Below are 288358 nucleotides of genomic sequence, written 5' to 3'. Positions count from 1 at the left end.
GCACACTACATCTTTGAGCCGTGTAATGGCAGCTGTATGGGACAGGTTCATTCGCATGTCTAGCAGGAATATAAGGTTTTCATACCATGCAGTTGTCCAGCCAAACATAAAGCGCAATTTGCAGCAGTCGCCGGTCTGCCTAATGTAATTGGAGCGATCGACTGCACACACATTGCTATAAAGGTGCCACCTGAAGACGAATTTGTATAAGTGAATCAGAAACATTTCCATTCAATAAATGTGCAAATAATATATGATGCACACACTTATTAATGATTCTTGTCTTCCTCGTGATGAAGAGTAGGCAAAATATGATATGTAGCGGGGGGGAAAAAGAATAATGTCTTCATCAGACGCTAAATTCAAACCAAGTTCATGCTTGAACGTGTCAAAACTTGTTGCCGTGCGTTTTACAAGCTACGCAACTCACACTCTTAAAGACATTCGAAAATTTTACACCTTTACATCGCATTATTTCTTTTTTAATCCACTCAGTGCGATGTTTAGACCCAACTGTGTTAACCGCATCAGCTAAACTCTCCCACTCTTTTTTTTTTTTTTTTTTTTGTTATTAAATCCAAGGAGAAACTTGCAAATAACACTGTTTTTCTCCGGTCTACCTCCGAAAGCTGCACCTCCAATTCACATTCGGTTAAAAGTTTCTGTTTTTGCTTGCTTTTGCCATTGCTTTTTCCGTTGGGGTTTGCCAAAGTAGAGTCATTAGCATATTCGTACAGAGGAGGAGGCAGGGAGGGGTTTTGCGCTCGTGCATGTGCGCTCAGTTTCACGTTCATTCGGATGTACAAAGAGAATATGCGTAGGATTTGGCGTACTCAGTGTTTCATACACTGAAAAAATCCTCAATTCATGACACAAGAGGGAAAAAATTTCTTTAAACAGATTTTGAGTATTTTGAGTATTTGTTACAATGGTAGCCAAAATTAACACCTGACTGATCTAAAAATACTGACTGCCTACAAAATGTCATGTTATGATGATGTTGGTATAACTTTTCAATTCAATTCAAGTTTATTTTTATTGTTATTTTCATAATAATCATTCATCCAATGCAGCTTTACAAATTATTGCAGTATTATATTACAATCAAAATCAAATTTAAGGAATGAGGGTGGACAGTATAGCTGTCAAGCATACACATAGTTAATCTGCAGTTATAACATTTAAAATGGTTGCTCTGAGCTCAACACCTATTAGTCATACTGGTTTTGACTACTTTTATCTTTAATATTTAATATATTCACCTTTTGCAGCTACCATTACAGCATTTCTTTTGAATAGTATTTTTCTTGCATTGTACAGTTTGTAAACACATTTTGATGGGGATACAGAAATGTTCCGTTTGGGAAAATGTTCCCAGCAAAAGTCAAGCAAGATTGTCAAACAAATCAACCCCAAATCAGAAAAAGTTCAGACAGTATGGTATATGCAAATAAAAAAAGAAAGTAGGGATTTCTAAATTTACTTTGACTATTTAATTGTAGAAAAAAAAACGAGAAAAAAATATTTTATGTGTTCCTCATGATTTTTATTTTTAAATTTTTTAAAAACATATATTCCAATTTTGATTCTTACAACACATAAAAAAATGGGACAGGAGCAATTTAGGGTTTAAAGTTAGTAATCAGTATAAATTAATTAAATTATGTGATTTGTAACAGGTGATGTCAACAGGTGACTGTAGTTATAATTTGGTACAAAAGCAGCATCCAAGAAAGGTCTAGTCCTTTAGGAGCAAAGATAAGCCGAGGATCGTCAGTTTGCCAACAAATACATGAGAAAAGTATTGAATCATCATTCATCTATGAGCGATATCAGCACATGGGCTCAGGACTACTTATGGCATTATTTAATTGACAAATGTCGTGAGCGCAGTATTAAGTCGAGATCGCATTCATGTAATAGCGTACAAGCATGTCAATCTATGTGCTCGAGCGCCGATTTCCTGTTTGTGCACAAAACTCAAAAATACGCTGCTTAAGTGCAGATTTTCTTGCGCACCCTAAAATAAACACTGCTGAAGTGTGATTTACTGCGTGTATGTAGTGAGAATGTCTTTAACATTTATTAGATTTGCTAGGAATATTTATGAATGTCTCCAGTAGACCTACAGAGCAGCATTAATGTGTCCTGAACTAAAGTGAAATGGCTATAAACTCCAGTAAGATAAAGTCATTATATGCAGAACCATAAACCTTTATTATTAAAGTATAATTATGGAAATTGTATTCATCTTAACTGAAAGCTACGCCGTGTTTGCTGACCTCAGGCATCACGCACCTGTCAGTCAGTCATTTTAAAGGGTTAAACAAAGACCGCACAGCACTATTACAATTACAGAAAGGTTTGCGCTGTTATAATTTACTTATCTTTTAATAAGTTTTTGGTGCGATTATGTACCGATATTTAAAAAAACGACCAAATGTTTTGAATTAGAAGCTGTAATGTAGCCTTGGCGAGATGAATTTTGGTCAGGCACCCCGCCACGAAAGAATGAATGTAGCAGAAACCATGCATTAAATAATGTTTGTTGTATTGTCTGCAAGATATACATATCGTAAAATGATTAAGTTAACAGTCAATGGTTAGGTTCTCAGTCCAGAAGGAGCATTTAGATTTTATGAACAATAGAAAAGTGTGAACATTTGCAAAAGCAAATGTTCATCGTGAGTTGGAGACCAACAGAAAAAATTGCATATGTGATTGCAGATGTGTGCAAATGTACCATGACATGGAGGCAAGGTGCCTTCATGATGTCTTTCATGAGAAGTCTATGGATATTAGATTTTTGAAGTTAGGGTTATACCAGATGTTCTAAACATGTTTGCCACCACCACTGTCCACTATCCAGTATATGTCACTTTATGCAAGTACACTCATTGTCCGGTCATGATAAAAAAAAAAAAAATGTTTCATGCTCAGAATTATAATTTTGCTTCATAAAACTTCAATACATCACCAAGAAAAAAGGTATTAATTTTGTAATGTGCATTTCATGACATACTAAGCATTTTTTAGCTAAAAATCTTCTTTATCCAATGTTCTACAGGAAAAAAATGGCCTGGGTGTTTGTTATTGAGTAAATTAACAGCAGTTTTAATTTTGGTTGAACTATCCTTTTATGTGAGTAGTGCTTTTTGCCAAATTTTAAATATACTGACAGGGTGATTTTTTCTGTTCAAGATGATCGTTCCACTTCTTGAATTCACCCCGAAGCTCAGCAAACAGATTTTCATTAAGCATCAATTCTCCTGATGACATGGATGTGACAATATCATTGAATTTTTTTATGGTCTGTAAAAAAAAAAAAAAAAAAAAGTTAAATAAAAGTAATAAAACAATCAAGAAATTTGTATTTGTGTGTCTCTCTCTCTCTCTCTCTCTCTCTCTCTCTCTCTCTATATATATATACAGTATATATATATATATATATATATATATATATATATATATATATATATATATATATATATATATATATATATATATATATATATATATATATATATATATATATATTATATACACATGTCCACAATGCAAATACAATTAGATCCACCTTATTTGGTAAACACAGCATGTCTCTCAAATAATATCTCTACTAAAAGACAGAAAATATTAGTTTACAAAAGATATTGTAAATAAATCTTCTGAACATTTTCATATTAGTCAATAATATTGCTGAAGCAAATTTAAAAACTGAATAAATATGAATTTACACACATTTACACAAGTAAATAAACAGAATCAATGATGGGCTTTTTAAAAATCTGCAGATTCCCTATGGGCCTATTCATGGGTTTGTTCTGTTGTTTTTACAGTACAGAGTTGACAGTACAGAAGAATTATAAGACTGTTACAAGGTGAGTTTTAGTTGCTTCCCTTAGATGTCGTTTGTTTAAGGACATGTTGTTTTTTGTTTGTTTGTTTGTTTATTTGTTTTTCTTTACATATACAGTATTACATTCTGTTAAAAAAGCCATGTATTTCATAATCAATATTACAAAACATTAAAATCTATAACAATATGTGTATGTCAATAAAAGTCTATAAACATATAAATATAAAACTATAGAATAATTTATATGAATGTAAAAATAAAATGAATAAGCATATCTGCTTGTTTAATGCCATTACTTGCATTGATAAAGTAAAGTGTCATGCATTTTGAAACTTCCATATTTTAATATTCTAGTTTTGTCCAGCCTTTGCATTTAAAGATAATTGTCTTTATTATATGCTTAAGTATGTTTTAAACTATACTTTATGTATAAATTACTAACTGTTGCAAAGTTGTTGTTATGACCTTTTCCAATGATCAGTGGATGTTTTTTTTCTTTTAAGTATAACTGACCTGTTTACCTTGCATATCAGAGAGACACCAACTAACATTTCTTTTTAGACTTCTCTTCTACCCCCTTGAACACCAGCCATACATGCAATAAAAGGCTATGAAAAATCTGTGAAAATGAAGTGATGATATGTGTTCCTACTTTAATGAGGAATTGTTTGGCCCCCTTGGGGTCTTGTGGTGGTCCACCTTCACACTCCTTGAGCTCATTTTTCACATCCCACAACAGTTTTTTGACCTGGTCATCAACCCGTTGCAGTGAATTCTGATTTAAAAAAGAAAAAGTTGTAAAGCTCAGTTTAGTGAAAGTATCTCAATCTATGCTGCCACAACGTTTATTGTACCACTTAATTCATTCCCAATGTCAATAGACTTTTAGGTTGAGAAGTTTAGAAACTTACTTTGATGTGATCAACAAGATCTTTGGTCAGTTTCACGGCAAGACATTTAATAGTTGCTTTATTCTCTGACAACAGACATCTGTAAAAAATCATAATGATAATAATCTTCAGGGCCCCGTCAGTAATGTTATTTGTTACATATTGGTACAGTAGCACAACTACAATTTTTGACTTTGACTAAAGTTTGAAATATTGTTTCTAAATATTATTAAGAATTGTAGCATAGATATATTTCTGTATTTACATTATAACAAAAGAACTATCTTAAAATATCAAAGGGAGGTGCACCTGGTACAGTCAACATGAAAAGCTAGATATGACCATAGAACACAATGTAACAGAGCAAACTAAAGATCATGAAACCTAAAGGTGTCATGGTTTTGGAAGAACTCTTTCTCCTCTTCTAGTGCTTCCTCCAGTGTAATTCTGTCATTGATCTGCTGTTGTCCTCTGCACTTCACCATGGTGTAACCTTTGCGGAGATGAATCACTTTGTTCTGGACAACTTTTAGAATACCTTTCTCTGTTCCCTTATCTATGAGGTCTGGCTTTGTCAAAATTGCTGTGAGAATGAAAAATATATATATTTTTAAATAATTATAAAATAACTACTTATTTGTTAATATAGTAGCTGCTGTGTGGATCATTATTTGCATTACCGACAGTTCTGATACCCTCAGGGTCTACGTTTTGTGCCATTCTTAGTGCTTCTGTTGTTGCAATGTCGATATTACAGGGGACAACAACCAGGTTTATAGTCTCACGTTTCATAATATATTTCATGATCAGACGTTTGATCTACAACAAATAAAGCATAGTTGAAATCCTGGACTAATAAAGTACAAATCTGGCACTAAATGTTCCATGTATGAAAAAGTCTTTGCATTGCTCACCTGATCTCCAACATCTTCTGGTTGTCCTGCTACTGGCACTCGAACAATTCCTGGTAGATCAATCAGTGTAAGGTCGCACACATCTTTTGACATGACCTCTAAAGTGATGAGGTCATCACAGATCCCAACACCTTTTCCTGCAAGCTCATTCTGGGCTTTAACACACACGTTGCATAATAAATTGCTCTTAAAAAAATGTTTCTTTAAAATGTGAACTATATAAGAATTGTCAAACCACACTGTTAGCTGATCATCATGCAGTTTCACTGACCGTCTGTTACGTGTTTTTCAACAATGGAAGAATCTTCAAATTCAAATGTCTTCAGATTGTTTCCTTGTTTATCTGGCCTTGATTTCACAGAACCTAAAAGAAAATTTTGGTTAAACAGATATAATATCAATAATGTTTAAGATGGGCAGCCTAATGGCTAGAGCAGGGGTCACTAATCTTGGTCCTGGCGGGCTGGTGTCTCTGCAGAGTTTAGCTCCAACTTGTCTCAACACACCTGCCTGGAGGTTTCAAGTATAATCAGCAAGACATTGATTGATTAGCTTGTTCAGGTGTGTTTGATTAGGGTTGGAGCTAAACTCTGCAGGACACCGGCCCTCCAGCAAACAAGTTTGGTGATCCCTGGCTTTGAGAGTTGAACTTGTGATCCAAAGGTCACAGGTTCGATTCCTGTCACTGTCAGGTCTTGCAAGTCAGTGGAATGAATAACCAGTGCTGCCTTCCACTTTTAATACCACAGCCTTCAGTGAGTGCCTTGAGCAATGCCCAACTGCTCGCTGGGCAGCCTAATTCTCTGGGGTGTGAGTTGCTTTCAAAAGAAGCATCTGCTTAATGTTGTGAACTAAGGATGAATTCACAAAATATACTTTTTCTTACGGTAAGTTAAAACAGCCTTCCACTTTACTCCTGTAACCTTCCTCAGCCTCAGCTCAAGAGGACATCTGGTGACAATTCCTACAGCAAACAAAGTTGAGTTAGTAAAAAGGAAAACCAATGGGGAAAATGTCAGTACAAGTGCATCATATTTGAAAAAGTGCCGGGGATGGCTGAAGAATTAATCTCTTTACTTTAACACATAATTACATGCACTTTATCTATTTTTTATCTAATAGAAAGTCTGCTGAAAATTTATTGTTTGAGATCCTATTCCTGACAAGCAAGAAGGTATGATATGTGGTCAAAGCCCTGGAAAGCCTTAAGACCAACTTATACTTCTGCTTCGAATTATTGGTCAGCTTGACAGAGGTGACAAGTGAGGGCAGAACCGAGAGCCATGGGGGCAGAACGAGGCCAGTGGCATGAGTGTTGATTCCAGTTGGATACTCTTTCTTCCTTGAACTTGACACAGTGGACCATAGAAACCTACTAGTGTTTTAGGGCGTACTCACAATATGTACAGTTTCTTTAAACCGCGCTGAAGCACACTTGTCCCCCCTCCCGTCTCCCCCGTCGGCCTCACATACATTACATTTGGGCCTGGGCATGCTTACGTCATCGAGGATGCGCTGTTCAGTAGAAAAGTGATCTCTCTAGTTAGCACAGTGGAGATTTCTTCAGTTATATAGTTTTAGCCGTTTGGGATGCAGTGACACACAGTCAAATATTTTGCTGAACAGATCAGCCACTTTTGACTCTCATAAACAATCAAAGTCCCTGTTAGGCTGGAATTAGAAGGTTTGCTGAAGGTGCACCTTAGGGGTTTGCATTTTTAATAAACTACGCCAGTTTGCGTTCATTGATCAGTAAAAATTATTTATAAATCCATATCAAACAGTCCCTTAAAAGTCACGTCTCGCTTTCAGTTTCAGGCTCAGGCGTGTTTTGTACCCCGCCAAAACCCAGTGAACTGCACTCTGGCCCACCTCTTCTAACTGGGCCAGGGCCGGCTAACTGAACTGTGTCTGAGCCCGATTCAGAGCACTCATACTTCTCAAATGATCCCGGAACAGAGCCTGGGTACAGTTTGGATAGCATAGTGAGAGTACGCCCTTAGAAGTGTTATTGTCAAAGCAGCACAGGCAGAACACAAGAATAAATCCTCAAAACGGCAGGGGCATTTTGCAAGCTATGCACCATGGGGCATGGCAATTACTCGACACAGAAGTATAAATCAGCCTCGCTCCACTGACTGTGGGTGCGATTGCCTTTAAAGAGCGGTACTAGCAACAGAGTGTGTTCACACCAGACATGGATGAAACATAAAGTGCAAGTGATTTACATATTAAGTCAATGCAAAGACACAATTGAATATCCGGTGGTGCTATTTGCATGCATTAAGCATTTTGGGTTTTTGACAAACTTAAAATGTAAATCGTGTGAATCGCTTGAGTTGAATCTGAACTTTGGCGAACAGTCTTGTCACGTAAACTAATTAGAACCTTGCTCTAGTATAGCTGTGATTATGATGTTGCGCCTGTAGTTGGTGTCCCAAGTGAAAATCCTCCTGCCGACATGGGACAACAGCTCATCAAACTGGTACCGGTTCACAGTTGGAGGTACAGCTAAAAGTGGCTATCATTCAGAAGCAGTTTCTGGAGGAGTTTATGAACTCACAAAGCTGGGTGCACCTCGGTAGGACCCAGACATGGCACTAAATGACTCTATGCCAATTATCAGTCTTCATAAAGCACATAAAGAACAGCTAGTTCCAATTAAATCCATGTTAGCCAATGAAGCTGGATTAATCAGGCAGACAAGCAAGCACCCCAACCACGGGAGAGGGATGAACATCTACTTCAATTTACTTTAGGAATATCTTTACTTTGCTATTAATTTAATCTAACAATTCTAATGCTTAATACATTGCTACATGTGTCTCTTTCTTTTTCTCCACCATTTCTGAGATATTGTATCTGGTTTGAGGCTGAGACGATCCTCGGGTTGGTTTAAACTAAACCGTCTTGCTGAGTTTCAGTATAATTACGAAAAAGAGGCAGTCTATAGCATTCCTCAGATGCAAATTCATGACTGACAGTGCAAGACTATTTGTTTTATAGCATTTTCATATTTTGTTTGTAAATGGGACTTCAAGCTAAATCAGACCTCATTGCTTTACAATGCAATACAATGGCCTCCAAAAACGTGCTTACAGTGGTTTAATGGTTAGACCCTGAGTTTGTCTCACATACGTACCCTATCAGCTGATAAACTGCCATTGGTAAGGTACAATTATCATGTGCTGCTCATGTACTGTTAAATCTCTGCTCTCAAATCTATTGTAAAACCGATACCAGTTAACAAATATTCTCCGCAAAGGATGTAGCAGCTGCTGGTGTGAAGGAAATCAGTATGCTGTTGCAGTTGCAAATGAGAGTTAAAATTTGTTCTCACCACTTCCTCTTGGCAGTGCAACTCCGGAAAGAGCTTCAAGCACAGAGCTTTTTCCAGAACTCTGGTCTCCGATCACTACAATAGTTGGTAAAGACACTTCATTCTGAACGCCAACTGATCTCAGAGTGTCGATCAAATCAATGTATGGACGAATGTTCTCATCTAAATGATGGTGAAACTCTCCCTCCATCCCCTTACTGTAAAGATAAAAAGTAAAAATTTTGCAAAGTACACTTTACTTTTTGCATTCAATTTATATCCTTGCATGCACATTCTCTTATTTAATTTAATCCATTTTACATTTAGTCATTTAGCAGTTGCTTTTTTCAAAAGCAACTTACAATTGAGGAGAACTCAACAAGAATAGGCAATACACTCAAGAAGTGCTAATCATACAAAGTAAATTGTTTGTGCTCAGAGAATTAAGTGCTCGAGTTATTGCGGTTTTTCTAGAGAGAGGGAGAGAGAAAGTGCTTTTACAAGTGGTCTTGGTTTTATTCAGTGGGGTGCTCTCAGAAGATGGATTTTTAGTTGTCGTTTGAAGGACACCAGTTATGATGATTATTTAAAATTATATTGTCCTTTTTAATTTAAATGTTTATTTTCTAGAGTATAATTTAATATCCATACTGTCTGCATAATGACATTATTACATTTGGAAGGTCCACAGGCAATTGTGCAAACTCCAAATATTCAAAATCACAAGTTTGTAAGGCATTATTTTAATAATAATGAAGATTTGAGTGTTATGACCCGTTATCATATTTTATCCATGAACTATATGTTGTTGTGATATAGCGATTTCAAACATTTGTGTCTCCAGATAAGCAGTTAGTGAGCGAGCTGAGACATGTGAAGAAAACATACACCCTTGTTGTTGATACCCTGACCAACACATAACAGTACTGAAACAAATGTGGAAACTGGCAACGGCTGACAACAGGTCTGTTCCATGAAAATAAAGCCTGGGACGCACCAAGTCAATGCCAAAGAGCAAGCGCAGACCAAAAACAACTTTGTCATTATATTATATTCATTTTTTCATTCATTTTCTTTTTGGCTTAGTCCCTTTATTAATATGAGGTCGCCATAGCAGAATGAACCGCCAACTTATCCAGCACATGTTTTAAGCAGCGGATGCCCTTCCAGCTGCAACCCATCTCTGGGAAACATCCATACACACTCATACATACTCACCTGTACCGCATGTCTTTGGACTGTGGGAGAAACCAGAGCACCCGGAGGAAACCCACGCGAATGCAGGGAGAACATGCAAACTCCACACAGAAATGTCAACTGACCCAGCTGAGGCTCGAACCAGTGACTTTCTTGATGTAAGGCGAGAGCACTACCTACTGCACCACTGCATCACCCTCTATTATATTTATAATAAATATAAATATGTTTAATAATTCAAATTCTGGTTTTGTCCATATTTTACTCAAAGTTAGAGTAAAACAACAAACTTTTTTTCAGAATGTACATGTTTAATGGTTGTAGCTGCACTGGTCTAAATAAAATGATAGCCACGCTTTATACTGATGTCTTTGCTGTTTATTTGTTTCTCTCTCTCCCTTTGCAGTACACACTATGAAAACTACAAGACTTAAAGCATATAACATTCAAAATGTGCATTTCTCAGAGTCCTTTTCACAGTCTCTCACTTAAATGTTGTGCATATGAACATGTGCGACAACTCTGAATCCAGTAACATCAGTCTTTAAACACAGCATCATTCATGTAAACTGACAGATTACAACACTATACACAAAATGTAACAGAATTAAATATAAATTACCGTGTGCGCCCTCTTAGACCATGCTGTTTAATGATCTCTTTCTCAGGCTCTATAGCGCTGGCTTCTTTCTGCCACCATGTCATTTTCACCCAATGCAGTGCTCCCGCACTTCAAACAACTTAAACATGTGATCTGTTAAGCTCCAATAGCACTTTTTCAAACCCATAACTTCCTACAATTTCAAGGGTGAACATTCATGAAAATAAATGTTTACTGTGTCAGTATAACAACCCTAGCCTATATATAATGTTGAATATGATGCAAAACGGAATCTAATAATGACAAAATTCTAATTTTACCAGGAAAACAAATGGTCTAATGTTGTCAATAACAGATGACAAGCACATGTCTTAAACATAATAAATCAACTTTATAATTATGAATAGTTATATTCTGATGTGTGTGTATGGATGTTTGCAGCTGGAAGGGCATCAGCTGCGTAAAACGGCTGCTGAATAAGTTGGCAGTTCATTCCGCTGTGGTGACCCCGGATAAATTAGGGGACTAAGCGGGAAAAAAATTAATGAATGAATATTCTGATGTCATCATTTTACTGTGAATTAACAAACAGGACATAATTAAAGTCTGTTCAAGTCCACCATAATGATTATACAAAACTTTGCATTTTAAGCAACAGTAGACCTACATATAGGTCTAATATAATTATTGTTGTTTTACCAAATGTTTGAGAATTAACAATAATAATAGGCTAATTATATTAACCTTTATTTTACATTTACAGAGTCGTGAGAATTCTATGGAAACATAGCTACTGTCTACAGAACCTAAAAAGTGATTCACATCATGCGTGCAACAAGCCAGGAGAATGACAACTCAGAAAGCACCATTTTGTCTCATCTTTTCTCATCCCTGTTGTTGTGGACTCCACCTGCTGTTAAGATGATCAAAGTGCTTGCATTTTCATTAAAAGAGATTTTAGTTCTGAAGCTTTTACTGAATCTATGTACAATTTTAGATATTGTGTTGTTTTAGGAAAGGGTTGGGCTCAACCCTTTGAAAGTTTAATACACTGTCTCTTAATTATAAAGTTAATAATGAAAACTTAATTATTACGGCCATACTGTCAAGCAGAAATCCTGAGTAGGCTTTCAGCTAAAATTCTGATCAGTTTGTAATGATCGTCATTTTGTGGTAATGTTTTTTTTTATGCTGAAAATGCGTAGATTTTTTTGCAGCTTGTATATGATTGCAAAAGGCGCTTGTGAATTTTTAACAATGTGTTTATTGTATGCATTTTGCATGACTCCTGTTTGCCTGATTGTTTAAACAGTTTTGTACTTGTGGTTTAAGTACTGCACAATGCTTGTGAGAAGTTAAATAAAACTGTAATTTGCCAGAATCGCAAAATATTTCTTTTGTGTAAGACTTGTGCAAACAGCCTTGGGCAACTATATGCTAGTCACACATAGCACATATATGATTAGCAAACAGTTGCATATGGGCTGTTTGCAAAAGTCTTACACAAAAGAAATCCTGACAGATTACTGTTTAATTTTCAATCGCTCACAAGCATTGTGAAATAGTAAAAAAAGATTACATAGAGTCTCATTAACATTTTAAATCAGGAATTAAAAAAAATATATAGCAATGATTTTTTTAAGTTTGTGTATGAATTTTGACTTCATTGTCATTACAAAATTGTTTAGATTTATACAGCTACATTACTTGGGAGTTAGTTTTATACATATTTTACATAGTGAAAATGTTTGTTCATCTTTTACATAGTGCCATTATTCTAATTTATCTGATTTATTTATTCAATTCATTCATTTTCCTTCAGATTAGTCCCTTATTTATCAGGGGTTGCCACAGCAGAATGAACCACCAACTATTCCGGAATACTTTAAGCAGTGAAACACCCATACACTTTCTCATTCACACACACACACACACACACACACACACACACACACACACACACACACACACAATGGCCAATTTACTTTATTTAATTCATCTAAGAGTCTTTGATCTGTGGGGGAAACCAAAGCACCGGGAGGAAACCCACACCAACTCTGCAAATTCCACACAGAAATGCCAACTAGCCCATTCGGGACTTGAACCAATGATCTTTTTGCTGTGATAAGACAGTATTAACCACTTAGCCACTGTGCCACCCATTATGCATTACATTTCTTCTGTTAAATAAGTGTATCAATAAATGAATAATACATTTTTAATTGTGAACTGATACATTTACAATGCCATGTGAATTGCAAAAACTGTAGCTGTTTTTATGTGGTTCTTTGGTATAAATAATTAAATGAGATCAAATATTTTATATTACCGATATACAATTTGTTTGTACTTAGAGACACATACAAAAAATATAAAATTGTTTTAGAAGCAACCATAAATCCACAATTTGCCACACAAAGCCAACATTTTACGCATGCTTTAAGGGGCAGAATAAAAGACAATAATACCTTTATCTACCCTAATACATATCATACACTGTAACCCAATAAGTAACTCAAACCATTTGAGGAAACTGATTGCAACAAACCAGTTAAGTTCAAAAACGAATCTGTGAACTTAATCCATTTGGATAAAAGGATCAATTTGAGCACAGCAAAACCTAATAAATGAAGAGAACTCAAACCAACCAAATACTGTAAAACCCAATACGTTTAGGCAAGTTAAACCATTTAAAGAAACCCAATGCTACAAACCATTTGAGTAAAAAAAAACTAATATATATGAGAACTGTGAACTTACTTCATTTAAGTTGAAGTAATGAGGTATTTAATTAACTTCAATGCTGAGTTTAAAACTCTTCAAATGAGTAGAATTTACTTTCAGTAAATTTTGAGTTAACTACACTCATTTTATTTGATAAAGTTGACTGTTGGGTTTTACAGTATTTGTGGCCACTATGAAAACAACCATAGATATTTTTGTTCTGCATAAAATATTCTTAAATGTTTACATTTTAATATTTCATTGAATACACATTTATAGGCACACTTGCAATATACAAAAACACCATCAATGATTTAATAATATTTAAATTAATAATTAGCTGAGCATGAAATGATGGTGAATGAAAGAATAGACCAATTGGGAATTACTGAAAGTCTAATCTTGGCTACAGCTGTAATCATGCAGGATACATAACAGCAACCAACTAAACCAACTGAAAATATCTCTCTAAGTTAGCAGCTTTCCATTATTTTTATTTATGTTTTTGAATTGCATTACGGGACCTGGATCTTTCTTCGGAAAAAGAAAGTTTTAAAAACATATGGAAATCTGCTACTATACAAATGTTTTTAGTTAAGTCAGTTGCTGTTTTTCAGAAAATGTGATTTTATTACCATTTATAACTATCTAAAAATATACTTTATCATTACATTAAATTACACTTTAATTTTAGTTTAAATTGAGATATTGTCTGGGAGTTGAATTGTAGAGTTGATTTTCCATTATGCAATACACAACCATAAATAAATGAAACCTTGTGAATCACAAAACATTGAATTTTTTAATTAACATTTTTTTTTACAGAGTATTTGTGGCCACTGTATGAAACAACCACAAATATTTTTGTTCTGCAAACTTAAATGTTTACATATCAATATTTCATTAAATACACATTTTATGCAACACTTAACAATAAGGATACACAATTAATGATTAACAAATTTGTAAATTAATAGTTAATTTAGCATGAAACCAATGCTGAATGAAAGAATGGATCAATCAGAAATTACTGAAGGACCAACTTAACTATACTGAAATACTTTCATTTGTTACCATGTTAATTAACAACAAACGGTCTGCTGCATAAGTGTTGTTACAAAATTAATTAACTTGTTCTGCATTAATCTTATTAAAGCCACATTAAGTCCTGACATATGCCTAGATGGACAGCATCACATTTGATTTCTAGGGAGAATGGTGCAAAAGTGTGTAATGTGTATGTCATTTAATGATTTTACTAACTTGAAGAATGAAATATTAGGAATGAATAAACACCGTAATAAATGTATTGTTCACTGTTGATTTTAGTAAATGCATTAGCATTAACAATTGAAAAGTGTTAACATTTATATCAAAATAAAAATTCTTACTGAGTATTTACTTTTCAGACATAGTAATTACAAAAATAACTTAAAAACAATTTTAATGTCTTAATTAGTAATTCATTTGAAGCAGCAACACAAATGACATGTTGAAACCTAGGATAAATGGTTCAGAATACATGAATGTAATTACATATTTAATACACGACTCATTTTTAGATGATAACCTCTACTCAGCAGATCCTTCAAAATTGCTCAAGGTTTCCTGAGCAATACTCAGGCGGTCCAGACGAGCCTGTAGGTCTCTACGCCTTCTGCTGACGTCTGTGTCCTCAAACAGGAGCTCGCTCACTTTCACCCCTTTCAGTAAACTCAACATGTCTGCAGTTAGGAGTTTAGCAGTCTGCTTCAGCATGAAAAATAATATCATCATGGGCAGTTGGTCAGCCATCCGCTGCACTACTATCTGAAATAAAAACCTCAAATTACTTCCATACACCCCAAATTTTGCAGCCCGTTCAATGTCTGAACAAACAAAAGCTTAATTATTTACTGACAGCTAGAAAAATGTACCTCGTAATACGCCTCCAGCATGTCACTGTACTTGCTTTTCTTGTCAAAGACAGGTAACTCATCTATTGAAAATGTCTCACTATCTGGGATCTCATTCAACGCCTTTAAGAAAATGGGATCTTGAGTGAAGATCATTCTTTCCATTTTAAATTGCTCTGAGATCCTCTGCTCTGCCTTTGCTTGCTGGCTTGACTGAATGTTGTCAATTTTGTCCTGAAGTTTCAGGTGAGGAATATATTTTTAAAAAGGTAACTTTCATTGTTGCAGATTTATTTACATCTAAACAGGAGCAATATTTACCTTAGTGATACTTTGAAGAACGGGATAGTTCTGGAAACAAGTTTCGACAACCTCAGTGAAATGGCCAAGTATGATGCCTTTAGGTAAAGTACAAACAGTACATCAAAAACAGCAAACAGCCATTATTGTAGAGCAAGTATAATAAAACTTTAAAACATTCCAGGCATCATTCATTTTTCACATAGCTAAGTGCTAAAATCCAACTGCCTCAGGAGTTAAATTTGAGTGAAACATGGCCTTACAGCTTTATCAAAAATGTAACGTTTAGAATAATTTAAACATTATTTTCAACAAATCCTTGACATATTTCAATACAATATTTCATACATAACATATACAGTGCATCCGGAAAGTATTCATATTGCTGGGGGGCGTGTGGCATGGGGGTAAGTGAGCGAGCGACATATGCGAAGAGCGGTGGGGGTGAGTTGCGTGCGACATACCTGAAGAGCGGTGGGGGTGAGTTGCGCGTGACATGTCTTAAGAGCGGTGGGGGTGAGTTGCGCACAATGTACCTGAAGAGCTGGGTGGGATGCGGTGGAAAGGGGTGTGAGACTTATTTAAGGACCGAGTGGGAGATTTTCGGGAGATTATCGTTCCTTTGCGGGCAATTGGGAGTCTCTATGTATTTCCGGGATACTCCCGCAACCTCCGGGAGACTTGGGATGTCTGTCTATGGATGCGCCAGTCCTGCCGGCACCCATCTATTTAAAGTCCCAGGGTTGACTGCACTTCAAAGCACAAACCAAGCATGAAGACAAAGAAATTGTCTGCAGACCTCCGAGACAGAATTGTCTCGAGGCACAAGGCTGGGGAAGGTTACAGAAAGTTTCTGCTGCTCTGAAAGTTCCAATGAGCACAGTGGTCCCCATCATCTGTGATTGGAAGATGTTTGAAACCATCAGGAGCTGGCCGGCCATCTAAGCTGAGTGACTGGGGGAAAAGGGTCTTAGTCAGGGAGGTGATCATCAACCCGATGGTCACTCTGTCTGAGCTCCAGCATTCTTCTGTGGAGAGAGGAGAATCTTACTAAAGGACAACCATCTGTGCAGCAATCCACCAATCAGGCCTGCATGATAGAGTTGCCAGACGGAAGCCACTCCCTGCTTGGAATTTGCCAAAAGGCATCTAAAGGACCCTCGGACCATAAGAAACAAAGTTCTCTGGTCTGATGAGACTAAAATTGAACTTTGGAGTGAATGCCAGGCGTTACGTTTTGAGAAAACCAGGCACCGCTCATCACCAGGCTTATACCATCCCTAGAGTGAAGCATGGTGGTGGCAGCATCATGCTGTAGGGATTTTTTCAGCAGCAGAAACTGGAAGACTAGTCAGGATAGAGAGAAAGATGAATGCAGCAATGTACAGAGACATCCTGAATGAAAACCTGCTTCAGAGTGCTCTTGATCTCAGACTGGGGCAAAGGTTTATCTTCTAGCAGGACAATGACCCAAAGCACTCTGCCAAAATATCAATGGAGTGGCTTTATAACAACTCGGTGAATGTCCTTGAGTGGCAAGGCCAGAGCCCAGACCTCTTAATCCTATTAAACATCTCTGGAGAGATCTGAAAATGGCTGTACATTGTCACTTCCCATCCAACCTGAAAGAGCTTGAGAGGTACTGCAAAGAGCAATGGGTAAAAATTCTCAAAGACAGGTGTGCCAAGCTTGTGGCATCATATTCAAAAAGACTTGAGACTGTAATTGCTGCCAAAGGTGCATCAACAAAATATTAAGCAAAGACTGTGAATACTTATGTACATGTGAATTTTTGTTTATATATATATATATATATATATATATATATATATTTGCAACCATTTCAAAAAATCTTTTTTTGTATTGTAATTTTGGGGTATTGTGTGTGGAATTTTGAGAAAATAAATGAATTTAATTAACAATTTTGGAATAAGGCTGTAAAATAAAAATACGGAAAAAGTAAAGTGCTATAAATACTTTCCGAATGCACTGTATTCCCATTGATCTAATACATGAACATTTAAGTGCAATTGTCAGACAAATGTACCAGTTGAAAATTATTGTGTCTCAATAATAAAATAGATGTATGTACAACTATTCCGTATTCTTTATAAAGTATGTATAATCATCTTGATAAATGTAACCTTCTTTAGTTGAAAAATATTATTATGAAGAATATACAGGAGTTGGACAATGAAACTGGAACCCTGGCCAATTTAGTGTTAGTGGTTTCATGGCTAAATTTGACCAGCCTGTTGGCCAATTGATTGCACATTCAACCACTAAGAGCAGAGTGTGAAGGTTTATTTAGCAGAGTACCAGCAGCAAAAATCTTAGGCTGTGGACAAGGTGAAACATGAACTTTTCTCTTATGAGTTCACCTTCACTGTCTTTCTTACATCCAGGAGATCCATGAACATGAAAGTGAAATCATCAAATCTAAATATTATTGAGCCACTTTGAGGTGTTTTGGAGGAGTGAGTATGGAGGAGTGGAGGAAAAAAGTTGTCCTCCATCAGCATCACATATAGTGACCTGGCCACTATTTTGAAAGAAGAATGGCTCAAAATTCCTTTGGCCACTGTGCAGGACTTTCCAAGTCAAATCGATGCTGTATTGGCCACAAAAGGAGGCCCTACACTATACTAATAAATTATTGTGGTTTAAAACCAGGCATTTACGTTTCATTGTAAAACCCCTGTTTATATAAAATCTATTTTTTTCTCTTTGTCTACCACTGACACTACTACCATCGCCATTCAAATCCCAGATCTATTACCCACGCAGAAATTAATAGCACAACTGTGCTTTAGGTTGCCAGATTGAGGTTAAAAATGGTTTGAAAGATCTGGCAACTTAACAAACTTTGACTAAAAAATTGACATGATTATTCATTGATTATTCAGTGTTAACAAGTATGGTGACCAGAAAGATCTTAAACGTGAAATTACATGATGAGTTACCTTTGATGGCATTCAGTAATTTAGATGCTGGGTTCTTAAGTGTGGCCACATGGTTTTGCAAAATCACCTCAAACACTCGGTAGTTGCTGAAGCCAGGCAGTTCTCTCCCTCTGAAATTCTGGAGAACCTCTATTTTCTCTTTAGTTGATTGTTTTACTTGTTGGAGAACAATATGCATTTCTTATTAAAAGAGAATACTTTTTTATTAGGAACTTGTATTATATTTTTTTATTATTTGAAAATACACTAACAGGACTTCTTTGTTTCATTAAGATGATCATTCCACATATTGAATTCCTCCCGAAGCAGCACAAACAAATTTTTCTCAGCCATCTTCTCTCCTGACGATAATAACTTGATTTGTCCATTAAACTTTGTTAAGATCTGCACAAAAAATATTGATTAAACACAGCCAAGAGAGTGTTGTTGGACAATTAAATGATTAACTATTTATTAAAACACATGAGCCTTCAGATGTTTTTTTTTTTTTTAATGTGGTCAGAGACTCAGCTCCTTGTGTAGTTTGCCAAGTCATTACACCAGGATGAAATATTAATAATAAATGTCCTTGTGATGAATTTTGTGCCTCAAAGCGACGGATAGTACCACAAAGCGATGTTTAGAAACAGAGATCTAGATCTTGTTAAGTACATATACCTGCAGTATATGAACTTAATTAAATGGATACCTAGCCAGCAGTTGTTTTGTTGGTGAATTACAGTGCCTTGAATTTTTGTAGACTGTCTTGAATCAGTGTAGACTAATAAATAAAACAGACTTTTTTAATTGTTAAAGACAAGAATGCTGCTGCATTCTGGATCATTTGAAGAGGCTTTTAATGGTGTTGGTTGGTAGGTCAACCAAAAGACCATTGCAATAGTCAAACCTGGACAGGTCAAGAGCTTGGACAAGCAATTGGGCAGCATCTTCTGATAGAAAAAGTCTAATCTTTCTGATGTTATTTAGAGATGAATGGGCAATTGTGGCAAAATGCTGTTAATTTTACCTGTTCATCAAGAACCATTCTTATAGTTGGTTCCTGAAACAGGTTACTCAGCTGTAGGGTAAAATTCTGGTTAATATTTGGGCTAGATGGGATTACCAGCAGTTCTATTTTGGAGAGATTGGTTTGAAGATGGTAGTCCTTCAACCAGCAAGAAATGTCCAACATGCTGATATCCAAGCAGCAATCATCAGATCATCCGTTTGGAATGAGAGGTAGACTAGCAAAAATACATAGGAAAATACATGTTTCTAAATAACAAACATAAGTGATGATATAAATAGAGAAGAGAAGCAGTCCAAGCACAGGCACCCCAGTGGCAAGATCATGCAGCTCCAATACTTCACCTCTCCGAGAAACTCTGAAAGACCAATCTGAAAGGAAAGAGCTGAACCTCAGAGTGTGGTTCCTGAGATGCCTATTGCTTGAGGATTGCCAAGTGAATTTTGTGGTTCACTATATTAAAAGTAGTATATACTGTAAATCCAGCAAGATGAGCAATTAGGCGATCTCAAGGAGTGGTTCTTGATGACTTTATGAATTTATGAATAAATTTAACACCATATTGCCACAACTGCCTGTTTATGCAGATTTGCTCTAAAAAACATCAGAAAGATTAAACCTTTCCTATCAGAACATGCTGCCCAACTGCTTGTCCAAGCTTTTGTAACTCATGGAGCGCTTGGATGCAGCTCTTGCAAGTTTCAGAACTTCCACAACTGTGAAATGATCAGTCTTAGTGGAGTGCCCACTTTTAAAACCAAACTGGTTAGTGTCCAGACGACTCTGGTTTAAAAAGGCAGCTACTTATTGAAGACAACATATTCTAGTCTTTCTAAAAAAAAATGTCGGGAGAGACATTACTCTGGTATTGCCCAAGATACCTGTTTTTTTATTTTATTTTATTTGTTTATTTTTTATTATATTTTTTTAACAGTGGCGTTAAATTACTATAGTGAAAAGAATAATGTGGGTAAGCTGTCCAGGGGCCTTTCCTGGGTCGGGAAGGGTCAGAAGTGCCAGGGCAATATACAGTACCATATACATGGAGCATGAAACATTCTTATTTATGATGAAAGATTGGTTTGAATGTATCTCATCTTCAATTTAACAAAGTTCCTTTAACAGCTTAAGCATTCATTTAGTTGTTCAGTCATAAATGAGATGAAAAGAATCTTTAAATGTAAGAGCTATGAGGAGACAGCAGATGAGCACTGAACACTGTCAAGCACATCCATTGAAAATTTGATATGTAACACACTTTACATTTTGTCTCAATCTGGCAGTGTAAATTATTGATTGCTGTGAACTTAAATGCTGTGAATATAAAATGATATGACGGTTCACAGGAAAGGGCTAAGCTGGCTAAAACCCACAGTAACCATGCATAGGGTCAATTCAGGAACCATAGGAGAGTGCTGGACAGTGCTGGTGGCACAGATTATGGAGGTATGAGTAAAACAGAAACCCAACAGAATACAACAGAATAGCATCATATTTAAAGAGAAAGACAGGGCTCAGGAGGCTTTTGGAGGCTGCAGAATTCGAAAATCTGAAATGTGCTCCAGAGTTAAGGTAAATTAGTAACTGTGCTCTGACACATGAGGGGACTCAGGCTTTGGAGCTAAAGCAGACAGCAGAGAGTTTTTCTGTGGCAAAGCACAGTCACTTCTAATTACAATTACAACTACTATTTTTTTCCTGCTAGATGGGATAATTAAAACTTCTTACTTTAATAAGAAATTGTTTGGCCCCTTTTGAATCCTGTGGGGGTCCAGACTCACACTCTTTTAGATCATCTCTCAGGTCCCACAACTGCTTTTTTATCTGCTCACTGAGCTGTGGCAGCGATTTCTGGAAAAAAGTAGGGTAAAGATTAAAACATATTTTGGCTCATTTCCACTTGGTGGTACAGTATAGTACAGTGCAGCACTCAGTTATTTCAGTTTCTACTGTCAGAAGTTGTCAAAAGTTAACCAATTTTTGGGATCCTTATGTAAGTTTACCTAGCACAATATTACAGTACCTAAACGTTTGAGCTAGACTCACTTTAGAACACTCATTCATTTATACAGAATCACTTGCATGTGCTACAAGGGAATCAACAACACACCATTTTCTAAATACACCATAATAATACAATGATGTAGGGATGTGCAGAATGAAACTTCTGAAGCAGTGAGGTTTTTAAATCAAACTGCATTGATGGTTTGAAGTTTTTGACAGTGCACGATTTCGCCATCTGATGGTAACAATACATTTTCACATCTACTGTGTCATTCTGATTTATTCATTGGGATTTTATTGTAACATTTGTTTGTATCTGTAATACACTTATATGACATTAGCAGAATTGTGGAGTTTGTGAGTGCAGTTTTAATCACGTAAAGTTTTAATAGGGCGAGGCAGTGGCGCAGTAGGTAGTGCTGTCGCCTCACAGCAAGAAGGTTGCTGGGTCGCTAAATCGAACCTTGGCTCAGTTGGCGTTTCTGTGTGGAGTTTGCATGTTCTCCCTGCCTTCGCGTGGGTTTCCTCCGGGTGCTCCGGTTTCCCCCACAGTCCAAAGACATGCAGAATTGAAGTAGGCTAAATTGTCCGTAGTGTATGAGTGTGTGTGTGAATGTGTGTGTGGATGTTTCCCAGAGATGGGTTGCGGCTGGAAGGGCATCCGCTGCGTAAAAACTTGCTGGATAAGTTGGCGGTTCATTGCGCTGTGGTGACCCCAGATTAATAAAGGGACTAAGCTGACAAGAAAATGACTGAATGAATGAATAAAGTTTTAATCATTTCCAAATTTCATTGTCTTTTGTAAAATACACGTGACAATACAGACTTTTCCACTAACAATTCAAAGAACAGTCAAGTACAGTCCTAATTTTGTTTCCACAAGAGCAAAAACAGCACGGACGAATAGAAACCATTCACTGCCTGAATAGTTATACATGAATCGAACCGAATGGTATACTGTACATTGAAATGACCCATTTAACACTTTAACTGATGTACTGACTTAAAATGATGAATTATAAATAAAATCGTGAATGATCATCTTTATATTCTATCATTACATCTACTGAGCCCATTAATGTTAATTAATGTTAAGCTAACACAAAATATGAAGAGACAGTTTATTTAATACTTTTAGTAACTTACTTTAATATGGTCAACAAGGTTCTGAGTTAGTTTGTTGGCAAGACTTTTAGTTGTCGCTTTATCCTCACTCAACAGGCGTCTGCAAAGATAGGTCAATTAATAATCATGTCATTTTTAAAAATCTTCCCTGTTTTGGTTAAATAAAACATGACAAAAATGAACGTTTATAAAGGAAGCTCTTCATGGAGCAATTTGTGGATGCAAACTTTAATAGTGTCCAGTAGAAAGTACAGCTCAAGGATATTACTATCAGTTTAGGGATGTTATGTGTGAGCAATCTATACAGGGCAAACCTGAAAAACTCATGATTCTGAAAGAACTCTTTCTCCATTTCTGTGGCCTCGTCCAGAGAAATGTCATCATCGATCTGCTGTTGTCCTCTGCACTTCACCATGACGTAACCTTTACGGAGAGGAATTACCTTGTTCTGGACAATGGCTAGAATGTTTTTCTCTGTACCTTTGTCTATGATGTCTGGCTTGGTCAAAACAGCTGTAAAGCAGAAATATAGTTACTATGTAAAATGTATTTGCTGACACAGAATTGCATACGCTATATATATATGTGTGTATATATATGTATATATATATATATATATATATATATATATATATATATATATACACACACACACATACATACTGTATAATTAGGGTTATAATTGCGAATAAAGTGAGTTCAGATGTCTAATCACTGGAGTTAGACAGAAAGGACCACAGCAGTTCAATAACTAAAGAGACATCCACAAAGATCGAGTCATTGGTTGTTTCTCAATATGCGTTCTTTAGCGATCTTGCAACCTCGTTTTCGTATGTAACGTAATCAATGACCAGCAAAGTTCAGTTTCACAACTCAAGACAGCAAGACAGGAGGACACGTGAAGTTTCTTTAATGTTGTCTTGGTATCGAGGATGCATCGTTGCAGACTTGAGCACCGAACTCGCTTTAGACACCCTAGAAGTCATTGCGATGGAGGTGGGAGCGCAGCATTTTATATAAATTTACTATTAAACTTCAGACATATTACTTATTTATCTTAGGAGTTTCCCTAAATTAGTTGATGAAAGTAAACATTTATTCATTTAATAATTTTTTCGGCTTAGTCCCTTTATTAATCTGGGGTTGCAACTGCGGAATGAGCCACCAACTTATCCAGCATATGTTTAACGCAGCGGATGCCCTTCCAGCTGCAACCCATTACTGGTAAACATCCATAGAAACTCATTCACACACACACTATGGACAATTTAGCTTAGCCAACTCACCTGTACAGCATGTCTTTGGAGCACCCGGAGCATGTGAACACAGGGAGAACATGAAAGCTCCACTCAGAAATGCCAACTCACCCAGCTGAGGCCCGAAAAAGCAACCCTTCTTGCTGTGAGGCAAACGTGCTACCCACTGTGCCACTGTGCAGCCCCGTGAAAGTAAACATTATTGTGATAATCTTAATAGAGGCATAAGGCTGTTTGTTTACCAAAATTTGTATTAAAATCTGTTTTATTTGTATTGTGCAAAGTATATTTGTAAGGTTTTTGTGCAAATTATATATATTGAATAGGGTAAAAACAATAAATCGTTGTATGAATGCTGTAATGTTAAAATAATTTCCATAAAAAATGCGCAAAGGTCATGTGGTCCATCTGGAAGAACGTAGCATATCATTTCTCGCAAGACACGTTCTATGCTCTCACGGTCTGCCGACTTTGCCCTTCCGAGGTGACCTGGCAAGACCGGTCTTCACAAGAATGCAAGTCTATTCTCTGTGTTCTTGTAATTGAGAAACAGCCTTTGCGTCTGAAAACACATCGCTCAGTTGTGGTTTCGTCATGTTTTCATTGTCATGCCAGCTTGCTGCCATAAACAGAAGCTCGTAATACTTGTCCCACATCTGAGTTCTTCTGATTGGATTACTGCCTCGAAACTGAAAATATGCAAAATGAGCACTGCTGTGGGTGAAAGTTGAAGTAGTTTTACACAGAATCTAAAAAATGTCATGAAGCGGGAGTGTTTATTAATCATCCCCATATGTCAAACTATGGGAATAAAAGTTACTGTCTCATCTTGTGTACACATAAAGTAAGTCAGTCTGTGAGTAAGTGAGTCCCTTCTTTTTAAACACACATAATATTAAACAGTTGCTGTTGTTGATCTGCTGTTATGGATGGACACAGTGCTGCATTTTCATTGGAAGAGATTTCAGGTTTCAAGCTTACTGGATCTCAAGTTTAAAACACAATTATTGTTTTTCTGTTGTTTTAGAAAATGGTTGAGCTTAATCTTCTAAGTTTAATAAATAGTTTCCTAATTATAACATTTTATTTTTCATTATTCTATTTATTTTGTACTTTTGCATTACAAAAAGCTGTTTAGTTATGAACTAATTGTGGCAAGACACTTCTTCCTGTTCAAAATAAGCAGAAAGAGAAAGCACCGGATACCAAAAGCCATGTACGTACCAAACCATGACTTCAGTGTACACTCTCAGAAATAAAGGTATGTGAGCTGTCACTAGGGTGGTACCATTACAAATGGTACACATTTGTACCTAAAAGGTCCTTATTAATACCTCAAGGATACATATTAGTACCTAAAAAGTACAGAAGTGTTTCTCTTAAAATTTGTAGGTACTAATATATACTTTTGAGGTACCAATACTGACCCTTTAAGTACAAATGTGTACCTTTTGAAAAGGTATCACCCCGGTGACAGTTTGCGTACCTTTATTTCTGAGAGTGTAGCATTAAACCCATAAAATGTATGTATAATGTTATTTAATGTTTGCGTGTGTGTTTATATACAGGTGTTCTGTATTACATTACCAATAGTTCTTTTGCCCTCAGGATCTACTTCTTGTGCAAGTTTTAATGCTTCTGTTGTTGCGATGTCAATGTTACAAGGGACCACAACCAGGTTAATAGTCTCTTGCATCACAATAAACTTGATTATCAGTTTTTTTATCTACAGGATACAAAAAACAAGACAGAACGTGTTACTGTATAAATATGATCCTAAATGGCTTGAAAATAATGTTGTAATGCTCACCTGGTTTGCAATATCATCTGGTTGTCCTGCTACTGGGACTCGCGCAATTCCAGGTAAATCGATCAATGTGAGATTACACACATCGGGTGACATGACTTCTAAAGTGATGAGCTCATCACAGATTCCTACCCCATTACCAGCTAGCTCATCCTGGGCTGTAACACACATCAGTTTTTGAATTATTTTAGGACTGTCAATAGTTAAAAAATTATTCATCATTTCATTATACAAGCCCAGTGTATAACACTCTGGTGGATTTAATCCACGTATGGGGATTTCGTTCAGAAAGCCAATCATCTGAAAGAGTATGTAAATGGGTCAATGAAAAGCGTCAGCTTGCGCACCTGTTGCTTGTTGCAATCAATTCAGCATAAAAGCACAGCTAAGCAAGAAGACACTAACCTTTTTAAGCTGAAGAGACTGATACCTACAGCTATGGAACAATCATTATGGCGATGCAATATAGCATTTCCATTCCCCTTGAGGAACAAGGGTTACTTTAGTAACCAGAGCGTTCCCCTTCGGATGGAGAACTTCAATGCTATAAGTGGATTTAATCCACGTATGGGGAAATCATAAAACGTCATAATGACTGCACCTTACCTTCGCCTCCGATGAGAGAATAGCCAGGCATAGCGAAAGCGCACGTGCATCACAAGGAGGTGCGGTCTTCCAACGTGATCCCAGGCCCTTACTTATCCCACATCAAAGAAGATTTACAGATTTAGATATATTTTTCGGGAGCCGCAAGTGTCTAGATAATTTCTAGGAATTTAAATTCGACAGTATGTTGGGATAGCGTGCAGTCCCAACTGGGAGGACGCTGCGGAGGCCACCTGCTACTTAAATGGGGAGATATGATGGCAAAATATACGAACTAGCCCTGAGAAGGGGGAGAACGCATATAATAAGATGGTTAGCGGAGAGGGAAGACACGGTCCGCCTGTGAGGGGGGACTGCACCATGGCTGAATAAGCATATGGGATCACCTAGTGGGGATCACGTAGAGCGAGCACCTATACCCAAAACACGGGCTGACCAGTGGGCAGACCTACAACGTAATGAGTCAGCGATTGACTACTCCGCTGAGTCAGTGCTGGGGGCCTCAGAGGAATCTGCAGGCCTCACCTAAGCGGGGAACTTTACTGACAGAGTGAATAAGCGCACGTATCTCTGTGTTAGGGAAAATGTCACAGCAAGCACGTTTCAACACCTTAACTGAGTTGTTTCCTCAATAACCAAGGGTTACCTAATACCCTTGAGGAAACCGGCTCCACTCACAGATTGTAAAACCTTGCAAATGTATTAGGTGTCGCCCAGCCCGCAGCTCGATAGGTGTCTATTAAAGAGGCGCCGCGTGCACGCGCCCAAGAGGATGCGATGCTCCGAATGGAGTGCTCACACACTCCTGGGGGACACGGCTCGCCCTGGCTCTGGTAAGCGAGGGAGATGGCATCCACTATCCAGTGGTCCAACTTCTTTTTCGATATGGCACTTCCCTGCTGCCGACCACCATAACAGACGAAGAGCTGCTCAGATGATCACAGCTCTGAGTGCGGTCCAGATAAATTCACAAAGCGCGAACTGGACAAAGTAATGAAAGAGCTGGGTCTGCCTCCTCCGGGGGCAGTGCTTGCAGGCTCACTACCTGGTCTTTAAACGATGTGCTAGGAACCTTGTGCACATATCCAGGGCGTGGTCTCAGGACCACACATGGAGGTTCCAAAGATCGGGGTGAGGGTGCCAGATGGTGCCCTGTCCCTGAGAGAGTAGCTCCTCTCTCAAATGGATCTGCCGGGGGAGGGCTATCGCGAGGAGGGGGAGCTCTGACATCCAGGTCCGGTTGGGCCAGAGGGGCGCAACTAGCAAAACCTGCTCCCCGTCCCTCCTGACCTTGCACAGTAACTGCGCGAGCAGGCTCACTGGGGGAAACGTATATTTGCGCATGCCCCGAGGCCACCTGTGGGCCAGTGCATCTGTGCCAAGAGAGCCCTTGGTCAGGGAAAAGAAACCCATAGCCAGCCTGGTGTAAGGGGTGGTTATTTTTTTCTCAAAAAGTGGACCTTTTTGCAGTTATACGCCTCAGTTTCTATTTAACTATGAGATGTAAATACTGCATTTTAGTGACTTTTTTGCTGGATTAGCTAGTCAGATGTTATCAAAACCATACTTTTTGATGTACTAAAAATATTTCCTAAAAATTGCAGTTAAAAAAATTCAAACAAGTCTTATTTTTAAAATACAAATTTATTACATCATATGCCATTAGGAAAAAATAGCAATCAGTTAAAGTTTTAAAGTAAAAAAATATATATATCATTTATTAGACAAAAAACAAACTGGCCAGCACATTAAACTGTCCTCAGTCACAGTTTGGCCAGTTCAATAAAAAATAATAATTAAAACATAATATTAATAATAATAATAATAATAATAATTATTATTATTATTATTATTATTATTATAGTAATAATAATACAATAATAAATAATTCTTAATTATTTTTTTCAACCCTTTTTGGTAAAAAAAAAAAAAAAGCCTTTTTCGATGGATTATTAGGCGGTAAATGCGCATCTACAGGTGTTTCTGGCGCAGGTCAGATTTTCTCCATTTAGTTTTTATTAATTTTGTCCAAAAAGTTATAATACCTATCTAGCTTCATCTGGAATCCATCCCAAATAACCCTCTGAAGTGGTCTGAGCGACCTGGTTTATATCCGATCAGAATAAGTGAGCAAACAGCCTCAAAAACACAGATGTGACGGGATTAGTGCCTTTTGCTGTGAAGTGGCATCTGACGGCTGAGGACTCTGCTTTCCATTAAAGCCTTCATCGGGCAGTTATTTAAAAAAATGTCAGAAATAGGTAAAGGGAGGTCATGTACTGGAAAATTCAATAAATATGCAGGACGTCTAGGCTAATGCAGCCAGTTAGCCTAGAACCTCAGGGGCAGATTTTCATCTGTTAGTCACTTACCTGTTTGGCAGTCTTTATGAACATATATTTTGCGATAATAATGCCACTGCCTGCCTTTTCTGCCTCCTTGCTCTTTTCGACCAACAGCGTAACTCAGTAGCTATCCATGAATGTCGCATCAAAGATTCAAATGTGACCACTCAGTGGGTTATGTCACGTGACTCGTGTCACATTATTGTGGCTTTGAGGCTCTATGGGATTCAAACTAATGGTCAGAGTTATTTAAAATGACACTTTATTACAATATATATTTAATATAAATATATTAATTATATAATAATAATATAAATTACATAAAATAATTCAAAGGACAAATTCTGGACCTTTTGGCTGTGGGGGGTGGGTCGTTCCGAGGGCTGAGGGCGTGGCGTTTCCTTTACAATGCCCCATTGTTTAGCCCTCTTCTAGTCCTCGTTAGTGTAAATGAGCAAGTTAATTTTTTGTGAGTTTGTTATTGTGATCTTTATGTTTTCCTGAGCTTCAAGACTCATTGCCCAGTTCGTACTTTATGAGTATTTTCTTAGTCTTAGCAATCATATTCTTTATCTTATTAGTTTTATTAATAGCTTCTAATAGAAATATTTACATTTTTCTATTGATTTTGTTTATTTCATCCAGTCATTTCAGTAATTTAAGTCTTTGATTTTTTTTTTTTTTTTTTAACTGTTAAGAGTATTTCTTTTATAGTCTCCTATGCAGTACATCACCTGTTGAACTCTTTATTTGCCAATAAAACCCTCTTGACCTCATTTTGCATTTGGGCACTATTTCCAGATCCATGACAGTCGGGGCTACAGGTACTTGTGACTGCTGATTTCCAACAATCATATGAATGCATTAAGAATTTTCAATTAATTATATGCATTAATGTTGACTGCAAATGTTTGATACAATCTTTTTCATCTACATGTATATGACTTTTAACCATATTAAATTTGTTCTGTCGCTCGCCTGTGGTGAATTCATGTGGAGCATTTGGGTCTTGTGAAATATGGTTTGACAAAAGAATGCAGAGCCAATAATAACATAGTTGTTTCAACAAATGCTTGTTTAATTTTTTAACATTTTTTTTCATCCACTCTAGAGGGATTTTGAATCAAGTTTCAGAAAAGTAATTATTTTTGGTGACAACTTATTTTGGCATATTTGATATCAGCAAATGTTCTATCCTTTTGTTATGCTCGTGGCTGTTTTTGCCCCAATAAAACTGTTTTGATTGCAAAGCCATGACACCAATCATGCATTGTTTGTTGCTGATTTTCTCTGTTGAGAAATTTGTCATTTTTACTGTTGATCATCAGTTGCAAAATAATATAATTTGTGTGTGCATGTTAGAGTATAAGAAAGACCTTTGCCCACTTACCTTGATATCTTTGAGAAAATTAGAAAATAAACAGCTCAGCTTTCCGAAGACAATAAGCACAGTAAGTGTATTTGTGTGCAAACACATCTCCAACGCAACCCCCAAACCCTACACAACCCACCCTATCTGCCCCCGATTTTACAAATTGATCATGCATTAAGCTTTTAGCTTTAAACTTTCAGACATTAAGCTGCCATGAAATGTGTAGGAACCACTGACCTGTTTTAACATGTCTTTCAACCATTGAAGGATCAGCAAATTCAGTTCGCTTCTCACGGTAAGAAATAACAGCCTTCCAGCTGACTCCACCTGTTACCTTCTTCAGCCTCAGCTCTAGTGGACATCTTGTGACAATGCCTACAGTAGACACAGTTCAGTTAACTTACAGAAAACAAACTGTGAAAATGTATGCAACATTAACATGATGAAATGACAGTGTAAAGTTAGTTTCGTTTTTAATTTTTCTGACAATTTTTAGATAAACAGCAGTAACTTCACATCTGCATCAATAATCACAAACTACTGTTAAAAAAGCTGTGATGAACCTTTTAAACACAGATGAAAAGCAGTTAATAACAGGAATAAATCATATTCATTCATTCTTTTTCTTTTCGGCTTAGTCCCTTTATTAATCTGGGGTTGCCACAGCGGAATGAACCGGCAACTTATCCAGCACATTTTTTTACGCAGCAGATGCCCTTCCAGCCGCAACCCATCTCTGGGAAATGTCCACACACACTTATACACTACGGACAACATAGCCTACCCAATTCACCTGTACTGCATGTCTTTGGACTGTGGGGGAAACCTGTGCACCCGGAGAACATGCAAGCTCCACACAGAAATGCCAACTGACCCAGCCAAGGCTCGAACCAGCGACCTTCTTGCTGTAAGGCGACAGCACTACCTACTGCGCCACTGCGTCGCCAATCATAATCATAAGTGAAATAAAAAATACAAACAAAAGTGGTGTTTTGTGGAGGTTGAAACTACTACAATGTAAAATATAGCTGCAAGCAGCTATTATCGGGGCCAAGCAGTCCAGCAAGCCACATCAAACAAGCAAGGCAACAAGCTACAAAGCAACTGAAAAATTCTTTCATTTTTTGGCAGCATGGTTTGAGCCAAATTTGGTGAAAATTGGGCTAACAATCTATGGAGAGGTTAAAACAAAAGATTTTACCAAAGATTTTAAAAGATTTTTTTAACCAATTCAAGATGGTGGAAAGGAAGTTGTGTCAATTATGGAATAAATAATGTCAATGTTCTCTGTATAATCCAAGGAGTCCGTAAGACTAGTCTCATGAAAATAGACAAAACTATTCAAAAGTCATTTGATTCTGTATGATTTCTATTGATAGAATTTAATTGTTTGTCAATTTTACCCAGAAGGTGGTGCAAACTGATGTAGTTTGGTCAATGTCAGGTCTAGTTCATACACATTTAGCTTGGTTTCAATACTTTAGAACATTGCAGTGATTCAACCTGTAATGTAATGTGGCAGCTATACATCAAGATTGTGCATTTGCTATATGACAACAGTTTTGTCTATCGACATGAATTCCATAACTTTTGGTCTACATGGTCTGAAGATGATCTAAGTCAGATTTGGTAAAGATTGGACCAATGGTCTAGGAGAAAGATGTCCAATGTTCACTTCTTGGCACTGGTTTTATGCATCTGTCTTCCTGCTGGACAAAACTATTATTAAAAAACTACTATAAAAAAAGATTTACGGAGGGAAAAAGGAAAGGTTGTAATAGTTGTCTACTTTTCTCTAAAAGTCAGTCACCTCAGTTTTGGATGTATGGCAGTTTATCTCTGAATATGACAAAAATATCAAACAAAAGTAACTTACTCAGCTGTAAGAAATTGCACCACAGGAGAGGACTTAATCTTTTCATTACTATAAAATCAATTTGAATGTCAAAATCATAAGCGTAAAACAAGTTCCTCACCATTTCCTCTTGGGAGTGCAACTCCAGAAAGTGTTTCCAAGACTGAGCTTTTTCCAGAACTCTGGTCTCCGATCACTACAATAGTTGGCAATGCCAAATCCTTGTGAATGCCAACTGACCTCAGGGTGTCTATCAGGTCAATGTAAGGACGGATGCTCTCCTCTAAATGACTGTGAACTTCTCTCATTTGCTGACTGTAAATATAAAAATGTACATTTTACTTGTAAAAACGTAGGATTGAATATTTTTATCAGGGTTTCTGCAGGTTTCTTCAGGTCAAATTTAAGACTTTTTAAGACCCTTTTAAGACCTTTGCGAATTAAATTGAAGACGTATACAGGGCTAAAGGATTTTTCTAATGGGCCAACTTGTTCTGTAAACAGTTTTTAATCATGGTAGATCATGTAAAGGGGGTGTGTTTCTTTGGTCCCACTTTATATTAAGTGTCCTTAACTAATTTGTACTTACACAGGAATTAATAGTTTGTTACATTGTACTTATTGTGTAAATACATGTATTTAATGTGTACTTATGCTTGATTAAATACATGTATGTAACTACATCTGTAATTAACTTTTGTTATTACATTTGTAAATACACTGTTGACCCTCCCTTACACCTTAACCCACCCTTAAACCCACCCATACCACTAAATCTGTCCATAACCCAACCTCTATCCCAACTCAAAAGCACCACAAGTGTTCTCAAATTCATTATAAACACAGTATGTACTTTGTATTTATTTTTTTGATGTACATATTAGTTAAGGCCACTTAATATAAAGTGGGACCATTTCTTCAGTTTTCTTTCCCTGATAAGGGAATTTAATTAGCAACATTTGCTGTAAAAATGTGTAACAGCTGTTGTGAATTGTCTCTCTTTGCAATAAAAAAAATAAATGTAAAAAATAGTTTTGAGATGGATTATTGATGATTGGGTGTTGGCTCAATAGGGTAGCTTTACCTGCACATGGGAAAATTAAGACCTGTTTAAAATGATTTAAGACCTACAACCCAATATTTATGTGAATTTAAGATTTTTTAAGACCCTGCGGACACCGTTTATTAAATGTTATTTATTTTTATTAAGCTCAACTGCTGCTCTAAGCAAACCATTACGCCGCACCACCTCTCTCAGGTTTGAAATACAGGCTGCTTGTGGATTGAAATACACCCTTTACCCAGACATTTAAATGGTTAAGCTACAAGCAACAACAAAAAATATTGTGATTTTTAAAAATATTTTTTTATGATACTGTTACACAATGTTTAATTTTAATAGGTTTGCCTTAATTTTATGCTATTCAAAAGCTGCTTCGAAAAGTAAAGTAAATCAAGCTTTAAAAAAAGCAATGCAAAACACATACACTACATTGCATACATAAATCTCTAATAGATTTGTATATCATTCTCTGCTTAAGAACACACTTTGAATTAACATTGTTTATAAAACTTGACATACATGGAAAAAGGTTATATAAAAATTGTTTAAAAAAAACACATACCTTTCATAGTGTGAATTTTTAGGATCATCACTGCTTCTAGTTGATGTAAATGAAGATGAAAACATAGAAAACACACTTTGCTTTGAAACAGACATTCTGGGGAGCAAAAAAAAAGTGAGAAAGAGAAACAAAAATGGGTTCAGACTAACTGTAAACTCAAATCAGACTGACTTTATAGTGTGTTACACCCATAATGAGAATGAAAATGAAAATATAAAAAGTAAACACGTAGCAGCGAAGGGTCAATCACGTACTGGACTCTAAAGGTTAATTTAGTTAAGGATTATTAAAGACTGACAACTTAAATAACGTTTTTGCAACCAACCAACCACCATTAAAATTACAACTTAGTTTTATGTAATTTCAAAAGGTTTACTGTACAATTGTACAAAAAAAATCTTCATGTGAAAGAAGTAACTATGTTACCTTGTCATAAAAATGTAGACCTTCCTCATTTAATTTTTCAGCTGGCATCTCTTTTAATTTTGCATCTATACTTTCTGCATAGTTACTTATTAACAACAGACAGTTATTCTAAAGTGTTACCAGGCAAAATCCACTTTTAATAGGTGTCATAACAATTCAGTTGAAAACGTAAAAAGTGAACACGTGTCAGAGGAAGGTCAGTCACGTCCTGGAACTTTAGATTAATTTGGTTCAGACAGCTTATACAACCATGTTTTAGCATTACAACATTGTTTTATGTCATTTCGATAGCAAAATTTGTCTACACCTCTTTATGTGGGTATGGGAAGCTTTTAAATTTGGATGGGAAATCATTATGTGTGGTAAAAGAAGTAATTATGTTACTATAGCATGAAAATCTAGACCTTCTTTGTTTAACTTTACAGCTGACATGCTTTTTAATTTTGCGTCTATTTGTTTTCATGTGAATTTATACCTGTTTCTAAAAATAAAAGGGGATAATTTCACATCGACAATGACAAAAAAAACAACAACCTTGACTTCTGACATATTGTAAAATCATATTTATTTAAAAGTATGTATGGGCTCATTTTGTTAATGTGCATTTCAGATAAAAATACTGATACAAGCTGACATTGATTTACTTTCGTTTAAAGACATTTATCAGTGGATAACACCCTTTATCCCTACAGACAATCCTGTTCAAATTCCTAGAATATTATCATGAGGGTTTATTACTTTAAATAATACAAATGATTAAACTAAACAATGTTACATTCATTACTACCTAAGCCTCAGTGTGTACCCTTTAAGTGTTTTTTCTAAGATTTTAAACACTTCTTCCTTTACTGACCTACAAACAACTATAGTAGTTTCACTTTTGATTCTTAAGCAGTTACAGTATGAAATAGTTAAGCAAGTAAGCAATTTTTATTTCTATAGCACCTTTAACGAGCAAAGGTCAATAAGGTGCTTAAAAGAACATTACAAGATAAAAATCATAAAAGCAAACAAAAACATACGTAGAGCAGAAGATACACATAAGCAAGTACAAATAGGTGTTTTCCAGAACTTAGGAGCCACTACTGCAAATGCACGACCTCCCTTAGTCTTAGTCTGGAATGTGGAACAATTAACAACATCTGATTTGAAGCTTGTCAGTGTTCTATCAGAGTTCTATCTGAGCATTTTAAACTACTTGTAATCGTTTTAAAGATGAATTGCAAGACTGATCAAAATAGAGTTGCAATAATCAACGCAAGTGGAAATTAATGCAAAAATTAAGACACAATTTTGCAATATTTTCTAGCGGATAAAAACAGATTTGAACCTGATAATTCACATCAAGGTTGAGTGTTTGTCCAATATGAACACCTAAGTTGTAAAGACAAGATTTAAGAAAACAGAGAAACATTGCTGGTTCCTGTTTCAGAGGTATATACTGATCCGTTCTTGTGCCAAGCGCAGTCGCTCCATGCGCTGATGCAGTTCTGATCTTTTCTGTCCAGCCTCAGAATCCTCCATTAGCAGCTTCACAACGTCAGCTCCTTCCCGCAGATCCATAGCTTGAGCCCGCAGCATCACGGCAGCTTCCTTCAGCATGAACAACAGGATCACCATGGGAATGTAGTCGGCCAGACGCTGATACACAATCTGATTGACCGAGAGGACATGAGATTTTCAGTGCAATTAAAAAATTAAGGCCACCTATAAGGCAAAATCCACTTTTAAAAGATGTTTGGACAGAAACGTGTGGTGGAATTGTGTGGATACAGCCCTCTTGGAATGATAGAAATCCACCCAGTTAGATATTTCATCTTCATAAAATCAATCCAGGCTCAAAAAACAAGCACTTTGGGACCTGTCCGCAATATGATGTAACATTTGAGTGGCCCAGCCCACCGATATTGACATGTGTATTAGCCAACATAGGCTCATTCTGAAAACGTAGCCCTATATACAATTCTGGAGATCGTGAATTATGTAGCCAGAGGAACGTATTGCATTTCGGCCTTAAAACGAACACTAGAGGGCAGTATGACGACGATTCTTTTTGCACTTACCAGCTGACCACTTACCTCCATATGGGCGGCTTTTCTGCTGTTACCAGTTTGTCCAATAGTTTAACATGTAAGTCAGCAGACTTGAGACACATAGTGAAATTGACTACGACAATGATGTTCGAGTTCAGTAAAGAAAGGTTCCAGAAAGCGGGTAAGAAAAAAACAAAAGCCAAAAACAAAAAAGTAAATAGGATGAGAATGTGGTAAAACCTGAAAACGTGGTCAAAATCAGGCAAGGACTTTTTCTTTTTCTGGATTGCTGTATAAAACTGTGGGTTGGGTTAAGGGAAGTGGCGGGGCGGGTCAATCTGTGCTCTTAAAAAACTATTGGTTGGGTTTAGGGAAGGAGGAGGGTGGGTCAGTTGATTAGTCAGTCAGTCAACAGCGGCCTCTGCTGGATTTACTCGAGAACAGCAGGCGCGAAATGTCACAGAGATTTGAGATCTCACAAAAAGTGTACACAGTTGCCTCTAGGGGATTCACGAAAACAAAAACTGCAATAAAACATACCTCCTGGGACATATTTGGCACTCTCCAGAAATGTATATGGGGTACATTTTCAAAATGAGCCTAGGTTGTCATAAGCATCTTCTGACATCTGAGTAGAGTTGGGTACCAAACCTGGTGCCATAATGTACCTTCGGAAACAGAATGCACATGACCAAATCTGCATATGAATTTCGGTCCTTAATTCCAGTGCCACTAGTACTGTGACAAGAACGTAAAGCAGGTCGTAAACCAGAAGCGCCACCCAGTGCCATCTTAATAGTTTTATTTTAAATAAGATGCAAATGAGCTTGTCTGGTGTGTGATACTATCAACTGTCACATGCGCGCCGTGCAGCGGCTCTGAGCGAAGCATCCAATGTGTGACGCCCTTAAGAAGCATCAAGGGGTGCATCAAAGGCACAAATAAGAACACGTTGTATTACATCATCTCTAAATATTTATTTCTAAACAGCTGAAGGATACAGATGTCAGTGATGTCAGGCATTTGTTCTTGTTGCTTAAAGAAGGCAAAGCATCCTACTCCCTTTATCATCACGCATGATCGCGCTCATCTAATTAGCTTAAACTAAGCAGTCTACAGTTTAGTTATATTTTACAAGCAAGGATTCTGACACACCAACATTCAGCAGATGCTTTACAAAACTTGCGTGTAATGTGGAAACAGGTCAAACTTATGAAATGTGAAGGCTTATGGAATCAACTTAAAGGTGAAGTTCAAAAAGCAACTCATGTAAACACCTAATGTAATGTTAATAGCATAATGCAAATCTTGCATTCATGCTAACAAACAAATGATTAAAATAAATATATTAATGCAATTCAAATATATTAAATATAAATTCATGTTTACTTTAAACTTATTATAAATATATATTTATATTGTTCAATTATAATGAATAAAATATATATATATATTTTTTTGTTAAACAATTTTGTGGGTAAAAAGTATCAGTTTAGGCACCGTTTTGGCACCGGTACCCTTTTAAAAGTATCAATTTACCATCGGTATCAAAATAATCCCAAATGATACCCAACCCTACATCTGAGCCGCTAAAGATGAGGCACATTAGTTTAGCTTTCGAGGGAAATGCTCCCCTTACTCTAAAGAAACCTGTTCAAAAACAGAGCAACATGTTAAATGTATATATGTGTGTAGGGGTGTATATTCATAACATACTTTCTAGCGGAGTTAGAAACTCTACTAAATATAATTTCTGTTTTAGAAAGACTTTCTCTGACATCATGGTTAAATGTCACCTATGTGAGTTTAAATACTCTTTTTCATAACATTTATTGCTATGCTGAAGGTGGCAGCAGATAGTTTACCTCAGATCTTGAAAATACAATAACTAGCAAACATGTTGTTTAAAGGTGCTGTATATGTAAGTTTTGGACTGTTCTAAAGCATGAAAAACCCATAATATGTTTGCAGATATTTAAGAAACATGCTAAGTGAACATTCTTGTTTATCTGAAAACCAATACTGAAGTCGGTTATTTTGCTTTGAAAGTGTACTTTCCATCCTGGAACATCTGTCTTTGTTTTGGACTCTTTTACCCACCCAATACCAGTTTAGCCAATTATATTTTAGCACCCCCGGCTGCCTTGGTTGAAAACAGTGTATTTCATTCATTCAGTCAGGACGATTTTCAAAGTATCCATCCGCGACCAAAATGCATCCTCCGGTAGATAGTAACAGCCTCCGAAATAAGACGCAGATTCAGATATTACGAATGTAAACATTAGTTGACGTGATGAATTTTGCAGTGATGGGAAATGTGGCTGTTTGCACCAGATGCAACATGACAGAAATTTAAATACAGCCATTCAGAAGCAAAAAATAGTGCACTCACTGCACTCCAATGAAATGGGAAGGTTTATTATCGAATTAATACATATTAAACCTCTTTAAAATCATTAAATGTACATACTGAATAACTGATATATGTTGGTTTGCATTATTTCACAGTTTTAAAGTTCAATTTCTAATGGTTTATTTTATTATTAAGATCTGAGGTGAACTATCTGCTGCTGCTTTCAGTAGTATATGGCAATAAATGTCGAGTAAAATGGCATTCAAAATCACATTGTTAGCATTTAACACTGAATAAAGCACATGAAGTGTACTTGAGGGGATCATTGTCAGTTTATTCTGTTTTTCACCTGTGAGAAATAGAAGCTGTTTCTAAAATATAAATTTCAGGTGTTAGTTAGGACAAAAACTCCTTTTAACATGGAGAATATTCTTTCTATCGGGTGCCGTTGCTTTTATTTAGGACACAACTTAAATAAGCCTTTAAGCTCAATAGTCAAGCACTCTCCTGTTGATGTCATCAATCTGTCAACCTGTGCTTGCATGTGTTTTAAACCAGGAGTGCAATACCTAGTTAAACCACTAGGTGTCAAACTTTCATACTGCACCTTTAAACATGATAATTAGAACTGTGGCTCAGTGTAAACTAACAACATCAGTCATTCTGATTGTCATTTTAATAATGTTAATGAGGTGGTTTTAAAAGGTTTTGCACGTGTCATCTGGTGCAGATAGCCAAAAAGCTGGAATTTTGTTTCTTGTTAGGTATCAGAATTGGACATGTCAAAAATTTGTTCTTAAACATGGGGCAGGGAGAACCAGCTTTTTTGCATTTAAAGATGCATACACAGTAAAAGCGTGCTTATCTCCTCACTCAAAAACTTTGTGAAAAAAATATTTTGTGCTGAAACTTCAAATTCTTGGACCACTGGAGACTTATATTAAATCTTGCAAAAAGAAGCATAAGACCCTGGAAAATTATTGTGTGATACCCTTTAAAGAACCCAAGATACTGACATTGAAATGGGTTTTTACCTCATAATAGATGATCAGTTTATCAGGTGTCAGGTTCCTGGTGTCAAAAACAGCACAGTTGTGGGGTGAGGTTGCATCTTCTCCTGTGTCCAAAGTAACAGACTCATACTCCTGTCTTTTTTCCACAAATTTGAAGTCTACAATTTTCTGGGTAAAAATGGGATCCTGTGTGTACACAAGTTTCTCCATGTTAATGTACTCATGGATCCTCTTTTCCACCTTGCTCTCTTGCTTTGAGTGAATCTCGTCAATGTGGTTCTAAGAGACAACAAAATATTAGAGAATGTTACGTTTCAGGACTATTAGTGTCTTATAAAATGATACAAAATGATAAACAAGAGTCATTTGAACCTACCTGTATTATGTGTCTCAGATGCGGGTAGTTTGGGAAACATAGCTCGCACATGACCCTAAACTCTTTCTGCACAATACCTATGATAATAAACAACATTTTAATAAAAGATTTCAAATCTAATCTACATTTATTGTAAAAACTGGCAGTAAAAATTAAGCTGCTACCTCTGATTAGTTTTAGTGTTTCCATGGCTGGTTGTTTAAGGTCTCCAACATGTCTCTTTACCATTGATTCATACACACAGTAGTCACTGAAGGTCACCAGCTCTCGCCCACGATGGCCTTCATCATAATTTTCTGTCATCTCTTTTACAGATTCTCTGACTAAAATAAATAAACTTACAATAGTGATTTTAAACACAAAATAAAAGTTACTCCAGTAGGTGATAAGAAACAACAAGAACCAACTTAACTGTTTAGTTCAAAATGCTGATTCATTTAAGAGAGAACACTGCTAGTCGTTTTTGATCGGAGATGCAGCAGTTATTCAGTTCAGATGTAATATGGAATTTAGCATTGTATAGCAGAGGTTTAGCAAAATAGCTTTTCACCGAATGGTACCCTACATACTTCTAAATACTGCACTGAAAGTTCATAATTCATGCTGTAACAGTGCATTGACTGTTGGTTAAAAGTCTGTTGTTGTGTTCACTCAACTGTAGGCTCAAACTTTCCAAACTCCACTCAGAAATGCTGTTATGATCATCAGCGATCTAGCAGTTGCAGATCGCTGAAGAACTGCCATTCTGCGGCAGATATGAACTACAAATCCCATCATGCACTTTCCTCACACATCTAGCAAAGATCCCCCTTGATTACAACCACAAACAGCTGAAGCCGTTTAGGACTAATCAGATGAACAATAAACATAGCGCACACACACACATCGTAGCTGAGTCTTATTTCTGTTTAGAGTATTGCATAAGTGTTATCCTTGTCTTGCCTTCCTGTGTTTTTAACCTTGACTAGCATGCAGAGCATCCGAACAAACACTTTTTAATAAAATTGTCTTGTATCGGTCATAAAACAGTTACACTATTAAAATAAATCAAGTCATAGTTTCAGAGAATTTGTACAAGGCAGGATTCAATCCGGGGCCATTTGCAGCACAGTAACTTTGTGCACATGCACGATCCACAAATGACCCTTTCAGATAAACGCAAATTCGCCCAGTCTCAAAACATTTCTGAAATGACTGATGCTTTAAATCAGTATAGTCACGTGAACTGGGTGTTTCGAATCACCTTAGTCATGTTACCTGGGTGTTTCAGATCATGCTTCAGTGCAGTGTCTCGAAACACTTGCGCTTTAACGTCAGTTTTATGTCAGCTGGCAATTCTTCCTGTTGTTTTGTCGCCTGACCCGGCCATTTGCCTGCTTTTGACTATGCTCTTGGATTTGCTGTATGCTCCTGTTTGCCCCTGTTTTGACCGTTGCCTACCTGACTATTCTCTTTAATAAACTGCATGTGGATCCTCACCTCTGACCCCTACATGGCAAATGCCTCTTGGCCCAGCCAAAAGTCAAACCAGCAACCTTCTTGCTGTGAGGCAACGGTGCTAACCGTAAAGGGAATTGTGTGTTATTACTCATTTATTCAGTTTCTTTTCGGCTTAGTCCCTTTATTAATCTGAGGTCACCACAGCGAAACGAAACATCAACTTATCCAGCTTATGTTTTACGCAGCGGATGCCATTTGGTCAATTACAGCCAATTTAGCTTATTCCATTTATCTATAGCGCATGTCTTTGGACTTTAAGGGAAACTAGAAGGCCCAAAGAAAACCCACGCGAAAACATAGAGAGAACATGTAAACTCCACACAAAACTGCCAACCGACCCAGCCTAGGCTCGAACCAGCGACCTTCTTGCTGTGAGGCGACCCACTGCACCACCGTGTTGCCTGTGTGTAATCATACTCAGTGAAAAATTAATTGATGGTATTTTATTAGGTCATATATCTAAATAACATACACAATGCTTTGGAGTTACTCAGATGACATTCCCATTGCTTGAACACTGGTCGAAGGAGTGAGTAGAGGTTTCCAGTTTCTGATTCTCCAGTTCTACACAATTCACTGATCTGGTCACTGAACTCCAAGATTTTCTATACATAAAGAGAAACAGAATCAAAAATTGGTTCATTCAAATCAGGCTTCTCCTGATTTTGGAAAATATAAGTAATGATATTTGCTCTCTCTGTACCTTGCTGAGATATGGCCCCATGCGCTCAGTCTCTAAAGGAGGACCATCAGCATAACTCCTGAGCTCAATCCTCACTGCAGACAAGTTGATGTGAATTTGATCTCTCAGAGATGGCAGGGAAGCCTGTAAAAGAAGGAATAACTTTGTAAGTTTAGAGTTTGGAGTAGGTTTTAGAATATTTTGACCTGTTTAGACTTGCCTTGATATGTTCAACCAGTTCTTTAGTAAGTCTAGTGGACAGGCAGGAGGTTGTGGCCCTCTGCTCTTCAAGAAGATAACTGATGGCAACAGACACACTCTTAAATGGATTTGTGCATTGTATAAAACACAGGTGTCAAACTCAGTTCCAAAAGGGCCGCTGCTCTGCACAGTTTAGTTCCAACCCTAATTAAACACACCTGATCAAACTAATTGAGTCCTTCAGGTTTGTTTGAAACCTACAGGTAAGTGTGTTGGAGCAGGGTTGGAACTAAACTGTGCAGGGCTTCGGCCCTCCAGGAATTGAGTTTGACACCCCTGGTATAAAATAACAGTTATTGAATAATATCCAGGTTAATGGGTTATTTTACCCCAAAACATATTTTTTATTCACCCAAAGGACTTTTGCTAATCTGTTCATCATATAAAGCCACCACAGGCTAACTAAAAATATGTACCTCAGCCTACATTTTTGTAAAACTTGAAATATGTAGCTCGTGAATGTTTGGTTGCATGTTTCAGATGACAAATCCACTAGAGGGCGCTTTCTCCATTTTTGCAAATCTGAAATACATTACTTAGGGTATGTTTTGTTGTATGTTTCAGTTACACGTCCTTCTTATATACTTTGATGAGAAGGCATTGTTTATATCCACATTACAACGCGAACCAGATTTAAACCCAAACGCATTGCATTACAAGTACAAAGTAAGCCACGAGCAAACTGACCACGGCATAAAAGTTGTTCATATAAAGATAGACATTTGAGGAAAACATATTCTATTACAAATTATAGACACAGTTAAATTAATTATCCCTGTAGCTATCATTAGTGTGAAAAGTTACAAAACGGTTGTTGTCATACTGCCCCGCAGCAATCACTTTAACTAGAAACTGATGTCAGATTTTTTATTTTGAGTGCATGTAAATAATACCTAAAGTGCGGGTGGTTGCTGAAGAACTCTTTTTCCTGTCTTGTGGCTTCAGAAAGAGAAACGTTTTCATTGATGTCACTCTGGCCTCTGCATCGGACAATGGTGTAGCCTTTTTTGAGAGGAACCACTTTGCCTTGTAGCACTTGTAAGATGTCAGCTTCTGCTCCTTTATCCACCAGGTCTGGCTTTGTTAATATCGCTGAAGCAAAAAAAAAAAACATATTTGAATCGACATAAAAAGCCCTTCTGTCATATTTTGTGTTATATAATTAATAAACCTAATAACATTTCATAAATATATATGCCTGATCTCATGAGAAAACATACAAGTATTGTATGTTTTGTCAATTTTTTGTGGCAAATTTGTACATGTTCAATTGTACAATATGAAATTGTAGGATTTCAAAAAAGAGGTGTGGCACCCAACCCCTCCCCTAAACCCAACCATCATTGGTTCATGATCAAATCGTACTAAATAGGACAAATTAGATTGTACAAGTTCATATGAATTATCCACTAAATCAAAAAGTTAGAACTCAGAATTAGCCCACTGAATTATTAGCCCCTGAATATATTTCCCCCAATTTCTGTTTAACAAAAAGAAGATTTTTTTCAACACATTTCTAAACATAATAGTTTTAATAACTTCTAATAACTGATATCTTCTACCTTTGCCATGATGACAGTACATAATATTTGACTGGATATTTTTAAGATACTAATATTTGACTTAAAGTGCAATTTAAAGACTTAACTAGATTAAATTAGGTTAACTAGGCAGGTTAGGGTAATTAGGCAAATTATTGTATAAATGATGGATTGTTCTGTAGACAATCAAAAAAATATATTGCTTAAGGGGGCTAATAATATTGACCATAAACAAATAAGACTTTCTCCAGAGGAAAAAAACAAAATAGGAAATACTTTAACAGCTAATATTTGGAAAATATTTGAATAAGAAAAAAAAAATCACAGGAGGGCTAAACATTTGTAAAAAAAAGTTTATACCTAAAGTCCTCGAGCCATCAGGATCGACACCTTGAGCCATTCTAAGTGCTTCAGTGGTTGCAATGTCGACATTGCAGGGAACAACAACCAAATTAATGGTTTCTTTTTTTGCAATGAATTTCAAAATTAGCCGCCGAATCTGCAATCAATCAACAGTTAATAAAGAAGACAATGAAGACAGCAGACATTTAAAACTGTAGTATACTAGATTGTCATGTATGCTCTTATCAAGTTACAGGGTTGAAGAGTGGACACAGTACAATATTTGATTAATTCATAAATAATTTCCTTTTTTTTAATTAGCATTTTGCTGTATTTCAAAGTTTAAGATTGGTCAATTTAAACCTGCAAATTGAATAATCCTAACCATTGAATTCAGTTTTACCTTGAATTCATTGAATCCCCACAGTTTCAGCTAAAAGATCAACAATGCTGGATTTACACCAAACATAAAGCACAATGTCATGTTTACTTGTGGGATGTTTTTCACCTCAAGCAAATTTTCAGCTGAATTACTGAGTTGAATTACTGGAACTTGCGTAGAAGATGTGATTGAAGTAAAGATGTGTTTGTGGCATTGGAATTCCGCGTCCTTCCCACCAAATTTTACATTTTAAACTACGACTTTAATTATACAAATTCGATCCGGTTCATAAATTGAAAATAAAAAATCTATTATATAAAATTAAATAATGTTTTAACGTTTTTTTTTAATCCAGTTTAAAATTGAATTAAGTTCAGTTTTATTATTTTAATTAAATTTTTGTGTTAAATTTGACTTGATTCCTTCTCACTGAAAAGATCAGTCAGGTCAATTATAATTACACAAAAAATGTGTATAGTGATGTTTCATTCATCACATGAAATGTCAAGTTGTTCACATTGCATTGCTTTATTTTCACTACACATTTTGTTAATAGCATAAAGTGCAACTTACTATTACTGTATTTAAACTAAACATAGACATTTGCTTTTTAATAAAGCAATTTTTCTGATGTTCACCTGGTCTCCGATGTCTTCTGGTTGGCCTTTGACTGGTACTCTGGTTATACCAGGCAGATCGATCAGCGTGAGGTCACAGACATCAGGTGATGTAATCTCCAAACTGATGAGATCATCACAGATTCCTACTCCATCTCCAGCAAGCATATTCTGTGCTGTAAATGATAAAAACCTACTAACCCTCCAATCTTTATGAAGATTATAACTGATGAAGCTATATTATGTCCTGCTATGTTATAATGATTACTAAACATGTTTGGTTTAAAAGTAGCCTTACCTTTTCTGACAAAACTTTCAACTTGTGCGGGTTCATGAAATGTCTCTCGCACATCATTGTAGGAGATTACAGCAGTCCATCCACTCCCACTACTCATCTTTCTCAGTTTAAGCTCCAGTGGACACCGAGTGACAATACCTGTTAAGCAAAAGAATGTAAAAAAATATAAGAGTGTACACTATGGTAAGTTGATTTTATATTTAACAGTTAATATTGTGTGATCCTTATTTTAGCTTCTAGAATCAATAACTAACATTCTATTTCTAATTTTCTATATTCAAGTGCTTATTCTAAATAAAAATATTAGTGCTTTTTTCTTTAGATGTCACCATTTATTACAAAACAAATTGTACTTAATAAATACTAATTCCTTTTCATTAAATATCAGATACTAGTAAATATTTAATAAATCGTATTACTTTTTTCAACAGTGACTATAGTTCTGTCATGGGTAACATTAGTAAATAAATCTATGGAAAGCTGACATTTAGTAATTATCCATTGGTTGCTAGTATATATATATATATATATATATATATATATATATATATATATATATATATATATATATATATATATATATATATATATATATATATATATATATAGTAGACTACTTATTAAATTTAGGACCAGTACATATTACAATTATTACTTATTATTATTTAATTGATACTAGCATTTATTCATCCAATTTGTACTATTAAGAGGTTCGGTGACTATTCTGAGTAGTCATAGCATGATTAAAAAAACAATTGTGACTAGTGAGACAACAATTATTACTAAAAATAAAAACCTAATTCAAATGTTACTGACAAAAGACAAGTTACTTTTCACTAATGCATTATTAAAATCTACTGCACTATGAGTTACACAAGAACTAACAATGAACATTTATTTTCATCACCTAATGTCAACAAAGATGAAAAAATCTTTCATTTATATTTTTCATGTTAGTAAAATAACTAATAGACCTTTTTTAAATGTACAGTATACTAATTATGTTGCTAAAGAATATAAACACTAGTTCTTAAAGCTATAGAATACACACCAATATCTGTCACAATTTATTTTAAGGTGTCCTTGTTACACAAGTAGTAATTACAATAAACTATTCATAATGACAAGTGACTGACCTTAAACCTAAACTATATTTTAACCCTAACCATATTATTATTATTATTATTATTATTATTATTATTAGTATTATTATTATTATTATTATAAATTTTATTTTACCAGGAAAGACACATTGAGATTAAAAATCTCTTTTACAAGAGCGTCCTGCTAAGATTTAGCAGTATACATGTCACATACTGTAGGTCTAACAGACAATATAGTTAGTACATGTTAATATAACACATTTAGTCATATTAATTACATGTACTTACTAGCTATTTAGCAAATAGTACTTTTGTATTTAATATTCCCTTAGAAGTTAAATGAATAGTTATACTGTAACAAGGACATTTTAATATAGAGTGTAACCCCAAAATATAATGAATAAGTACTAGTTTTGTTAATATACAGTAGTACCAGTAAATAAAGTAATAGATGCTACAAGCTGAAAAATAAAATAATAATACACAATAGATACCAGTTAAAAACCAGCCTACTAGTAGCATAAAAATAAACACTACTGTAAATGAATAATGTTCAGAACCAGTCAGTAGTAAAAAATACATTGTATGGGGCAAAACCATTAATATATTAAGTAAAAATCATGTTTCATGAAGATATTCTGTAAATTTCCAATCGTAAATATATTAAAACATATATATATATATATATATATATATATATATATATATATATATATATATATATATATATATATATATATATATATATATATATATATATATTTAAATAGTTTTATCTCAAATAGCCAAATATTTTCTGATCTTAACAAAGACATCAATGCAACACTTACAAAATCAGCTTTCAGATGGTGTTTAAAATCTCAAAATTTTACAAACATTAGGACTGGCCCAGGGTAAAATGTTAAAATGGATTGCCATATATATAAATATAATATATACAATGCTTTATAGGAGTATAACGCACCACTTCCACGAGGCAGAGCGACTCCAGATAGGGCCTCTAAAACAGAGCTTTTCCCTGAGCTTTGGTCACCAACAACTGCGATAGCTGGCAGTGCAAGCTCCCTCTCGATGCCGATCCGCCTCATAAAGTCAATCATCTCGATGTAGGGACGAACCTGTGCATCCCACTGCTGCAGAAATATCCCACTGTTCTCATGACTCGAAACACAAACATTTAAAGGGTTACTTACTTAAAAATAAAGATTCTGTAATCTATTACTCATCCTCCCCATTCCAATTCCACGAGACCTTTATTCAGAACACAAATTAAGAGCTCTCTGATCCTCCATATAATCAGCAACAGTGCAGAGATGTCCAGAAAAGGAACCAAAATAATTGTCAAAACATCCCAGGTGTCTTCAATGGTTCAATAGTAATCATATGAAGCTCCAACAACAGTTTTGTATACCAAAAGAGCTTTAAAAAATGACTTTGTTTACCTATGTTTTCCTCATCGCGTTTGATGTTGCTTTTACGGGCAGTGCAACACTTGTTATGTACACTGTAATGGCAGTACATTCTGTAGTCTGTAGTAAATGCACGTCCTGACCAATATACAGTAAGCACACAGTCATATTTACAATTTGTTTTGCTGCATTAAAGGGTTCTTGGGGTTTATATAATTACAGTTGAATTACTGAAGTCACATGGAATGTTTTGACTATATTTTTTTGTAGACTTTCAGCATCTTAAATCTTATATCTTAATTTGTGTTCTGAAGATGAACAAGGAACAATGAGCATCGCTGATTTAAAACCTGGATGTCAGATTACGTTCAGAATAAAAATGCTTCAATTAAAAACTTCCTTACCCATTTTCATCTGAAGAATCAAAGTCCAATATTTCTGGTGAGCTGTCCATGACTGAAATGAAATCTCACAGACTCAGCCAAAGTGTGATATTATATTAGAAAATACTTTCTTTTAGCCACAAATGTAATGTCTTTATTTTATTAATAAATCAAGTAAAGGTCTAAAACTAATTCTGACAAATCAGAGTCAAATGCATTTCATGAACCTTTTATAGGCATTATTTGCCTGTGGTTTAGGGGTGTTCCACACACAACAGTCAAACATAAGCAGAAATTAATTTTAACCCTTTTGGACCCTGCATGCATTTTAATGGACATCATGTCAGGTCATTTTTTTTTTATATATATATTTTTGGGCCATTTCACCAAACTTAAAGCCAGTAGTCCATGAAATTAGACTTTTGCCATTCAGCAGTAAAGCTCTGTTTGTTGTAATTAGGGTGAAAAGAGGACACACTTTGTTCCAAAAACAGTAGTAAGGAACATTTTTAATGATTTTATTCACATGTATTAATATGTTTACCAATATTTAATAGATTATATAGAAAGAAGAAAGATAGCGTTTACTAATATAAGTAAAAAATCGATTGTATGGCAAGCTTTAAATCAGGTTGTGTGTCCATTATATGCACAGTGGGTTTAGAGGTAAACCTGATAGTTTATCCAAAAAGCACTATTTACTCACCCACAAGTAATTCCAAATGTCTTATGATGAGTTTCTCTTTTTTTCTGTTTAACACAAAAGAGCTGAAAACCTGTAATCAATCACTTCTAAAAAAAAATAAAATAAATAAAGGAGAAAGAAAACCAATACTGTGGAAGTCCATGGTAACATGTTTCCAGCTTTCTTCAAAATATATTTCTTCAAAAAGTGTTCAACAGAAACTTATAAAAGTTGAAGCAAGGCAAAGATAAGTAAATGATGACAGAATTTTATTTTTGGGTATACAATTTTTTTGAGTGTCTATAGATTATAGTGTGCAATGTGCAAAACCTGAAAGTTCGGGAACACTTTATTTTGATGGTTTCTATTGCACATTTTCAACTACATGCCAATTAATTGCCATTTGAGCATTAGTAGACTGTCTGCTTAATATCTGCTGATACTGCTCCTTCAACACATTTAACTGACTATAAGAAACTTAATCTAAAACAGTCCTACTTATAATCTAGAGAATTAGTTGGCATGTTGATGTAATGTAACTTAGATTCAACAAAATGCGTTAAAGGGACCATCAAAATAAAGTGCTACCGAAAGTTCAACTGTTATATTTTTCAAGTTCGTAACCTTCAGAAGAAACTTCAAGTAAGGATCAACAATTTCTATAATTTTATTTTTAAATTTTTATGTCAGTATCTTGTTTTTGAAGTACAGCTGTTTTGACCTGATGTCCGTTGACATTGACAAACCAATAATCAGTTATAATGGTTGTTACAATCTAGATTTTTTTATTTTGTCTTGTTTATGGAAGCCTTAAGAACTTAACATTGAAACGTAATTCAGTTCTGAAGAGAGTAAAGAAAACAGTCAGCACTTTGACGGTGCAGTTATTTAACAGAAAGAGGAAGAACATGAGGCAAATATACTTGAACATTTCTCAAGATGTTTTATGGGAACTACTGTAGTAGTTCCCATAATTTTGTCATTTGATGACCTCTTTATGACTTTGCATTTCAAATTTGAGAAAAGAGTTTTTATAGTTTGGCTGGAAAAAAATTGAGCATACACAAATTATTGAAAGACGGTCACTATGTTGTGTGTGTTAGCTACAAGAGTCTCTAAAAATACAAATGAGGAAGCAGATATTTGCATTGGTTGTTTTAAAACAAACCTGGCATGCCATTTCAGTAAATGTTTTACATAAAAAAATCTTGATTTACACTTTATTTCTGTTTTTTTAGGTCACACTTTACAAAAAGGTTACGTTAATTCATGTATTTAATAAGAACGAAATATAATTATATAGCATTTATCAATCATTATTTTTTTACTAATGTGGGCGACACAGTGGCTCTTTGGTTAGGTCTGTCACCTGTCACGCTGGTTTGAGTCCCTGCTGGGTCAGTTGACATTTCCGTGTGGAGTTTGCTTGTTCTCCCAGTGTTAGCGAGGGTTTCCTCTGGGTGGGAAGACGCACGCTATAGGTGAATTGAGTGAACTTAATTGGCCGTAGTGCATGCGTGCTAATGAGTGTGTATGGATGTTTTTTAGTACTGGATTACAGCTGGAAGGGCATCCGCTGTGAAAAAACATGCTGGATAAGTTGGCGGTTTATTCCTCTGTGGTAACCACTGATGAATAAAAGGACTAAGCCGAAGGAAAATGATTGAAAGTTTACTAATACATTATTAAAACCTCATGTTGTGCTAACATTAGTTTATGCAACTGTGAGTAAATGATGACTAACAATGAATGACTTCATTTTCATAAATAAAGATGAATATATTACTGTAATAAATGTATTGTTCATTAAATGTAAAACAGTCCCTATGGTTTTGATGTGACCGAATGTAATTATTTCTCAGGCCCTTGCCAAGGTCATCCAAAACACAGCACCCTTTGTAACATATGTTTATTCTATTTATGTTGACAGCAAAATGCCTTTTGGTAATTTTTTTAATTAAAGGAGGAAAACATGTTTTGTTATTCTAAGATTTCAAGGATGTGGAACAAAATTGCTTCTGTTTAAATGGCTAAAGTTTAAATATTTTCTTCCATTTGAGAATTTTGCTTGAATAATACTCAAGTTAACTTGATTAAAGGTAACTAGACTTTTCTTTAAAAAAAAAAAAAAGGTTAGATGTTTAGTCAAAATGCAACACAATCAAAACAACATTTTTTCATGCAGCAGAGGTTAATAAAATTTAAGTAGCTGCAAATCTTTATGGACAAAAGGTCTGTTGTAGTAAAGTAAAATTCACACAGAAGCCCATTTTAAAGCAATGGGCTTTCTGTTTGGTCGTCTTGAAACAAATGACAAATCTGCATGGGTATACCTTTCATGTGAAATCCCCATTCGTATCGATATATGTAATTAGTAACTGTGCATGACTAGTCCAAATTCAATTCAATGACAGATCCCATGTAGATAGAGAGCACACGCAAATAACTAACAAATATATGAACAAATATCAATGTCAAAATTATACATATACAACATACTTGCCTGAACATATTAGCAAACTAATAAATGAGGGTGCTGCATTTTATTATATACTTCAAATGTTCAAAAATAATGGAAAAAAACTCCACTGTAAAACATGATATGATCATGACAAGATGTTTGTATTTGACTTTTTAAAACAATTTAATCAGGTTTTACTGTATTTTTACATTTTAAATAATTTTAACTTAAAGTTTTAATTGAGTTTATTAGATATATTATAAGTTGAAATGACTTGTAAAGTTAATTTGGTTCAACTTAAAACATACAAGGCAGGAACTATTATTTCATGGTATAGTGGCTTACTATAAATAATTCTGGGTGCCACACAATGCCTTCACATCGTCCTAACACAAATCAACCAAATTTAGTTGTTTTTACTCATTAAGTAGATTGAGCATAAAATAATTAGGTTGTTCCCAAAAAAAAACTCAAGAATTGTTTTTTATGTAGTTTTTTGAGTGTACATTATATAGTTGAAGTCAGAATTATTAGTCCCCCTTTGATATATATATATATATTTCCCAAATGATGTTAACAGAGCAAGGAAATTTTCACAGTATGTCTGATCATTTTTTTCCTTCTGGAAAAAGTTGTATTTGTTTTATTTCAGCTAGAATAAAAGCAGTTTTAATTTTTTTAAAAAACATTTAAAGGTCAATTGATTCTTTCAGTTTATCTTTTGCAACCTTATAATGACAAGCGGAAAGTGATTTTTGTTCTGCATTTGACCTGCTTATCAAAATACTACTTACTTTTAATTGGTCTTCCATAAACAAGAAAAAAAATAAGCCAAAATACCAAATAAAATGTAAACAATTCAACAAAAAGACAAAAAGTTTAATCTTGTTGCAGCCAAGAACCTGTGAGAATAAACTGAACATTATTTATTATCAATTATGCTTTGTAGTGAACTACAATGAACTCGAGAACTACATCAGGAAATGTGAGAATCCTCAAAAACGTTTAAAGTGGAAACTTATGCATGAAGTGCTTTCTCTTAAAGGGACAGTTCACCAAAAATGTACAATTCTTTTTAACCTGCAGCAATGTCTATGTTCTGCTAAACACAAATGAAAATATGTCAATAAACAAAAATATCTCTCCACCCATTTACAGCATAATTGGAAAAATAAATACTATGGGATAGTAAATGGGTGTTAAATAAAGATAGAGTGTTCATTTTTGAGTGAACTGCAGTTTAAGTGTAAAGTGAACATCTGTTTAAGTGCTTTAATATCTTAAATACCCTCCAAATAATCAACACTGACCTCTTTCAGTGCATCAGAATGATCTCAAAATCTCTCAATGAGTTTTTCAAACAAAAATATTAATCTTTTTCTGTCCTCTGCGTATGGCGAGTCTGTTTCAGTGTGTCCTGTGCCCTTTGTCCTAAGAACCATGGCGTTGACCGTCTCTCTGTCTCTTTCAAGAGCCGCCCTGTCCCGTTCAAGCCTCGCTCTGTCCTGTTCCAAGAACGCTCTTTCTCTGTCAACCGCTGCTCTGTCCTTTTCCAGCTGCGCTCTGTCTCTTTCCAGCGCCGTTTTCTCTCTTTCTGCGACAGATTTTTCGCGTTCCAGAAGCAACCGTTCTCGATCCAGGTCCGCGTGCTCCTTTTCTAGAAACAGTCGCTCTCTTCTGAGTTTGGCTCTTTCCAAATGTAGCTCGCCTTGAGTCTCTGATGGGCTTTTTTCTATTTGTTTCTCTTTCACGCTTTCAGCTGTGTCTGACGAGGGTCCTACATCAGCTACTGTTGTTTGAGTGTTGACTTCGATCACGGAGTGTGTTAGTAATTCGAGAATATCACTCCCCATTTCCACCTGATACATCTTCTTGCTGGGCTGGGCTGCACAATCGGGTTCGTCAGCCAGGTTAGATAATAAAGTGGGTTTAGGAGGGTCGATGTCTCCTGGGTCACCATCAACAGCCTTTTCCATGAGTCTGAACCATCGCCAGGATTCAGGTTTAACCGTTTCCACATCCTTCGCAAGAGCTTTTAAGACCTAGAACAAAAAAAGAAAAACTAAAACGCATCTGGACAATTGCATCACATATTCAGGGCAACTGGATAATATTGGCATCCTTGGTAAATATGAGAAAAGAATGCTGTGAAAAAATGACTGTTGTTCAACATTTTGACATTGCTTTCTCTCTCTCTATACATATATTAGTGGTGGGTTGTTATCGGCGTTAACATATTGCGTTACTGCGAGACTCTTATCGCGCGATAAAAAAAATATCGCCGTTAATCTATTCTCAAAGTTGGGTTGGGAGCTGGGTCTATTCCACGCAAGCTATGATGACTTTGACCTTGATATTTTAGCGCAGATGTATACCTGACTGGTAAGCCCTTCTGAATCAAATCAGCAGGATGCCTGACTTTAACTGCAGTTCGGCTTCAACTCTTTTCACTTCAACTCATGAACATTTCATTCATGCCGCCGAGACAAACTGGGGTATTAGACGCAAATAAGGAGTAATAACTTGCTTTATTTCCCTAATTCACCTAGTAAACCTAATTAACCTAGTTTAGCCCCTCAATTGGGTGGTTTTGAATTTAATTGTGTGGGTAAAAAATGACATAGGCGGGTAGTGAAAATTTAGGAGGTTTGGCGTGCTCACCAGCCCCGGTCTTCACTTATAAACCTGTTATGATCTCCCAAAATGATGCCATACCCCCGACCAACAAACTCTTACAACGGTTGTGACATCTAGATTAACTTAGAATAAAAAAAGTAATCTATGCCCACCTATTACATATTATTATATGATGACAGTACATAATGTTTTACTAGATACTTTTCAAGATTCTAGTACTCAGCTTAAATTAATATTTAAAGGCTAAACTAGGTTAATTAGGTTTACTAGGTGAGTAAGGAAAATAAAGCAATGAATGTATAACAGTGATTTGTTCCGTAGACAATCAAAAAATATAGCTTAAAGGGCCTAATATTATTGGCCTTAAAATGTTTTTTAATTAAAAACTGCTTTTATTCTAGCTGAAATAAAACAAATAAGACTTACTCCAGATTAAAAATATATATATTTTAGAAAATGCTGTAAAAATGTACTTGCTGTGTTAAACATCATTAGGGGAAATTCCCATGAGGGCTAATCATTTTGACTTTAATATAACTTTATAAATATTGTAACTCAGTGGGAGTTGACGAAGCCTTTATTCCTCTGTGTAGTTTTCGAGGACAGCATTATGTGCTTCAGCTGGAAACCCGATAGGGATTAATGAAGTAAACAAAAGATTATAATCAAAGCTTTTTATAGAGGTAGCTAACAGATGTTATTATGAGCTAGGGCTACAAGATATTGGAATAAACTGACATTGCAATGTTTTTCAGCGATATTGCCTATTATACAATAACTTTACAATGCTAATTTAATATTTATTTATTTTATATTGAATTGAATTGAATTTATATATATGAGCTATTATCAATGTTCAAGCCATCTACATGCACATTAATGAACTCTCAAATGCCTGCAAAGTGATAGACCTTACTGTCATACCTGACAATAATTCGGTGAAATATTGTGCTGCCTTTGAGCATTGAGCATTACTAGTTGTAACTTGTCTATATCTTGGCAAATGACCGTGAAATAAATAGCGGGAATCAATGGCTTATGGATAAAACCATGGTTCTTGAGGTAGAGAAAGTCTCCAAAACTACAATGTGAGATAATCAACATCATCTCAAATCACCACTAGTCTCTTCCAAAAACAAACTCAAAAGTTTTTAATTAAAATAAAATAAAAAAATTAAATAAATAAAAAAATTAAATTACAAGTCACCTTTGGTCATATGTACTCATATTTACTGTATCACTATTTGTGGAGGCCACTATATCTAATATGAGAGATATTAAATATAGTTTCATCTAATTTTTTAAAATGCAAATGCTCATTTTTAAATGCAGATAATTTTTACCTTGTATTTGCATTTTAGATTCTCCCACTTTCGTTTTGCTCTTTGAGAAGTAATATTTCCATCCAGGTTTAGGATTGACTCTTGTATGAACATCCTGCAAGCAGAAAACACAGGTTAAGGTTTAAACATGTTTCTAACATGAAAAAAAAGAAATAGTATGTTCATATAAGTGTGCACTTAATAAAAGAAAATCCCTATATCTGTTTATTGTAATGTTACTTGTTACATTGTTTACATTTTGTTATTTTCTTAATTTTTTTAATACAACATTTATAAAAATACAGAAGCAAAGGGCTGCACAACATATTGTTTCAGCATTGATATGGAAAGGTGTGCATCTGCGATAGTCACATTGCAGCATATGCAATGTTGAGTTGGGTTTATAGTTGACCAGAAGTTTTTTTTTTTTTTTTTTTAATTGGAAATCTATTTTTAAGGCCTGTGACTGTACAAACATTTCAAGAGTTTACAGCATTCAGGCACAAGAAATTGTGCCATCTGTACTTTTAATAAAGAAATGTTTTATTATTTATACAGTGAAAACTATACAGTGTTTTAACATTTGATTTTTTTTATTTTTATTTCTGTACCTGATTACTGTTTGACAAAAGCACAAAGCAACAATACTTGTAGTTTTGTTTATTATTTTTATGCATGATTCAATCCCCTATTGAAATCAATCTGAACGAATAAACATTTTCCAAACAGAGTTATTGAAGGCATCTAATGAACATGTTTTAATTTTGCAATTATTATTGCAGAATTTATTTTAGAAAAAATTAATTATTGCAATGTCAGATTTTTCCAATATCGTGCAGCCCTAATACCGATGAAACAATTCAAAATAAAAAAAAACACTGATATATGCAGTTGAAGTCAGAATTAATAAACCCAATTTTCTTTTTTAAATACTCCCCAAATAATGTTTAACAAAGTAAGAAAATTTTCACAGTATGTCTGATAGTATTTTTTCTTATGGAAAAAGTCTTATTTGTTTTATTTCGACTAGAATAAAAGCAGTTCATTTAAAAAAAAAAAAAAAAAACATTTTAAGGTCAAAATTATTAGCCCCTTTAAGCTTTTTTTTTTCAATTGTCTACAGAACAAACCATCATTTTACAATAACTTGCCTAATTACCCTAACCTGCCTAGTTAACCTAATTAACTAAGTTAAGCCTTTAAATGTCACTTTAAGCTGTATAGAAGTGTCTTGAAAAATATGTAGTAAAATATTATTTACTGTCCTCAAGGCAAAGATAAAATAAATCAGTTATTTAAAATGCGTTATTAAAACTATTATGTTCAAAAATGTGTTAAAGACATCTTCTCTCCGTCAAACAAAAATTAGAGAAAAAAAAACAGGGGGGCTAGTAATTCAGGAGGTTTAATAATTCTGACTTCAACTGTATATGTGATGATATTCTCTTCATCTTCTTCTCTCTATCTACTTCAGAAGTGTATTTATTGAGAAAATTGCTCAAACAAATGCTGTTAATTGGCAAAGCTCTCCCCAGTTTAAAATATTAAAATGATTTATAATCTACCTTTTTGTTATTTTATTTTACTTATCAACATTATTGTAATACCAACATACTACATTATTTAAAAATATTAATAATAAAATCATGTTAAATATTAATAAAAACGTTTCTGCTTGCTAATCCTTAATAGTTTTGGGTTTCTAAAAGCAAACATTTTCAAAGCAAGATTGTCTGTAAATATGCCTAGGAATTTTATATATTTAATGCTTACTCTAAACTTTAAATTGTTTTAATATTAATGCTAGAATTATTATAGTACACTGACAAAAGTCTAGTTGCCTGTCCATGTTTTAGGAAAAACAAATAATAATTTGACCTCTAGTTGATCATTTGGTATCATAAGTGGCTTATATGAAAGGCAAAGGCCTCTAGATTATTCTTATTTTACTAAAATATAATCTGAGCATGCCTTGTTTTTTAATTATTTTATTAGGACAATAAGGTCTGACTTTGCTTAGACAAAAGTCTTGTCACTTAACAGAAATAATGTACATTTTAGTATATAAAGTCATGGTGCAGTGGAGAAAGAATTAATATTGTGTATGACTCCCATGAGCTTTGAGGACTGCATCCATACATCTCTGCAGAGTCAAAAAACTTATTAACAAAGTTATCTAGAATGGCAAAGAAAGCATTCTTGCAGGACTCCCAGAGTTCATCAGGATTCTTTAGATTCATCTTCATTGCCTCCATCTTACCCCAGATATGCTCAATAATGTTCATCTCTGGTGACTGGGCTGGCCAATCCTAGAGCACCTTGACCTTCTTTGCTTTCGGGAACTTTGATGTGGAGGCTGAAGTATAAGAAGGAGCGCTATCCTGCTGAAGAATTTGCCCTCTCCTGTGGTTTGTAATGTAATGGGCAGCACTAAAGTCTGTATACCTCAGGCTGTTGATGTTGCCATCCACTCAGCAGTTCTCTTGCACGCCCCAGACTGAACGTAACCCCAAACCATGGTTTCTCCTTTACCAAACTTTACAGATTTCTATGAGAATCTTGGGTACATGCAGGTTGCAATAGGTCTTCTGCAGTATTTGTGATGATTGAGACAATAGTATCTGGATGCAGCCTTTATGATACAAGCTGAGACTGCATCACTCAGCTATGCAACGTCAGACACAATGCACTCAATGGAGCTGGTGACGTCACTGTGACGGGTAGGGTTAGGGGTGGGGTTAGGTGAGCCCATTAAAAAGCATTGGATGCAGCTCAGATTGCACCGCATCAGGTCTGCATCCAGACCCCTCTCGATTGAGATGCACTTCAGATGATTCATTGAAAAAACCTGCCTTCTGCCACTTTTCTAAATGATCAACTAGAAGTCAAGTTATTACTTGTTGCTCTTACAATATTGAGATGTTACAACTGAGGTAGTGTATATGGCTCATAATATCTTAAGTATCTGTACTTATACAAGGATAACAGGTACACAATGGTATCAAAAGTTTGAAACCTCCTGGAATAACACATACTCTTCTTCATTACAAAACATTATTATAAACGACGCTGTAAATAACGTGTAATGCAAATACTTTATGAATCACAATAAATACATACTCCCAGCCATTTCTGCATGTGTTTCTCCAGCCTGAGAATAAATAGCTGTGGGCCATTCGCCATCTGATCAGTGTCTCTGTGTCCTTGTGAGACCCTGAAACAAACAGTACAGTACAAATTACTCTATATTTACTGTGACAGGATGTTATATACACATACGCAGTCAAAACAAACTAAACCATGACAACTGTCAGTCACGAACAAATCCTTATTTTACCTAAAGCATATGCAGATATTAAGTGGATGAAGCGAGATTTATATCACGCGCGAATTATGAATTAAGTCATAATGGAGAGTTGGAGAAATGTGCGAAAGTTTGTCATTGATGCAAACAGACACAGTGCAGGTTAGCACAACGACACTCACACTGTTGAGACGGTTGAGCCATTTCTTAAAGACACACACAGAGAGTGAGAGGTGGCCAAGCTCCTCTTATGATAGAGACAGTAATGCCATGTTTTTGTTTTCTTTCACTTCTTCAACAAGGGTCTGTGTCGCGGACAGCACTTCTTCACAGCTTCTCCCGTTTCTAATGAACGAACGAATTGTTCCAGCTTATGCCCTCTAGCGGTCAGGAGAAAAAATGGCTATATTATATTATATGATATTATATTATATTATATTATATTATATTATATTATATTATATTATATTATATTATATTATATTATATTATATTATATTATATTATAATATTATGCTATATTAATGGGTTTTTGTAATACAAAAAATATATAAAAATTATTTGGAAATTATCAAATTTTGGTTATTTTTCCCCCTTTTACTTACTTTAATGCTATATTTATTTACTTGTTTAAATCACATTATTATTTACTAATTGACTGCTATTTTAACCCTTGAAGGTGCACTCCTTGAAAAAAAAGTTCTGGCCCATGCTAGCATTGAATAATATACTGACACAACTCATAAATAGTAATAAGCAATTTTAAAAAATAATGATAGTCTATGGATAAAAGGTCAACCAGGTGGTTAAGATGCTTGTTAAAGGGTTAGTCATGTTTTTGTATTATTTTATAACTGCCCAAATGGACAAAATACTATAGTAGTTTGAGGTAAATATCTTTTTAACCTAAATTAATTTGTTGTGGCAATTCCATTGTTGCTGAAATGGTAACAGGACAACTATTGATACGAACAAATGACCCAGTACTACAGTTCTCTGCAATTTTAAGGTATATGGACCACAGGTTACTGTAGTAAAACCAGAGTATTATCAGTTCATTCATTCGTTCATTTTCTTTTCGGCTTAATCCTTTTATTAATCCGTTAGGAGACAGCACTACCTACTGCGCCACCTAGTATTATCAGTTCAATACAATATTCTGTAGCATTCATTTACAAAGAGTTGCAAAAACATTATATACAGTATAAAACATTTTACTAATATAGTACAAAAAGACTACTATATATTACTATAGTATTTTTCATGCAGTCATGATAACAATAAAATAAGCATCTTCATATCAATTTGTTCATCTCTTAGAGATCATAAGTCTACAAATTTAGTGAGATATTGAGTTTTACTAAATAAATATGAAGCGAAGCCTTAAACAAAACTGATATATTCATTAATTAAAATTTACATTTTAAACAAAGATTTTAACAAAATGTACATTTAAATAAATGTATAACTGAAATTAAGTCAAAATCATACAATATAAACATTACATTTTAAAAGAAAAATTAGAATTGTTGTCTTACTGAAAAAAGATAAAGATTAAAACTGATTTGAACCTAAATAGTGACATTTAACATATTGTAAAAGCACATTACAAAATCGCTTACCAAAAACTTTATTCATAACATAATTTATTATGCAATCATAATATTGCTTTATTTATTTAGATTCTTTCACTTAAGTAAACAAAATGACAGACAAACAGTGAGACTGGTAGATTCATGCTAGATTTATTTTACAGCTTTACTTTTTTGTGTGTCCTGATAATTTTACTTTTTATTATCAGAGCATTCATTATTACCATAATTCACACATGACACTCTAAAATGTGTAACAAGTTTATAAAACACAAATATTCATTTTAAATATTTGTACCTTCAGGTTATCCATAAAGCCACTAAATTTGACACGTTTGTCACTAAAAATATCAATTTAGTATGATCATGTTATACATACATACATATATATATATAATTAATAATATTATTTTTTTTAAATCAATTAAAAATCGAATCACTTTTGTCACATCATCAGCAGCACGTTCTATGATGAGTGAAAAGCTTAGGTGCTGGCTCCATACAGTACAAAATACAGACAGTGCAAATAAAATGGCGGTGCAAAATACAGACAGTGCAAATACAACGAAAAGTGGGGGAAATATATATATATAACACAACATGTCAGAATAAATTAGGAATATTGTTTCACCTATTTTGAAATTTTGTTTCCCTATTTTTTTTTTTTAAATATTAAAATAGACACTTTACTTGTATTGCATTTAATGTGATTTCTAAATAAAATAATTTATTTTAAGTGTAAATACTATGAAAATTAATAGGTCACATTTGTGACTGCAACATAGTACAAAACTGTAAAATCCCTCATGTGTTCTTTCATTCAAAGACAAGAAAGTGGACCCCGTTTCTTGTGTTTTGACATTTATTTTATGACAAAAAAGGTACACTTTACATACAGACACTGATATATTACATTAATTCACAAATAACACTCCACCTTTCAGCCTTTATACAGCAGTAAACAAGTCTGAAACACATTTTATTTAAGTGACCATGTGGATTCTGTCGATGCTTGCAACAATTAAAATCCACTCACCGAATGTGACCAAATCTGGAGTGAAAAATACTAAAAATATGTAACAACAATTATTTTAATATACACAAAAACGACACATTAAACTGTATCTTCAGACTTTAGACCTGTGACAGTTTCTGTCTTCAAATTTTTTCAATCACCCTCTCGAGTAAGATTATTAACTTTTCTCTGTTCTTCTCATGAGGACAGTCCAGTCCATTGCAGCTTGAACTGCTTTTCACGTGATTTGTGAAATCCGTCGACCTTCTGTTTCTTTCGAGGGCCGCTCTGTCGTTCACCAAAGCTTCTCTGTCTTTCTGCAGTCGGGCTCTGTCCTGTTCCAGTGATGCCTTGTCTCTATTGACCGCTGCTCTGTCCTTCTCCACCTGGACTCTGTCCCGCTGAAGAGCCGCTCTTTCTCGTGCCGCAAGGGCCCTTTCCCGCTCCAACAGGGCCTTTTCTCTGTCTAGACCCCCTAATTCCTTCTCTAAAAGCTGTCTTTCTCTTTGAAGTCTGGATCTCATGATATCCAGCGAATGACCTTCTGTTATGAGCTGCTTGCCCTTTTGTGTTCCTGGTTTGTGTGTTCTGGATGGTGGTGGTATGTTCACTGATGATCCTTCCTCTTCCAGATACTCCAAAATTTCACCTCCGACTTTAATCTGTCGTAACCTCTTACCCGTATGAGGTGTTGTATTATTTTCAGGTTCTGATGCGATCACTTGCTGGCTGATTTTATCATCAAACTCTTTCCCCAAAGCATCATCCATGAGATTGAACCATTTCCAGCAGGTGGGGTTCTTCTCAACGCCAGAGGGGGGATACCTTGCATCCTTGTGATGAATTGTAAAATGTATTAAACTGTTGAATGTTGCGTGAAGCATTTTGGAGGTGAAAAAATGCAATTGGTTTTTGGGCAAACCTTATATCTCGCCTTCAGGTTTTCCCACTTTTTGGCCATCTGCTCTGTTGTCATCCTCTCGTCAAGCCCCATTTCTCTGAGTATTGCACTGGAAAATAAATCAACAAAACGATAACGTGATTCAAACGCATAATCTGACAGATTATGTCAAATATGCTATGCTTATAAACGGCACCTCCACGCTGTTTTGGATGAATTTTTCCTCCCATCAAAAAGCGCTGAGTTGCTGGATCGCAGCTGGATCAGTTTTGTGATGTCCTCATCAGACACTAGTGCACATCAAACAGACAGTTGGTTAGCTTTATGCGCACGTTGCTAATTAGTTTCGCGCAATAACGAAAGACTTACTTTTATAGATGAGTTTGGAGGTGGTCGGTGCTGATTCCATATTTTATATTACTTCGTAAAACAGATTTCTAGGGCCCTTAATAGTGCACGTTGGCAGTGTGCTTCTCTTAACATTCCATCCTGGGGAAAATGGCGCCGCGCGAGCACAGGATAGGCTGCCTACTAAGTGCCCTTATTTTGAAGGAGTACAAATGCGCTCCTAAATTGCATGTATAAATATTTTTTAAAAGTTAAATTTAATTTGAGCTAAAAAGATCTTTGTGCTATGATAACATTAAACTCAAACAAACTAACGAGCACTTGGTAAATATGTATACTGATTAGGCTATAAAGGACATACCAAACACCAAAGAAAGATGATTAGCATTAAAATGGGCTTGGACCGAAGTATATTTGTAATGATTAAAAACAATACTTGTAGTTATATTAGGTGTGATTTCGTTTTAAAACATCATTAAAGTCTCTTTCATCATTAAAGACAAACTTTCTGAATTATAGTTCAGATCTTAAAGATTTACGAGGAATAACTAACAACTGTGATTGGTCTACGGCGAACAGCGTTGAGAAAAATAACATACATCACAAGACCATGTAATCATGCGACAGCTGATACTTTTCTCATCGATTAAGATCAGATTTGACTCATAACAAGCATTTGTTAATCGTGCAACAGCAGTTTGTTGGCGTTAACGTTACCAAATTATCCGATAAAGAAGTTATCATTTGCCTGTAAATCACAACGTTATTAATGTAAATGTTGAAAAAACATCGAGTGAAACCACCTATTAAAACCTTCTTGAATGATTCGGATTCATTGAGCGCCTCCTAGAGGAGGAAAAAGACAAACACTGAAGGTTTTTCAACCAAAGATAAAGGTAAGAAATGAGTCAGAAGTTTCAATCCAATGTAAACAGTTAAACGACAAAACAAAATAATATTTTAAATAGTATTTGGCTTTAAGGCAATGTGACAGATGCACAGTGAAAGTTGAAGAGTTAATATCTCCACTTAATTGACAGTTTGTCATTTGATTTATTTAAACTTATTAAATAAATATGTTCGTGTATCTTAACACAATAACAACAAAGCCTACTAAAATATTTTAAAATATCAAATATAATTTACATTTTAATTTTATATATATCAAAATATCGCTTTTTTGAAAACTTTGGAGACAACAAACAATTGTCCCTTTTATATGCAAACGACTAATTATGCAGTGTTGTGTATACCGCATCAGTAGTTGGCGATGCTGCTGTACATAAAGTATGTGGTCCTATAGTCGGTCATTGTTTTTGATTGTCAGTTACTCAATTAATTATTTTTTGTTGTTTAATTTGTGACAATGATGGTATTATTCTTTGAGACAGAAAAAATGATATACGTTGTAAATGAATGGCTAAAGCACATTAAACATTTTGTATTTTCGTTGAAATCGTCCTATAAAACAACAGCTTATTTCTTCTGCCCCAGTTCTTTATACAGCAACAGCTTGTGTGAAATTTCAATGAATGCACTTGACCTTTAAAAGCTCTGCTAAACTATTAATAATACAGGGGGACTTCTTCTCTAATGAGGAAACAGTCAACATGTCCTGTCAGGATGGAGAGTGTCCACATACAATTCATCACCTAATTGGATGAGAGAGATGTGGTCTAGTTAATGCTAGTTGGATGGTTGTGGATGTATGGCATTCAGTTTGTGCCAAAAACGTGTCATCTGTTCCATTGTAGACTGTGCAATACATTTGTTCATGTTTCTCTCTAACATTTGAGTCTTCTTCACTTTTGTTTGCGGTCCTTTGAAGTACTTTGAAAGTACCTTGAGCATTTTTTAATAGAAATTTGACATAATCTCAACTGAAACATGCAGACAGGGTGGCACCTCCCCTTTATTAAAAAAACAGCCAATGCTTTGTTTTTATCACAAATCTGCTAGTTAGAGTCGTTTATATCAAGTGCATTAAAAGAAGATAAGAAGCATCTTACAGGGCATTGGGCATGTCAGAAAGAGCATTTAATTGATCAGACTATTTGATGAGAAACTAAAGTATGAGGCGATATAAACAAAAAAATGTTGATCTGTCTAAATGAGCTGTCACTGTTTTAAAACACACTAGCTTATAGTTATTCATTAAAAATAAAATACCGCTACCAACATTAAAAAGCTTTCATTTTAATTTCATGGGACCATTTTCTGTTTTTAAAATTACTGATTGAAGAGAAAATTCTGCAGTTTACTTTACAGAAATCCCCAAATATTAGTTATTTATCAGTAAACTTATGTATATTGTAGAATGTCAAGTGTAAAACAAGTGATGTTTTATAAACAAATTTTGGGAGGAGCACGATCAGTCTTTGACGAGGCTAATTCATCATACACACAATCATTCTATTATCCAATCAGCTCGAGCAAACCCTTATAAATAGTCAAACACGTAATACCTCCATTTTCTCTTGACTTCAGCATCCCTCCACCACCCCAACTCCTCACTTTTAAACCAGATACCTATTTAAATCTGAAGGGAGAGCATTCTGGAGCAGTGCTGGACACTGCACTCGGACTTTATCTCTCTTTATCCTGATAAGGGGAAAAACACGAGTTAGGGTATATTCCCATGCTCAGAGCCCTCTCCCCGTACAGCAGGCCAAATACACATTCTATTCAGTAAAATATCTGTGAGTGAGAACTTGTGAAGTGCAAGGCAAATTTCATTGCTTGAATATTAGTTTTATATGAGTTAATGGGTTTGTTTTGAGCTTCTCGACTTCATTTTACAAGTTCATCTTGACTTCTCAATACTTTTCAGTGTTTAGACACGTTTACAACCTTGCCTCCTGCAAGTGGGAGTGTCTGAATGTTCAAAACAGTACTGTAGATGATAAAGCGAAAAAATAAACAAAAAAGACATCAAGGCTGTTTCCCAATGTGTGTTCTTCAGCGGTTTTGCATTCTCGTCTTCTCATGTAACGTCATCATCAACCACCAAAGTTCAGTTCTAAAACTTATGGACGGTAAACGCGTTAAAATGTTCTCGGATGTGTTATTGGTATCGAGGATGCACTGATGCAGACTTGAGCACCAAACTCACTCTAGAAGTCCCAGAAGGGTGGGAAGTGCAGCATTCTATACCTGATTATAATTAATGTTCGGAGATATAACTTATTTATCTCACGAGTATCCCTAAATGAGATGGTAAAAGTAAACAATACGATGAAAATTTTCCCAAAGTCATAAACCAATGTAAGATGTTTATTAGCTGAAATCCGTATTAAAATCTGTTTTATTTGTTTGTGCCATAAGTATATTTGTAAAGTTTTTGTGCATGTTATAAATATATATTGAAAAGGGGAAAAAACAATAAATCATTGTATAAATGCTGTAATGTTTAAATTATTCTCCAATCAAAAATGTGTGAAGGTCTTGTGACCATTGGGAAGGTCATGTGACCATCAACGTCCTCCACAAGAATGCAAGTCCGTTCACTGCATTCTTGGAATTGAGAAACAGCCCAAGATTCAATGAAACACCATGAATCGGTCATCTTTATTTTGAGTCCTCCTTTTGCTACAACAGAACATGCTCTTAAAGAGACAACACCCCAACACTTGCAACTCACAGCCAAACTTAAAAAGAGGAAACAACAAGAACTGCATGTGAATTCTGTCACATCCACAAATGCATGTTGCCACAATACCTTTTCAAATGTCTTTTTACTCTTAAATGAAAGACAAAAAGGAACTTCGCTTAGGAAATTAGGTTGTGAATTGATTTATGGGATCTTGATCTCTCCTCTGTTGACTTTTTATGTTGAAAAATTCACCTCTATGATTTAACAAAGTGGCTTTCACTGAGATTTTAGTCATTTTAAACAATATAATGTAAACGTAATAGTATATAAGAAAGAAGTCTAAAATATCAGAAAATGTACTGGGAGTTTATCAGAAGATTTTTGTATCAACCCAGACAATATGTCACTTTAAACTAATAAAAATGTGAATACGTTACTTTTTGAACTTTTTAAAGTTAAAAGTTGCTGGAAGAAAGATCAAGGTCGTATAATGCAAAATTCAAAAGCATAAAAAAATGGGAAAGTTAAAAATAAAACATGAATCACAAAATATGAAAATATGCTAATTTACAGATGTTTTTATAGTGTAGGCACAAATGTGTATCACAAAGCAGTCAACTTGTTTTTGGCACAAATGGAACCCCATACACAAGTGGACCATTAAAATGAGTACAACTCTTTTCCATCGATCTATCAGCCCTTCTGCTTTATCATATTGATATTGAAATGCATTTGGCCTTGTGGGTTCAGTCATGTAAAAGGGTGTCCTTTGTTGTCCAGCGTGTGGCAAGGGGGCTAATCTCAGTGCATATGTCCTTAAAAGCACTGATGCTGTTTTCCTCTTAAATTATTAAGCTTCTTCAGCGGCTTTAAACCATTGAGAGAAGATTAGTGAGGTTATTCTGTGACGGTGTGTTTGTGCCTGCGCGTGCGTGAGTAAGGTTGATGCTGTATTCGTGTATTCATTCTCTTCACATAAAATGCTAGTCATTTTCTGAATGTAGAGCACTCCAATTTAAACTAATTACTGCTAAAAAAAATTTAAAAGGATAGTTCACACTAAAATGAAAATCCCTCATGTGGTTTTAAACCTTTATGAGTTGCTTTGTTCTGTTGAACACACAAAAAAATATATTTTGAAGAACGCTGATTGCTCAAAGTCATGGAAGTCAATGGGCATTTTTCACATATCTTCTTTGTTTTGAACAGAAAACAGAAACTCAAATAGGTTGTGAACAAGTGAAGGGTGAGTAAATGATCTAATGAACTATCCTTTTAAATGTTTGCACAAAAAAATATTAGATTTGGGGCCTTTTGTTATGCAGATCCTCATTTATTAAACTCATAACCACAAGATGAGTGGAAAATTGAATATATTATTTTTAAATTTCTCCTTAAGACCCAATTTTAGGCAGGTTTTTATAGTGATTGTAACGTTGAATGAACGTTGTGTATATGTTGTAGGGTGTCATGTATAGCACCTATAAATAAAATTAATCAATAATACAAATTTTGCAATTAAAATCTACATCTGGATCAAAGCCAGATTTATTTTAATCATGTTTAGGTGTGTATTTAATATCCGTAAAGGTCACATATGTGTTATCATTCTCAAAAACACACATGAGACATGAGTTTTTATGTTGTTTTGTGACATGCGCTGCATTGTAATTTCCATCTATGTGAATCTGTGCCGCTCTAATCCAGCAGTCTGTATCCTGTGTTGGAGAAGAAGAGGGGGTTGTATGCGTCTCTGTAATCTTGCTATGTCTGTGTGGAACTGTGTTGGTAATCCTGCTGTGTGTGTGTGTGTGTGTGTGTGTGTGTGTGTGTGTGTGTGTGTGTGTGTGTGTGTGTGTGTGTGTGTGTGCACTAGTGTGTGTTTCTCTAATGTAATCCTATGACAGTGAACAGTTGTGCACGTGAACGGTCATCAATGTTGAAGCATACATGCCTTGTGCGTTTAGCATCATTTTACGGCGTATGTCCAGCCACTCGGCACACGCTCGACTCCACGTGTGGCCAGGGTTTGACATCATCAGGTGATGCGGGAGGGCAGAGCCAGGATCAGCAGAGATATTTGGCTTGATCTCTAACTTTCCAGAGGCGTGTCTGGGGGAGGGGGAACACCGCTTCCCAATGACGGACTGGAATTAGGATGAAGATAGTAAGTAGTCTCAGATCAGCTGCGTTCCAACTTTTAACCATTATGGGAGGGGAGAAAATATTCAAATTGGTCTAATTAAGTGTACGTTAGTCTTGGTGTCAAAGAGGTCAATAGTACGAAAAAAAAAGACAGTTTGCTTTTGAAATCGGCACATATTAAAGAAATAATACACTTTAAAATCTATTTAATGGTGAAGTTCAAAGTTAGTCAACAATCCAATTGTTCCCAAAATGAAAATTGTTTTCATTTGTCTGTTGAGCACAAAAGAAGATATTTTGAAGAATGTTGGTAAGCAGAGAGTTGACAGTACCGCCGCTAGGGGTGGGAATCTATAGTGACTTTATGATTCGATTTTGATTCTGGGTGACACAGTCTGATTCCAAAACAATTCTTGACCTACATTTTTTATTGTCTTTAGCTGCACAAATGATTCTTTTCAACTTTACATTTGAACCAGAATTGGAGTGTCTATGCTATTCTTTATGATTGTAATCTACAGTATGCATGACAGTACCCAGCAAGCATTTTTTGTTTTGACTAAAACAAGGCTAAATTTGGGCTGTCAGTGAAAACTAATAGACGTCTAAGAATAGGCCAAAACTAGACTAGTCATCAAATGAACTGAAATTATTGACTACACATATTAACGTCTGTCTAATCTGTCTAATTGACGACTAGTCTGGTTTTGGGCTATTCTTAGATGTCTATTAGATTTTCACAGCCAGTGATACATCAGAAACGAAAAGTAGAACACAACATAATATCTTTAAGATTCTTAATTTCAGCCATCAGGCCCGTAGCCAGCCTGCTTAAAGGGATGGTTCTTTTTTCTCCTCAAGTTATTCGCCTTATTTTTTTATTTAATTGAGTGGCATTTTTAACACTTTGGCTGGATTAGCTTGTCAGGTGGTCATCATAACCTATTTAATGTACCAAAATATTTCCTAAAGATTTAGAATATCAAAATAAATACAGAATAATGAATAAATACTTATTTTTAAAATGCTTATTTATTACACTAGAAAAAATAGGAATGCGTTTAAGTTTTAAATTAAAAACTGTAATATATTGACATTTGTTTGGCAAATAACAAACTGACCAGTACATTCAACTGACCTCAGTCAGAATTTGGATAATAAAAAAGAACATTTGAATAATAATAAAAAATTCAAACATTAAAACAGAGATTTTTTTTTTTGTTTGTTTTAAGAATAAGGTCCCAGATTTAGAATAAAGTTACTTGTGAAATGTTTTTTTCTATTTAACAACTATACAGTAGCAAAAAATGACGTCACATGCTTCAGATGCATCTTTTCTTGTACAGCTGGATGTTGGACTCATGAAAAATATTTGTTTGCATTGGCCTAAATTGATTAGCTGAAGTCTCACCGATGTGACAGTCAACAGAGCATTATGCTTGATCTTAAAGCCTTTTTTGATGGGTTATTTTCACTTCTTATCATGGCATAGCAGTCAAAATAGAACAAATGAACTCGTTTATGGGACAATTTGTGGACCTTTGTCAGTAAGGGGTAGGTCTTTTGAACCCTCTGATCCCCCCTGGCTACAGGTCTGACCCTCATTGTCAAAATTCGCACATGTCCCTGTAATGCTTATTGTTTTTCAGATCTTGTACCTGCATCTAACTTGAAAACAGAATTGTTTCTGAACTTTTGAGAATCGATTCATGAGAGAAAGATTTGTGCATTGATGCATCAGTGAATTGTTTATTTTCTCCCATAACCACTGATTTCTGAAGTATTTTGTACCCTACTGTCCTAATTTAATGGTTGTTCAGCAAAAGAAAGACACTCATACAGGTTTGCAACTTGAAAGTGTGTAAACAGTACATGTATTCATTTTGGATATTATTTTGGGGTAAATTGTTCCTTTAATTGTGTAACAATGGAGTTTTTAGACATGGATATGTGAATATATTTAAATATATTTAACCAAAATTGAAGTGTTTACAAATTAATATATTTTAGGGAATGTATTAATTTTGGTAATGATTAGATCAGTACACTCTCAGAAATAAAGGTACAAGAGCTGTCACTGGATGGTACCTTTTCAAAAAGTACAAATTTTTACTTAAAGGTTATTAATATATATTAATATATTAATACCTCAAGGGTACATATTAGTACATAAAAAATTCAAAAGTGATCCTCTTAAAATTTGTAGGTACTAATATAAACATTTGAGGTACCAATATGGACCCTTCAAGTACAATTGTGTACCTTTTGAAAAGTTACCAACCCAATGACAGCTCATGTACCTTTATTTCTGAGAGTGTAGTAAGTCTTCTCTAATGAAAAAAGGTCGGTGTTTTGAAAGAGCATGTATAAAAAAAATATTTTTTTAACCCTTCAACTAACCCCACCAAGAAAAAATATTTGGATTGCATTTCTTAACTCTTAATGTCTCTAGTTAACACACTCATTGCATTTTTTAACACATCCCAAAATTTCCAAAATATCAACCTCTACCAAATGGTTGGTACATCTATTTATGGTAAAAGTACTAAACTTATACATATACTATCAAAAATATGAAAATATGAAGTGATATGAAGTCCAATTAAAAAAAAAAAATCTATATAAAACATACTAAATCATCTTTATTTTTTTAAGTACGCCACTGAACTGAAGTAACAGCAAACAATTTTGTGACATCTAATAGACAAGGCTAAACTTGGGAAAATCTAATAGACATCTAGGAATAGCATAAAACATCAGACAACAGACAGATTTGACAGACTTTATATGTGTAGTCATTCATTTCTGTTTATTTGATGACTAATTTTGGCCTATTCCTAGATGTCTATTAAATTTTAACTGACAGCCCAAATTTAGCCTTGTTTTAGCCAAGGCGAATATGTGTAGACATCTATTAGACATCTTTTAAAACAAAAAAATGCTTGTTGGTAAGTCTAATTCTATTTCTGTAGATACTTGTAAGATGTGTTTTAATATATTTGCAAATACTAATTTATTACAAAATGTATTACATTTTAAAAGATACACTTCACATGTAACATTAAATTACATTTTAAATCATGCTTACATTCGTCTAAGATAGACTAAACATGTAAAGAGTATTAAGTCAAGATATTAAGTGCACTGTGTACTTTTTTAAACTGCTTTAGTGTGATTAGAATTTAAAAATTGACCACAAGCTTACAGCCCATGTGTTTATTTATTTATTTATTTATTTTTTATGAAAAGCATCTTTTGTAAGCTTTATTTAAGAGTGAAGCGACTGATGCTCAATCAAACCTGGCCTGTGGAGCGGCGGGTTTAGCGATGGAGGCCGCGTCGCGAGAGTCGGATAGGCAGCACTATTTATAGCTAATCCTGTTTAAGCGAGGTCATGCTCTCTACCATCCCTGAGACAGAGCAGTGAAGTTAAACACTCGCGTGCCACTGTACCACAAACACTGCCTGCGCATTTACTTCATCACACCGAAGCAAAAACCACTAAGCACATTCACATCCCATGCAGCAATATAGATGCCAAAGGGGATTTTTTCCATACTCATTTTGCCTTGTTCTTACTGGGAGAGAAAACATCTAACTGAAGTGATTTTATTTTTATTTATTTTTCGCTTTTGTAACATTTTTACAATTTTATTGATTTATTTTTATTCTTACTTATTTTGCCAATATTTTAATGCAAACATAAAATTCTAAATTAGTGTTGGGCATGCTTTTTTCTCACTAACTTTCCTTCGGCTTAAGTGCCTGAATAATCAGGGGTTGCCACAGTGGAATGAACTGCCAATTACTCTGGACTGTTTTTTGCAGGGGTGGCTCAGTAGTGTTGCCTCACAGCAAGTAGGTTGCTAGTTTAAGCCCTAGCTAGGCCAGTTGGCAAGTGAATTGAGTAAACCAAAAATTTGCCATATAGTGTGTGTAAATGCAAGTGTGTGTGTGTGTGTGTGTGTGTTTCACAGTACTGGGTTGCAGCTGGATGGGCATTTTGTAAATAAAACATATAGTTGGTGGTTCATGTCACTGTCGCAACCCCTGATAAATAAGAGACTGAGCTAAAGGAAAATGAATGAATGAATGAATGTTTTATTAAACCAGCAACTTCTTGCTGTGAGGCGACAGTCCTAGCCACTGAGTCGTGTTTTTTGTTTGTGTGTAAAATTGTATAGGTTTTTATATACACTTTATGTCTAATCATATCTAAATGTATTATTATTTATTGAATTATATTTTTGTTATATATAACTTGTATAAAACTATAGGTTTCTTCTATAGATATAAATATTTAGTTTATTCATTCATTTTCTTGTCGGCTTAGTCCCTTTATTAATCCAGCAAATTTTTACTCAGCGGATGCCCTTCCAGCTGCAACCCATCTCTGGGAAACATCCTCACACACATTCATACGCTATACGGACAATTAAGCCCACCCAATTTACCTGTACCGGCATGTCTTTGGACTGTGGGGGACACCGGAGCACCCGGAGGAAACCCACGCGAACACAGGGAGAACATGCAAACTCCACACAGAAACGCCAACTGAGCCGAAGCTCGAACTAGCGACCCATCGACCTTCTTGCTGTGAGGAGACAGCACTACCTACTGTGCCACTGCTTTGCAAATATTTAGTTTACATAATTAATTAATCAATTATAGTGAATTTACCATAATGTATACAATATTATTTGATAAATATGTCTGTATGTGTCATGACTCTTCATAATGTAGGCTACCTTAATAAAAATGTAGAAGTGAACTTTATCAAATACCCAAATGAGTATAGTAATAGGCTACATCACTGCAAAAAATATTATTCACCATCCTTAATATCTGATTTGGTTTGCACTAACAAACATGCGCTCTTCTTTCATCCATCTATTAAATGTGGCTGGGAAGTGGACTCAAAGCCTTCCGTAAAATAATAATGTGCAAATCTCCATTCGTCCCTCCTCTCGCTGCTAATAATAAAGCACGTCGTTTACAGCGTCCTGCTCGTCCAGCACATCTCTGCCGGTTGCTGGTGATGACAGCTGTTTCAACAAGGGATGCCACCTGTACCTGGGACAGACGCTGGCCAATGGGAGTCCGCCTTAAATCCCGAGCCGCGCCTCTGACGTAAATGTTCCCCAGACCGGAGCGCGGTGGGCGGGGCGACGCGGATCGAGTTGTAGATCCACGGCGAGAGAGCACTGATGCCAAGTGGAGCTGCGCGCACCGCTTTATAGTGAGTACACACGTATGCGATGAAAATGCCATATTATACATACGCCAATTTCGCAAGGTTTCTGTCAGATATTGAAGTATGTCCAAATGACCTTTTTTAATCAAACGGCAAGTCTTTAGAAATGGAAATTGCTGAATTTAATTGCGGTCGGAAAGTTTAAAGTTATTGTAATATTTTGGAAATCCCGTGACTATGATTTGTTTTTTCCCCTTGGCTTAATCGTTTTCGAAACTTCCTCTTTATGTACGCGTATTTTATGTTTTTATGCTTATACTCAGTGCCCTGAGAGCATATTGTTATTATTTAGGAAAGTTTCGTACTTATGTTTACCTTTCCAGATTACTAGTTTTCCTCAAAAATGATTTACTGTACAAAAGGCTACTACATTTCAGCTGATTGTTTCTGGTAGATTTGGCATCCCTCAGTTGGCTTGTTTTTAAACTGTGATTGAGCGACAAAGGGATCATAAGGGCCCGGTACTGTGCGCAATGCTATTTATGTTGCCAAGAGGATTTTGCACTGATGGCACAATGACTTTATAACTGCCTTGTAATGCTTTGTGCTCAAGCTGGGCTTTGGATTTATTTTGTCTTCAGGTTTACATTTGCATTAAATCATTTGTCAGACTCCGTGAAGGGACATAGAAATGAAGAAAAAAATTAGCCTTATCAAAGCAATGTAGTGTGTTATTGTTAGATTAGGTTTAAAGTAAAAAAGAAAAAAAAAACAATAGAAAAGATATTTGTATTTGAAGATCAGAGCTATTTTTATATAAAATGGAGAATTTGTTTGTTATTTATTTTATTCAGACTCTGATTACTTAGTCAAAAACAAAAAGTTGTGGGCATCTTAAATGTTTTATTAAAAATAGTTCATCCACACCTTAATACCTTGCCATAATTTACTTACCCATTATTTATTCACATTTTTTTTTCCCACTATGGAGGTTGTTGAGTGAAATATCAGGCCCGTAGCCAGCCTATTAAAAGGGCTGGTTCTTTTTTCTGAAAAAAAGTTAGGCTTTTTTGCAGTTATTCACCTTATTGTTTGATTAATTATGCGTTTTAGTGACATTTTAAGAACTAATCTTTGCTGGATCAGCTTGTCGGATGGTGATCATAATCACAATTTTTGAAGCACCATAAAATATTTCCTACAATGTTGTCAAAGTGCTTACCATACTATTTTACTACAAAGTATTTATTTACAAATTTGGATTGAAACTGTAAGTTAATCCAGTTTTATATATATTGTAATGAGATTTTTTTAATGAATAAAAAATATGAAAAAATATATTTACTTTTAAAACAAATTTATTATTATTTATCGTTTAAAACTAAATACAAATCTGGTAAAATAAATAGGGAAATAATCAACTTTTCTCAGTCACAATTTGGCCACTTGAATAATTACATTTTTTATTTTTCTTAAAGCTTTCTTCTATCGATAATTTACACAATTTAGGATTGTATAGTCTTTCGAACCAGCTGAATTTCCCCTTTCGGGCCTGAATATCTTTGTGTTTAAAACACATAAGGGAGATTAAATGATGAGGTAATTTGCTTTTTGGGGTGAACTGTCCCTTTAAGTGTGATTTCCATTTAGTATATTGAGGGGAGTCACACCATCCCCTCAGTTATTAGAAATGGAAAAATTGTAAAGCACTGCACTGCTCCACTTCAAAAGCAAAATATGAACATTTTTTATCATAGAAGATTTTGAGTCTGCTTAAATGACAGATGACCAGTAGGGTTGAAGTACATTAGGCCCAAGTAAAAGGGAAAGTTCAGCCAAAACAGAAAACCTTGTCATTATTTACACAACCATCAATTGTTCCAAACTAGTTTGAGTTTCTTTTTTCTGTTTAACACAAATAAGTTATTTAAAAAATTTTTAAGCTGATTTTCATATTAATATTTTTCGTCCCAGCTTTCTAACTTTTTAAAAAATATATATTTTTGTGTTCAACAGAAAAAGGAAATTCATAAAGGTTTAGAAGCACAAAAAGGTTTGGAGAGTAACTAATTAAAATGTGTTCATTTTTGGCAGGGTTTGAATTATACATTGATGATCGGAGGGGTCAACTTTTTGGTAATGTTGGTTTGTGTAATACAAGCTTCAATAAATCAAATTTATATATATATTTAAAATACATCTAACTTATTAATAAAAACATACTTTTTAGTGTTATGAGGGGTATTTACTGTATTCTGCCCTACACAGGGTATCTGTGGGGTCTTAAAAAGTCTTAAAATGTCTTAAATCTAAGAAGCTATAAAGTTTAGGCCTTAAAATTCTTAAATCTACTAAGATAATGTGTTGTAGGTCTTAAATCATTTTTGACAGGTCTTAATTTTCCTTTGTTCATGTATCTACCCTGGCCATTAACACTCATACAATCATCAACAATCTCAATTACTTTCCTTACAGTAACATTTGTTTAAAAGGTCTTCATTTATTTACTGCTGAGGATACTGACCGGACCTTTTTTATTTTATTTTTTTAATGATTATTATTGTATTATTAAATGTTTTGAATTATAATCACTTTTGATTGGACAAGTGAAAATCCTTGACATTTACCCTTGTCTAAAATTTAGTTTATAATGGTTAACTCGTTGAAACCTTCAAAAACGCTGCCTACAGTGTACTCTGATTATCTATTTTAGAAGTCACTGTGATCAATTTATACAAGCTATGCATCTAATTTGACTTTACTTTTAGGCTGTATGTAGAAATAGTCTTTTGAACACTTACAGTGTGGTCTACATCTGCAGTTTCAGACTATTGAATGAATATTTTCTTGCATAGACTGATTGGCACGATTATACATTCACAGTAGTATGAACCATTATAGGGGTAACCATATGTGTATTTATATTATCTATTATTTTAATTATTAATATTATTATTTAAAATACAGATCAGAGCATTTTTTTTCAGCATTAAAAGGCTGAACACCCTTTATAATTTTTTGTCTTCCTTCAAGGGAGATAAGTTAATTTCTAGAATAAAGATCATTTATTGGCCCCCTAGTGATTCAAAATATACACAATTCTTTGGTCATAAAGAGATTAAGATTTTTCAGAAAAACATTCCAGGATTTTTCGCTGTATCATATAGCATATACTCTTCTGTCGGTGCTCATTGCTTATCTGTAGTTTCAATTTCAATGCAGAGTCAAAGGGTTAAACAATCCCAGCTGAGGAATGATGTTACTTATGAACTGATTAGACACTTTCTTAATAAAAAACAAACAAAAATTTATATATCTTCCAATTGTTCTGGGATTCAAGTTTTTTATAATTAAGAAATTGATCGCCATAGGAGCCAGGTTTTAGGTATAGGAAAACCTTTAATAATAAATAATTAATAACTGCTTTAAGATCGAAATATTCAATAACTGATAATAATATCCAGTCATGTAAACACAAAGTTTCAAATTAGTCACGGTAAACTAGTAGATGTGAGCAGATGGTGCTTTCTGCTACAGGTGGCGGTAACTACAGCAACAGTTTGATGCTTTACTTCTGTTCTTGGGTAAATTTTTTATTATATATATATTCATGTATTTATCTTTTCATTTGAGATTTACAAAAAACATTCCTCATCAGCAGGGACAGATTTAGTGATTTGAGGGCCCGAAGCAATTCCAATTCCATGGGGCTCAAAAGTTCTAAAGCACACCTTTTGTACTTTTACTTATTTTTAATTGATTTATTTCGCTGTTCTTACTCTTATGTCACTCAATCTCATTTTCTACATTTTGTCTAGATAATAATAACAACATGTAATTCATGTTGTAAAAAGTTTAAATTATTCGTTTTCTTAAGATGGCTTTACAACTATAAACTATTTAGTTTTAAAACTAAATCTTTACCTAATTTGACTGCTGGACTGCTCCATGATTGAGGGTGGGGGACACTTTTGCGCATTTGCGATGTAATAAATGGAATCCTCATCAAACAAAATATGATAGAAAATGAGGTTATATATAATATATACTTCAAGGTATTAATTTAGGAGCCTTTAGATTTTCTGGGGCCATAAGCGGCCACTTACCTTGCTTATTGGTTACATTCGCCCCTGCTTATCAGAGTTTCTGTAAGAAGGCTAATTGCTAACTTACCTTTAAACCATTTAAAAATTCTTTAAAACTAAAAATCACTACAATATTTATATATTTGAATTGATTTTACACTTACGTTTATTCATTTGGCAGATGATTTTATCTCAAACGACTTACTTTGATGAATTCATAAATACATCACATTATAGAGAGAAAGAAAGATTTTATAGTTAGAAGGTCAGTTTAAATTTTTAATTGAAAAAGGGTTGTTAGTTGCAGAAGATGGGCAGCACAGTAGCTAAGTGGCTTGCCTCACAGCAAGAAGGTCACTGGTTTGAGTCCCAAATGGACTAGGATGTCTTATTTTGTGTTGGGTTTTTGTGTGGAGTTTCATGTTCTCCCTGTGTTAGCGTGAGTTTCCTCTAGGTCAGAGATGCCCAAACTAGGGCCCACGGGCCAAAGTTGGCCCATGGTAACCTTTAATTTGACCCACCATCCCATCTGAGAAGAGAGGCAGAATGATGGGGATGGTTAGAGATTGTCATTTCAAATTTTTTGTAACCTTTTATTGGTTTGTTTTATTGTTAAGCTACAAAAAATTTAAATTAAAACTAAAATCAAATGTTTCAAATTATATATATATATATATATATATATATATATATATATATATATATATATATATATATATATATATATATATATATATATATATATATATACATACTGTATATACACTGTAAAAAATGATATGATCAATTAGTCCTGACAGCATATGTTTTAGGTCATTTTATGTTAATTTTAAAGTTATGCAATCTGTTTTATATCAGTTTAACATAACATAAGTTCAATGGACTCATAAGGTTTATTTGATTTAGCTTAAAAATTTAAGGCAACCAAGAGTTTTTTACGGTCTATATGTACTGTATATTTAAGCCAGAAATTAATCATACCTCTAGCCAATTCTGACTGCCACTTTATTTAATTCTTTTTTTTACACAATGATGCCCCTTTTACATTGCCTTTTTATTTTTTGGAAGAAGCCTGTGTAATTTCCAATCAAAATGAATTTAATAATGTTGAATAAAAGTAACTTGAATGTTTTTCTATGTACTGTAATAAAACAAATACAAAATACAAAATATTTGTCAGAAAGTTATAACAACAAATGTTTTTATGCTACTTGAAATTACTTTAACGTTACAAATTTTCTCATTGGCTTTAGTACATTTCTATCAACACTATTTACATTTGCACAACAGTTAATGCATCTCTCAAAACAATTAGACATTTGTGCACAACATAGTAGCAGTTTCTCATTCCTTCCAACAAATTGCAAAAGCATGCATCAATTGTTTTCATACAATTCTCAGCTTTTTTATAACATCATCATATTCTTATGTCATGTCAGTTAAAATGAACTAAACTTGTAAATACTTAATACTCATTCTGTATTAAACTAATAGTCCTCATTTCATTACTGAAGTCATTACATACAAAAATGATGAACTAGTCAAAATCAAGCAAATTTTAATCAACAAAATGTTAATCTTTTTTCCTGAATATGTCTTCTAAATTAAACAATTTACATGATTTACACACCTATGTATGTTGTAGGTTCAGTTCCAATATGTACTGCAATATTGTTTACAGCTGTGCACAGCTCTACCCAAATGACGTTTATGCATGTTGTAAATAAGGGTGTGTTTATTTTTTTACATAATGCTGTGAATAAATTAGAATTGTAAAGAGCAAATGCAGTAAAAAAAGTGAATTATACATATTCAGTGTCTTGTACTCTACTTGACTGCAGTTCTCAAAAGGCTGTGCTAATAGTATATAGTGCTGTCTTGAGCATTTTCAGGCAGTGTCACCAAAATCTGACTTTTTTGCATTGGAAAACATGTAAAGATTAAACTGTCATAATGAAAACAGTACAAAGCCATTTGACTATCTTGTTCATAAACAATTGCGTCAGGACTTTTCATCTTAATGACACTGACACTTTCATTGATATGAATACTTGCTTTTGTGGAATGAGTTATCCATGATGAGCTAGTGACGCACTTTTGCAGGTTATCAACTTGGTTTTGCAGTTTGTACTAATTGTTTTAAGAATTCATTAACTGTAGTGAAAATGTAAATAGTGTTGTGAGAAATGCAACAAAGCGACTGAAAAAAACTGTAATCAGGTTCCAACTAAGCTTATAGTGCTTAGGTTTAGTAGATAAATTTAGATTTACTAGTTTTAGTAAATAGTTTTAGTCAGTTTAAGTGATGTAAGTTGAGATGACAAGAAACGTACATATGTTACTATATATTCTGGATTACATAGATAGATTGATAGATGGGTCGATGGATGGATGGATGGACGGAGGGACTGACGGACGGATGGACAGACACATAGATAGATAGATAGATAGATAGATAGATAGATAGATAGATAGATAGATAGATAGATAGATAGATAGATAGATAGATAGATAGATAGATAGATAGATAGATAGATAGATAGATAGATAGATAGATAGAATATGTAACACAAAAAAGAATAAAAGAGTCTGTTAATCTATAAACTAGCCTTTGTGTTAAGTGAACATAGATAGATTGATAGATGGGTCGATGGATGGATGGATGGACGGAGGGACTGACGGACGGATGGACAGACACATAGATAGATAGATAGATAGATAGATAGATAGATAGATAGATAGATAGATAGATAGATAGATAGATAGATAGATAGATAGATAGATAGATAGATAGATAGATAGATAGATAGATAGATAGATAGAATATGTAACACAGAAAAGAATAAAAGAGTCTGTTAATCTATAAACTAGCCTTTGTGTTAAGTGAAGAGTAAAAAAAGCTGAAATATACAATACTGGACATATTAAATCTATCAAAAGTCCTTTCCATGTAAAGGCCTGTTTATTTGTTCTGAGGCAAAGTGCAATTCATTCTCACTTCTCATTTATCCGGGTCATTTAGACAGTAATATTCTATATTTGACTTCAAGAGCGCCATGAGCCGTCGCAGCGTGACTCACACTTCTCATTCACAGCATAAACAAATATAGATATTTTGCAGCCGCACAGAAAGCTTCACAGATTCTTTCCATGTTTAGTTTATTCTTGAGACCATTTAGTCTAGCACGGTGATAAAAAGGCTACTTTGTCTAGACATACTTTATCAAATGATAGACTTTGTAATCATCTGAAAATAACAATTTAGACCTCACGTACATTTTAGTGTACATAAAGCATCAAATAGTGCCTTATTCTTGTGAAATTTCCGTAGTCTATTTCTGAATGACATAAATGTACCAGATTAAGGCTTTTTGTGCACTTAAGAGCAAATCTTATGCCTCAGGCTTTATTCGGTTGCACTTAGAAGTCTGAATGAATTGGCCATACTGTCTAGGAACAAGTAAATATATTTGTCTGTGTTCACCGGTGCCTACTATTCCCCTACAGCAGCCGTATAGCTTTGTATCTCACTACTGCCACAGATTGACTAATTAGATTAAGCAAGAAGCTTTCCTGAGATAATCATTCAGCAAGCCATTTCCTCTAATGGAGACTGTGCACCTCAAGACCGTCCATTGAAGGTCAAATTATTTGATGAAGAAAAGGAGAAGTTTTTGGCACGTCGCGTTGGAATGTAGACTCTGTTTAGTTTGTGCCGGTGCTGTGACAGAGAATCATATGTTGTGTGAAAGCAGCAGCTTCTCACCGTGCCGTGTTTGTCCCGCTGTTGCAGGCATGGATACGTTAAATAAATCTGTGAGTATTTGTCTTTGTGTTTTTTGATTGTGAATTGAGGTTTGCCGGCTTTCATGGTGTGTTTTAGTTTTGTGGGGATTATTACAGTCGAAATGAGGTTTCTGTTGGTGCATTTTGTAGTTTTTTTGTACTTAAGAAGCAATGATGTAGATAAAAAAAATTGTTTAAGCTAATGAGAGAAAATAACTGAATAATTAAACGTCAGTGGAATTATTTGAAAAAAACTAATACAAGTCTAAAAAAAGCACAAAACAAAGTAAACAATGGTGTTGAAAATTGTACTAAAATAATATTAAATGCTTGTAAGCATCAATAAAAATTAACAGGGATTTTAAAGTCTCGAAACTGCTCATTTGTTTACTAAACTGATGTCGACTGTGACTTTTGAATGTGCTTTAATCAGTGCAAACAAGTCGTGACATGATTTACAATTACAACAGTCTCAGATTTAGTTGCTGATTTGCTGTAAAACTTGCACATTTAATTCATTCATTTGAATTTATTGTATAATTTATATGATATAAATAAAGAAGAGATAGATTATTTAATATTGCTTTGCTAGCTCAATAAGTTACAGTAAGTTACAAAATGGGTTTATTCTAAAATAAAAATGATTCTAAATATCAATATTTATTAAACAAAAAATCTCATTGTGTGTAAATGTCAGACTAATATACTATAAAAGGAGAAATATATAGAAATACCAGATAAATGTTAAAAATAAAGAAAAATAGTAGTATATAAATAGAAAAATAATAATGATTCAGTTATTTAGTCACACATCTGAACTTTTGTATTTTGAGTCATATCTTTTGCCTTTGGCAGGCCTCTTCTAGACAAGATGCCGGTTTTATGTAACGGCTAATTTTAGAAGTGTGTTCTTTAAGCAGACGTTACAGATTTTTCCACTGAAGGGCCTTTACAAAAGCTGACCGTCTCTTTGCGTACCTGTTAACATCATCTTTAAACAGTGACATCTGGTTTGATGCAACTTGCTTTGTTGATTGACTTGGCATCACTTGATATGCCAGGTGTGCCAGTAATACTGCCGTTTTATTTGGCTTCAAGCACTAAATGTTCATAAAAGCTGACAAGGGAATGATGGAGCATATAATCAACTTGCTTTTGGTTTTTGTTTCAGATGTAACTTGGTGCACAACCGAAGAATTGATCTTCAGTGACTCAAAGCAGGATGAGAGAAGATACACCAGAAAATCAAATGGAAAAGGCATTTGAATTACACTTGGTTTGTCATCAGAAGAGTCGCTTCCTGCATCCGTGAGGGAATAAGTCTGGATATTGTCAGCGCTTACCCAAGGGGAAGACACTTCTCCACTGTTTTTCGGTGCGCTTCAGTGGGACCATGGCCAAAAACTCATTCCGTGGGTCGAAGTACAAGCCAGAGGCCAATCATGATGGACATTTTGGCTGCACACTCAAAGAGCTTCGTTCTCTTATGGAACTCAGAGGAACGGATGGATTACAAAGAATTCAGGAGTGCTATGGAGATGTTCAAGGACTCTGCTCCAAGTTAAAATCATCACCGATAGAAGGTAAATATTTCATTTGCAACCAGTCTTTATGCATTGATTCTTTTTCAGCATCGCAATAAACCCACTTGATTACATCTTGATTTAGATTTGAAAACTTCTATTTTTTTTATGTGTGCTGGTACCTTTGCAAGTTTAACCCAGTCATGAATATACACTCACCACTTACTAGTACTGGTTCGACCCCCATTTTGCCTTCAGAACTACCTTAATCCTTCGTGGCATAGATTCAACAAGGTACTGAAAATATTCCTCAGAGATTTTGGTCCATATTGACATAAAAATATCAGATGCATATTTGTCAGCTGCACATCCATGATGTTAATCTCCCGTTCCACCAAATCCCAAAGGTGCTCTATTGGATTGATATCTGGTGACTTTGTAGGCCATTTGAGTACAGTAATCTCATTGTCATGTTTAAGAAAGCAGTCTGACATGATTCACCCTTTATGACATGGCACGTTATCCTGCTAGAAGTAGCCATCAGAAGATGGGTACACTGTGGTCGTAAAGGTATGGATATGTCAGCAACAACACTTAGATACACATGTGGCATAGACACCATGCTCAATTGTTACTAAATATCCCCCGCAATAGGGCTGCTTGATATTGGAAAAATCTAGCATTGCTATTTTTATATATATTAAAATGCAATTATATATGCAATGTATATTCTCGATATATATTGCAATATGAATAAAATTTCACCAGATAATTAAGTAAATTCTAATAAACAATCTATAAACTTTTTGGGGGTCCACCGACACATTTGCGATGTGGTCTGCTATTTGCAGTGCATTTCTGTATTTGCACATTTGAGTATTTTCATGCACAACAATCTATAAATACAATAAAAAAAATAAATAGAAAAAAGTGTTTGATCGTTTCCTGAGACTAACGGTATTCAAGTAAAGTAACTGAATGATAAAAAAAAAAATCAGTAAATTTAATCAATGTTAAAATCACAAATAGTACAATTTATTATGTCTGAATGCTTTTAAAGTAATTTTAAAATCTCAGTCATCAAAAACACATGCAAATGAAGAATTATAATACAAACCCAACATTGCATATTCTGCGATGTAACTATTGCGACGGATCACTTTGCAATATCGATGCTAAAACGATATATTGTGCAGCTCTACCCAACACCATTACACCACCACCAGCCATCTTTTCCACACTTTCATGTTGTTGATGCCAAATTCTGACCCTACCATCTGAATGTTGCAACAGAAATTAAGACTCATCATACCAGGCAACGTTTTTCCAATCTTCTATTGTCCAATTTTGGTGAGCCTGTGTGAATAGTCTCAGTTTCCTGTTCTTAGCTGACAGAAATGGCACCCGGTGTGGTCTTTTGCTGCTGTAACCCACCCACCTTAAGGTTGAAAGTGTTGTGCATTCAGAGATGCTCTTCTGCATACCTCGATTGTAACAAATGGTTATTTGAGTTACTGATGCCTTTTTATCAGCTAGAACCAGTCTGGCCATTCTCTTCTGACCTCTGGCATCAACAAGGCATTTGCACCCACTGACCTGCCACTCACTGGATGTATCTCTTTTTCGGACCATTCTCTATAAACCCTAGAGATGTTTGGACGTGAAAATCCCAGTAGATCAGCTGTTTCTGAAATACTCAGACCAGCCCATCTGGCACCAACAACCATGCCACGTTCAAAGTCACTTAAATCACCTTTTTTCCCCATTCTGATGCTTGGTTTGAACTGCAGCAGATCATCTTAACCATGTCTACATACCTAAATGCATTTAGTTGCTGCCATGTGATTGGCTAATTAGAAATTTGCATTAATTGGACAGGTGTACCTAATAAAGTGGCCGGTGAGTATATAAATGATATTTTGAGCTTTTAATGAGTTTGGATTTAAATGATTTTTTCAAAATGGCTGATTCATTTAGTAGGGTATTTAATAGGGTAATTAGACAGGTTATTGTGTAATGATAGTTTGTTCTTGTAGACTATCGAAAAATATATAGCTTAAAGGGGCTAATAATTTTGACCTTAAAATGTTTTTTAAAAAGCTGCTTTTATTCTAGCCAAAATTAAACAAACAAGACTTTCTCCGGAAGAAATAATATTATCAGTCATGCTGGTTTCAAGAGCTCAAGTTTTTTTAAAGGGCTTCTTGTAAGCAACAGGTTGCTTTCACTTTAACCTTTTACGTGATCTTTTTTTCATTATCGCACACTGTATGCTTTTACTAGCTTTCTTTTGATTACAGTTATTTTGGGCTAAGAATTTTTTTATTTTTAGTGGGACTAAAGACAAATTGGTAAATCTGCAGTTTTTAGCCCTAAAAAGTCACGTGAAATAAAAACGAATTGCAATGTGACACTATGAAACAACAACCCATTTGCTCATGCTCATTGAGCAAGGTCATACACAACACAAAAATGTGAACTGAATGAGGAGGCATGCGGAAATAGCACAAAATTTAAATCATTTATGCATATAAAATATATTTTCCCAACAACAAAATTGTAGCTAATGAAAATGGTGTGTGGCTAGTAATGTTGAAAAACTATTAGCCACAGTGGCTGGTGATCAAAAAAGTTAATGTCAAGCCCTTGTTAATTTACTTACATTTTAAAAAGTAAAGTCAACTAATCTTTTTAAAAGCAGCAGGTTTACTCACTTGTTTTAAGTAAAATCAACTAGTAATTTTTACAGTGTAGTTTTAAAAGGCAAAGAGAGGTTTTTGCATTAGCCAAACTATTAACACTATTTACATTTGCACAACAGTTAATGCATTTCTCAAAACAATTAGTACAAACTGCAAAACCTAGTTGATAACCTGCAAAAGCGCGTCACTTGCTTAAAATGGATTGCTTATTCCTCAAAAGCAAGTATTGATGTTAATGAAAGTGTCAGTGTCATCAAGATGAAAAATCCTGACATCATTATTTATGAACAAGATGGTCAAATGGTTTGACCTATTTTCATTATGACACTTTACTCTGTAAATGTTTACCAATGCAAAAAAAAAATTTGTTGACACGTCCTGAAAATGCTTAAGACAGCACTATATAGTATTTGCACAGCAATTTGAGAACTACAGTAAAGTTAGACATCACTGCATTTAGTGAGATATCTGAGTACAAGACACTGAATAGGTATGTTGCACATTTTTACTGCATTTGCTCTTTGCAATCCTAATTTATTCACATGTGCAAAAGAATAAACACATCCTTACTTACAAAAAACATAAACTTTCTTTGCGTAGAGCTGTGCACAACTGTAAACAATATTGCTGTACATACTGTAAATTAACCCACAACATACATAGGTCTGTAAATCATCCATAAAATTGATCAATTTAGAAGACATTTTCAGGTAAAAAAAAAAATAATTTTTTTTTTGTAAAATTAGCTTGACATATTTTGACAACCAGTTCAACATTTTTGTATGTAATGACTCAAGTAATGAAATGAGGACTATTAGTTTAATATGGATGGCATTCACAAGTTTAGATCATTTTGACTGACATGACATTAGCAAATGATGATGTTATAAAACAGCAGATAGTTGTATGAAAGCAATTGATGCATGTCCAAAAGCCTTTACAGTTTGTTGGAAGGAATGAGAAACTGCTACTGTGATGTGCACAAATGACTAATTGTTTTGAGAAATGCATTAACTGTTGTACAAATGTAAATAGTGTTGTGAGAAATGCACCAAAGCAACTGAGAAAAACTGTAACTATAAATGATTAATTAACATTTCCAGGTTACAAACCTACTTACACTGTAAAAAATGCTGTGTTCCACATAATCGATTTGTGTTGGGACAACATGGAGGAATTAAAGGGCTAAAGAGGGAAGGGTTTGCATGAAAAGGGGAGTTTCATACGTGCACACCCTGATTTTCACAGAGGCAACACAATTCAGATGCAGGGGAGATAGACAGTGATTCGGAGAGCAGCATTTACAGCGGATCTGAGAGCTGTGTGGAAGTGGAAGATTTTCAGTTCATAATGTTGTTATATTACTGTAAACTTTGTAACTAAATTTGTTTGATTAAGGTATGTCTTAAACATAGCAGAGTACTGCTGGCGACTAATTAACATTGACATCTGAATAAACATAAATGTGAAGAACCCTGATCACACACTTACCAAATCTAAAGAGACAGGACAATCAACACCAACTGGAACCGTGTCTTTTTTTTAAAAGAAGACAAATGGCAAGTTTGGATTTTACCATATTCAGATTCGAAAAGCTCTCAGGTAAAAAATGTTCCTTACACACATATTTTTTGTCACATGTTAGCAGACCACTGTAATCCACATATGTGGGTCCACATGTAAAAATATAATAGAAATAGAAACAAAACCTTCAATGCGACACATTTATAAACACAACACTGATGACCCATGTCTCAGAACAATTCTTCTTACTACTTGCTTGAATTACGGTTGGCAACACAACATGGTGTCTCTCTGAACACTGTAACAGGTAAAAAGAGTCTTCAAAGCTATATCATGCTTATTAATGAAGTTGAACCTCATACACAATAGAGCTCACTGATTAGTTCGAACCAAGACTTTCCCATGAATTAATGAACAGATGCTGTAAACTCAATGACGTCACTTTGTACTGGCCGGTACACACAGCCAATTTACACAAGGATCTAATCGCTATGACGTTGTTTCAGAATTTTTTACTTGTTAGCTAAATATAATATGTGTCTTAATAGTGTTTTTTGCAACGTGGGACATATACATGACTGTCAACATCTCAAAAATGTGTTTTGGTGTTTCATGACCCTTTAAAGGTGCAGTAGGTGTTCTGCCAGAATGCTAGCATTAGCATAATAGCTTAGAAATTGTACGACCCTCCCCTGCCATCCAAAGCCTCGCCTCCTTAAGTCATGAACACACAACACGCACTGATTAGATAACACTAGATCATTTCATTCACCGGTTAGAAAACTCTATGGAGACACGCACTTTATCAAGCGTAGTTGTGGACAGGCCAGCGGGTGCAGGAATTATATTTTCCCAAAAGTGTATCACAGGCTGACACTGTTTAAAAATGAACAAATGTGTGAATATAAATCAAACTTCACCTCAGTAAAGCTGGTTAGGCGGAAGAGCACATTTACTTTTGTTATGTAATTAAACTAAATAAAAATTAGATCAGAAAAAGGAGTGCTAACGACAGAAATATCCTGTCATCTTTTTACATTACACTTATATTGATGTTAGCAAGAAAACAATTGACTTTTCATTTTCAATTGTGCTCGTGTAACGGAGGCCAGCTTGTGTGTGCTGTCTACAGGTAAACCTCACTCCTCTGACCTCTAAAGGTGCCCTAGCAACAGATGCTAGAGGCCATGGTCTTTAGCCTCATTGGTAGAGCAATTGACTCCCATGCGGAAGGTCGCCGGTTCGATACCAGCTCGGAGCGGGTTGGTTGGCGTGAGTATTGAGTATGGCGGAGTTACATTGGTGCCATGACCCGGATGGGAGTGAGGTTTAGGGAGGTGAGTGTAACTGAGGCCAGCTAGTGTGTGCTGTGCAGGTAAACCTCACTCCTCTGATCTCTAAAGGTGCTCTAGCGACAAATGCTAGAGGCCATGGTCTTTAGCCTCCTTGGTAGAGCAACCAACTCATATGCGTAAGGTCGCCGGTTCGATCCCAGCTCGGAGCGGCTTGGGTGGCGTAGGACCGGTGGGGTTACACTCGCTGTACATCATACATTGCTTGTTTTCAGCTCCTTTAACACTTGAATAACTAAACAAATGCACAGGTCTATTTAACCACTATATTGTCGATGTTGTAAAAGGTACTCCATGAACTTGAAAATAGGCAATCTTTGTTTTCAGTGGCTGAACAACCCTTCCATACATATAAACCCATTCATAAACAGGAACACAATCTACAAAAGCTTTGCGTGGCTAAAATAGTTTTTAAACATACCTGTCTAAAAGAAATACTTCAGCTGTGGTGTCATCCTTCAGATCGTGGTTTTGAACTGCATATCGTCATTTCCCTCTAGCGGGTCAAAAGTAATTCCGATATTGATTCAGGGTTTAGAAAAGTTTTGATTTTAGAAACAATCTTTCTTTTCATGCATACAAGGCCATGTTATTCTTTCAGAAAGAAGTTCAGGTTGATGCAGAGTATGCCAGATGATGTCTTTCTGTTAGCTGTAGATGCATGCTTGATGTGTGCGCGCGAGTGACATATCTGTCTGATTTTAGAGGCTAGGCAGACATTCAAATTTAAATTTGTTGACAGACAGTTTGAGAAACCTGACGTAATTGAGTTATTTATCGGTCCAACAATATTTAATTGGATAAACTTTTTTTATTTTTATGCCTTTTCCAAAATATAAAAATACATATAAATACATTCAGATCATTTACTTTATTCATTACTATTGGAATGTGTAGAGACTTTCAACCAGCACAACAAAAATGTTTCTGATGACAGTCACCTACTGCACCTTTAAGTTGACTTATTAGTTTTTACAAATTTGAGTGGATTGAACAAACAAGTAAGTTGTGCCCTGAAAACCTTAAGAATTGTGTTGTTTCAGCTCAACTAGTTTAAACAAACAGCAGATGTCATTTTTAGTGTTCTTTAAAATGCCAGTATTATTTTGAATAAAAATATATGTATTGAATCTTTATTCACTCAAACATGCTCAAATTGTCTTCAACTTTACATTGTTCAATTGTAAAATGTACAGAAGTCACTAAATGTTGAACAAATTGTTTAATATTACTAGATATTTAAAGAAATGTTGCTCAGTGTTAATTAATGGATTAAATCTGTTAAACATTGTCTACTTACATGTTCATTTAAAAAATATTTTAGCTTTATATATGTTTTTCTGGGCGACGCAGTGGCGCACTAGGTAGTGCTGTCGCCTCACAGCAAAAAGCTCGCTGGGTCGCTGGTTCGAGCCTCAGCTCAGTTGGCTTTTCTGTGTGGAGTTTGCATGTTCTCCCTGCGTTCGTGTGGGTTTCCTCCGGGTGCTCCGGTTTCCCCCACAGTCAAAAGACATGCAGGACAGGTGAACAGGGTAAGCTAAATTGTCCCTAGTGTATTAGTGTGTGTGTGAATGAGTGTTTGGATGTTTCCCAGAGATGGGTTGCAGCTGGAAGGGCATCCGCTACGTAAAACATATGCTGGATAAGTTGGCGGTTCATTCCGCTGCGGCGATCCTAGATTAATAAAGGGATTAAGCCGAAAAGAAAATGAATGAATGAATGAATTAGGGAATTCCCTGATTAGGGAACACTATTTTAAAAGATGTATAAAATGTAGGGCTTAGCTTTATTTTTCCTGTAAATCAAGAATAATTGCTAACCATTATTAACCACTAGACATTTTTGAGCTGTATTACATTTTACAATTGCACATTTCCACCTCTTAATTCATCTCTTTCTGTGCTTGTAGTTTATCTAGTCCTTCTTCATATTTCAATCATTTGTCTAACACCATGATCAGCTTATGTTTCCCTTGATAATTCCAGTGAAATATGTTTACACGCTCCTCTTGTGATGTCTGTTTTTGCGTGTTGATGCTTTATAAATAGCATAAGCCCTGCACACGTTTTGAAAAGACAATCTGATCTCGATTACTGATTTAATTTACCTCGTCATCCATCCTTTTTCCAGGTGGATTCGCACTGGCTTAGCTCTCTGTGCTGACATATTTAGCTCTGTCATGAGCCATAACAGACAGTTGTAGTTGTGACAGGTGGGACCAGATCAATTTACCTCATGTAATCCCGCTCACCTCAAAGCGAGGCAGGCTCTTCATTGCTGCGCTTCTTGCTAATCTCACTGGCCGCTGCTCTGCTGCATGGGGTTTACATTCATTTTTTGCCCTTGCCAGCAGTGGGTAAACCTTTGAGGGGGTAGAGGACTAGTGGTTTGTAATTGAGCAAGGGAAGGAAGAGAGGATTACACTGTGTTAGCGTACAGGCTGTGCTCTTGCTTGTGTACGGGTTGGAAATCTTCATACTTTTTTTTTTTTTTGGGAATCCATTATGTTTAAAATGAAAAACAAAACAAAACAAAACCCCTCTCCAAATCCTATTCAATTTCTCAAGCGTTTTAAAAATCCAAGTTTGAGGATTGGCTTTTTCACTCAACTTGGACCATCTGTCAGGTTTTGAAAACTGCAGGTACAATTCAAAACATGTGTATGTATGTTTTTTAAATGTACTTGAAAACTTACATATAGATGCACCATATATAAAAACACAAAACATCCTCTTATTTTTGTGTAAACTGTGATTTGAACAAATATTTAATGAATAGAATTTTTCAAACAACAGTGTTCAAAATCTTGAAACAGACCCTAAACAAGTGTACGTGTGTGTCATCATCTAATCAAATTTAATCATGTTAAAAAAAAATTGCTAAAAGTCATACACTACACAACTAAACAATTTGATGCTGCCTGTGAACCAATAAAAAGTATTCTTTCCATTAAAAAGATTTTTTGTCATATTCTTCTTATTATTATTATGATTATTATTACTATTAGTCATTCATTCATTTTCTTTTCGGCTTAATCCCTTTATTAATTGGGGGTCGACACAGCGGAATGAACCGCCAGCTTATCCAGCACATGTTTCACGTAGCGGACGCCCTTCCAGCTGCAACCCATCCCTAGGAAACATCCATACACACTCATTCACACTCATACACTATGGACAAATTAGCTTACTCAATTCACCTGTACTGCATGTCTTTGAACTGTGGTGGAAACCGGAGCATCCAGATGAAATCCCACGCAAATGCAGGGAGAACATGCAAACTTCACACAGAAATGCCAACTGACCCAGCCGTGAACCAAACAAGCAACCTTCTTGCTGTAAGGCCGACAGCACTACCTACTGCACAACTGCATCACCCCCATTATTATTATTATTATTATTATTATTATTATTATTTCCTTTATTTAGCCAGAAGATCACATTGAGACAGTATACTGTCTCTTCTTCTAGTGAGACCTGGGGTGCGTTTCCCAAACAACGATGAAACTCGCAGCTGAACTATCATAGTACGATGCATCGTTTGGGAAAAGAACGATGTAGTGGCCAGTGTTTCCCAAAACATCTAGTTTCTCTGTCGCAGATCCATCGCTTGAACCACGTTAGTTATAACGTAAAACGCCCATAATGACAAACTGGGCGGAGTAACTACTTTTTTAGAGAAGAACCCCATCATTTCTTTGTGCAAATTATATTGTTTTACACAAACACGCATTTAAAATAAAATCCAATATTAGATTTGGTAAAAACATGTATTCACTTGCCATATTAACTGAAATATATGTAAATGACACATATACTGTAGGGTTTATGTTTCCTTTATAAATATTATTAAGAATATGACATATCTGACAGTACCTTTTATGTTATTTTATAGACTTATTTCCGTATTCATTATTTCTTATACAGCATATTATTACAGACTACTACAAATGTTGGTAATTGATGAATTGATGCATTTTCAACATCAACAACTAATAGTGCAGGGATCCTGGTTCCATAATGCAGTGCAAACTGAAAACAAACAAAATAACTGCAGAACTCAAAATACTCCATGTCCACAGTATCATTTTCAGTCATTTTCCGAATAAAAGGTCTGAAAACCGTTATATCCCGGCATTCTGTATAATAAAAATGTAAGATGCTTTTATCTGCATCATTTTCAGATGCTTTTTGTTTCTACTCTTTAAAACATCACATCAAGTTGTTTTTTTTGATGGGTCTGCAGGGGGTGGGAGCTGTACACTATTTTTGCTTCAGTTTATCCTCCAAGTTTGTTTTTCACACTGAAACTCAAAAACTGTGTTCAGATAAGTTAACAAGGATCTAAATAAGAAACATAATAAAATAAGAAAAGTATATCATCCTAAACTACTGAGTAACCAAGGAAGCTGATCTAACTAAGGAGAATGCTACAATGCTATTGTGTTTTAATAATCCTGTTCCATTGTAAAAACTGATTGACGTTACTCTGGCTTAGTATTTTAATGTTTCACCATTAGTAATAAAAGGAAATCTGTGACAAGAATTGAGTGCACTGTTCAACAAAATAATTGAAACCATCACAGAAGTTTTAATGATTTCCACTGCAAATAACATAAAAACATTACAATCCATCATATTAAAACCATTAAATCCAGTATACTGTCATGGTCTCTAATGTGGGATATATTCCTGTAGGATTTATTGATTTCAACAGTCCATAGAATTATTAGTATATTAGTATAAAATTATTAGTATAATTTTCATTATAACCATTAAAACTATTAAGAATTCAATGTTGGTTTCTGCTATTTCTCTAGCAGGGTCCTTGAATTCTGTACAGTACACCAATAATGAATTTTGCAGTAATGTATTGTAGTTATTTGAAGTTAAAGGCAAGTTTTAATGCAGAAATCCATTTTATAGAGTGACAATATAATACATTGCAAGAAAATGGTATAACGAAGGTTACTAGAGTATGTTTTACAAGAAAAGACTATTGGTTTAGAGTGTTATTTCAGCAGTTTTAGGTAACGTTTAAGTTTAAAAGCAATTTCTGAGGGAAAATTCTTCTCAAATTTTGTATTCAGTGTGGTAATGTTTATTCTGCTCTTTCTCTTTGTCTAGGCTTAAGTGGTCATCCCGATGACATTGCACGAAGAAAAGAAGAGTTCGGAAAAAATTTTATACCTCCTAAAAAGCCAAAAACATTCCTTCAATTAGTGTGGGAAGCACTGCAGGATGTGACTCTAATTATTTTGGAAGTTGCAGCCATAATATCCTTAGGCCTTTCCTTTTATAAACCTCCCGATGCCGAGAGAGAACGTGAGTATCACTGGACTTTTAAGCTTATGCTTATTAATAATACCACTCTGTTTCTCTTGCTCAGTGGCGCTGCTGAATAACAATGATTTTGAAATTGTAACATGGCCTAAAGGTGAGCACCATTATGTATTCAGCTCACCTTGGGTTGTTTTTTTTGAGATAGAAACAAACTTTATCTGAACCATGGTGTGCTTTTAGCAATAAGATTTTGCAAATCGTGTTGTTTTGTGTATAATCTGCAACATTTAGGATGATCCTCAAATAGAATGAAGTGTCCTATTAAAACTGCAAATCTAGCCTTCCACATCATCGTTAATTCAGTGAAAAAAATTGTTTATTAAATGTTTGTCGTAAATCAAAATTTGACTTGCTCCCGCTCTGGAATGGCAGTACTTCTCTGTTGATATCAGTTTGGCAGCTTAGGCCAAATATGTTTAGCCACGCCCCTCCATCTATTAGTTTGCTATGACTGAAAGATAAGGGGAGGCGTGAAAAATAAAACCTTTGCCTCTACTCAATATTCTATTTAAGAGGGAAAATCATCTTCATACTAAAAGAAAAACTGCAGAAACATCTGGCCTGTTTTAGAGAATCCATTGATGTTTTCTGTTATCCACATATTTCATTTCTCAAAAAAAAGTTAGTTATAAATTAATTGGCATTATTTAGTTATATTGGGTAAGCCATGCACAATTATAAAACAGCCTCATTCTCAGGCTCATTCGCTTGACAGAGGGTGTGTCTGAAGTTGGGGCTAATGCGATCATCATAGCAGCCTCAGCCAATGAAAATAGTCAGTAATTGGCTACTGTCTGAGCTGGTGTATCTGATTGGCTGACGCTTCTGTTGGTGCTTGCAAAGTTGAAAAAGTCCTAATTTCTGCAGTGAGCAATGCCACTGAAGCGGTGCTGACGGATCCACAATGCAGTTCGGCAATGCCTGACGTCACCCATTTAAAATGAATGGGAAGTGTTGACGCTGACGCTCCATGTAAATGGGGCGTAACAAAGCTAAACTTTAGTCTTAAAGCCTCTGAAGGATGGTCCTTTTAAGAAGAGAAAAAGAATGCCAATTGTGACTTAATTTCTTGCATGTTTGGGACAAATAGTTTGACAAAAAGTGTAGTATCATATTCAAGATGAACCCATTTCAGTTTATCAGTGTTAAAACTGGAACTCGATGTTGATGCCAATAGACATGTGGTTATTGCTCACTGTAACCCAAGTTAGATTCCCAGCTTGAGGTCCCTTGATGATCCTCTCCTAGGTCTAAAACAATTGTTCATACTGTATATGGATCTAAATGAATTAAAAATAAAAGCTCTGGAGTTGGTAAGATGTTTTAAGTGTAAGTATATTATGCTCATCAAGGCTTTATTTAATGAGAAAAAAGAGGGAAATAATAATAACAAAAATGTCATTACTGTGAGGGCAAACACATCGCTACTCCTGTATTTTAGTCTTACATAATCTTTCAGAAATTATTGCTGATTTGGATAATTGGACATACATTTAAACAATTCCTAATGTTATCCATGTTGAAAATATGTGCTGCTTAATATTTTTAAGGAAACAGTGAGGCATTTTTTTCTTAGCATTCATTGATAATTTAGCAAATTAGCATATATTTACTCTTGAGCAATTTAATTCATCATTGATGCATTTTTTTATATTAATTCTAAGAATAATGCATATAAACATTATATCAAGTTCAAGTTGGCTTTATTGTAATTTCCCGCCAATACACCCTCCTACCCCCCTCCGTTCTTCATTTTCATCCGCGATCTCCCAACACCCCCCCTCGCTCTTCATTTTCGTCCTCGAGCTATACCTACAATATAATAATATTGTATCAAATATAAATACTGTACAGGTAAACAATTTTGATTGAAGTAGACATGTTGTACTGAGCAGTTAAAAAATAATAAATAGAACTTATGAGAAAGAGCTTTATTGCCAAATGTTTACGGGTACAAGAAATTGTTTTTTGTGACAGAAGTTTCCACAGAGCAACAGAATAAAAGTGACAAAATAAAAAAAATTGGCAAATGTATGTATGGTATATTATATAATATATATTATAATATATATTATTATATATTATAATATATACATATTTTATGCATAGCTATATTATGTGCCAAATAAATGTGCAAATGAAAAGTAGTACAAGTTACTACTCAAGTAGCTGTTACTGACTGTGACCTTCTGATTGGTGCAGACTGTGGTCGGGCGGCTGGAGGTGTCGAGGATGAGGGGGAGGCAGAAGCGGGCTGGATTGAAGGTGCTGCCATCCTCCTGTCTGTCGTCTGCGTGGTTCTTGTCACAGCTTTTAACGACTGGAGTAAAGAGAAACAGTTTCGTGGACTCCAAAGCCGGATTGAACAAGAGCAGAGGTTTACAGTACTCAGAGGCGGTCAAGTCATTCAGATACCAGTGTCCGAGATTGTGGTCGGAGACATCGCACAAGTTAAATATGGTACAGTGATGAAGATTTAAAACTGGATTAAATGTAGAATGCCATTTTGCATTTAACCATCCCAAATAACAAAATTTTTCTGGCTCAGCTTTGGCCCTCACTAACAGGTTTTGCTTGGCCCACATGTCGCAGTGAATTACGGTACATGACTGGACCAAGGCTGGCTTCCAGACAAGGGCCAAACATGGACCAAATCTGGGTCAAGTCACAGCCAAGTTAATAACTCATAACTGGGCCTGAACTGGGCCAGATAGCTTGGTGTGTCACAATGAAATTGATAAACCCATGAAGCACTGCGCTTTAGGCACGCTATGGGCGTGCTTTTTCTCAAAGGGGCCTAATTGGTAGAATTTTTTTTTTACTCATAAATTAGTTTAATGTATTTTAAATGTAGGTCAAGACAGGCCAAAATTACCAACATATCAATTTTTATTATCTGGGCCAAATACTACATTTTACATCTGGGCCAAATCTTGTGTGCTGCGAGACTGCCACCTCTGCCAAACCCGGCCCATGTTTGACCCACATGCTGTATGCCAGTGCCAGATGAATGCCTGTCATGCCAGATTGATGTCAAATCTGGACCAGAATTCTTTGCTACCTGGGATGGTTATAGCCAAATTCTGCCATTTTTTTAATTTGTCTCTGTTTATGGGTGTACAATACATCCATCCAAAATACTTACATTTTCTTACAATACTTCATTTAAGGATTTTTTCAGAAACAACACAGATCTAGAGCAAAAATCAAATATCAAATATTGACTCAAACTATACACATAATTATACAAAGAATACATATAATAGCAGACAGATGCCTTAGTCCGGGAGACAATACAATGCCTAGAAATAATGTGTAATTTATACCTCAGAAGAGTTGTTGGATGCAGGCTGAGTGGTACATTTGTCCAAAAGCCCAAGAAATTGGACTCAGTCCTCAAACACTGAGCCTCTCCATCAGGATAACAGAAATCCAATCTGCAATTCACTTTAATAGGCTAATAATATACACTGCAACATCAGCTGTTTTCTCAAAGTCTCTGAAATGGTTCATTCAAAGATCTGGCGTGTATAAGCCTCTCCTATCTGAGAGACAGCTCTGATCTGATTGGCTAGATGGATTAGGCTGTTATGATTGGTTTAGTTTTTACTGAACAGAAATAAAACATCTATCTGATTTTCAGCACAGGAAGCCTCTTCACCACTTGTGAAGCCTCGTCCTCATCTTTTGGATTTGTACAGCAAGTGGATTTGCTTCCACTGTGTAGAAAACAGCATTTTCTCAACATATCAACAGCTTGAACCAAACTCTTCTAGGTTTCAGTTCTAGATACAGATGTTTTGGATTGAAATTAGACTTTGTTCTCAGCCAGCAACCATAGATTTATTACTAACCTAAATAGGTTGTTCTTAATTAGTTGTCTTTTGAGAGACAATAAATCCATGACAAGCACTTTGCAGATCTTCTGAAGTCACAACAAGATATATTACACATTACACAAGTTAATTTCTCCAAACAGCTTAATATGGTGCTTTAAAGGCACCATAATCTTGTTTATGCCATCGGTTATCATATTTATTTTCAAAGTTTCATTCTGTTTTACTGTGCTCATAACAGTAGCTGGAGTAGATTTACAGGACTCACTGGCTGTATGATGTGGGAGTCCAGGATGAAGTGGTTCTGTGTTTAACTTTGTTTCAAAAACTGCAATCTTTTGTGGAAGTTTTTGGCAGTTTGTGTAGCGGTGATATTCTGAATCAATCCGAACCAGAGGCATTTTCACAGCCATCTGTGTTTTCCCATCTTAGGAATGTAAGCTGGTGGTAGCGGGAGGATTGTTTAGTCAATAATTCCACTCTTGTTAGTAAAGTTGTATTTCAGAAAGTTTGTTGATTCCATGTTGATATTCAAGCTGTGTTGTTTGAGCACTGTGCTTATAGGCTCAATTTAAAATTACAGTATAAAATAGGGATGTCTTAATCAGGTTTTTTTTTTTTTAATTGTGAGTTTTTGATATTCGATGATGATATTCGATGAATTTGCTCTTCAGTGTTTGAACTCTCAGTAATGATTAAATCACACTGAACTCAGCTAAACTGAACTGAACTGAACTTAAACACTAAAACCTGAACCACACTGTTCCAGTTGCTATGACCATTTATGTGAAGCTGCTTTGACACAATCTACATTGTAAAAGCGCTATACAAATAAAGCTGAATTGAATTGAATTGAATATTCAGATTTTGAGTATCTAACGATACTGAAACCTGATCCAATACTTCTAAAGTACATAAAAAAGAATAAAAAGAGCGAAGAAACAGATCCAGGATGTTAACCTTATTTTAACATTCAACAATTTTGTTGTTGCAGAGGACTTCTGTGAGGTATTTTGAACAATCAAGTAATACATAACATCTATTCTTCACTTTTGGACTTTAGTGCAACAGTAAATATAAAAAAAATCAAATATAAAAACGAATAGTCCCTCAACTTAAAGTGAAGTTTATTTATAAACTAATTTGAGAGGAGCAAAAGCTTATGATTGATAGCACCTGGTCCACATTAACTAACACTGATTTACCAATCAGACGACTCCCTAACCATTATAAATAACCAGAGTATCTTACTTCAGCCATCTTCGTCTTGAAGAATCCCCCCTTCCACCCCTACTCCTCCCATTTCCTTGTCAGGGCAGCACGGAGGCCTAGTGGTTAGCACCACGGCTGCACAGCAGGAATGTCACCGGCTCGGACACTTCCTGGCCAGGTCAGCATTTCTGTGCAGAGTTTGCTTGTTCTTCTCGTGTTTGCGTGGGTTTTCACCGGGCTCTCCGGTTTCCTCCCACAGACCAAAATCATGTAACATAAGTAAATTGACAAATCTAAATTGACAGCATAGACACTTCATAGCATTAATCTACTTCCAATATTATCAAGCAGGGGAGTTCTCGAGACCTACCTGAACTTGGACTCTCTCGCCCTGCAACGGGAGGGAGCCCCGGGCTCGAGGATCTCACAAGTTCAGGGCTCTCTTCCGGGACAGCATGCCAAACAAGCTTCATAATCAATCATCAGCTAAGGGCGAACTCTTGAAATACCCGGCAGGCAATCGCAAATTTATATGTCTCACAGTTTGCTATGGCAATGTTGTTGTCATCAGCTTTATGATACATCCAGACCACAAATATACTCGCAATTTCTGCTTCAAGTTGCATTCGTGTTCTACTTTGCCCAAACCCCATAGCGTCTCTGCAACTAAAGTGATGTCATACCGCACATGTTGCTGTGTCTGTCAAGAAAGAGGTCTAACTCTGTGCTAAAATAATGAATATATATATATATATATATATATATATATATATATATATATATATATATATATATATATATATATATATATATATATATATATATATATATATATACCCGAATATAGTCGAGTCCTAAGCGGGAGGTAACGTTCAATTCGAGTCTGAAATCGTGTGATCGGGCCCTATTTCCAATCACGTGTTCAGATCTGGACATCTCCAGTGTAAAATATAAAAAGCAAAAGTGCAAAGTGCGGAGCAAAGCAAAGACGTCTGAACAGTAGCAAAGCAGGAAGGCAGTCCTTAAGTCTCATTCTATTTCAAATACTTTTATATTTTAATTAAAATACTATTAAACCGCACTAATATAAAATATTATTCAAATTTAATCATCAACCTGATTTTCATTTCCAAACAAAATTCAATGTCCCCACGATGTTGGGATACAACTTCAGTATGACGTCATGTTGATATCCTGTGCCTGCAGGAATAGTTCAGCCAAAAATGAAAATATTTCCACACCATTAATTCACTCTCAAGAGGTTTTAAACCTTTTTTGATTTTCTTTCCTTTGTTGAACACAAAACAAGATCTGCTGTAGAATGTTGGAAGTCAGCATCCATTGACATCCATAGCTTCCACAGCTGCTACTTCCCAACATTTTTTAAGAAAATCTTCTTTTGTTGGAAAAATAGTGGAAAAAGTGGAAAAAAAATTTGCTTAATGACTTTAATTTTTAAAGAATCTATACCTTTATCTTTAAAATAAAAATACATGTTCAAATATATGAATTTTTTTCCCTTCCATTAGTCTGTTGTTCTGATGTTTTGGTTGGTTTTCGAATAAAAATCACTCTTTTGGCTTGCGATGCACACATCTGTCTGCATGTTTCTTCTTAGACAACACCATCTGTCCTTTGCTCTGTGCTTGCAGGTGACCTCCTTCCTGCTGATGGTGTACTAATCCAAGGCAACGATCTAAAAATTGATGAGAGCTCCCTCACTGGAGAGTCGGATCACGTCAAAAAAACTCTGGACAAAGACCCCATTCTTCTTTCAGGTTTTGCATCTGCTTTTCTAGATAAGATACAATAATTGTCAAGACTGACACAGTTTTGCCGTTCTAATACTTGTACACTTTTACCATGTTTACTCAGGCACACATGTAATGGAGGGCTCCGGAAAAATGCTGGTCACTGCAGTGGGGGTTAATTCTCAAACGGGAATTATTTTCATGCTGCTCGGAGGTGGAGATGACGATGACGACGATGATGAGGAGAAAAAGGAAGAGAAGGAGAGGAAAAAGAGGGAGAAGGAAGAGAAGAGGAGAGAAAAGGAGGAGAAAAAGAAAGAGAAAGAGAGGAAGAAGAAGGAGCAGAAAGACAAAAAGAAAAGTACGTTGCACTAGAAAGAAATTCCTTAAAGCAGGGGTGTCCAAACTCAGTCCTAGAGGGCCGGTGTCCTGCATAGTTTAGCTTCAACTCGCTTCAACACACCTGCCTGGAAGTTTCTAGTATACCTAGTAAGAGCTTGATTAGCTGGTTCAGGTGTGTTTAATTATGGTTGGAACTAAAATACGTAGGACACCAGCCCTCCAGAACCGAGTTTGGACACCCCTGCTTTAAAGGGGCAGTTCACCCAAAACTGACAAATCTGTCATCATTTACTCACTCTTCACTCTTTACAAACCTGTTTGACTTTTTATCTTCTGTTGAACACACAAAAAAAAGAGATTTTGAAGAAAGCTGGACTTCCATAGTATTTGTATTCCCACTATGGAAGTTAATGGTTAACAGATTTCTTTGAAATATCTTCATTTGTGTTCAACAAAATAAATAACCTTGGAAGCACTAAATAAATTGAGTAAAATTTAAAATTTTTGGTGAACTATCCCTTTAAGTATACACTCTCCTTTGATCAAGTATAAGTTTTCAAATATTATTTAATATGAGTCCTATCTGTAATGCATTGCTTTAGTAATTTGCCCAGAGTGGATACATCATATTTAAACATACATTCACACATCATTTCCAAATTATTGAAGCCTTCTGGGATATGTGATTGATCCATCTCACTTTTTACCAGACAAAAAGCCAGATGCATCCGATAAAAAGAAAGGTGTGTATCAGGATATAGAGTGTGACGGTCTTTTAGATCAGTGATTCTCAACTGGTGCAGGTTTATTGTAAATTGAAAAAAAAAATCCTAAATATGAATAATTAAAGGCAGATACATGTAATCAGGCATTGATTTTGTTTGTTTTGTTTTTGGTAGGTCAAGTAGTCAAATGAATTTGGCCCAAATCCATCTTGGAGGAATCTTAATGTATTAATTAGATGACTTGTCTGTAGGTATGCAATACTGACGAAAAAGAAATCACACATACATAGTACATTAATTTCTGTCATAATTTACTCACCTAATACTTGTTTTAAACCAGTTTGAGTTTTATTGTTCTGTTGAGCACAAATAAAAAGTAATATATTACAATTTTATGTCTACCTTATCTCTTTTTAAAAAAAGTTATAAAAAATGCATTTTACACTAAAATAGATTCACATTGCGTCCTTAAAAGGTACCACATTTTGTTCCGTTTTATTTATTTTTTTATTACAGATTGTAATATACTACTTTTTTCCCCAACACTGATTTCAATAGAATTTGTTTTTCTCTTATGGAAGTTAATGGCTATTGCCATTTCATTCTTCAAACTTTCTTCAATATTACTTATTTAGGGTTAAACAAGCCAAAAAGAAAAACTTAAACAGGTTTGAAACAAGTAAAGGATGAGTAAGTAATAATTAAGTAAGTAATTAATCATTTATGTTAAAAAATATTGTTGTCTATATGTCTTTATTAATAGATCACTGAATCTTTCACTCACAACAAATTCATTTAGCAACAATAGTGTATCACTACAAATATAAAATACAAAAACACATGCAAGGATACTGTTTTTTCATAGATTTAATGATATTTGAATGAAATCTAAAATGCATTACAATGCCATCTTGAAGATTCATAAAACAGATATTATAATATCTGTATGCAGACAATACATATTGCACACTCTACTTCATTGTATAAAAAGAGATGGAGAACAAAACCATGCACAATAAAATGATGAACCAGAATTAGTTTGAATGTTTGGGTGTATTATTTGCTTAATAAATAATAAGATTAAGATAAATAATAAGGTTTGATATTACTGACAAATTGTTACATGTGTATGACAAAACCAGTTGAGAATGACTTCAGGAACATTAGCTATGGCAAGTCAGGTAAATAGTCAGTAGTTGTTTACTTGGTGTGTATCGTGTGTGTGTGTGTGTGTGTGTGTGTGTGTGTGTGTGTGTGTGTGTGTGTGTGTGTGTGTGTGTGTGTGTGTGTGTGTGTGTGTGTGTGTGTGTGTGTGTGTGTGTGTGTGTGTGTGTGTGTGTGTGTGTGTGTGTGTGTGTGTTTAGTGTACAAGATGTGAGATTGACCTGTGAACATATGGCTGCAGCTAGTGGCTAATTGTGCTCTTCACTCTTCTCATGCTGATTAGCATTAAGAAGATTATAGCCTTTGGCCTTAAAGCTCTGCTTTTTCCTCTTGTTCAAACACATAGTGCCTTCAAATAGCAAAATGTTTTCTCTTTTCTTCGCACATGGTTGAAACAAAAAAGTTGAAGTTATTAGCAAAAAATTTTCTTTTATAGCATTCAAAAGTTTGGGGGGATTTTAAAACTTTATATACAGGTATAATGAGGCCGAGTTGGATAGTAATGAATTATATGCAATCCAGATTATGTAATCAGATTTCAAATATGAAGTAATTCTAAAAGCATTTAAAAAATACAATTACAGACTCATTTACTTTTAATAATAAGTCAATAAGTTTCTGATTCTTTGTGATCCTCTGCAGTTTTTTGGCAGTGAGTGGTTATAAGACATTGATATTCACTCTTAGGGTTTACTTAATGAAGCTGTGAATTCCATGTTTTTTTTTTGTTTTTTTTTTGTAATTTAGCTATTTTCTAAATGCACTAAAATCTAAGTAAATATATTAAAATCATAATATTTTGTTTACTTTCAGCAAACACTACTTGCAAAGTATATTAGTGTTAGTATTTTAAAGTATTAACTGTTTAAACATTGCACTCTAAAAAAACTTTTGAGTGCTCATGTCTGTGACAAAGAATGTAATATCTTTAAATTCTTTCAGAGTATTTTGAGATTATCCTACTTTGATGTTTGATATGAAAAAGTAATGTAAATGTGATCCAAAAGATTACATTACCATAAATGTGTAATCTCAGGGATTATATTACTGACAAAAATGTCTTGTAATTGTAATCAGTTACTGATTACAAATAAAAAAATATAAATATACCCAGATCTATATATAATTCACCCAAAAACAAACATTTGCAGTTACTCACCCTCAGGCTATCTAAAAATAGGTTATTTCTTTTTCTGTAGAACATTAAAAAATTCTTTGTCTTTGGTGAACCATATTGTATTATCCCGCTCACTTTCATGTCAATAGCTACCATTACTTTGACTTTACAACGTTAAAATTAATTCCCAAACCTCCTGCTGATACATTGAAGTCTGAAATGCAGTGAAATGATTGGCTTATGTTCATTATTTACAGCTTGTGTTTCAAAAAGCGTCTTAAACATTTCTAAAACACATTATAAATAACATGATTTAAACATTGTTCTTGGGTTTCTGCGTCATTCAGAGAAAGATGGAGGTACAGTAGAAATGGAGCCCCTCAACAGTGATGATGGAACAGAAGAAGAGCAGAAAAAAGCCAAGATACCAAAGAAAGAAAAATCGGTCCTTCAAGGAAAGCTTACCAAACTAGCTGTGCAAATTGGAAAAGCGGGTAAAAAAAACATTACCAAGATGTAAATGTTCTTTTTTTTTCTATTAATATGAGTTTCTTTGTTTAAAAAGGCTGTTTTGTTTTTTATGCCAGGACTCTTCATGTCGGCCATCACCGTCCTCATTCTTGTGGTGCTCTTTTTGGTGGACACTTTCTGGATCCAAGGGCTTCCATGGATCAAAGACTGCACTCCTATCTACATCCAGTTCTTTGTGAAGTTCTTTATTATCGGCGTCACTGTGTTGGTTGTTGCTGTGCCTGAAGGTTTACCTCTTGCCGTCACAATCTCATTGGCATATTCTGTGAAGGTTTGTGGTCTATGTTTCGCAGACGTCTTAAGACAAATAAGAAGTACTGCAGTAAAATCGTCTGTGTTCTTCTCTGTAGAAAATGATGAAGGACAATAACCTGGTGAGACATCTGGACGCTTGTGAGACGATGGGCAATGCTACCGCCATTTGCTCGGATAAAACGGGCACCCTAACTATGAACAGGATGACAGTGGTTCAGGTGTTTATTGCAGGCAGACACTTCAAGAAGGTTCCAGAGCCCGATCTGATTCCTGGAAACATCATGAATCTGCTGGTCACAGGCATAGGCGTTAACTGTGCATACACTTCAAAAATCATGGTAAGAAACAAAATTGCTTGGTGATTGGTGATTGATTACTGTCACCTCAGCAGCCAATGAGCTTTATATTAAAACACCTCAGTGTTATTTGCGGGAAAAATCTGTGGCAGTTTTTTTCAGATCCCTCCTCCACCACAGCTCCACCTGTGTATAAATCTACTACGAGGTTACATCAATGTTGGATTATGTCGAGTTCAGACTGCATGATTTTAGCCCCGATTATGACTTGCGACAGGTTTTGAGAAATCGCTGACAAATGACTAAAATCACAGGCAAAGTGGTGCTCATTCACATGAATAACAATCACACAGTATGAACTATCAAAGCCACGATCTCAGAGAACTGCAGATAAGTCGCTGAAACCCATGAGATATTTGGCATGCTAAAAATCTTAATCTGTCTGCGATTTAAATCATGTCGTGTGAAATGTGTTTTGACTGAAAATAACATCGGCGATTACCTACAGAGAGAGCAGCATCTACTACTATCGGTATCTGCAGGCCAGTGGGAGGTTGAGGGAGAAGCTAAAAGCGCTCCTTTTCAGTTTATTTGGACAAAAAAAAACTAGTGGAAATTTGACAGGAGCACCCGTGTCTGTTTTTGATGTATCATCTGAGCAATATCACAACAGGGTCGAAAAAGAAAAAAGTTCCCTTAAAACCCAGGTGAGCAAAATAAGTAATTATTCTACCCCACTAAAGACTCCTTTTACATTATGTAGTTAATAGCGAAAGATAAACTATGTGACCTCACGCTGCTTCCATCTCACTTCTCGCATATGTTTGGTTGTGAGACGTAGTTTGGACAAAGTTGTCGGAGATTCTTTCTATTTTTAAGTCACGCAGTGTGAAACCCTCTGTCGCCGATCCATCTTGCTGTGTAAACAAAGCAGCAACGAAACGCTACCCCAGATAGTCACACAGTATGAAAACATCTGTGACATGACTACTTTAAAAATCTTGCAGTCCGAACTCGGCATTAGTGTGATTTCAACAAGTAGGACATGTTCCTGGATCAACATCTATGTTGATACTGGAACAACATTCCAATCAGCCAATGAGTTTTAATGGATAAGTTTACAGTTTGGGTTTACATTCAAGATAATGCGTTTCTGTATCATTGTTATCCATCTATTAATTCCCTCTGATTTTGAGATTAATTTACAGTTAGAGATGGGTTTAGGGGTAGGGATTAGGTATGGATTACATTTTTTAATTTTCATATGTTAATCCAAAATTGCATCCTAATTGGAAAACTCACAGGCACCACACCAATAATCAAAGAAGCAGCAGCGAAGCAGATCTATTCCGCCAAGACCAAACACATCAACATTGCCATATACATATCCATTACCATACTAAATCTCTCCAGATACAGAAATGTGCTTGCGTGTTAGTCCTCTATGTCTATCACATCTATAACATTCATTCATTTATTTTCTTTTTGGCTTAATGCCTTTATTAATCTGGGATCGCCACCGTGAAATGAACCGCCAACAGCAGCGGATGCCCTTTCAGCTGCAACCCAACACCAGGAAACACCCATACACTCTTGCATTCACACACATACACTGCAGCCAATTTAGCTTATATAGTTCCCTTATAGCATGTCTTTGCACTGTAGGGGAAACCGGAGCTTCCGGAGGAAACCCACACGTACACGGAAAGAACATGCAAACTCCACACAGAAATGCCAACTGACCGAGCCGAGACTCAAAGCAGTAATCTTCTTGCTGTGAGGTGCTCATGCTACCCATTGCGCCACCGTGCTGCCTACTAATATAATATAATATAATATAATATAATATAATATAATATAATATAATATAATATAATATAATATAATATAGTATAATATATTAGGTCGTTGGTTCGAGCCTCGGCTCAGTTGGCGTTTCTGTGTATAATATAATATAATATAATATAATATAATATAATATAATATAATATAATATAATATAATATAATATAATATAATATAATATAATATAATATAATATAATATATTAGGTCGTTGGTTCGAGCCTCGGCTCAGTTGGCGTTTCTGTGTGGAGTTTGCATGTTCTTCCTGCGTTCGCGTGGGTTTCCATTCGGGTGCTCCAGTTTCCCCCACAGTCCAAAGACATGCAGTACAGGTGAATTGGGTAGGCTAAATTGTCCATAGTGTATGAGTGTGTGTGTGAATGTGTGTGTGGATGTTACCCAGAGATGGGTTGCGGCTGGAAGGGTATCCGCTTGCTGGATAAATTGGCGGTTCATTCCGCTGTGGCAATAGATTAATAATGGGACTAAGCCGACAAGAAAATGAATGAATGAATGAATGAATGAATAATATAATATAATATAATATAATATAATATAATATAATATAATATAATATAATATAATATTATATAATATAATATAATATAATATAATATAATATAATATAATATAATATAATATAATATAATATAATATAATATAATATAATATAAAGCTAAATTGATATTTTAGACTTTTGATCTTGTTTTGATGTTATTAATATCACTTAAGCTTTATCTTCAAGACTATAATTGATTTCATGATTTTTCTAAATCCACATTTCTTTTCTGTCTAGTCTGCTGAAAAAGAGGGTGGCCTGCCCCGTCAAGTTGGGAACAAAACTGAATGTGCCTTGCTAGGTTTTGTCACTGATTTACGTAAGGATTACCAAGCCATTCGCTGTGAATATCCTGAGGAAAAACTGTACAAAGTGTACACCTTTAACTCAGTCAGGAAATCCATGAGTACAGTCCTGAAAAATTCTGATGGAAGTTACCGCATGTTTAGCAAGGGAGCTTCAGAAATCCTCCTAAAGAAGTAAGTAAGCATTTCATTATACACTATTTTGTTTTGTTGATGGTTTTATTAGCCGAGAAGTTAGAAGTTTTAGAAGTTTTAGTTATGTTTATTTTTGTTTAGTTTTATTTAGTTTAGAAGTTTTAATTATGAAAATATATATTTGTGTTCCCGAGTTTTGGTCCAGCTTTCCATAAAAAAATAGGCTACCATAGCCCATTAGAGATAGCCTAAACCATAGGCTATATGTACATTATAAAGCTACTTTCACAATATTTCTGTGAAATATCAGTAATAAAAATAGTGTAATCTGTTGTCCACTGTCAGTTTTGTCATGATGTGTGATAAAAGAGCTTATAAGATCTGTGCAAATAAACCTCCCTTCCACAGCCACAAGAAGTTAACTAGCCACTGACGCTATAGGTCTGTTAGTCTCCAATGCTGGAAATATTGGTCTGAATCTTGGACAAATTGTTATGAGTAGAACTGAAGGGTGTTACTTTAGTGGCTTGCTTGTTAGTATGCCTGTATCACATACTTTGAATCACACTTTGAGGACCCTATCATACACCTGGTGCAATAAGGTATGTCCACCATGGTTTAGATATGTCCACCTGTCGGGTTTTGGAGATGTATATGAGGCATATGAATAGGACGTGTGTTTGGATATAAATTTTTTGACCATACTTCATTAATATTGCTTATTTATTTGTTTGCTGGAAATTAGAACTGAATTTAGAAATAGTTTTGCAACAAATCTTTGCGTTTAACAAACAAAATTAAATATGTTGGCTAATAGAAGTCTTCAGTGGAGTGAGTTTCCACTGTTTCCTTACTGCACAAAAGTAAAGAAATAAAGTAAAGAGAAAAAGAAAGTAAAGAGGTTAAATGGAGGAGGCTCGTTCTTTATCCTCACTGCAGATGGTCTGTTGAACTGTTTTCTCACTAGTAAAGCATTCAGTTTTTTTCACTTATGAAGTCCGCTATGTAAACAGCAAATGCACCATGGCGTGACACAACTGACTCTTAAAGGAATTGTGAGAGGAGACTCTCATTAAGAGAATAAGCACAACCTTGTTAGACCATTCTCTAGGGTGCAAAGCTTATTTTTTCATCCATAAAAGCAAAATGTGGCCTCAGACACTCCCTTAATGCTTTTGTGCCATGCGCTTTAGACTTTGCACCTAGATCATGAAATTAAAGCCCTGAATGTAGTCTGTGATTGATTGTGTATAATGGCTCCAGATTCACCAGTCACTTTTCAGCCAAGCTGCTTTCTGTTGGCCAGTGTGGCTAATTCAAATATTTTCCTGTAATAAATAAGGCATGAAAATGCTGCCCTTTGTAAGGAATTAAAAAAAACAATAAGTAATGTTGACACAAAACTTTACACAGTATTCATTCATTTAAATTCAAATAAAAGTCAAAACAAGAGGACACAGATAATATTGGCAATCTAATTAAAGAAGTGCAAATTAACACCAGCGTGCCTCCTGTATGCTTACGTCAAAACACAATAGAAGCCACACTAGTGTCACCTAGTGAATCACACTTCCTTACATCTGTATTATATTCATTTATAGGTCAAACATGTTTTACAGCTCAATGCAATTTTTATTTGGTGAGAGAAGGGCCAAAACGGTCACAAAGGTTGTCGACCACTGGTTTAGAATGAATAAAAATAGAAGAGTTCAAATAGATAGGACTATTCCAGCAAGTTCTGTTCTAATCTAATGTAATATTTCCCCAGATGCTGCAAAATCCTGACAAGCAATGGTGATGCCAAACATTTCAGACCCACTGATCGAGATGACATGGTGACACAGGTGATAGAGCCTATGGCCTCTGAGGGATTGAGGACCATCTGCCTTGCCTACAGGGACTTCCTTGTTTCGGATGGGGAGCCTGACTGGAATAATGAGGGTGATATCCTAACTGGACTGACCTGCATCTGTGTGGTGGGCATTGAGGATCCTGTAAGACCAGAGGTAATTGCTTACTTTCACTTACACTCCACGATTTGGTCAGTTACACGTATGTGTTGCTATGATGGAGATACTTAGATGGAAACACCAGATTGCATGGTGTTCTATTGAATATACTGTTCCTGTTTATTTATGCAGTCTAAACCACAGATACATGTGTGGAAACTTCTAAATCATATAGAGAAGGACTTAATAAGCGGGAAAAGGTGAAATATTTTGACAAACTGACTTTAACTGTGTATGTTTAACTGCTTGATTTGGTATAACTTTTGGCAGTCTTTATTTACTCTAAATGATTTGTTTTTATTAGTACTGGACTAAACAAGAGAATAAATGATCAAGTTTAGCAGCAAGATATGCTAGTTTAGTTCAGTGCAGTGGCTTTGTTTACATTCGGCTCTTCATCATGGCCGAGTGACGATGTGTCATGTGTAGAAAACACACTATACATTTGCCAGTAAAAACAAGGAAAAGACAAGCTCTAAATAACAATTTGCTTAACCAAGTTCTTATCACTGAAAAGCCTAAAGTGTGTTTTGATGTTTTACACATACTAGACAAAACAGGCATTTGTGTTTTTGCCATTTTCACTTGTTTGTTGTTCTGCCCCTCTCTCCTAGTTACTGTGAAACAACAGCCCAATTCAGTGCAGACAAATTAGGGACAAAAAAAGGACTGCAAAATAATTCTTGATCTGTGTGTACAATGTATTTGTAGTTACAAAAACATAGGAAAGTATTCACGCGCTGAACTGATGATGCTAATTATGTCATACTATGAGCAAAAATACATATAAATCTAAATATACTTTGGGCATGATTCAGCATGTGTTTGTTGACACCTAATACCTGGCTGCTACAATCCCTACAGGTCCCTGATGCAATTAAAAAGTGTCAGCGAGCTGGGATCACTGTGCGGATGGTCACAGGGGATAATATTAACACTGCTCGAGCCATAGCAACAAAGTGTGGCATTCTCCATATCGGGGATGACTTCCTGTGCCTTGAAGGCAAAGAATTCAACAGGCGGATACGGAATGAACTAGGAGAGGTGAGGTTGTCAAAACATATCTTGATCAGTATTCGTTCAATTGAAGCAGTGCTTCTCAACCACGTTCCTTGAGCTCACCCTGGACTGCACATTTCGCATGTCGTTTAAGTCTCACAAAAGTTTTCAGGTCCTGGAGTCTGTGCAATGGGGTATATGCACAGCTAGTGTTTTTCAGCCAATGATAAACTTTTGGTTAAAGCTTAATATAACTGTTTTCATTTTCCTTAGGTTCCTTTCACAGCATCAGTGTTGTATTGTAATTACAATACATTCAGTTAAATAGATTTATGCATTCATTTAGTTGTTCAAGTGTCAAACGAAATGAAAGACTATCAATACGAGCAGGCTAGTGCAAAAACTCCATTAAAAATACTGGGTAAAATAAATTGTCATATTTTAAAGACATGAAGGGGGAAAATGGAACTTAATTCAGTGCTTCATGTCAGGGCTGAAACCCAATTCATATCGTGTATCTATTATGAAGTGAAGATCTCAGATTTTTAAAGAAATCAGACCATAAACGTGGCAGTTTTATAATGACAAGACAGTTCACCGGAAGCGCTGAGGCTGGCTGGTTGGCTGAAATTAAAAGTCTGTGTGCACATGCCCCATTGAGCTGAGGAATGAGGAATGTTTTTCCAAGGAGGCATGTAAAACAAGAAGTGTTGCGGAGGTGCCCAGGTTTTGGTTGAGGACCACTGAACTAAAGAGTTGATATTAAAGAACTTGTTATTTTATTTATTTATTTATTTATTTATTTCAGATTGAGCAAGAACGATTGGACAAGGTTTGGCCCAAACTGCGGGTACTTGCAAGATCCTCTCCTACTGATAAGCATACGTTGGTTAAAGGTAATGAATTTTAGACAGGACTGTTGTGGTGCATCTTTGTGGTACATACTGTATTGCTGTCTTACTGCATATGAGATGTTTTTCTTATCTCTTTAAGGTATAATCGATAGCACCGTCTTAGAACAGAGACAAGTAGTAGCTGTCACTGGAGATGGAACCAATGATGGTCCTGCGCTCAAAAAAGCTGATGTTGGCTTTGCGATGGTACGGCTTTACACCTATTGTACACCACCCTAATAAACAGAAGTGCAAGAGCAGGTTTTAAAGTTCTGAACATGAAAAACCTAGCTTGAACAAAGTTATGAACAAAAAAAAAAAAAAACCTTAACGTGAATCTTGGAAAATAATTACAAATGACACAAGCAAACATGCTCCTACAGGGCCCATGCTATGTTCTCGTGCTATTTGTTTTAGATTTCTATACATAATTAATTTTCTTCTTCTGGGGAAACTTTTTATACATTTTGCCTGTTCGTTTGCATGACAAGAGTGTTTTTGACATTACAAATTTTAAACACATGAAAATGAGTCTTTAAAACAATGATGTCATTGGTACATTTTAGGGAGGTGTAGATTAAAGGCAAGCAAACAAACATACACAATAATGGCGGAATATGTAGTAGTGTTGTTGTTGCTAACACTTCATCAGCAAAGTGAGGATTTAGTTCACATTACAAACAACAGCGAGACAAAATGATGCCTCAAATACACTAGACAACAGGTACTGTTTACCAACAAGATGACTGCACAATATACTGGCCTTATATGTGTAACACAGGGTTTCATCATTTTTGATTGTTTTGTTTTTAAAACATTATCAAATAAATGTGACACCTTTTTAAATGCCAAGAAAACCTTTTCTGCTTTTTGCTACATTGTTATCCTGCAAACGTAGCAGAGAGTTAGGGCTAGTTTGGGTCTAGTGAGGGCCTCTTGGGGCTAGAAAAGGGCTGCCCATGCAGGGCCAGTACCAAAGGGTCAACATTTTGCCAATGAGCAATCTCTCAGGGGCCCTGTATTTGCAGCCCTCAGGGGGCCCTTAGGCTAGCCCTAACGTCCTATTCACATGGGTTTTTAGCATTAACGCTTGATGCAGGGCAAGTCTGAAGTTGGAGCTGATGTGATCATCATAGCTGCGTCAGCCAATGAAATTAGTCTGCAATCAGCCACTGTCTGAGCTGAGGTATTTGCGTAAATCGATCTGATTGGCTGACTTTTCCGTTGATGCTTGAAAAGTCGAGAAATTCCTGACTTCTGCAGGGAGCAATGCCACTGAAGCAGCACTGACAGACCCACAATTTAGTTTGACGTCATCCATTTAAAGTGAATGGTAAGCGTTGACGCTGTCGCTCAGTGTGAATGGGGCATAAATGGACCAGCACAGGCTTTTTTACAGGGGAAATAATATTTCAGTTAGGAGAGCTAAATTGTTACTTTTAAGTAAATTAGCATAGTTCCTACTAAATTTTACTATGCGAAAATATCAGATGTCAATTGTGAAAACCACATTAATTTTAAACAAAGATGATTTGAAACACAGAAGTCCCTTTAAAGCCTGCTTTCTTTTGTTCAACACTGGCAATTTGCATGTCTTGACTATCCAGTTGTGGTAAAATGACTAAATGCGCATACTAATAGGGTATATGCCGAGCTAGTGTGTTTCCCATACTGATAAACTTCCGGTTGACCTGTTATTGTGAATTTTTTTCCATTTTATACGGTTCCTTTTACAGCACGGATGTTGTATATAATATATTGTATATAAGCTCCATTGAATATACTGGTGTAAAATAAATGCTCATAATATAAAGACATGGCGGGGTGAATGTAATTTAATGCAGTGCATCTTGTACAATCTGAGACCCACTTTATATCGGATATCGCTCAGCCAGTGGAGATCGCTGATTTTTAAAGAAAACTGACTATAAATGAGCCGATTTTTGCATAACATACAGTTGAGCGGAAGCACTTAACCCAGGTTACGGGCAAATTAAAAGTCCTATTAGCATGCTTCAGCATATACCCTATACCAGATGTAAAAAAACACTTACTAGTTTTATAAAAAAAAATGTCAAAATTAAAATATTCAACAAATTATTAACATATTATTATGCTGAAATAATGCTAATACAATTTGATTCACAATCTGATTTTTTAGGGGATTGCAGGGACAGATGTTGCTAAAGAAGCATCAGACATCATCCTCACCGATGACAACTTCAGCAGCATCGTGAAAGCAGTAATGTGGGGGAGGAACGTTTACGACAGCATTTCGAAGTTCCTGCAATTTCAGTTGACAGTCAATGTGGTGGCTGTCATAGTGGCGTTTACCGGAGCCTGTATCACACAGGTCTGAATTCTACTTCTCTTTCTCCGCTCCATCTATTTTAGACCACTTATTCTTTGTCTATAACTTTTTTCTTTGTCCATCTCTTTACGCAGGACTCCCCTCTTAAAGCTGTACAGATGCTCTGGGTGAATTTAATCATGGACACATTTGCATCACTAGCTCTAGCAACAGAACCTCCCACTGAATCTTTACTGTTGCGCAAACCCTATGGTCGCAATAAGCCCCTTATTTCCCGCACCATGATGAAGAACATCCTTGGACATGCTGTATATCAGCTGACCATCATCTTCACACTACTGTTTGCAGGTGAGCTTTAACCCCAAGTAATCTTTAAGCATCCAATAAGAGTAAAATCAGCTAATATGTCTCTACCCTTCTCACAGGAGAGCAGATCTTTGATATTGACAGTGGCAGGAACGCTCCTCTTCACGCTCCTCCTTCAGAGCACTACACCGTTGTCTTTAACACTTTCGTGCTGATGCAGCTCTTCAATGAGATTAACGCTCGAAAGATCCATGGAGAGAGAAATGTTTTCGAGGGTATCTTCAATAACATAATCTTCTGCAGCATTTTATTTGGGACCTTTATTATCCAGGTATGTCACATTTTAACAACTATAGGACTGTACCAATGATCTGCAACATCTCTGAATGGTTTGGTTTTGTTTTTTAGTTTGTAATTGTGCAGTTTGGAGGGAAGCCATTTAGCTGTGTTGGTCTCTCCGTTGAGCAGTGGCTGTGGTGCGTTTTCCTTGGTTTTGGATCTCTTCTATGGGGACAGGTTGGTGTTGAAAATCTTAAGTGTCCCTGTTGTGCTAGCTTAAAGTTTACCAGTTTAGGTTTAGAAGTCTCCTACAGTAGGTTTACATTTATCCCAGGTCAAAAAACATTTCATTTTCTTATAATATACATTGCAACATCAGATCTTTTCTCACAATGTTAGAAAATTTGAGAATCCATCTCTCTGAACTCCTAGCTTTTGAGTGTCTACTCTGCTCTGATTGGTTGGGTGCTCCAGAATTTCAGCCCCAAAGACTTATATACACAATGTTACATATTGTAATTGCTAAGTCCTCATCCTTTGGAACTGAAGTGGATTTGATTAAGTCAAGGGACATACCAAGCCAACGTCAAAGAACTAGCCATGGGCTAAAAAAGTATGACAGCCAACTGAAACTAGAACAGGCATTCTGAGCCTGAATGAGAATTTGTACACTTCCATACCTGCAGGTGGCAGTAGTCTGCATTGTCATTTCACAAAGGCAATCCGTAAATATTGCTGCACATATAAAAACAAACAAAGCAGAGTTTATGTAATACCACAGTGCTTTGTTGCTCATGCAAACATGTCTAATAGTCCATATTATTTGCAAATTCATTGGAAAAGTGATTAAACAACAGCTGGCTTTTTTGTGTTGACTTTTGACTTGGGTTTTCCCTTCAGTTTTTGTCCTCATGATCTAATATGTAGCTGAATAGCCAATCAGAGTGCTCTTTCTCACCGACTGCTCCAACCTCAGCAAAACCAATTCTACAAGCTGAATTGGGTGAACACCCGCTAATGTGAGCACGACCAGAGTCGGCATGTGAAACAAACCAAACAAAGTAGCCCACAAGATGATTGTTGATGACCTGACGTTGCTCAATGGCCGACCATTGAGTGGCTTGGTGTGTCTCGGCCCTTACATAACACAAAAACAACATCTCCTTGGCATGTTGAGAACACAAATCAACCTCAGTGATTGAGAGTCAAAGCAGATTTTGTTTGCAGGCAGCCAGAGAAGACTGTAGACTATTTATTTCAGATTTGTTTGGCCCTGATCACACTAATTGTGTTTTTTTTTTTTTTTTCAGTGAGATCTGCCTTTTAAAAATAGTTTTCTATTGGCAGCGAGCATTTTGTGCACTGTTTATTTGAAAAAATAAATAATTTTTTTGAAAAAATAATTGTAGTTGAAAAAACGCACTCCGCACCAAGAGCGTTATTACAGTGATTGCCAAGCAGCGTATAAAGTGCAGTGCACTGCTCCTTTGTAAAATCCACAAAAAGGCACTGTGTTGTTTCATGTTTTCAGAACTAAAAAGCACTTTGTGGTGTGATCGGCTCCATACAAACCTAGGTATGTTTGTGCAGGATGTAAGACTAAAATTACTGACTTTAACCTAAAAATTTAAACAGAATTTCTTTTGAGAAGAAATAACTTGATTTAAAATGCTCTTTGGTCTTTGAGAATTTGCTGTCATTTTATAATCACAAATAGCTGAATTACACATTTCATGAAAGAGCTGCATTGCAGTCACACTACATACCTTTTCAGAAATACTTCACTGCGTGATTGTTCACCAAATCCCCTTTGACCCACAGGTGATTTCCACCGTTCCCACAAGACGACTGAAGTTCCTGATAACCATGGGTCATGGCACTAAGAAGGAGGAGATCCCCGAGGACGAGCTGGAGGAGATGGAAGACCTGGATGAAATCGACCATGCAGAAATGGAGCTGAGAAGGGGGCAGGTTCTGTGGTGCAGGGGTCTCAACAGGATCCAGACACAGGTAATCGTTTTTTTTCTTAGGACCGCAGTCTTTCTTGAACTTAAAAATAAATAAATGACTTACCATTTACTCATCCTTTATGAAGGCTTTTCTTCTATTGAACACACAAGAGGACTTTTGATAAATGGTGGCAACTGCTAGCTATATACTTAGACAGAGTAGGAAAACGTACTGATAGTCGATGTCTTCCAGTTTCCAACATTCTTCAAAATAACGTTTAGTATTTCTCTCCAACAGAAAAAGGAAATTCAAATATCTTTGAAACAAGCGGATGATGAGTAAATAATGTCAGAATTAAACTATCCATTAATGATGTTGTTGTTCTAAGTTTGATTTGAGTTTAAAATCCCCCTGAATGAACTGGAAGTTGCTGAGACTTTTATATCAGTATGGTGATGTACAGTACTATCAACTGGAACTGAATATAGGGAAGGGCTTTCTTTTGCACATCATTTTCTCATAGCAAACTAATGGAAAGAGGGGCCGTAATTAAGGTTATCGATACACAGGTACCATAAAAGTCTTCAGGTTGACGTGAACAGGTGGACTTCCACTCCAAACACGGAAACAGATGGTCAGATTTTGATTAAAGATTATCAAAACAACATATATTTGTTCATTTCATATGTACCCAAAAAAGTACTCTGGTTGTACATACAAGACACTTTAAAGCCCTCTTCTAGTCAATGGATCAAGGAAATATCCTGTGATCTTGCTCTGGAAAAACTGACAAAGTTAAAAGACTTTTATAGCATATAGAATCCCTCTACACTTCTGCAACCAAGTGGACCCGACAGCAGAAGAGAACTTATTTAAAACATCATGGTTAAATCGTGAATTACTGTTGATTATGTATTATTTATTTATTTATTTTTACTGTTGTTATTATCGTTATGAGTTTTGTATGTCATCCTGGAGTTCTTTTGTTTTAATGTGATGTTCAGATGTTTAGATGTCTTGTTTTAATTTGAAGAAAAGCCCAATAATAAAACAGTTAAGTCTTTTAAAGTTAAACATTAAGTTGGACTTAATATTTTTAGTCTGTTTGATTGATATAAGTTGAGATGACTAGAAAATTTCATTTGATTCAACAAAAGAATTTAGGGAGGTTCATTCCACTGTGGCGATGCCTAATTAATAAAGGGACCAAGCCAGAAAAAATGAATGAATGAATGAATGAATGAATGAATGAATGAATAAAAAATGTTGGGCATACAGAATTTTTTAGTTTTTACTCGCTTTAATCTTTGTTAATTCGTTTTTCTTCGGCTTTGTCCCTGATTATCCACCGTGGAATGAACTGCCAACTGTTCCAGCATGTGTTACGCAGAGGATGCCCTTTCAGCCACAACCCAGTACTGGGAAATTGCTTTAATCTTAAAATATATAAAAATTATCATTAAAATAGAAGGAAAAATTATAGAAAAAAATTCAAAACAAAGAATAAATAAATAAAATAAAAACTGCAGTAAGTTTTAAAACATGAAATGTAAAAAAATGTGTTAAATAAAATGCAATCAGGTATTATGCAAAAAAATCTAATAATTGTACTTCTTAATATGTGTATGAACTTTTGTATGTAATATTAATTAGTAAAAAGCATCTGTGAAGAGCTTGTGAGCCGAAGATATTTGTTATTAATCATTCCCAACCATTTGTAATTTTGTCAAATTATGTAAAACATATTAAACAAATATTCACTTGTGTGCAATATGTACAATGTTATTGGATCAATAATATATACATTATTTACACTGTTGTCAATTAAACATGTTTCCTAATAATGCAGGGAAAATGTGCAGCAAGTTGTAAACAAATTTGGGTGGTCAAAGGTTATATGTTGTTGAGTTTCCTGACCTCTGATTTCTATTTGGTTTTGTTGTTGTTTCCTCAGATCCGTGTGGTTAATGCTTTCCGGGATTCCATGTCCCCATACGACGGCCTTGAGACGCCTGAGTCTCGCAGCTCTATTCACAATTTCATGAGTCATCCGGAGTTTCGCATCGAGGATTCAGAACCAGCGATTCCTCTAATCGACGACACAGATCCTGAGGAGGACGCACCCACCAAACGCAACGCAGCTCCTTCTCCACTGCCTCTAGTTTTATCTTCCCCCAATCAGAACAATAACGCCATCGATGGCAGGGGCTTCCATCACCACATAGATCTAGCAAAAACTATCCTTCCTCCCACTCCTGGAAGCCCATTACACAGCCTGGAGACATCGCTCTAATCCAACATCACCTAAATCCACGACCAAAGGCACATTGGTTCTTCTGGAAGAGTAGAGAATCTTGTGTGTGTGTGTTTTTTATGTATTTCATGAGAGTTTGTTTTATTATTTATTTTATGACGTATAAAGTCGTCAGTTACAGGCCTCTTGTTTCTTAAAAAGAAAAATGGACACATCTGAGGTGTATTAAGGGAATGATTTGCTGGTTTACAGTGATACATTGTGCTCATTTTTTGTCTTTTTTTTTTAATCAACCAAATGAAAAACAAGAAAGGACATGTCGTAGTTCAGGGAGGCTGTGCTAAAATGTATGTGTATCTTCTGTTTAGAGTGTTTTTATCATATTTAAGTCTCCTCACCTCCTCAAACACATCAGTTTTGGTCAAGAAATCGCTCTTTATGAATTGTTGTGATGATGGTAATATAAAGACTTCAACAGGATTTCAACAGGATGTGGCATAGGATTTGAAATGGAACATTAAACATGTAATTTTAGTAAAGGTGAATAGGAAAGAACTTTAGACAGGAATTTGTGGGATAATTGTAATTTCATTGTTAGTTTCATTCCCGTTTCGGGAATGAATATTTTTCCATCTGTTTATGGAATATAATTTTGTAAATGTAAATGGTCTTTGTGGTTTAATTTACATTCGGAAGTCTTTAAGTATGTGTATGGGTTTTGACAATAAAATATTCATATTTAGATCAACTTAATCATTGTTTTTATTTCGCATCTTGGTTGCACAAAACATGCTCCATCTTAACATTAACATTATTACAGTAGAATTTCCCACACAAAGAAATGCTTTGGAACAACTCTAATGTCTTTAATTGTGAAAAATCTTCTTTTATTAATGGGTGGTTTGAAAGAGGAATTGTTTTTGTGGTGGACTTATTTAAAAATGATGGCAATATTCAGGATTATGTAGAATTAATGACATTGTGTAATTTCTTACTGCCAGTTAAATCCTTCAATTGTGTTATAAGCCGTTTGTCACCAGGTTATGTGCATTTATTTAAAATGTTTCTTTACTTTAATGAGAGGAAAACAATCATGCTTTTTTTTTGTGGACAGAGTGTATTTTTTTTTAAACAAATTTGACAACAGACATGTCAGACGATTATTACACTACTCTTTATACAAATACCTCCCCAAAATTTACATTTTTCTGGATCAATTTTTCTGACGGCATTCCATGGAAGAGAGCATGGTTATACCTGAAAAAAATCAGCATGACCAACAAAATAAGAGAGATACATATCAAGATTTTGCATAATGTATTTCCTAAAAATTCCCAAATTGCTTATTATTTTGATATATCTAATTTGTGTACTTTTTGCAATATACATGAAGAGATTTTATTTACCTTATTCTATAGTTGCACACACATTAAACGTTTTTGGAATAACATTATTTTTTATTTATCGTCCATACTTAAACATGATTTAGACCAGATATATATTCTGTATTTCTCTGATAATGATCAAGCTCGCGATTTTTTTTTTTGTTAATTTTTTTTACACCGTACATTTTATACACAAAATAAGTTCTTAAAGGCAATACTTAGATTTAATACTTTCCTTGCTTAAATTTTGTTCAATATCGAATCTCTTATGCTTATTAATAATAAGAATAAAACGTTTGTTAAAGCTTATGATAATATTTTTCTTAATGACTGAGGCTTTGTAAAAAAATAGTTTTTTCTCCTCTTAATTTTTTGTTATTAAATTTTTCTTCTGTCCAGTGATGTTATTATTCTTGTATTCAATAATAAAAAAGATATTAAATTAAAATAATTAGAAATGTCCTTGCTTTATAAATCTAATTTCGAAGTAATTCAATATGTTTTCAAGGATTATATGATACTGTATATTTTGTTATATTTAAAAATCATACATTCTATTAAATATTATCTGTAACAATGTATCATTTATTTTGTGCTGCGCAACGTCGACATGACGGCTCTGCTTTCCGGAAATCTGCTCCACCAATCCCGTTGCAGCAATCAAATCACGTGATTTTCGAAACCAGACCTCGAAATTTCAAATGTGGAAACAGATCGCTAGTGCCTGTGAATAGACAACACTGCTGCTAATAAATTAAACTCTAAACAAAGCTTTGGACAAAACGTAAGTATTATTGTCCTTATTAAACATCTACTATATGTTTTAAGCTTAAATTTCTGTCGGTAATTAGTTCAACCGCTGAAGCTGCATGAGTTGTGTCTTATTTATGTAACGTTATTTTTTGTCACATACAAAATGCTCGCATAAATAACTATCGAAAGTTTTATAACCAGTATTTTATTGTGTATTTGGTTTGAAATGTATTTCCCTATGACTGAAACGTGTCGTAATCAAATGGGGAACTACATAACATTGTGCTACTGTTAGCAGGACTTTGGCCTCCATTTGTTTTCCTGGCTGAAGATGGCATCACTTTCTCACAGTGGTAACGTTTATGGGTTTTCTAATCAAAATCTGTCTAAACTATACTTACAAAAAAGTAATTGTTTCGTGGTACAGCGTTAATCTGTTGTTATTATCCTGGTACTTGTCAGAAAAAGTACCATGGTACATGTCTAAAACAACACAGTATACCACAGTGTACGTTTTGTGTTCGTGTAGTATGACAGCAGCACCGAAAATAATTTGGTAAATTATGTATATTTTATTTTTTAATTTGCTTTGCCGTTTATTATTGTCACTTTTACTTGCAGATTTTGTTTCACTGGCTGAGGAGAAATTTGACTTTGACGTTTCGTTGTCACCTGGAAGGTTTGTTTTCATTGTTAAGTATGTCAAATCAATGTTGTCTAAAGATAAAATGTTTTGTTAATCAATATCTTAAAAGGTAAATTAGCATTATTGAGACTCAAATAAAAAGCTAAATTATCAAAAAGAAAAATGAAAAAAAAATTAAACCTAGAATTTCAATATTTTATTTGAAATTCGGAAGAAATATTAAGAACTTTATCAAATACTAGCAATAACTTATTTGTGTTTGTTTGTGAGAGAATAGTTTTGCTCAGTTTTTACCTGACAAAAACATGTGAAATATAAAAACTAAATATTAACATATGATTTCTGCTAAAAACATGAAATGAAGTGTTTTAGCATGTGTTGATGCTCATTTTAGTGCAATTTATTTAAAAGTACTTGTCTTGTAAATCTACCGATGCCTCTAGTTGAGAACCTCTTCTTTGATAAGTGCTACAAAATATGAACTGTATTGTGGTTTCCCTTTTTAACACTTGAAATGCTCTCTCGTAGCTCTAAAGGAGATTATGAAGTTGAAGATGAGGTCTTCGTGGGTCCAGTCAGTCATAAAGAGAAATGCATCTCTCATGGTGTCGAGACTCACATGAAGGACAATATAAGCAGTGGTCCATCTCTGGGAGAAGAGCCCAGCTGGAGTCCACTTACTGGAGAAAAGTTTGATGAAATCTGCAAAGAAGCTCAACAACTCGCCAGCCACATAGAGCAAACCATCACCGATTCTGCAGCCGAGAGCAGCGTTGTGTCCTCCTGTCAAACTGAGACATTTGAAGATGATGCAGCAACTAAACTGAACCTGTTCAGCAAGCCAGCTGATATTCTGAGTCCCATCAAAAGAGAGACCTTCCTAGTGCAGGACAGTCCAATGAAGCAGCTTCCACCCGCCATTCAGAAGCGCATGATGAAGACTAACGGGAAGGCTGGGTTTGGAAAGCCACGTCTCAGTACATCCAGTCCAGTCAGGCCTGCTGTGACGCAACATAAGTTGGCATCCAAAAGCAAAGTCCTTATGGCCAATAGTGGGGTGTTACCCAGCAAACCCACCGGCCAGGGGAACTCACGGCTTTCATGCAGTGCAAAACCATTACCAGCCAACAAAACTAGGCTTCCTCCTCCAAGCAGAGTGAGAATGCTTTTATTAGGGGTGTGCGATATTTACACAAAAGAGACATCTTTTGAATGAATAATTTGCGTAGTGTTGTTTTTAGTACTGGCTTTAGGGCAGGTTTAGGATGAATGTGACACTTAAGTGTTAAAAAGACTTGATAAAGTGAGGTGAATCGCTAAACAATTATGTATTTTCACAGAACACAAAATGACAAATTCATGCCTCCTCACAAGGCCGTGTTCACCACAGCAATGCATTTTTAGGCAGCGTGCCCACTAAAACATTTTTTTTCAACACTTATGTATCTTGATGTTTTTTTTTCCGTTCAGCTTCTAAAAAAACACACTGTGCACAATATACAACCGCAAATTAAGATAAAGTTTGTTACTGTATTAGAAATCCAAATGATCTACCATGCTTATGACTTGACATGCATTAGCCTTATCAGAGTCACATTATTTTCTGTAATTCTTTATTCTTGCGTGGTGTAAATATCTCCATGTGGATCTATATTTCGATTCAAAGAGATTGTCACTGTTTTAGCAAAATCAGAATTTTTACTTTTAAAGTTCTCATTTTCAAAACTTTCTCTTTGAAACCCACTTTCAGAAGGTTGCATTAAGGCACCCACGCTGAATTAAATGTGTAAATGTATGACAAGTGCAGGTAAAGTTGAAAGGTTTACAACTCATCCTCCTCTTCCAAATCTGTTTTTGTGTCTTTCTTTTGTTGAACATAACAATTAGATATGCTAAAGAATGTTGGACAGCATTATATCCTACTAAGGCTGCTACATTCTTCACAATATCTTATTTTGTGTTTAAGAGAAAATAAAGAAGTTCCTAAGTTTCAACCACTTGCTGATGAGTAAACGATGAGGATGTTTCTGGATGAACTATATTCATTAATTTTAATTCGTTGTTTAAACATACCCTAAAGCAGCCAGTCCTGTCTCTGAGTTTATTATTTTGAATGAGTGATTCATTTAGAAACAAAGCATCTCTGTAAGTAATTAAATGGTAAGATATCGCACACTCTTAATTTAACTACATATTAATGGATCTTAGTGTTTGACATATGAGGTTTACTCTGTGTTTATTACTGTGTTTCAGGGTAATTTTGGTCTGAAGCGCAGCCCCAGCAGTAGAAACACAAGTAGAGCTGGCTCCTCTGAAGACCTTCTCTCTGATAACACCAGCGTTGCTTCTGACGTCAGTGATTCCTCCTTAAACACTAGTTTGCCTGGGCGAAGCAGCATTCCGGCCAGAAACAAGGTAAAATGATCTGGCACTGTTGTATGCAGTTTAAATATTCAGGATCTTTTAATACAATAGTACACTACACATTTTTATCAGTTTAATAAACCCTTGCTTAATAAAAATATGGGTTTCCAATTAATGTCTGTACTTTAGTACCATAGAAGAGGATGCATATACTGGTATTTGGCCACATTACAGATTTTTTTTTTAAAGTGCATTATATTCATTCATGAATGTATATGTTTTTTGCTTTGAGACATTTCTATGACAAATAGAGTAGAAATAATTATATTAGTTTACTTTTTGTTTGTAGACATTTTTTACACTATATATTTACATTCACCTTAAAACATATTGTTACATCCTTGGTCCATTATAGCGTAATAATAATAATATTAATAATAATAATTAATTAATTAGTTTTTAAAAATACTAACCCCCAGACAGTTATAGAATAGGGTGTTTGTTTTTTAATGGGATAATATGCAAGTCGTTTGCCATTTAATGTAATTTATTACAATACAGGGGGATATCTAATACCAGTAATTAGTCATGTTACATATTTTAAAAATGCTCTTATTATGGCTGCACGATATTGAAAAAATCTGACATTGCGATATTTTATTTTTTTGCGATTTGAAATATTGCTCTGTGAACACAGTTTTACAAGATGGTTTGAAATGGATTATTTGATTGTTTTCTGGAAGTCTAACAATAGAAATCGAATAATCACAATTTACATAAAATGATTTTTTTTTTTTTACATTTTGTTTCGTCTCGTTTCCAGTCTATATATCCAAAAATTCTTAGAGCAAGTAAAAATATTGTTTTGTTTTTACTGTCAAAAGAAATAGGTAAAAATATGAAGAGTTTTTCCCTTAAAACAAGCTAAATTATCTGCCAGTGAAGTAACATTTTGATAATTGGATGAGAAACTAGACAAAAAGTGTAAGTAAGAATTTTTTTAGCATAAATCATATAAATACTGTGTAAATAGAGTGATTAGATACAATTCTGTTGCTCCTGCTCAACTATAATTCAGACTCAGCATGGCATATTTTTGTGATGTGACTATTGCGGATGTGCACATTGCGATATCGATACAAAAATGATATTTTGTGCAGCCCTAGCTGTTATTCATAAATGTATGTTTAACTATTTGCTTTATCATTCAGACAGAGCTGCGAGCTCCATCTGCTCTTAAAGCTCCTTCACTTCAGAACTCAAGGGTTGTGGACAGAAGGAGAAACACCTCGTCCTCTTCTTCATCTGTGTCCAGCATTAACTCCAGTCTAACGGTCTCTCCGGGGAGCAAAGGTGATCTTTCAGATCCTCATAGGCCACCCTATTATATATTGCATGTTCATATTTAATTTTAAATGACATTTAATAATTTTAATTAAATTCTGTACATAATATTTTGTTGCAATCCGCCTTTTGTTAAAGCATAAATATATTTTTTTGAAACCAAAAGTAATGAAGTGATCAAACAAAAAGAATCTTGGGTATCTCATGCCATCTGCTGGTTATTTGAAGTTAAAGACACTGAAGACTATTTTTTTCAAGTATCCATTAGTTTGGTTTGGTCCTTTTTGATTTTTTTAGGAAGTTATTACAGTCTAATGTAAAGAAGACACCCTAAACAGGTTTTAAATGTTTTTGTCACATTTAATCAGTTATATTTTTAAAATTATAATAATTTGCGTGGATACTTACAATATTTTTCTCAAAATTAGCTTTTCTCTCTGCACATAACTTTCCACTTCAGCAATTCTAACATACACCAAACTCCATCAATTTTATTTATATCTCAATTCAATTCAGCTTTATTTGTTTAGCGCTTTTACAATGTAGATTGTGTCAAAGCAGCTTCACATAAATGGTCATAGTAACTGGATCAGGGTAGTTCAGTTTTTAATGTTTAAGTTCAGTTTAGTTTAGCTCAGTTCAGTGTGGTTTGAAGTCATTATTGAGAGTCCAAACACTGAAGAGCAAATTCATCGATGAGTAGCTTTTCAGATCCTGAACCATGCAAGCCAGTGGCGACAGCAGAGAGGGGAAAAAAAACACCAATAGGAGAGTGAAGAAAAAAAACCTTGAGAAAACCAGACTCAGTTCGGCACGACCATTTTAATTTCTCCGCTGGCCAAAAGTCTTGTGCAGAGCTGCAGTCTCAGCAGTGGAGGCTGGAAGCTGGCCTCAGCGAAGACTCGTCTGTCCCTGGAGCGTCACTGGAATCAGTCTCATGCTCTCCACTCCCCATGACCAACAGCGCAGCAGCTCAGGATATGGCCTGGTCCCGGATATGGACACCTTGGGAAATCTGTACTCTAAAAGTTTTTACAGATGGATTTCCTAAAGTAACATGCCATTTTATTTTACAAAAGATGCGTTTATTTTCTGGATTATAAAGTTATAAAACAAGATGCCTAAATTCTCCCAAAAACCTTTGATTGTAATACCTGTTTTTCAAAAAAAAAAGAGTTTATAAAATTTTTGATTTTTGTGCTAGACCTATATCCAAATGAGTGTTTATTATTTAATCATTTATTATGATTGTAAAAAGTGGCTGATCTGTTCAATAAAATATTTGACTGCGTGTCACTGCATCCCAAACAACTACAACGGTATAACTAAAGCAATCTTCACTGCTGAGCGAGATTGCTTTCTAAACTGAACGGCACATTATCGATAACGTAAGCATGCCCAGAGCAACTGTGCATAGTGTGAGTGCACCCTTAAACATTTAGGCATTTGCATTTCCATCAGCTCAATCTACTTTTGCAAAGATGTAGTCTTCATTAGTATGCAAGGCGTATCACTCTCAGAAGAAGAAGTTTGCTTAATATATGACCTTATAATGACCTTATGCCTTATAAATAAAATTGTTTAATGAAGAAAATGAGACAAAAATAATAAAAAAATATATTCCTTTTTCCTAATATTTTCCAGCCAAACTCAACTCCTCTCTAAACTCCAGCACTAACAGCATCGGCACTCGTTCTCAGAGCAGTGTCAGCATGTTACCGAGTTCTAGCCGCAAATCCTCAGTTGTTGCCCGAAACCCAGACCCAGTCGTCAGCAGACGCACCTCCATAACTACACAGAGCAGAAGGACGTCTGAAATTATGCCCAGGCCTGTCAAAGCGACGCCCATGAAAAAGACAGAGTCGTTGCCGCCTCAACAGCTCCAGACTCCAGCAAAGACATCCAGCATCCCTGCATCCGCTGCTAAAGTCGGAAGTGCTTTTCGAGGAAACCCGAAACTGAGACTTTCAGTGGTGCCCACGCCGACAAACTACATGAAAGCAGTTCACAAGTCTGAAGGTGAGGAAAACATATGCAACGTTAACATAGAGGAGCTATTACAGTGTGTCCGCAGGATCTTAAAAAATATTAAAAGTTGATATCAATTTAGAGAAATTTAAGACCATTAAGAGTCTTAAATGCTATTTTACATGGTATTAAACTTTGGATTAGTATGCTAAACTTTACATAAATGTAATCTTTGAGTATTGCGATGCTGTGTAGTTTAGGAAATGGATAAAATCCTGCTAGATTTGACATCACGCTGCTTTGTTTACTGCAGTAATCAGGGAAACACTGTTATTTCTGCTGTTGTAGGCACCACCTACGTTTGCACATGTTTTGCATGTTTCACACAGCAAATGCCTTCCCAGCTGAAACCCAGTACTGGGAAACATCCATACACTCTCATTCACAAACATACACTACTGCCAATTTAGTTAATTCAATTCACCCATGGCACATGTCTTTGGATTGTGGGGGAAACCAGAGCACCCGGAGGAAACCCATGCCAACATGGGGAGAACATGCAAACTCCATACAGAAATGCCAACTGGCCTAGCTGGGACTCGAACCAGCGACCTTTTTGCTGTTAGGCAACAGTGCTAACCACTGAGTCACTGTGTTGCGTATTTCCTAAAAAAGCAGCCATTGATTTCCTAAAGCATTTTTGTTGATACTATAGAAGTCAGCAGTTGCTGTTTTTCACCTAATATTCTGAGAGGGGTCTGGCTGCAGACCTGGTGCAGTGCAATCTGGGCTGCATCCAATGCTTTTTAATGGGCTCACCTAACCCCACCCTTATGATTATTTTAGGATAGTGTATATTACAGCTCATTTTAGAAACTTTTATGAAATAAAATGAAGAAATAAAAAGTAATCACATTTCCCAGAGATGGTTTGTGGTTGGAAGGGCATCCACTGCGTAAAAACGTGCTGGATAAGTTGGCAGTTCATTCCGCTGTGGCGACCCCAGGTTAATAAAGGGATTAAGCCGAAAAGATAATGAATGAATAAAGTAATTACAATAAGAAAAGAAACAATAATTACAATCATTTACATTTAGTTACAGCATTGGTAAATAGTATCAATAAACAGGATATTTGTTACAATATTTTTAACCTTATTTTTGTTATTTAGTATTAATACAACCATAGAACATGTTAGCTTTTGTTTATGAAATAATACTAATAGATACAACTTTATATTTGTTTTTAGTAAGTGCTGTAATGTGCATTAGCTATTGTTAAATTTTGTATTTATTTTTCTTTTATAATTTGAGGAAACTTTAATGTAATGTGTATTCCCAAAATTGACATTAAACAAAGTTGTAATGGTCATAAAATAAAGGTTTTTATTTATTTATTTGCTTATTGTTATTTATTTATTTTTTTTGGTATACCAAATATAATTTCCTATATTTAACATTTTATTTTGGCCTGCAATATGACCTTAAATGCATTGTTTACCCTAAAATTAAGACTGTACTCCCCATTTACAAACCTTTCAGTTCATTTTAAAGATATTTTTAAGATGTTTTTCATTTTATCATATATTATTGTTGAAAATCTATTTTGTGTGTTCCTTTGTTTGTGGTTTTATTTTTATATTTATTAATTAAATATTTTATCAGTGTATGCTATTATTTAAGATAGTTTGACAGGCTGAAAACCTGTAACCATTGACATCCATAATATTTTTTTCTTCTACGCAAGTCAATGATTTCCAGCTTTCTTCAAATAATCTTCATTTATGTACAACAAAAGAAAAAAACTCAAACCTGGAAAGAAATTTCAACTGATTTTTCAGTTTTGAATAAACTGTCGTTTTTAAAAGATTTAATCAGAACATTATATTGCTGCAGAAAATCATACGTTAAAATGTGTGTATTTTTTAATTATAGCTTCCACATCACCTGATGTCCCTCGTATCATGAAGCCAAAGAAATTATTGACCGCATGCAGTGTTGACAGGTAATCTAGTAAATAATACATTGTTTGCAGATTTTTGCTGTTTTGAGTGCTTCTCCTCACTCTGTCTCTGATCTTCACAGTATTCCTGATCATCTAGCGGCTCCTCCAGCAGGCCTCCTGACGCCCTCAGCCCTGGCCAGTAAACTAAGGAGACCCTCAGCTCTTCCAACCCCAGTAAACCGCCGTGTGTCAGGCATTCCTGCTCTCACACCTAAAAGTGTGTCACGTCTGAGTAAACCTGTCCAGATCACACAGTGCTCATCCACTGCTGACGAAGTGCCCATTTGTTTGAGGTATTTCTAGCCCTTCTACTCTCTCTCCATATGAGAAACACTGATGGAGGTACATTATTTATTAATAGCATCTAGCTATGAAAACATTGATCAAGGTGTCCTAAACATGAGAGTGCTTCAAATTTAGCTTTTCTTCTCGGCTTATTAAACTTTTTATATTACACATTTTTAATGAAATCACTTAATTAAAAAACATAATCGGAATACCTGTTAATTTTAAATTATTTATTTGAATCACCAGCAGGGACATTTCAAATGTTCAGAGATCATGCCAGAAAATGTGGATATGCTGATGTTTATTATATATTATAATAATAAAAGTAAAACCTGATCCAAGCTAAGTAGACAAAGTCTTAGTTTGTTTAAATTAAAGATACTTTTTTCAAATTTGTATTTCTTTTTTTGTTTATTTGTTTAAAATTTGTTTTATAATATCAATTTAATTTGTTGTTTAACAACATAGATTTTAAATTTTACAAAGAAATGTGCAGTACTTCTAATAATAAAAGGGCACTTGTTCTAAATTTCATAATCCCAGGTTTTGAAATCACTTTTAAACAGATTTTTAACACATTTTGTTAAACAAATTGTAAAGAGGGTGCCGTGAGATCAGTATTATGAATCGAATTAAATTGTAGCTTGATTGCATCGTTACATCCATACTTAACAGTACACACGTTACTGTTGTCACTCATAAACGATGACATTCTTATAATATTTATATTTTTCTGATCAATTAAAAAATTAATGAGATCAGCTTACTAATCAAAATATTTTAATTGAACCTACTTATAAGATAACCTTCAGTTCATTAATTGATCTTATTATTAAAATGATTACATTTCAATAACTGTATATTTCTACTTGTTTACTCAAAGAAATATTCAACAGATTAAATTAATAATCATTAATAAACCCCCCTAACCAGAAGTATGATTTTTCTTGAAATAACGCAAATTTTTTTTTAAAATATATGTGTCCTAATAATGTTTTTAGCAGTGTGGGACACATATACGACTGTCAACAGCTCAGAAAAATGTGTTTTAATGTTTCGTGACCCTTTAAGCTTGAACAACTAAATGAATGTTTAAGTCTATTTAACTGAATATATTATAATTACATTACACCACAGATGCTGTAAAAGAAACCTTATGAAAATAGTCCTATTAAGTTTTCACTAAAAGTTTATCATTGGCTGAAAAACACTAGCTTTGCATACAGCCCATTTACTTTCACTCATTTGCTTTTAAGCTTTTAAAAATGTGTTTTTTTCTGCTGAACACAAAACAAGATATTCTGAAGAATGTTAAAAATAAGGGGCCATCAACAACCACAGTAGGAAAAAAATAAATAAATAAATAAAAACTATGGAATTCAATGGCTGCTGCTTTCCAACATTTATCAGTATATCTTCCTTTGTGTTCAGCTGTAGAAAGAAACTCAAACAGATTTTAAACTATTGGATTGTGAGTAAATGATGACAGAATTTACATTTTGGTTTGAATTATCGGTTTAAAAGTGATTTCACTTATACCATAGCATATAAATAAATACCCCTTTATACAGTAACTAGACATCTAACTCTTACTTACTAGCCTAACTTCATTTCTGCAGCCCAGAAAACATGAAAGAGAGTGAGAAATCAGAATACAAGCAGCCCTCGGTGTCCATTGAGGAGACCTGTCCTCCTGCTGACCTCCAGCCCTGCTCTCTGCTCTTTAATATGGAGGACGAGTCTGAAGGATCTCCTGCCTGTGAGCCAGCAGACATGGAGCCTCCTCCAGAACCTCCATCACATCAACCAGAGCCTTCATCGTGTGATCCAGAGCCTCCTTCTCCAGTCGACATCAAGTCTCCAGCACCTCCAACCACAGCAGACATGCACAAACAGCACCCGCAGAAGAACATGGAGAAAAAAGAGGTCAGTTTACATCAGTGTGTTTTAAAATAAATTGTGTTGCAAGTGTGTTTTATTGCATCTGATCATGTTTGTAGGTTTTGCTGGTGGATGCGCCTGCACCAACACGTCAGCTGTCAGAAAAGCTGCTCATTGATTTGTCCAATACACCAGACCTGATCAAAACCTCCTCTGGAAAGCCGTGGGCGGGACAGGTGAGAGGAACATTTGTAGTCCAGACTGCAATCATGTTTTTTGGTGTCTAATTAGTTGTTAGCCCTCCTGTAAAATTTTTGTTCTTCAATTGTTGTTGAAGTGCGGTTTAATGAAGGAAATAGATAGATTTTAAACACTAGCTTTAATGACTAATTTCTAATAACATAAACTATTTTGCAAGATACATGCATTTAGTTGGGTTAATTAGGCAAGTCATTGAACACTAGTGGTTTATGTAATCAATCATGAATCATCTAACATAAATGGGTAACACTTTACAACTAAGTTTATTAGTTAATGCATTTACTAACATGAACTAATCATGAACAACACATGTACAGCATTTGTTAATCATAATTGAAAATTTACTTATGCATTATTAACATCCAAGTCCATGCTTGTTAACATTAGTTAATGCACCGTGAGTTTACAAGAACTAACAATGAACAACTGTATTTTCATTAACTGTCGTTAACTAACATGAACAAATACAGTAGTAAATGTTTTGTTCATTGTTTGTTCCTATTAGTAAATGCATTAATTAACATTAACTAATGAACCTTATTGTAAAGTGTGACCCATAAATGATTATGGGGGCTCATAATATTTAACTTAGAAATAAAAATATATATATTTTATTCTAGCCAAACTTAAGACTTTCTTCAGAGAAAAAAAAATGTTATAAGAAATACTGTGATGATTTGTGAAGAAACAGCACCTGGGAAATATTTAAAAAATAATAAACATATTAAGTATGGCAAATTTTCTGAAACTTTTTATATAAAACATTATAACATGGAAAACAATAAAGCTCTATTTTGCTTTTTTGCTTTTGTTTAAAATACAGCAGTGCTGTTTGGGTCTCTTGTTGTGTATAAATGTGCATTTCTGACCACTATTTTCAATTTGTGATGGTATTTCTATCTTGAGGTTAGGTATTGTTAATAAGCAAAGATTCCTTTAGTTATCACCAAAGCTCTCTCTATTTTGTTGTAGATTATTAAATCATTATGCTAGAAAAATATTTGTCAATTCTGTACAATCTGTCAATAACTCACAACTAGTATACAAACTCATCTTAAAAATAAAATCAGAATTGCAAGACATACTTTGTTGCGAAATACAAGCTGTAAAATGTGATGGCTTAACTGTATTTACAGTGCACCCGGAAAGTATTCATAGCATATCACTTTTTCCCACATTTTTTATGCTATAGCCTTTTACCAAAATTTATTAGATTTGTTTATTTCCTTGTTTTAACACACAATACCCCATAATGACAATGTGAAAAAGACTTTTTGAAATTGTTGAAAATTTATTACAAATAAAAAAACCTGAAAAATCACATGTACAAAAGTATTGACAGCCTTTGCTGTGAAGCTCTAATTTGAGCTCAGGTACATTCTGTTTCACTGATCATTCTTGAGATGTTTCATCAGCTTAATTTGTAGTTCACCTGTGGTAAATTCGGTCGATTGGACATGATTTGAAAAGGCATACACCTGTCTATATAAGGTCTCAGGGTTGACAGTGCATGTCAGAGCACAAACCAAGCATGAAGACAAAGGAATTGCCTGTAGACAGGATTGTCTCGAGGCACAAGGCTGGGGAAGGTTACAGAAGAATTTTTGGTGCTCTGAAAGTTCCAATGAGCACAGTGGAAGATCCGTAAGTGGAAGATGTTTGGAACCACCAGGGCTCTTCCTAGAGCTGGCCGGCCATCTAAGCTGAGTGATCGGGGAGAAGGGCCTTAGTCAGGGAGTTGATCATCAATAATCCAATGGTCACTGTGTCTGATCTCCAGCATTCTTCTGTAGAGAGAGGAGAACCTTACAGAAGGACAACCATCTGTGCAGCAATCCACCAATCAGGCCTGTATGATAGTGGCCAGACGGAAGCCACTCCCCGCCTGGAATTTGCCAAGACATCTAAAGGACTCTCAGACTATAAGAAACAAAATTCTTTGGTCTGATGAGACTAAAATTTAACTCTTTGTAGTGTATGCCAGGCGTTACGTTTGGAAAAACCAGGCACCGCTCATCACCAGGCTAATACCATCCCTACAGTGAAGCATGGTGGTGGCAGCATCATGCTGTGGAGATGTTTTTCAACAGCAGGAACTGGAAGACTAGTCAGGATAGAAGGAAAGATGAATGCAGCAATGTACAGAGACATCCTGAATGAAAACCTGTTTTAAAATGCTCTTGACCTCAGACTATGGTGACTGTTTGTCTTCCAGTCAATGACCTAAAGCACACCACCAAAACATCAATGGAGTGGCTTCACAACAACTCTGTAAATGTCCTTGAGTGGCCCAGCCAGAGCACAGATCTAAATCTTATTGAACATCTCTGGAGAGATCTGAAAATGGCTGTAAACCGTCGTTTTCCCATTCAGCCTGATAGAGGAATGGGCAAACATTCACAAAGACAGGTGTGCCAAGCTTGTGGCATCATATTCAGAAAGACTTGAGGCTGTAATTGCTGCCAAAGGTGCATCAACAAAGTATTGAGCAAAGGCTGTGAATACTGATGCACATGTGATTTTTCAGGTTTTTTTTAATAAATTTTCAACAATTTCGAAAAAGTCTTTTTCACATTGTCATTATGGAGTAACGTGTGCAGAATTTTAAGAAAGTAAATGAATTAAATTCATTTTGGAATAAGGCTGTAACATAAAATGTGGAAAAAGTGAAGAGCTCTGTGTATTTTCCAGATGCACTGTAAATTGTGTAATAAACTAAAAACTCTTTCTTGCAATTCAGACGTTATTTCATTTTTGTAAAGAGGAACTGATTGCAAGATATAAACAAATGTACCTGTGCAAACCCCAAACATGTGAAGGATAGTAGTTTTTTCATTTCATGAATTCCTTGTGTATATTTGTGACTTAAATGAAGTATTAATGTATATATTTTTCCCCCTAGTTAATTGACCTGAGTTCACCTCTTATAAAGTGGAGTCCAGAGAACAAGAAAAGATCTGAAAATGTGGCGCCGCTGATCGACTTATCGTTTTAGAGGACCTGCTGATTTTACTGTGAACTGTGTCTAGAAAAAAATTAATAACTGGAGCATTTCAAATGTGCTAACATGAACTTAAAGAGGGAGAGCAGATGCTGCTGTTTTCGTTATTAACCTTTTTTTTTGTTTGTTTTATTTGTGTTGTCTGTCTCATGTGAATTTAATGTAATTATGGTAATTTGCTGAATTTTAAAAATGAAACTTGTATTTCCCCCCAGAAGGTACAAATAAATGTATTAAATTTACAGTGTCTGTTGCAGTTTTTTTATTGAAAAAAATAAAATAAAATAAAAAAAATTCTCCCACACAGAATTTTGTCTTAATCATGCAGTGTCAATATTTGTGTTTGTTTTAAATTTGACCTACTCTTAATCGATATGTATTTTTTCTGTGCTATTTTATTCGTTACATGTCAGCAAGTAAAAAATAAAATGCAAATATACTCCAGTACTATAGTGGGCGATATCTGTCCACTGTTTTTTCAGATCTGAAGAATAGAAGAAGTCGTCCATAGAGCGGCATGATTATTTAACAGGTTCAATGTTTATTTAAAAATACAGTTTGCTTTATAATCTGTAGCTTTAGTCATTTTGTCCATCCCACCTTATGATTTCCGTTCGAGTAACTGAGATGTAAACATGTCAACGCTAGTGTTGGACAATGGCGCGTACTTCGCTAAAATCGGGTACAGTCATGAGAAAGTCAGGTATGGTGTTTTTATTATGCCTTTTCTCATCATGTAAGACACGTTACGTGGTTTCTAGCCGATATAGTAACGTTGTTACTGAATGTTTTCTTTTCTGTGTAGTGTTATTCCAAATAGCCAGTTCCGCACGAAGACCTCCAGGCTGAAAACATTCACTGCAAACCAGCTGGACGAAATCAAAGACCCGTCTGGACTCTTCTACATTCTCCCGTTTCAAAAGGTATCTCCATGATTCATATTAAGACACGTTCTCTGCGATGAATATATGGAATTGTGTTTTATTTAATATATTTTTCTGCATGAACATCAGGGTTATCTTGTAAACTGGGATGTGCAGCGCAAGGTTTGGGATCATCTGTTTGGAAAAGAGATGTTCAAGGTACTTGAGTGAAATATTACACAATACCGGTTATTAAATGTAATAAATGTACTCTATGATATGGAAGATTTTTTCCACCACTGAATTTAAATTCATATGATGAATTCTGACTTTTCCTTTTAAAATAAGGAAAGTTATAAACTGCTGTTCTGAAAGAATCTAACTCTTATTTTAATAAATAAAATAAAAATAGTAGGAAATCTGCTCACAAACTGAATGGGAAAAAACTAAGAGAAAAAAATGCAAGACATTTACATCAGAATTGAGAGAATCAAATTCAGAAAAGCAAATTTTAACTCAGTTCCAAACTTATAAAAACAAAAATAGATTAGATTCAGCTTTATTGTCATTACACCTGTACAAGTCCAAGGCACCGAAATGCAGCAAATGCAGGATATAGGTACGAGTAGGGCCAGACAGAATCTGGATAAATTTTTGCCATTTCTGCACCGATTTGTTAAAAATCTGCAGATTTCTGACGATTTTTTTGGGGGGGAGGATCATTACTAAAATCTTAATAAATTTAATAAAAAGAAATACCTTTTTTAATTTTTATTTAATGTTTACATTGCAAATCAAATTAGATCCACTTTATTTGTTAAACAAAGCAAGTCTCTCATACAATATATCTACTAAAAGACAGAAAATATTGCTTTACAAACTATTGTAAATAAATCATACAAACATTTTCATATTAGTCAATTATATTACTAAAATTAATTTAAAAACTGAATAAATATAAATTTACACACGTTTACACGAGTAAATAAACCAAATTAATGATGTGCTTAAAATCTGCAGAAATCTGCGCGCACAGATTTCGTGTGGGCCTATAAGTTATAAAATGCAATTATAGAAAATCTGCCGATATCTACAGATGGCTGGGCTATGAACACTATATACAGGTTGTATTAACAATAAACGGAGATTAACAATAGATGAATATATGTACAGGTTTCTATTAATAATCAGAATTGTGCAGATAGATAAGAACACACAGTAATTACAAATCTATACAGACAGAGGTTATGTACAATTCAAGATGAATTAGTGCAACGTAGTGCGATGAATATGTGCAATTTGAACTATGTACATTTTAAGTAATAAATATTGCATTATTTATAGCGAGTGTAAGTTATATGGGGAGTGTAGGGGGTGTGTGACGGGGCAAAAGCGTCAGTTGGGGGCAGAGTTCAAAAGAGACAGCTCTGGGGAAAAAGTCAGTTTGCTTGTTTTTGTCCGGGTGGAACTTAAAGTGCCTGCCAGAAAGCCAGATAGAAAACAGTGAGCAGGGTGAGAGGAGTCCTTAAGAATACTGAAATTATAAGAAAACAAAACTATTAGAAATAAAGTGATAATTTTTAGAGAAACAAGATAAAAAAGTACAGAATTGCAAAAAGCAATTTATAAACTGTAAGATTTAAGCCTACAATTTCACTAATTGTAATAAACTCACTAATAAACTTACAATTGTGAGTTTACTGTCCTTCTTGCAATTCCTAAAAATAGTTGCAGTTCTGAAAACAAAACTAATCTGTGATGGAAACTGTCTTCCATAATAAATATATGAAGTCTTCATTCTCTACCCAATATATTATTTACAGGTGGACTTTGCTGATACCAACATTGTAATCACTGAACCATACTTCAACTTTTGCTCAATTCAAGAATCCATGAATGAGATTTTATTTGAGGAATACCAATTCCAGTCAGCGCTCAGAATTAACGGTGAGTTCAGTGTAGCATAAAGCCTTCATTTAATTATGTAGCAAAGTGAATTCAGTGCATCTGATGGCATAATTTATTTTTGCAGCTGGATCTTTGAGTGCTCATCGATACTTCCACGAGAATAACTCTGAGCTGTGCTGCATTGTGGTGGACAGTGGCTTCTCCTTCACACACATTGTTCCTTATTGCAGGGGAAGGAAAATGAAAGAGGGTATCTGCAGGTGAGTTTATAATGTCACAGATCTCACAAATTTTCCATGCACGTAACTAGGGCTGTGCAATTAATTGAAAATTTAGTATTTGATTTAAATTTCGGCTTCTAACGATTATGAAAAAACATTAATTGAGATAAAACGATTGTAGCATCATATGCCGCCCTTTTCCTGTTGTACACATTTGTTGCACGGCAAAGCTCAGTTTCACATGAAAATTACTAAAAGCATGTCCTGTAATGTAACATTTGCAGCACAGGATGCGCATCGTTCATTGATGTACATTCGAATCGTTCATGTTTTTAAAAGCGCGAATGAGACCGCATGCTGTTGTGTTGTGTGTCTCGGAGACGAGCAGAGCACACACATCTAAAGTCATCTCAATCTGAGCGCTTTAATGGTCAAATAGGTGTCAGAGTGTGGTGTTGAGTGATTATTCATATTAACCCTCTTTTGTGTAATAACAAACAAGTTGAGAATCAAAAGACATGTGAAAGAGAAACAATATATCAGCAACGCACTGCTCTTAAAGTGACAGCGCGCAATAATTCTGCTGCCGACTGTTTTTAGCAATCAAACAACAAAAGGAGAAAAATCACTCATTCTTGACTGACAAAATTAATCACTCTTGACTGAAGGACTTTTGTAGCTATTAGTGTTTTTTTTTTTCGTACAGTGAAGATGCTTAAAGCACAGTTTGTTTCATATTTTTATTCTATTGTATTTATTTTCCTTTCCTTATTTACAGGGAGGAAAAAAGCTGTGTATATATATACAGTTGAAGTCAGAATTATTACCCCTCCTGATTTATTAGCGTCCCTTTTCCCCTAATTTCTGTTTAATGGAAAGATTTTTTTAACACATTTCTAAACATAATAGTTTGAATAGCTAATTTCTAATTACTGATTTATTTTATCTTTGCTATGATGATAGCATATAATATTATACTAGATATTTTTCAAAGCATTCAGATTAAAGTGATTTAAAGGCTTAATTAGGGTAATTAGACAAGTCTTTGTATATCAGTAATGCAGAAAATTAAAAATACTTATTGCTCAAGGGGGCTAATAATATTGACCTTAAAATAGGTTTCAAAATATTTAAACCTGCTTTTATTGTAGCCAAAATGAAACAAATAACACTTTCTCCAGAAGTAAAAGTATTATAGGAAATACTGTGAAAAATTCCTTGCTCTGTTAAAGTAAACTTTATTAAAGTAAAATATATATTTTAAAAGTAAAAAATATATGTTAAAGTAAAATATATATATTTCCCAAATAAACCTAATTTGGGAAATATAATATATATAAAAAAGATTTACAGGAGAGGAAATAATTTTGACTTCAACTGATAATGGTTTTGAGTAATCGTGATTATGATTTTTCCCCATAATCGAGCAGCCCTACATGTAACTACAGTTTTCAAAAGAGAATTGTTGTTTTCATTAAGTATTTATATGCAAATAGTTTTTAAGTGATCTACTCTGATGCTGAGTTAAACCGCATGAGCACATCTGACAGAAAAGTCTGAATTGTGAGGTAATAGTCAAAAAATCAGAAGTCATAATTTGAGGGGAAAAAAGACAGAATTGTGCAGTTAAAACACCAAATTGCAAGAAGTGCAATTGTTTAATAGAAATTTAAAACTGAATTGCTATACACACACACAATTGAGGGAAAAAAAGTAAAATTACTCATTAGGCCATCACGAAATCTACAGACTTCCACCAATTTTTAGCCCATTATTAAGTCTATTTATTAACGTGTCTAAATGTGTGTACATTTATATTTATTCAGATTTTAAATTAATTTCAGTGATATTATTGACAAATGAAAATGTTCTTATGGTTTATTAGCTGAGAGCGGCGGGGAGTGTGCAAAGGAGGGGGCAATTTCATTTTAAGGGGGAACTTTCTCTCAGAGAGAAAAAAAGGCACGCGCTCAAGCACCCAAACCCTCTTCTGCACGTGCCTGTTGTTTGAAAAGAAGTAAAATAAATAACTCTGCAAACAGAGATAAACCAACTCTGCCTTTACAGTTCAGTCTGCAGCTGCTCATTAACCCTTGAGTTCACTACACCAGGGGTCAGAAAAACGTGCACCACAGTTGTCATAAATCACAAATGATCAGTGTTTGCAATCATACTGCAAGTGACTTATTTTAGGTTTCAAATGCCAAAAGTAGTAGCAGAACAACTCTTTACAGTTCATAAATCACACCACGGTTGTGAAAAGGGCAGTAATTATGTTAAGCATAATCAACAATGGGCTTACTTCATACAGTTTACACATTGTGTGCATAATTAGACATTTTGTGTTGTCTGTAACTGTAATTTTTCGGGTCAGTTAAGGACCATGGTCTGTTCACACTGCAAATCTGATATTGGCCACATTTATAACAAATATGTGAACAGCTATGCTAAAACATCAGATCTGAGAAAAAATCAGTCTTGAGCAGTAAGCCTCGCAGTGTGAACATAGTCTCATATGAGAGACTTGCTTTGTTTACTATTTATATTATTATATATGAATTTTTTTTCCAAAATTCTGTGCAGAAATAGCAAAAGAATTGTCAGCAGATTCTGTCTGGCCCTTATCATTACTCATTGAATTTATTACCTCTAATACCTGTTTAGCATCCATAAATTGTGGGTTTATAAAGAAGTCTGGGAACTCGCTTTCTTTGACTATCAAGTTTATAAGTATGTTTCTGAAACAATGATTTATGTCAGTATTCATTTACACTCATCTGTGAAAACTTTTTATAATGCTGCATTTTGTGTACCAGGCCAGTACTCAAAACTGTGATTGTTGTGTAAACAGAACAGGCAAACGCCCCTTTTTTGCCTGAAAACATCGTCAAAACAAAACATTGCAAAGTTTTAGTAAAAGTCAGTGATGGGGACACTTTGATATTTTATTGAAAATCTGTTATGTACATTTGAAAACAGCTGCGTGTGTGTAAATTTGTCCCAGTGGCATTTCTAGTGTTAAACTCATTTATGTATACATCCAATAATTTTACAAATCTCTGAATAATTCCTAGAATAAATGTTGGAGGAAAACTGCTCACCAATCATTTGAAGGAGATCATTTCATACAGGTAAGCTCTCTACCATTTGAATAAGAAGATCGTTTGACGCTTCTTCTCCTTGAGTTTGTATTAATGTGTGTTTTAAAGGCAGCTGCATGTGATGGACGAGACTCATGTGATCAATCAGGTCAAGGAGGATGTGTGTTATGTGTCGCAGGATTTCTACAAGGACATGGAGATTGCACAGTATGGTTATTGCATTCACAAGTTATTAAAAGTTGGGTTATAGACTAACAGGGTGTTGAAGTATTAGAACAATTAAAGTGTAATACAGCTTTTAAAAAAATCTCAATACAATGGAATGTCTTGTTGAAATTATATTTTCCTTGAGGTAGAACAAAAAACTATTACAGATTTTTATGGCTTTTCTGAATATACTGACTAAATCATTTGGTTGACATTTAAAAGAGTTAAAAATAGATACTTGGCTTTACTATGCTTTGATTATATGTATGGAGTTCACTTTTGTCAAAGTAATGCAAACAAGCAAACAAAAAAAATTCTCCTTAAAGGTGCTGTATGTATGTTTTTGACTCTTCTAAAGCATAAAAAACATTATTGTTTATCCAAAAAACAATGCTAAAGTCAGTTATTCTGGTTTGAAAATGTGCTCTGCATGCAAAAAACATCTGTCTTTGTTTTGGTCACTTTAACCCATCCAATGCCAGTTTGGCCAATTATATTTCTGCTCCCCCTGCTGCCTTGGTGGAAAACCGTGTATTTTATTCATTCATTCAGTCAGGAAGGCTCTCAAAGTATTCGTCCGTGACTAAAATGCGACCACCGATGGACAGTATCACACTCAAAATGAGAGGCAGATTCAAAGTTCCACATGAAGTGGTTAATTAATTAGCAAATAATATCATTTTTACAAACAGAATTATTAGTTGAGCAGGTTACATTGTAACCTTGTGCCCTAACAACATGCTGTGTGACGAGATTTGCAGTGATAAGCAATTTGGCTGTTTGCACCAGGCAAAACACGACAGAAATTTAAATGCAGCCATTTAGAAGCACACAATATATATGCACACTCACTGCACTCCAACAAAATAGTAAGGTTTAAAATCTAATTAATGCATATTAAACTTCTTCAACGTTGGTAAATGTACATGCTGAATCACTGATATTAGTTGGTATATTAGTCACAGTTCTAAATTTCAATTTCAAACACTTTTGTTTTTAAGATCTGAGGTTGAACTATCTGCTGCTGCTTTCAGTAGTATGGTGGTAAATGCCATGTAAACTGGCATTCAAACTCGCATTGTTTGCATTTAACAGTGAATAAAGCACATGAGGTGTACCTGAGGTGATTTATTGTCAGTTTATCTCGTTTTTAACCCATGAGAAATAGAAGTCTTTTCTAAAATTTAAATTTCAGGTGTGGGTTAGGACAAAAACTTCTTTTAATATGGAGAGTATTCCTTCTATCCTGTGCCGTTGCTTTTATTTAGAGCTCTATTTAAATTTTTGGCTCGATAGTCGGGCACACTTGATAGTCAGGTTGATGTCGTCAATCTGGCAACCTGTGCTTGCGTGTGTTTTGAACCAGGAGATGCCTAGTTCAACCACAGGGTATCAAACTTGCATACTGCACCTTTAATAAAAATGTATTCAGCAAGGACATATTAAACTGCTATTTATGTATGTAGATGTGTGTGAAATATGATTCTTTCTGGTGATTTACAGATTAAAAGGTGAAGATAATACAGTGATGAAAGACTATGTGCTGCCAGATTTCAGCTCCATCAAAAAGGGATTTTGCAAGGTAAGCATTTTAGTGCATTCCAAAGTCTTGTCCAACAGCATTTAACGGTAAAATTGTTAGCAAGTAGAAAACCAATCACTGAACAAATTCAAATCCTAAGAATTAAGAGCACCAAAACATCTCTGCTCTATTTATTGAATTATAAATTAGAGAGAATTATAACTCAAAATTGAGTTGGCAGATATGTTTTAACCCCCTGAAACAGTTTATCTGACTGAAAGAACAGCCTGCTTCAGTTCTGACACCTTGTGGACAAACTAAGCAGTGCAAAAACAAATCAAAGTGCAGTAATTGATACACAAGCATAACAACTTAAGTATACTGTTGTCTTGTATGGCATGTGAAATCTCAAACAGGGTATCCAGTTTTACCATTTTCTGTTTACTTCTGGTGTCCTGCAGCCTCTAGAGGAGATGAATTTCACTGGCAAATACAAGACTGGGGAGCAGATTTTGCGGCTCACCAATGAGAGGTTTGCTGTCCCGGAGATGCTCTTTCACCCCTCTGACATTGGCATTCAGGAGATGGGCATACCTGAAGCTTTGGTCAACTCCATTAACAACATGCCAGAAGGTACATGCCATCCCATTGGGTGTTTTTGAGGTTTAAATTTCTCTAATATATGCCTATTTTTGTATGTCCAGAAATGCAGCCCCATTTCTATAAGAACATTCTTCTTACTGGCGGCAACACTTTGTTCCCTGGATTCAGAGATCGGGTTTATAAAGAAGTCCGGGCTCTCGCTCCAGTTGAATATGATGTTTCTGTCGTCTTGCCAAATAAGTATGTTTCCGAAATAATGATTTATGTCAGTTTTGTCTGAAGGTTTACTGAATTTTTTTATCTCATTTTTATTCTCAGCCCTATTTGCTACTCATGGGAAGGTGGAAAGTTGTTGGCAGAAAACCCTGACTTTGAAGAGATGGCGGTCACCCGAGATGATTATGAGGAAAATGGACATTATATATGCGAGGAGAAGTTTGATATTTGACCTGTGTTGGGATTCTGTCTTTGGGTACAGAAAATCTGAACACTGCACAGGTTTTGTTTGAAACTAAGGTGTACATTGGCATATTTTTTCATTGCACTCATTATTATTCAATAGTTAGCCTGTTTGATTTTCAATATAGCTTTGTATTAAGAAACTTTTTTTGTATGAAAATAATGTGAACTGGAGAAATAAAAATGTTTTTTTTTTTTTACCCTTTTGTTGGTTAAAAAGTGTATGTACTTATATAATTAAGTCTATTTAATGACAAAGCAAGCAACTTGTTTTAAGGTTTTGGGATTTTTAAAAGTGTTTCAATGTAAAGAAAACCTCCAAAATACACTCAATCGTTTGTTTGCTATACTTTACCCATTTGTGTCTTTATATTTAATTTAAAATGCATATTTAAAGAAAAAAAGCTCCTGCTCTAAGCTATAAATCTCCACTTAAACATCAACTAGGAACAGGTTTCTGCATTGGAATATTTTCATTCATAATGATGATAGTGCCTGATGAATACATCATTCATCAAAAAAAAGTTAACTCTTAGAAAAACAACAACAAATCTTTATTTTTATGCACCGTCTTGTCTTAGTATATTACGTAATTATTGTATAATAAAAACAGTGTGTTTTGGATGTGTGCGTCACGTGACCTCGCGCGGAATACACCAGCTCGCGCTCAAAGTAAAAGCGGCGGGAAAGAAGATTCAGTCCACACTGCCGCTAATCATTTGTGCTCGTTTGTGTAAATAAAAGTTTGCCAATAATTTAAAATAATTAACAACTCGTAAAACCCTTACGGTAAAAATATACTTTAGCGAAGTGATTTGGGTGCTTTTCCTGACTGGAGTTAATCGATACCCGTGGAAAGATAACGTGAGGTAAGAAACGGTTCTGTGAAGAAGATAAATATCGTCTGTTCAGGCGCGTACGTTATATGTGCAGAAATATAATTTCATATAACCTCTGGCGTCTGATTTAAATTAAAATTCAATGATTTGATTAACAGGTGGGCGTTTGTTTGTTGGATTATTATTAATATTAATAGTAGCATTAAAACGCAAAATACTCCTCAAAAACCGAGAGAATGGCCGCTGCAGGCAGAAAGCAGAACAAGAAGACCAAACATACTGACGGTGTGGTGACAGACCTGAAGGCGTTTGACTTCACCGTTCTGGAGGAAAAGAAAGAAAGCGGATCTGACGAAGACACGAGAGATGATGGTCTGTAACTTGTGTATGTTTTTAAATACGAAAACTATACTTGAAATAATTGGCTGTGTTGTTTTTATTTGACCCTTGTGTGCTGTCGGGATGTTTTCATCCGCTCGGGGTGATATTTGAGTCTCGCAGTGATTTTTAGTGATAATGTTACATCACTTTGACATTTTTGTAAAATGTATATAACGTATTTGACATATTTTGAAATTTATCAAAAGCGTCAGCAATACTTCTGAGCATATTTACTAACGTTACCCCTTTGTTATGTTATTGGCTGTTTTGTCCCCATTCATTATAATGACATTTTTTTGATTGCAAATCCATGAAACAGTATAATTGTGCTATCTTAATTTTTGCTGGTTTTTCTTGTTGGGAAGAGGTAAAATTTGTCATTTTATAAATAGTTAAAGTTTTTAAAAAAAAAAAGTAGATTCTTGCTTTTATATAGAGTATTTTGTGTGTGTGTGTGTGTGTGTGTGTGTGTGTGTGAGGACCTTTAATAAATGCAAATAAAATTTGTAACAAAATATGTATGAGTAATATGAGATTTATTTAAAACTGATGATGATAATAAATGATTTTGAAATAAAGATAAGTGATATGTTTGAATTTTGTTACTCCAATTAGAAACTCCAATCATTGACAAGCTGAGCAAGAAAAGATCTGCAGATACGTTTGACGATGAATTAAATAGTGGTGTGGGGTGAGTAGAACAATACATAAGTTTAGACAAAGTTATAAAAATCCTTTGGATAGAAAGAAATGATAATTTGCTGACTTTAATCTCAGGAATGAGGTTCAAAGTATGCTGGAAAGATTTGGTGGTAAGTGAAGTTAACAAAAGCATATAGCCTGTTTTAAATAGTTTCATATGAAAAAACAAAACATGATTAATTGTCTATTTAGCGGACATCAGCAAGGCCATGCAGACCAAAAGGAAACGCCTGGAGGTTCTCACCAAAAATTCCTTAAAGGGCAGCACTCAGAAATTGGAGCAGATGTGGAAAACCCAACAGAATCAGAGGTGAATGAAAGACAGGTGTGGAAAATGCCACTTTAGGATATTCAGAAACATAAATGTGTACGTGTGTGTGTTTTCTTGCAGGCAGAAGCTGACCCAAGATCATTCCCAGCAGGTGTTTTCTGTGCTGCAGCAGTGGGAGAGCGACGTCCTGAAATCCGAGGAGCAAGAGGAGAAACTCAATGTGAGACTTTTCACACATACTAAATAAAGATGTCAATTTCCACTAGGCATTGACCTGCTGTCTTCATTAGTTTAAAAACACAGATTTCTGTACAAATTAAAATAGCATCTTCCGATTCTTTTTTTTTTTTTTTTTTTTTTTTTTTTGCTAGTGATACTGTTGTCCTAAAAAGCTAAAAAAAAAAAGAAAAATTAAATTAAGTGAATAAAAAAAATCTTACACATACCATTGGAACGGTTTAACAGAAAATTTTGGGAGTTTTAAAACCTTTTCCAAACCACGGTATATTTTGAAAATGGTTATATCGTCCCATGCTTAATTTCCACAATCACTTAATGAATTAAATGTGAACCTTAATAATGCAGGATGTTTACTTAAAAGGATAGGTCAACTAAAAAGAAAATGTACAGCATCAAGTGGTTCTAAACCTTTATCAGGGTTCGTATGAGTGCTGGAAATCCTGGAAAATGCTTGATTTTTAAGTGCTTTTGGGTTTGGACAAAGTGCTTGAACCTGCTTGAATTTGAAGTTCAATTGCGACCGTTTTGGTTAAATATGTGCCGGAATTTTATCTATGCAAACTCAAAATATATTTAGGAGCATTTGTTTGCGCACATCAGTTTTCATTGCAAAATGTTCACCGCATGCATGTATTTAGGAGTCATTTATGCAAAATGCATATTTGCATCTAAAAACTCTAAACACAGCGCTCAGGAATAGTTTAAAACAGTTGGCATGTTAACTTGCTGCAGTAAACAAAGCCTGCAATGCTTGCCCTGCCTTAAAGCTCTTCTGATTGGCCCACTGCTCTTGAACTAAATGCGAATGGATTGGTTAGTATCAGCTGTCAATCACTCAGTCAGTGCCTTCCTTCAGATGACAGAGTTACAGCCGCGAAAATGTAAAGGTCTGGGTATAAAAGAATAAAAATAACACTAACAGATTTGTTTTAGAAACCACCTAAAGTTTCAAATGATGGCACATCTGATCAGTGATCATGGTGAATGGTAATCCACCATTTACACTTTTCGAAGAGTGGATAAAAGGCTTAAAGTCTGCTATGAAAATAATATAATGATGATAAACACAGCATAAATAAACATAATTTACTGTGGTTGTTAGGTGCTGAAAAAGCTGAAAAATGCACATTAAAAGTGCTTGAAAAGTGCTGGAATTTGAAGTTGGAAAAAGTGTAGGAACCCTGCTTTATGAATTTCTTTCTCCTATTGAACACAAAAGAAGATATTTTGGATAAAGCTGAATACCTGTAACCATTGATTAAGAAGTAGAAAAAACAAATAATATGCAAGTCAATGGTTCCAGCTTTCTTTAAAATCTCTACTTTTGCGTTCAACAAAAGAAAGTCAGAATAAGTAAGAGTAAACCATAAGGTTGGGTGACTTTAAGTTACCTATGTGTCTAATTTTACTTCGAGTACATTAGAGATGCACGATTCTGGCTAAAAATTTTTTTGCCTAAAATAGATTTTCTTACAATTCTGTAGATGTAAAATAAAGGTCAATATAAGTGGGCTATTATTATTGTTATTCTCAAACAGGTGGTAAAACAGCAATAGGCTATGTGTAAGTCGACCATTCGTTAAAAAAAAAAAAAATTGTGCAGAGAATGGTGGACTTGAACAGACTTAAGATTTGTCCTGGTCATTAATGCTGATGATAAGTCTGATGTTGAATTATTGTGTTTGAGATATATGCTTACAATCTGTCATTTTCTGCTTAAAATCTGTCACTGACGTGATTTTTGTGATAACAGAAGACTGGGTGGGTATTTTTGCATTTCGGCAGGTTTTGGATACTTTTTGAGCTGGAATCAGTCAGCTACATCATTCCAACAATGTGTGCGCTTTCGGTTTCATTTTTTGACTGCTAAGAGCGGTTCACTTCCCGCGCGGCTCCCAAACAATTACTCTGTGCCACAAACTGAATGTTATTTACAACTTTATCACCTGTTATTCACAGCCAATGCAGGTTCTGTTCACTAAAGTAGACTTCATTAGTTGACTTAGAGGCACGCGCGCGCCCACCCTCTGGTAACAGCTGTTGGTCAGCTCAGGTCACATGTGATTTTGCAGTCGCAAATACATTACATGAAGACAGAAATGACATTTTTTAGGTGAATTATATCTTATAAATACAGCATGTTACTCTTTCAACACCATTTGGAGGTGTCCACGTTGCTGAACAACGTATGTAAAATAATGTGAAGACTTGTGCAGCCACGATTGCTTCTCTCCTGAACTTGAAAATATGATTGACAGAATCGTAGAAATGCTGGATTAAGATCGTCTAGGGGGTCGAATCGAGATTGCGATCTTTTTACGATTAATTGTGCAGCTCTAGGGTACATGTAGGTAATAAATACACATATTTTACCTATTTTTAGACTCCCCCAACCGCCGCAATCAGCAGCCTGTGCATAGTCATGAAATAAGTAAAGGTGATTCTTAGTTTGACTTTTCGTTGACCATCTACTCTTCACTATTGATCAGAATCGGAATCGGTATTATTGCCAAGTGTGCTTACACATACAAGGAATTTGTTTTTGCTTCAGAAGCTTCCAGTGTAAGGGCTTGACAATAAGGAATGCCCGATGGCCCGGGGCCTGCATGTGAGATGCTTGGGCTAGTGCACAGAATGGTTACTGGCCCGATCAGCCCAGTGCTGCCTTGTCACAAAAGTTCGGCTGTGACTGTCTTTCAATTGCATGCAAATGCAATCTTAAGGTGCTTTAACACATAGATGTTTCTTTTGGAATCGGTCTCGTTTCCACGCGATTAGCACAGTTTGTTTGGCATATGTGAGTCCAGCAATCAGGCTCTGATCCGCGCCAAATCAGTTGGTCCAAGATTGCCTTAATGAGATGTTCTCTGCTCGATAGAGCTGATCGATTGTAGTAGGAAAGCAAAACGGTCCAACGAACCCGGCTATATCACATATGTGGCTATTACACAATCAGAATACACTTACAGCATGATTGTGTGATAGCCACATATACGGCTATATGAAGAGAGAATGATGAGCAGGGCGAGATGTCATTCAGTGTGTGGCTAAGAAATAGCTATTTCTGACATGACGGACAAGATTTTGCCCATTCTGACTAGCTGTTTTCTATCTGTTAGAAAGCCGGTGATCCATTGACAGACAGAGCTTGGAACATCTGAATTTCTGGTTTTGAAATTTAGAATATTGAATTTGATGTTCTATATTTCTTCATTTTGAAAACTTGAAACTGTATTGCTTTAAACCCAATATCTGCAGTCTATGAATTCAGAACAAAAAAAATCAGAATTTTGAAAATATCAGATCATTAATAATCTGCTCTGGCGATTGAACTGATTCTAGGGGTGCTGTCACCCCACAACAAGAATGTCACTGGTTCGAGCCTCGGCTGGGTCAGTTGGCATTTTTGTGTGGAGTTTGCACATTTTCCCTGCTTTCGTGTAAGTTTCCTCTGGGTGCTCCGGTTTCCCACACAAGTCCAAAGACATGCGGTACAGGTAAATTGGGTTGGCCAAAAAAATTGTCCGTAGTGTATGTGTGCGAATAAGTGTGTATGGTTGTTTCCCAGTGATGGGTTGCAGCTGGAAGGGCATCTGCTGTGTAAAACATATGCTGAATAAGTTGTTGGTTCATTCCGCTGTGGAGACCCACTTTTATTAAAGGAACTAAGCCGTAAAGAAAGTGAATGAGTGAATGATTTAAAACTATGCATGTCAATGACGTACAGCCATGCCAATTGACCCTAGATAAGGTGTTTCCATTTAAAAGATTAGTTTGCCACCAATTAATCATTGTCATGGCTAATACAAAATACAGCCCCAAAGTTTTCCAACTTGCAAGGTGTCATTTTGGGGCACTGCATCAAGCTAAGGAATGTTCTTTGGATTAAGGGTTTTGTGAAATGAATTTTTAAGGATATCTTGCGGTCATTTCGAGATATTTGACGTTACCAACCATCTCACACTTTGACTTTGAACCTCTTAATTTGTTTCCACAGAATTTGTTTCGCCAGCAACTGAAGCTTTTCCAGCAGGCAAGGGTTGTGCAAAAGCAAAAGATAAAAACCATCAATGACCTGCATGAGCAGTTCGTCAAGGTCATTAGCACTTTATTTGTGTCAAATTGAACCAAGTGCTTTGATTTTTTTGGCTGACCAGGCAAACTCTTTCATTTCTGCAGAACATAGAGGAGATGGAGAAAAGCCATGAAGCTTTCCTGCAGGGCACGCAGATGGAGCTTCGGAAGGAAATGGCTCTTCTGCAGAAGAAGATTATGATGGACACAGTGAGTGCGCTAATGAAAGTCTGTATATTTTAAAATCAGCTTTATATGGCTAAAAATAGACTTGCACTATAATGAGACATATATGCTATATTTTCAGGATGGTTTAAGCAGGCATTTACAAAAACAACTATTTTTACCTAATATTATATTATATGTTCATTATATGTATATGTACAATTAAAGACAAATATTTCCCAAATGATATTTAATGGAGAGATTAATTCAGCACATTTTTAAATATAGTTTTAATAACTATTGTCTTTTGTCTTTATAATGATGACAGCACATCATTTTATACTAGTTATATTGAAAAATGCTAGTACTTATCTTAAAGTGCAATTTAAGCCAATAGAATCTATTGTAGCCAATAGAAATTATTTATATATAATTATTTTTTTAATCCAGCCAGTCTAAAAGAAATATTACTTTCTCACAAGAAATATATAGGTAATAAATAGGAAATACTGTTAAAATGTCCTTGGTCTGTTAAACATATTTTGGGAAAATGTGAAAAATTATTTCAAAAATAATATATACATTTCACAGTTGATGACAGTAATCATTTTGTCATCAACTGTATGTAAGGATGAATTCATGTGCATTCAGCAGTTATAAATTTTCACTTATTTTTATTTTACAGCAACAGCAGGAGATGGCCACTGTCCGCAAGTCTCTTCAGTCCATGCTGTTCTGAACATGTCTTTCTGACGTGACTTTAACTTCTGTTCTGCTAGGAAGATTTCTTTTTTGATTATGAGTTTATAAGTTATCTCTCTCTTTTAAATCAGTTTATTTGTTTAATTTAACAATTGGAGCTGTTGCAGTATATGCAATTATTCTAATATATGCTTACATGTACATGTATTTTTAATTCCATTTTAAGAATAAAGATCCAATTTAATTCAGTTTCCCTTTCCATGTTCTGAAATTTTCTATTTATACTAAATATTTTGGTGGACATATTTAATTTTATGTCTTTTTTTATAATAATCTATTGAAATTGCAAGCAATATAAAGTCTTAAATTATATATTTTACAATTAAAACGTTTATTAATATATATATATATATATATATATATATATATATATATATATATATATATATATATATATATATATATATATATATATATATATATATAACAATAATTTACAATCATATTTAAAAAATTGTGTAAAACGATAAGTAACTAAAAATCCTTTTTTTATTACATTGTTTACGATTTTTATATAATTTAAAAATATGCAAAAGCACTTATGATTACCATTTATAATGGTAAATAACAATACAAAATGTTATAAAATGCAGAATAGGCATTAATAAAATATATTTAAAAACCAAATAACGTTAATGGTTATGACAATAGGCTGTTAAAAAAATATGGATGACTTTACAAAAAAAAACTGCTGAAAAATGAACTTGGGTATGCAAGGAAGATCTTCAAATGGAGTTGTGGAATCAAACTTCCTGCTAAACATTCAAATTAGCCACGCCCCCTGATCCTCTCATTGACCGCTTGTATCTGCACTGTAACAAAGGCTTGCTAAAATAAATATAAGCACTTACATTTAAAAGCATGCAATATTATACGATTTATTAAAAACAGTGTTGTGTAAACTGTTTTTAGAAATTTACATATAAATAACATGTTGGACTGCAAAATGAACAATCATTCATGTAGTCTAGTCCAGTGGTTCCCAACCTTTTTCTTTGGAGCCCCCCCCATGAACATATACAAACATTGGAGCCCCCCCACCATATAAATACACACGCACGCGCATACATATGTACTGTGTGTGTGTGTATATATATATATATATATATATGTGTGTGTGTGTGTGTGTATGTGTAATATTAATATATAGTAATATGTATAGAAAATATTAATTAATCAGTTTTAACTTGTCTTGGCCTTCAATAAAACCAAAATTTATGTAGGCTTTGTCATACTGTCTAATCTTTTTCTTCGCCTCTGAAGAATCCCTGCATTTACGTTTGTCTGCCATTTTTGTTTAGATTTTGCCTTTACGACACGTTGACAAGCAGATTGCGCGAGTGAGCAAAATTTAAATAATTATTTAAAGTTATTTATTTTAATTATTTTCACTATTATGTTGGAATTTTAAGCATGCGTTTAGATTTTTATTTATTTTTTTGGTACTTAAAAATACATATATAATAGTAGGGCTGCTCGATTTTGGGAAAAATCATAATCACGATTATTTTGGTCATAATTGTAATCACGATTATTCAAAACCATTGCCAGTTAAAGTCAAAATTATTAGCGCTCCTGAGATTTTTTTTTTTTATAAATATTTCCCAAATTATGTTTAACAGAGCAAGGAATTTTAACAGTATTTCCTATAATATATTTTCTTCTATTTGTTTTATTTTAGCTAGAATAAAGAAAGGTTTAAATATTTTGAAACCAATTTAAGGTCAATATTATTAGCCCCCTTAAGCAATATATATTTTTGATTGTCTGCAGAATAAACTACCGTTATAATGACTTGCCTTATTACTCTAATTAAGCCTTTGAACTGCACTTTAATCTGAATGCTTGTATTTTGAAAAATATCTAGTAAAATATTATGTGCTGTCATTATAGCAATGACAAAAAGAAATCAGTAATTAGAAATGAGATATCAAAACTATTATGTTCAGAAATAAGTAAATAAAATATTCTTTCCATGAAACAGAAATTGGGCAGGAAAAGGTTTGCTAATAGTCAAGATGGCTAATAATTCTGACTTCAACTGTATGCTTACAGTTATTTTCCACCCTGCAAAGGAAAGAGAAATAAATACAATAGAATAAAAATATAAAACAAACTGTGTTTTAAGCATCTTCACTGTAACAAAAACACTTTAGCTACAGCAGTCCTTCAGTCAAGAGCAGCGAGGGTTTTCTCGTTGTGTTTGTTTAATAATGATAAAAACAGGCGGCAGAAGGATTATAGCGCACTGTCTCTTTAATAGTTTCTCTTTCACGTCTTTTGATCCTCAACTCGTTTGTTTATTACACAAATGAGGGTTAATGTACATAATCACTAAACACCGCGTTTTGACACCTATTTTACCATTAAAGCGCTCACGTTAAGATGACTTTAGATGTCTGCGCTCCTCTGCTTGTCTCAGTGTGTGAATGAGAGTGAATGCTGACCGGCCGCATGCTTCTGACTGCGTGATCGTGCTGCACACACACATAAGCTCTTTCGCGCTTTTAAGAGCCATTTAAGAGCGTGTACAACTGGAACGTGGCAAAATATGATGCAATAATCATTTATCTCGATTAATGCTTTTTTATAATCGTTTGAAACCGAAATCTAAATCGGATATTCGATTAATTGCAAAGCCCTTTATAATAGTGGAGCATTTTTATGCCTTTTTCTACCTCAATACTTATCCTCTCCCGCACCCCCCCTGTGAACTCTGGCCCCAGGTTGGGAACCACTGGTCTAGTCTACTTTAAGTCAGGCTAAGCTATGTTGAGCACAAAAAAAATCCTTCTCGTGTAATGTTGTTAGTATTTGTTAACTTGGTAGAGGTAACAATTGCAAAAAAAAATTAAACCTATAAACATCACCTTTTCTTATTATTCTCAGAAGTGTTTGATTATTATAATTAATTTATAACATTATGACTAGATCAGTGGGAATCAGGCTCCCTTGTCCTAAATTCCATGATTTCATAGCGCAGTTACAACACATTCCAATTACTATGGACAACTGTTAATATGCACCTGTCAATCAATTTGGTGGGCAAGGAAACCTGCACTTTTACGTCACATTGGGCCTCAGTATCACTGTGATTTGGATCCTATTTTAATGTACAGATTTTTTTCTTGTGGTAATATCACTCCAGTATGACAAGTGGCCACACCATACCTACTCACAGGTCTGTTCAAGCAGTTTCCAAAAGTAAATTTGCATCATAAGTGCTCATTAAATCTTTTCAACTGAAGTGAATAAGAATGAATAAATTAGATGAAATTTCTGGGTTGTATTGTGGATAAAATATAGGTTAAATTATAAAATAAACAGGCGGGCACATGTATTAAGTGTTGTATTTTTAAAACTTTAATGTATATGTAAACATAAGCAGGAATCAACATCGACCTCTGCATAAACAGATGAGTTATTTTCATCATCTTATAGTTGACCTATTATAAGGATCAGAAAGAACTTCATTGCCAGGTGTGTTTACATGTTACATAAATTTGTTTTTGTGACAGAAGTTTTCACAGTGCAACTAAAATATAGTGACAGGACAAAAACACCAAGGAATTTCAAAAGTAAGAAGTAAATAGAGAGAAAATTATGCAATATTGAATGCGCAGCTGTATTACAGTATGTGCAAATTGAAATGTAAACCATTTTGTTAAAGAATAAGTCTAACTGTACTGTATATAAATAGTATAATTTGTTCTGCAATTATTATCAAGTGTTCATGATGGACTGCCTGAGGGAAGAAACTGTGTCGGGCGTTCTCTGCTCTGCACCATGGTAGATGGTAGAATTTTAAAGAGGTACTGTTTGTCTATCTGTTCATGCCCACCACAATTCTATCCATCAAACATCTATCCATTATATATATATATATATATATATATATATATATATATATATATATATATATATATATATATATATATATATACATATATATATATATATATATATATATACATATATACATATATATATATATATACATATATATATATATATATATATATACATATATACATATACATATATATATATATATATATATATATATATATATATATATATATACACATATATATACATACACATATTATATATATATATATATATATATATATATATATATATATATATATATATATATATATATATATATATATATATATATGTATGCCCAGCCCCATCCACCCCTATTTGGGAGACTATCCATCTAAATCATGCGTCTATATCAAAACATATAGCAAAAAATTAAAAAATAAATGTCAATATATAATTTAAACAGATTCGACGAAAACGAAAAAGGCTCCTTTAAATTGATCAGTGTGCCGGAAGTGTCGTAACCGGAAGAAAGCAAGAATGACTCCATGGCGGCGTTTTCCATTGTGACTTCGCTGTTAGCTGAAAAGGTTTTAAGGCGATGATTTGTGCTTTTCGTTGAGGGATGTTTTGTAATGGTGGTAAGTAAAGTCAGCTCATTTGAACTCTTTCAAATAACCGACGTCTTGTTTCTGTTCACGACGGCCACATAAACGCTCTTAACGTGATGTGACTTGCTAACCGGTTACATGCTTCATGGATTAACTTAACCTCCGTTTAAACGCCTCAGTATTATCACACACGGAGAGGACCGTCAACGCCTGTCATACAGTTTTCACTAACAAACGCTTTTTGTTTATATATATATTTTTTGTGCCAAATTTGTGAGGAAAATTAGCTTCCCTTATGCGTATGAGGGCTTTTATTTGTCTTTCTCCTTTGTATTTTCACTTTCGTAGACTCGCCAGCTCATGGTCTGTCAGCTTTAGCCAAAGTATAAACACATTACGCTGTATTTGAGAAGAGCAGTCATGGACGAGAGACAGGACAGCAGCAGTGATGACCCCCTTTACAGTCCCCGGATGGAGGCTGACCCTCTGGACTCGCTCAACAACGCCTGTTTACTGAATGACAGCGACTACCTGTTTGAAGAGCCTGGACTTTCTCACGATTTCTCCAGCACTTGTGTTCCTGAGACTCCTAGGTATCATTTTTTATGTTTTTTTTTTTTTGGGGATTGAAATGGAGAAGTCATGGGTTTATAGTAATCAGAGAAATGACTGCTGTGTAACTTTTAATTGCAGCCCTTTGATTCATAGAAGAAAACGACATTCCCAAAAGGACGAGGACAAAACTGTGGTAAGAGAAATATGATTGCCTTCAGAATGTCATACCGCTATCTGTGTATACGTTTGAAAGTATTTATTTTCCAAGTGTTTGTGTGTATGAACACTCACCGACCACTTTATTGGGTACACCTTACTAATACCAGGTTGGACCTCTTTTGCCTTCAGAACTGCCTTAATCCTTCATGGCATAGATTCAACAAGGTACTGGAAATATTATTGGTCTATATTGACATGAAAGCATCTCACAGTTGTTGCATATTTGTTGGCTGCACATCCATGATGTGAATCTCTCATTCAACCACATCCCGATGGTGCTCTATTGTATTGAGATCTGGTAACAGTGGAAGCCATTTAGGTTAAGTGAACTCATTTTGATGTTCAAGAAACCATTCTGATGATTAGCACTGAATGACATGGTGCATTATCTTGATGAAAGCAGCCATCAGAAGATGGGTACACTGTGGTCATAAAGGCATAGACATGGTCAGCAACAATACTCAGGTAGGCTGTGGTGTTGACACAATGCTCAATTGGTACATATCCCTCACACCATTACACCACCACCAGCCTAAACCGTAGACACAGGGCAGGATGGATCCATATTTCATGTTGTTGATGCCAAACTCTGACCCTATCATCTCAATGTTGCAGCAGAAATTGAGACTCATCAAACCAGGCAACGTTTTTTCAATCTTCTGTTGTCCAGTTTTGGTGAGCCTGTGCGAATTATAGCCTCAGTTTCCTGTTCTTAGCTGACAGGAGTGACACCTGGTAAGGCACTAGCATCTACCAGGCATTTGCACCCACAGAACTGCCGCTTATTGGATATTTTCTCTGTTTCAGACAATTCCTTGTAAACTCTAGAGATGTTTGTGCGTGAAAATCCCAGTAGATCAGCAGTTTCTGAAATACTCAGACCAGCCTGTCTGGCATTAACAACCATGCCTTGTTCAAAGTCACTTAAATCACTTTTCTTACCCATTCTGATGCTCAGTTTGAACTGCAGCAGATCATCTTGACCATGTCTACATGCATAAATGCATTGAGTTGTTGGCCTGTGATTGGCAGATTAAAAATTTGCGTTAACAAGCAGTTGGTGAGGTGTACTTTTATAAAGTGGCTGGTGAGTGTATATAAATAATACTATATATCTATAATATAACAACTTTACGATTTATAGAAAATGGAAAATAATACAATTGTAGTAAGAATGCTAAATAACATTTTAAATATTGTACAAAATGAAATAACAAATGCAATAATAAATAATTTACAACAAAGGATGAAGAAAAACAATTTTTATGCACAGTTAAAAAGTAGAATAAATGTTTTGTGTATTTATTTACAAAACACTAAATGCAAGATAACAACCCACTACCCTTATAGATAAAAAAGTGACCCAGTTAAAATCAGTGACCAACATGATAATGTTTATCAGTATTATCTTGGTTTTGTTAGAATCACTTGAATATGTAAAAAAAAAAAAACATCAATATATATTTCTCCAAGTTTGGTATCTAAAAATGAACAAACCATCACAGAAATGTGTATATTTATGCAAATTTGTGACAATGTAAACATGGATTCCTGGATTTTGCATTTGTTTACTTATGTTTGTAACAGTTTTTTGTGTTTTTATAGATAATTCAAGGTATTTTTTGTTAGACCTGCATTTGAAAAACTACTTCACAAGGGTTCATCTTTGTTTTACAGCATATTTCAGAAAGCTGCTTTATACGCAAGCAAAAATATTGTGAGATTTGAAGGAAATATCTTATTGAAAGTTTGAAGTCAATATGTTTTCAATATTATGCAGCACACGCTTTACATGAAACCAATACAACATATTATTTACATGTATAGTTTTCATGACAATGAAAAATTGAAATAGAAATGCTAATCATAAACTTAATAACTTAATGGAACTTAATAATTAATAATGAAATAAGGAAAGGTTTAAGCAAATTACAAGAATGTTCATAGTGAGCTGTTTACATTAATCTCATGATATAAAAGCCTACTTGCATGCTTCAGCCAAATGCTCAAGCACTCTTCAGATAAAACCATCCCAGAGCGTCATCTGCTAATAAAAACTAAGCTCAGAATCAATTCATAATTAAAAAGTGATGCATTTTAAAAGTTGCCAAATCAATTTCTAGATTTAGTTTTTTTTGTCACAGCTCTAATTGTATTCACAAATGTTTTAATGCCTGATCAGAAAAAAATCACTTTCCCATGCTTTCCTCTTAACTGTAGGCAACGTCATCCTGTTCTTATGGAAGAAAGTGGGAGAGACAGGATCTTATCCCAGGATACCTCAACACCACTCCAAGCTCACAGAGATTAATGAAACGGCGTAAGCTGGAAAACTTAAACACTACTCATTCCACTGTCACCCCTCAAACAAACGGCTTTGTTTCGGCCTCTTCTCTGTTACCCACTGATTTCACATGGCTGGAGTCTCCACGTCCATTAGCCTCCTCTGCATCTTCCAAACCCTCCTCCTCAGCAGGATCTGCCACATGTGCACTGGATCAAACTGCAGATCTGACATCTTTAAATGAGCAGCTAGAGACGGGTCGTGCTTCTATGCAAAAGATAATCAACAGCAGGGAACAGAGACGCAAAAAGACCAGAACTAAAGCCTCTAAAAGTTCATCCGCACACTCGACTGCACCCACCATAGAGGATGAAGCTTTACTGCTGGATTCAGGTATGCTCAACAATATTTCAGGGCTGTACAGTATTGGAAAAATATAACATTGCCATATTTTGGTTTTCAAAATTTCAAAAGATAGCTTGAAGAGCTATATTTGTAGATAATTCAATTTGGATTGATTGGGACTATTCTTTTAGGGGAGTGACTCATGCATAAAATATAAATAAATCCAACAAAGCATAGATGAAAGTGAAAAATACAGTGCTTTGTGGTTTTCTGTGGAGTTTGACATCATTCAGGTTAGGGATGCACCGATATGGATTTTTTTGGTTGATATCGATAACCGATAACTCTTCAGATTTGGAGGCAGATAGCCATATGACATATATAGGTTGATAATTATAAATGTTACAAAATGATATGTTTTTATACAGTGAAACTGATTTTATTTTAAAAACTTTATAAAAGATTGAACTGCTCTTATGAACTGAATAGTCTATACTTAAAGCAAAAAGCTATCATTTCAGAATTGCAAGGTGTTTATACAGACCTATATTCACGATTTCACATAAATCAGCATGCAAAAAACTAATTTTCTTAATAGCAAATTAACATGCAGATTGACTGTTAAAAATAATAGTTGAAATAACAATGGATTTAATTAACATGCAAGTTAAATATATTTTACATAAAATGAAAATGAAAGAGGTAAGGACTGAAACCAGCTCAAATGTTCTTGAATAACACGTGTTGCAGAGATGTACATATGGACAAATATGTAATGTCTGAAAAAGCCATTTTTAGAGGTGTTTTGACAGTTCAAAGCCACCGTACAAGCGAACAGCTAAATACAGATAGTACGTTTTACTTTAGAAAATGTGCCATAGATTCATCCTATTTGGCATTTTAGATTTTGTTAACCACATGTAGCTGCTGCTTGTCAATCAGACAACGCTCCTGTGTTTGTTCTTTCTGTCAATTGCGAGAAAAATGATTGATGAAAAGTTTGATAAACCGCTGAGAGTTTCACTCAACTGCAGGTGCAGATTTGCCCTCGGAGTCAAATTTTGATACAAGACCTGAGCGTTGAGCACGGATGACTTTGACAAACACAGAGCATAATATAAAGACAGAATGTGGCGGTTAGTTGAGAACCCCTATGCTGAATTCAGTGACTGGCACACCTCTCCCCCGTGCTGCTGTGAAGGTCAGATATGCGTGTGTGTGTGGTGATAGTGTGAGGCGTGCTCATTATAATCAATATGAATATTCTCATCAAACTGAATACAATCTTACATTTGTAAGCAACGCTTTGATGCTAACAAATAATCATATTAGATTACAAACAACCCAATAAGTTGTTTAGCATGTGTGCATCTCTGCTGTTATGATTACACATGTAATATTTGCTCTGATGCTATTTAATGCAAAATACACAATGGCACTTAATCAAACATGTCTACAATAGACCTTTTTACGCAAAAACCGGAAGTACGTCAACAATGTGTAAACCCAGTTCCGGTATGAGTTTTTTTGGCGGAGAAATGGCAGCTAGAGTGTTTTCGGCGAGCCTGGTTTGTCTTCCGAAGTTAATTAAATAAGTAATTAAATACATGCAATTAAAATAGGGGAGAGCGGGGCAGAACCTAACACAGGGCCAGTTGTAACACACTTGTTTTAATTACTTCCACACATGCTAGTATGATAAAACTTAGTGTATTTACTACATGTCACAGCAATAAATTGTTTCATTGTTAAAAAATATATATTTTATGTTTTTAGTTGAGTTTCGTGAACAGGTTATATTATTAACATTAATTTGTTCAGGTAGAAATGCATAACGGTACACATAGTTGACTAGCATTAACTAAATACACTATGAACAATCTTACCTGCAGGTGGGATAGAGGTAAAGCTGGTTTTATATTTGCACATTCAGACTTTCCCCTTAACAAAATAATTTCTTTAAAGTATTATTTGCAAACTCTAAATAGCTAAATCATATTAGCAGCCAATGACTATCAAAGTACAACATTGTTCACAGTCAAATAACCAGTGTTAATGTTGTTTTCTAGTCATATTTGCATGCTAATTTCAATTGAATATTCAAAGTAACATGGTAAACAATATAGAGACTTCTAAATGAACGAATGTGTGAATATAAAACCAACTTTACCTCAATGCAGGTGGGTGTGTCACGTAGTCGTGATCTATCCTTACTGCACCATGTCGCTATCTTCACAGCATAGCTGTTTAGACTGACGTTCTGTCATATACTGACTCCCTTCTCAAAGGAGCTGTAAAGTTGTTCCAAGGGAATAGGCTCGGGACAACATCACTCTTTAGGAGACGAATTATGCAGCCACCACTGTAATCATCCGGAGTGAAGTGCCGGCTGCAGACATAGGTGCTACCTGTTTTTACATGAAAACTATGCCCTTCCTCTCTTCAGATCGCCTGTATCCATTTGGGTTTCAGGTTTGGATCCACAGGAAAAGAATGAAATAAAAGGTAGGGCTGTTTTTGGTTAGAAGACGAACAGCCTGGAACACAACAGAAACTGTGATTCTTCGACTGAAATTTTTCGTATCTGCCGCTATGATAACAGGAAGTTCTAATGCACTACATTGACATATTTCCGTTTGAAAAATGCGGAAGTGCGTAAAAGGTCTATTATGAGGAATATGGGTACTTACAGAGTTAACGCACAGCAATACCACATGAAGAAAGGATGGACTTTGAAGGAATAAGCAATGTGAGGAGAGCTCCATTATAGTGCACTAGACAAGTCTGAACAAGTTCCGCCCACACATGCACGAGGCAGGCAGTTCTGCACAATTACGTAATTTATCGGCTTAAAGATATCGGCCTAATTTAGACATTAGATCGATAACAATAATCTTAAAAATAGCATTTATCTGCCGATAACAGTATGGCCGCCGATATATAGTGCATGCCTAATTCAGGAACCTAAACTAAATTATCAAATGTAAAAATAACATTAGAGGAGCTGGAGGAAGTGTCTGGTGATAGGGAAGTCTGGGGTTCTCTCCTAAAACTGCTGCCCCTGCGACCCAGATGAATGAATAAATGAATGAAAATAACATTGCTTTCATTGTATAAATAATTTAAATAAACATAATTTTTTTAATTGCCTGAATATGTTTAACACTCTTATAATGCTCACTCAGTCATAGGCCTTCAAAACACTTGCAAATGATGAACTTTTACTCCATTATGGTTAAACATTGTATCCCACATTGCATGCTGCTGATACTGCAATTACACTTCAATAACACTTGTATGCTGTGGGTTTCTGTGCATGGAACAGTTTAAGCTCACACTCTTAGGAAAAATATACACCAAATATCCATATGGTTCTCGTGCCAGCGCTCTTCTTCCATGGCTCTCAGCTCCACCCACAGTCGTCACAGCTATACCAAGCTGACCAATCACAGATCTTATGCTTTGCCACCGGTTGTGTATCGTATGCCATTGTTGGTACTTGATACAGATCTATAAATAAGCCTTAAGGGTGAAAATTATGATGGTAATGAAAAAAATCTAATTCTAAAAAAATTCTGAATGTAAAAATAATAACATTATCTCTAGAATCACTTTAAAAAAATTCATTTTATATATATATATATATATATATATATATATATATATATATATATATATATATATATATATATATATATATATATATAATTTATTTTATTTTATTTTTTAGTGCACCACAAACTACAGCAAGCATGTTATATAAACTGTGCTATCAGTTCCATTGCATTGGGGTAGATGCTTTTATAGTGTTCTTTTTGTTGTTGTTTTAACCTCATTAAGACTGAACAGAAGAATTAAAGGAGCTGAGCCAAAAAGCAAAGCTCTCGATATACCAGTCTTATCTGTGTTCCTATTCTCACCTATGGTCATGAGCTTTAGATCATGACTGATCCTTCTGTTCTCATAAGGCTTCAGGATCCCCCTGGAGGAGCTGAAGGAATTGTCTGGGCAGAGGGAGGTCTGGGGGTCTCTCCTGAGACTTCTGCTCCTACGACCCAGCCCGGAAAACCAGAAACAAATGAAATGAAAATATTTCTTAGATATTTCTTCTTAATCATAACTACTCCTCATTTTGAACATTTTTACAGAAACCAGTTTTAAATTTGCTGCTTGGTTTAGGAATGTTAAGTCACTTGTGCTGTAAAACAGCCAAACAATACAGTGAAAAAGCAGATTTTATCTTTTAAAGTATGATCAGAAGTGCAGTAAAAGTCATGTCCATACTCTTCTAGTTGGAAGCACTGGTATTCAAGTGTTAGCAATAAGCACAAAGACTTATTCATTCTGTAAAATGAATAAAAACATATAAATTGCTATATGCAAATCTTACTAATGCAAAAGTAGCCCTATACATTTCGAGAACACATTGACGTATTGGCTTAAAAAGCTGGGCCCAAAGAAGTCTTTAAGTCTAAATTGACGAAATTGACTTAAGGCAGAATATCCGAATATCCTTAATCTCCCGTGTGCCCTAAAACTCTGTCCTCTGTTCTATATTTAACTTCCGGAATGAAGTCATTATGCTAACTAGATTTGCCTGCTCTGGCTATGATGCAAGATGTCTAATGAGTAAAACGTCTGTAAGCAACCGATATCAAAGGGGTGAATCATTCTTGTTCATGACTGTTGGTAAAAATCTGACACTCATCCATAGTAGATGAACTTTATTGACCAGCATAGTCCAAATGACAAATATTCAGAGAATGTTTTGTCTTCTATCAACTGTTGAATGATCCTATTGCGGTTAAGTAGGGGGTTATAATTACCAACATATTTCAGTGTTTCCAAAAACCATCGCTTCTGTATTTCAAGAATAGTTTTTACTTGTAGAGTTAAAGAAATCATGATTTGAGGTAAATTAGAAAGCTAACATACAGTCAATACACACAGTCTGGCCTAACTAACTCATCACTTTGGATTTAAGCAAGCAAATATGATGATTTAATCTAAATTGCAGTGACTGCTTTTTCCATAAAATGACTGACATTCCTTTTCTCTTCTCTACTCCCACCATTAGTATTTATGTTCATCTCTTTGCTCTTAGGCTCTTGAGGTTTATTTGATTGGTTTCATTTATTTCTAGCTAAGCGAATGCATGGACCAGCAAGTTCGCCGTCTTTCCTGATACCAGATGATGTCGTCATCATAGAGGATGATGCTGCTGATGATGTCATGGTGGTTCGCTCTGTTCAGATGGCTGAGGATGAAGCTTACGCCAGAAGCCTACAGGTAAAACCAATGTCTCACTACTGTTTAAATGTGCTTTCCTCCAAGTGGATGACCCTGAATACAAGTGTAAATGGGCTCTAAGACAATTTCCCATTTATAATTGTTTGGTTTTATTTATAGGCAAAAGAAAAGGCAAATGTTTTCTGATGGAAAGATTCAGCTTTATAAATGACTTAATAAAATCTCTGAATCTCATTGATGTGGGGACAGTAAATAAATAAAATCCAATGGTTAGTACTGTCTTAAATTTGCAGCACATTTAAGTTTTTACTTTCACAAAAATAAATTTGACTACAGATTTGTTTTTTTTTTTTGTTTTGTTTTTTACATTTATTTTAATGATTAGATGACAAAACACTGGTCTTGGTGTCTCATGTCGTCATATACAATAATGCAGCCATCTATTGTAAACTCATCCATCAGCTAGTAATTCAAGTCTTTTGTGAAGGGTGACGTTAACAAAAAATCCAATCTTTTAATATACATTCTTCAAAAACGCCCACAGAGTTCCAGATTTGCCAAACACCAGTTATAAGTCAGGTTTTTCTGAAGCAAAATTAAGAAAAGGAACAAAACTAAAGAAAAAAATCAGATCAGTCTTTTCTTCTTACACCCTGAATTGGTTCATTTCTTTGATCAAATGGTTATGCTTAATTAATAAAATCATTAGTGTGCTGTAAATCTATTTTATGCAAAGCTACATAACATTTAAAAGAAGCTTGATGAATTGCATTAAATGTTTTTTTATATTAAAGATATAATAAAATGATTGTCGATGTTCTAAAATGTTTGTTAAATAGATTTCAATGTCGACAGTCGTGCATAGAAATGTTAATCTGGTATAAACGGCTATATGAGATACTCTTCATCATCAGGTGTAAATGGTAACACATCTCCATCGTCAACTACTTGCCTTTTGCTCAATTAGGTCACATCTTAACATCAGATGTGAACTGATGGTGTTTTTGCTGTGTGCAGGAACAGTTTGACATGGAGGAGCGAATCGAGCAGCAGCAGAGACAGTCCAGCATAAACAACCACAACCATAACCATGTGGTCAGTTTGTTTTTAATTTCTCCGCTTTATTTCTGCTCTTTCACTTCAGAGTGCTGAACGCTATTTTGTTGGTTTCCTGCAGGTTGACTCATATGTGGGTTTGGGCTGGATCCCTCCGTGGGCCTCAATGATCAGCTCTTCATCTTTCACACACACCCCCTCCGAGCTGTCAGAGCTGCAGCAAGTCATCTTTGGAGAGCAGCCGCGTAAGTCAACATCCTTTCATCACTTTAATTTAAAGCTGTTTTGTGTTTGAAGTAAATCATAGTTTATTACTAATTATTGATCTGCATTGATTCATTTAGCAGACACTTTTGTCTGTAGTGACTTCTACATGAGGAGTATAAAAGCAATAGTCAATGAAAAAGTGATGTTGTGCCAGTGCTGTGACAAACTGGTAAATTAATAATTGAATAAATCAGTGTTAAATTAAATGACATTAAGATGTATTAGTTTTATAAGTACTAGAAATTATTATTTTCATATTTTAAATGGTTTGTATTTGTTACTGTAATTGTTCAAATTTTATATAAATGATACTTGATGTTACAATTATTATATAAATAATTATATAAACTATATTTGAATAAATTGTGTACTTATTAGTAATAAAAAGATCAATCGATCAATAATATATTGATGTTCATAAAATGTATTTATTGTTTTATGTATTAGTTAATACTGTAAATATATCATCTGCATCAAAAAACTTCAGTGAACTTATTTCTTCTGTTAATAATGCAACATTTTATTTCCAATATCACTTTACTTTTTATACTTTATATGATGTGGGACACATTACTTCAGTCTCACTAAAAGGGTCACGAAACACCAAAACCGTTTTCGAGCTGTTGACAGTCATATATGTGTCCCACACTGCTATAAACACTATTAGGACACAAATAAATATACTATAAAGTGAGAATTGGTTGTTTTTGTGTTTTTTTAAGCACATTTGTTTTTCCAGTTTTAAACAAATTTTCGAAGCTGCGTCACGGCGAATAGATACTTGTGTATATTCCAGTGTGGAGACTGGATGTCAGTACCTGCGAGTGCATCGTGACGTTTCTGAGTGTGCAGCATTAATTCATGACGACAGACTTGGTTCAACCAATCAGCGTGCTCTATTGTAAATGTGCCGCGGTGCAACTTCAATAATATGCATGATAGCTTCGAAGACTTTGTGTTGGCAAAACAAGTGGAAGAACAAACATTTGGAGACAGGGGTTGTCAGTGTTGCGTTTATTAATGTGCTGCAAGGAAGGTTTTGTTTTCATTTTTCCCGCACAAGTTGTGCTGCTTCTTTGTCTGGAAAGCGTATTGTTTTATTAATCATTTTGTGCTTAGTTTTTTTTTTACTAGAACTTTAGAAGAACAGCATTGATGTGCTACAGAAATACATAAATTAAATAAAAATATGTAAAGGTTATTTGATTTGATTTTCCTTTGATTGGACAGACAGACAACAGGGCCGACGTCAAACAGGCCGAACTCGAGCTTCCCGTCGCAGACCTGCTGCTCACCTGCAGATGGACTTGTTTAATGACAGCCAGGGAAATAATTATGAGGTCTGAGATATGCTGATGCACACTAATCACAAGACTTTCCGTAAAACCATGTTTCCTCATGTGTAATATTGCTTTATCAGGCTCTGTTAGCGTTTGAGGAGCAGCAGGGTGCTGTAATGGCCAAAAACACTCTGAGCAAGGCTGAGATTGAGCGGCTGCCCATCAAAACATACGATCCCACACACAGCGCAGGAAAGACAGAGTAAGTCACAGAACAGGACGCTGAAAAGAGACATTTCCCACAATGCATTATTTTAATCATCCTCTCTTTCTCTGTGCAGCTGCCAGATCTGTTTCAGCGAGTATAAAGCGGGTGAACGGCTCCGGATGCTGCCATGTCTCCATGATTACCACGTCAAGTGCATCGACCGCTGGTTAAAGGTCTGACTGCTTTACTGATATCAGTTCACAGTGTTTTTACTAGTTATGGGTGAAATGAAGCTTTGAAACCATTTTGCTTTAAAAATGATTTAGATTCAAAGCTTTTACAACACCACATGCTAGGGACACCTGACATTTTCCCCAAATAAATTACATTGACCGTATAACCTGTAAGTGCACTTAGCTCATCTAATAGCATTAGGTGTCTGCATAATGTGTGCTTTTATACATTTTTATGGCTTCTGACTGTTGTTTGTTCCATTGTGTTTCATTTTACAAATGCCTCAAAACGTTTACAAACTAGTTAAACTGATCCGGGACCTATAAATACAAATAAAAAAACTGTTCCGTGTTTGACCATTGTGTGGGCCATCTGAATGGGCTTTATGCACAGCTAGTGTTTTTCTGCCAATGATGAACATCCGGTGAAAGCGTCATGTGACTTTTTTCAATTTCATACGGTTCCTTTTGCTAAAGTGTAAAAAGAGATGAAAGACCGTTTAAATTCAGATACAGTCATAAGCTGCAGGCTAGCACAGAAATTCCATAAAAAATACTGGCATAAAATTAACTGTTATATTTTAAAGACATGGCGCAAAATATAATTGAATGCAGTGCTTCTTGTTTGGTCTGAGACCTTTTAAAAAAATCGCATTCTAAACGCTGCGATTTTGTAAGCGATGACAAATAACTGGAAGCCCTGGCTGAAATTAAAAGTCTGTGTGCATATACCCCTTTAACCCACAATGCCCTCCAATGGAAAATCATTACATTTCTGAACTGGATTGACTTTAGCTGACAATATATCAAAAAATGTATCATTATCGTTATGATGAATTAAGTTAATTTTATTTTTCTCTGGTTGTTTATCCAAATTTGATTATTCAGATGAGCCTTTATTAGGTTTAACCCCGCCTCTCCAGTAGGTGCTGTTAGGTGAACCTAGAGCTGAAAATAAATACTAATGCTGGAAGAAAACTGAGGAAAATGACAACAGCCAATAAGAATCCAAATTTACACAGGGTTCGAGTCATTCATGGTGTTTAAGTCTAAATATTTTCACATTGACAGTTTTATTTAGATCAAAAACATATTACCTGTTTATTTTAGTATGATCGTTACAGAAGTTTAATTGCTAATAAAAAGTGTATTCAAATGAGTTATATTACTATCGCAACACTCAACGACAGTGCATATCATGTTCCCAGTATCATGCAGTCCTTGTAATGACATAAGAAAAGCTGTTTACTGAAATCACATGACCTTACAGATTTGAAAACTGCTCTGAACCACTAATCCAAAACAAAAGCTTCATAAAGGTTTCAAAGCTTCAGTACATTTGACTAATCTTATTCATCTTCTCTTCCAGGAAAACGCCACTTGTCCGATCTGCAGAGCAGATGTATCTGAGTCCGGTGGTTTTTCTTGAGCGTTCAGTTTCAAGACTCAATATCTACCTCACAGTTGGTCGTGTTTGTCTTTTAAACAGTCTTAATTTAAGTGTTATCTAGCGCTTTTTAAATGTCATATCGTCCCATTTACCAGCGTAAACCACTGCCAAGTAAACCATTATGAATATATTTCCTTTGAAAACAGACAGACGCTATCATAGCAGTGGCCACAAGCACTGATAGCAATAGTGCAACTTGCATTTGTTTTGACTTTGAAATAAAAAAAATCCCTACATGTTTTGCCTGATTTTGTTGTTAAATGTTTTCGTGTAATCAAGTGAAACATTTAGAATTTCAAACCTCCATTTTCTGATGACAACTTGATACCTTCCTGACCCCTGACTTGCTCCAAACCACTTTGAATTTTTTGTTCTGTTGAACACAAAAGAAGTTTGAAACCTGTAACCACTGACTTCTAGAATATGTGCTTTCCCGACAATGGAAGTCAATGGCTACAGGTTTCCAACATTCTTTAAAGTATCTTGTATTCAACAGAACTGGTTTGGAACTGGTTAAGATTGAGTAAATGACAGAATGTTCATGTTTGCACTGTTTGTCTCTTTAAGACAGATTCACTCTGCTTCATAATAGCGTTTCTTCAAGGCTCTGTACTTGCGGAGGTAATACAGCGCTTCCAGCTCTTTCACCACAAATTCTCCTCGGCTGATGAGCTGTTTGATCTTGTCAGGGTCTCGCATATCTTTATTTTTGGCAAACGCAGCCCTCAGTCTTTCCCTGAAGTAGTCTGCTCCTTTCGGATACTCCCGTCCAAGAAACAGCAACTTCAAGCATAAGAATCAAAAGAGAGGATTATGACAGTCTGCTGCCCTGAGATGCAGATTATTACTGCTTTTATTCCCCTGATTTTAGTGTTCAGCTCTTTAAAGGCGCTCGCTTGTTATGAGTGAACTGCAGACCTGACACTGAATGCGAATCAGTGTTTCAATGTCTCAGTAAAATTACTGATCAAGAATATTCAGAAGCTGAGAGTGACTATTAAATAAATACTGGCACGATAGCCCCTTTAATGAAGATAATGACACTAAATACACTACTATTGGCAGACTGGGGCCAGTTGCCACTTTTTATACCAATTAATATTTTGAAAATGGAAAAATGTTAATGCAAAAATCAACAGCATGGCAGAGAAATGGATTACGCCATTGCATTGATAATTCATACATGTGATTCTGAGAATATGTGCTGCTCTAGATTAGTTTGTAATCAAAATATGAAACCAAAGAATCAAAATGAAATTTGGTCTGTTTGTCGAGACATATGGACTTGAAATTGAGTTTAAATTTGAGTGGATACTCTAAGCATTTTATTATAGTTGCTAGGGTGTTTTAAACATACCTTTTGTAGCATGTTTTATAACCGCTAGCATGTTTCAACCCTTGTGTACTGTTCAAATGTACTATTTTTTATGTTCAGGATTAAAACAATCACTGAATTAAACTGCTGTCAAAATACATCAGATAAATATTTTTTCTAAAACATTTTGCATAAATTTGTTAATCTACCTCAGTCCCGATCAAAACTACTAAATTGCTTAGAAAATTATAGGATTTTAAATAATTGGCAAATTCAGAAATGTCACTGATTTAGTGAGGAAAAAACACAAATGACGAATTTTCAGTATAAAAGTAATTGTGGACTGGATTTTCTAAACTTTTATCACAGTCTTGGACATGTGAATGGTCAGTAATGTTGGCTTTGACACATTGTTAGATTTTCATTTCTATCCCCCTATATTACTGTTGGTGGCTGTTTTGCTCCTTTGACTTGAATTATAACCATTTGATGGTGAATAAATACAGTCTTTGTTTTTATTTAATCCATGTAGTTCCGAGGGCTGGATGCTTATTTTGATTTTCTCAGGCACATTAAGGTAAGTGGGTAAAGGTCACACACACACACACACACACACACACACACTTTGCTGTTATACTCCATACAAAATGCAGAAACTAAGCTTTCTTTGCACAGGCCTATCTAAAAGGTTAATGGTGCCAACTGATGATCGACAGTAAAAATGACAATTTTGACCTCTTCCCAACAGGGAAAAACAGCAACAATTAAAAATGCTGGATTATATGGTGTCTTGGTTTTGTAATAAAAAATGGCTATAATGACAGTCAATGGGGTAAAATCAGCCACCAACAGAAAATTAGGGAGAAAAACTGAAAATGAATCCAAAACACTGCATCAAAGGCAATGTTGTTTCACGTGTTCAAGACTTAAATAAGAGGTTAAAAAATCCAGTCCACAATTACTTTTTTATATTTGAAGATTTGTGTTTTTTTTTTTTCTCCAAATCAGTGACATTTAAGAATTTGCCAAATAAAGTTAAAATCCTGTATTCTTCTAAACAATTTAGTAGTTTTGATCTGGACTAAGGCTGATTAACAGATTTCTGCAAACAAAACAAAAAAAGAAAAGAAAAAAATATCTGATGCATTTTTACAGCAGGTTAACTCTACTGTAGGGTAGTAAACTTGCCCAGAGTGTATTGTTGATTATTTTCTCAAAATATGTGTCAAAATAAGATGTGATCAAAATCATTCTGTTCACTGAAACAAAACAAAGTTACGGCCAAATTAGGATTCAAAATCAGCCCAGAGTGGATGAAAACATCCCCAACAGCACGCAAGGGTTACACAATATTTGCATTTTTGCCACACTGTCAGCATGCTTTAAATATATTTTAACCACACTCTTTTATATTTATGGTATTTAAAGTTAGATTTATTTAGTTTCAAAAGAAATCATTTGCTGTTACTGTTATTCCACTAAATCAAAGAGCTTAGAATGAAATGGTAATTCTATGCTCCGACTAAATATTGATTTCACCAGTCACCTGTCGTTCTTATGAAGCGACAGATAGTTGTCACTCCATGTAAACAAGACAAGTTTCTTATTATCAACAATTTGGATTTTTTTTTAATTTGGACATTTTAATGTGATGTAAAATCAGAAGGGGGCAGTGTGTAACTCACGGCTTTGTAGAGCTGCTTTACTTCTGCTCGGAACGGGTTTGCCATTTCTCAGGGTTCAGTCGGATTTCTGTCAAATAAACTGCAAACAAAACGAACATGTAATTTCAAGACGTGATAAAAAATGTTTAAGACGTAAAACTGAAAGAGACCAAGTTTATTTTTAATCTACTTACTAGCAAATTGCCCTTTGAACGCAATGAAAACAATCAGGATTGCAAACTTCTCCGGTCATCGAAAACAACTTCAAAATAAAAGTCCTCAGGAATCTTCATAAAAATGACAAATGACTTACAAACGGTACGTTCTTACATATAATAGACCAACAAGAAACTTTTTCACAAACGGCCAAAAACCAAACTTAATTGGTGCTAGTAAGGTAAATATAGTTACCGTGGGTGATTTCCTAATTTATTCAGTGATATTGAAAATGACTAGAAACATTGTTTTATATTAACTAATACAGTATATATATATTTGCAATTTAAAATAAACTTATTACAGTAAAAACAAAACAATCTCATTTATAACAGAATTACACAAGTTTTTGCCTTGATTTGCTCGCCGATATCTTCTGCATAGTTCTCTCTCCATCGAGTGACTGAATCTGATTTGTAAAAATGTGAACACTTTTACAATAGTTAATTGAAATATTTCTTTACAGTTTGCTAATTTGTAGCTCAGCAATAAAACAAACAAAAGAATGTTATGTTAAATTACAAATGACTATAAAGGCATTTGCCCCATCATTTTCAAACTCTTCTCAGGTGGGATGGTGGACCAAATCAAAGGTTACAATGGTAGTGACCTACTTTGGGGCATCTCTGTATTAGACATAAGCACTTCCTGACTACAAATATGTTTTCGGTACATAAAAAACATAACTCACTGCACAGTTATGAAAACACAAATTTGCAGAAATAATTTATTTAGGCCAGTCCATAGGAAGACGTCTTACAAATGTGGATTAATAGCACAGTGTACAGGACAATAGTTTGGAGTTAGTCATTTCAAAATTGTATAAAACTGATTGCAACTATTTGTTGTGTATTAAAGCACTTGCATTCATAGAACCTACAGCAGCAGTGCTCAACCCTGTTCCTGGAGATCTACCTTCCAGCAGATTTCAGTTGCAACCCACATCAAACACACCTGCCTGCAATTATCATGTGCTGTTCAGGTCCTAATTGATTAGTTCAGGTGTGTTCAGGGTAGATCAGGGCTGGAGCTGAACTCTGCAGGAAGGTAGATCTACAGGAACAGGGTTGAGCACTTCTGACCTACACACACACTTCTGAAGCGAAAATACAAACATATCTATGTTCACCAGTGTCCTTTCTTCATTTTTGGCATGCAGTTTTCAAAAATCATGTGGCAAAAATAGGTTGCAAAATCCACACTGAGATGTCTATTCACTCTACTCATCCTAAGTGCCAATACATGTAGTTTTTCAGTAAACTAGTCAGGATGTACAACGCACACCTTGGAGAGAAAACAAAATGAGTTCTTTTCATTTCCATCTGTTTTTATGGCATAGAAATCTTACAAAAACACTCTTCATGAGCTGAAGCGGATATAAAAGTGTGCCGATATGACAAACAGAGTGAAGGCACTGGCAGACACATGAGCCTGCTCTAATAGTTGGCTCGTAGTCTTTTGTTTTCCTCTTTCAGTCTTTCGATCTCTTCGACGAGCGAGTCGTTCACGGAGTATTTCTCAATCAGACCGTGGATTTCATTCTGGAAAAGATGAGTGGTGTTATTATTAGGGGTGTAATATTCAGCTTTATTTCATTTTCTGGCTGCTTCAAGAATGATAGTTTGTGAAAGAGACCGAGTTACCAACTGGATGTAGAACTGGCGAACCATCTCCACCTGTAGATTGATGATGTCTCGATGACACGTGTCTCTGTGTATAACAGTCAAACTGTATCAGTCTTTTTACACTCAGAAACCGTAAATACATAAACAGGACATACTAATTTATAATATATATATATATACTGTATATAGGTTTAATGTTTGTGTTAGTCTTAGATTTATTTTTAATGTTTATATATTGCTTGAATAGTTTTCGATGCCCAACATGTTACTTTTATTTTCAATTTATCAAAACTGACAGTTTTAGTAATAGATTGCAGTTATATACACTCACCGGCCACTTTATTAGGTACACCTGTCCAACTGCTCGTTAACACAAAATTTCTAATCAGCCAATCACATGGCAGCAGCTCAATGCATTTAGGCATGTAGACATGATCAAGACGATCTGCTGCAGTTCAAACCGAGCATCAGAATGGGGAAGAAAGGTGATTTAAGAGAGTTTGAATGTGGCATGGTTGTTATTGCCAGACAGGCTGGTCTGTGTATTTCAGAAACTGCTGATCTACTGGGATTTTCATGCACAACCATCTTTAGAGTTTACAAAGAATACTCTGAAATGGAGAAACTATCCAGTGAGCTGCAATTCTGTGTGTGCAAATGCCTTGTTGATGCCAGAGGTCAGAGGTGAATGGCCAGACTGGTTTAAGCTGATAGAAAGGCAACAATATACAGAAGAGCATCTCTGAACGCACAACACGTCCAACCTTGAGGCGGATGGGCTACAGCAGCAGAAGACCACACCGGGTGTAACTCCTTTTAGCTAATAACAGGAAACTGAGGCTGCAATTCGCACAGGCCCAGCAAAATTGTACAATAGAAGATTGGAAAAACGTTGCCAAGTCTGATGAGTCTCAATTTCTGCTGCAACATTCAGATGGTAGAGTCAGAATTTGGCATCACAAACATGAAAGCAGGGATCTATCCTGCCTTGTTTAAGGGATATTTTCTTGGCACACTTTGGGTCCACTGGAACCAATTGAGCATCGTGTCATTGCCTCAGCCTACCACTGTATTGTTGTTGATCATGTCTATCCCTTTATGATCACAGTGTACTCATCTTCTGTTGCCTGCTTCCAGCAGAATAATGTGCCATGTCATAAAGCGCAAATCATCTCAGACTGGTTTCTTGAACATGACAATGAGTTTACTGAACTTAAATGGCCTCCACAGTCACCAGAGCTCAATCCAATAGAGCACCTTTGGGATGTGGTGGAATGTGAAATTTGCATCATGGATTGCAGCCGACAAATCTGCAGTAACTGCTGTGATGCTTTCATGTCAATATGGACCTAAAATCTCTGAGGAATATTCCCAGTACCTTGTTAAATCTCTGCCATGAAGGATCAAGGCAGTTCTGAAGGCAAAAGGGGGTCAACCCGGTACTAGTACGGTGTACCTAATAAAGTGGCCTGTGAGCATTTACCACATATAGTTTTTTTTGTCCTGGATTTATTTGAAATGTGCAAATAGTTTTTAGAAAGTTTTATTTTTGAATTTTGCAGTAAATGAATTTAAAAACTAAATGAAAATGAGCATTTCAGAGTCAACTAGACTATTAACTTCTACATTTTTGCCAGTTTTTATGGTTTCAGATTTAATTGAAAACATGAACTATAATGTTGTTTACACTACTGGTCAAAAGTACTTTATTCACCAAAGATGCATTACATTTCATCAAAAGGGAAAGTTTAACAAAGAACCCCGAGTTTTTTTCAAAAGGATTTTATAAGAAACGTTTCTTCAGCAAATCTGCATATTAGAGTGATTTCTGAAGGATTGTGCGACAGAAACATCAAGATATTAATAAAGAATGTTTTATTTGAAGTCATTTGTGTTGACATATTTTTAGCTACATTTCATTTAAAGAAAGCCAAAAATCTGCTTCATGGTTTTAGCTTTAGTTAAAGAGATGTAACTTTCCTCGGTTCATTCACACTCAAGTGGTTCTAAACGTTTATAAATTCCTTTCTTCTGTTCACAAAACAACATATTCTGAAAAAAGCAGCCATTGACATCAATAGCAGGAACAAAAAATACTGGAAATCAATGGCAGCCGCTTTCCAACATTGTGTTAAATAGGCAGTGGCTCACCTGAAGTCCTCCAGTGCCTCATGAATCATGTTACGGACAAAGTTCATCTGTACAGAAGTGAGTGGAGCAGAATCCACTGCTGCGGCTGGAGCTGAGGAGAAACACACATTTCATCCTATTTAAACCTCTTCAAGCTGAAGGCCATGACATACTTAAAGGGACAGTTTACGCAAAGCTGAAAGTCCTAGTCATCATTTACTCTCCTTTCACTTGTTCCAAACTTGTTTGTGTTTCTTTATTTTGAACACGAAGGCAGAGATGAAAAATGTTTGGAAATAACAGACATCGACTTCTACAGTATTACTTTGTTCCTATGGATGTCAATGGCAGCTCTTTTCCCCAATATTTTCTTCAGAATATCTTGTTTGTGTTCAACAAAAAGTTTGGACCGATTAAGTGTGAGTAAATGAATAGGACATTTTCTTTATTTTGGTGAACTATCCACTTAAAGCAAAATCCATTGTTTAGTTTAAACCGTCAGGAAAAAAATGAGTCAAAAATAAGTCTTTCCCTAAAAGTTAAACAATCTTGATTTCCCTTTGAAATGCAGATATATGGACATTTTATACATAAAAAGTAGAGCAGTTTTAATCTCTAAAAATCAATTGAAGTGAACTGGACCGGAAGTGTCCCGTCAAAAACATTCAAATGGCGGCATCCACTCGTACATGAAGAATAAAGTCAATAAAGCATGTGCTATCCCGCTGGTGCCATTTGGATTAGCTTTTTGACAGATTTATGCACTTTTGAAAGCTTTAAAAATGAGCCAGTGTCCATCATTATACCGCATGGAAGAGCCAGGACAAAATGTCAACCTACTCCAACTGTGTTCATCTGACAAAAGAAAGTCATATTCAAAGATAATGGTCATTCAATGATGGTGACGTTTTCATTTGTGTGTGAACTTTAGTAAGCATACCAGCAGCAGCAGCAGCAGCAGCAGGAGAAGCAGGAGCTCTGCTGATGGGGGAATCATATGTGAGCTGTGTGGAAAGATCTCTCCTCTGACTGGGCTCTGGTGTGTTGAACTGAGGCTGAACGGACTGAATTCGCGTGCTCTGAGCTGCAGGCGGTGTGGTGATGGCATCATACTCCTGCCGTACACCGTTACTCTTCTCCACCTTTCAACAACACAGAGAAACAACTCAATTTATGTTTCCACAGCGAACTGAACCAACAATTGTTCCAGCATATGTTATACACAGCGGATATCCTTCCTGCGACAACCCAGTACTGGAAAACACCCATATGCTCTCCAATCCACACACACACTCATATGCTACAGCCAGTTTAATTCACAGCGCATGTCTTTAGACTGTGGGGGAAATCAAAGGAAACCTACGCGAACACAGCGAGAACATGCAAACTCCACAGAGAAATGCCAATTGACCCAGCCGGGACTCGAACCAGCAACCTTCTTGTTGTGAGGCAACAGTGCTAACCAATTAATACTATTCTATTACACTATTAGTAAATATGTTATTTAATGAATTTAACGACTTTTAACTAAATTTGAAAAGGCTCGCAAATTTACTTTATATTATTTAAAAAAATAATAACAATATGATATAATATTTTCAGCTAAGTGAAGACAAAATGTTTAGTTTTTTTATTACAGTGCATCCCTAATGTTAAACAATGGACCTTGGTGCCGTTCTGGACATCAGTCTGCTGTGGAGGGGTAGTGGTGGACTCCTCTTCTTTGATTGGTGGAGTCTGCACCACAGACGGACTGTAGCAGCGGCTGCCAGGAGTGCCCAATGGAGTCTTCCTCTGGGATGAGCCTCCAGGGAAATGAGGTAGATATTCAAAGTCTAGTAATGCAGAAAGAGGTCAAAGTAGAACTTTATTATTTTAAGCTCATTACGGTTGATGAAAATAAAATGACGTTTGTAGCAGCTTGCCTTTCTTTCCACTTGATACATCACTCAGTCTGTGCCCTTTGTAATCTAGAGAGATGAGGTTTAATAGGTCATTAATTAGTAAAATAAATGTAAAAAAAAAAATCTCGACAACTCCGAGGTGGTGCAAAAGTATCCTCACCGTCTCGTACAGGTGAAAAGATGTCCAGGCTGTTTCTGCCGACTCTGAAGCGGTCAGCGGTCTGCTGTCCTTCTGCTTCCCTCGAGAAAACATCTATACTGCCGCCTAGAAACAACATCAACATACTCATAATCTCTTCAAATCTGCCATATTTAACTGAACATCATTAAATAATCCTCACCATTTCTTGAAGTATCAGCAAAGCCATGTGATTTAAAACCTGATGGAAAAGCAAATGATTTAACTTATTATTCTATACTTATTATTAGTAATTAAGAATAAGCAGAGAGATATCGAGCACAGTGCATTGTACCATCATTTAGAGGGGAGAAAATGTCCAGGTTTAAACTATTTCGTCCGATGCTGCTGAATTTCTCAACATTGGGCATCTGATCTTGACTGAGCTGACCCTCTGCCTCTCGAGAAAACACCTCAGCAGATGGACCTGAAACACAACACCTTATTATTGTTATTATTAAACTATTACAACAGCTAAAAACAGGGCTTTAAAATGCCAGCTAAGAAATAAAACAGTCTCTAGTCACAAAGAGTAAATCTAACCTGGGACTTGGGCTTGACCATCTCCAGGAAACTCAGATCCGGAAACAATGGGTGGGACAGTAGATGTTGGGGTGGAGGGTCCCGTCTGCTGACTGCTGCCCAGCTTGACTGAGATCCTTTTATTTGATTGAGAAGACTTGCTGGATGATTTGGTGGACTGTAACAAGAGTCAGAACTATAAATAAACTGATGAATGAAGGGGCTATGCTTCGTATTAATGAGAACTAGGAAAACTATATAAAACTTAGACTATTTAAATAAAATTTTATTTAAAAAAATAATAATAAAAAAAAAATCACAATTTCTATTATTAACATATATATATTTTTTTAATTAATCAGGGGTATTAAAAATATTATTAAAATATTATTTAAAATATATAAAAATAATTTTATTTATAATTATATTTTATATTTAATATTAAAATTATAAATATACTTAATAATTTTACACAAAATGCAAACTCCAAGAGTATTTTTAAACTACATGTTTATTACATTTAAGAAATGATACATGGACATTTATTAAGTTTTTATTAAATTTTATTAAAAAATAGAACATAATTCTGACTTCAACTGTATATTGTAAGACTTGTCAAAATCAGAAAAAGATTTGATTAAAACAAAATTACAATTTTTGTAATATGAAACTTGACATTGATGTGAGGGGGCAGAGCTTGCAAAAACTAAGTACTATTTCAGAATGAATAAAGAATTAATCAATGTCCATGGGGGTTTCAAAATTATAAATAAAAAGTACATTTTAAAAAATGATTAGAATTTTATTTATTAAATTCAAACCAATTAAATAAAACAAAAAATATTTTTATATAAAAAACACTGCACAAAATACAAACTCTAAGAGTACTTTTTAAAAAAACGTTCAAAATATTAATAGTTAAATGAATTAAACGAGGTAAATTCATGTTAAAAAAATATAAAAAAGTTACTTAATTATTTTAAACGAATTAAATAAATAATTGCTTTAGATCAAATGTACGGTATGTTACATACATTAACCATAACTTAAAGTAAATAAAAAAACAATTTACAACAAAAATACAAAACATATATAAAAGCATACTTTAATCATAATTCCAGTATTCACTACTGAAACTGTTTAATAAGTAGTTTTAAAAAGATATGGTTAAAAATATATTAACGTAGAAACCTACATGAATGAAAACTATTAAATAAACTAATTTCATATAAAACACACTGCAAAATTAAAACATTCTTAGAATCATCTGAATGATTAAAAGCAGATTACGCATATAAATATTATCATAAATATTATCATAAATATTATCAGTATTTAATTTAATACATTAAATAATTGAAAAATAATGAATATTTAGTACATTAATTAATACAATACACATTACAGTCCACAATCTTCGATGCATTTTTGTCCCTGTGCCCACAGATTTTAGTTACAGTGATAAGAACATGAGTAAATTCAACATAAGCAAACCCATGTAAGGCTGGTTGAGTAGAAATTTGTTGACGGACACATAAAAGATGCAGCTGTACCTTTAACTTGGAGGTGGAGTTCTGGAAGCGAATGCAGGTCACTGAGGTCTTGTGAGCTGTGTTAATTTTGACCGGTGCGCTGAGGTTTCTCAGGTCATACAGGTAGATTCGGCCCTGCGTTGAGCCCACGACCAGTCCAGCTCCATCAGGAGTAAAATCAATAGCTGTGAGTGGAGATTCCACCTGCTTATTACGAAACACTCTGTGGAGAAATTAACACATTCAACTGATTCAGAAAACAGCTTCAAGTCAAACTCCAAACAGCATATTAAATCAATGCTGTTGTGACAGTATCACCATCTACTGGCCTGGCATCCATATTACAGCATTCTGTGTCTGTCATGAGCTTGTGAGAATAGAGATCAACTTTGATGCAGTTGTAATCTTTAAGGGAACATTTCAACATTGTATATGTACCCGATAATCATGTTTATTTATATAGTTTCAGTTTAAAAATAGATGTGAAAATGAACTATGCAGCTTTTTATTTTTTTAAATTGCCATTTAGTTTTGTTATTTAACAAAATGTATTTTTTTAACAAAGAAATGTGTGAATAAATAACATTTATTCATTTATAAATTGTCTTAATTTTGTTAGAAATAAAATAAAATAATCATATTGTGAATAGTATTGTGAATCATATTAAATCTCTAATTAGGTGAATCATTACATCCTTAATAAAAACGTATAAATGTTTAAAGCGAATAAAATGGGGTAAAATTGCTATAGAATGTTTCTCCAAGTAATATTCCAAATTTGAAGTTGATATCACAAAACTTACAGTTAGGTCCAGTGAGATTTTGTTTAGGTGCTATTCTACAAAGTGGCTAATGAGTGACAACCAAATTGACGATGTAAATTTTTCGAAACATTCTCCTGTCACAAAACCATCTGATTTGTCATCGAATATGGAACCATAACTGTCCGCCTGTCAGACCTTTTCTTAAAATATATATGACTTGTCAGTTGGGTTGAATGATATTTAAAAAAACAATTGCGATATTTTGTTTTTCTGCTATATTTATATTGGAATATGAATATCCTTTTACAAGCTGACTCGAGTAAATATTTAGAATGAATTCATATTTAACATTGATTGGGATGGATTTTTAGGAGAGAGTATCTGCATAAAATAAACAAAATAACAGCACAAATTAAACCATTAGAACAAAGATAAAAATGAAATAAATCAAATGTAAATTAACACTATAGTCTTCATTGTACAAATAATTAAACAAATCATCTTTATTAAAATGTCAAAATTTCTTGAGCCCAAGTGGTTCAAATTAGCTTGAAATCTTAATCACAGGCCAGAAATACACATTAAAATGAAAATCTTTTACACTATTAGATTAGGTCATGTTGCATTAATCCCAACATGATGACACTGCAGATCTTACCATATGACTATTGCATATTGGCACATTGTGATATTGATTCTGAAATGATATATTGTGCAGCCCTATTTGTCAGAATTAGAAAATGATTCGATTGAAAAAAAAAAAAACAGTATATTTTGTAATATGAAACTTGACAAACACAAGGGCTTGCTAAAATTAGTACTATTTCATTAACAACGCTATGTCCGTCTGAAACAGTTTCACATGATGAATTCAGAATTTATAAGCTTTCAAACAACAAAGTTTACAACACTAACATGCTAAAAAACTATTGAGATATTTTCTATTAACAACAAACTGCTTTATATTTTTAGATGCTGTACTCTTCTAAGTGTATGCGGTCTCTTACATTTTGCTTGAGGTGTCATAGCAGACGATCTTCTTGTCCAGGCCTACAGTAACGAAGAGTAAATCGTTGGCCGGGGAGAAAGCCAGTCCTGAACAGGGGGCTTTGTGCGCCCCCTCAAACAAGTGCAGCTCCTTCTGAGTGTTGGCATCCCAAAGGGCCACAGATCCACTGTCAGACACCGTGCCCAGCAGAGAGCGCTTCACCAGAGAGTACCTCAGATCATGAATAGGCTGCAGACAACAGGTCAGAATTCTGATACAACTGATTACGTGATAAACTGATTACGTCTTACGGTTTAGAGCGATGAATAGCTGTTAAAAATGTGGGATTTGAAATAAATGAAGATCTGTAAATTCTTTAATATTTTAATACATTTTAATACATATTTATTACAGCTTTATTACATAAGCATATTTCACGGCATACATTATATTATCTTAACATAATTATACATTTAATTCAACACTTTTAACATTTATATTTATATTTTTTGTATCTTAATTTGTATATTTATTCATTTTAATTTATATCTTTATGTTTTAGCGTGTTACAAACTGTATGTTAATTATTTTATTTATTTTTACATAACAATTTTTAGTATTTTCACTATTCACTGTCACAGTTCATTTGCTTTATTTTTTATGGCTGAAGAAGTCGGGCTTACCACATTTGGCCCGTGGCCGAAAGGTTTGCTGGACAGGTTGGTTGTGATGCTGTGGAGGATGATGTCTCCGCTAGTGGAGCCTGATGCGATGTAGCTGTCTCCTCCATTAAAAGACACGCACGTCACCTCCTCCTTGTGATCCTACATAGAAAGAGACATCAGGGAAATCCATTACACACGATTCACACCGGGCTTCAGCCTCAACTCTTGACGGAGGGCGTGTTTGAAGTTGGGGCTGACACAATCGCCATAACATCATCAGCCAATAAAGTAAGCCTGCAATTGGCTACTGTCTGAGCTGGGGTATTTGCATATAGCGATCTGATTGGCTGATTGCTTCGGTTGGTGCTTGAACGGTGCTCGAGCAACTCCTCTGAAGCAGCACTGATGGATCCACAATTTAATTTTGCAACGATTGACGTCACCCATTCAGAAAACGGTAAGCGTTGACGCTGAACCCGCGTGTGAATGGGGCGTTAGGATGTACAGTACTGGTCAAAAGTCTGAAATCAGTAAGAGTTTTTTACTTCTCACTAACGCTGCATTTATTTTATCAAAAAATACTAATACTAAATACAAAAAAATCTCAATTTCACATAATAAATAGTAGGACAAACAAATAACATAAAAAAATCTAATTTTATTATTGGATTTAAAGTAAGTTTGAAGTACTCTTTTCATTTCAAGCAGAATTGTCAGCATCCTTCTTAAGTGTTGCATTAACTTTCAGATATCATAATATCCTGATTTGCTGTTATATTATGATCAGTTATTACTTGCTCATCATTACTATCTTGTTCTGCTTCATATTGTTTTGTGGAAACTCAACTGTGGGGCAAGATTCTTTGATTCAAACAAAGTTCAAAACATATCCATTAAACTTTAAAAGCATTTGTGTACTTTCTTTTTTTACTTTCACTCTTAAACAATAAAACATGCCTTTTAATTAATTAATAAAAAGAAAGTTCTACAATTTATATACAGTTTCTACAAAAAAATAAAAAATTATATATATATATATATATATATATATATATATATATATATATATTTTTTTTTTTTTTTTTGCTATCAAAATTTTTTGCTATATAAAATTGTGCGTTAAGATATGCGATTAATTTGAAATAATTAAACCAATAAAACAAATTTACGCAATTAACGCAGTTGCAGTTTTTTTTCCCTGTTGTGGGCAAAGAAATATGGATAAGACCAAGGTAGCACTTTTTGAAGGCAGGTTTCAGTATAAAATAATTAATGTTGAATTACCAGGCTATCCAGCAATTCCTCCAGAGTTTCATCTAATTTCGTATGTTTCATTTTTAATTTTCGACTTCTGTTTTAATGGAGTTTGATAACGCATGGCGAACAAAAAGAAAACCCCCAGCATATCGTGACCCGGTGGTCCTTTGAGGTAATCAAAAATTGCTGCTTGCATAGTAGACTCTCAGTAAGAGTATTATCTTAATCATATTAAAATTGGAGTATTGGTGTCTATGTCAATGAAGTGCCAGATTAAGTCTCGAGCTGTCAAAGGCAGCACATTCCTCTCTGCCTTTCAGCATGCGCCCTCCATTGTTTTATTAAGTTTGACGTGTTTCTCCCTTAAACGCAAGTGTCTGCTTCGCGTTGATATGTCAGAATCCTTGTGAAATACAGCCATACTTTAGAACGCTTAGTTTAACCAAATTTGATGAACACGATCATGCGTGTTGAATCTGAAGGGAGTCGCTCCAACTGCCCTGTCCTGTGTGTGAGTGTGTGTGTCTGTGTGTGTGCGCACTAAATCAAAAAGTTACGAATTGCCGTGAGATTGCGTTGCACTCTCAGCTCACATCATTCAAAAGAAAAGGTCCACATTGTCCCCCGATAATGTCAACAGACTGGACTGTTTTAGCAACTAACTGAATGTAAACGAGGACAACTCAACTCACAGCAATACAACTTTACAATGAGTACAATTGTTTGTATTCAATATTTTATTGTTATTATAATTGTCCATATTTGGCATGCCTGTATTTTGGCATTTTTTGCAGTCCACTTAGAATCCAACTTGGAAATAATTTTTTTTCTTTATTGGCATTGATTGTTTTGAGATTCAAATGGCATTAACATGCCTGTGTTTTTATTTCTATAATGATTATGGCTGTCAAGCCAGGATCTTGAAAGTTTATTGTGGGTGTGTTGTTTTCATGAAGAAATCTGTGTTACATGTTAAACAAAAATTCTAATAAACAATTATATTTTAAATTTAAATAGTTTTGTTTTGCTTTTACATTAATTTTACATTTGAAAAGCCAAAATGACAAGTTTCAGTCCAAATGTGATTAATTGCGATTAATCGCGATTAATTTTCAAAATAAGTCCGATTAGTTTTTTTTAACCGATTGACAGCACTTATATATATATATACATATATATATATATATATATATATATATATATATATATATATATATATATATATATATATATATATATATATATATATATATATATAGCAGCCCAACACATTTTTTAACATCAAAAAAGGGAATTGACCAGTAGCCTAGAAGATCTAAACAGCAAGCTTTCAGAAATGTACACAAATGCTTGACACATTTATGATTACTGTAAAAGTGCATTACCTTAAGGGTTCGGTGCAGTCGTTTTGTCTTGAGGTCCCAGATATTAACAGTGTTATCCAGTCCACCACTGACTAGAAACTGTGATGTGGAGTTCAGACTCACACGGGTTTGTTTTTTCTGCAAACAAAAGGCAGGTGTTCAGACATCAATAAGAAAGATATGTTGAGTTAAGATATTTAGTTTGTCAGCTCACCCCTTCACCGAGCTCCATGACTGGAACAGGAGAGGACTTGAGACTGGACACAACCAGTTTGTCTCCTATACTGCTGGCACTGACCACATACTGATCTGAACACTGTTAAGGAAAACCTTTTTCATCAAACTAGCTAAAAGATTTTATTAAAACACTGTGTAGTAGACATTTTGTGATTAGATATCAAATATAAAATAGTGGCAGTGTATTTATTTACCAGTATTTATTCATGCAAAAATACTAATGTAATTTCGGAAACTTTTTTATTATACTACATTACATTAAAACCTAATATATTTTAATAATCAATATTATAAAGTAATTATTTATAAATGTACCATCATATTTTTATTTTTAACCTAAATCTAATACTAGATTCTGAATTCTTTAACTAAAATCTTAAATCTAAAATAAATTATTTATTGATTCTTGTTTAATAATTCTTGTTTAAATAATGCATTTTTTGCTAATATATTTTCTTAAGTAATTGTATTTATTTAATATTATTTTATTTATTTATATTTAAACAATTTGTTACAATATTAATTATATTGTATTGTCACTAGTTTGTTTAATGTTTCTACCAATTTATTATTATTATGAATTTAAATTTCTATTTTTACCCATGTATTTATTAGTATATTGTATTAGGTAATTAGGTTTAAACTTTTAAAAAATATAATATAATTTAATATGATTACTTATATTAAATTAATGATATGCAATATTTTCTTATTTAAAATTTAACTTGTGCATTTATTTTATTATAATATTATTTATTTCACTAAATTATTTTTTATTTACATAATTATATACACTACCTGACAAAAGTATTGTTGTCGATCCCAGTTGTAAGAGCAACAAATAATAACTTGACTTCTATTTGATCATTTGGAAAAGTTGCAGTAGGTAGATCTTTCAGATGAATCATCTGTTGAACCGAATCAGAATCGTCACAAATACTGCAGAAGACCTATTAAAACCCGCATGGACCCAACATTCTCAGAGAAATCAGTCAAGTTTGGTAAAGGAAAAACCATGGTTTGGTGTTTCATTCAGTCTGGGGGCGTGCGAGATATCTGCAAAGTGGGTGGCACATCAACAGCCTGAGGTATCAATACATTTGTGCTGCCCATTACATTACAAACTGCAAAAGAGGGCAAATTATTCAGCAGGATCGCACTCCTTCTCATACTTCAGCCTACACATCAAAGTTTCTGAAAGCAAAGAAGGTCAAGGTGCTCCAGAATTGGCCAGCCCAGTCACCAGACATTAACATTATTGAGCATGTATGGGGAAAGATGGAGGAGGCATTAAAGATGAATCAAAAATATCTTGATAAACACTGAGAGTCCTGCAGGAACGCTTTCTTTCTCATTCCAGATGACTTTATTAATAAGATATTGGAGTCATTACGGAGATGTATGGATGCACAATATTTTTTTTTTTTCCACTGCACCATGACTTTATATTCTATATTGTACAAGATTTCTGTTAAGTGACAAGACTTTTGTCTAAACTAAGTCAGACCTTTCCATCTTAATTAAATAATTAAAAATCAAATCATGATCATATTTTTTTTTGGTGAATGAAGCATAATCTAGAGGCATTTGCTGTTTATATAAGCCACTTCTGATACCAAATAATTAACTAGAAGTTAATCAGTTATGTAGAAGTCAGTTATTATTTGTTGTTGCTAAAGCTTGGATAGGTGACCCGATTTTTGTCAGGTAGTGTACACAACTTTCTCTAAACATGTGTCATGCCTTAATGTTTGCACACCAGCACAATTGTGGCAATGATACTTAAACACATGTGAAAACAGTTTGTCAGTGCTAAAGGATACTGCTGCTGCTCCAGCACACTTGAGCCACCGGATGTGTGGCACTGTGAGGATTAAACTGCTCCACCACTGTCATCGAGCTCGAGTCCCAGATCTTCAGACAGTCACCGGACGACACCAGCCGTGTGACGTCCTCCATCCCAGCAGCTGACAGGACACAAAAGATGAACAGATGTCAGGCACACCATGCCACAAGTGCACAAGAATATTAAATGTCACACTGCAGAGGTAGACTAGTTTTAAATAGTCACTGAATCATGTTGTGCAGCACTTTAAAGAACTGCTATGACAATTATTTTTGACACATGGTCAAATGATCAGATTACAATATCAGATTACATTTATCTTTGTTCATTTGAATGTAAACAGAAAGCAAATGGACGGAAATTTTGCTTTAATGTTTCAATAAACTTTTAAGAAATTAAAATTCCAAAAGTTTTACAAAGTCTGGATTCTGTATTTTGATTATTTGTAAGCTTGCCTTTGCCCGATTACACAGAATTTACAGTCTGTAAAATTAACATTTATCGGTTTTATCTGTAGTTTTGCTTTATATATGTATATATTCGGACCCATTTTTTGTCTAAACTGTATTGTTTGAATTTTCCTTTATGTATTTTTGGAAAATGTGTAGTTTTGTCTATTATTGTGAAAATTCAATAAATAATTAAATTTTTTAAAAAATGGCAAACAGATGTGTGTTGGTATAGATGTGGTATAGATGGTATAGATATGTGTTCCATGCAAAGCATATATTTTTCTAAAAACAAAACAATAGTTATACTGACCAGCGATTATTGAATAAGTTGTTGAATAATGTTGTTAAATAAGAGTCTTTTATTATTTTATCAAAATGCTTATTAATGGTATATGAGGTAAAAAATATGTTCATACAATTAGACTTTCTCCTTAATAATAGTAGAATAAGAGTTCGAAATATTCAAATCATATTAGCAGCCAATGACTATCAAGGTAGAACATTTTTCACTTAATCAAATAGTGCGTATGTTGTTACAAATTCATACTTGCATGCCAATTCAGACCAAATATTTAAAGTAGTGTGGTAAACAATACAGGGACAGAGTCACAAGTTGTCACTGATCAAAAATGAACGAATTGTTGAATATAAAACCAACTTTACCTCAATCTGCACTGAATCATATTTCAGTGGATGTTTTTTTCTGTAAATCATGGCATAAATGTCTGATTTAACCAACATACATGCTTATCTGTACAGTCGGAAATGTTATGGAGAGTGTAACGTTACATTATGTCTTAACTACGTTTTGGAAAACTATACTAGTGCAGTTAGCTCAGAAGCAATACAGTTACTTCATAAAAACCTTTCCATTTCAAAGAATAATGAAATTGACTTACAAAAGTGAATTCAACGGCAAATTATTAGCGAAAACATTTTAAATAAAACAACAAGCACTCGCTAAAAGACTTTAGCTCTCCAATTCGCACTCATTTGTTGCTGTTCATGTTGTTGTTGTGCTAATAGTTTCAGCAGTCACCAGCTGATTAGCAACTGCTAGCTACTTACCCTTGTTTTAGATTGTACAAGTGTAGAAAATGTAAATGATATGCTGGTATATAGTTGTCAATACATCCACTGTGGTTAAATAAATGTGCCCTTTTATTTAAAACTAAAACTTTGTCATATCGATAAAGTTTGAACATCCGTGGCTCCGGTGAGGAACCGCCACTACGGCACGCCGCTGGGCTCAAACAAAAAAGGACACATTTGGGATTTACAACAACGCTAAATTCGACAACCGCTAATTATGCAGTTCTGTTGCAACCTTCGTGTTAAAGGCAAATATGAAAATTTTATGTTATTTACTCAACATTTATATCAATCTATTTACGTTGTGTATGATTTCTATCATTCAGGATAATATTAAATACTTTTAGATGAACGTGGTCAGTAATAATAAAGTCACTGGCAATTTGAGGGTCTAAAATACATACATCCACAACAAAATGAATGCCAGTAGCTTCTAACAGTACACTGTAAGTCCTGTATAATTAGACCTGATTGTTTTCACAATTGTCTAATCTTCTTGTTGCATGAAGCGATATTCACCACCCCAAAAAATGAATATTCTGTCATTTACTCACCCTTGACTTATGTCACAACTAGGGGAGAACCTAACCAATAAGCAAGGTAAGCAGCTGCTTATAGGGACCCTGGGAATTTTGGGCCCCGAACAATGTCCAATCTATATTATATCTTATATCTTATGTTGTATCTAATTATATCTTATGTTGTAAAATCTGTCTATAACCATTAGAATTTTACATTACTTCTTTTCTATTTTCTATTTTTATTTGTGTATTTACTGTATTTCATTTTACAATAAGAAGATAAAGATTCCACTTAAAATATATTTCTAGCATGCCTTTTTTTTTTCAAAAAAAAAAAAAGAAAAAAAAATGTCACAAATTTAGAGAGAAAAAAAAATCTATAGAGAAAGAGAGTATTTTGAGTTTCAGTGCTAGGGCGCCATACCCAAAATTGCTTATACCCAGAATTGCTTAGGGCCACCGAATCACTACGTCCACCCCTGTTCACAAGTTCAACACACCGAGTTTTTTGTTTTGTCAAACACTAAAGATATATTGAAGAAAGCTAAAAACCGGTAACTATCGACATCCATAGGGCAAAGGCTAGCTACTACTATAGCCAATGATTGGTTACAGGTTTCTAACATTTCTAACATACTTCAATCTCTTCTGGAACCAAAGACAGCTGTTTACATCAGACGGCCTTCATCCAAGCAAGCTTGGTGCAAAAGTGCTGAAAGACAATATCCCCTTCTCCCTCCATCATCCATCAGCTGTGTATGCCACTGAACTGAATGACACACACACACCTAGCAAATGTCCGGATGACCACAGGACTTTAAATCAGCTCCTGAGTGGACTTGTGGCTGACGCATCCTACAAGGACAGAGATAACACCACGCAGCCACAACAACCACTGATAAAAGACAAACTGCCATCTGTGCCCTGCACACTGAACTCAACACAGGCAGACTGTGATGCATCAGAACACCATCAAGTCTCAGCAGTCTCAGCACTCATGGATGATCCCCAGGAAAACAGCCAGGTAAACATATCTCAGCAGCCAGAAACCCCAGACCCACAGCCTCTGTCACCGGACACGCTCTCATTGTCACCTTGCTCGCCTCTCTTGGATTTTTCAAAAAAGATGGAGGAACTGGTGTGTGCTGGAACTAAACTCTCACACTCCATTGCTGCTAGTCCCCAGTTAGCAACTAAAAATCAGCAAGCCACACGCCCATCTCTAAGCCCACCTCGCCCTACACCTAGGAGAGGCCTCAGGTCTTTGCGACAGCGCCAGGTCCCAAAAAACACCTCATCTTCAGCTGGTGAACTTAAAATCTGCCATTGATGTGTCTCGAGGGCCTGCTTAGATAACAGTGTCTCTATCAGATGTTTACAGAACAAGCAGGAACCCAGTGTGTCTGTAGCTTTCTCTATGCTGATATGTTTCTTATTACGTGACAGAAAACCAAAGACTCTTTCAGACCGTATAGCAAATCATTCAAATCTGGTGTCTATTAAATCTGAGAATTCTGTAGTGAAAACGTCTAAAACTGTTAAGTTAGCACTTTTAAACATTCGATCACTCAATAATAAGTCACTTTTAGATGAAACAGCTCCCTTAAACTTTGACTTTTTGAGTGTTTGCAAAGTTATTAGGAGAGGTGGAGGCATCGCTGCCCTGTTTAAAGATATGTATGAATGTAAACAAGTGTCATTTGGTGACTATTTGCCCTTTGAATATCTGAGTATTGCACTGAAAGGTGCTCCACGCATCTTACTGATCATTATCTACAGACCTCCAAAATATTCTCCAGCTTTTATTGATGATTTTACAGTGCTGTTATCAATAGTAACCTCTGAATTTGATTATTTTAGTATTGCTGGGGATTTTAATATTCACATTGATAATCCAGAAAACAATGCTGTAAAAGAACTGATGACTGTTTTTAACACTTTTGATCTGACTCAGCATGTTCAAGGACCCACACACAATCGTGGACACACTCTTGATCTACTTATAACTAAGGGTTTACACATTTCATCAACTGTTGTTAGGGATGTGGCACTATCTGATCATTTCTGTATTTTCTTTGATATATTGATCACTCCAGCTATTGAAGACAGATCTGTCTCTGTCAGAAAGAGATGCATAAATGAGAACACCAGTGAGCAGTTTATGAAGGCCATATCGCTAGCACCAAGCATATCTGCAGATTCTGTTGATTCTCTCCTTGATTTGTTTAATTCTAAAATTAAAAATGTAATAAATGACATTGCTCCTGTTAAAGTTAGGAAGAGAACTAGCAAAGAGAGAGTCCCTTGGAAAAACTCAAGAGCAGTCCAAATGAAGAAAAGACAATGCAGAAAAGCTGAGCGAATTTGGAGAAAGACGAAACTAGTAGTCCATTGTAATATCTTTAAAGACAGTCTTCATGCTTTTAATGTGGAACTAAAAACTGCTAGACAGACTTTCTTTTCAAACCTTATAAACAACTTAAGAAATCAGACATTATGTCTGATTTCATGGCAATTAACTGTAAAATCTTAGAAGATCTTCCTGGATCTGGATCTTCCAAAAGTGGTAAATGCTTCACTTCTCTCAGGGATTTTTCCAAACTCACTTAAAACTGCAGTTGTTAAACCCCCCTTGAAGAAGAGCAACCTGGATAACACCCTATTGAGCAATTACAGGCCAATCTCAAATCTCTCTTTCATTGGCAAAGTCATTGAAAAAGTTGTTTTTAACCAGGTTAACAAGTTTTTAAACTTAAAGGGGTATTTAGACAATTTTCAATCTGGGTTCAGAGCACATCCCAGTACAGAGAGCGCTCTTATAAAGATAATCAATGATATCCGCCTAAATACAGATTCAGGCAAACTAACAGTTCTGGTACTGCTCGATCTTAGTGCCGCATTTGACACTGTTGATCACAGCATACTTTTGGATAGGCTTGAAAACTGGGTTGGGCTGTCTGGCACGGTCCTCAAATGGTTCAGATCTTACCTTGAAGGGAGAGGTTACTATGTCAGTATAGGTGACCATAGGTCTAGGTGGACACCCATGACATGTGGAGTCCCACAAGGCTCGATTCTGGCACCTCTTCTGTTCAACCTTTACATGCTCCCCTGAGCCAAATAATGAGAAAGAACCAAATCTCCTACCACAGCTATGCTGATGACACTCAGATCTACCTAGCCTTACTGCCTAATGACTACAGCCCCATTGACACCCTCTGCCAGTGCATTGATGAAATTAACAATTGGACGTGCCAAAATTTTCTTCAGTTAAACAGAGAGAAAACTGCAGTCATTGCATTTGGGAACAGAGATGAGGTTCTCAAGGTGAATGCGTACCTTGACTTTAAGGGTCAAACAACAAAAAATAAGGTCAAGAATCTTGGTGTGACTCTGGAGTCAGATCTGAGTTTCAACAGTCATGTCAAAGCAGTCAGTAAATCAGCATACTATCATCTCAAAAATATTGCAAGAATTAGATGCTTTGTTTCCAGTGAAGACTTAGAGAAACTTGTTCATGCTTTTATCAGCAGCAGGGTGGATTACTGTAACGGCCTCCTCACTGGCCTTCCAAAAAAACAGTCAGACAGTTGCAGCTCATCCAGAATGCTGCAGCCAGAATTCTGACCAGAAGCAGGAAATCGAAGCACATCACACCTGTCCTCAGGTTTCTACACTGGCTCCCAGTTACATTCAGAATAGACTTTAAAGTATTATTACTGGTCTATAAATCACTAAATGGCCTAGGACCTCAATACATTACAGATATGCTCACAGAATACAAACCCAACAGATCACTCAGATCTCTGGGATCATATAAACTAGAAATTCCAAGAGTTCAGTCAAAGCAGGGTGAATCTGCCTTCAGCCACTATGCTCCTCGCTGCTGGAATCAGCTTCCAGAAATAATCAGATGTGCTCCAACATTAGGCATGTTCAAATCAAGACTGAAAACACATCTGTTAAGCTGTGCCTTTACTGAATGAGCACTGTGCTACGTCCGACAGATCGCACTATTATGTTTTTTCGTTTTCATTTTCATTCTTTTATAACCTATTTTAACACATTTTAAATTGTTTTTATCTGTTTTTAATCATTTTTATTGTCTGCATTTTATGTCCTAAACTTGTCTTTTTTATTCCTGTTTATGTAAAGCACTTTGAATTGCCACTGTGTATGAAATGTGCTATATAAATAAACTTGCCTTGCCTTTAATGTTTTATTTTTTGTTCAACAGAAGAAAAAAAAAAACTCAAACTGTTTGAAAAAAAATGGTTAAAACTCAAACTTTACTCAAAAGGAGAGTAAACAATGACATAATTTGTGTTTTGGGGTAAACTATACCTTTAATTGCAAGACAAACTTGAATTGACATCGTTTACAACAAAGATTTAGGACATGTACGGAAAATGTTGTATTTTTCCTCGTGTTTATTATGTATGCTGCAACTTACATAAAATTGTGGTGAACAAATAGTGTTAGCTCACATGTGAGCTTGAAAGTGAATATACATTAACATTTGTCCACTCATTTCAGCTCAAATGTATCTTCAAGATCATGGGCATTTATTTAGTTTTGCCTGTATATGTTTTGTTGTTTTACTCTTAAAGTACTGGCAGCAGTTGTTGGCATTTTAAGAATGACAAAAGAGCACAATTTCAGCTTGAATTTTTTTAATGGTCTACTTAAAACTGTGACCTCCATCTTGGATGGTCAGAGAGTGAGAAATTGAACAGGATTTTTTGAGTGAACTATTCCTTTAATAAACACATCGGAGACAGTTCATAAGACTGCAGTGCTTGTTAATAACCAGTAAATGATCCAACATTCCTAGCAAAAACAATGGATATAAACGGCAGCGTATTAATGCAGTGCCCACTAGGACTTATTTTTGATAAAGACAAAGGACTGGATGATCAATATGGATAGACAGGATCCGTCCTGAGAAGGAATTTGTGTTTGGATGCTATTAAATGCTTAAGACGTTAATACAGCAGTGTAACTATTTAACATCTTGAAAGATTCGTAAAAAATAACCAAAAAGGCAGGATACGTAACTTTGCATAGTAATAATACAGATAAATATACAGCAAGGGCTCAGAAGTGCTTCACATATTAACCTTATTATCACATAATCAGAGCTTCTTAATGTTCATGTTATCCAGCTGTGTCCTGTGGTCGTCACTGTGGCAGAGGTACAAGGACTTTGACGTAGTTCATGGGAAATAAGCCAGACTGGCCTCTGATCATCCCCTCATACCAGTTCTCATCTATCTGGCTGGTCAGAATGATGATGTCGCCCTCTTTAAAGCCCAGCTCGCCCTGGTTTTCTGCCTGGAAACTGTACAGTGCCTGACAGCAGGGCTGATCCAGGGGGGGAGCTCTATCATCTAGCACACATGAAGGAAAATAATGTTTATTTAAGCAGCTTCTTTCACAAGCCAAATGCCATTTTAAATTAAACATTGCACAGACACATTCCAGGGTTTGGTTTAGATATGAAAACAGTTATTATTTGCTTCATCCTTATTTTTATCTCATGTATTGCAAAATAATGTACTCATCTGATAGTAGACAGGGCTTCATTTGTGCCAATGTGGTGCTGAGAAATGCACCCCTGCAGCAAAATGCACCCCTTCATAGACTTTCATAACATACTCAGTGTACATTTAAAAAAAAAAAATCAAAAGGCAATAATTGATTAAAATGTAAAATGATTATTACTTTGATGGATAGAGCAAGCACAAGAAGTGAAACACATTTTAAACTGCACTAGGTTTACAGATAAAAGTAAAATAATAATATTGAAAATTAGGCTTTTTGGTGGGTTTTAAACAGACATTTCGGCTGCATGGAACATATAAAATTGTTGCCATTTTAAACTAAACGACACATTAAACATTTACTTAATCTCATTGGTATTGTATTTAAAGTCAATCTTTATTCATTCATTTATTTATTTATTTATTTATATATGTTCTGTAAGGGTAGGGTTCTATTCATGAAACTCACCTCAGTTGCTCTCATCAGTGTCATAACTTTATTATTATAATTTTTAAAATCAATTTTAGTTAATAGATGCACATTTTGGAGGGGGTTCATTTTTCGGGAGGGGTGCGTTTCTCGACACAACACCAGAATCAGCCTGATCCGGATCTGGCACCTCATTTTACCCATCAACCTTATGCCCAGTTTTCAACTTTGTTTTAAAAATGTTTTATTTGGTTTTCTAACATTTAACAGATCATTACACAAAGAGTATTTTTGATCAATTCCTTACTTCTGTTGGCAAAATTCAGTATACACAAAAGCAAGTACAGTGATTCCAAGCCATTGTTTATTATTTTCAAGTCAGAGTTTAAGCTTTATATAAAAACTATCTATAATCTGAGAAATAAGAAAGCTGTTAAAGTGCATTAATATATGCAAATATGCAAACATTTACATGTTTTTATTATTATTTTTTATTTTTTGTCATTTTCTTTTTCCTTGATTGCTGTCATGCCCTGGCTTTTTCTAATTGTTGTTAGTTTTGAATTGTTCAAAAAAAAATAAAAATAAAAATTTAACCACTTTCTTCCACGATTCTCCAAACCTGTTCCCATTCGTCCATTTACCATCAACCGATATATATATATATATATAAACAGTTGAAGTCAGAATAATTAGCCCCCCTGTTTATTTTCTTCCCCAATTTCTGTTTAATAGTTTTAATAACTCATTTCTAATAACTGATTTATTTTATCTTTGACATGATGACAGCAAATAATATTTGACTAGATATTTTTCAAGACTATATAAGACTTTTATACAGCTTAAAGTGACATTTAAAAGCTTAACTAGGTTAATTAGGTTAACTAGGCAGGTTAGGGTAATTAGGCAAGTTATTGTGTAATGGTGATTTGATCTGTAGACTATTAGAAAAAATATTAGCTTAAAGGGGCTAAGAATATATATATAAATATTCTTAAACACAACAGTTCTGTCTGGTTCTCAAATCTTATTGGCTGATACTCAAACAGTCTCCTCACCCTTCTGTATTATTCTGGTCACACAGAGTACAGCATCTGTTGGACAATATAATGTACTTTTTCTTTAAAGCTATGCAGTTTATTTATAAGGATAGTGCCTATTTCAAAATATTAATAATTTCTGAGAGACACCGCATCCGTTAGCCTGTTATTGAGCAGAGCAAAGATGGTTGACGCTGTCCATCCACAAGATAGCAACAGAGACCGCAAAATAAGCCTTTAAAGGAGAAAAGAGTGTTTGCTTTGCTTTGGCTTTTCCGGGGTTAATTATTGTAATCTCCCGATTGAAATAGAGAAATAATCTTAACATGTGAGCTAAATCTTTAGAATAGTACGCTACAGAATCATTCAAAAACTAGCTCTAAAGTTAAATTTGTAAATTAGCAACGTCTTTTGCTGTTCTGACGTCAGCTGCAGATGTAAATGAACGGCAGAATAATGTAGTTCTTTTCAGTAGGATTTTTGAGACTCTATGTGTCTCTGTGTTTGATTTTCTTCTTTATATAAAGGATTATGCCGTCAAACTGTTGTATAAACACAATATCACATGAGTAGCAGTGCATGATATAGCTGTATATCGTCACTGGTGGGACACTAAGGCAACACACCAGTGCCAATAAACAGCCATATCGCACTGCTACTCATGTGATTTTTCTCATAGTTAGATAGATATCTTAAATAGTTTTTGTTAATGTTTTCTTACCCTATGTTATATGTTTTGCACTCTCAAAAAAAGATTTGTTCTAATTGGCTATCAATGTGTAATCACTCATAAAAACTTTTCTGAAAGCAAGTTACTTTGGTAATACAGTCATCATTAGACGGCTGTGAAATCTGATATAATTTCAAATACAGAAAAAAAATCTCTTTAATGTTATACTGAACAGGTGTAAAATGTAAAAAAATAAATAAATAAATAAAAAAAAAGACTCATTATTATGTAAAATGTATGTAAAAATAATTAGAATATTCTGTACTATTTCTAGTCCTCTTATATTTATATATATAATATATATTGATAAAAAAATCTGTAAAAATACCATAATTGTGCAATATTATTACAATTTAATGTTGTATATATTACAATTTAGTTTTAGATTTTAAAATAAAATATATTCCTGTTATGCAAAACTGAATATTCAGCATCTTGACCAAGTCTTTAATGTCACTAATCCTTCATAAATCATTGTTAACAAAATCACTTTGTTGAAAACATCACAATATCTTTCAGTGTTCATTGATGTGGTTTAAAAGAAAAGCATTTATTTAAAATTTAAGACTGTCCTACTGTTTTGCTTTGCTTTGAATTGCTTTACCGTCATTTTGGTCATTTCAATGCATCCATAATGAATAAAAGCACTCAGACTGATCTACTCACTGATGCTTGCTGGTTTGTCTGTTGTTGGAGTTTTAATGGTGACTTGTTCAGGACGGTGAACCACAACCGGAGCATCTATTAAAGTAAGATTAAAGACATCAGTGGCAAAGAAAAGCTGGGATATTCGCATCTGCCTAATAAACAGAGTGAGTTTGTGCATCACATTAACAGTGACTTACATTTCTCACTCAAAGCTTCAGTAATTTCAGTATCTGTGATACATAATACAGCATTTCAGCTCGCAATGAATTCACAAACTCTTTCGTAAACTGTTCATGTTTAATGAAATCAAATAACATAATTTCACACCTGATGACGGTCCGGATGAGCATGTGGAAAATCCATAAATATCCGAATAGCACACTGTGCTCGCAACTGATTTAGATGCAAATTCCCTTTTGGGCTTATTGCTTGCGTCTCTTATCCTAGACACAGGAGAGAAAAAAAAGAAGGCAGTTGAAATGAGATGAAGGTATGGGGAATCTAATGTTTATAGAAAAAAACTAACTTGGTCTGTAAATTACTCCTGAGGTTTTCCAGAATCTGACTTGACTGGCGATGATAGTCTATTACTGCTTCTAAAAGACCTGAGAGGTGCTGCATCCGCTGGACCTAAAACAAAATGACAATATGCCAAAATGATAAACAAATAAACACAAATAATACTAATTAAACACAAATGATTATTATAATATTAATACGATTATATTATATCTAAATACATACTATATAGCTTTAAAAGTTAACAGTTTTATAGTATGTATACAATGCTCAGCATAAATGAGACCAACACCTTTTGAAAACAAATATTCTTAATAATTAATAAACAGCTTTATTAAAGTTATATCCATAAAAATAAAAGTTTGGGGTTCTAAAATAATATATTTAATTGCAAATGTTATTGGCCAAAAAATAAACAAAATGTGATGTATTTTTATGTTTCTCTTAATTTTTCCAGTTTATTGAAATATTATTTAATAATTTTCCCCACTATATTAATTTGTGTGTTCTAATTTTAGAACTACAATCTAAAGTTATTTTGTTAGATTAGCTTTAGTACGGACTAATCCAATGTATATGCACAAATACACTCACCGGCCACTTTATTAGGTACAGAAAGGTGATTATAGTGATTTTGAACGTGCCATGGTTGTTGGTGCCAGACAGGCTGGTCAGTATTTCAGAAACTACTGATCTACTGGGATTTTCACACACAATCATCACTAGGGTTTACAGAGAATGGTCTAAAAAAAGAAAATATCAAGTGAGCGGCAGTTCTGTGAGTGCAAATGCCTTGTTGATGCCAGAGGTCAGTGGAGAATGGCCAGACTGGTTCCAGCAGATGGAAAGGCAGCAGTAACTACTCGTTACAATAACTGATGAGGCTTGATTTCTGCTCGACTTCTGTCTTCGATTTTCTTGGCACACTTTGGGTCCATTAGTATTAATTGAGCATCATGTCAACACCATAGCCTTCCTGAGTTATGTCGCTGACCATGTCTATCCCTTTATGACCACAGTGTACCCATCTTCCGATGACTACTTCCAGCAGGATAACGCTCCATGCCATAAAGCGGGAATCATGTCAAACTGGTTTCTTGACCATGACAATGAGTTTACTGTACTCAAATGGCCTCCACAGTCACCAGATCTCAATCCAATAGAGAACCTTTGGGATGTGGTGGAACGGCATATTCGTATTATGGATGTGCAGCCGACAAATCTGCAGCAACTGCGTGATGCTATTATGTCAATATTGAAAATCTCTCAGAAATATTTCCAGTACCTTGTTGAATCTATGCCACGAAGGATTAAGTCAGTTCTGATGGAAAAAGTGGGTCCAAACCAGCACTAGTAAGGTGTACCTAATAAAGTGGCCAGCAATTGTGCATTATTGTAAAGAATGCTATATAAACTATTCATCTACAAGAAAGATATGTGAGGGTGGTACTCATTTATATAAACAGTTAAGTCTAAAATTATTCATACCTCTGGCAAATTCTGCCTTTAGTTTTTGTTAAAATGTAGAAGTAAAATATCATTGTATAAAAAAATATATATATATTTAAATTAAATATATACAAATATAAATAAATGTTATACAATGATAGTTATCTCATCATAATAGTACTGTGTTTAATATTGGTTTTTATTTAAGTCTATAAAAAATTGTAATTTGTATGGAAAAATGGACTTACATCTTTCTCTAAGAGATTAAACATGCATCTTTCAGCCATTTCTTTGGATTCTTCAAACTTGTCGAACGCTTTCTTAATTTCAGAGTCTGCAATCTTTCCTTTACGTCTCTTCTTGTAATCAAAATCCAGACGCCGACCTTCAAGTTTTCTCAGATGAAACTGACAACCAGAAAAAAGAAACAAAGCTACAGTTACATCATCATTCACAACAAAAATCAATTTCTTAGTTTTTTCCCTTTTACATGCACAGATTACATTTCAAATCAGTCACAACACTGACGCATTCATTTCGTGGATTTAAAGAGATAGTTAACGTAAAAAATTCAAATCCACTCACTATTTACTCACATTCAACTGGTTTCAATCATTTATGAGTTTCATTCTTCAGTTAAACACAAAAGAAGATACTCTGAGGAAAGCTGAAAACCTGTAACTATTGACTTCCATAGTAGGAAAAACAAATATTATGAAACTCAATGATTTCCCAGTGCTGGGTTGCAACTGGAAGGGCATCCGCTGCGTAAAACATATAAAATAGTTGGCAGTTCTTTCTGCTGTGGCGACTCCTGATAAATAAGGGACTAAGCCAAAAGAAAATGAATGAATAATTGAAAATCAATGGTTAACGGTTTCCAGCGTTACTCAAAATATCTTTTTTTGTATTCAACAAAGTATGCCTTTTTTTTTTTTTTTGTGAACTATAACCTTATTGCATCAGCAAAATGATCAATCTGTTCATTTATCTGAATATTAGCCAGGAAGAATCATTAAAAATATACAATTTGCAGCATTATATACAAGACTAACCCCAATTTCCTTCAGTTCTTTCTGCTGAAGGGATTGCAGAGGATCGATGAAGGCTCGTTTCACTCGGACGTCCATACAGTCTCTGGCCTGGGCGACTTGTTTCAACGCCTCTCCCATTTCAAGCAAAGCAAAACCTACAATAGTTCAAAAATCAACTTGTAGTTTAAAGTGAAAGTTCACCCAAAAATGAAAATTATCTCATTATTTACACTCTATAGTGTTATTTTAAACCTTCAAGAGTTTCATTCTTCTGTTGAACACAATAGAAGATATTTTGAAGAATGCTGGTTGTTGGAGCCCATCAAATTCCATAGTAGGAAATTAAATTGTTTCCCAGAGATGAGTTGCAGCTGAAAGTGCATGCGCTGCGTAAAAACATATGCAGAATAGGTTGGCGGTTCATTCCGCTGTGGCGACACAACAGATCAATAAAGGCACTAAGCCGAAAAGAAAATGAATGAATGAATTAAATGAAATTGTCTATGAAAGACAATGGGTGTCAGCAACCAGCATTCTTCAAAATATCTTCTTTAGTGTTCTCTAAACACTTTTTTTAACAAATGAAAGATGAGTAAATGATGACAGTATTTTCATTTTTTGAGTGAACTATTCCTTTAAAGAGGTGACACAGCAATCAATGCGTTTCATTCAATGTCTCAAAACATACCAAAGCCAGATTCAGCTCCAAGCTCACTGCCGTATTGCAGCATGCAGTCTCCCAGAATGCCCTCTGTCTGAGGGTAACCCACTGCCTTCACATGTCCACGAATTCTAGACACCGTGCTGAGCATGCTGAGCTTCGCCCTGTAAGCTTAAAGAACAAATCTTGCATAAATATCGTATTATTAGTGACTGGAGTACATTTTAAAGGATCACTCCAAAAACATGAAAAGGATCCCATAATTTACACACCCTCGGGCCATACTCAGTGTAAATGACTTTCTTCTGTCAGACTAACAAAGTTGGAGTAAAATGTTTATTCTGGCTCTTCCATGCTGTATAATGATGCTTTTAACTTTCAAAAATCATCAAACTACTCCATACACCACCAAGAGATTCCTGTCATGATATCAATTTTTTGTTGTACAATATATTGCGCCAAAATATAATGCGATGAACAATATTGTTGTTATTTTAAGACCATCTTATGCCACCCATTATATAATGCCAGAATGACAATAAAATATGATCACAATGCAAGTACACTCTTCCGAACATTTTATTTTTAAGAATATTTAATTTTTATCATAGCCATTTAATAGTCCTAGATAAATAATAATAAATGTTAACAAAAAAGTGCAAGATAAAAAGTAACAGAGGCTGCAATATCTGGTACAAGATCTATTTTCAGTTGTCAGACACCCACATAAAATATACTACAGTAATTTATAGTGGATACTAGTGTTTTTTAACCATATTGACACTGACACCTACAACAGAGATAGAGATGTTGCACAATCATTTATGTATGGGCGATATGTATTGCATCATCAGAAATGATTGATGTTATCTCCATGTGTTGTGCGATAAGTTGATATATTGACTATTGTCACAGGCTTATGGGGGGGATAACGCACATCTTATGTAGCAGACTGATCTGTTTTTGCAACAAATAGTAGTCATTTTTTAATGATAAACTTAAATCACTGAATGTCCAAATGCACGGCTGATCTCTGACTTGACGTACAACATAATGCATGACGCAAGAAGCATTCGTAGCAGAACAGCGAGTCATAAACTGTATAATGTTATACAGTAATCCCAAGCAAATTAGATTTCTTGTTCATCATCATCTTCTGTGGTAAGCAAACTGCATAGTAAATTATTCCAGTGAGACGCGTCTATTCACAGAACTTCACATTCATGCAAATAATTATTCATACTTCATCAGGAATGCAAATCATTAAATTTTTAAATATATTTTTGTAAGAAAACTGCATGGATTTGCTTCATAAGGCATACATTAGCCCCCTGATGGCATATGTATTAGATTTAGGACAGATTTATGCACTTTTGGGATAGCATAGGGAAACTAGGATAAAAAAAATTTAACTACTCCAACTGTCTCAAAGAAGAAAGTCATACACGGCATGGGATGCCCTGCAGGAAGAGTAAATTGTGGAGTGTTTTTCATTTTTGGTTGAACTATTTTTTTAATAGTTGCAGTAATACAAGCCAGCAGGTGAAAAGAGTAAAACAGTTATGACCATACTTCCCCAGTTGATCAATTACACTAAGATCTGCAAACTTGTTTTGTATTACAAGCTTTCTAAAATGTTACGATTAAACATTTCAATGATAATACACTTCATTTTGTTAATTATGCACTAATTTGCAAGCATTTCCAAGCACACAATCTGAACATTGGATGATTTCAGGTTAAAAATCTCAATTTTAATAGCTCTACAGTTCAGAAAATACATTTGAACAATCTTTCATATATAATGAAATACATTATATGAACAAAACTAAAACTTAAGAATGCAGATATGAAACAGTGAAGTTTGGTGTATGTTAAAGTTCTTGAAATGGAGATTTATGGCTCGGAGAAATATGTAGGAGAAATATGTATATTAACTGAAACCTACAGACAAAAACGGATAACGTGACAAAAGACACTTTAAAGTAGGGCTACACGATATCAAAAAAATCTGATACTCCAATTATTATTATTATTTTTTTTTTTTTGAGTACCATCTTTCAGATGAGACATTAAACTGAGGTCCTGACTCTCTGTGGTCAAATCTCAGGATGTTCTTCGAAAAGAAGTAGGGGATTAACCCCAGCTTTCTAGCCAAATTTGCTCACAGGACTCTGTCCATCATCTCCTAATGACCCCCATATCATAATTGGCTTCATCTCCACTCCACCAAATGTGTAAAGCGATTTGAGTGTGTATATATAAATGTAAGGAAATATTATAATTATTATAAATATTTTGATACAGATAAACGAAATAGTTTGAATGGCACTTATTGACAGTTTTATTGGGAGTCTAACAGCTTTGAAGTACAGCAAAAGAAAGAAATCGCAATGCAAAAACATGCTTTTCGTACTTTGTCTCATTTGCAGTCCAAATATCTAAAAATTCTTAGATCAAGTAAAAATATTGTCTTATTTTCACTTAGTTTTCATTTATAACATGCTAAATTATCTGCCAATGGGGTCAGTAAAATAATCTTTTCACTATGAAATGTTGACATTTGGACTAGAAACAAGACAAAAATTCTAAGATTTCCATAGATTTTCATACGATTTCCATAAATCGTATAAATTCTGTAAACATAATTAAATGAGATAACTCCTTGTTAAACCTCCAAAGATCATATTTTATTTGAGCCAAATGTTCCGACATTTCTTAAAATGCTCAGTCACAGGCCTCAAAAACACATGCAAACTCACTCTATTATGTCTAAACTTAGCAGTGACTCTACAAACCACATCTGTTATGTACAGTAGCTCCAGGTCAACTAATTCAGACTCAAAATTGCAGATGAACACATTGTGATATCCATGCCGAAACAATATATTGTGCAGCCCTACTTAAAAGTGTATTTTAGATGTTTTCTTTACAATAAACTAAAAGTTGGCTTAAAAGACACCTAACAATGACTTTTAAAGACCATTTCAATGTATTGATGGCATAATCCCATGAACATTTCCTGCTTGCTATCAAACTATTTCATAACTGTAACAAGAGGCAATTAAATCATAACTTCATGTTGAAACAGCCATCATAACATTATTTATCAGTGTGGCTCTTTTTGGATTCTCGAAAGCTGTAGAAATTCAAAATACAAAACAGGAAATCCGTTGGGAGCATTGTTTTTGTTTACAACCCTCAAAATGGTCTATTGTTAAATACCTGGGTTCGGCTGAAGATATCCAATCGTTTTTGGAACAATATCAAGAATGAGTTTGTGGGTAATTTCAGTTTTCTACAACAAAACAATCAATATACAGACAATAAAAAGGTGGTAAGGGGCTTTCATATTTCAAATAAATGTTTTCTTCATTGTATTGAATTATTTATTTATACCCTTTCCATGCTGAGGAACTCCTCATCCAGTTTTGTTCCTTCAACGCCATTGATCTTTTCTTTTAGCAACTGTAAGCATAATCAGAGAGAGGAAAAAAGGTTGTTTTTCTTTTTGTGAAGTGGGCTTGACAAAAAAAAAAAGCACAATGAAAAGACAGTGGCGTAAAGACCATTTTCACTCATAAATTGTTCACAATTTCACAAACAAAGCCAAAGAAATGGCAACTCTCATTGTTTGAAGCAAAAAACAAAACAAAACACCGAAATAGCATTTTCTTGTAGCATTTTCTTGAAAAAAGCATTTTCTCATTACAAATGTAAACATATCTATTTAAACATTGTACACCCTATTGTAATCTGGACACATATGATTCTTCTTAATATATAAGGTACAATATTAAGAATACTACAAAGAGAGCTGGCTAAAAATTATCTCTAAAGATTAATAGCAATCCTTGCACAATGACATGATAACCCATGAATCAATCCAACAACATTTCAAACAAAACCCGGAAATCCACAAGCCGTGCCTATTTTAACACATTGTGATTACTGAGCATCTGTTTCCTGCGGTTCATACACCAAAGTGTTTATCAAAGTCAGTCCTTCAGCCAATACTTCCCAAACACTAAGAGGATTCAGACCGCGGTGAGCGAATTAAAGGAATGTGACCTTGAAAAGCATACTTTTGCTGGCTTGGAGACCAAGAAACTTTCCCTAACACTGTAAACAAAAGCTCCAGGAATGAGGCTTCATTAGCAGTTCCAGCTTTTATTATCCACCATAAACCCAAAACTTTATCAGATAGTAGTGGAGTAGTGGACTTTGGATTCAAGAAACAGACAACACCCTTGTGTAGCTTTGCTAGTTTTTATATTAGCATGTTTAGCTCTGCAGTAACTCAACACAGATTTAGCAACACAGTGTGAGAAGGAATAAATAAAGTAAAAGAAGTACAAGTCACTTTGAGCAGAAATAAAAAATTTCCTTTAATCTAATTTCTGTTTTACAACATCCTCTTCTGCCTTTGCATGATAGTTCTGAACAGTAAGACTATTCAGTATTAACTAGGCCATCACATCAGGTCACACACGATTGGATACAGTTACTCTACATCGGGCAAACAGAGAAAGATTGAAAGGAAAGAAGGGAAATTCTTACTACTGGTAGCGAATCGGTTCATTCGAATACAACGATTCAAAGAATCGATTCAAAACAGATTCAGAGTTTTGTTTTGCTTTTAATAAGCTACTAACGACCTTTCTAACAATAACAATGCTTCATTTGAATGTAGCCCATTTAGGGTTTTCTTGATGCACAACACTTTAATTATTATCAAAAAAATTATTATCAAAATAAATAAAAATAACTTTTTTTGCCAGTTTACATTGATCACAAGATTTAGTTAAATTTTAATTAAATTTCTGAATTAACTTACTAATTTTAGTAAAACATGTAGGCCAAAAATAAATTAAAATAAGAAAATAAGATATTTTCCTCCATTTTAATTTATCTGACCACAAAATAACCCAATTGATTGCAATGATTTTATTATAACAGTCAATTAATAATTACTCTGTGGCTATACAATTTAGTGAATAAATTATTATAGGCTTGCAATGTATTTAAAACCAGAGAACAAGCCAAAACATGACCACCACGAAAGTTAAAACGTGCAAACATTTTGGTTACGCTTTTACTAATAACTTATTCTTATTTTTCGTAACGAATGGAGGAAATTGGCTGATTTATAAGGGGAAAAACAAACTTCACCCTCATGTCTTGTGCAGTGCTAAACAACATTGTTCACTTATCACCGGGGAACCGATTCAAATTTGACTGAATTTGATTCAATAGAAAGATTCGACTCAAAAGAACAATTCATTCACGAATCAAACTGAGATTACAACATCCTCCCAACAAACGCGGTATGTCACAAAAGTACAAAAACTCTTTAAAAGTGCCAAGTACAGACATCGCGTGTGCTATCTATGCTAAAAACCAACGACATACGCAATAACATAAATCTTCTTTTCACCGTCGGAAAAACGCTCGTATTACCTGACTAGCTTTGTGAAACTGTTTCTTAAACCCGGCCACTGACATCCTTCGTCCTTAAATGTGTCCCAGGGACCGTCGAGTCGGGATGGCTCGGTCGGTGCATTAGCTATCTCTGCCCGTGAGTCCACATTGCTCTCTCCACCCTCTTTCCTTCCGTCGCAATGTATGCTGTTATTTTGCACCTTGGGACGCTGCCCAGATTTGATTGGAGGGGCAGTGCTGAGATCCTGCAGCTCCGGTCCTGGAGGTCAGTCATCGGTTACTGCCGCAAACATTTCACGAGAAGGTGAGACAGAGGACAGTTGTAGAGATGTAGGACAGTGTTAGCCTACTTTAGGACTATATTCTGAAAATTGCCAGAAATAACTTCCCTATGGGGAAGTTGTCACACTTTTTACTTTAATGAATGAATCCATGTTTAAGTCTCGACTAATAACAATAAATAGCCCACACTGCACTTACATTTTGATCAATATTGGGGTAAGTTGTCAAATTAAACGTCATAATGGCCTAAATGCTTAAAATAATAAACTAAATGGTCAAAATTATCTTACCAGTACCAGTTAAAGTTTGAAATAGCCTAGACTTTCACTTTGATTATTCTATCGAAGGTAACACCTATTTGAATGAAGTATTATTATGAAATAATTTGACGAGCTTTGTATTTTTATATATTTAAAAAAGTATTTTCTTTTACTACTTCACATTACAATTGTCATTTATTAATGCAAACTTCTGGAAAAAGATTGGGTCATTGCTACTATATGTATACTGTATGCAGTGGCATTTGTATCCGCAAGGCATTATATACAGAATATTTAAAAATGCAATTTTAAAAACATCCTTAAACCTTGTCTGATAGGATTATCGTAATTCCACAATAGGACAAAATGATAATGCTATAAATTAATTACAATTTAAAATAATTACTCTAATTTCAGTGCAAGTTGCTGAATTGTCATGCTCATGTCAATAAATACTATACTTTTCGTTGATCTTGTATTGTCATATATATATATATAATCCAGTGCTCAGCATAATCGAGTACACCCCATTTTGAAAATGAATATTTGTATCCATTTCTCAGTGAATATAGGCTTGAATATGTCTTTTGGTGCATTTAAACAAAACAGATTTATTAAACAGATATATTTATTAAAATAATATTTTAGTCACCAAACATATTTAGAAATTTAAAGAGAATACAATTAAATTCAAGTTCATTTATTCATTAATTTTCTTGTTGGCTTAGTCCCTTTAATTATCCAGGGTCGCCACAGCGGAATAAACCGCCAACTTATCCAGCACGTTTTTTACACAGCTGATGCCCTTCCAGCTGCAACCCATCTCTGGGAAACATCCACACACACTCACACACTACGGACAATTTAGCCTACCCAATTCACCTGTAATGCATATCTTTGTACTGTGGGGGAAACCGGAGCACCCAGAGGAAACCCACGCCAAGGCAGGGAAAACATGCAAACTCCACACAGAAATGCCAAATGAGCCAAGGATTGACCCAGCAACCTTCTTGCTGTGAGGTGACAGCACTACCTACTGCGCCACTGCATCCATTAAATTCAAGTTACAAACTACAAAAATCCAACTAAATATTTCCATTTTTTTGCTTCTTGACCTTTCCTCATTTTAACATGTAACATTTTTCTATAACATAAATTTGGGTGTCCTATTTTTCTGGACTGTTATTTTAAGTTATTTTGTCAAATAAGCTCTAGATTTGGCTTTAGTACTGACTAATCTAATGTATATGCACTAATATAATATTGTTTAGCTTCCTATTAAAAATATGAATGAGAGATTTGTGAGGGGTGTACTTATATATGCTGAGCACTGTACATCTCACCGAATGCTATTTTTAAAAAATAATTAAAATAAATTAAAATCAAAATTCAGAACAGAAAATCAAAAATGGTTTGAAAAACATTTCTTGTTATTATTGTAAAAAAAGATTTTACACTGCTTATTTGTAGAGCAATAATAATTTGATATTTGTAGAAAATGTGATGCAGTACAGGTCAGAAGTTTAAAAAAATTATCATATTCAGGAAAAATCAAAAGCTAAATGAGATGTAATTTAACAGTATGAAATATTACATTTCAAATAAATGGTGCTCTCTCTAAAAAATAAAAAAGCAGCACAACTTTTTTTGTCACTGATAAAACATGCATCAACTTGCTGGACATTACATTTATTACAAATATATAAAAATAGCCTTATCCAGTGAACACCCGTCACTGTTGTTTACTCTGTTGTTTACCCTACAGCAACAGCAAAATATGACCACATTTGTACAGATTCATTCATAATCTTGTGTGAGTAAACACATGCTGTTGAAGCATTTATTGAGAAACCACGGTTTCAATCTCTTTTTGTGATTCTTAATAAGCAGTGAGTGGCTTTCTGGGACTTTTGCCAACACACTAATATTTTCCATCCAAGCCTCTGGTGCTTTTTTATAACATTCTTCATATCTCAAATGTAAATATCAAATCTTTAAATAAATGCACTTAGTGGGTTCTGAGTATGTCATCATAAACTCTCTTCATTATCTGTGTGCTTCTTTAGAAACTGGATGGCAGGGTCTTGATTGCATCTCATGGCCTCCTGTAAGGCAGTCTTTCCCCACCTGTAAGATCAACATGGCATACATTATTTCTGCTGACCAGGATGGTAAGTTTAGCACAGCCGTCTTGCAATATTAACATTATGCATGACTTTGACTGTTACCTGTCCTTCAGATGACAGTTTGCTCCTGCATTTTCCACCAGGAACCTGATGACATCCAGACGGCCCTCAGAGGCAGCGACATGCAGTGCTGAACGTCCATCATAATCCACTGCATTCACATCTGCTCCTGACAGAAGGTACCTGCATAAGAGATATCAATTCATTGTAGTTCACAATACTGGTTTAGTGGCCATTTAGAGTCAGATTGGAAACAAAATTCAGATATAAATAAAAATCAGTTCAGATTTAGATAAAAAAAATCAGTTATCTTTTTGAAGAATGTATATGAAGAAAAATATGGCAACGTTTGCAATTGAATTGAACAGAAATTAAAGGCAAAACGAGAAATATCATTTCAATATCTAAATACTTTGTTGTATTATTTTTTATTTAATATAATTAAATATATATAATTTAATACAAATAAAGAAATACGAATATAAATAATATTCATGGTTATTTATACAAATATAAAGCATAAAACATATTTTTTTGTATTTTTACATGTAATATATTTACAGGTATATCATTTAAGTAAGTTGTAAAAACTTAAAGGGTACCTATGTTACCTTTTTCCAGATTTAATACAAGTCTTTTGTGTCTCCAGACTGTGTAAAGTTACAGCTCAAAACACCCTAAAGAATATTTATTATACCTATCACAAGTTTCTATTGGATAGCTCTGACCATTAGGTAGCGGTTTCGTTGTACTGCGGCTTTAAGGCTAGTCCTTCATCCCCAACATTTCCACATGCCTGTCAGCGTGCATTAAGCTCCTCCCTAGGCTGCTTCAGACACAGACAGACATGAAGGAAGAAGATCTCACGTAAAGTTTGTGAGAAATACTACAGTAAGAACTTTACCAATGAGTATTGGAAGCATTTGTTGTGGAGTTGCAACAATGAGTCTCACACAATGTCGGCAGGGGCAAACCATTTTTTAAATGTGGGCCAATCAGTTTTTTTTAATTAATTTTTTTTATATGTATTGTTTTTACATGCAGGCAGCTTTTATCTCTTTCAAGATGTGAATAATATGAGGATAATGATGACGATGATGATGATAATAGTAATAATAAATGTTAAGCATTGGCCCAATCGGCAACAACCGGATGGTTTTGAGATGGGCCGACCCAATCAGAGGTAAACCGGACATAATCAAAAATCTGGCAAGAATGTCAAATAAAGCTACAAACAAGCTAATTGTTAGAGATGGAGCATAAAAAATTAAAGGCAGGGCCAAAAAGCTCAGAGAAAAAAAAGTCTCTAAAATCAGACGCTGCCAAATGCATAAAATTAAATGAAATAGTCTTGAAAGGGGGCCGCGCAGTGGCGCAAGAAGGTCGCTATTTTGAGCCTCGGCTGGGTCAGTTGGTGTTTCTTTGTGGAGTTTGCATGTTCGCGTAGGTTTCCTCCTGGTTTCCCTCACAAGTCCAAACACATGTGCTATAGGTGAATTGGGTAGGCTTAATTGTCCGTAGCGCATGTTTGTGAGTGTGTGTGCATAGAGGTTTCCAAGTGATGGGTTGCAGCTTGTAGGGCATCCGCTGCGTAAAACATATGCTGGATAAGTTGGCGGTTCATTCCGCTGTGATAACCCCAGGTTAATAAAGGGACAAAGCCGAAAAGAAAATGAATGAATGAAATGATTGCATATATAAATTTGTTATAAATAAGTTTTTTTTTTTGTTCCAGTCACATACATTAAATATTTAAATATCTATTACATATGGTACTGCTTATATTATTTCACCATCTGTACACCGATCTAAGTAGTGAATGTGCGCGTCCGTGCATGGGGGTGTGTCAGTGTAGTAATGTGGGCTGGTGTGGCTACAGTGCCAGGGCTGATTTGTAGTCCCAGTCCACCCCTGAATGTCGGTACAAAGTTCACGCACGCACACACACACTGTAAACTCAAACTGTGTTTAGCTTTGCACCATTTTTGCACGCAAATGTGACGGGATACAGGTTAATATCCACAGCTGTATGGGTATCTGTTATGTTAATGTACAAAATAAACCTGGTTTAATGTCCACAAACTGGGATTGAAGCATCTTCTTTTATTATTGTACTGACACTTGGCTGTGGTTATAAAGTAAAGCTGAAGTAAATCGCTGTAATTCATTACACATATGTACTTTAAAACATTTTAAACTCGTAAAACTCACTCTTGATCACATTTGATGATGATTGATGATCCTAGCAAACTTTTATTTCCGGTTGCTTTGCGCACATCCTGTCTTGTTGATATGATTATACATGTGAATACGAAGACATGTTAATACGCAGCTGTCAATCAATATTGGTGGGCGGGGGGACCGCACTCCTATGTCAGATTGCGGCCGTTTTGAAAACCGCTCCAATTGGTCCATGTTTATGTTGTAAAATTGAAAAAAAAGGACTGGGTGTGTTTATATCACCCCAATATGATGGTCTATACACCATACCTACACATATGTCTGTTCAAACAGCTTGAAAAGTAGATTTTTCAACGATTCGATTATTTGATTATTCGTGTGCTACAGTTAAAGGATTAATCAAAAAAAGATTACGATCTCGATTCGAACCCCTAGGTGATTTTAATCCAGCATTTCTACGATTCTGCCAATCATATTTTCAAGTTCGAAGAGAGACAAAGGTGGCTGCACGAGTCTTTTCAATGTTTCACATACGTTGCTCAGCGACATGGACACCTCCAAATGATGTTCAAAGAGTCACATACTCTATTTATTAGGCAAAATTCTCCCAAAAATGTCATTTTTGTCTTCATATTATGATGTATTCGTGGCCGGGATATCACACATGATGTGAGCTGCTGACCATGAGCTGTTACCACAGAGAGGGCGGGCACGTGCCCTACTTAATAATAGACGCGCACAGGTCTACTTTAGTTAACCAGAACCTGCATAAGCTGTGAGTAGAAGGTAATAAAGTTGTAAAAATATTTAGTTTGTGGCACAGAGTGATCGTTTGAGAGCTGCGGATGAATTATGAACAGCACTTAGCAGTGAAAATGAAACCGAGAGCGCGCACATCATTTAAATAAGCATATCGCATTTTAGAGTTATGATAGCGAACACACAGTTGTGCATGAAAATAAATGTTTACAGTGTCAGTATAACTACTCTAGCCTTTATATATTGAATATAATGTAAGAGGATATCTGATAATGACAAATGTCGGATTTTACCAGTGATTAAAATGGTCTAATAATGTTGTCAATGACAGATTGCAAGCATGTATCTTAAACATAATAATTCAGCATCAGAATTATTATAAGTAGAATTGAATTATTTATAGAAACCAGTAGACCCACACATAATATTATTATTGTTGTTTTACCATATGTTTTAGAAATAACAATAACAATAGCCTACTCATATTAACCTTAATTTTACATCTACAGAATCATGAGAAAATTGTGATTTTATTTTAAGCAAAAAAATTGCGATTCTCATTTTAGCCAGAATCGTGCAGCTCTAATTAGGTGCCCTTTAGTTTACAGGAACAGAAAACATAATTAATTTACTACATTTTAAAGTATAAACATTAATTTTCAAAAATGTGTGTATTAATACAACTCATTAAATGACATGGAAAGTATAATTTCCCCAATATTTTATCTTCTGGAGAAAGTCTTATTAGTTTTATTTCAGCTAGAAGAAAAGCAGTTTTTAATTTTTTAAAAACCATTTTAAGGTCAAAATTATTAGCCCCTTTAAGTTATATATTTTTTCTATAGTCTACAAAACAAACCATCGTTATACAATAACTTGCCTACCTTGGCTAACCTGCCTAGGTAACCTAATTAACCTAGTTAAGCCTTCAAATGTCACTTTAAGCTGTATAGAAGTGTCTTAAAAATATCTAGTTAAATATTAGTTCCTGTCATCATGGCAAAGATGAAAATCAGTTTCAGAGATGTGTTATTAAAACTATTATGTTTAGAAGGGTGTTAAAGAAATTGTCTTCTCATAAAAAGAAACTGGGGAAAAAATAAACAGAGGGGTTAATAATTCAGGGGAGCTAATAATTCTGACTTTACTGTAAATAATGTTATAAATTATCACACAAATCATAATGTAATTTTAAAATGAATATAGAATATTCTTACCATTTCATTGTGGTATTATAATAATTTATTTTTTAAATGCTAAGTTATTAATATAATTGAAGGTTTTAATATAATTGAAATATAATTCAGATATTATTTATTAATATTAGAATGAAAAATAAAAATGGTTTCTGCTGGTTGTTATGGACACATCTTGGCTGACCCTACCTGCGCAAAGATACCAGGTCCCCTCTATAAGCAGCCAGCAGTACATTCATGATCTGGTACCCCTGTAATTCAATACAAAAAATTTATTTACCTTCATAGATTTAGCAATATGGTATTCATATACTTCCATATACCCAACAGTACCAGGAATGTACATAAATCATTCATATACAGTCAAAATTATTAGCCCTCCTGTGAAATTAATTCTTTAAGAAATATTTCCCAAGAAACCCTCTTCAACACAAGAAATATTCTTCAACACATTATTAAACAGTAGTTTTAATAACTAATTTCCTAAAACTCATTTCATTTGTCTTTGCCAGTGATGACAGTACATACTATTTTACTTGTTACTTCGCAAGGTTCCAATATTTAGCTTAAAGTGCAATTTAAAGGCTTAACTAGGTTATTATCTCAACTAAGCAAGTCAGAATCTAGACAAGTTATTGGAAAACAGGGTTCTGCAGACAATCAAAAACTATTCTCATGGGGGCTAATAATATTGTCCTTAAAATTGTTTTAAAAAAAAGACAAACAAAAAGAAATGAGGCTTGCCCCAGAACAAAATAATATTATAGGAACTACTGTGAAAATGTCCTTTGTCTGTTAAACGTAATTTAGAAAACTTTAAATTGAATAAGAAAAAATCATAGGAGGGATAATACATTTGACTTCAACTGTATTTACATACATGCATAAGTAAGAAATGAAGTACATACAAATGTAAAATAATTTAAAGGATAAAAAATCTAATAAATGGAAAAAAGTAACCAGACCTCTGACTCCACCTTCCACTGTCTGTAACACAGCACCTGCCTGAAGGGAGTCCTGATGTCAAAACTGTGCAGCTGGAAGGTTGAAACCAGCTCCTTTGACAATAATAATAAGCCGACAATAATTAGTCACCATGTTCACAAGATTAGATTTTTTACTTGACAGTCTTTAAGTTGGTCAGATTGCTGGATGGATGGATGGATGGATGGATGGATGGATGGATGGATGGATGGATGGATGGATGGATGGATGGATGGATGGATGGATGGATGGATGGATAGATAGATAGATAGATAGATAGATAGATAGATAGATAGATAGATAGATAGATAGATAGAGGAAGGGAGGGGAGAGAGAGAGAGAAAGAGATGGAATTGGATGTACATTATAGTGCAGAATGAGTTATCATCCATGTTTTCGAACCAAGAAAGACCAAATTTTTATCACTCTTAACCCTTTGACAAATACGATCACATCGGTGTGATTTGAACATTTATTGGGTCACATAATCAGCTGCTAAATTCAAATCTGCTTTTCTGCAAAAAGCTCATGCTAAGCCAGAGTTTTTTTTGTTTGCTAAGACAATGTATCATGGTTCTCAAACAAATACTGGTTATTTTAGGTTTCAGGCATTAAAATACACATAAGGACTAGCAAAACATAATATTTGTAGTTTGTAAAATACATGCTGATATCTATGAAGACGGCATTAATAATTATCTTTAAACATAAATTGACAAAGTGCATTATTCACATCGGATGCAGATTGTTTGGACAATCAGAACATTTACTCTTCTTCTGCCAGTTAAGCAGCAACAATTTTTTAAATTGTATTTTAGGAGAAGTTGATGGATTAACATGTTTTAAATCCAGCATATTTCTTCTCTCCACTACAGTGCAGAATAACATGGTGGCAGCCATCACCCACCATGCCAGATATTTAACAATATATTTAGGACATTTTAATAATTGCAGAAAATAGGGAAAAGTAACAAAACGTTATATGCTTAAATCTTTCATTCTACGGTGCATCATGTGATAAAACTGACATGTAGTATTTAAAAAGTATGTGTGAAAAGTAAAAGACTTTTTCCTCCCCATAGATGAAAACTTTCTTCCCCAAAGAACTTTCTGAACATTTTCTCGGAACAATTAATTTCTTTGTGTGAAGGACATTTTAATCATCTACATCATCAAATATTCAGTTGAATCTTTTAATTGCATAGTAGGTGGAGGTGATTCTTTATTGGCTTTAATGGTTCCATAAATAATATTTTAATATGTGGAAGCTTTGTGGCAGGAGGTAATGGTTAAAAAATGTTCAGTTTTCAGTGCGTTAACTTGCAGGAATCAAATGTTTATCCTATGACCAACACAGACTACATTTACATGGATATTAGTAATCAAATAATTTGCCTTAATCTGAATAAGACAATAAAATGATTAAGATGTTTACATGAGTTGCTTTTTGAATGTTCCCCCTACATGATCCTGTGTTACATGTTATAGAACAAAATTCGATTAACGTCAATGCATCACCACGCTATCCACATTTCCTCCAGAGTTTCAAGTAATTTTGGGTGTTTCATTTTTAATTTGTTGACTTTAACTGCAGCTTGGCGCTTTCACTTGGCATTCAGGAACATTTCATGCATGCCCCCGTGACAAACAAGATATTGGATGCGAGTATGACCTGCTGGAAGAGTGTTGTTTTAATAGAATTTGATATCACACGCCATATGGTAAAAAAACCTCTGCATTTCGCAATGTGCAGGTGTCTCTGGTCCATCACTGACTCTGTAGGTGCAGAGAATAGTGTCAAACAGCCATGTGTATAGACTGTCACAAAATGCGGCGAAAGTCCCACACTACGGTACTAGTTTGATTAAGGTGTTCGCAGGTCTGTTCTGCACTTTTAATGTGACTAAAATCGGCATACTTCACGTCTTAATTCGATTTCTGTTTAGTTCAATTATGACTTTAGTCAGATTAAGGTAATCAAAAATCCCTGTTTACATGGTAGACACTTAATCAGAGTTTAACCAATCGGATTGTTGGTATCCATGTAAATATACTCAATGTGGCTAGAAAAAAAAAACATTGTAAAATTAGATTTTATGTGGCCTCTTAGAACTTTGAGATTCTTGGTAAAACAGAAAAATCACTTCTATTTGTTTGATTGATATATTTTTATTGTTTACGAGAACAATCAAGGAAAAAAAGTATTATGATCATCAAATACTGTAAACAATAGGGTGTCTTTAATTAAAGTTGAGAACCGCAGGTCTAACTAACTTCAACATACTGACTCACAAGCATACCTCACAGAAATGAACACTCCTCCAGGAATTTCCATTGCAATCCAGTCCAGGTGACCAACACATGAGTCCCAGAACTGCAGGAACCACCATCAGCACAACACCAGACTGACTGGACTTGGCAGGGACAGACACCTGCATGTAACAACCATATTAAACACAGTTATATAATCCATAAATAATTCAGCTGTAAATCCTCAGCACTTGTGAAAGATGCTCATCATTACTAAATGGATCTGACCGCTCTCCATTAGAGGGCAGTAGAGTAATGTCTAATTCTTACACAGAACCTTCAAATCATCATGGACACTTCACTGCTTTTCATCACTGATGGTTGTTAACATTATTGCTAATTAGCGTGTCTTGATAGGGGCTCTTTTAATTACTTACATGAAAGTGGGAGCAAATTGAATTATTTAGAAATCCTCCTCGAGATGTGGGAGTAATTTGCGGAAAAGAAACAAAAGTGACACTAAACCTGGAATGCATCATACAAACATGACTCATTATTTATCAGCTTAGTCACAGACTCACCCTGAAATGAAACGCTCTGGAATAATCATTCATGCCAGCCACCTGCATCATGGTCAGGGTACTGCGGACGGCATGGGGTGACATCACTTGGTCACCAGATAGCGGGCACAGGCCTCCGTTAGCAAGCGTTGCTGCCAAAGCTGCACCAGACTCGCATGTGACTTCTGTTGATAAACACTAACAAATTTAAAAAATTAGAGGTGCATAAAGAGGTTAAAAATTCTGCTTTTGTGAAAGAGCAGACACTGAAAATGTTAAATGGTAACTCGATTTAAAACAGAAGTATCTGGACTAAAATATACTTGATTAATTGTAAAAGAAAAAAAAAAAAGCTCTGTATTGTACTTAGCAAGACATCCCACATAGCAAAATTTCTCTGGCCCAGATCTGGCCCATACAGTCAGTTTTTGCTTGGCCCACATGCCCCAGTAAATTACAGTACATGACTGGACCAAGTCTGTTTTCCATACAAAGGCCAAAAATGGACCATATCTGGGCCATAATTATAATATATATTAATAATAACAATAGTGTGGTAAACTGTTTTATACAAGCAATAGTATAAACCAAAATAAAAAGGCTTTGCTAAGTATTATTTTGTGACATATATATATATATATATATATATATATATATATATATATATATATATATATATATATATATTTAAAATGAAATACACTCACTGGCCACTTTATTAGGTACACCTGTCCAACTGCTCGTTACCGCAGATTTCTAATTAACCAATCACATGGCAAAAACTCCATGCATTAGGGCATTTAGTCATGGTCAAAACAATCTGCTGCAGTTCAAACCAAGCATCAGAATAAGAAAGGTGATTTAAGAGACTTTGAATGTGGCATAGTTGTTGGTGCCAGACGGGCTGGTCTAAGTTTTTCAGTAACTGCTGATCTACTGAGATTTTCACATACAACCATCTCTAGAGTTTACAGAGAATGGTCTGAAAAAGAGAAAATATCCAGGGAGCGACAGTTCTGTGGGCATAAATGCCTTGTTGAGGCCAGAGGTCAGAGGAGAATGGCCAGACTGGTTCCAGCTGATAAAAAAGACTCAAACTCAAATAATCACTAGTTACAACCGAGGTATGCAGAAGAGCATCTTTGAATGCACAACACGTCTAACCTTGAGAGGGATGGGCTACAGCAGCAGAAGACTACGCCGGGTGCCACTCCTGTCAGCTAAGAACAGGAAACCAAGGCTACAATTCTCAAAGGCTTACCAAAATTGGACAATAGAAGATTGGAAAAACGTTGCCTGGTCGGATGAGTCTTGATTTCTGCTGTGACATTGGGATGGTAGGGTCAGAATTTGGCATCATCAACATGAAAGCAGGGATTCATCCTTCCTTGTATCAACATCCCAGGCTGGTGATGGTGGTGTAATGGATATTTTCTTGGCACACTTTGAGCTCATTAGTACCAATTGAGCATCATCTCAACCCCACTGACTACCTGAGTATTGTTGCTGACCATGTCTATCCCTTTTTGACCACAGTGTACCCATCTTCTGATAGCTACCTCCAGCAGGATAACACGCCATATCATAAAGCATGAATCATTTCAGACTGCTTTGTTGAACATGAAAATGAGTTTACTGTACTCAAATGGCCTCAACAGTCACAAGATCTCAATCTAATAGAGCACCTTTGGCATGTGGTGGAATATGAGATTCGCATCATGGATCCGCATCCGACAAATCGGCAGCAACTGTGTGATGCTTTCATGTCAATATGGACCAAAATCTCTGAGGAATATTTCCAGTACCTTGTTGAATCTATGCCACGAAGGATTAAGGCAGTTCTGAAGGCAAAACTGGGTCCAACCCAGTACTAGTAAAGTGTACCTAATAAAGTGGCCGATGAGTGCATATAAAAACAACAAATGTAATGTCTTATTTTTGTACAATGTATGAATCTGCTCTAAGTTCGACAATAAATTTTCAATGTTCTACTGAAGAAAGAAAGTCACCTACTTAGTGGATAACCTGAGGTAAATTAACTAAAAGCTTTATTTTTGAACTTTGAACATGGCTCACCCAATCAAAAACATGTGCCAAAACTCTCCGCTCTCTAATTACAATTTAATCACATATGCTTTCTTATCAAGGAAGTAATGCTAAAAGCTGAATACCTGCAACAGTAAATCCAGCGTTGCATTGATCCCCACACCTTCTGGAAAGCACTGCAATGGTTTGGTTATCAAAAACAGATTAGTTTAAAATACGCTTTGTGATGTGGAAACAAAATTGATTCTCCAAGGAATAATTCTGAACGTACTTTCTTTTCCTGCAAGTAAAATGAAAGAGCGTGGAGACGGACGATGTCTTTTCGCAGGTCTTGATAACTGAAACGACAACGCTGACAGTTACAATAAACACCAACAAATAATCAAAATCGATTTCTCAGAAAACAAATCTCTAAAATACCTGGTGCAGTTGAGGTTTACGTGCTCCTTGTTGCACAGTCTTCGGATTATATTCAAAACCTGGATGAGAACAGATTGCTTTAAGATTTGCTTTATGTATTTTTTTAATCAGGTGTAGCTGCTAACATAAAAGTTAAGCTTACAGACTCATACTTTTCCTCCTCATCAGTGACTGGTCTTGTTGCTAGCTGTTTTTTTAAGCACAAAGAACAGTCAATAAAAGTACATTTTTGTTCTTTAATGAGAAATGTTAAATGTTACCTGTAATAAAGAAGTACAGATAATTGCTCCTGTCTCAACCAGCGGACTATGAGGAACACCTGCAAACACATTTTCTATAATGAAGTGTAAAATCTTTGAACTGAACATCAAACTCCTCTGGATAAGACTGAATATAAATCAAAGAAGCTGCAATGTGTGGAATGAACTGACTGAACTTACCTTGTTTGGTCAGGGTGAACAGAGACTCGTATTTGGAATATTCCTCCATTCCCACATATCTGTGCACGTAGTCTGAGCCCTGCTGATCCACTGCCAGGCCGTATATAAGAGGCCAGGAAATTTCTCCCAGAGTGCAAGGTTCAGCCCAGTCTCCTAAAGAAAGTCTAGCGTGCAGAAAACAAAGAATCTTATTTCAACTACAGTAGGCATCTTTAATTCATAATATATAAATAACAATAAAATAGAGTAACTAATATAGTTAATATATTTAATATATAGTATGAATGTTTTTATTTTAATTAAAATTTTAATTACAATTTAGTTAGGTACAGTACAAGTCAAAAATGAAACATTACCAGTTTATGAAGTCATAATTACTTTTTTATTAAGACATTTTTACTTTTTTTGTACAATTTTACTTTACTGTAGACATTTTTATGGTCATATTTACATTACTAAGACATTTTTGATACCCAAGTTTCTGCCATTCTACAATATTTAAATGGTTGGAGAGAGATGCTGTGACTGCTATAATTTATTAATTTTCTCCACCTTAATGTGCATATTTATACGTGTACAATCAGTTGAAACACATTTTATCTATTGTAAATTGAGAAATTTGCATGTATTTGACAGAAATTCAGAAATCATGAGATCAGATTATCAGATCAGCACGGTGTTTATATGGTTGTCAACCAATCAGGTGCTAAATTTTGCCTTTTTTATTTTATATTAGGACAGAAGACATCACAGATAGTACAGTAAAACTAATTGTATGAAATGTGTTATTACAAATATGGGTAACACTTTACAATAAGTTTGTTTTAGCTGTTTTACTAAAATGAACAATATATTTATCATAGTATTTTTTGTTCATGTTAACATTAATGAAAATACAGTTGTTCGTTATTAGTTCATGTTAACACATGGTGTATTAATAATGTTAACATGCATGACTTTAGATTTTAATAATGCATTAGTAAATGTTGAACTGCTGTACAAGTGTTTTTCATAATTAGTTAATTTTAGTAAATACATTAACTAATAAAACCTTATAGTAAAGTCTGACCAAAATTTTGTTACAAATATATTTTTAATAATGTTTATTATAATGATGTTTATGGAGTCAATCTAGGGCCATATATACTTGCAAAATAAAAGAAAGTTTTGCAAATAAAAAATATAGTATTGAGCAAAAAATAAAATAAATGCAAATCTAAAAAAATTGCAAAGCAGAAATACATTTTTGAGAAATAAAAATTGCAGAGTCAAGGAAACTTGGGCGTTTACTGCAGGCCCAGACCTACTGAACTATAAGACAAGCTCGGTGATACTGTGTCTCCAGGTGATGATGTTGCTTAAACAGAGGCAGTTTGGGCCTGCTGTAAACAGACAAGTTTCCTTGACTCCGCCCCCTTGTCAAATCAGGGCTACAAAACGTGCAGAAACGTGACAATCTAATCAAAATTTTGACAATCTAGGCGAAAAGTCTAAACCGCAGGGCGCAAAAGCATTAAGGGCATGTCCGAATCCATTTTTGCTATTTTAAGGACAGAAAAAAATCTAGCAGGGTTGAGCTTATTCTCTTAATGAGATATAGGTGTGCTTTGAGAATAAACCAATCAGAGTCTCATCTCCCATTCCCTTTAAAAGTCAGTTGTGTCACACATGGCGCATTTGCTATTTACATAGCGGACTTCATTCATTTTCTTTTTCTGATTAGTCCTTTTATTAATCCGGGGTCGCCACAGTGGAATGTACCACCGCCAACTTATCCAGAACGGATTTTCATTTGTAAACATATTTGCGCACCGCTGTACATCCTGCATGTTTTAAGCAATGTGTAAGCGAGGCGCACAACTAACGCACTCTACGCTGGACTTTCAGCTGGTCTATTGCACAGTCTATTTTAGTTCCTCAAAAAGTAAGGCTCCAACAATGCACCATAATACACCTCTTTTTCAGATTTTTATGGATTTGCTTTTTAAACAACGTGGCAGAAAATAGGAAAATTAAGGTTGCGCTGGTCTAAAAATAGCAACACGTCGGGGTGAACTCGTCTTGCGCCTTATTGCACCAGGTGAATGATAGGGCCTGTGAAGTACTGTTTTTATTGCAAACATTTTACTTTTTTATTTGCACTGCTTGATTTTTATTTGCAGTTCTCTTTTGTTTGCAAATTTCATTTTTATTTCTTAAAACTTAATTTACCCTTCTCAATTCTTTATTTTTGTTAGCAAAATAAATATTTATATTTCTCAAAAATTAAGTTTCTCTGTGATTTTTGGAGATTTAGATTTATTTATTTAGTTCTACTCAATACTACTCTTTTGTTTGCAAAACTATCTTTTATTTTGCAAGTGTATATGGCCCTAGATTGAATCCATAGGATGTTATAATCTTTTTTGTTGTTTCTTTAAAAAAAAAAAAAAAAAAAAAAAACATTTGTCAAAAGAATTGCCATTAAACAATAATTGGCAGACCTCAATAATGGACCCCCTAAGGCGAAAAAGTGGCCCCCTGTTGAAAACCTCTTAACAAACCAATTGAACTGAATTGCTGTGTGAAAGTTTACCTTTGCCCATCTACAGTACACACCGAAATGCCCCATTTTGTGCCACTGTCTCCTACATCTTCTTTCTCCTGTCCAGAAATACACAGGATATGAGTCACGTTGTGATATTTTCCACAAATCAATCAATTAGGAAAAAAAAGACAGTGCGACTTTAAACCTTATTACACGTCTCTTTCACCAGACTTGTTATTTAAAACGAACAACAACAAGCGTAAATGGATTTGACGCACCTTCACAGAGGACAGTTGTTTGCATTTAATAAACAGCTTTTGTGTTTCCTCTGCAAAAGTCGAGAAATCAGGAATGACAAATCGCCCCTGCAGTGCCTTCAGGATGAACGACACAAAGCCTGTCACGCACCTGCAAAATTTTCAGAAATCAGGCATATTAGTTGCACAAAAGATTAAGGGTCATTTGTATTTTAAATAGGTCCTCTAATGCTTCTTCATTTCAGAGATCATAGAGCATGATAAGGCTGTGTTTCCACCTAATATATTCAATGTCCAATTATATCTAAATCATACGAAAACATATGATTTTAAATAGGAGGTGTGGCACCCAACCCCGGCCCTAAACCCATCTGTCATTGGGTGATGGCCAAATGGTACTAAATTGTATGGATTAGATTGTACGAATTCATACGAATTAGCCACTAAATCAAAAAGATATGAATAATAATAAGCTATATTCAATTGGGTTTAGATTTTAAGACTGTTTGTTTAAGACTGTTCGTTTAAAAACTATAATATTTAATAAACAAACATATACAATTTAAAGGATTTCCTTATGTATAATTTATAATCAGCCTGCGGTACCTGTCCCGTTATGTTCTGGTGGTCCTGTGTTTGTTGTGTCATGTGACATCCCAGTGTGCTATTCCTTGTGCTTCTGTGATTATCATGTTCTCCATTGTTCTGTTTTCCCCACCGGCTAGTTTCATGAGTTTCACCTGTGTCTGACCCTTGTGTGTAATTAATTCAATGATGTCCTGTGTATTTAAGCTCCTGTGTTCAGTTCAATCCTTGTCTTGTCTTAAATTGTTATCACTCGATGTCTGTCTTGCATTTATATGTTCCAGTGCCTTTAGTAAGTGTCTTTGTTAATAAATACGTGTTAATAATTCCTGCGATCCAGTGCATCTCTTTATGGAGAGTGAGCATAATAGTACTACACAGTAAAGTACTGGTGCACTTTCACACACCACACCGTAACTAAGGTTGGGTATAGGTTTGGTTTGTTGAATGATACCGGTGCCAAATTGATATTTTTAAAATGTATAGGTGGCTAAATGATCATACCTGAACTGAAAATGGCTTTTGAAAACAATTCTTTAAATTAAACTATGTTAAAAGTTTAAAATGTACATGATGTAAATAAAGAGACACATGTATATCCAGAGCCTCTGCTTCAAATGCAACCAAGAAGTGGAATAAAATGATGTAATGAAAAAAAAAGTGCCTCGTCTGTGCTTTTTATTGATTTCCAATCAATAATTAACCAATCAGAAAAGAGCAGGCTTTCAGATAAGAGGGACTTACAGGGACCAGATCCTTGAACTAATTGTTTAAGACACTTTGAATAAAATCTGAAGCTGCAATGTATATTATAAGAAAAAATTAATAAATTGACACTGAAAATATATTTATGATTCATGTAAATACAGTTATGTTCATAAATATTTGGACATTAACACAATTCTTAAATTTTTGGCTCTATACACCAACACAATGGATTTGAAATTGAACAAACAAGATGTGCTTTTACTGTAGACAGTCAGCTTTATTTTGAGGGTATTTACATCCAAATTAGGGGAACGCTGTAGGAATTACAACAGTTTGCATATGTTCCTCCCACTTGTTAAGGGACCAAAAGTAGACAAAATAATACTCATTAATCAAACTTTCACTTTTTAATACTTGGTTGCAAATCCTTCTAGTCAATTACAGCCTGAAGTCTGGAATGCATAGGCATCAACAGATGTGATGCTCTAGTGGTGGTACTCTGCCAGGCCTCTACAGCAACTGTCTTCAGTTCCTGCTTGTTCTTGGAACATTTTCCCTTCAGTTTTGTCTTCAGCAAGTGAAATGCATGCTCAATCGGATTCAGGTCAGGTGATTGACTTGGCCATTGCATAACATTCCACTTCTTTCCTTTCTCTTTGGTTGCTTTTCAGTATGCTTTGAGTCATTCTCCATCTGCATTGTGAAGCACCATCCAATAAATTCTGAAGGATTTGGCTTAATATGAGCAGAAAATATATCCCGAAACACTTCAGAATGCATCCTGCTGCTTTTGTCAGCAGTCACCACATCAATAAATACAAGAGAACCAGTTCCATTGACAGCCATACATGCCCACATCATGTCACTCTTACCCCCATGCTTCATTGCTTAGGATCATGAGAAGTTCCTTTCCTCATCCATTCATCCTTTCCCATCACTTTGATGCAAGTTGATCTTGATCTCATCTGTTCATATGCACTGTAAATCTTTTTTAGAACTCTAATCTGGCCTTCCTGTTATTGAGGCAGACCAATGGTTTACATCATGTGGTAAACCCTCTGTTTTCACTCTGGTGTTGTCTTCTCTTGATTATTGACTCTGACACACATACATTTACCTCCTGGAGAGTGTTCTTGATCTGGTCAACTGTTGTGAAGGGTGTTTTCAAAGAAATCTTTGTTCATCCACCACAGTTGTTTCCATGGTCTTCCGGGTCTTTTGGTGTTTCTGAGCTCATTGGTGCAGTCTTTCTTTTTAAGAATGTTTTAAACTGTTGTTTTGGCCATGCCTAATGTTTTTACTGTCTTTCTGATGGGGTTGTTTTATTTTTTCAGACTAATGATGGCTTGCTTGACTGATAGTGACAGCAATTTAAATCTCATCTTGAGAGTTGACAGCAACAGTTTCTAAATGCAAATAGCACACTTGAAATTAACTCTGGACCTTTTATCTGCTCATTGCAATCGGGATAGAGGCAATCAAGCACACATGGCCATTGAACAGCTTAGAAGCCAATTGTCTAATTACTTTTGGTTTCTTAACAAGTGGAAGGCACGTATGCAAACTGTTGTAATTCCTACAGCGTTTACTTGATTTGGATGTAAATACCCTAAAATTAAAGCTGACAGTCTACAGTTAAAGCACACCTTGCTCATTTAATTTCAAATCCATTGCGTTGAAGTATAGAGCCAAAAATGTAAGAATTGTGTTAATGTCCAAATATTTACGGACCTAACTGTATATTATATATATATTATATCATTAAAAACAAAAATAGAAACTTGGCAGATTAAAGGGATAGTTCACCCAAAACTAAAAACTCTGTCATAACTTTCTCATCATTGTTTCAAATCTATTTGAGTTTTTTTTTTTATTCTGTTGAACACAAAAAAGACATGCTAAAGAAAGCTGCAAATCATAGGAAAAACAAATCATCTTAAAGGTTTTGAATCACTTGACGGAGAGTAAATAGTGAGTGCATTTAAATTTTGGTGTAATCCATCCCTTACATGTAAAACTTGACCTGTGACTTACCTGTGAAACATGCTCCTGTCAACCGTTCCATCCGCTTCCTGAAGTTTTCTCATCAGGCTGTAGCAGTCTTTAATCCGTGGATCTGTTCGGATAATCCCTGAGCTCCACAGGGCCTGTCGAGACAACAAACATATGACATTCTGCACTATTCAACATAAACAAATATTAATAATGATCAATACCTCAAAAAACTGATTGCAGTTAACTCTTCCTCCAGAGGCGAAACTATCAAACAGCACATCAGCAGCCCTTTTGGAGAACAACGGGTAAGCAGCTTGTAATGTATGTAAAGAAAATGCTAATTTGTAAATCTGAGACTCACACTTTTTTCTTAAAATGTCCTTGATGGGTGTCTTGTCGGCCCAAGTGTTGCCACGCTTGGCCGGCATGAAGTTTTTCATGCTCTGGAACAGTCCGTTTTGTGCCCCCATTGCTTATAAAAGATGGCATGCCTGAGGAAAAGAATGGGCATTTTCCAGAGCACAAAATGAAAAATAAATTAGTACTTCCTGAAGGAAAAACAGTTCTTGCCTGGCAACTAAATATTACTGTTGAAAAGTTTGAGGTCAGTTTTTGAAGTCACTTGTCTCCAACTGTTGGCACATTAAAAAAAAAAAAAAAAACTAGGCACACAATGCTCTGTGTGAAACAAACACTCAGCGCTTCGTCATGCTGCTGGCATTCTAAAAAAAGTAGCACTCTCAGAGAAAACAACTGAAATGCTACGGACAAAATGCTTTGATACTGAACATGTACTAATTTATACTTATTAAAAAATATCTCACTGACACCAAACCTTTGGCATGCTAGTGTGCATATAATATTTAAAAATAATAATCGAATTCAAAATACGCTTACATTGACACTATATCGCCAAATGTTTACATGCACATGACCTTTAATGGTATCTTTATCAGTACGGTTTTAAATGGAGTTAACCCACAATTTGCAGATAACTGCTTCAACTCTTCTGTGAAGGCTTTCCACAAGGTTTAGAAGTCTGTTTATGTACATTTTTGACCATTTTTCTTGAGCACATTTATGAGGTCAGGCTAACAGGCTCTAATTTATCCTAAAGGTGTTCAATCGGGTTGAGGTCAGGACTTTGTGCAGGCCAGTAAAGTTCCTCCACACCAAACTCACTCACCCATATTTTTATGGACCTTACATTGTGCACTGCGATGTGCTTTGAGGAAAAAATGGCCTCTGACTTAAAAGTTCTAGTAAATATGGACTTAGAACTTCTATGTTAAGCTGCTTTGACAAAATAAAAGCGCTAAATAAGTAAACGTAAATTGAACTGAATAGACTTGAATTAATGTGCTTAAGATATTCAAAGTAAGGCCCTGTTCACTTCATACTCAGTTTTTGCTACTCTAACCTTCAGAAATGTTCACAATTATTTTTTATCAACAAAATATTGTTTCTGAAATGGTTGGTTATTTTTGTTAACAGTGTTCTACTAGTATGGTATAACCACAACCAAATGAACTAGAAAATGCTGTATGATAAAGTTTACATTACTGAAAATTTTAATTGTTCTGCCTTGATCTCCAGCGAATGTAAGACAAATCAGGAAAAATAACTTTAAATATTAATAAAGTCACATTTGCACAATGCTGTATTATCTACAAAGCAAGGCTAGAATGCTGCTCATATGCCAAGCAATTAATTGCAGGCATTCGGCACTTAAGGTTAGAGGTGCAGAACAAACACTGAGCAGACTGTTGGAGGAATATTAAAACACTGCAGCCTCCTGAGAGCTGAAATCATTTAAACAAAAGGAAAGCAAAGAGTACAAAGGCATACATAAAAGTGAAAGGGAATTAACAGGAGGAGAAACGTGTGCCACTGGAGATAAATGTGAGCATTGTTTCACCTGTAGAGCCTGGTGAGACGTAATTGACTGGCCTCTGCTGTGGAAAGGTATTTCTTGGCACATGTTGAGGAATGTTCCCTGCGGATTTAGTTTCCTAGTAACATAAAAAAAAACATGTACTGAAAGCTTGAATGAGCAAAACTAGCTTTATATAGACTGTTATTATGTATAAAAAATAGCATCAAGCAAACATTGCATTTTTTTTTTTTTTTTTTTTGGATGAATGCTTTAACGTAGGCTGAAATGCGAAGTGTGCTTTGCTTGAATTAGTTTATCTACACTGTTTGAAGGCTGATGAAATACAACATTGAACATAATGCTGGAGCCAGACTTGTCTTTGAAGTCTAACTAATTGCAGGTGTTTAGGACTGTGGGGAAACATATTGAGACACATTACTTTGTCATGTCAGCATGCTAGCTAACAACTGTTAGCCTCCGGCAGAGACAACATCTGCGGGGCTGGGTTTTTATTACAGGTGAAGTGAAGAACTTGTCTGTGTTTGTAGACGTACTATGCTGTGCAGCACATAAAAGTGTCTATAATGACCAGCACACTGTGATGAAGGGAATATTCTGAATTTAAACAATGTTCAAGAGTATTTGTGGAATAGTGCATATTAAAGGCACAGTATGTAATTTTCACTGCTAAATCATGGGAGTTACATTCTTTATTTCATCCTAGTGTATCATGCAACACTAAAAAAAAAAATATTTGCTGCTTGCTTAAACCTCTTATTTAAAACTATTTGAAATAACATAGTTTGGTAAGATTTTTGGAAAATTAATTGTTTTAAAAATGATTAAGTTAACTAAATTAATTTGTGTTGGGATAACATGAAGGAATTGTCTAAAACCTAGCATTTTTTACAGTATATGGGATTATCATGGCACTATGAAGCAGAGTAGCCTAAGGCTAAAGGCTGTTGAAAACTGCTGTAGCAATTGCTGATGAGAATTGTGTCATGAAAGCAGCAGAGCTTTTATTATGCCACAATCGACTGCTTCCGGTTCTTCCAGTCATGATCATGTGGAGAGGAAGCAGTGCTGGGTTATCATACTAAATACATTTTAAGGTTTTGTTTTAATGCTGCTCTGTGCAGTTATTAAAACACAACATACTAAAGCATATTTGGGGTTTCCCTGTTTTCTATAAAAAGAATGCAGAAATCGAGAATGTATGACAGCATAGAGAAGATTTTTTAAGCACATTTCTTAACATAATAGTTTTAATAACTCGTTTCTAATAACTGATTTATTATCTTTGCCATGATGACAGTAAATAATATTTGACTAGATCTTTATTCAAGACGCTTCTATACAGCTTAAAGTGACATTTAAAGCATTAACTAGGTTAATTAGGTTAGGCAGGTTAGAGTAATTAGGCAAGTTATTGTATAACAATTCTTTGTTCTGTAGACTATCGAAAAAAATATTAAAGGGGCCAATAATTTTGACCTTAAAAAAGGCTTTTAAAGAAAGTAAAACTCCTTTTTTTCTAGCTGAAATAAACAAATAAGACTTTCTCCAGAAGAAAAAAATATTATCAGGCATAATGTGAAAATTGCCTTGCTCTGTTGAACGTCATATGGGAAATATTTATAAGAAAAAGTTCATAGTGGGGCTAATAATTCTGACTTCAAATGGATGGATGTATTATATCATGTTTGCTTTACAAAAAAACAAAATTCTGATGCAGCCCCTATGGCACAGGACAGTAAATTTGACGTTATTCTTTCCTCTGGCTGTTGTCATCAGACTCACACTATTTTATTTTCTTTTTCTGAAAGTATTCATCAATGTAGATTTTTTTTCTTTTATTATTTGAGCAAATAAGATTGTAAAAAAATGTTTTGTTGTTTTCTCCCATTCACTGCACTCTACGTTTTCCCAACTATGACGACTTTCGCTACTGAGAAACCCAGAAATGTGAAAGGGTCTATTACTAATCTTAACAATAATGAATAATTGTTAACCAATATTTTAATGTGTTTCAAAATATTTTGTTGTGCTTTTATAATTTTAACTGTAGTGTTCAGAAATAAACTTTACTCATATTCCAAATCAACCAAATGACATAATTACACAGTGTATAAAGATATACTGTTAGTCTATTTTATAATTGCATTCATAAAAACAATATTATAATGAATGTGATGTAATGTAAATGTAAAGGGCGACACGGTGGTTCAGTGGTTAGCACTGTCGTCTCACAGCAAAAAAGTCACTTATTCGAGTCCTGGCTAGGTCAGTTGGCATTTCTGTGTGGAGTTTTGTATGTTCTCTCTGTGTGCATGGGTTTCCTCCAGGTGCTCTGGTTTCCAAAGACATGTGCTATAGGTGAATTGAATAAACTTAATTGGCTGTAGTGTATGTGTGTGCGTGTGAATGAGTGTTTACAGGTGTTTCCCAGTACTTGGGTGCGGCTGAAAGGGCATCCCCTGCGTAAAATATATACCAAAATAGCGGGCAGTTTATTCCACTGTGGTAACCCCTGATAAATAACGAACTAAGCCGAAGGAATATGCATGAAGGAATGTAAACGTAATTGTATAATAAATGTAAAACAATAGTAATAATTAATGTAATGCATATGCATTTTCGCTTAATTGAAACTAATAATCCAATGAAGTGTCCAAAAACATTACAGTCAGTCTGCAATTATTTATAAATCTATTTACTAAAGCTCTTTTATATACATTCTTTTTAAAGACCTTTTCTCAATATTAATTTTTATTGCCAAAAATCGGTTGCAATATTAATCAAAACTAACATTTTCAATACACAAGCTTTAATAAAAAGATAAGCTTCAACTTTCACAAGGATCAAAAAGGGATATTTCACCCAAAAATAAATACTACATTATTTTCCAAACCCATTTTAAATGTTTCTTCTGAAAACAAAAGAAGATGTTATGAAGAATGTCAACTTCTATTGACTTCCATAGAAGGAAAACATACTATTGAAGACAATGGCTGCTGTTTTCCATTATGGTTAAAAACATACATAAATAAAGCATACATAAAGCTTTGGAAGTGTGTCAGAATATCAATTTTTAGGGTGAACTGAAATCAGTCATTCATTTTCTTGTCGGCTTATTGCCTTTATTAATCCGGGATCGACACAGCGGAATGAACCACCAACATATCCAGCACATTTTTATCCAGCGGATGCCCTTCCAGCCGCAACCCATCTCTGGGAATTTGGGTAAACTGTTTAACTTTAAACTGGAGATACCCAAACTTCTCTAGTGCAAACTCAGCAGATGTCTGACTTTACAAAAGCAGCAGCAGCACATGAGCACAGGTGTAGTGGAGTGTTTTAATAACGCCGCCTCCAGCTTTTTGTTTTATGATTTCTGCAGGACTCAGCATGTACCTTCAACTTCAGTGGCTCCGTCAGCTCTCCAATCTCTGAAGGACAGAATGAAAAAAAAAAACACAGCATGAGAAAAATCCTCCTGGCTGATTTTCGACAGAGGTTTAAAGATTAAGATTAGTGCTTATTTGTGAGTGCGAGATTTAAGAGGGATTTTGAAAAGTTGAAACGTACTAAGCATCGCCTCAGCAGAGAATGTATATCAGGCTATTTTGGAAATCTAGGACACCAAGTTTTTACGAGTTTAAGACATTGTTTGTGTTGTTCTTTCGGGTCCAAACCTCAGCGAATTCCACACAATAACAGTGAAGGCTAAAACATATGAAACGGTTTAGCTGTGGATAGTGGACAGATGCAGTTTGTCTATTTTTACTCCAAATCTTCCATTCAAAAAAAAAAAACAATAAACCTTAAAGGGAAAGATGCCAAAACAATAAAACCTCTGTTATAGTTTAATGCACTGTTGTCATTATAAAATCTAATTATTTTCTGTCTTCTGTGGAAAGTAAAATGAAAAAGTTTGCCTGTAAAATTCAAGACATTATATAATACAAATATGTAATCTAGCTGTATTTAAATTCATCACATACAAGTTTAAAGAGATAGTTCACACAAAAATGACAATTCTGTCATCATTTAGACCAGTTGTCACAATGCTTTTTTCTTCTGTAAAGCACAGGAAGATATTTTGAAACATTTTGTAAACCGGTAGCAACTGACTTCCATAGTAATTGTTTTTCCCTTCTATGAAGGGGTTTGGAACCACTTGAGTGTGAGTAAATGGTGAACATTTTCATTTATTTCGGTAAACTATCTGTTTAAATAAATGTTAGTTTACCAAAAATGCTTGGCCATATATCGTCTCCTTCGAATTATGAAAGGTTCTATCTGACATTTTTGTCAAAATTGAGTTGTTCACATATTCTTATTAAATGACAACTTATTTACATTGTTTTTTTTTTTGTCATTTCTTATTTACTTTGTCATTTCAACCAGAAAGAAACACAAAATCAGAGTCGACTAAATATTGCCGCATCACACAAAATTGAGAAGAAACCTGAAACTGTAAAGATGTGTATAGATGTGATGATTTAGAAGCATTTTTGACATTAAGATGAAATGCTAAATTTTAAATTGTTTAAATTTTTAATTGTTTAAAAAAATTGTATATATTACATGTAAAATATATTTTCATTTGTGTAAATATAGTCCAAATCAGTCTTTAAATTTGATATTAAGCCTTAAAGGGCAAATACTTAATTTAAATCATAGGACATATAAGTCAAAAAATATAATTCATATAAAGCATATCATTCTACAAATATTAACACATTAATTACCTAAAGTTACCATCTGCACTGGACAAAATATTTAGTACAGCCTTGCATGCTTAATTTGAACAAGAAAAAATATTCATTCTGAAACAGTAAAGATTTTCTTTCATTTTCTTGTCTGCTTAGTGCCTTTATTAATCTGGGGTCGCCACAGCGGAATGAACCGCCAACTTATCCAGCAAGTTTTTTACGCAGCAGATGCCCTTCCAGCCACAACCCATCTCTGGGAAACATCCACACACACTCATTCACACACACACACAAACACACACTACGGACAATTTAGCCTACCCAATTCAACTGTACCGCATGTCTTTGGACTGTGGGGGAAACCAGAGCACCCGGAGGAAACACGCGAACTCAGGGAGAACATGCAAACTCCACACAGAAACGCCAACTAAACGGGGCTTGAACCAGCGACCTTCTTGCTGTGAGGCGAAAGTGCTACCCACTTGGCCACTGCATCGCCAAAACAGTAAATAAATGTTTTAAAATGCAAAATTGTTACTTTCTCAAGCATCAACATATCGTCAAAACACCAATTATTATTTTTGTGATTGTATTTCTTGAAAAGTAATGCTTCAGTTATTGATCTGCCAGATAAAACTTTATAACTCCAAGCCAAAAATGACTTTTTAGACTGAGAAGGTTCTGCATGTCTGCATTTGCCCTGTTTGTTTTACCACAATTTGCAAATTTAAGAGAATTTTGATAGTTTACATTTAGAGTACATTTAGGGTCCTGAAGCTCAATGTCTCAAAATCATTTAGAACGCAAAACTTGTCATACTTGACTCTCATAATGAATTTGTGTCTGTTTTGACCAGTAGAGATAATTAAAAAATCTAAAAAGTGTAGTTTTCATTAAGACAACAAAATGTTGAAAATGCTTTTAAGGCCACCAAATTATAAATAGATTATCTGTGAAAATATGTTGTGTGTTACACTTGGGTTTTTAGGATCTTGGTATCAGGAATAAACAAAGACAAATTTATTAGCCATCGTTTGAAATTTTGCTGTTTAACAAAGAGATTTTTTTTAACACAATTTGAAACATAATAGTTTTAATAACTAATTTCTGATAACTCATTTATTTAGTCTTTTCCATCATGACAGTACATAGTATTTTACTAGTTATTTTGCAAGATACTAGTGTTCAGCTAAAAGCGAATTTAAAGGCTTAACTTATAGGTTATCTAAGTTAATTAGGCCTTGGACAACAGGTTTGTAGAAACTCAAAACATTATATTACTTAAGGAGCTAATGAAATTGGCCAAAATAGTTTTATGAAATGTAAAATTGCATTTATTAGCCAAGCTAATATAAATTACACTTTCTCATTAAGAAGAAAATATATTACAGCTAATTTCCTTGCTCTGTTAAACATTGTAAATATTTGAAAAAGAATAACAATTTCACAGGAGCTTTATACTATATTTGTAAAATAGCTATAAAATATCTATGACACACTAGTTACTGATAAGTTACAACACAGATTTACAATTTAATTAACATTTATAAAACTTTATTAAAATGTGGTAACCTTATTCATTTAGCCAATAAAGAGACAAATGAAAGTCAGTTTGATATAGTGTTGTCTTGGACCCCATTCATTTTCATTGTATTGCGAAAAACAGTCAAAACAGTCTTTAAAAGACCCTCCGTTTAAAAATGTTGACTAAATTGTGCCAATGATAAGCGCAAATACACAAAATGTCTGCTGCCATTTTTCTAAATAAATGCTAAAATATTTCGCTCCACATCATATTGCACATGAGCTCTGAGAGCTACTTGTGTCAGGAAGCTGATTTTGTGCCCAGTTTGGGTGGTATATGTCAGACGAAGCTATGCAGACGGTGCTTCCACCCCTCCGGTTGAAAGTAGAAAGTAACTTAATTGGAAACCCACAAAACATAAATATGGTTTATAAAACAAAGCATGTGGTCTTTATTAAAGTCTGGAGAGCTTTTTCTCCTTGCCACAAAGTCTCATAGGGGATTAAAGCATGTAGTGGGAATTAAAGCCAGTTTGTATTGTGAAAATAATATTTAAAATTGATATAAATCATTTTTATTTGTTAATCAGGTTAAAAGCCAAACTCGGAAAAAGATTTTTGTTGCTTGCTCAGACTACTTATTTAAAATGAGCTAAACAATTAAGTTACTTTTTTTGTAATCACTTTTTTGGGGTTTTCACCTCTATTGGATGTAGGAAAGTAGAGAGTATTGACAGGAAAGCATGGGGAGTAGAGAGAGGAGAAGGATCGGCATAGGACCGTGACGCAGGAATCGAACTCGGGTCACCGTGAGCACCGGAGCCCATGTGTCGACGCACTAACCACTATAACTCTGGTGCCAACTGTACAATTAAGTTAACTTAATATATCTGTGTTGGGGCGATATGAAGGAATTATGTGGAAACCTGCATTCTTTTACAGTTCATATTAAACTTGACATAGATAAAAAGATGGCCAGTAGAGATAGGCTTCATAATTTACAACTTATTTACAACATATATTCATACAACTTGATTTAACTTTCAACATTTTATTACATAATGATACTGATTTTTCTTTCTGAAAGCATATAAGTTGGTATGTTAATAAAAAAAAACAGTATAATGTCTTTATCACACTGTACTTCTGTTCCTCACAGTGTCAATATCATTCATGTCAAGAATTAAATACGGTGCAGCATGAATAAGGTCTATTAATGGCTTTTGTGATTTAAGTACAGAACAAACTAACTTTCAGTGCACTTAAACAATCTATTATTTCATAATAAATCATCAGCTTTTCAAGATTTGAGCAATGTCCACTTTTACAGTATCAAGCCGTCCTAATATTAAAAAACTGTAAAAAAATACAGTATAAATATGTGGCTCTGTAAGTAATAAATAACTATAATACCTTAGTAAAAATTATATGTGCATTTACATATGTTGTTTATGTAATGTTTATGTCATTTATTGTAAAAATATATATTGAAGTTTAACAACAAGTTTACATTAAGACATTAAATTTCATTCATTCATTCATTCATTTTCTTTTCAGCTTAGTCCCTTTATTAATCTGGAGTTGCCACAGCAGAACCACCAACTTATCCAGCACGTTTTTATGCAGCGGATGCCCTTCCAGCCACAACCCATCCATCACTGGGAAACATCCACACCCACACACTACAGAAAATTTAGCTTACCCAATTCACCTGTACCGCATGTCTTTAGGCTGTGGGGGAAACCAGAGCACCCAGAGGAACCCAGGCGAACGCAGGGAGAACGTGCAAACTCCACACAGAAACGCCAACTGACCCAGCCAAGGCTCGAACCAGCGATCTTCTGGCTGTGAGCCGACAGCATTACCTACTGCACCACTGCTTCACTGACATTAAATTTCAATCAAAATATTTTAGATTGTTATAATTCTGTTCTGTTTCAAGAACTTTGTTATTATTCTTGTCATACCAATATTCTTGAGATTAAACAACAATTTATGAAAAAGCTTGGACTCAATTTAATAACCATTTCATTTATCCCAGTACAGAGGTCTTCAGTGTAACGTTCATTTCAGATTTTTATTGAATAATTGATTATTCAAATGTGCCTTGTTTAACAGCTCATTAAACTCGACACAAATAAAAATGGAAAACTTCTAGCAATTGGGGCTGTTCATTTACAAAGAAATAAAGTTTTAAGGTCATGAGATAGCATTTTTTTTTTTTTTGGCAAATGTTTTAAGACTAACACTGCTACTGTATGTGCCTATGTTTTTTTTTCATTTTTTTTTTCATTGTGACACCCTTAAATTTTCAGTCACACTCATCACCACGTGACTGACACATACAGTAACTAACATGAGCACACTGAGGCACAAAATGGCAGTCGCAAGATCAGAAATATTTAAAAAATATATATATTTTTTTGCTTGACTGGCATATTAAAAACTGGTCGACTAGTGAGATTAGAGCTTTTGTTCATGTGACGTGAGCTGCTTAATTTACTCCAAAACACCGACTTGGTGGCACTCAAGCACAAAACAGTCTAGCCATCACACAGGAATCTCAAATCAAATAGGATTCAATGGTGAGTTCACTGACTTGACTTTTTTTCATGACTTGTAACTTTCCCCCACATACTGTTGGCGAGGTGATTGTGTGCAGTACAGAAGTGACAAACATTACAAAAAGCTCTGGACGTTTTTTTCTGTGCAACTAGTGAGCATAAACTTGAACAGCGCCATCTTGTGTTTTAGATTTTTATTAAGCGCCATCTAGTGACAGAAATTGATTTTTTTTGCATGGTCACTCGAGCTAAGGCTGATTTATACTTCTGCACCTTCGCGTGGGCGCATAGTCCTTGCTGTGTCTGACATGCACCTCTCAAAAAAATTAACTACACATTGCAATGACGCATATCTTAAGGTCTGTGATTAGTTGGCTTGGTACTGGTGATGAGTGTGGGCTAGTGATGGGCAGATGGCGGTTATATCCACAAACGCTGCGGATAATCCGCGGGTCGAGCAGGTAGGGTAATGAAAAAATACACTATTTTTAATTGCAGGTCAGTTGCGGGTGGACGTAGCGGGACATGGCAGTGGACCAGCGAAAAAGCAAAGAGTGGGCTTTGCAGAATGGGAAGATTCCCAAAATAATGGATGAAGTGCAAGAGTAGCCTACTGTTCAAAGTTTCAGTTAGAGGAGTCGTCAAAGGAAAATCTGCTATCGTTCTGGGAGAAACAAGATCGCTTATTTCCACGACTGCAGCGCCTTACGAGGAGAATCTTGTGCATTCATACAACAAGCGGTGCGAGCAAACGCTCATTTAGTGCAGCTGGCCGCGTTTAGGAGGCAAGGCAGGATCACCCGAATCCAGGCACAGCAGATGCTATTCTGTTTTTGCACATTGGAAAGAAAAAGGCCAAGTAAACATAACAGCTGCCGTTTAGGCTGAAGTGGCACCCTTTTGTTATCTTATTCCTGTATCTGAAAAAGCTAGAATGTCTTATTTTTACTTTCTGTATCTCTTTGAAAATGAAGAAAATGTCGTCTAAAGCCAAACTTTTGTTTTTACAAATAAATGTTCATTTAAAACGTTTACGATTAACATATTACTTTACTATCAGAGATATGCAGTTTATAGCTCACTGAATCTACTGTTAATATCCACGGTGATCTATCATCATGCCTAAAACAAAGAATTCAATTATTAAAGTGACGATCGGGTGCGGGTCAGGTGTGGATATATATACCAGGTAAAACTATATGTGTGGTCGTGTGGCGGCTGGATGTTTAGTATGAAGCTGTGGATTCGAGTGTCATTTCAGCTGATCCGCGCATATCTAGTGTGGGCAGTGCTGAGAGCCGCGAGCCCAATGGAGTGAGTGTTTCAAGTGTCAAGTTGCGTGAAGGAGCTCCAGATGGATTTTGTTTGGTGCTTACCTTATTATTAAACTTGGTGCACGTCCGCCGGTTCCCGCCTCTGAATGAGAGAGTTTGAGCTACTTGTAGCATTCAGAAAAAGCAAAACAACTGTGACGGAGGAACCTAAAACCTACTGCCAGCTTGCTTTTTAGAAGAGTTATTGCAGAGCAACACAAACAACACAGAACTATAAATGCACAACTATGTCCAAGGCAGGCGTCGTGGGTCACGCCAACCACTAGACGCAGAAGTATAAATCAGCCTTAATGGACAGTGAAAATCACTTGGTTATGAATGTCGAACAATATTTCGAAAAATGCTGATAATCGTCCCAGTGTTCGTGAGATTTTAGCGACAAATTCATGAATGTAAAAAAAAATAATGTCAAAATGTGCATGTGGCCTATATTATGTGTTCAGTTAATGGAAAATGAGTGTGTACTTGACATCCAAATCAATGGTGGACCACAGGATTATGTGTGTGTAGATATATAGTGACTTCACCACCTATTGGCCTGGCATACATAATACCGCATTTTAGTCTTTCTGTGGATCGATGTTATCAGTAATTGTTTTAACAATGTCTTGTGTGACTGAAACTTTCCAAAAATACGAAGACAAAACATTTTTAGTACATAAATGTAAAAAACACTTGAATATCGCTTCAGTCTGGTTCAGTGACTTCTGTTGTCTTTAAGCTATTTGGTTACTTTTCTGTTATATTCATTTTAAGATTTTATTTAATACTGTACCTTTTTGGGTGGGTGGGTGTGTGGGGGGGGTTGATAATAAAATGGCTGAAATTTCTTCTTTTTCATCATATACTTTTTCAGTACAAAAACTCTATAGTGTTATTTTTATAGAACTTACTCAGTATTTTTAAGTGCATAACTGTCCCCCCCTCAAAAAAATCAGCGTACATGACAGTTCTTAGAATTTGGAGTGTACTTTTCAGCCACGGTAGACCCAACACATGCCACATCACTTCTCTCCAGAACACACCCACTGCCTCTGCACATTTTTTACAGCCCAGATGTTGACCACAAGCCCAGTTAAATGAGAGCGTCTACCGAACTGTCCCATTCATTTAGCCCTAGTCTCACAGATTTCCTACAGAACTGGTGTCTGATCAGTGGTGGTGACATGTGGAATGTGAGGCGGAGAGGATCCATGATCCAAACAAAATGCAAACACGTTCCCAGAGCTACTGTGATGCCAAAACCAGGGTCACCGTGAGTGGAAATCACCAAATTGTACAGTATTTATTTTTGTACCTCTTGTGTCGTCCTCTTTATTCGGCTCCAGCAGTTTGTTTCCATCCAGGCCTCCATAGCGCTTTCTCCATTTACGTCTGAGAGATGGTGTTCTCTGAAAACTACAAAAGCATTTTATTATTATTATTATCTCACATCTGGGGGGGTTTTAATCACATATATATGTTTATGCATTTGCTAAAAACCTAAAGTCTTCTTGACAGATTGCCATAGGGAAACTAAACACCAGCAATGTGCATGAAATTGTAATTCAGTGGATTTTGTAGATACACTGAAACAAGACCTCGGGATCAAAGCAAGTGTGTGTGCTTGTGTGTGTGTGTGTAAAGACAAGTCTAGTCTTGAAGAGCTGAGAAAAACACAATCAATCGTCAGCTCAGATGAGAGAATGCATTTTATTTAAATTTAATAATTTATTAAGAGACCAGTGTTGGTTTTACAACCCTGAATTAAAAAGAAATATAGTTCAGATTTCCATGTATGCATTTCAAACACTCCTTTTTATAAGTCTTCAAGAGTTCTTACCACAGGTAGGGATTTTCCTCTGCTTCTTGGTTTAAGCTGTTCTCCATGATAAAGCCGTTCTTCACTGTCGACTGGGAGTTTTAGGGAATCCAGATGGTGTGTTTGTGCTGCATGTGGAGATGAAGATGGGTCTCTTTGGCAGCTGTGTTTGAGCTCAGTCTCTGTGTGAACAGCCAGTTTGTGGCTGGATGAAAATAGGAGGAACTTAACTGCATCTTGGAGGAGGGATCTGTGTTCTGGAAAAGTATACTTTAAATAACAGGAGAAACAAACAGACCAGAAAACAAAATAATATAATATAATATAATATAATATAATATAATATAATATAATATAATATAATATAATATAATATAATATAATATAATATAATAATCAATACTATTAGTAATCATATATAGTGTCTTTAGTATAATCTTTTAATAATATTTATTAAATGTATCATTTATTGTTGTTACTTTTGACAATTATTACAACTGAAAATGCAAATAAAGTAGTAATGAAAAAGTACAATAATTAGTGAATTTTGCTATTGTGTTATTTGTATTATTAAAAGTACTAAATGTAACACTTTTTCTAATCTAGACACTATGAATCATCTATTAAGCATTAGCAAATAGTTAATTCATCATCTGTTAAGTATTAACTCTACATAAATAAGCGTTACTAAGCAGTTATAATACAGCTACAAATGCTGTAGGCTTGACTTATAAGCACATGTATAATGTGCTTAATGATTGAGTTTTCATACTATGTTACTGATTATTCTTTCATTACATAATTAAGTATAGCATTATTTTAAAACTAGTTTTTTAAGAATAGTTGGTGCCATTTAAGGATCATTCAGAATGCGAAAGTAAATGATTTATAAACTATTCAAATTAACATTCATATATCTTATTCACACATTTAATAACAATTCATTTGTATGTTGATAAATGCTTTATTAAGTCAACTTCATCCAGTTTTGTGAACTAAAGTGAGGACTATTTATGCTTTATAAATCCCTCATAAATGACAATTAAAGGCTCAGTTTCATTCTAAACAGGAAAAAAAGAAAATAAATAACTTTATTCATTTCTATTCAGTCGAATATATACACAAATAAAAACTGTATCAAATGAAAGGTCATTGCAATCTTCATTCATTCATTCATTCATTTTCTTGTTGGCTTAGTCCCTTTATTAATCTGGGGTCGCCACAGCGGAATGAACCGCCAACTTATCCAGCAAGTTTTTACGCAGCGGAAGCCCTTCCAGCCGCAACCCATCTCTGGGAATCATCCACATACACATTCACACACACACACTCATACACTATGGACAATTTAGCCTACCCAATTCACCTGTACCACATGTCTTTGGACTGTGGCGGAAACCCATGCCAACGCAGGGAGAACATTCAAACTCCACACAGAAACGCCAACTTAGCCGAGGCTCGAACCAATGACTCAGCGACCTTCTTGATGTGAGGCGACAGCACTACCTACTACACTGCTTTGCCCGTCATTGCAACTGCACAGTTTAAACATCACTAAATAACCTAAATGTTGTAATATATTGTTAAATTATTATATTGTTGGGTGACGAGGTGGCGCAGTAGGTAGTGCTGTCGCCTCACAGCAAGAAGGTTGCTGGTTCGAGCCTCAGCTGGGTCAGTTGGCATTTCTGTGTGGAGTTTGCATGTTCTCCCAATGTTCGCGTGGTTTCCTCCGGGTGCTCTGGTTTCCCCCACAAGTCCAAAGACATGCGGTGCAGGTAAATTGGGTAAGCTAAATTGTACGTAGTGTATGAGTGTGTGAATGAGTGTGTATGGTTGTTTCCCAGTGATGGGTTGCAGCTGTAGGTGCATCCGCTGCATAAAAATATGCTGGATAAGTTGGCGGTTCCTTCCGCTGTGGCGACCCCAGATTAATAAAGGGACTAATTATAATGAATTATATTGTTGTTGTTTTATACAATATTATGTCATATTTTGACACTCGTTATTCGACAATGTTTAAAGTTTACAGTAATTTTGTTTTTTAGATAAGTTTGCAAACATTTATTGTTAAGTTGATTCCAAGCCTTTGTCATTTATAAAGGATTTATGAAGTATAAATAGTCCTCACTTTATATTAGGTCATAAAACTGCATAAAGTTGAGTTAATAAAGCATTTATTAACATACATAATAACTATTATTATATGCCTGAATAATAAAATATATGAATGTTGATTTAAATATTTTATAAATCATTTATTTGCTCATTCTGAATAATCTTAAAAACCCCAACTACTCATAAATACAAATGGTTTGTAAATAATGCAATACTGAATTTAGTAATGAACAATTAACAAGTAGCAAAGTATGAATATACAATTATTACGGACACTATAAATGTGTTTTAAAGTCAAGAATAAAGCATTAGAAGCTGTATAACTTGCTTACTAACATCTATTGACGTAGAGTTAATGCTTAACAAATAATGAGTTAATTATGTAGTTATTACAGTGTTACCATACTAAATTATCTTTTTTGCTAGTATAGGTTTACTAAGTTAAAATAATTGTATGTTATTTAAAAATTATTGAATTATTTGGTATACCTGTTTTATTATTATAATTATAAATATCACTAATAAACATTAAACATCTACTATATTAACAGCTTTACTTCTACCTTTTTAAATAATATAATTTTTGTAATACATGAGAAGCTATTTTATAGTTATTGTTAATAATAACCATTTAAAAGATTAAAATCACTACTGCTAACAATACATTAACTTTAATAAATGTTAAACTTAATACTTCAACTAAAATAACTTATTTAATAGCAATTTATTAAAAATAAACAATTAATTTGTCATAATTTTATTCAGTTGTTGTTTTAATACTATTACAAAACTAACCACTGTTATTAAAACACTATTGCTAATAATAGCGAGTTGTCAATTTAATAAGACTTTTATATCAATGAAATTAGTATTGCAGCAAACATAAATACAACAACAATACTAGTTAAGTAAATAACTTTTTATCTATTAATTAACTACTAATATTAGTTTTATTTAATTAAACATGTAAATCATAACATATAACATGCGCAATAAAATAACATAAAATAAAACATTTAGTTGATAATTTATTATAATTTCTTGAAAGGTGAAAAAAATATTAAAAATACCAAATAAATATTGACAAATAAATATTATTTGGCGGTGTATTGAATGTGGTGCCCTTCACTCTCCTGCGCATTTAGCGCGCACACTTGACGCACTAAACGCATTTCGATGTTTGTTGTCATGCGCGCGACCCACGCTGCTCACTCAATAAAGCTGCTGTGTTTTAGCTGATGTATTCCCAAATTATTACATTTGTACGAATATTTCTATTACCATCCGTGAAACCCTCACTATATTACAGTCGGACGCTTTTGACGAGTAAACCCACACTTCGCAACCCCGTTTACTCACAATACAACACGATGCCTAAAAAGGACAAGACGGTAGGGCTCATAACATTTCTTCATTAATAATAATATCTTGTAGGATTAGATTAGTAATGACAGCAGCATGACATATTAAGCTACCAAATTACGATTTCAGGATTTTACTTGTGTCTATGTGTTTGTCAATTCCATATATGATAATGTTATGACTGAGAACTGACAGTGTGACAACTTTTAAACCTTTATTCCCCTTAGAGCAAAAGCAGTCCAAAAGTACCAGAGATTCCTCCCGGCCCTGTTATGAAACTTAAAGACGGGACCATAACAATAGCAATACATGCTAAACCCGGGGCCAAACAAAACGCAGTCACCGGTTAAGTCTGTCAGATATTTGGATGAAGACACATACTCGTTATCTGTTGGGAGTTGGTTCACAGTAACCCCAGTTTTTCCTCTTGTTTTGCCAGATGTGTCTGAGGAGGCGGTGGGGGTCGCCATTGCTGCGCCGCCGACAGATGGAGAGGCAAACGCTGAACTCCTGCGCTTTTTATCCAAAGTCCTGCAGCTGAAGAAAAGCGAAGTATCATTAGACAAGGTCAGCTCCTATAAACGCCGTTATTTAAGTGCTTTCAGGCCGCTACACTTAATTATATGCTTTTTTTAATCATTAATGTGGTTTCAATTGCACAACAGGGGTCCAAATCGAGAGAAAAGGTGATCAGAGTGACGGCAGATGTGAGCCAGGAGGAAATCCTCAAGAAACTGAGGACAGAGGCTAGTGCTTGATGCTGAAGTGGGTTGATTGTTTAGTTCCGGGATATCCTTAATTCAAGAAAATTATCATCAAGTCAACCATATTAAGATTTTTTTTTTTTTTGCCAAATAAAATGTATATATATTTGTTATGTCTTTGCTGTTCAGGTTTTTATTTGTGTGTGTGTGTGTGTGTGTGTGTGTGTGTGTGTGTGTGTGTTTGTTTTGTGATCTAAACAATACCAGTACACATTGATCCTTTTGGCCAGTTTGGCCAGAGAAGAAATGGTTGTGCCCGACTGAGCCTGGTTTTCTTAAGATTTTTTCCTTCAGTCTACTCATTTTATAAAGTTTTGTTCCTCGCTGCTGTCACCACTGGCTTGCTGGGTTTTGTGCCTTGTGGAGCTGTGCATCAGTGGATTTGCTCATTGGTGTTTGGAGTTTCAGCAGTGAAATTTAAAGCACACTAAACTGAACAAAACAGAACTTAAACTCTGAAAACTGGACTGACACAGAATCAATTTACTAGAACTTCATTTATCTTAAGCTGTTTTGACACAATCTACATTGTTAAAGCGCTCTAAAAATAAAGATGAAATGAAGTTTATTTACAATGATTGACATGCTTATGATTGACCACAGCTTGTCCCGCATTAGCTATCATATGATTCAGACGAATCCAAATGCACAAAAATAACCAGATTTTCTTACCTTAGGCATCTTCGATTTGGAAGAATCTTTCACCCACCCCTACAGCTCCCCTATTCCTTTCTATAAGTTAATCCAGGACAGGATGGCACTGCAGCTCAGTGGTTACCACTGTTGCCTCGCAGCAAAAAGCTTGCTGATTCGAGTCCTGGCTAGCCTATTGGCTTTTCTGTGTGAAGTTTGTATGTTCTCCCTGTGTTGCCGTCGCTTTCCCCTGTACTCCGGTTTCCTCCCACAGTCCAAAGACATGAAGTATAAGTGAATTATGAGTGTTTTAGTTCTGGGAATTCACCGCTAGCCTTATGCTGCTACAGTTGGTGGTTCATTTCACCGTGGAAACCCACAATAATTAAGGAATAGGGCGAGCAAACTAATTCGAGGTATCTCTCGAGACCTAACTGAGCCTATGAAATGAAAGGGAGCCCCAGGCTCAAGGATCTTCTGAGCTCTCAGGGACAGCATGCCAAACGCTTTATTATCAATTATCAGCGAAGTGTGAACTCTTGAATTGAATTAAACTTAGAGTGCAGTGAGTATGAGAGTACAACAAATATTTTTTTACAATCCTATTTTGCTGAAATAAAAAAAAAAAAATTCACAATGGTGTTATCAACACTTTCAGAAAAAGGAAAAAAAAATGTTTAAGACAGAAGAGAGAACAATGTCAAATTTACTGTGTTGCCTGTGTATACTCTGCATTTCAAATACCTCAGTGGTGATTCTTTTATTGTAATTTGATGCAAAGATTATATAATAGATACATAAATACGTATAAATGTTCATATGTTTAAAAAAAATCTAAATATTAAAAAGTTCAAAGATTTAAGATGCTGATTATCATTAAATGTGTCTTGTGAAAAGGGTTCATATGGTCAAAAGTGGTGTACGGCTTAGGAAAAATCAACCAAAGTGAGTAATGAATTAGATAGCTTTTTATCCAAAGTTAGAAATATGTGAGGAATATTATGAATTCAACCTACAGAAGTAGGGGAGTCCCAACCTTGTGTTTATAATATTTTATATTTATATAATGTTTTATCGTGGATTAATTGTGAATAGCTACAACAATGGTCTCAAACTCAATTCCTAGAGGGCCAGAGCTTTGCATAGTTTAGCTCCAACCATCTCCAACCCACACCTGCTTAATAGTCTCTATTAGTCTTAAACATTAGATTAGTTGGATCACCTGTATTTGATTAGCATTGGAGCAAAACTGTGCAGAGCTGTGGTCTTCCAGGAACTGAGCTTGAGACCTATGCGCTACACTAAACAGAGGCCTGTCGCACAAAGACAGTTTTGGTTTTTACCCAGGTTAAGTTTTCAGGCTCAATAATGTGAGTTGGTTTGGTGATGGTTTCTTCACTATAGTAACTTGCGCTACATGGCTAATCTATTCTGGAGCAGGTTTAATTTTGAGTTATACATCGCAAACCCAAACCTGAACAATCAGCTGAGTAAAGTGGCATATTTGATCCTAAAAACCACTCCCAGTCCCCATAGCTCAGAATTAAAGCCTTTTACGCTGTAAGTATTCTGAGTCACAATTGTCTATTTCTAAAATTTATTTGAATTAAATAATTTAATTTCATTTTTAGGCTACATTATGCTACATGTTCGAATGGTTTTGAGTTGTTAATTAATATTATTAATAGGTTTAAAATGTAAAAATAATTTATTAAAATTTGTATTTAAATCTAAATTTGCTTAAATATATAAAGCTTTAAAATGAATCCTTTGAGCTGTCTGTGAACCTGCATTATTCAAATCAGTTGATTGATTTACATTGATATATTTTCTTTTTAAGTTGCCTTCTCAAATCTTTGCTGCATCAGCAATGTTTATGTCTGCTTTATAAATGTGTTTAAATTCATATATAAATTCACTCTTGTGTGCGTTTGATTTGCTGTTTGCTGCACGTGTCACACTTTCAGCTGCATGCAGTCCAGAATTCATCACAAACGCAGGGTATTCTATAGAAATAAAGATGAATTGAATTGAATTGTTTGAAATTTATGCTCAGTTTTTCTCATTAAGGACTTATTATGTGGTCTCTGTTGCCATCTTGTGGCGGAATGTCAACTATTAATTTCTTTGCTCTGCTGATGGCCACCAATGTGCTCAATCTTTCAAATTATGTATATTTAAAAAAAAAAAGGCACTATCCTTATAAATAAACTGCACTGCAATCTAAATAATACTCGGACAAAAAAAAAAAAAAAAACTTCCAAAGTACATTATGTTGTCCAACAGCTGCAATATTTGTCAAACAGAGCAATACGATTTGAGAACCTAGACAGAACTGTTGTGTACATACAGTTAAAGTCAGAATTATTAGCCCCCCTGAATAATTAGCCCCGTTTATTATTTTCCCCCAATTTCTGTTTAACGGAGAGAAGAATTTTTCAACACATTTCTAAACAATAGTTTTTATAACTCATTTCTAATAACTGATTTATTTTATCTTTGCCATAATGAAAGTAAATCATATTGTACTAGATATTTTTCAAGACACTTCTATACAGCTTAAAAGTGACATTTAAAGGCTTAACTAGGTTAATTAGGTTAACTAGGCAGGTTAGGGGAATTAGGCAAGTTATTGTATAACAATGGTTTGTTCTGTAGACTATCAAAAAAAGATATGGTTTGAAGGGAATAATAATTTTGACCTTCAAAAAATAATTTTGAATTAAAAACTGGTTTTATTCTAGCCGAAATAAAGCAAGTAAGACTTTCTCCAGAAGAAATACTATTATCAGACCTACTGTGAAAATTTCCCTGCTCTGTAGACATCATTTGGGAAATATTTAAAAAAGGGGAAAAAAAATTCAAAGGGGGGCTAATAATTCTGACTTCAACTGTAAATACATTTTGATCAACAACTTTAAATTAACGTGTAGTTTAAAGCTGTCTTTTTTTTTTTTTTTTGATTTTCACATACTTTGCTTCAAATCAGAATCTCCCTTGTTGTGATGTAACTTTGTAGTAGATTGGTTTGGTTCATGACACGTAACACTTTAACAAAGAGTTGTTTTTTCAATCTGGGAAAAAATGCTTTATTTTAAACAATAAGTAATAAATAAAAATACGCACACTGATGCAACATATTTCAAATGTTACCTTGCTAAAATCTCATCATACACCATGAAAAGTATACATTTTATTTGACCAAAATGTTATAGTCTATAAGAAGTTTTGTAAGTTCCCCACACTGCAAAGGCTTTTCTGGCTTTATATAAAGGGCACACCAGCGCCTGCAGTCGTTCACCAGAGACAAATGTGCTCATTAAAGAGAATCTAATGAGTATGCAGATCAAACTAAATTACAACAAAAGTCCATCAATGAGCAATAACGATTCCCAGTCTCTATTCCTGAGATTTTTTTGGCAATTTCTAAAATCCTAATTTTTTTAATCCAGTCTTACATGTGCTTCCAAGAATGCATTCATAATCATTATAGACAGAATAAATATTTCATACAATTTAAAAATAAAACACAGAGATGTTAGCTCAAATCACTCTCTTTCTATGATCAGCTGTGAGCTTTACACCATGCCTGAAAAAATTTACATTGAAATGTAAATTTAGAAATGAGACTGTTATTTGAGTTTTGATTACTTTTTATAATACCAAGTGACATTTGGAGGAATGAGGAGTCATGAGAACTGAACATGTTTACATTGAACAGCGCAGTTGCAGCTCTGCATCCTCCTACATTCATTATTCCTGCAATATAACCTCTCCATAAATGGAAATCTCCGGTTATTTGCCTGTTCCCAGAGCTCATTCTGTAATAAACTTGAAATTGCATAGGCCTTATGAAATGAAAACAAATTAATTTTCATCTAAAAACACACTGTCTGACTTGTTCAATTAAAAATGAGTTGTCTGAGATATTTTGTTTTACAAAACCTGACACTTGTACAATAAAACAACATGTATAGGTTGGTCATATTTAATTCTTATTTACATTTTATTTTGTAAATAACAAGAAAGATACCTGAATAATCAAGTCATCAGCTATAATTCCACACGTGTACTGCTACAAATCTATAGTTTTTTTTTTTTATTATCAAAGTAGCTAATTACATAAAATAATGTCATAGATTATCAATTATATAGGTGTTACATATGAAATGCGACAAAAATATTCAGTTTAATTAATCTTAACTTCTATAGCACTTATACATTTTTTAAAAATTGTTCTTGTTTAATAATAATAAATAAAATAATACAATTATAAATATACATAGTGTACAGTGCATCCGGAAAGTATTCAAAGTGTTTCACTTTATGTTATCAAAACTCTACACACAATACCCTCATAATGACAATGTGAAAAGATTTTTTGAAATTGTTGCTAATTCATAAAAAATAAAAAACCTGAAAAATCACATGTACATACGTATCCACAGCTTTTGCTCAATACTTTGGTGATGCACCTTTGGAAGCAATTACAGCCTCAAGTCTTTTTGAATATGATGCCACAAGCTTGGCACACCTGTCTTTGGGAATTTTTGAACCATTTCTTTTTGCAGTACCTCTCAAGCTCTATCAGGTTGGATAAATAGCTACGATGTACAGCCATTTTCCGATCTCTCCAGAGATGTTCAATAGGATTTAGGTCTGGGCTTTGGCTGGGCCACTTATGCCTAGATCAGACTGCGTGATTTTAGCTCCGATTTTGGCTCGCCGACAGGTTTTGAGAAATTGCAGACAAATGCCTGAAATCACAGGCAAATCGTGACAATCACACAGTATGAACTTTCAAAGACGCGATCTGAGAGAATCGCCGATGAGTCGGCGATGCCTATGAGATATTTGGCATGCTAAATATCTGGAGCTGTCGGTGATTCAAATCATGCCGTGTGAATTGAGTTTTGACTGAAAATAACATCAGCCATCGCCTACAGCCAATGAGAGAGCAGCTTTCACTTGTGTGTGTGTGTGTGTATACCTGCTGCAGGCCAGCGGGAGGCTGAGGGAGAAGTTAAAAGCGCTCTTTTTCGGTTTATTTGGACCCACGAAATGGGAAAAAACTAGTGGAGGTTTGAAAGGACTCAGGAGCACCCGTGTCTGTTTGACGTTTCATACAGAAAGAAATTAGTTTATTATCAACGTTGAGGAGAAATGGCTAATTCCCTTTAAACCCAGGTGAGCAAACATGTACATGTTCTACCCCATTAAAGGCTTCTTTCTTATTATGTAGTTAATAACAAAAGATATAATACGTGTTTTTGGCTGTGAGACGTAGTTTGGATGAAGTTGTCGGCGATTCTTCCTATAGTAAAGTCATGTAATGTGAATGTCCCTGTCGCCGATCCATCTTGCAGTGTAAACAAAGCAGCGAAGAAACGCTAGCCCAGATAGTCATGCAGTGTGAAAACATCTGTGACATGACTACTTTGAAAATCATGCAGTCTGAACTCGGCATTAAAGACATTCACAGAGTTGTTGAGAAGCCACTCCATTAATATTTTGGCGGTGCACATTGGGGGATTGTCCTGCTGGATGATGAATTGAGAGTCCTTCAGATACCTTTTTAACAAATTCCAGGCAGGGCGTGGCTTCTGTTTGGCCACTCTACCACATAGGCCTGATTAGTGGATTGCTGCACAGATGGTTGTCCTTCTGTAAGATTCTCCTCTCTCCACAGAAGAACGTTGGAGCTCAGACAGAGTGACCATCGGGTTATTGATCACCTCCCTGACTAAGGCCCTTCTCCCCCGATCACTCAGCTTAGATGGCCGGCCAGCTCTTGGAAGAGACCTGGGGCCTCATGTATCAACGCTGCGTACGCACAAAAACTTTGCGTACGCCAGGTTTCACGCTCAGAATTGCTCACGTTTGGATTTACTAACAATGAACTGAACGTGGGAATGTGCGCAGGTTCACGGCAGCTTTCTGGCAGGCGTACGCACATTTTTTGTGCGTGTCTGTTTTATTTCCATTGGCGACTCCTAGAGGCAGTTGTGTTAAATTCTTCTCTACAAAGTGTCTGATCCTTGCAATGGCAGCTGTATGAGACGGGTTCATATAGTAGGTATGTAAGATTTCAATACCATACAGTTGACCAGCTAAACATTAAAGCACAATTTGCAGCGGTCACCTGTTTTCCCAATGTAATCTGAGCGATCTACCGCACACACATTGCTATAAAGACACTATCTGAAGATGAATTTGTATGCGTGAATCAGAAACATTTCCATTCAATAAATGTGCAAATAAAATATGATGCACAAACTTATTGATGATTCCTACTTGTCTTTCTCGTGATAAATAGTTGGCAAAATCTGATATGTAGCGAGGAAAAAAAGAAGAAAGAGTTCATCAGACGCTGGATTCGAGCCGAGTTTATGCTCGATCATGTCAGTACATGATCACATGCTTCTTCTGAGGTGCGCCACTGAGACTGCTAAGGGTACTGCAACATTTTTCAGTTATAAATCACACTATTTCTTTTTTAAATGCACTCAGTGCGATGTTCAGACCCAACTGTGTTAACCGTATCAGCTAAACTCTCCCACTCTATTTTTTTCTTTTGTTGTTAATTCCGGAGAACAAACTTGCAAATAACACCGCTTTTCTCCGGTCTACCTCCGAAAGCAGCACCTCCAATTCACATTCTGTTCAAAGTTTCTCTTTTTGCTTGCTTTTGACATTGCTTTTTCGTTGGGTTTTGCCATTAGCATAGTCATAAGCATATTCATACGGGGGAGGAGGCAGGGAGGGGTTTTGTGCTCTTGCATGTTGTGCTCAGTTTCACGTTCATTCAGATGTACAAAAGAATATGCGTGAGATTCGGCGTACGCAGTGTTTCATACATCTGAATTTTTTTCTGCGTACGCACATTTACAGCTTTGTGCTTACGCAATGTTTTAGTAAGATTTCCACGCAAGTCTTCGTACATGAGGCCCCTGATGGTTCCAAACATCTTCCACTTAAGGATGATGGAAGCCCCTGTGCTCATGGAACTTTCAGATCAGCAGAATTTTTTCTGTAACCTTCTCCAGCCTTGTGCCTTAGGACAATCCTGCCTGAGAGGTCTACTGACAATTCCTTTGTCTTCATGCTTAGTTTGTGATTTGACGTGCACTGTCAACCCTGGGACCTTATATAGACAGGTGTATGCCTTTTCAAATCATGTCCAATCAACTGAATTTACCACAGGTGAACTCCAATCAAGCTGCTGAAACATCTCAAGAATGATCAGTGGAAACAGAATGTACCTGAGCTCAATTTAGAGCTTCACAGCAAAGGCTGTCAATACTTATGTACATGTGATTTTCCACGTTTTTATTTTTAATAATTTTCAATTTCCAAAAATTTGCAACAATTTCCATCTTTTTCCACATTGTCATTATGGCATATTGTGTGTAGAATGTTGAGGAAATAAATGAATTTAATGTATTTTGGAATAAGGCTGTAACAAAAAAATGTGGAAAAAGCGCTATGAATACTTTTCAGGTGCACTGTATATTATCACAATTAAAAAAATATTATTAATATTAAAAATATTTGTATTGTTCATTGCACATTTTGCATTTAGGACAACATTTGTTAAAGGTTTCAATAATTTTAAATGTTGAATTTGTTTTAGCTCTTTAAATGAATTAATTTATTAAAATATAAAAACATATCTATATCTAACTACATCTCTCCTCTTTTGATCCACAAAGAATCATGTTAACATGCAAATAAACATAGATCCTACTGTATGAATGAGTAAAAGCAATGATCTTAACAACATTAAGATTACTGCAACCTGTAAAACAGAAGGACTCCACAGGTTGTTTCAGTTTTTTGATTTACTCTTACAAGGGACTCGAGGATTTCCTCATACTTGTCCAATAATGTGATTAAAGCAATTGATGCTGTCATTAGAGCAGTCATGAAGACATATCTAGTTATTACAATTCTGCGTAAATGATTTATGCCCCGTGGATGGTGAAATCCTCCAGTAATTGAGGAGAATCGTTCATTTTTTTGGAGCTAAATGAAGACAGGTGGGAGGAGAAGACATGCTGGCCCTTTCTACACTGCACTCATATTTCACCGAGCCACACAATATGTCAGGATATAAACACTGTGCTCTTAATGGGATGAGTATCTATTAAAGTCATTGTGACATATGTTAATTGCAGGATTACTTCATTTAACAGCTGCCCTCAGCTATTAGCTCTGGCTTTTTTCATTTAAGTCTGGGTGAGTCATGGAAATTAATGTCACACTTGTTTAAAGCGGACGTGTTATGCCTCTTCTTAAAATGTGAAAAAGTAAATCTGTGCTGTCGCCAGAATGTGTGTGTGAAGTTTCAAATCAAAATACACCACAAATAATTTATTATAGCTTGTCATATATGTGTATATTTGGGTGTGAGCCAAAATATGCTGTTTTCAGTGCATGTGTGTCCCATTAAAAGCAAATAAGCTGCTGTTTCCAGAAGAGGGTGGAGCTTTTAAATGTTATTCTGACAGAAACAATAAAACAAGACAAAATGTCAGAAATAAGCAGTGATTTAAAGCTTAAACATGAGTCAGACAATGATGGAGAGTCAGTGGAATTCAATACCACAATCAATTAGGCTCACAAGATGATTGGGCTGACTTTGAGCTTATTTCTCCATTCTGATAATCTTCGGTAATGTCTCAGTTATCATGGTGGTTCTTAGGATTATCTCAATAGATTTCCCTGTGATGTGTTGAGTGACTTAATCTGCTCTAAAATGTTGGAGGTGTTGGATAAATCTCCTTGATGTCCAGCAGGAAGTGAAACTAAACAATATCCAATATCCCAAAAGAAACTTAACAAAGATAGTGTGGGTCTCAATCAGCACCCTTGTTTAGCTGGTCAGGTCGCTAGTGCTGTCTCAATAGCAAAATTTTGTCCGTGCACTGAAATGTTTGCCCTCTAAAAAGTACCACAGTGCAGCATAAAAAACAGCAGGGCACATTAATACGGAAGTTAAGAAGTGCAAAATATGAATCATGTGACCTGAATCACCAAAGGTAATGACAAATGCTTTTCTAGAAGGAATCTGTTATTTATTGTTAGCTGGATAGGTTAGAGAAAATCTAGCTGATTGAAATGTTGAAAAATAGTTGAAATGTCACTGCTATACAAACACTATATTTATACTATATATATATATATATATATATATATATATATATATATATATATATATATATATATATATATATATATATATATATATATATATATATATATATATATATATATATATATATTCATACAACAGTTCTGTCTAGTTTTTGAATCTGATTGGTTGATAGCCGTGCAATATTTTGCCTGTAACATTACACAAAGGCCTTTTCACCTTTCACCTCTGTGTATTACTTCGCCCAAAAACAGCAAGTAACAAACAGAGATGCTATAGTTTGACAAATATTACTGTTGTTACACAACATAATGTATTTTTACTTTTTTAGTCGAGAATGTAGTTGTTTAGAAGCAGCTATGCAGATTTGTAAGAATAATGCCTTTTTTAAATATTTACAATTTCTGAGAGAGCTCGTCGGTGACCATTAGCCTGCCATAGCGTAGTAGACCAAAGACGGATGACGTTGTCTATCCACAAGATGGCACCAGGACCACATAATAAGCCCTTGCTTAGATTAAAATGTTGTGTTTTTTTCAAACGCCAAGCTGAAAAACGGAAGCGTCATTGTTTTTAAGGTGGACATAGAGTCAGTAAAAAGCTGCAAATAAGAAGCTGGATTCAGCCTCATCCCTCCTTATAGCAAACACAACAGTAGTCTGGTAAGGATTGTGCTGCTTTTTTCGAGGTTAATTATTGTGACATTGTAACGGTCGCTTAATGTTTGATATGCATTGTGTATAAATGTCCCCTTTAGGAGGACTTCTTCTGTGGTTGTTTTTACTTTTGAGATGTAAGCACTCATGTGATGGTCGTTCTACCACTGTATCATTATTTTATTTCAATAATGTAACATTTTATTTTGCGACGGACTTTTAAGTGTCTTTTTCTTTTTCTTTTGCCTACTTATTGTCATTGACTGGCATGTATGTAGTCGACAGCACTTGGGAGAAATGCATAAAGGCCAATAGGAAGAGCGAAATACTTTCTGTTCTCTTTTTTTCATTCCTAAAGTCTCCGGGTAAACGCTGGAACACCCGTCACTCTTCAAAATATACCGATTGCAACAGAGAAATACTGTAGACTGCAATAGATTGTAGGGATTTCACGATCAGCCTTATAATCTTAAAATGTTAGCAAAATCAGCTGTTTTGCCACTTTAGACATTACGCTACAGAGTCATTAACACACTAGCTCTAAAGTGACGTTGGTGAATTAGTAGCGGGTTCTGCTGTTCTGACGTCAGCTGCAGATGTGAATGAATGGCGGAGGTAGTTCCTAATACAAAATGGTTTTAGACTCTCTGTGTTTGATTTTCTTTTTTATATACAAGATTGTGACGTCGAACTATTGTATAAACGCAATATCACTTTCGTAGCCTGAGACCTCGTGCCAACGCACGCCTCCAACCAGTGCTGATATACAGCTATATCGGACTGCTACTCATGTGATATTGCTCATATATACTTTAGCAAGTTAAATAAACATAACATTTTTGGTACATTTTTCTTTACAGAAACCATAGTTTGTATTACCTTGACAGTGAGTGTTTTCAGAATAAAATATAGACATACCTCTGATCTCTGTGAAAACAATCAGAGATGATACTAACTTCAGCCACATTAGCAAACAGCATGTTACCAAGTACATTAAGAAAGCAAATTTAGAAACATTTTCAAAATATGAAAAGACATACTTGTTTTGTACAGAAAGAACATTGACCTAACCCTCATTGGTGAAGTGGTCTGGCATAATAAATGTATATTTGCGCAAATATAACACCATACTGTACTTCAGGACATTTTTGGTGGTATTTAGTTTAAGAAAAGTAAACAACTACGTTGCTTTTGCATTACTTTTAAATCTGGGCTGGGCTTACTTGTTAGTAATAAAATTAAGAAAAATGTACATCCCTTTTATGCTAAAAGTGAAATCATGTGATATGAACAAAGGAGGAAGGAAATGTAGATTCACATCTGCACAAACAAACCTTTCTGCATTACATGAGAAAACTTTTAGCAAACATTGAAGAGAGCACTTCAGCAATGAATTTCCCTGTTGTGCACTTGACAGTTTTTGTTTATTTTAAGAGTAATTATGAAAGATAGCGAATCTGTTTTAACGCAAGTGAGTAAATACATGTTCACAATTAAGCTAAAAGTACAGTAAGTATACTTTTTACACATCATGCAGAACACATCTGCACTTTCTCCCAATTTTAAAGGACTTTTTTTCTGTCCAATTGATAAAAAAACAAAGCAACCAACATTACTTTTTTTAAAAGTAATGCGTTACTCTACTCGTTATTTGAAAAGTAATCTGATTATATAACTGCATTACTAGTAATCATTGCAACAATGTCTTATCTGAAAACATAGCCTTATACATTTCTGGAAATCACAAATTGTGTAACCAGAGCTACGTATGGGAGCATTTCATCTTTAAAACAAATGCTACGGGGCGGTATGACCCATACCTGCCAATACTTCCGTTTTTCCCTGGAGTCTCCTGTGTTTCAGACTCATCTCCCACCTTCCTCCTGTTTTGTTATTTCTCATGAAAAACTCATGTACATTCACCATAGCATCCTCCCGCCCCCTGACCCCGTCCTCAGCTCTTTTGGGTCCATTTGTAGCACCCCTGGCTTTCCAACTTTGGTATAGTATCTGATCTCAGCGGCCGCCCAAAACTGCTCCATAGTACAGTTACTAACATCACAGTACAGTTACTAACCCAGTTCTCAACAGTGTTATTCAGACACCTCACCCCCGAACCCCGCATCCCCAGAGACAAATGCCGGCAAGTATGGTGACACTGTTCTTTTTCTGGCTTATCAGTTGACCGCTTACCTCTGCGCGGACAGCTTTTCCGCTGTTACCAGTTTGTCCTGTGGCTTGTCATGTTTGTCAGAGGATTTGAAACACAAAGCAGAGTTGACCTTGATGAGGTTTGAATTCAGTGAAGAACGGTTCTAGAAAGCAGGTAAAACAAAAAACAACACCCAAAAAATTAAATAAACAAGTAAATAACAGGGTGAGAATGTGTTAAAATTTTAAAATGTAGTAAAAGTCTGAAAATCATTTATTTTTCTGGATTGCTTTTGAAAACACTGTTGAAAACACTATCAGTTGGGTTTAGGGGAGGGGAGGGTGGGGTGATCAGTCGGTTGGTCCGTCAGTCAGTCGACAGTGACTTCTGGTAAATTTACGCAAGAAGAGCAGACGCGAATAGCACTCGTGAAAGAAATCTCCCTAGAGATCTCAGAATGCGTACACAGCGGCCTCTGGTGAATTCGGGAAAACAAAAACTGCAACAAAAAAAATGTACCTCCTGGATGTATTTGCCGCTCTCCAGAAGTGTATATAGGGGCACGTAATCCATTACCCCAACACAGTGGCTTAGATTGGAGCCTATGGAGAAGCTTATGTTATGATATTCTAGCATCTAAACAGGAAAATAGTTTCATGATATGCCCGCTTTATTGCTCATGATGCGACAGACTGTTCACAGCCCTCTGCTGGAAGTACAAGAAATATATTCAAATATGTGGTTTGTGAATAAACACCTTAGCTAAACAAACAGCATTTTGCTAGCAGCGACTGTATTCCTTAAAATCTATGAATAAGATTTACATATAAATCAAAGTGTCAGTGTTTACCATGAGTATTACTTTCATCTTTCTTTGCAAATATCAAAACTGGTGACGTCTTATTTATACAGCGTTTCAGATCAGCCTGTAGCATGTTACAGCCCCTGCTGGCCTTATGATCAGATTGATGTAGATATATAAGATTAGTTTCATATTGAATAATTCACCTTTAATTACCCAAGAGGATGTGCACCACAACCTTCTTTTATTGGTGATGGTTTTATTGTGAATACTGTGCAGTAAAAGTTATGTATATTTCTGGGATATTATACAGCACCACTTAATAACTGACACTTAGATTCAGAATATAAGAAAATACAGATCATTTCTAAAATAAATTAGGCCAACGTAAAGACTTGAGACTGGAAAATAAGGTCTAAACGCGCAAGAAAGATATATGACTAAAAAGCAGGATCGGTGATTGAGAACACAGTAATACACTATAGATTATATTAACACAGAAACATCTTTGTTTTTGTAAGCAGCAGCAAAGTGCAGGAAATATTCTCAAATTTCAAGCTTAATTATGCTGTTTTCTATCACTGCCCTTTTGTCCTTTATTACAGCAGATTCCCCTCCCTTCCGATGCCATCAGCGTTTTAATTGAGTATTGTTCTTTCTCTTTTTTTCCACACTCCCACACAGAATATGCCCAGCAGCAGCTGTAATCGGCCCATCTGAACATGTACGTCCAGAGCACGTGACTGTCTTCAGTGCTGAAGAGGGACTAGAGGATGAATCAAGAGGAGATAATGAGGCCTGGCCTCTCCCACACAGAGAAACAGAGACCTCTACAGGGATTCATCTTCAAAGAGTGAGTTTCAAACACACACACACACACAGGCTCACATCCTCACAGAGGGTCCGCAATTAAACACACGCGCACGCATTCAACTGAGCTGTCAGATTTGAGATTTTGGGCTTGTTTTAATTCAGTTAAGTGTAAGGAAAATGTCCAGTTTACAGTTTTAAGTGTTTATTTTGTTGCACTTTACTAGCTTGCCTGTAGATTTCAATTATAAATTGTTAGAATTTTTTTTTTCCTTTACTGAGCTATACACTACCTGACAAAAGGCTTTTTGTCAATCCTAGTTGTAAGAGCAACAAATAATAACTTGATTTCTAGTTGATCCTTTGGAAAAGTGGCATAAGGTAGATTTTTCTGATGATCATCTGCTGAACCACATCCCAATCATCACAAATACTGCAGAAGATCTATTGGATCAGTCAAGTTTGGTGACGGAAAAATCAAAGTTTGGGGTTACATTCAGTATTGGGGTGTGCGAGAGATCTGCAGAGTGGATCGCAACATCAACAGCCTGAGGTATCAAGACATTTGTGCTGCCCATTACATTACAAACCACAGGAGAGGGCAAATTCTTCAGCAGGATATGCCCCTTCTTATACTTCAGCCTCCACATCAAAGTTCCTGAAAGCAAAGAAGGTCAAGCTGCTCCAGGATTGGCGAGCCCATTCACCCATTCACCAGACATGAACATTATCATGCATTTCTCAAAACAATTAGTCATTTGTACACTTCCTAGTAGCAGTTTCTCATTCTTTTCAACAAATTGCAAATGCTTTCGGACATGCATCAATTGCTTTCATACAACTCTCTGCTATTTACCATTTGCTTAAGTCATGTCAGTCAAAATGAACTAAACTTGTGAATGCTGAATAGTCATTCCATATAAAACTAATAGTCCTCATTTCATTACTTGAGTCATTACATACAAAAATGTTGAACTTGATGTCAAAATCAAAGTCAAGCAAACTTTATGGAAAAAATATTAGATCTTTATTTTCCTGAAAATGTCCTTAAAATTGAACACTTTGATGAATGATTTACAGAACTGTGTATGTTGTAGGTTCAGGTCCAATATGTACTGCAATATTGTGTACAGTTGTGCACAGTTCAACCCAAAGGGAGTTTATGTTTATTATAAATAAGGGTGTGTTTACTCTTTTGCAATGCTGTGAATAAATTAGGATTGTAAAGAGCAAATACAGAGTAAAAATGTGAAACATACATATTCAGTGTCTTGTACTCAGATACCTCACTAAATGCAGTGATGTCCAACTTTACTGTAGTTTTCAAATGGCTGTGCAAATAGTATAAAGTGCTATCTTGAGAATTTTCAGGAAGTGTCACCAAAATCTGACTTTTTAGCATTGGAAAAAATTACAGAGTAAACAGTCATAATGAAAACATGACAAAGCCATTTGACTATCTTGTTCATAAACAATGATGCCAGGACTTTTTATCTTGATGACACTGACACTTTGATTGACATCAATACTTGCTTTTGAGGAATGAGCTATCCATTTTGAGTAATTGATGCGCTTTTGCAGGTTATAAACTAGGTTTTGCAGTTTGTACTAAGTGTTTTGAGAAATGCATTAACTGTTGTGCAGAAATGCACTGGTGTTGTGAGAAATGCTTCAAAGCGACTGAGAAAAACTGTAAATAATTAAAAATCAAGGTATGATTATATTTTATTTTGGTGAAATAAGCGTAATCTAGAGGCCTTTGCCTTTTATATAAGCCACTTCTTTTCTGGCTGTTCAGCGCATTTTAAAAATTATAGAGAGATAAAAAAGACATTTTCCAAAAAGAAAAATTTTGCTTTCCCAGAGATTGGTTGCAGCTTGAAGGGCATCTGCAGCGTAAAACATGTGCTGGATAAGTTGGCGGTTCATTCCGCTGTGGTAACCCTAGATAAATAAAAGGACTAAGTTGAAAAGAAAATGAATGAATAAATGTCTTATTTGCATTTTTAGAAATTGCATTTTTGAGTTGAGTTGAGTTATACTTTATTGTCCTTTTCAGGAAATTTGTCTTGGACCCAAACAGCACATTTGTCTTGGACTCAATACTGTTGTATAAAAAATAAATGATTGAAGAAGAAGAGAAGCCCGTCTAGGAGACTCGAAACAAGCAGGATTCCTTTATTGAGACGTGTTGGTTAATCTGCAGTCATACAGAGTCTTTTAAGAAGTCCATGTGTCTGCAAGAGCCTTCTGGAGGTCTGCAGTATGTTAGTTTTATCACAAGTCTGAATTTAGACAAAAAATTCATGTCTATAATGTGTTTTTAGGAAGAGGGGAGATGGCTAAACAAAGCATGCAAATGAAGTGTTATTGTCAGCAAGGTAAACGTTCGAGGTTACAGAAGTAACCCTTCGTTCCCCGAGGAGGGGAACGGAAGTGCCATGAATGGGAGGATTCGGATCAGAAGCCGCTTATCTGGAGAGTATTGAACGGGCCAATGAATGAAATTAATTGGCAGCGTAAGCTTGCGCAGGTGTGCGACATCTGCAATTATCTCAGCATATAAGCACACCTGAAGCCAGCAGACGCCATCCTTTTAAGCTGAAGAGACTTTCAAACAGCTAAGGGACAGTCATTATGGCGACGGAATATGGCACTTCCGTTCCCCTCCTCGGGGAACGAAGGGTTACTTCTGTAACCTCGAACGTTCCCCTTCGGTTGGGGAACTTCAGTGCCATGAATGGGAGAATATGGAAAGCGCCATAATGACTGCACCTTACCAACACCCCCGATGAGGAGATAGTCAAGCAAGCGTGACGCACCCACATCATGGGGGGCGCGGTCCTCCAACGTGTCCCTGGCCCTAATTTATCCTACTTCAACAGAAGTTTTACGGATTTAGATATATTTTTTGGGAAGTCGTGAGCATCTAGATAATTCTAGGAAATACGACAGTACGTTGGGAAGCGTGCAATCCCGATAGGGAGGACGCTGCGGAGGCCATCCGTTACCCAAGGGGGGGATAGATGGCAGAATTTACCTATGGACTAGCCCTAAAAAGGGGGAGTACGCATAGCAAAAGAGTGGTTAGCGGAGAGGGAAGACACGGGTCCGCCCAGGGGGGGGACTTAACCGTGGCGGAATAAGCATATGGGATCGCCTAGTGGGGATCACGCATAGCAGGCACCTATACCCAAAACGCGGGCTGACCAGCGGGCAGACCTACAACGTAGTGGGCCAGCAAGTGACTCCTCCGCTGAGTCAGTGCTGGGGGCCACGGAGGAATCTGCAGGGCTCACCTGACGGGGAACTTTACTGACAGATAAAAAAGGCGCACGTACCTCCGTGTTAGGGAGAATGGCGCCGCAAGCGTGTTTCAACACCCTACCGAGTTGTCTCCTCAATCACCAAAGGGTTACCTAATACCCTTGAGGAAACCGGCTCCACTCGCAGATTGTAAAACCTTGCAAATGTGTTGGGTGTCGCCCAGCCCGCAGCTCTACAGATGTCTGTTAGAGAGGCGCCGCGTGCACGCGCCCAAGAGGATGCAACGCTCCGAGTTGAGTGTGCACGAACTCCCGGGGGACACGGCTGACCTCGACTCGAATAAGCGAGTGAAATGGCATCCACAATCCAGTGGGATAATCTTTGTTTTGATACGGCACTTCCCTGCTGCCGACCGCCATAACAGACAAAGAGCTGCTCAGATGATCTAAAATTCTGAGTACGGTCCACATAAATGCGCAGAGCGCGAACTGGACAATTTAAAGAAAGGGCTGGGTCTGCCTCCTCCGGGGGCAGCGCTTGCAGGTTCACTACCTGATCTCTAAAGGGGGTGGTAGGAACCTTGGGCACATAACCGGGGCGGGGTCTCAGGATGACGTGAGAGTAATCCGGCCCGAATTCCAGGCACGAGTCACTGACCGAAAATGCCTCCAGGTCCCCGACCCTCTTGATGGAGGCCAACGCAACCAGCAGAGCTGTCTTCAGGGACAGAAATCTTAGAGATACTGATTCGAGTGGCTCAAAGGGATCGGATCGCAGACTCGTGAGAACGAGGGCGAGATCCCAAGAGGGCATGAGAGGGGGGCGAGATGGATTAATTCGCCTAGCACCCCTAAGGAACTGGATGACCAGGTTATGCTTTCCCACGGTGCCGCCAGCTACCGCGCTATGATAAGCGGAGATGGCGGCCACGTAAACCTTGAGAGTGGAGGGCGACAGCCTGCTGTCCAACTTCTCTTGAAGGAAAGAGAGCACAACACTAATCTGGCAATTTCGGGGGTCTTCTCTGCGAGAGACGCACCATTCAGTGAATAGACTCCACTTCAGGGCGTAGGCGCGCCTCGTGGAGGGGGCTCTAGCCTGAGTGATGGTATTAACCACCGCAGTCGGTAGGTTACCTAAGTCTTCCTCGCGTCTAGGGACCACACGTGGAGGTTCCAAAGATCGGGGCGAGGGTGCCAGATGGTGCCCTGTCCCTGAGAGAGTAGGTCCTCTCTCAAAGGGATCCGCCAGGGGAGGGCCGTCGCGAGGAGTAAGAGCTCTGATATCCAGGTCCGGTTGGGCCAAAGGGGCGCAACTAGCAGAACCTGTTCCTCGTCCTCCCTGACCTTGCACAGAAACTGCGCGAGCAGGCTCACTGGGGGAAACGCATACTTGCGCATGCCCCGAGGCCAGCTGTGGGCCAGTGCATCCGTGCCGAGAGAGCCCTCGGTCAGGGAAAAAAACAACTGGCAGTGAGCGTTCTCGGGGGAAGCAAACAGATCGATCTGGGCCTCCCCGAATCGCGCCCATATCAGCTGAACAAACTCGGGGTGGAGTCTCCATTCTCCAGGGCGTAACAGCTGTCGTGAGAGCGCATCGGCTGCACGATTGAGCGTGCCTGGGACGTGAATGGCGCGCAGCGATTTCAGCCGCGGGTGACTCCAGAGGAGCAGACGGCGGGCGAGCTGAGACATGCGGCGAGAGCGCATACCCCCCATGCGGTTGATATACGCCGCCGCCGCCGTACTGTCCGTCCTGACCAGCACGTGTTGCCGCTCCAGCACCGGTAAAAAGCGGTGGAGAGCGAGGAACACTGCCAACAGCTCTAGGCGATTGATATGCCAATGCAGCTGGGCACCCTTCCAGAGGCCCGCAGCCGCATGCCCGCGACACACGGCCCCCCAACCCGTGTTGGAAGCGTCTGTTGAAACAACAACATGGCTGGACGCCTGTCCTAGAGGCACACCGGCCTGTAGGAACGAGGGGTCGTTCCAAGGGCTGAGGGCGCGGCGACACAGCGCAGTAACCGAGACCCGGTGTGTGCCCGCGTGCCATGCGCGTCTGGGGACCCGATCGTGAAGCCAGTGCTGAAGTGGTCTCATATGGAGCAACCCGAGCGGCGTGACGGCGGCTGCGGATGCCATATGCCCCAGGAGCCTCTGAAAGAACTTCAGTGGGACCACTAGTTTGCTGTCGAGCTCCCTCAGACAGTTCAGCAACAGGCGAGCGCGTTCCTCGGAGAGGTGCGCTACCATGGTGATCGAGTCCAGCTCCATCCCGAGAAAAGAAATCCTCTGCACGGGGGCGAGTTTGCTCTTTTCTCGGTTGACCTGAAGCCCCAGTAGGCGGAGATGCCGAAGCACCTCGTCCCTGTGCATAATCAATTGCTCCCGCGAGTGGGCTAAAATCAGCCAGTCGTCGAGATAACCGAGCATGCAAATGCCCGCGAGCCGAAGGGGCGCTAGGGCACCCTCCGCGAGTTTGGTGAAGACCCGCGGAGACAGAGAGAGCCCGAAGGGGAGGACCTTGTACTGCCACGCTCGACCCTCGAACGCAAACCGCAGAAATTGGCGGTGGCGTGGAAGAATGGAGACATGGAAATACGCGTCCTTCAGGTCTATGGCTGCAAACCAATCCCGAGGACGAACGCATTGGAGAATGCGCCTCTGCGTGAGCATTCTGAACGGCAGCTTGTGCAGACAGCGGTTCAAAACGCGCAGATCTAGGATTGGCCGTGACCCACCGCTCTTTTTGGGTACGATGAAGTATGGGCTGTAAAACCCACTCTCCATCTCGGCTGGAGGAACCGGCTCGATTGCACCCTTCGCCAGGAGGGCAGCAATCTCCTCTCGCAAGACAGGGGCGGACAGGGGGTTGACCCTGGAGAAATACACGCCCGTAAACTTGGGGGGCCGTTTCGCGAACTGAATCGCGTAACCGAGTCTGATTGTGCGTATGAGCCACCGCGAGGGGCTGGCCCGCGCTAACCAGGCAGGCAGAGCCCTCGCTAATGGAGTCATCGCTACAATCGCTGACGTACCAGCGGTGGGGCAGCGCGGAGTGGGTGTGCTGATCCGGGAAGCACGAGGGTCCCGCGGAAAAGCTGGAGGAGAGCGATTCGCTCTGGCTCCGCACCCTGACTCCGGAGAGGGGGCTGGAGGGCTGAGGGAAGGGAGACCGTCCCCCCAGCGCTCGTGAGCCACTGGCGAAGCACGTAGACTCTGCGAGCCGGAAGGCAGCGCGTCCCGGACTGGCAGAACTCGTGCAGTCACATCCGGGGAAGGGAAAAGGTGCTCTTTTACTGATGTTTTGGTGGCACTGAAAAGTACCGTTGTTATCGGGGCCCCGCCCTCCAGCGGGGAAAGAGCAAGTTTCCTCTTCTCCGGATGGCCTGTCTCAGGGACGCTTCGCGGTCCGTTTACCGGACTTAACGGCGCCCTGGGCAGGAGGGGCTGCCTGCTTTCGAGGTGAACGCTGCGCCCGCTTGGCCGGAGGCGCAGGCGGGGGCGGGGCAGCACTCGTTGGCGGGCGCCCTCGGCGAGGAACAGCGGAGGTGGATGGCTCGGCGGGCGGAGCGGGCTTACGGCCACGCCGATAGATGACATTGCCCATCGCATCCGACTGCTCTTTCACCGCCTTGAATTCCTGGGTGAATTCACCGACGGTGTCGCCGAACAGGCCAGCCTGGGATATGGGCGAGTCAAGAAAGCGAACTTTGTCAACGTCGCGCATATCGGCCAGGTTTAGCCAGAGGTGGCGTTCCTGAACCACAAGTGTGGACATCGTCCTCCCCAGCGCACACGCGGCGGACTTAGTAGTCCGAAGAGCATAGTCGGTCGCGGTGCGCAGCTCATGTAATAAGCTTGGGTTGGACCCGCCCTCGTGCAGCTCGGCCAGCGCCTGCGCTTGGTAGCGCTGGTAGGTGGCCATCGCGTGCAAAGCAGAAGCAGCCTGGCCCGCAGCCTTATAAGCTCTGGCTCCGAGGGAGGCAGACAACCTACAGGCTTTGGACGGGAGGCGGGGCAAACCCCGCCACGTAGAGGCGCCGCGCGGACAAAGATTGACCGCGATAGCGCGCTCCACTGACGGGATCGCCTCATACCCCCTGGCAGCTCCGCCGTCAAGGGCGGTGAGGGCGGAGGCACTCGCAGCACGGGCAGAGAAAGGTGCCCTCCAGGACTGCGTGAGCCTACTGTGCACTTCCGGGAAGAAGGGGACGAGAGGCTTCGAAGGCTTCGCCTTCTGGTCCTCTACGTAGCACCCATCTAGTCGGTCCGGCCGCGGAGCTGGGGGATAAACCATCTCCAACCCCACGGCCAAAGCAGCCCGGGAAAGCACGGCTAACATGTCCGCTTCAGGATCCGATTTGACAGCGCTCACCTGCCCGGAGGGGGCAAGCGGGTCCGGATCTTCGTCGGACAGTGAAAGCCCACCCTCCGATGCCGCGGAGGACATCTGATCTCCGGTGTCAGCGAGTGTGAGAGCTATCATCTGGTTAGATGGATCACTCTCACCACCCGAAGCTTGGATGGAGCGCCGTGAGGAGCGAGAGGTCCGCGAGCCCGTGGGCGGCGGATTAGCTCCCGCTGAAACCCTCAGATCTGCCCGAGCGCCCGCTGCTTTTTTAGAACAGGAGGCAACTGGGGTGGCTCGCTCTCTTGCGAAAGTTAGCCGCGATCTTAGCTGTGCAACGGTCATGGCATCGCAATGACGACATGAACCGCCCGCGAGCACCGCATTAACATGCTGGACCCCCAAACATGCAATGCAGTGATCGTGTCCATCATCCGGAGACAGGAAACCCCCGCATCCAGAAACGCACAGTCGGAGCGCCATCCTGAAAAGGACGTGCTGCACGACTGTGTTGCTCTTTTAGGAAAGTTGCAACTATACGCACCGCTCTGGAGGACCGGACCCAAAGAACCGCAGGCAAGGGAGTAACCCAGCTCGACCGTCTGCCACCGCGAAGACCCACTCTGGACCGGGAGACACACTCGTTCGCTCTGAAGTGCTGATCAGCAAGAGGAACCCTCATCGACTCACTCAGAAAGGATCTGAAGCGAAAAGGATGGCGTCTGCTGGCTTCAGGTGTGCTTATATGCTGAGATAATTGCAGATGTCGCACACCTGCGCAAGCTTACGCTGCCAATTAATTTCATTCATTGGCCCGTTCAATACTCTCCAGATAAGCGGCTTCTGATCCGAATCCTCCCATTCATGGCACTGAAGTTCCCCAACCGAAGGGGAACTGCCTATTCAGGCCTGATCTCATCATGGTCTAGAGACAGAAACCGCCTGACCAGTTGATCGAAAAGAGAAAACAAGTTACACAGCTGTGCTGTGAAACTGACACTTTGCATTACTTTGGAATATAAATTTATATTCCCACAATACACATAAAAAAGACAACATGTAACATTTAAAACATGTGACATTTAAAAGACCCATCAAGGGGTAGTTTACCATTTAAAATGCTATTGGACAAATGACTTCCTGTAGCGGTTACTTTTATATGAGGGAAATCTGTATTGCTTCACCAATGGGCTATATGCACAGCTTGATATTTTTAATCAACGGTAAACTTCCAGTGAAAGGTTTCTGTGACTATTGTTAAATTCATCTATTGCAGACAGTACTTCATACATTAGAAATAAAACATGAATAGGATAATTACTTGCATTCCTCATACCAACAACTCATAGCTTGAAGTGATGTATACTCTCTTACAGCCATCATTTTCATGCATCTTTGACAAGACGTGCAAGATGTGTTTTTGAATGAACTGAAAGACTGCAATACCAAGCCTGTATACCATATATACTTCCCAAAACTGCTTTATAAAACAGCAACCAGAGATTTAACTTACTTCCTTCAGTCTAAGTCTCCTTTAAAAATGTAGTCTGTCTTGGAACTTTGAGCAGACAGTCAATGTGGGCTTTCCAAGTCAATTTATGGTCAATGACCACTTCAAGGTGCTTAAAGGAATCCACTTGTTCGATCACTGTGGATAATTACTGGACTGTAAAGACCAAGTCTTTTTGGGTCTACTATCATTTTGACATTTGTAACGAGAAAAAAATCAATCAACTAAAAATGGTGATAAATATTAGTTAATTAGTTCTTTACCCGCAGTGTCTGTTTAAATTCAAACAGCATGAACTTTAGCACAAAAAGTTTATTCAATAAAAACTGATTTTTTAATATTTGACCCTTGTGTCCTTCATAAATCTGTTTCGCACAAAAAACAGATTACATTCAGGACAAAAATATCCCCATTAAATCTGCAACAATAGATAATAATAATAATTTGGTACACTTTTTAAGTTTAACCTGTGGAGCAAATTTTCACCTTTTTCTGTTTTCTGCTTTTGAGCACTGCAGGTCAAAAGAATAAAAATTATGTCATAATAATTATGTGGAGGTTTTAGTACAGACTCTGATTTTATAGACACCTATAAAAAGAAACATCTTTTTACATGCACAGTTGAAGTCAGAATTATTGACCCTCCTGTTACATTTGAATTATTTTATGTTCTTCCCAAATTGCTTTTTAATGTAGACAACATTTTTTCAAAACACTTATAAACAATAGTTTTAATAAATATTTTATAATAACTGATTTATTTTGTCTTTGCCATGATGACGTTACATGATACGCTCATCAGCCACTTTATTAGGTACACCTGTTCAAATGCTTGTTGACACTAGTTTCTAATCTGCCAATCACATGGCAGCAACTCAATGCATTTAGGCATGTAGACATTGTCAAGACGATCTGCACAACCATTACTAGGGTTTACAGACAAAGGTCTAAAAAAGAGAAAATACCCGGTGAGCGGCAGTTCTTTGAGCACAAATGCCTTGTTGATGACAGGTCAGAGGAAAATGGCCAGACTATCAAACTCAGTTCGAGTTGATAGAAAGGCAACAGTAACTCAAATACCCACTTGTTACAATCGAGGTATGCAGAAGACAATCTCTAAATGAACAACACCTCGAACCTTAAGGCTGAATGGGCTACAGCAGCAGAAGACCACAGCGGGTGCCACTCCTGTCAGCTAAGAATAGGAAACTGAGGCTACAATTCACACAGGCTCACCAAAATTGGACAATAGAAGGTTGGAAAAACATTGCCTGGTCTGATGAGTCTCGATTTTTGCTGCAACATTCAGATGGTAGGGTCAGAATTTGGCATCAACAACATGAAAGCATGGATCCATTTTGCCTTTTATCAACAGTTCAGGCTGCGGGTGTTGGTGTAATGGTGTGGGGGATATTTTCTTGGCACACTTTGGGTCCATTAGTACCAATTGAGCATTGTGTCACGTCCACTGCCTACCTAAGTATTGTTGCTGACCATGTCCATCCTTTCATGACCACAGTGTACTCATCTTCTGATGGCTACTTCAAGCAGGATAACGCACCATGTCATAAAGCGCGAATTATCTCAGACTGCTTTCTTGAACATGACAATGAGTTCACTGTACTCAAATGGCCTCCGCAGTCCCCAGATATAAATCCAATAGAGCACCTTTGGTATGTGGTGGAACGGGAGACAAATCTGCAGTCGACAAATCTGCAGCAATAAAATGGACCAAAATCTCTGAGGAATATTTCTAGTACCTTGTTTAATCTATGCCACAAAGGATTAAGGCAGTTCTGAAGGCAAAAGGGGGTACCTAATAAAGTGGCCGGTGAGTGTATGTACTAAATATTTTTCAAGATACTAGTATTCAGCTTAAAGTAAACTAGGTTAATTAGGTCAGTTAGACAAGTTAGGCTGATTAGGCAAGTTATTTTGAACTTAAAATAGCTTTTAAAAACTGCTTTCATTCTAGCCGAAATAAAACAACTTTCTCTAGAAGAAAAAATATTAACGGAAATACTGTGAAAAATTTTCTTCCTTTCTCTGTTAAACATCATTTGGGAAATATTTGAAAAAGAAAAAAATTAACAGCAGCTTATAATCTCACTTCAAAGTTGTATGAATGTGAATTGTATTTTTTTTTTCTGCATTGATTTATTAAAAATAATGTTTTTTAACATTGACATTCAGGACTAATAATACGAACAATCCATGACAAATTTTTTCATTAAAAAACACCAGCGGCATTATGGAAAAGTCCTAAAAAATACTATTTTTTATGTATTTATCATCAAAACTAATGTTGGTAAAGAAATAAACATCAGTTCAACTGTGAAACGTCTTCAAACTGACACACTACCGAAATAACAAACAGATTTGGAGCACACGTTTCACTCCAAAAAAATGATAATTCAAATTAAGAAAAGGAAATGGCAACTTTGATACAGTTTGATTCTGCCAGCTTTGCAGAAGTATGACCAGCACAGGAAGCTCAGAGATCATTAAAACATGTCCTTTGAAGAGTTTCTCTATGATCTCGTAAGCGTTATTTCTCGTTATTCGCCTCTTTAATCATGGCAATCCTCCAAACCACAAATTCCTGCCAAAGTAAATGAGCACCATTTATTAGTGTCTTGACAAAGCAGCTTATGAGGAAAACTTCTGCTCAGGCGGCCGGCAACATTCTACTGACATGGAAAGTAACGCAAAATGAGATGACAGGTTAACTCCTGAGGCTCCAATAAAATCGAATTTGCTAGTGGCTGCTTGTATTGCGGCTGATCTTTTCTGTCACAATGAGGAATTGGGCAGATGCGGGAGACAGCTGTAAGTGACATGGCCTTTAAATTCAGGGGCTTGTGAGCACCCGAGTCCTGTCTGTCTCCTCCGGCCCAAGACATGAGAAACAGCTCTGCCTTGGCCACTAAATACACTCAAGCGCTGCTAGCTAGTGGGGGAATTCACAAACCTTATGAGTGTTGCCTTGTGCCATTTGTCATGTCTGGTAACTGCAATCTAGCAATGTCTCAGACATGTGTGGCAATGAGTTAGAACATGTAAAACTTTAGATATTTTATTTTTTTAACTGTACATTGTTTCGTAGAAGGGTATAGAATGCTAATAACAAAGTTTAATGACAAACTTTGATGCTCACTTGAAAAAAAACTGAAGAAACTATTAAAGAAATTAGTTAATAAACAAAACATGTTTTAGAATGGCTTAGCACACTATTATAGCATGATTTAGTCCAATATTTGTTTCAGCAATTTTCTCAGCATGTTTTAGAACATCCCTGACAGGGTGCTAGCACATAGTTAACATTTTTTAAAGTGTATTTTACATGTTATTAGCATGACATAACAATGCTTATATCTTCATTCATTCATTTTCTTGTTGGCTTAGTCCCTTTATTAATCCGGGGTCGACACAGCGGAATGAACCGCCAACTTATCCAGCAAGTTTTTATGCAGCGGATGCCCTTCCAGCCGCAACCCATCTCTGGGAAACATCCACACTGTAAAAAGTGCAACACTCACAAAGTTGGTTCTATCTACTTTAAATAATTGCAATCTAGTTAATTTTATTTGTTTTATACCAAAAAAATAAAATTTGCTTCCTCTTTACTTAAAATATATCAGTTTTTATATAACTGTATATTTTGAATAAAACTAATGCAATTTATTTGAGTAGATTTTTTTACGTGGTTATTGTGTAGAATAAATGTTATAAAAGTGAGTTGACACAGACAATTTATTAGAGCAGCTGTCGATGTGGGCAGGTGTTCATAAAACGTGATTTTAATAGTTTGGCGTGACTCCTTTTTCATTGCCCGGGATTTAGCAGGCAGACGCAGCTTCTGCAATGGTCGACATTAACTGCTCCCAGCAGCGGATCTGATTAACACGGTAAGTTGCAAATGTAGCCGAATGATAATTGTAAAGTCATGCAAAACTGCTGTCTTCGCTAGGCAGGAGAGGTTTTAGCTTTGTAAATTGTACTGTAGCCTTAGGTATGTTAACAGTTAGACTGCTCTCACATGGAAAGCTAAGTTGGCTAACGCTAACCAACGCTAGTTTATGCTAACGATTAAAAGTGATATTATTGAGAAAAATAGTGAAAGTAGTTTTAAAACAAATAGTAGGTATAACTAACGTTACAGAACCGATTAACAAGGTCACTGGTGGGCGGTCGGGCTGTGGGGGTTCAGTTTGTTAGCGCTAACTTAGCTAAAGTTAGCTCACCTAAGTTATAGCAGCACATTGAGGATGGATATTAAATGCAGAAACATATGCAACAGTTAAGTAGTTTGTGTTTAACGTAAGAGAAAGTACAACTTAAAGTTTGTGTTTTACAGATTTATTCCATAAGTTTTTTTTAATGCTGCATAGTGAATAAATTACAGATTTACAATTTATTTTAACTTAAATTACATTTACTGATGTTTACAGAACCATTTAAACTGTATGCACCTCATTCTAAAATGCATGTTCTTGGTCTTTAGATACCAAAGTGATTTTGTTACCTGTGGATCTTCAAACTTCACATCCAGGTAAGAAAAACATTAGATACAACTACAGCTATAATTGTTTGCAGGTAAGTAAAACATTGGTAAAATTGCAAACAATAGTGGGCTCCATAGAATTAACCTACATTTGATATCTGAAGATTTTTTTTATGTGTGCAACAGTAAAAACAGTAAAAAAAAAATATCCTAATGCAGTTTCTTATTATCTGTCAGTCTTTCAATAAAGCTAACTGATAACACTAAATCACTGAACTGTCATTTGCCAGTCACATTAAATTTATAGAAAAAGTCAATTAAATGTAGCTTTAGCAAAAAATTAATGTAAACCTTAATGTAATTTGTAAAATGGCAATGTATTTATTTATTTATTTAATAGAATTTGTATTATGACGTGCAAAGTTTGGTGCAAAATGAAGATGACGATTAAATTATAGAATTTGTATTCTATAATTTTCATATAGCCATTTTCAAACAGTTTTAATATCTAAATTGCATGCACATTCTTATGCTTTATAAGTTGCCAAACTTACTAAAGGTAACTTACTAAGGTAATTTTTAACTGATAAACTAAGGTGTTTCATCCATGCATCATTCTCACTGCACTTTTGTAACTTCACTTGTAGTTATTTCCTATTCAGTATTTAGCTATTTAATGTTGTTTGGTATCAACCACCTAAACTCCTTTCTCTTTTTGTCTCTACCAATAGAGTTGTGAGGAATCAGAGGTGCATGCAGCTGCCCACAAGAAAAATTTGCCATCAGCCCAACACAGTTTGGATTATCATAGGACTGTCAGAGGTTTGCCAAACCTGTCAAATGCATGATGGCTCCTGTTTGGACTTACCGATGTCCTCGACTTCAAGTATCCATCAAAACTGTATACATTTGAGATATATCAGAGACTCTTTGTGGGGCTGGACATTATGCATCCTAAATCTTCATCAAAATATGCAAATCTCCTCACTGAGTTGCCTTAGATGATTTCTCAATAGGATCTGGTATTATTAATGTTTTTATTTATGTATTGTGTATGTGTAGCCACATTAATGGCCTATTTTGTAGTCACTATTAAAAGGAACATTGATTGATATTGAATACATGTTATGGTCTTTAATCCATCTTCCCATTCTTATTTAATTGTTATTGACAGGAAAGTCTGTTTATCTGTTTTTCCTAGTGTATATTGTGCTTACAATATAGAAACGAAGATTTATTTTCTAAGGTTACAGCCAGAAGTTAATTGAATTAATTTTAAATCAAATATGCATGGTTAATTTTATTTAGATAATTAAGTTCATAATACTTAATTAAAATAAGTACAGTCAACATATAGCAATGTATAAGTAAGTTAAGTTTAACAAAAAAAGTAAGTTTATCTGATTTGAGTAATTTTAGAAATATTAGTTGGCTCAACTTAATTTTATTGCATTTGTTTTAAGCAATGTTTTAGTGTTTAAAATACTTAAAAAAAGGCTGGAAGTTGAATCAACCTAAAACGTCCGATGCAACCACTTGCCTCACTTTTTATAAGTTAGATCTAGGTAACATTTTTTACAGTGCACACACTATGGACAATTTAGCCTACCCAATTCACCTGTACCACATGTCTTTGGACTGTGGGGGAAACCGGAGCACCCGGAGGAAACCCCCGCGAAGGCAGGGAGAACATGCAAACTCCACACAGAAACGCCAACTGTGCGGAGGTTCGAACCAGCGATCCAGCGACCTTCTTGCTGTGAGGCGACAGCACTACCTACTGCGCCACTGCCTCGCCTGCTTGTATCTTATTAATATATTTTAGTACACTGCTAGCTTTTTAAAGTCAAATTTTTAGCATGTTTATTGCATGTTGTAGCATGACATTAGGACATTGCTAATAAGTCTCCAACAGGTTACTTGAATGTAGTTATTAGCATGTTTTTGCAGACTAATGTGTTGCTAACATGTTTTAACATTTTTAATAATATAACTATAGCACATTACTAGAATCTTACAAATATATTTTAGGATACTGCTAATATGATTTAGGAAGCAGTTAGCATGGTGTTAACATGGTGTTCATGTTCCTTGCATGTTAACCATGTTGTTAACAAAGTTAACAAGTTTGTAGCATACATGATGCTGCACTTTGATTCACTTTTGTTTCTTGACATTTTGCCTGCCAAGAGCATGATCAAAATATATTATATTGCACAAGCATGAATTACCATGTCAGTATTACCACGCATATAGCTTGTTTACCATGCTTCTAACATGTTTGGAACACGCAACCCAGGCTCATTCTGAAAACGTACCACTTTATACAGTTGAAGTCAGAATTATTAGCCCCTCCTTTGAATTTTCTTTCTATGTTAAATATTTCTCAAATGATGTTTAACAGAGCAAGAAATTTTTTACAGTATGTCTAATAATATTTTCTGATAATATCTTCTCCCGTAAATCCATCAGAGGCCACTGTTGACTGACTGACTGACCGGTCAACTAACCAACCATCCCCCTTCCTTAAACCCAACCAATAGTATTTTAAAAAGCACTGATTTTTACCACATTCTCACCCTGTTATTTACTTGTTTATTTTATTTTTTGGTTTCTTTTTTGTCTTATCTGCTTTCTGGAAGCATTTTTCACTGAACTCGAACGCCGTTGTCGTGGTCATCTCCTCTCTGCGTCTCAAGTCCACTGACATACATGGTAAACTAACAGGATGAACTGGTAACAGCCGGAAAGCTGTCCGTACGGAGGTAAGTGGTCAGCAGGGAAGAGCGAAAATGAACAGTGTCATACCGCCCTGTAGCGTTCATTAAAAAAATTAAATGCAGCCATACATACTTCTGGCTACATAGATCACAATCTCCACAAATGTATATTGGGCTACGTTTTCAGAATGAGCCTATGTTGGGAACATGACTACATTGAACTAGCATGTATTAAACATGTTTGGCATTTCTAATAGCATGCTTCTAAGATGTTGCTAGATTTCTAACACATTGCCAACACGTGTAAGTTTCAAAGTTTTAATGTGATTTAATATGTTCCTACAATGTTTTAAAATACTGACATTTTAGTACTGTTTTTAAACATGCTTTATTATATTGTTACCAACGTTATCACGCTGCTAACATGAATGACCATACATATAGGTAAGATATTATGCACAATTTAAATGACTAAAAACTGTGACACCACTGAAAATCTGTTATAGTTTTATAATATTAGGCCACTCCGCGGCCACTTTAAAAGTTAGACCTTGCTTTTGCATTCAGAACTTGCTAAAAGTGCTAAAACATTCTTCAAGGATTTTGGATCAAATTGATTTGACAGCATCACTTAGGTCCTGCAGATTTGCCTGCTGCACATCCATGATGTGAACATTTATTTCCAGCACATCCCAAAGATGCTCTATTGGACTGAGACTGTTTGACTGTGAAGGCCATTTGAGCACAGTGAACACATTGTCATGTTCACCGAACCACTTTGAGATCATTTGAGCCGAGAACACTGGTAATAAAGGGATGGACATGGTCAGCAATAATACTTTGATAGACTGTTGTTAAAACAATGCTCATTTGGTCCTAATAGGCTTAAAATGTGACAGGAAAATATTTCCTACACCAGTATGCCACAAACAGCATCATGAACCAGGATGCAGCACTCATTGCTGTTAACAACAAATTCGGACCCTACTGTTCAAATGTCACATCAGCCATTGGGACACATCAGACCAGGGGTGTCCAAAGTCAGTCCTGGAGGGCCGGTGTCCTGCTGACTTTAGCTCCAACTTGCTTCAATACACCTACCTGGAAGTTTCTAGTATATCTAGTAAGAGCTTGATTAGCTTGTTCAGGTGGGTTTGATTAGGGTTGGAGCTAAACCCTACTAGACCATACAACCTATTTACAATCTTAAATTGTCAAATTCTTTGTGGGCTTATGTGAATTGTTCCCTTAATTTGCTGACAGGAGTGTCACCTGTGTCCTTTCTGCTGGTGTAGCTCATCTGCTTCAAGGTTTTGGCAATTCTGCAGAATTCACCAATAACCATGTTTAAAGTCAGTCACTTAAATGATGCTTTGTGTGAACTTCAGCAGCAGATAATTTTGACCATGCCTACATGCCTTTATTTGCTGTCCTGTGATTGACTGATTCATGCATAGCAAGCATTACAACATGTGCACCTAAATTGTGAGTATTTTATTAGTATTGTATTTTTTAAAAGTTATATCAATACTTCAATTCCTTCAGTGCTAAAAAAGATCTAACCAAATGTTTTTACCCTATAGTTTGACTGTTATTAAATGTCATTCTAACAGGAAGTACATATTTGGAAAAGACCTCAATTTTGGTGACCTGCGAGAGGTTAATTCGATTCTTTTAAGCAGGATGTAATTAAATGTTTAACACTATCAGGGTGTGTGCCACCTGATAAGTCCCTCGTCTCGCTCATTTCTGAGGCAAGTTGTTTAGTGTTGTTGCCTTCTGATCAATGGGCAAATCAATGGGCTGATTTTTTTTCCACAAGGCTTAATTTTGACTGTCACTTTGATAAACGAAAGCAAGTGGAATGCCTGAAGTCTGTGGTTAAAGTGGACACAATAAACAGTTTGTGCCATTCAGTGCCTGCCACTCTATGATTATCATACATGTTAAATGTACTATTAAGAAATAACCCTGATTTCCTTTTCCGCAACAGTGGATATGGTGCATTAATAATTTAGCTTGCTTCACTGAACGTCATAACTGCGCTGATTCAAAACAAACCTGTTACCATAATTTATGAAAGTAATTAGTAACAGTCAGTTGTTTAGCTATGGGCTACCAATCATGCAGCCTTTTGCGCAGTGTATTTTTTTCTAGACTTTGAATTGTTTTCAATTTTTCATATAAACTTTGAATGAATGTGCACTTTTCTGATTTCTTTAAGGGAATGGATACACGTATGGGTTTTTAAGATCTTTCAGATTTTCATATGAATACAAAATGACAATGGGAAATGTTACAGAGAGCAGCAGCTCATTCTGTAGTTTCTGCTCTTACAGCAGGAAAAATACACCAAATGATGTGGGCTTGTGTTATATAACCCCTCTGGTCTACTCAACACTTCATGCGCTGGGGTACGGGATTCAAATGGGCAGTTTTAACATATCCTTTAGTGTCTGTAGAGCACGATTTAGACACTCAGTTCTCACCAGCTGGCCTCCATTACACCAAAGTCCCTTTAAGGCAAGTCATTTCACTCGACAGCCATCTTTGAAAGGCCTCTTGGGCAGTATGCCCGGGCATACTGTCTGAATGGGGAAACATCAAATTATCCAAAATTGCTTGCCAAGCTTATGATAAAATTTCATATTAGGAATCACCAAAACAAAAAAATCAAACAACTGTGTCTTTAGTTTCATTTCTAAACATTTTAATTACACAAAATCTGCAGAAACTCAAGGCTGGTTTAAGCCCCTCCCTTAGAGATTCGTTAGTCTATAGCAATCACTGATTTGCTCCTGTACTAGTAGGTGGGGTTTCATTCGACATGTTGACAGTTACACTTTTCCCATTTCAAAGCTATACGAGTGACACATCTTTTGTATTCTATTGTCTTACATTCACCCCCCTTGACAACAATCCCATCCTGGTCACGTCCCAACATAACCTCTATGGTTATACTCAAGCTGCACCAAACAGGACTCAAACCAGTGACTCCCACATGGCAAAAGAGCCATTTATTTAACAAATACCTTGAAGACTGCAGCTTAGAAAGCCTGTCTCTAGTCAACTTTTAAAGAGTTTAACCAGTTCTCAATAGCTGAACTCATTTTTAATAGGATATGTGAAATGTTCATCACATCAGTGTGAGTCAGGCAGTTTTGAGGGCAGTGCGAGTGGAGCGAGGACAGTGAAACGAGTGTTATTGACATTTGTGTGACACATAGGACCTGAGTCCAGTGAAAACGGTGCAGAGGAAATATAAAAAAGCATTGATGACAGCAAAGGATGAGATAAAACGTCTTTGACAATGTTGTTTTGTTCCTGTTTGTGTAGCAGTCGTCTACGAGGCATGCTGTTTTTATTTGTATTGTTCATTTATTATTTATTATTGTTTTTACATTATCAACATTAAATGTTCGTTGGTTGACAGTGAGCTGTAAGCTTCAGTTATACGAACTAGCCACCAAGCTCATTCTGTTACAGTCAATCAGAATGTTTATAGGTGCATTCTAGAAGTTGTATATGTGGCAGGTTTGTAGTTCTCCAGCGATCCGCAGTAGTTAAATCGCTGGAGAACAACAAATCTGCCACATATATGAACTACAGCTTCCAAAATGCACCTTACACACGCACGCACGCACGCACACACACACACACACACACACACACACACACACACACGCACACCAGTTCCTGATCACAATTGATTGCAATCATTGGGGATCTGGACTAGGTGTGTGGGTGAAGTTCATGATGCCATTTGTAGTTCATTAAAGTGGCTGAATTGTAGCCTAAGTGAAAGTGAATGTTCTCCGGCGATCTAAGAGGTTTGGATTGCTAGTGATCGTGACATACTCAGAGAACTAAATTTCCCTCTCAGGCCATTTTTCATGATGATTTTTTATGATGCATTCACACGGTCACTAGAACTTATGAAGTGATGTAAACTGGCAGATTGTGACATATAACCTTGCATTTAACACCGTGACAAATGTAGGTACGTTAGTTATGCAACATTACAACTTGAAGAGTTACAGGCATTGAGGCTAAGAAAAGAACACAATGCCACACACAAATCAACAGGTACATGCTTTTAACTGTCTTTATATATGTATTGTAACACTTTAAAATACTGTGCTGGTGTTTCATATGAGAACTGCCCAATCGACAGACACTAGTGGACAACCAATGTGTCACCAGAAGTTCATTTTGTTATGGATTAGCCCAGAGGTGTTAAACCCAGTTCCTGGAGGGCTGCATCTCCGCACAGTTTAGTTCCAACCCTAATTAAACACACTTGATCAAACTAATTGAGTCCTTCAGTTTGGTTTGAAACCTACAGGTGAGCTTGTTGAAGCAGGGTTGCAACTAAACTATGTAGGGCTGCGGCCCTCCAGGAACTAAGTTTGACACCCCTGGGTAAGACACAACTCTGAGCTAGGAACTAATTTAGCTTCCTCAAATAAGCTTTCCTTTAATTTAATTACCCGGTTGCTCTGATGTGAACACAACAAACAACAACAAAAAAAAGAAGAAAAAAACAATTCTCCCAATAGTTCTAGGAACTATAAAAGTTCCTTTTGTTACACAATTATTTTGTTCTGCAGGAATGCAAATCTCTGCAATTGTGTAGCCGTTGAATTTACAGGACATCCCTAGCAAATGTAAATGTAGCCTTCAGCCCAATCATATCTCTCTAATTTGAGAGGGCACTGTAGTGAAGTTTAGAGTACTTCACATTACTAATTTCACATTACATTTCTGCAGAACAGTATAAGGGCTTTTATAGTTCCTAGAACTATTGAGAGAATTACCTTTTTCTTATCTTCTTTTTTGTTGTTGTTGTTTGTTGTGTTAACACCAGGGGAACTGGGTGATTTAATTAAAGGAAAGCTTATTTAAGGGAGCTAAATTAGTTCTTAGCTTGTCAATTGTACAGGACATCCCTATCAAATGTAAATGTAGCCTTCAGCCTAATCATTTCTCTGTAATTTGAGAGAGCACTGTGGTGAAGTTTAGAGTACTTCACTAAATCACATCGTGCGTCACATTTAACCTGTTGAGCATAGCTTATTTATCGCTAATAGACTGTAACCGTGGATTTAGACGTCTTCACAATGTATGAAGTGCAGAAAGATTGATGGGTTAATCATGGGGGAAAGCTTGGTATGTCAAAAACTGCAGGGGTTATGGGACTGGGGATGAAGTTTGGGAGGTTGAGATGGGACTTGGGGTTTTTGGAAGACAAGCAGACGTAGTCAGACATAAGCGGATCTCAAGGAGACAAATGGGAATCAAGTCATGCCCCATAGCGAAGAGTGAATATGGCAGTGGAACAAGGGTAAGATTTTAAACCCCTTAACTCAACACTCACTGCAGTGCCAAAAATAGCTGATGGTTTGTTCGTTGCACTTGCGGTGAAAACACCCTGTTTCCAAGGCCCTAGGCAAATGTCTCTGGCAGATTTGTGTGATTTTATAGCTAGCTCATGGATGACGACCATCCTTTTGATAATCACTGGTAAATATTCAGTGGTCTAAACAGTTGCTACTTGTAGATAAAGAGGTGGTCCACTAAGATATCATATTTTAAACTTTAATTCATGTGTAATGAACTAAGAGCTTTATTCAAAAATAAATTAAAGAAATAGTTTTTTTAATGTTGTGTGTGAACACAAACAACATCTCTGAATGTAATATGTTCTATGCAAAGGGAGACATTGGCTTTTACATAGTTAGCTAAGCAAAGCCTAGATCGAACAAAGTTTGGGGACTACAAAAAAATACATCCGGGCAAGTGAGATTACAAGGGCTTCCGGTTACGCGCACCCTGCACAGTAATGGGGCATGACCAGAGGCGCTGTATTGCTGTAATGTTGCAGAGAAAGCTAAAATGCAGTCAAAACGCTGCAATTTCCATAGAGCATGTTCTGTTTCTGTATTTGAGTTTCCAAAGGACAAAGGACAGCTGCCAGAATCTCTCCTAGTTCAGTGCTGGATTCAACTAAAACTCCTCCAACCGACTGTGGATTGTGAGCCACAACCTGTAAGGTATTTTTTATTTGTTAAAATTCATCAATTACATACATAGTCTCTAGCGTTAACAGTATGTTGTAGTGAGGACGAAAATAAGGATGTAAACAATGGGAAATGCTGTTTGCCACCGCTAACAATACTTCAAACCCCTATAAACCCCCACAATCTTCAGCAGCGCTGCAGTGTCTCTCTATGCAGCCGCTTTCCCTGCATTCTACATCTCAAATAACAAACTCGCAAAAGAAATGTGAACATTTTACATTACTTACACATGCATATAACCCGAATATATGTGAAAGACACCTGTCAGATTTTATTTGAGAGAGCAGGCGTGAGGTTCAGCTATGTGCTCTTCATGTTCTGTCTGATTTAGGCTCAAACTGATATGGCTAACAGCTACTCTCTCTGACTGACTGTTTACACATCGCAAAAATGAAGGCATGATGCTTTTCCTGGTGACATGGAGCCAATCCGCGAATCACAGAACACATCATGTTAACTGACCAATCAGAGCCTGTTGAGGGTGGGCCTTTTTTGAGAAACTAGGAAATATGATAGTCGTTTCCATGTTAGTTGAATAGCTGTATATAATCAAAGAAAGATATACGAAAAAAATAATATGATTTTGTACAAGTGAAGCATGAGCACACATTGCTTTGCATCTTAGAAACACAACCAAGCCTTAAAAATCCACTGTGGACCACTTCTGTGAACTCTGACTAAACAAGAGAGTGATTGCATTTAATAAAGCTCCAAAAATCAAAACCGAGAGTCACGTTGAGTGTGATTGTTTGTGATATCATGTGCATGTGAATCTTAAGCTTATCTGGTGTATATATTTTTAATGGGGGTTTGGAAACATGTTGCACACATGAGAATGGTTTTCATTCACCCATAACCTCTATTTCCGATCCATTCAAGAAGAACAAGTTTGCTCACCACATTGTTTGATTTATAAACTCATTGGCAGGGGTTATAGGCCAGATCTTTCCAGTTAGTTTATTCCCACTACACATTATTTTGTTCTATATACATTCTCATTTAGAACGTAGGGAATTTTCCATCAGAAAAAAATACAAAAGTGAATTACAAGGTGTTTTTAAAAAGCTCTCAGCTATTTTTAAAACAGAACTAGAATATTGACTGAATAATAATAATAAAAAAACCTTGGTGTGTTTGCCATTGATCGGTTAGGTTTTGATATAAATGTAGACTAAAGAGAATGAGTCATATGCCTCACACCCGTTGATAAAGGGTCCTGTTGGGAAATTAAAAAGCATCACCTTTAGATAGAACTCTTTTGCCGGTTAATCCCAGGCATATAGCATACAGGAAATGCACTTTATATCCACAAATGAATCTAACACCCTAAATATGTGTTCCTCAAATTCACGGATAATGTGAATGTTGTTGGGCAGAAATTATTTGATCTGCTCGTGCACAAATAGCCTATCAAATTCAACCTCATAATAATGTCCTCTACACATGACGTTACAGATGGGCAAAAATATTAACCTATTACATCTATCCTAGAACAAGTTTCATTGGAAAACTTGTTTCTATTTTTATGAAATAAAAATCCCCATTCACTTTCCAGCGAGGCTTAGATAAGTCTAGACAAGCTTAAATAGCTGGGTGTCTACACTTTCAGAGTGCAGATGGCTCCTGGCCCCTAGCAATTAAACATAAACGTGAAAATTATTACGTTTTTTTTCTTGAAACCTTTAATAAGCAACTTCCTCTCGAGTCCTCATGTGAAGTTTCTGAAAAGTTTAGGTATTTTACAGCTGAAAGAATCAATTACTTCACATTTAATTATGCAACCAGATCATTTTCGTTAACGTTGATGAATGCATTTCAAATTAAACGTTGGGTAAAGATACATCTGGTATAATTACTGTAACATTAGGAGCCCCCTTACATCCTCGCATGAGGGAAGCATCTGTATTTATATTCTGATGTGCAGAAATGATTCATTAACACTGTATATAACACACACACACAAAATAGAATTAAACAGTCATACAGACAGATTAGAAATAGACAGACAGAGAGATGGACAGGTGTATAGGTAGATAGATGAATGATTGATAAGACAGGCAGAAGTTAAATATCAGATTTTAAATATTCATTCATTCACTTTTTTTGGCTTAGTCCCTTTATTAATCAGGGATCGCTACAGTGTATTGAACCGCCATCTAGCATATGTTTTACGCAGTGAATTCCCTTCCAGCTGCAACCCATCACCTGGAAACACCCATACACTCTTGTTCACACACATATACTACGGACAATTTAACTGGCCCAATTCAGCTACTGCATGTCTTTGGACTGTGGGGAAAACCAGAGCACCCGAAGGAAACCCACACCAACACAGGGAGAACATGCAAACTCCACACAGAAACGCCAATTGACCCAGCAGAGGCTCAAACCAGCGACCTTCTTGCTGTGAGGCAACATCGCTACTTACTGTGCCATCGCACAGCCAGATTTTAACTATATTTTATGTATTTTAATTATTTTATTTAATATATTTTACATTTGTTCTGAAGCACAATATGAAACTTAATTTTTTTTTTTAGAAAACTAGCACTGATCATGATTTAAGCACTTTCAGATCTTCCCAGTTATTGTTTTTTATTATGACAGCTGGAGGTTAACCCTGTTTTAATGTCAGTCTAACTTTCCAGATTTGCAAGATTGTGAGCCACTCTAAAGTGACTGAAATGCCCCGAGAGCAGGTTTCTCAGATGAAGGCCAAAAGCGACAAGCATTTCAGCCACAGAAAAAGAAGTTGCTCATTCTAGATTTGATTTCTATAGCATTTCCACAAATGTTACTCCCTTATTCAAATCCACCTCCTAAAAAGAGGATTGTATATGAAATACAAATGCTCTGAGCAGGGTAAAGGATCTGCAATGTCTAAACCTGTATCAGCAGAAAGTATCAAATGACTGGACAAACTTTTTCTGTGAAGCATCAATGTCTTTGAAGCAAACCGTCCATTGGACATTATTCCATAGGGTGCTAAAACAGGTTTTTAGCAAGGCAGGACCTTGTTTTTTTGTCATTCATTAATAGCTGCTTTAATTAAAGACTGTCCCGACTGTTTTTAAGCATGCTGTGTTCAGGCCTCTTCTCAAAAAACTCAATCTTGATCCTGCGGTTTTGTAAAACTTTAGACCAGTGTCTCACCTGTATACCCTTTTTATCCAAGGTTTTAGAAAAAGTCATTTTAATACAGCTGCACTCCTTTCTTGAAAGAAATCACTTCTTTGAGAAATTCCAATCAGTCATAGTAGTGAATCTGCTCTGTTCAAAGTTCAAAATAACATTCTGCTGTCCCTTGATGCTAAAAAGCCTGAAAAAAAAAATCTGTGAAAAGGCAGCTCAGAGTCCTGATATCAACCTGATTGAAAAAACTCTTAGTGACAAAGTTCTGGTTAAGAAACTACAGTCAATGAAGAAGTGCAGATCAAGATCACAGCAGACCAGAGAGAGAGAGAGACTACTGATGTCCAGCGAGAGACTAGTGATGTCTGTGATGTCCAGTTATGTCTGTGAGAGACTGCTGTCCAATAAAGGACTTGTGATGTCTAGTGAGAGACTAGTGATGTCTGTGATTCCCAATGAAGGACTAGTGATGTCCAGTGAGAGACTATTTATGTTTGTGATGTCCAGTGAGAGACTAGTGATGTCTGTGAGAGACTGATGTACAATAAAGGACTAGTGATGTCCAGCAAGAGACTATGTCCAGTGAGACACTAGTGATGTCCAGTGAGAGACTAGTGATGTCCAGTGAGAGACTATTTATGTTTGTGATGTCCAGTGAGACACTAGTGATGTCCAGTGAGAGACTAGTGATGTCCAATGACAGACTAGTGATGTCCAGCAAGAGACTAGTGATGTCTGTGAGAGACTGATGTACAATAAGGGACTAGTGATGTCCAGCAAGAGACTAGTGATGTTTGTGAGATACTGATGTACAATAATGGAGTAGTGATGTCCAGCGAAAGACTAGTGATGTCCAGTGAGAGACTAGTGATGTCTGTTAGAGACTGATGTACAATAAAGGAATAGTGATGTCCAGCAAGAGACTAGTGATGTCCAGTGAGAGACTAGTGATGTCTGTGAGAGACTGATATCCAATAAAGAACTAGTGAAGTCCAGCGAGAGACTAGTGACGCCTGTGACGTCCAATGAAGGACAAGTGATGTCCAGTGAGAGACTAGTGATGTCTGTGAGAGACTGATGTACAATAAGGGACTAGTGATCACCAGTGAGAGACTAGTAATGTCTGTAAAAAAAATTAGTGATGTCTGTGATGTCCAGTGAGAGGTTAGTGATGTCTGTGAAGTACTGATATCCAATAAAGAATTAGTGATGTCCAGCGAGAGATTAGTGATGGTCAGTGAGAGACTAGTGATGTCTGTGAGAGACTGATGTCCAGTAAAGGACTAGTGATGTCCAGCGAGAGACTAGTGATGTCTGTGATGTCCAGAAAGAGACTAGTAATGTCTGTGAGAAATTAGTGATGTCTGTGATGTCCAGTGAGAGGTTAGTGATGTCTGTGAGGGACTGATATCCAATAAAGGATTAATGATGTCCAGCGAGAGATTAGTGATGTCCAGTGAGAGACTAGTGATGTCTGTGAGAGACTGATGTCCAATAAAGGACTAGTGATGTCCAGCGAGCGACTAGTGATGTCCAGCGAGAGACTAGTGATGTCTGTGATGTCCAATGAAGGACTAGTGATGTCTATAAGAGACCAATGATGTGCAGATGTCTGTGAGAGACCGGTGATGTCTACTGAGAGAAAGTCTATTGATGCCTGTGTGATATCCAGCAATAGTAACATCTTTGAGAGATGTCTCTAAATATATGTATTTATTAATAAACATAAATAATGTGCAGCAACCATCTACAGATGTACCAACGCAAATGCTAATGGCACAGGCAACACCATATTATTAATGAATAATTATTGTTTAATGGTTGAATTATATTATATTATATTATATTATATTATATTATATTATATTATATTATATTATATTATATTATATTATATTATATTATAAACATTACATTCAAATGACATAAATGACTATTCAAATAAAATGTGTTACGTCTCTGTGCAAAGTGTTATGCAATCTGAAACAGCCGTGCATGTTTTCCAAAGTGCTCCAAAGTGTTGAAAAGCAGCTCTTATACAATCAGCAGCGCCTGCAGTTTTTTTATTTGCTCATCTTGTTCTCCACTGAATCCAAACTCGCAGACGGATGTGTCCTTAGTCAAGTTGGAAATAAAACATTCCGGGGGCAACATTAACGCATTTGATGACTTGTCTCCAGCGCATTTACGCAATGAATGATCGCGCTTACGTGCGCAACCAAATCAATGTTAAAGGCGGGGCGACAACAGATCCCATAAATGCATGCACCGTGGAGCACATAAAAGCGTGCAAGACTGTCGAGATGCTTATTTGCGCCAAAACTTTTATTAGAGACGTATATCAGCGTTGCGCGCTCAGGTGCCAAAGCTCCCTGCATTCAGGACCATGGAGAGCTCCAGTCTGAGGATGCGCATGGCAGTGTGCGCGCTGCTGGTCTGCTTGTTGACCGGAGCGAGAGCGAACGAGTCCGAGCCGGAGATTGAAGTGGAACTGGACACAAGAGCCATCAGAGACTTCTACCCCAAAGACCCAAACCTAAACAGCGAAAAACAGCTTGTGAGTGCTGCATCTTTTATTGTGCAGTGGTGCATTTATATACAGTGCTAGAAGTTTTTGTTCTTGCTATGTGAAATGTGGTATGTTATACAGTGACTAAAGAGATTAAAAGGAATCATTTAAACTGTTTTGTTAAACCAGCTCGGGGCTCTGCAAGAAGTTCTGGAAAAGCTGCAGACGAAACGAATTCCACCTTGGGAGAAGAAGTTTGGTCAAGTCCCCATGGTATATTTATGTTACATATTTTATTCATAATTAGCATATAACTGCATGTAGATTGTTTTGGCTACATGGCCATTGTACTGGCACTGCGCTTTTGTGTGTACATTTAAGCCGGTAACATCTAATTTAACAAGTTTTAACCAACCTAAACTCATTAATTTATACCAATACAATGTTTATATTACTTAAATCGGGGATAAATTACTATTTAAGGCGAAATTTCCACATTTTTACATGTATTTGCAATGTGTTTTGGATATTCCAATGCTTGTTAGGCAGTTGATAAATCGATTTCTTTAATAATAAATCATATTGTTGGATGCAGCTCTCTAATATTTTACGATCTAATTTTTTCCACGTATATGCCAATAAACAAGTGCGCTTTTACGCGCTCACGCAACTGTTCACAGGTTACACGATCTTTAATAATTGATAAACACTTTTTCATTGTTGAATGTTCATATATTTTCAGATAGATAGATAGATAGATAGATAGATAGATAGATAGATAGATAGATAGATAGATAGATAGATAGATAGATAGATAGATAGATAGATAGATAGATAGATAGATAGATAGATAGATAGATAGATAGATAGATAGATAGATAGATAGATAGGATATTCTATAAACAAGTGCGCTTTTCAGTAATCTGATCTCTGCTGTTTTCTCTCGCTAGTGTGATTTGGGCGAGCAGTGCGCGATCAGAAAAGGCTCTCGAATCGGCAAGATGTGCGACTGTCCGCGCGGGGCTCTCTGCAACTTTTTCTTGTTAAAGTGTTTGTGATGGAAACACGAATTTCGGAGTGGATTGTAACGGGATTGAGGAAAACCATATGCATTATATATCATAAATGACTACAGTTTTACTTATATTAATATTTTTTTAAGTGAAGAGACTAAAGATACTGAAGCAAAGTTGTAAAGAAATTGTTCTTCAAAAATGTATGTGATGTAAAATGTGATATTGTCTTATTCCATGTTTATCTGCTGTTTTGTGCATTAAAGTGCAATATAACTTGTTTTGTAAAGTTGTCTGTGTATTAGTAACTTTTATATTTGCATATTATGTTTTTTGATAAAAAGACAATAAAAATTATTTTGAAGACCATCAAGACTTTTCTTGCTATGAATAATTCAAGAAAGTTTAAAACTAAAGCCATAAAACAAAACAGCACGAAATCATTATTTTAATTAAACATTTTTAGTTAAATGCAATAAATATAATCAATAAATATAATCCTCATTATTTAAAATTTTATAATAAATATAATTTAAAGTTTATTTTTTTTAGTTAAACTGTACAAATGGGAAATAAAAAACTACATTTAAAATGTAAATGCAACCTATTTTAATATTTCCAATATTAAAGAAAATATTTAAAATATTTCAGACAACACTCAAAATAAGATTTAAAAAATCGACTTATTTTCTCTTGTTGCTGAAACTAATATATATATATATATATATATATATATATATATATATATATATATATATATATATATATATATATATATATATATTTAAACTTGTTTTTAGTATTGATTTTCTTAATAAAGAGTTTGAAC

At 35.7% G+C, this 288358-nt stretch overlaps 16 protein-coding genes and 3 long non-coding RNA genes across 38 annotated transcripts in view; 10 read left to right on the top strand and 9 right to left on the bottom strand.

Annotated features, from left to right (window-relative positions):
• mxd (myxovirus (influenza virus) resistance D) overlaps positions 1-10895 on the bottom strand; it is a 12720-nt gene extending 1825 nt beyond the window's left edge. The window contains exons 1-10 of one of the 2 annotated variants that reach the window (XM_087312151.1): positions 10802-10895; positions 9004-9200; positions 6550-6627; positions 5935-6027; positions 5664-5818; positions 5430-5568; positions 5134-5332; positions 4771-4849; positions 4512-4634; positions 3180-3312 (exon numbers count right to left, since the gene is read on the bottom strand). In XM_087312151.1, the coding sequence (XP_087168277.1) occupies positions 3180-3312; positions 4512-4634; positions 4771-4849; positions 5134-5332; positions 5430-5568; positions 5664-5818; positions 5935-6027; positions 6550-6627; positions 9004-9200; positions 10802-10884 (1279 nt within the window). In that variant the 5' untranslated portion in view covers positions 10885-10895. The remainder of the gene's footprint in view (positions 1-3179; positions 3313-4511; positions 4635-4770; positions 4850-5133; positions 5333-5429; positions 5569-5663; positions 5819-5934; positions 6028-6549; positions 6628-9003; positions 9201-10801) is intronic. The other variant, XM_087312152.1, reaches the window with a different exon arrangement.
• Positions 10896-14280: 3385 nt separating this feature from the next.
• Positions 14281-34221, bottom strand: mxg (myxovirus (influenza virus) resistance G). Of its 3 annotated transcripts, XM_087310470.1 has the most exons (14): positions 34090-34221; positions 33664-33759; positions 32160-32353; positions 30421-30558; positions 25864-26018; positions 25641-25779; positions 23112-23310; positions 22819-22897; positions 21397-21519; positions 18914-19046; positions 18663-18818; positions 15721-15797; positions 15421-15633; positions 14281-15313 (listed from the first exon to the last, which is right to left on the bottom strand). In XM_087310470.1, the coding sequence occupies exons 1-14, from the start codon at positions 34116-34118 to the stop codon at positions 15077-15079; spliced, it is 1968 nt and encodes a 655-aa protein (XP_087166596.1). In that variant the 5' UTR covers positions 34119-34221; the 3' UTR covers positions 14281-15076.
• A 416-nt stretch (positions 34222-34637) lies between these two features.
• On the bottom strand, positions 34638-48587 carry mxh (myxovirus (influenza virus) resistance H). The gene is made up of 13 exons (XM_087312154.1): positions 48404-48587; positions 47555-47751; positions 45488-45625; positions 45211-45365; positions 44209-44347; positions 43201-43399; positions 42267-42345; positions 42068-42190; positions 41837-41969; positions 40029-40187; positions 39865-39941; positions 39510-39767; positions 34638-35742 (listed from the first exon to the last, which is right to left on the bottom strand). The coding sequence occupies exons 1-13, from the start codon at positions 48451-48453 to the stop codon at positions 35518-35520; spliced, it is 1932 nt and encodes a 643-aa protein (XP_087168280.1). The 5' UTR covers positions 48454-48587; the 3' UTR covers positions 34638-35517.
• A 3854-nt stretch (positions 48588-52441) lies between these two features.
• zgc:113426 lies at positions 52442-59138 on the bottom strand. The gene is made up of 4 exons (NM_001025519.2): positions 58974-59138; positions 58608-58701; positions 55509-55602; positions 52442-53570 (listed from the first exon to the last, which is right to left on the bottom strand). The coding sequence occupies exons 1-4, from the start codon at positions 58993-58995 to the stop codon at positions 52863-52865; spliced, it is 918 nt and encodes a 305-aa protein (NP_001020690.2). The 5' UTR covers positions 58996-59138; the 3' UTR covers positions 52442-52862.
• Positions 59139-61227: 2089 nt separating this feature from the next.
• zgc:171459 lies at positions 61228-62790 on the bottom strand. Its single transcript, NM_001111165.1, is given in 4 exon segments — positions 61228-62231; positions 62321-62408; positions 62496-62589; positions 62669-62790. Coding segments are annotated over 4 exon segments (912 nt in total). The 5' UTR covers positions 62709-62790; the 3' UTR covers positions 61228-61541.
• Positions 62791-63269: 479 nt separating this feature from the next.
• On the top strand, positions 63270-119713 carry atp2b1b (ATPase plasma membrane Ca2+ transporting 1b). 7 transcript variants are annotated; one of them, XM_087310885.1, is made up of 21 exons: positions 67689-68406; positions 82621-83032; positions 93677-93874; positions 96095-96352; positions 100593-100718; positions 100816-101052; positions 101744-101776; positions 104387-104533; positions 104627-104841; positions 104921-105163; positions 107762-108003; positions 109733-109970; positions 110838-111017; positions 111781-111868; positions 111966-112072; positions 114027-114218; positions 114311-114524; positions 114602-114813; positions 114891-114998; positions 116583-116771; positions 118666-119713. In XM_087310885.1, the coding sequence occupies exons 2-21, from the start codon at positions 82843-82845 to the stop codon at positions 119002-119004; spliced, it is 3756 nt and encodes a 1251-aa protein (XP_087167011.1). In that variant the 5' UTR covers positions 67689-68406; positions 82621-82842; the 3' UTR covers positions 119005-119713.
• A 1323-nt stretch (positions 119714-121036) lies between these two features.
• Positions 121037-135101, top strand: gtse1 (G-2 and S-phase expressed 1). 2 transcript variants are annotated; one of them, NM_001020625.1, is given in 12 exon segments: positions 121037-121134; positions 121402-121456; positions 121725-121782; positions 122278-122905; positions 124003-124164; positions 125325-125466; positions 127102-127476; positions 129359-129428; positions 129509-129721; positions 131336-131642; positions 131717-131833; positions 134761-135097. In NM_001020625.1, coding segments are annotated over 11 exon segments (2187 nt in total). In that variant the 5' UTR covers positions 121037-121134; positions 121402-121434; the 3' UTR covers positions 134854-135097.
• A 251-nt stretch (positions 135102-135352) lies between these two features.
• Positions 135353-144097, top strand: actr6 (actin related protein 6). The gene is given in 11 exon segments (NM_199696.1): positions 135353-135562; positions 135665-135782; positions 135873-135941; positions 137546-137669; positions 137755-137890; positions 140926-140982; positions 141061-141159; positions 142663-142741; positions 143143-143314; positions 143386-143524; positions 143603-144097. Coding segments are annotated over 11 exon segments (1191 nt in total). The 5' UTR covers positions 135353-135494; the 3' UTR covers positions 143733-144097.
• Positions 144098-144427: 330 nt separating this feature from the next.
• On the top strand, positions 144428-151365 carry sycp3 (synaptonemal complex protein 3). Its single transcript, NM_001040350.1, has 9 exons — positions 144428-144612; positions 144741-144954; positions 145579-145654; positions 145741-145775; positions 145858-145975; positions 146057-146156; positions 150174-150272; positions 150356-150460; positions 151101-151365. Exons 2-9 carry the CDS (start codon positions 144819-144821, stop codon positions 151152-151154), a joined length of 723 nt encoding a protein of 240 aa, NP_001035440.1. The 5' UTR covers positions 144428-144612; positions 144741-144818; the 3' UTR covers positions 151155-151365.
• Positions 151366-155528: 4163 nt separating this feature from the next.
• Positions 155529-169009, top strand: si:ch211-59o9.10. 2 transcript variants are annotated; one of them, XM_087310889.1, is made up of 11 exons: positions 155529-155649; positions 155968-156212; positions 156328-156367; positions 158614-159070; positions 164166-164311; positions 165290-165367; positions 165450-165573; positions 166826-166935; positions 167016-167137; positions 167217-167316; positions 168686-169002. In XM_087310889.1, the coding sequence occupies exons 2-11, from the start codon at positions 156040-156042 to the stop codon at positions 168743-168745; spliced, it is 1410 nt and encodes a 469-aa protein (XP_087167015.1). In that variant the 5' UTR covers positions 155529-155649; positions 155968-156039; the 3' UTR covers positions 168746-169002.
• On the bottom strand, positions 168371-172015 carry lyrm5b (LYR motif containing 5b). 2 transcript variants are annotated; one of them, XR_015525794.1, is made up of 4 exons: positions 171940-172009; positions 171767-171845; positions 169277-169549; positions 168371-169166 (listed from the first exon to the last, which is right to left on the bottom strand). XR_015525794.1 is itself a non-coding variant. In NM_001159975.2 (3 exons), exons 2-3 carry the CDS (start codon positions 171809-171811, stop codon positions 169340-169342), a joined length of 255 nt encoding a protein of 84 aa, NP_001153447.1. In that variant the 5' UTR covers positions 171812-171845; positions 171940-172015; the 3' UTR covers positions 168393-169339. The 2 variants fall into 2 exon arrangements, 1 of the variants encoding a protein (NP_001153447.1); NM_001159975.2 differs by having other exon boundaries at positions 168393-169549; positions 171940-172015.
• A 659-nt stretch (positions 172016-172674) lies between these two features.
• Positions 172675-188676, bottom strand: nedd1 (NEDD1 gamma-tubulin ring complex targeting factor). Of its 7 annotated transcripts, none has more exons than XR_015525619.1 (17): positions 188494-188676; positions 186951-187094; positions 185105-185199; positions 184912-185028; positions 182288-182428; positions 181624-181853; positions 179874-180075; positions 178342-178498; positions 178094-178225; positions 177962-178000; positions 177781-177885; positions 177642-177686; positions 177382-177551; positions 176667-176858; positions 175738-175828; positions 173605-173671; positions 172675-173502 (listed from the first exon to the last, which is right to left on the bottom strand). XR_015525619.1 is itself a non-coding variant. In XM_087310621.1 (17 exons), exons 2-17 carry the CDS (start codon positions 187084-187086, stop codon positions 173398-173400), a joined length of 2034 nt encoding a protein of 677 aa, XP_087166747.1. In that variant the 5' UTR covers positions 187087-187094; positions 188494-188676; the 3' UTR covers positions 172675-173397.
• A 5018-nt stretch (positions 188677-193694) lies between these two features.
• sh3gl3b (SH3-domain GRB2-like 3b) lies at positions 193695-206698 on the bottom strand. 2 transcript variants are annotated; one of them, NM_200181.2, is given in 11 exon segments: positions 193698-194428; positions 197448-197522; positions 197627-197659; positions 197757-197872; positions 197956-198059; positions 199646-199804; positions 200453-200586; positions 201120-201263; positions 204318-204390; positions 204492-204560; positions 206553-206679. In NM_200181.2, coding segments are annotated over 11 exon segments (1161 nt in total). In that variant the 5' UTR covers positions 206598-206679; the 3' UTR covers positions 193698-194219.
• LOC147837687 (uncharacterized) lies at positions 202378-204644 on the top strand. The gene is made up of 2 exons (XR_015526459.1): positions 202378-203220; positions 203263-204644. It is a non-coding gene; the product is annotated as an uncharacterized LOC147837687 (long non-coding RNA).
• On the top strand, positions 205773-209453 carry LOC141380955 (uncharacterized). Its single transcript, XR_015526458.1, has 3 exons — positions 205773-206838; positions 209143-209247; positions 209346-209453. It is a non-coding gene; the product is annotated as an uncharacterized LOC141380955 (long non-coding RNA).
• glsl (glutaminase like) lies at positions 208750-240165 on the bottom strand. The gene is made up of 21 exons (XM_087312153.1): positions 240012-240165; positions 239487-239587; positions 231464-231498; positions 228089-228182; positions 226532-226661; positions 226392-226458; positions 226210-226322; positions 222904-223033; positions 222674-222741; positions 220099-220262; positions 219919-219977; positions 219801-219845; positions 219659-219717; positions 219510-219576; positions 219364-219414; positions 217214-217390; positions 216683-216814; positions 214364-214456; positions 213588-213649; positions 209305-209445; positions 208750-209203 (listed from the first exon to the last, which is right to left on the bottom strand). The coding sequence occupies exons 1-21, from the start codon at positions 240056-240058 to the stop codon at positions 209107-209109; spliced, it is 1932 nt and encodes a 643-aa protein (XP_087168279.1). The 5' UTR covers positions 240059-240165; the 3' UTR covers positions 208750-209106.
• Positions 240166-243278: 3113 nt separating this feature from the next.
• zgc:193812 lies at positions 243279-244364 on the top strand. The gene is given in 4 exon segments (NM_001291888.2): positions 243279-243499; positions 243698-243815; positions 243910-244037; positions 244136-244364. Coding segments are annotated over 4 exon segments (492 nt in total). The 5' UTR covers positions 243279-243346; the 3' UTR covers positions 244229-244364.
• Positions 244365-271401: 27037 nt separating this feature from the next.
• LOC147837686 (uncharacterized) lies at positions 271402-273194 on the top strand. Its single transcript, XR_015526456.1, has 3 exons — positions 271402-271479; positions 272076-272123; positions 272807-273194. It is a non-coding gene; the product is annotated as an uncharacterized LOC147837686 (long non-coding RNA).
• Positions 273195-286301: 13107 nt separating this feature from the next.
• cart2 (cocaine- and amphetamine-regulated transcript 2) lies at positions 286302-287898 on the top strand. Its single transcript, NM_001017570.3, is given in 3 exon segments — positions 286302-286564; positions 286706-286789; positions 287467-287898. Coding segments are annotated over 3 exon segments (363 nt in total). The 5' UTR covers positions 286302-286393; the 3' UTR covers positions 287575-287898.
• The last annotated feature ends 460 nt before the right edge of the window (positions 287899-288358 follow it).

The sequence above is a fragment of the Danio rerio genome, chromosome 25 (genome assembly GCF_052040795.2).
Source record: "Danio rerio strain M-AB ecotype USA chromosome 25, GRCz13ab, whole genome shotgun sequence".
NCBI classification, from domain to species: domain Eukaryota; kingdom Metazoa; phylum Chordata; class Actinopteri; order Cypriniformes; family Danionidae; genus Danio; species Danio rerio.
Note: the sequence above shows the minus strand (reverse complement) of the source record. Positions and strands in the feature narration are given on the sequence as shown.

Bases quoted from the DNA above. Each gene is read 5' to 3' on its own strand.
- gtse1 (XM_087310787.1), top strand. From the start codon at position 121,435: ATGGCATCACTTTCTCACAGTG. The intron at 124,165-125,324 runs GTAAAATGATCT...TTTATCATTCAG, and splicing joins GCATTCCGGCCAGAAACAAG to ACAGAGCTGCGAGCTCCATC. The intron at 131,643-131,716 runs GTCAGTTTACAT...TCATGTTTGTAG, and splicing joins AGAACATGGAGAAAAAAGAG to GTTTTGCTGGTGGATGCGCC.
- sycp3 (NM_001040350.1), top strand. From the start codon at position 144,819: ATGGCCGCTGCAGGCAGAAAGCAGAACAAGAAGACCAAACATACTGAC. The intron at 145,776-145,857 runs GTAAGTGAAGTT...TTGTCTATTTAG, and splicing joins TATGCTGGAAAGATTTGGTG to CGGACATCAGCAAGGCCATG. The intron at 150,273-150,355 runs GTCATTAGCACT...TCATTTCTGCAG, and splicing joins TGCATGAGCAGTTCGTCAAG to AACATAGAGGAGATGGAGAA.
- mxh (XM_087312154.1), bottom strand. From the start codon at position 48,453: ATGGACAGCTCACCAGAAATATTGGACTTTGATTCTTCAGATGAAAAT. The intron at 39,942-40,028 runs GTAGCAGCTTAA...TTATTATCATAG, and splicing joins AACACTAAAACTAATCAGAG to GTATTGTGCAGAAAGAGTTT. The intron at 35,743-39,509 runs GTAAAAACCCAT...TCGGTCAATCAG, and splicing joins AACTGATCATCTATTATGAG to ATTGTGTATCAGCGTCTGGC.
- mxg (XM_087310470.1), bottom strand. From the start codon at position 34,118: ATGAGGAAGGTCTACATTTTTATGACAAG. The intron at 19,047-21,396 runs GTAAGAAGTTTT...TTTTTTGTGCAG, and splicing joins CCAAACAATTTCTTATTAAA to ATCTTAACAAAGTTTAATGG. The intron at 15,798-18,662 runs GTAACTCATCAT...CTTTACCTAAAG, and splicing joins ATTACTGAATGCCATCAAAG to GCATCATACTTGGCCATTTC.
- atp2b1b (XM_087310885.1), top strand. From the start codon at position 82,843: ATGGCCAAAAACTCATTCCGTGGGTCGAAGTACAAGCCAGAGGCCAAT. The intron at 101,053-101,743 runs GTACGTTGCACT...ACTTTTTACCAG, and splicing joins GCAGAAAGACAAAAAGAAAA to ACAAAAAGCCAGATGCATCC. The intron at 114,814-114,890 runs GTATGTCACATT...TTTGTTTTTTAG, and splicing joins TTGGGACCTTTATTATCCAG to TTTGTAATTGTGCAGTTTGG.
- zgc:113426 (NM_001025519.2), bottom strand. From the start codon at position 58,995: ATGGCTCAACCGTCTCAACAGT. The intron at 58,702-58,973 runs GTGAGTGTCGTT...TGTTTGTTTCAG, and splicing joins GGCTCAACCGTCTCAACAGT to GGTCTCACAAGGACACAGAG. The intron at 53,571-55,508 runs GTAAAAATTATC...TTTTTGTTCTAG, and splicing joins ATCTAAAATGCAAATACAAG to GTCTTAAAAGCTCTTGCGAA.
- nedd1 (XM_087310621.1), bottom strand. From the start codon at position 187,086: ATGGAGGACGTCACACGGCTGGTGTCGTCCGGTGACTGTCTGAAGATC. The intron at 177,552-177,641 runs GCAAGCTGCTAC...CTGCATTACTAG, and splicing joins TGTATCAAGTGGAAAGAAAG to ACTTTGAATATCTACCTCAT. The intron at 173,503-173,604 runs GTAACTCGGTCT...CATCTTTTCCAG, and splicing joins GCCAGTTCTACATCCAGTTG to AATGAAATCCACGGTCTGAT.
- sh3gl3b (XM_087310492.1), bottom strand. From the start codon at position 206,597: ATGTCAGTGGCCGGGTTTAAGAAACAGTTTCACAAAGCTAGTCAG. The intron at 204,391-204,491 runs GTATAAATAAAT...GTTTTGTTGTAG, and splicing joins AGTTCCTCAGCATGGAAAGG to AAAACTGAAATTACCCACAA. The intron at 197,523-197,756 runs GTGTGAAATTAT...TTACTTTAATAG, and splicing joins CTCATCCGGACCGTCATCAG to ATGCTCCGGTTGTGGTTCAC.
- lyrm5b (NM_001159975.2), bottom strand. From the start codon at position 171,811: ATGGCAAACCCGTTCCGAGCAGAAGTAAAGCAGCTCTACAAAGCC. The intron at 169,550-171,766 runs GTGAGTTACACA...TTATGCTTGAAG, and splicing joins TAAAGCAGCTCTACAAAGCC to TTGCTGTTTCTTGGACGGGA.
- si:ch211-59o9.10 (XM_087310889.1), top strand. From the start codon at position 156,040: ATGGACGAGAGACAGGACAGCAGCAGTGATGACCCCCTTTACAGTCCC. The intron at 156,368-158,613 runs GTAAGAGAAATA...TCTTAACTGTAG, and splicing joins AGGACGAGGACAAAACTGTG to GCAACGTCATCCTGTTCTTA. The intron at 164,312-165,289 runs GTAAAACCAATG...TGCTGTGTGCAG, and splicing joins CTTACGCCAGAAGCCTACAG to GAACAGTTTGACATGGAGGA.
- glsl (XM_087312153.1), bottom strand. From the start codon at position 240,058: ATGGAGAACAGCTTAAACCAAGAAGCAGAGGAAAATCCCTACCTGTG. The intron at 223,034-226,209 runs GTAAGTCACAGG...AAAATTTTGCAG, and splicing joins GACAGGAGCATGTTTCACAG to GTGCGTGACAGGCTTTGTGT. The intron at 219,415-219,509 runs GTACGTTCAGAA...AAACCATTGCAG, and splicing joins TTTACTTGCAGGAAAAGAAA to TGCTTTCCAGAAGGTGTGGG.